The sequence below is a fragment of the Bos indicus x Bos taurus genome, chromosome 1 (genome assembly GCF_003369695.1).
Source record: "Bos indicus x Bos taurus breed Angus x Brahman F1 hybrid chromosome 1, Bos_hybrid_MaternalHap_v2.0, whole genome shotgun sequence".
NCBI classification, from domain to species: Eukaryota; Metazoa; Chordata; class Mammalia; order Artiodactyla; family Bovidae; genus Bos; species Bos indicus x Bos taurus.
In genome coordinates this window covers 57,698,384-57,982,292 of record NC_040076.1, presented here as the reverse complement: position 1 = coordinate 57,982,292, position 283,909 = coordinate 57,698,384, and the positions used below count along the sequence as shown (strand labels likewise).

The following is a 283,909-nucleotide window of genomic DNA, read 5'->3' as shown; positions in this document are numbered from 1 at the left end:
TTTTTTTTTTTTTTTTTAGAAACATAATTTCAAGCAGAATTTGAGTGATGTGAAACTGCTGTATTTAAAATGTCTGTGTCTGTTTTTATAACTTTAAAAAGTTTCATAAACTTGGTGTTTGTAATTCCCTTTGAGATTAACTGACCTGGTCAGTTTAAGCACTTTCTAGAGGTGTAGGATCATGGATATTTTACCCTGCTTATTTAACTTATAAGCAGGGTACATCATGAGAAACGCTGGGCTGGGTGAAGCACAGGCTAGAATCAAGATTGCTGGGAGAAATATCAATAACCTCAGCTCAGGGATGGGGATCCTGGTGGGCTGCTGTCTATGGGGTCGCACAGAGTCAGACACGGCTGAAGCAACTTAGCAGCAGCAGCAGCGTGCAAATGACACCACCTTATGGCTGAAAGAGAAGAAGAACTAAAGAGCCTCTTGATGAAAGTGAAAGAGGAGAATGAAAAAGTTGGCTTAAAACTCAATATTCAGAAAACAAAGATCATGGCATCTGGTCCCATCACTTCATGGGAAATAGATGGGGAAACAGTGGAAACAGTGTCAGACTTTATTTTTGGGGGCTCCAAAGCCACTGCAGATGGTGACTGCAGTCATGAAATTAAAAGACACTTGCTCCTTGGAAGAAAATTTATGACCAACCTAGACAGCATATTAAAAAGCAGAGACATTACTTTGCCAACAACAATCTGTCTGGTCAAAGCTATGGTTTTTCCAGTAGTCATGTATGGATGTGAGAGTTGAACTATAAAAAAGCTGAGCGCCAAAGAATTGATGCTTTCGAACTGTGATGTTGGAGAAGACTCTTGAGAGTCCCTTGGACTACAAGGAGATCCAATCAGTCCATTCTAAAGGAAATCAGGCCTGAATATTCATTGGAAGGACTGATGCTGAAGCTGAAACCCCAATACTTTGGCCACCTGATGCAAAGAACTGACTCATTGGAAAAGACTCTGATGCTGGGAAAGATTGAAGGTGGGAGAAGAAGGGGATGACAGAGGATGAGATGGTTGGATGGCATCACCGACTCAATGGACATGAGTTTGAGTAAACTCTGGGAGTTAGTGATGGACAGGGAGGCCTGTCATGCTGCCGTCGATGGGGTCGTAAAGAGTTGGACATGACTGAGTGACTGAACTGAACTGAGGATCATGGAGAATTGATGTTTTGAACTGTGATGTTGAACTCAAACACTAAGAAAGATGGGGAATTGGCCCGTTTATAAGGTGGCCTCTTCTTTAGAGGGCTGTGAGCTGTGCTTAGGTGTTCAGTTGTGTCCAACTCTTTGTGACCCCGTGGACAATAACCTGCCAGGCTCCGCTGTCCATGGAATTCTCCAGGCAAAAATATTGGAGCGAGTTGCCATTTCTTCTCCCGGGGATCTTCCCAACCCAGGGATCAAACTCAGGTCTCCCGCATTGCGGGAGGATTCTTTACTGTCTGAGCCACCAGGGAAGCCCTCTTTAGAGGGCAAGTGTCTCATTACTAGAAATATATTTCACATTTTAAATTGAAATGTGCTTCTCTTCACTGGTGTGAGGTCTGCTGTCTGGAGCCATAGGAATAAACCTAATCCTTCTTCCACATGACAGCCTTGTAGATATTTGAAGGGAAATATGACTCTTCAAGGCTTTATCCTAATTTTAAGTAATGAATTTAGAAGCAATTTGAACAGACCCTTTATCATACAGAGCCCAAAAGGTCTATTTTAAAGCCTTTATAGATGATATCTTTACCAGACAACTTCAGTGTTATACTGCAAATCAGCCTATGCTATCAGTTCAGTTCAGTTCAGTTCAGTCGCTCAGTCGCGTCCAACTCTTTGCAACCGCATGAATCGCAGCATGCCAGGCCTTCCTGTCCATCACCAACTCCCGGAGTTCACTCAAACTCACGTCCATCGAGTCGGTGATGCCATCCAGCTATCTTATCCTCTGTTGTCCCCTTTTCCTCCTGCCCCCAATCTCTCCCAGCATCAGAGTCTTTTCCAATGAGTCAACTCTTCGCATGACGTGGCCAAAGTATTGGAGTTTCAGCGTTAGCATCAGTCCTTCCAAAGAACACCCAGGACTGATATCCTTTAGAATGGACTGGTTGGATCTCCTTGCAGTCCAAGGGACTCTCAAGAGTCTATGACTGACTCCTAATTCAAGCCCCAATCCAATGAATGACCTTAGGTAATTAACCTCCCCAGTATCACAAGATTGCTCTAAGGATAAAAGGGAGGAAGAATATATTTGAAATTATGTTCAAAAATATAAAATGTTATACAACCAAATATTGCTATATGACAGTTAAAGTTCAATAGCTTAAAAATGAAGCATGGTAAATCAGCCAGATTTTAAAAATATCTACAATGCCGAGGTTTCACTGTGAGAGACTGAACATACAGACAATGGCCAGACCGTATATGAAGAGACCCCTGACCCACAGCCTCTGCAACAGCCAGTCCAGGAAACCAAACCACAAACTCTGTACCAAATGGCCCAAAACAGTCAGGACTTGGTCAGTGACTGCCAACTTCTCCAAATTTAGCCCTGCTTCCAACTCAGGATCAATAAGAGGAAGCCAAATATGTTCCACAAACTGTAAAATGCACCTGACCCTAGCTTCTCCATGCCATCAAGATCCAATCAGAGCACTGCTGAAGATGTCCTTTTTTCTGTATAAAGCTTTCCCACTTTCCTGTCTGCCTTTGAGTCTCCGCCAAACACAGGTGGTGGTTCACTATAGCAAGCTCTGAATAAACAACCTCTGTTTGTTTTCTTTGGGTGGTCTTTATTTCCACAGTTTTCCTTAAAGTTCCATTGGGATGTCTGCACCGCCTGTCACCACCAACTCCAGATTTCATGGAATGCTGCCCCTTGGGGCCAGTTATATGTGTTGACCTGGTGATTCAGCACTGGGTCTGAACTCTGCTTTGAGTTCTTTGGCTATTGAGTTTCAGTTTGATACCTCAGTTTTGTTATTGGTTTCCATTTATTTGACATCTTTGGTGGATTCAGGCCATTCTTTTATTTTTTAATCCTTTTTTTATGCTCTCTTTTCTACTTCTGTTTTGTGTTGTGATAACTAGAAGTGCTGTTTGTCATAGAAGAGAATACAAGCATAGACCTTTTAAGCCTTTTGTTTAAGCTAGTCTCACAGACCAGTATGGTTCTCCCTGGACTGGCATCGGATTGGCATTCTTTTGGACTAAAGTCGCTTAGCCTAAACAAGACTATCCTTGTAGGGTTTTTATTATTGTTTTCTTTTTCTTTTTCTAATTCTGAGAGTTTGACTTTGATCCATAAAAAGCTTTCTTTCTGACTCTGCTGCACTTGCCTTGAGGTGTAGGTTGTTGGGTCTACATTTGGAAGCAGCTACCACCACAGTGGGGCTTCCCAGGTATCACTAGTGGTAGAGAACCTGCCTGCCAATGCAGGTAGACATAAGAGACACGTGTTTGATCCCTGGGTCGGGAAGATCCCCTGGAGGAGGGCAAGGCAACCCACTCCACTATTCTTGTCTGGAGAATCCTAGGGACACAGGAGCCTGACAGGCTACAGTCCATGGGGTCGCAAAGAGTCAAACACGACTAAGTGACTGAACACGCATGCACACCATCACACAGGGGCTCAAAGTGCACCAGCATCACTTTCAACTGACTGTTTCTAGGTCTTAAGGGGTCAGCTAAGTCTAATTCCTCTCTTTCTTCTAGAAAGACTCCTACTTTTTATGTGTCATATGTCTGCTCGTTATAGTTCTAATTCTTTTTTAAAAAATTACTCAATTAATTAAAAAAATTTTTGGACATGTGGCATGTGAGATCTTAGTTCCCCCACCAGGTTTCAAATCTGTGCCCTGTGCAGTGGAAGTGCAGAGTCTTACTTCCTGGACTTCCACAGAAGTTCCTACAGTTCTAATTCTTGCACCTGTGTTTCAAATGGCATAACTGCATGAAGGATGACCTGGGCCTTCAATGGCCACTGTGTGGATCACTGGGTTTAAACGAAATCTTTCATTAGAGAGGCACCTTAAAAAAGAAAATAAACTTCTCAGACTTAATGGAAAGCATTTTTTTTTAAACAGGTTTGCAGAAGCCTTGAAATAAAACTGTTAAAAACTGCTTCCCTAAAAGATTGTTTGGACAAAGCTAATTAACAAATTTGACAAGCAACCATGTAGACTCATTTCCATAGCAAGTCCTCCCCCTCCTTGTCTTCCAGTTGCCTTCCTATAGCCAGTTTCCCCATCTCCTCTTATCTTTCTACTCTCTTCTCTTCTGCACATGTGGCATGTGAGATCTCAGCTCCCCATCTTGTCCAGACCTCCTACCTTTTGTCAACAACTCTTCTAAAATCCCCAAATGCTAGTTACTTCTAAGAGTTCATCCTTCCCATAAGCTAGGTATACAGACAACAGTAAAATTTAACCTTGTACAGAGGGGGAATTAGCAACTATAGTGAAAAGTTTCCCTGAACCTAAGCAATACCAGCAAATATTCATGAAAGAATTTGGAATTCTTTGGGTGCATATGACCCAGGGTTACCTGACCTATATCAACTTGCACTCATGTTGATCAGAACCTTATGATGCTAAATTCTGGATTGCAAAACTGATTGGACTGATGTGGAGAGGGACCTACAGAATCCCTCTTTCCATGATAAACCTCAGGGTCAAAAAAAAGCCCATCAATTCACGTCAAACTCTCCTAAAATCCATGCCTCAAACATTTCCAATAAAGGTTGATTGGACCATAGACCATAATTCAATCATCAACAAACAAAAGGATGAAACTAGAAAATATCTTCCCACAACACTATCTTCCTCCATCAAGTCCTGCCATCTTTGTTCAGTCTCTTCTTTGGAGTAAGCATAGCACACAAATGATAGGTATTTCAGACAACCCACAGATTCTTCGTTAACTACAACCCTTGAGTCTTTGACTGAAAAACATTCCTGCCTGCTCTGTGATACCACCCCTATATATTTACTATAGAGAGATATAGTTTGCAAGTGGAAGTGTAATATTAATGCCCACAAGAGGGACTATTTCTGGTTTCAGAGGCTTGCCTATTCATAATCAAGTTGTGTCTGCTCTGTATAAACCTTCCCTTCTCCACTATATTTCATGTGTACTCCAGATGAAGATCTTGACACTACTGGACTCCCTATGGGCTAAAATTTTCATGGAAATTGGGAATTGGCATAAGAAAAACAATTTCAATGAAATCTATTAAAGTCCAGATAGATCCTACCAAACTCTTTATCCAAACTTCCCCAAAAGAATCTGCCTACAATGCAGGAGCCGGGTTTGATCCCTGGGTCAGGAAGATCTCCTGGAGAAGGAAATGGCAATCCACTCCTGTATTCTCGCCTGGAGAATCCCATGGACAGAGGAGTCTGGTGGGCTACAGTCCATGGGGTCACAAAAAGTCAAACGCAACTAAGTGACTAACACACACACACAGAGCAAAGGAAAGCCTCAAATCTGTGGTTGAAGGCCTTATATCCAAAGGCCTTTTCATAACCTGCACTAACCCTTGTAACATTTCTGTCCTGCCAGTTAAGAAACCAAATGGACAAAGATATTGATTTGTTCAAGACTCAGGGATATCAATACAATTGTTATCCTTTCTTCCCCATTCAGTTCGGTTCAGTTCAGTCACTCAGTCCTGTCCGACTTTTTGCGACCCCATGGACTACAGCACACCAGGCCTCCCTGTCCATCACCAACTCCTGGCGCTTACTCAAACTCATGTCCAGCAAGTCTCTGATGCCATCCAACCATCTCATCCTCTGTTGTCCCCTTCTCCTCCTGCCTTCAATCTTTCCCAGCATCAGGGTCTTTTCAAATGAGTCAGTTCTTTGCATCAGGTAGCCAAAGTATTGGAGTTTCAGCTACAATATCAGTCCTTCCAATGAATATTCAGGCCTGATTTCCTTTAGGATTGACTGGTTGGATCTCCTTGCAGTCCAAGGGACTTACCTAACTTATATACTATGCTATCATCAGTTCTTCCCCACATTACCTGCTTCACTGCAGCAGACTGTTGCTCTGCCTTTCTCAGTATGTATTTTCTATACCAGGACAGTCAATATCTTTTTGCCTTCAACTGACTGGACAAGACTCAAATATGGGCAGCTAGGCTCCAGGGGTTCACTGATAACCCCTCTTTTTTTTTTTTTTGGTTTGTAATCAGGAAGTAAAAGATTCAAATTGCCCTTGTGATTCAGTTCTGATAATAATATGTAGATGATCTTCTATTTTGTTCAGAGAAGCCTGTAAAAGGAATTTCATTTATTTGTTCTCAGCCTTAGTGGAATGGGCACATAAAGTTTCGAAAAAGATAAATTGCATTTTGCCAAAACATAGTCCATTATTTAAGGCATGACCTAGTTAAGGAGGGAAAAACATTCTCTTGTGGTGGGATGAAGACTATCCCAAACCTGTCCTAGATTTGTCATAAAACTTCAATTGAGATGACATCTAAATATTTCAGCAAGTTTTCCTGAGATTGTGACATCTCTTTATGAAATGGCTGAGTCTTCAGTAAAAGCCACTGTCTTTCAGAAGCCCAAGGATTAAACAAGCCTTCTAGAATCTGAAGAAAGCTCTTCAATAGTCTGTTTCCCTGCTGCTGCTGCTGCTAAGTTGCTTCAGTCATGTCCGACTCTGTGCAACCCCATAGAAGGCAGCCCACCAGGCTCTCCCATCCCTGGGATTCTCCAGGCAAGAACACTGGAGTGGGTTGCCATTTCCTTCTCCAATGCATGAAAGTGAAAAGTGAAAGTGAAGTCACTCAAGTCGTGTCTGACTCTTCACAACCCCAGGGACTGCAGCCCACTAGGCTCCTCCATCCATGGGATTTTCCAGGCAAGAGTACTGGAGTGGGTTGCCATCGCCTTCACCAGTCTGTTTCCCTAGACAGCCTGAAAAACAATAACAACAACAAACACTTTTGTCTATTTGTACATGAGTGTTCTAGACAAAACCCGGTGTTTTAAATGAACATCATGAGAACCATCAGACACCCACCGCTTACTCTCACTCCAGTTGCAAGGCTGATGCCCCTTGTCCTAGTGCAATGCTGCCACTGCAGAACTTGTTGATGCTCCTGCTGAATTCATTTGAGGCTCCATGCTTGACCTTACAGATCTACATGGCGTACAGACTTGACTAAGAATATACAATACTGATAAGTCAGTCACTTAACTTCTTATGAATTTCTGTTGCCTTCTCCCTCTCACATTACTTCTCCGTCTCTCATTAACTGTGCAACACCCTGAATTTTGCCACTCTTCTGCCCTGACCAGAAGAAGTGGAAACTCCAAATTGGCTTGCTTCAATTAGGGCCTTTCTGTACCTTGTTAAACTTTATTAGAGAGGATTCTCCCATTGAGAATCCTGATATAATATTTGTTGATGGGTCATACTTCAAAATAGAAACTGGAGATGATCACACTATAACTAATTTCAATCTATCAGCATAGTCCTCTACCTGAGAGAAAGCTAATCCAGATGACAGAATTTATAAACACTTATTATTAGAGATTGTCAACTAGCTGAGGACCAGAGAATAAACACATATACAGATAGCATGTATGCTTCTGGAGTGGTACATGATGTTTCAGAAACAAAAAGGATTTCTCACTTCTGCTAGAATCCCCATCAAAAGTGGACAACTAGTTAAAGAATTTTTAGATGTACTTCAATTTCCCAGTGAGATGGCTATTATAAGTTTGAAGCCCATGGTGTCAGAGATAAAAAGAGCAAATGGAAGTTAAAGGAGATGCTCTAGTAGATTGTTTTGCCAAACCAGCAGGCTTAACAAAGGTTATGATATTAACTAAACCCCCAGACCACCTGACCTTCCTCTTGAGAAATTTGTATGCAGGTCAGGAAGCAACAGTTAGAACTGGACATGGAAAAACAGACTGGTTCCAAATAGGAAAAGGAGTACGTCAAGGCTGTATATTGTCACTCTGCTTATTTAACTTATATGCAGAGTACATCATGAGAAATGCTGGGCTGGAAGAAGCACAAGCTGGAATCAAGATTGCCGGGAGAAATATCAATAACCTCAGATATGCAGATGACACCACCCTTATGGCAGAAAGTGAAGAGGAACTAAAAAGCCTCTTGATAAGAGTGAAAGAGGAGAGTGAAAAAGTTGGCTTAAAACTCAACATTCAGAAAACAAAGATCATGGCATCTGGTCCCATCACTTCATGGGAAATAGATGGGGAAACAGTGTCAGATTTTATTTTTTGGGCTCCAAAATCACTGCAGATGGTGACTGCAGCCATGAAATTAAAAGACGCTTACTCCTTGGAAGAAAAGTTATGACCAACCTAGATAGCATATTGAAAAGCAGAGACATTACTTTGCCAACAAAGGTCCGTCTAGTCAAGACTATGGTTTTTCCTGTGGTCATGTATGGGTGTGAGAGTTGGACTGTGAAGAAAGCTGAGTGCCGAAGAATTGATGCTTTTGAACTGTGGTGTTGGAGAAGACTCTTGAGAGTCCCTTGGACTGCAAGGAGATCCAACCAGTCCATTCTAAAGGAGATCAGCCCTGGGATTTCTTTGGAAGGAATGATGCTAAAGCTGAAATTCCAGTACTTTGGGCACCTCATGCGAAGAGTTGACTCATTGGAAAAGACTCTGATGCAGGGAGGGATTGGGGGCAGGAGGAGAAGGGGACGACAGAGGATGAGATGGCTGGATGGCATCACTGACTCGATGGACGTGAGTCTGGGTGAACTCTGGGAGTTGGTGATGTACAGGGAGGCCTGGCGTGCTGCGATTCATGGGGTTGCAAAGAGTCGGACATGACTGAGTGACTGAACTGAACTGAACTGAAACCCCCAAAGATAAATCTCTGGACTGAATCAAAGAAGCCATGACCAAATATCCACATCAAAAACCCTGCCTATAATTTGGAAAAGGAAGAATGGAAGAAGTGTGATGCACCCTTCACTTAGATAACTGTTGGGACTCTCAAGATGGCCATTTGACTTCAAATATATATTAGCTGAATTTCTCCTTGACACTACTCATTCTGTTATGGTGAGGACAAAATACTTACTATTTTGAACCAACATTGGTGCGAAAACTTTAAAAACACAGCTGAGATTATTTTGGGGACATGTGCAACTTGTGAACAATATAATCCTGGAAAAACTGTAAAGGTGAAGCATGGCCAGGAACCCTATGAACACCTTCAGATGGATTTTATCCAGCTCCCGCTCTCCATGGGATTTATTTATTTTTAGGATGGGTTACAGCATTTCCTTGCTAAAAATCTTTGCTGAACATTCTTTGTAGTTCTAAAATGCTGCTTGATTTTGTGTTTCAAACTTGGGGAATACCAACTTTTATGTCAACTGACCAAGGCACACAATTTCATGAACCACTATGAAAGAACTTAATACGGTATCACACTTTCTTAAAAACTATACTATCCTTACCACCCACAGACTTCTGGGAAAGATCAAAAGGACCAATGAAATCCTTAAATTAAAGTTAGGAAAACTCTCAGAAATCCTTGAGCTCTCTTGGCCAAAGTTACTCCCACTAGCCCTTTTGTTCATATGTCTTAGACACACATTGGTTATATCCCTATGAACTATTAATAGGAAGGCACATACTTTTAGAAATTTCACCCCTGATATTAGATTCTTTTCTGCTGCATGCAGATGTGGCAAAATACTGCAAGGAAGTCACGTGCTCTACCCAGTCTTATGGTGAACTTGATAAGGTAGCTTCCCTTGACACTTCATAGATTGACTTTTTATGATCATCAACTAAGAAATTTCATCTATTGGAGGAGACACTGGAAAAAACCTCTCCTGAACCTCAATGGATGGGACCTTATTAGGTACTGTTAACAACTGTTGAAAAAACTTTCTAGGTCCAAGATGGAGTCACTCCTGCCAAGGGTGCCACATTAGTAAACCAAAACTTAGATAACTTTTTCATCTCTGTAAATGCTCCAGTTTACCAGAAATGTATATCTAGTCAGTCAATCCCTAAGTGCAAGCCAGCTCTTGGCCTTCTCACCCAAACATGGTCAACTGCATGGCCCCAGCTAACCATATTTTCTATTTTTCTGTTTTCTATAGCCAATAAAATCTTCCTTCCTTCTACTCCATTTTGTAGTTCTTCACAAGGAGACTGTCTACTTCATGAAGTGTTATGTATAGTTTGTTTGCATCACCTAAGTTGTCTTCTGTAATCATTTTTAAACAAAAAATATATTAGTGAAACTTCAGTAAGTCGATTTTTGACTTAACTTTTCACAGCTAAAGAAACAACTCAGAGTTCATGTAACTGGACGGCTACTCCAATAGGGAAGTTCAAGCTAAGGATTGTTACAAATCCTCTAGAAGCAACTGACCTTTGGAAATAGACATTTGACCCAAGACCTTTGGGATAAGCACATGGCCTTGGGAAAATGAACAAATACCAACCAAGACATTACACCAGGACCCTTGTCTAATTCTTGTTTTGTTTTTTACCTGTTTACTGATAATTATTTTCATTCTCTGTTACTATATAGATCACTGATGCTGTCTACCCATAGTGCTCCCTTCTTTCCTCCCCCCTTTATTATAATTGTTCAATTGGAACATATTCATATTCAGTAACACTCTACTTAGATTGTCCCAAATAGGACCCTCTGTCCTCAACCTTAATGACTGTTGGATACATCATTCATCATTAGACCTTCATGATGAAAATCTATAGGCTACTCTAGTCTCATCAAATGAGATCATAGAGAATTATAGCCAATGACTATTCCACTTGCACCTACATGGACAAATTACCTTACACCATTAACCTATGTCTCTGCTAGTTTCCCTTCTCCCAAAGAAATAACCAATTATTAAAATTTATTTATCAGTCCCCAGATAATTCTAAATTTGAATTCAACAGCCTTTGTAGGGTGATGGGCCAAATACTTGCCACTTGGAAGAGACTAGTAGAGATCTAAATATGTAAATTCTTGGTTTTGACTTTATGTTGTGATAAAGTCTTTTTTTTTTGGATTTCTGTGTGCCCCTTTAGGCTGCTACTTCCTTTGCAGGCATAACACATGGTCTCGTTTGCCTCAGACCAAGACTTTATGCACTTTAGTAATTGTATTCTAAGACTTGTTTATGGACCAAGACTTTAATTCTATAAACCACCAACAATGGAAATTCTGACATAGATACAAGCTACAAAAGGAGACCACCCTTGATTGTTCAGGTATTGTACCTGACTCATTGGAGAATTTGCTGACTCATTGTTTATCCTAACACTCAGAGTAGTCCTCTCAATGGAGAGAATTATACAAGTAGAAAAGACTATAAGGTGAATTTATCATTAACTTTGGCAGAATTAACTAATATTTTGACATAAACTCTATAAGATATATAAATCACTCTCAACTCATTGACATGAGCAGTGGTGGACAAATCACATTTGCTCTAGATCTCGTTTGCTGTTCATGGTGGTATCTGTGACTGAATATTCAAACAGACAATGACCGGATGATATATAACAATAGAACTTGACCCACAATCTCTGTAGCAGTCAGTCCAGGAAGCCAAACCATAACCTCTGCAACAATCTGCCTAGAATTGTCATGATTTGGTCATGTCTGCCAGTTTCCTTATTTTTGCTCCTCACTACCAAGCAGAGATCTTTATGATTTACAGCCCAGGTTAGGTATTTCTGAGCTTCCCAGGTGGTGCAGTGGTAAAAGAATCTGCTTGCCAATGCAGGAAATGCAGAAGATGCAGTTTTGATTGCTGGGTCGGGAAGATCCCCTGGAGTAGGAAATGGCAACCCACACCAGTATTCTTGCCTGGAAAATTCCATGGACAGAGGAGCCTGGTGGGCTACAGTCCATGGACTCACAGAGTTGGACACAACTGAACACACAGTGCTCTTAGGCATTTCTACAGTTCAAAAATCAGAACATACAAAAAGTGATTCTTCTCAAGGTAGTACTGAAGAAGAATCTTCCCCATATTAAAAAAAAAAGTCATAAAGAATAGAAGCAGGTGTGGAAACAAAGACTATTTACATGAGAATAAACAGATGGCTCAGACGATTAAGCGTCTGCCTACAATGCGGGAGACCCAGCTTTGATCCCTGGGTCAGGAAGATCCCTTGGAGAAGGAAATGGCACCCCACTCCAGTATTCTTGCCTGGAAAATCCCATGGACGGAGGAGCTTGGTTGGCTACTGTCCATGGGGTCGCAAAGAGTCAGACACGACTGAGCAACTTCACTATCACTAAACAGACTATTAATTCAGCATATGGTATAGAAAGTATCATTTGCATTTGGCAGAGTCTCAAAGACAACAGGGAGTGAAAATGTTGATAGTGAAATACCGGGAAGACTTCAGAAATACTCTGATTATAATCTGGGATGCAGAAACTGGAGGTGGGCTAAGCAGAAGTGGGGCTTGTTATGGCTTGGGGAGTTTTCTGCCTCATATTTGGACCATCCAGAGAAAGCCAGATAAATAGCTTTCTTGAGTTATAATCGACACACAACAAACTTCACATATTTAAAGCATACATATCACCTATTTTATAGACAAAATATTTAGACTATTTACATTTAATGTAATAATGTATATCTATTAACTTGTTATTTTCTATCTCTTGTCTGTTATTTCTTTTTTTGCACTTTTCTGCCTACTTTTAGATTAATCAACTATTTTTATTATCTTTTATATCTTTTTATAGATACCATCTCTGTTAGCTATAATTCTTACTATTTTAGTGATAGCTTTAGCGTTTATAGCATACATCTTTAACTAATCACAGTCTACCTTCAAGTAATTTTATAACACATTGGGAATAGTATTAAGTGTCTTACAATAACATACTTCCTCTGACTTTTGTGTTATTGTTGCCATGCATTTTACTTATATATATATATTATAAACCTTACATTTTTATTTTACTTGTTTAAGTAGTCAATTATATATATTTTAAAAATATCATTTGTATATTTTTGGCTGCACTGAGTCTTCCTTGCTGCATGCGGGCTTTCTCAAGTAGTGGACTTCTCATTGTAGTGCCTTCTTTTGTGAAACAGAGACTCCAGGGTGGCAGGCTTCAGTAACTGCCGCATGCAGGCTCAGTACTTGTGGCACACAGGCTTGGTTGCTCAGAGGCCTGTGGGATCTTCCTGGACCAGAGATCAAACTCGAGTCCCCTGAATTGGCAAGCAGATTCTTAAGCGCTGGGAAGTCCAAAGTAGTCAATTATTTTTTAAAGCGATTTAAACAGTAAGAAAAATAATCTATATATTTACTCCTGTAGCTGTTTCCAGTGTAGATTTTCCATTTTCATTGTATAAATCCAGATTTGCATCTGGTATCATTTTCCTTCTGGGGAAGTATCTTTTCTTCCCTCACTTAAAAAATATATTTTTGACAGATATAGAATTCTAGGTTGACAGCTTTTTTAATACATTATAAGAATGTATTAATGTATTGTTTTCTTGCTTGCAATATTTCTAATGAGAAATATGTTGTTATCTTTATTTTTGTTTCTCTGTAATGTCTTCTCTCTGACTGCTTTTAAGATTTTTTTCTTTATCACTGGATTTGATTATTATGTACCTTGATGCAACGTTCTTTGTGTTTCAGATTTTGTTGAGTTTGGAAAGCAGGTTCATGGATAAAGATGCTGAGAGGTGGATTAAATTAGTGATGGGAACTTATGGACATTTTCTTCATATAGCTTCAGTGTTGTCAATGAAGTAGAGAGCAAAGTCACTGGCTGAGACTCAGGACAGAAGAGATGTTGGAGCATAAGAGGAAGTATAAAGTTGTCACTAGGAGGGTAGGAGAATTAATGGAGCAGAGAACTATAATATGGTCTTCAGTCATCTTTAAAGGGCCATTTAAAATTTGTGATCATGAATTTAAAGTCAGTATGGCTGAGTGTTTTTCACCTTCCAGTTTCACCTGCAAGGATATAGGCACTTAGTAAATACAGTGTTGAGTTAGCCAGGATTGTGGTTTTGCCAAGTTTACAGTAACTCAGAGAGGGGCAGGGAGTTGAAGATGTATGCGGGGGGATGATTATATTGATTGACCATTGAATATAACTACATCAAACTTCCTCAACCAGAGCAGAAGCTATTAGAAGGCAGTTCTCTGCATCGAGAAGGTGTTGAACATGTACTTGGTGACCCATGTACAGGTGTGTCTTTTCAGTTGAAAACCAAGAGCTAAAGGAGGTTGCATTATTGGAGCAAATTTACTCTGTTAACCAATGAAATGCTTTGTAAAGATCTTGATATGGGCCAAACAGCTTTTGCTTGTCTTCAGTTCAGTTCAGTTCAGTTGCTCAGTCATGTCCGACTCTTTGCGACCCCATGAATCGCAGCACGCCAGGCCTCCCTGTCCATCACCATCTCCCAGAGTTCACTCAAACTCACGTCCATCGAGTCGGTGATGCCATCCAGCCATCTCATCCTCTGTTGTCCCCTTTTCCTTCTGCCCCAAATCTTTCCCAGCATCAGAGTCTTTTCCAATGAGTCAACTCTTCACATGAGGTGGCCAAAGTACTGGAGTTTCAGCTTTAGCATCATTCCTTCCAAAGAAATCCCAGGGCTGATCTCCTTTAGGATGGACTGGTTGGATCTCCTTGCAGTCCAAGGGACTCTCAAGAGTCTTCTCCAACACCACAGTTCAAAAGCATCAATTCTTCGGTGCTCAGCTTTCTTCACAGTCCAACTCTCACATCCATACATGACCACGGGAAAAACCATAGCCTTGACTAGACAGACCTTTGTTGGCAAAATAATGTCTCTGCTTTTCAATATGCTATCTAGGTTGGTCATAACTTTCCTTCCAAGGAGTAAGCGTCTTTTAATTTCATGGCTGCAGTCACCATCTGCAGTGATTTTGGAACCCCCCCCAAAAAAGTCTGACACTGTTTCCACTGTTACCCCATCTATTTCCCATGAAGTGATGGGACCAGATGCCATGATCTTTGTTTTCTGAATGTTGAGCTTTAAGCCAACTTTTTCACTCTCCTCTTTCACTCATCAAGAGGCTTTTTAGTTCCTCTTCACTTTCTGCCATAAGGGTGGTGTCATCTGCATATCTGAGGTTATTGATATTTCTCCCGGCAATCTTGATTCCAGCTTGTGCTTCTTCCAGCCCAGCGTTTCTCATGATGTACTCTGCATATAAGTTAAATAAGCAGAGTGACAATATACAGCCTTGACGTACTCCTTTTCCTATTTGGAACCAGTCTGTTGTTCCATGTCCAGTTCTAACTGTTGCTTCCTGACCTGCATATAGATTTCTCAAGAGGCAGGCAAAATGATAGGGAAAATTGAAAAGGCAAAATGATAGGATACTGAAAGAGAAACTCCCCAGGTCAGTAGGTGCCCAATATGCCACTAGAGATCTGTGGAGAAATAACTCCAGAAAGAATGAAGGGATGGAGCCAAAGCAAAAACAATACCCAGTTGTGGATGTGACTGGCGATAGAAGCAAGGTCCAATACTGTAAAGAGCAGTATTGCATAGGAACCTGGAATGTTAGGTCCATGAATCAAGGCAAATTGAAAGTGGTCAAACAGGAGATGGCAAGACTGAACGTGGACATTCTAGGAATCATCGAACTAAAATGGACTGGAATGGGTGAATTAAACTCAGTTGACCATTATATCTACTACTGCGGGCAGGAATCCCTCAGAAGAAATGGAGTAGCCGTCATGGTCAACAAGAGTCCGAAATGCAGTCCTTGGACGCAATCTCAAAAACGACAGAATGATCTCTGTTCGTTTCCAAGGCAAACCATTCAATATTACAGTAATCCAAGTCTATGCCCCAATCAGTAACGCTGAAGAAACTCAAGTTGAACGGTTCTATGAAGACCTACAAGACCTTTTAGAACTAACACCCAAAAAAGATGTCCTTTGCTTGTCTTGGCTTCCCCCAATTAGGACAGCCTGACTTACATCAAGCTCTCACTACTCTCTGAACACCAGACATACTGGACTTCTTTCACTCCCTTGCACTTGCCACACACCTTTGCATATGTGGCTCCCCCCTGCAGGAATGCTTTACCCTTCCTTGGTAACTTATTCATCCTTGCTTTTCAGTCCTTCTGGTAATTCAAATAATCCTGTAAATTTAGTATCTAGTTAGTATGCCTAATGTTTAGCGCTTGTCACAGTTTTAATTTTATTTTTGTATTGTTGATAGCTGTTTCCTATTATACAGTAAGCTTCCTGAGGATAGAGACCCTGCCCTAATAGTCTCTGGCACACTGGTAGGTATTAAAAAACTTTTTGAATAAACACAAGTGAAAGCAAGTAAATATGATCTGTGAAGCCTGGTGTGGAGAGCTACATCTTTCTTTTCCAGAATTCACAAGAACCTGACTAATGCTATTACACGCCCATCCTCCAAAGCTTTGCCAGGAACTCTGCTCTGGGCACACCAGCCAACGCAGGACACAGAAAATCCTTTTAATCCCCTCAGTTAAGTTCAGTTGCTCAGTCGTGTTCGACTTTTTGAGATCCCCTAGTAATCTCCTGGGCTTCCCTTATAGCTCAGTCAGTAAAGAATCTGCCTGCAATGCAGGAGACCTGGGTTCAATTCCTAGGTCGGGAAGATCCCCTGGAGAAGGAAATGGCAACCCACTCCAGCATTATTGCCTGGAGAATCCCATGGACAGAGGAGCCTGGCTGGCTACAGTCCATGGGGGTCGCAAGAGTCGGACACGACTTAGCGACTTTACTACTACTAGTAAATCCTTGTGCCTCCCTGGTGGCTCAGAGGTTAAAGCGTCTGCCTGCAATGCGAGAGACCTGGGTTCGATCCCTGGGTTGGGAAGATCCCCTGGAGAAAATGCCAACCCACTCCAGTATTCTTTCCTGGAGAATCCCATGGACGGAGGAGCCAGGTGGGCTACAGTCCACGGGGTCGCAAAGAGTCTGACACGACTGAGCGACTTCACTTTCAGTAATCCCCTGCTGCTGCTGCTGCTGCTGCTAAGTCGCTTCGCTTCAGTCGTGTCCGACTCTGTGTGACCCCATAGACGGCAGCCCATCAGGCTCCACCGTCCCTGGGATTCTCCAGGCAAGAACGCTGGAGTGGGTTGCCATTTCCTTCTCCAATGCATGGAAGTGAAAAGTCAAAGTGAAGTCGCTCAGTCGTGTCCGACTCTTAGCCAGCCCATGGACTGCAGCCTACCAGTCTCCTCCGTCCATGGTCTTTTCCAGGCAAGTGTACTGGAGTGGGGTGCCATTGGCTTCTCCGAGCAATCCTCTAGTACAAGCCAAACTGAGAGGCGTCTGCGCACTGGCCTTGCCGGATATACGCAAGAGAATTGGGGTGGGGCTCCGGTAACCTAGGCAACATCCCGGAAGCCGCGAGCTGAGTTAACTTGTGGCGGGCCTGACGGTTCTGGAGCTTGAAAGTTTTTAGTGGTGGTGGAGGCAGCTATCGGGAAACGACAAGGCAGGTTGCAACGATGGGGCGGAGGCGTGCAGCCGCGGCCCCACGGAGTCTTAGGAACCCGGGCTACAGGGCGGGGCGAGTGGTGGTGGCGTCTTCCTGTTTCCTGGGGTTTCAGGCGTCTGGGTTGAGGATCCTTACTACAAAATGCACCTGCGACTCCATGTGTTTTGCGAGTGCGTGTGCCTGTTAGGATGCTGTCTGGGTGTGTTCGTGTCTAGCGCGCTACGTGTAGGAGCATCGTGAGTGTGCGCGTGCGCTTCGCTTTCGGTCACTTCTGCATAGAGCTAGAAATTGATGTGCCGTAATGTATTTTTCAAGGAATTTCCGATCACGCAGGAGAAAGATCAACTACCCAGAGTACTTGGGGACACGGCGGATCGTTTAAGTCGAAAGGGTTTCTCAGGAGGGTCCCCCTGAATGTGTTCTGAAGAGTGAGTGAGAGTTAACTCCGTGGAAAGGGAGTGCAAGTGGGACAGGTGTTCCAAGCTGAACATAAGGAGAGGCTGGGACTGTATGCGAAGACGAGAGCTTTGTTTTAGGATGTGTGGGAGATGTGAGAGGAGAAAAGACTGCAAGGAAAAGTCAGCCAGGCCACCCGGAGCGAGGAAAGGGCCTGAGTGCCAAGCTGAGTTGGATTCCTCTCTGCAGGGGAGAGCTGTTAAAATCTTTTGAGGCAGGAAGTGAAGTGTGGAGAGCTAAACTCTATCTGTATATCTGGGTAGGAATGATTGGAGGGATAGTGTTCGAAAAGAGGTCTTGTTTCCCTTTGATCAGTTTTCCACTAGCCAGAGTGGGTTGGCTAAATCCCATCATAATTGACCCTGCCTAAAACCTTTCAGTGTTTCTTGTACGTCTTTAGGATAGTGTTCAAATTGCTGTGGTGCTCAGGGCCATGTTCTGGCCTCTGCCTTTCTCTTTGTCCTCTTTCTAACCCTCTCAAATATTTGTTAGTCAAGTAGAACCTCTGGAACCCTTTGTAAATGCACTCCCCCGCCCCCAACCTGGAGCATTCTTTCCCCCATTTCTAACTTTTATTCATAGTTCTGCTCTCAGCTTAAACATTTTTAGGGGAGTTGGAGGAGGTGGCCTTTTCTCACTATTTACAGTAAGTTAGGTATTTCTTTGATACTGAATATCCTTCCAACATTAGCGTTTTATTGCAACTGCTCATTTAATTGTGGTCTGACACGCTAAGTTCTGTGAGGGTCCACAATTATTCTACTTCCTCTGTCTCTGTTGCCTGGCTCTTGGCAGGTGCTTTCAAAATACTTGTTGGAATAATAGATGGATGATGAAGTGGGTGAGAGAATGTGTGAAAGGAAAATCCGTTAGAAATAATGAGAACCTGTAAAATGCATTCATGGTAGAGATGAAGAAGAGGGGACATGAGAGAGATACTGGAGGGAAAGAATGAATAGATTCTGGTATATGATTGGCTTTGAGACAAGAAGGTGATGCTAAGGTTTTAAACTGGAGCAACTAGTAGGATGGTAATTCTGTAGTTCAGCATTATTCAGCAACATTTACTGACCAAGCCAGTTATATATCAAGAACTAGAGATTGGTAGGGAGCTGTATATTGGCCATACTGTATTTGAGATATTTGGGAGATGTGCGCAGAAGCCAGGTTAGAAACAAGCATTAGGGGTTTGAGGAAAGGTGTAACTCTGATTTGACACTCATTTTCACAGTGCATTTGTGTGCCCAGTGCACTGATAGGTTGGTGAGATCGCTGAGGGAAGATATGAACTCCACTTTGGTGATCTAGAAAGTATGCTCTATGACAACTGACACCATATTAAACTCATTTATTATTGTGTCTCCAGTGTCCAGCCAGAGCCTGGCATGTACAGACTCTCAAAAACAATTCTTGGACATAGAGAGAGGGTGTCTGATGGAAGGAAGAGAAGACTGGCATAGAACTGAGTGAAGATCCTTGATTACATAGAATGTGAGGAGGTCCTACAGAGCCCGTGAAGAAAAAGAGAAAAGAACAGGAGAGAAAGCAGGAGGAAGTGTGTCATGGAAGCTAAAAGAGGGGCAAGGTTCCAGGAGTGGGTGTCTGTAGAGATGGAAAGGGCCAGCGAAATAGGAAACCAATAGGCTAGAGAAATAGGGACCAATAATTTTAGCAACTAGGAAGCTATTAGTTTTTAGATTTTCTCCAAAGAAATGCAACCCAGATTTTCTATGCTAATTTTAATTAATTTCTATGTTAATTTTATTATTTGACTTGTTAGCCCTGTAAACCATTAGTCTATCTCTGTAGTTTCACATTTCAGCATGTGAACTACAGCTCCCTTATGATACCTGGTACCTGTAAGTGGCACAGAATCCCTTTCTTAGACCACAAAGTCTGATCCTTGGTCAATTATCGGTGATGTTCAAGAGAACACTTTTCAGCACGTAAGTAGTTCCTGTGTTGTAAAAGTTTGAAGTGAACTGGAGCTTAGTAAATCCAAGTGCTGAAACAGGCTTCTCCTTCATGAAGTTGGTTGGTGAAGGGAAAGTCAGAGGTGGGACAGCAGCTTCGTTATACTGTGGTGAACTTAACCATTCACAGGCTGGATTTTAGAGTTGGCCAGTGCTTTCATTTTCTGTTGTTCGTTTTTCAGTTGCTCAGTCATATCTGATTCTTTACGACCCCATGGACTGCAGCATGCTAGGCTTCCCTGTCCTTCACTATCTCCCAGAGTTTGCTCAAACTCATGTCCATTGAATCGATGATGCCTTCCAACCATCTCATCCTCTGTTACCCACCTTCTCCTCCTGCCCTCAATCTTTCCCAGCATCAAGGTCTTTTCCAGTGAGTTGGCTCTTCACATCAGGTGGCTAAAATATTGGAGCTTCAGCATAGTCCTTCCAGTGAATATTCAGGGTTGATTTTCTTTCAGATTGACTGGTTTGATCTCTTTGCTCAAGAGTCTTTTCCAGCACCACAGTTTGAAAGCATCAATTCTTCAGTGCTCAGCTTTCTTTATGGTCCAACTGTTATATCCATACACGTTTATGTACATTTTCTATGCTGTATAGCAAATTATCACAAGCTTAGTGGTTTAAAACAGCACACATATATTATCTCACAGTATCCATAGCTTAGCTGGGTACTGTGATTAAAGTGTTGGAGTCTGCATTCACATTTGGAGGCTCAACTTGGGAAAAATCTGCTCTAGGCTCATTTCCTTAGGTTGGCAGATTCATTTCTCTGGGGCTGTGTGAGTTCTCAGCTTCTGACCAACTTTCTGCTGGAGGCTGCCCACAGCTCTCGGAGTTCCTTGACACATGCCTTTTTCATTGAGTGTCACAGCATGGCAGTTTGCTTCTTCAGGGCCAGCAAGAGAGATTTCTTCTGTTCTATTTTCCTAGGAGAGACACTTTTATAACATAATATAATCACAGGATGACATGTCCACATTTGCCTTATTTTGTTGGATAAAACAAGTCACAGGGGGAAAAGCAAAACAGACTGAAATAGCTAGTCACAGGTCTTGCCCAAACTCATGGGGAAGGGATTGTAGAATGGACAATTCGTTGGGGCTTCCCAGGTGGTGCAGCGGTAAAGAATCTGCCCCCTAATTCAGGAACACAGGAGACGCAGGTTCAATCCCTGGGTCAGGAGGAGGAAACGGCAACCCACTTCAGTTTTCTTGCCTGGAAAATTCCATGGACAGAGGAGCCTGGCAGGCCACAGTCCACGGGGTTGCAAAGAGTTGGATATGACTAGCGACCAAGCATGCACACAACTCATTGGGAGTCATCTTAGAATGACCACAGCCTGCTTTGCTAGGCTAAATTGAAGTGGAAAAAAAAGGCAATAGTGTATACTGTCTTAGTCCATTCAGACTGCTCTAACAAAATGTTGGCGACTGAGTAGCTTATAAATAACAGGAATTTATTTTGCATAGTTCTGGAGTCTGGGAAGTCCAAGATCAAGGTGTGAGAATGGTCATATTCTGGTGAGGGTCCTCTTCGTGATTCATAGCAAGCCCCTTCTTGCTGTATCCTCACAAGGTGTAAGGGACTAAGGATTTCTTTGGAGAACTTTTTTTTAGTTGCATAGACATTTATTAAGATACTTATTTGTTTATTTGCAGTAGGAATATTCTAGACTTTGGGACTATGCTCAAAGGTGATCCAAATATGTAATTCTGTGTATAACAAAACATATTTGAAATTTTCAAAGATAAACATGGAAATACAAGAGTAACTTATAGAAGTCTCTTTTCTAAGAGCACTAATCCCAGTCTTGAGGGCTCTGCCTCCCAAAGGCCCTACTTCCCAAAGGCCCCACCTCTTTACACCTTTAGGGGCTAGGATTCAACATATGAATCCTGGGGAAACACATCCAGACCATAGCATATACTACCTTCATTTGCCACTGTTGTTGTTTGTTACCTGAATATGGTTTCTTTGGATGTAACATTTTCTTATGCTAAAATTGTTTAACTGTTTGCTTTTATACAACTAACACTCAGGCATTTAATCTATTACTTATATTAATTTCTATATTTCTTTGCCTAAGAAAAGCTCTTATATTTAAATATGTTGTATCCAATGGTGACCATCAGAAGTCACCATTAGTGTACAATAGCTATGATAAAAAATACTCAATTTTTGATATTATATCGACAGCCTCACCATCTAAAGAAACAAGTATATGGACCCTTTGATTGCTCATAAACCTTTGTATACTTCAGATTCAGGGGTGGTTTTTCAGAATTGATTCTGGTGGAATTTCAGTCTCTGAATAAATATAGTATTTTAAATAATATAACTTGAAATAAATTATTTTAAGAGTAACATAGGTTCATTGTAGAAAGCTTAGAAAATACGGAGCCAACCAGAGATAACTCAATTTTAGTAATGTTTTCTAAAAGGTACATCATTATAACTAGATCTGGTTGGGAAGATCCCCTGGAGAAGGAAATGGCAGCCCACTCCAGTATTCTTGCCTGGAAAATCCCATGGACCTTGGAGCTTGGTAGGTTACCGTCCATGGGGTCCCAAAGAGTCGGACACGACTGAGCGACTTCACTTTCACTTTTGAGTGTCAGCTCCCAGTTCTGTCCATTATTATGTGTGCCTTTGAGTAATATCTCAAAAGCCCTGCTTTTCTCGTTGGGGAAAGGGGGTTAATCATTGTTGCTGACATCATCATCATTAATCCTTAAATAGAACTCAGTATGTTCTAGGCAGGGGTTCTAAGCACCTTATGCATTTACTGCTACCGCTGCTGCTAAGTCGCTTCAGTCGTGTCCGACTCTTTGCGACCCCATAGACGGCAGCCCACCAGGCTCCCCCGTCCATGGGATTCTCCAGGCAAGAACACTGGAGTGGGTTGCCATTGCCGTCTCCAATGCATGAAAGTGAAAAGTGAAAGTGAAGTCGCTCAGTCACGTCCGACTCTTAGCGACCCCGTGGACTGCAGCTTACCAGGCTCCTTCGCCCATGGGATTTTTCAGGCAAGAGTACTGGAGTGGGGTGCCATTGCCTTCTCCTATGCATTTACAGCTAGTGGCAAAGCTGGGATGTGAACCCACACAGTCTGGTTTTATACTATACTCTTAGCTACTGAGCTCTAGTGTATCTTAGGGCACTACTCTCATTGGGTTGTGGGATTAAATGTGAATTGTTTAGCACAGTTTAGTCACTCAGTTGTGTCTGACTCAGCTTCCCTGTCTATCACCAACTCCTGGAGCTTACTCAAACTCCTGTCCATTGAGTTGGTGATATCATCCAAGCATCTCATCCTCTGTTGTCTCCTTCTTCTCCTGCCTTCAATCTTTCCCAGCATCAGGGTCTTTTCCAGTGAGTCAGTTCTTTGCATCAGGTGGCCAAAGTATTGGAGTTTCAGCTTCAGCATCAGCCCTAATGAATATTCAGGACTGATTTCCTTTAGGATTGACTGGTTTGATCTCCTTGCAGTCAAGTAAGTGCTTTATTAATAATGTATGTATATTAACATCATTGAGAATATGCTGTATGTGTTTCTGTATTCTAGTTTTCACACTGAACTTTCTATGTATTTCCCTACATTCTTCATAATATAATTTTAATGAGTACATAGTTCATCATATAGATTACTGACGTTTTGTGATTCCTCTTTGTTTTTGCTGAGTAAATTGAAGATCTCCGTGGCTAAAGAGTAAAATACATTAGAAACCATTTTTGAACAACTATTAGATGTTTTCCATATATTTTATAACAGCTTTATTGAGATATGTCACATACCATAAAATTTAGCCCTTTAAAATCTACAGCTTAAGTTTTTTTTTAGTACATTGATAGGAGTTTTGAAACCTTCACAACTAATTCCAGGACATTTTCATCCCTGCCAAAAGAAACCCCATATCCATTAGCAGTCACTCTATTTCCTTTCCCACCAGACCCTCCCAACCACCAATCTATCATATGTCTCTATGGACTTGCTTATCCTGAACATTTCATGTAAATGGAATCATATAATATGTGACCTTTCGTCATATATTGGTTTCTTTCTCTTGCATAGCCAAGTTGTAGCATGTATCAGTAGTTCATGCCTTATTATTGCTAATTGATATTAAATAGTATGGATACACAATATTTTATTTATCCCTTCTTCAGTTAGTGGATATTTGGGATGTTTCCACTTTTTGTCTATTAAGAATAATGTTGTTATATATACATACAAGTTTTTGTGTGGACATAAGTTTTCAGTTCTTTTGGGTATGTAGCTAGGAGTTAAATTGCTGAGTCATGTGATAACTGTCTTTTAACATTTTTTAGGAATTGCCAAACTATGATCCACAGTGGCTATACCATTTTACATTCCCACTAGCGATATATGGGAATTGCAGTTTCTGCATATTCTTGTCAAAACTTGTTATTTACATCTTTTGATTGTAACTATCTTGGTGGTGTGAGGTAGTAAGTATCTCATGGTTTTGATTTGTATTTAATGACTGGTGATCTTAAACATCTTTGGGCATGTTTATTGGCCATCTGTAGTATGTTCTTTGGAGAATATCTAGTCAAATCCCTTAGCCATTTTAAAATTGGATTTTTTGTTGTTGAGTTTTGAGTTCTTTATGTATTCTGGATTAGTCGCTAAAATTGTGTCCGACTCTTTGCAACCTCAGGAACTGAAACCAGTCAGGCTCCTCTGTCTGTGGGATTTCCTGGGCAAGAATATTGGAGTGGGTTGCCATTCCCTTCTCCAGGGGATCTTCCCAGTCCACAAGTTACTCATTATATGTATGATTTGCAAATGTTTTCTCCCATTCTTTTGGTTGTCTTTTCACTTTCTTGATTGTGTCCTTTGGAGCACAAAAGTTTTTGGTTTTGGTGGAGTCCAGTTTATTTTTTCTTTGGTTGCTTGTGTTTTTAGTGTCATTTTTGAGAAGCCATTGCTTCATCCAAGGTTTATGAAGATTTATGCTTATGTTAGGGCTTCCCTGGTGGCTCAGATGGTAAAGTGTCTACCCACAATGCGGGAGACTCGGGTTCGATCCCTGGGTTGGGAAGATCCTCTGGAGAAGGAAATGGCAACCCACTCCAGTACTCTTGCCTGGAGAATCCCATGGGCAGAGGAGCCTGGTAGGCTACAGTCTGTGGGGTCGCAAAGAGTCAGACACGACTGAGTGACTTTACTTTCACTTTCACTTTTCATGCTTATGTTATTTTTCTAGAAATTTTATACTTTTTGCTCTTACACTTAAGTCTGTGATTCATTTTAAGTTAGTTTTTATGCTTGTTGTGAGGTAGGCAGTCTTACTTCATTCTTTTTCATATAAATATCCAGTTGTCCCAGTACTATTAATTAAAAAGACTGTTCTTTTCCCATTGAATTGATTCTTGGCACTCTTGTTGAATATAAACTGACCATAGAGTATAGTTTTGTTTGGGTCTCTTGGTTCTGTTCCATTCCATACCTTTTAAAATGACATTTATGGCTCTGACATTTACTGTGTGACCTTCATAGTCAGTTAACTCTTTGTCTCTTAGTTTTCTCATCTGTAAAATGAGAAAATACTTAATGGGATTAGTGTTAGGATTAAAGGCTATGATACATGTAAACACTTTAGAATACCCCCTAGCTTAAGAAAGGAGTCAGCAGCTAATTCCATCATTGTTGCCACCACCACTGTCAGCATCATCACCATGATCACTATCACTGTGATAACACTTGATGTTTTTCTCTAACTTGTATGTGATTCATCTCCTTTGCTGGATTGTACACTCTGAAAATAGATATCGTGTTTAAAGAGTGAATTGACGGGATATATGTATATATGTAGCTAATGCACTTCTTTGTGCAGCTTTGTAAAGCAACTGTACCCCATTTTTTTTAAAAAAGTGAATGTGGTTGCTAACAGTATGGGCCAACTCTGGAGAAATACTTGCATTTAGTCATCTTTATCACAGTAGACTAAATGATTTTTTAAAAAAGAGGTCTTTAAGAAAAATATTCGAGTCTGTGTTTTAGGATTATTTGGAGTAAGGGGGTCAGCTGAAAAGTTTTGTAATTTTTCAGGTGTGTAAAGAAGTTCTGGGATAGGAGTCATGTATATGTGTTGCTTTTTAAAAATCGTGTATGTGTTCTCCAATCCTAGTGTTCAGGCAGTGTGAGTCTTTTTCTAATTTTGTATAATGTTTAGTCTAGTGCCCTTAGCATTGCTATTTTAAGAGTGGCAAGCAACTGTTGGCAATTTTCAGATTCTAGCTTAGTATCAATAATGACACCCATTTAGTATTATGTGAAAAATGTACTAGAGATGGTATCATAACTCACTCATTCTCTAAAATTTAGCCACCTTTATTTTAAGGTAAATACACATGTGTCTAGTAGTGATTTTGAGTGTTAGATGCTTCAAAACGAACCCCAGCTATCTCTTGCTCTCTTTCTCCTACATTCATGTTGTTCACGTGGAACCGACATTTCGTTTATTCGTTGAGAATTTGTGTAATGGGTGACAAAGCTTATGACTGTTGTTCTAAATCTCTGCTTTAGATCGTAACAGCTACATTCCTGGAGTTCTTTATTAGTCACATATATTTAGTTTGTTATCATAGTCATCATATGATAACATAACATATATGACTTTTATCATAGTTATCAGTGTCACCATTCTAATAACTGTGAAGGGAATGAGCCAAGTCTTTTGGTAGCCTATTCCTTTCATTATGCTTAAATATGTCTTCTGATATTTTAAAATTTATTTTCCTAGATATAATTTTCCCTCTCTGGTGATGATTAATTATTAGTTTTTCATGTATTTAAAAAAATTGATATGATTATTACTCCTAGATGTCCTTTGTCCGAGTGAACCGTTATGGTCCCCGTGGAGGAGGAAGGAAAACACTGAAAGTAAAGAAGAAGACATCTGTGAAGCAAGAATGGGATGTAAGTCTAGGAAGAATAATATGCGGTTTTCCCTGGTGGCTCAGTTGGTAAAGAGTCTGCCTGCAGTGCGGGAGACGTGGGTTCTATCCCTGGGTTGGGAAGATCCCCTGGAGAAGGAAATGGCAATCCACTCCAGTATTCTTGCCTGGAGAATTCCATGGACAGAGGAGTCTGGTGGGCTGCAGTCCATGGGGTCACAAGAGTCAGACACGACTGAATGACTCACACACATAACATTACATGGAAGGAACAGACATGATGACATCACCCTAGGCCCTCAGGATGGTTCTCTGAATGGGGTTAGCATGCAATACAGTGGACTGTGTTTCTGGGCACGTGATAGCCTAGGTCTTAGAGGGAAGAGCAAATGCCTTTGGGGAGTTTTTAAAGAATACATATGTTGAGGCTATAACTTCCACCTCCTTTGAAGAACTGAAATCTTAAAGGAGTGGGGAGTGTGTTTTTTAAAAAGTCCCCCTGCCTCCACTTTGAGAAATCACTGCTTTAAGGCAACTCTTAGCTAACTTGTATCACTGTTTTAAGGCAACTCTAGTTAGCCTGAAGTGTGAAATTTTTTGGAACATATTTTAGATTTGCCCATAGCAACCTGTGATACCATAATCATAGGATTGATATTTTTGACTGAAAAAAGTGGGTAGTCCTTGCTCTATTATCAAATTGTTTTTTGTTCACTTCCAGAGACTGGTCAGTTTCAGTACAAAGGTTCTCATAAGATACAAGACAAGCCTCAGGTACCTGAGGCATGATCCCTGACTCCTATCCTGAGTACCATGTGGTTTTATCAAGGGGATTTTCTCTTTTGGAGCCTGGTTCTTTGATTTAGACATGAGACTTTAGGTGCCTTTACTTTCTGTTGTGGAGAGTGACTGGTCAGGGACTAGTATGCATCTTAGGGATTCTTTTGGAATTAGAATATTCTGGGTTGTAGCCAATCACTCTAGCCACATCTGCTGGGAAAACTGACAGCCTTAGCAAGTGGGAGAGATGGATTTCTTTTTGTTTAGATTGCTTTGTTGTCATCTGGTTGTAAAATAGTAGAAGGATGTGACTCTAAGGTAATGAAACTGATTTAAAAGAAAAAAATAGCATAGATAATGTAAAGCTGTCCCCTTCAGAGTGGTTACTTTGGGAAGTTCCAATCTGATATGCTGCTGTTGCTCAAAGTATAATTAAAAGCCATCATTTGAAATTACATTCAGAACCTTCCTCATTTACTTTGTATTATCTCTAGTGCTGAAAGAAACTTTGTTTTTTGAAGGTAGACTAAACTTGAAAGTAGTTATGGGTCTTTCGGTGTAAATGGTAAATGAGAGAGGAGAGATGAACTGAATAAAACTGTTGTGATGAAAATATTGAGACGTTTTCTGAAATAGCTTGTAAATTTGATTTAAAGGCAATTTCAGAAGAAAATACTGTTGATCCTTGAACAACATGGGGTTAAGGGCACTGACCCTGCGCACAGTTGGAAATCCACATCTAATGTTACAGTTGGCTGTCCAGATCTGTGGTTCTACATCCATGGATGCATCCAAATGCGGATCTTGTAGCACTTTAGTATGTATTTATTGAAAAAAAAATCCACATTTATAAGTGGACCTGTATAGTTGAAACTCACATTGTTCACATATATATAATGGAATATTATTCAGCCATAAAAAAGGAATGAGTTTGAGTCATTTCTAGTGAGGTGGATGACCTAGAGCCTGTTACATAGAGTGAAGTAAGAAAGAGAAAAACAAATACCGTATATTAACACATATATATAAAATCTAGAAAAATGGTACTGATGAACCCACTTGTAGGGCAGCAGTAGAGATGCAGACAGAGAATGGACTTGTGGACACAGTGGGGGAAGGAGAGGGTGGGACAAACTGAGAGAGGAGCATTGAAATATACGCATTACCACATGTAAAAGAGACCGCCAGTGGGAAGTTGCTGTATGACAAAAGGAGCTCAGCCTGGTGCTCTGTGACAACCTAGAGAGGTAGGAGTGGGTGGGAGGTAGGTGGGAGGTTCAAGAGGAAGGGGACATATGTATTCCTGTGGCTGATTTATTTTGATAAATGGCAAAAACCAACAAAACATTGTAAAGCGATTATCTTCCAATTAAAAATAAAAAAAAACCCTACACTGTTCAAGAGTCAACTGTAGTTTTAAGCAATAGTAGTATTAATGAAATTATATTTTCTCCCATAAAAATAATTCTAAGCATATCACTCAGTTCAGTTCAGTTCAGTTCAGTCGCTCAGTCATGTCCGACTCTTTGCGACCCCATGAATCGCAGCACGCCAGGCCTCCCTGTCTATCACCAACTCCCGGAGTTAACTCAAACTCATGTCAATCGAGTTGGTGATGCCATTCAACCATCTCATCTTCTGTCGTCCCCTTTTCCTCCTGCCCCCAATCCCTCCCAGCATCAGAGTCTTTTCCAATGAGTCAGCTCTTCACATGAGGTGGCCAAAGTATTGGAGTTTCAGCTTTAGCATCATTCCTTCCAATGAACACCCAGGACTGATCTCCTTTAGGATGGACTGGTTGGACTTCTTGCAGTCCAAGGGACTCTCAAGAGTCTTCTCCAACACCATAGTTCAAAAGCATCAATTCTTCGGTGCTCAGCTTTCTTCACAGTCAACTCTCACATCCATACATGACCACGGGAAAAACCATAGCCTTGACTAGATGGACCTTTGTTGGCAAAGTAATGTCTCTGCTTTTGAATATGCTATCTAGGTTGGTCATAACTTTCCTTCCAAGGAGTAAGCGCTTGAGTAAGCGTTTTTTAATTTCATGGCTGCAGTCACCATCTGCAGTGATTTTGGAGCCCAGAAAAACTGTGTCCACTGTTTCCCCATTTATTTGCCATGAAGTAATGGGACTGGATGCCATGATCTTCATTTTCTGAATGATGAGCTTTAAGCCAACTTTTTCACTCTCCTCTTTCACTTTCATCAAGAGGCTTTCACTATATACCTGAATTTTTATTACAGTTATTAAAAATAATTCTCATGATCTTATCATTGTACCTTGTATTTTGCTAAATCAATATAAAAGGATAATGGCTTTAGTATATAAAAGACTTGAGCTAAATATTACCTGTGGCCCAAAAGTAAGGTCTTAGAGTATATCAGAAGTTTTTCACTAGACCCAGTTCTCTATATTTCTCTTGGAATTAAAACTCTATGTTGCTTTGTTTCCTGCCTTACCAAACACAATGACTGAAGTCATTTTGGAAAGGGCCAGATTGTGGGGCTGCTACTTGGAGCTGTGCAGGCCGTGCACTGCACAATGCCAAGGGGCACTATTTGCATGGCCTAGGATATTGATGGAGCCTCCTGGAATTGTGCAGTGTGGAAGCCCTGCCATGTTGTTTTGTTGCCTTTTTACCTGAATGACTGCTTTCATATTTTATGAAGTTATGTTGTTCATTTGCTAAATTGTGTCTGACTCTTTGCCACCCCATGGACTGCAGCATGCCAGGCCTCTCTGTCCTTTCATAACTTATGAAGTTACACAGTACCCTCAAAATTCATCTCTTGTTATGATAGGATCTATGCTGAAAGTGTTGGCATGTACACAAATTGAACCTCTCTTGAACACACTTTTATCTTTTAGGAATCTTTAGTGTTGCCTCGTTCAATGGAATATAGTTTGAAAACTATAACTTTAGTTAAACTAACCCATTTTGAATTACATTCTACCCTGTTTTATTTTTCGTTTTAATATGATGTGTGCCTGCTTGTTGAATTTAGTGCTTAATTTCTATGAAACACTTAATAGTCTGTTATTTTCTTTAAGACAACTAAAAGTAATCCAAGTTAATCTCTAAGTTGAGAATTTAATTCTCAAAGACTCTTTGGTCTCAGGACTTTGAATCTGTTTTCAGCCATTAAAATCCAGCATGTAGTACTATTTTGTAAGAAACCTTTCGCTTTTTAAGGAAAGTTCATCTTTTTTTTTTTTTTTTTTGCAGAACACTGTGACTGATCTGACAGTTCATCGGGCAACTCCTGAAGATCTGGTAAGTTTACTATGGAAAGTTAAGTCATTTGTTCAGTGTCTTACTTGATACTTGGTTTTTAACCCGCAGAATAGAAAGCATCTTACAAGTTGTTCAGTTATTTTTAATCTTACTTATGTCTATATAAAATCAAAAAGTGTATGTCCTTGGCTTCCTTATTTTATGAATAATAATTAGCATGTATTAGAATTTCATTAGATAGGTTCAGTTTACACTTTATATCTCTCTAAGTCCAATATTGTCCTGTCCACATTTATCGTCTTTTCCTATCTGTAGATACACAAACATTATTCACCATTACTTCCACATGCAAACATACATAATAATTTATTCCTTGAATGTGCCATGTATATCTCCACATTTGAGCCCCAGGTCATGCTATTCTATTTATTTGGTATGGTTTCCCTACTTTCTTCTCCTTCTGTTCAAATCTTACTTTGCTTCTTTATCTTAGTTCAGGTTTTACTTTAAAAAAGTTTCTACTATAGATTTGTTATTTTTTAAACAGCTTTATTCAGATGTAATTCACATAACATAAAATCTGCTCTTTTAAAGTGTATGATTCATTGCTTTTTAGCATATTCACAGAGTGATGCAACCATCATCACTTTCTAATGTTGTAGTATTTTCATCACTCCCTCCCCAAAGTAACCCTTCACCCATTAATAGTCACTTTCTGAGCCATGCACCTCCAATCCCTGGCAACAATTAATCTGTTTTGTCTATGGATTTGCCTATTCTGGGTATTTCATATGCATGCAGTATAGTATGTTTCCCTTTGTATCTGGCTTCTTTCTTTTAGCGTGATATTTTCAAGTTTCATCTATATTATAGCATGTATCAGTACTGTGTTCCTTCTTATTGCAAAATACTATTTCATTTATGGACATACCAGGTTTTATTTATCATCAGTTGTTGGACATTTGGGTTGTTTTCATTTTTTTTTTTGACTGTTATAAATAATGCTGCTATGAATATGCATGTACTAGTTTTTGTGTGAACATGTACTTGTAGTCTCTTGAGTGTATACCTGAAAGTAGAATTCTGAGTCATATAATATTTCTATATTTAACTTTCTGAGGAAGTGCCAAACTATTTTCCAGAGTGGCTGTCCTGTTTACATTCTCATTAGCATGTATGGAGGTTCCATTTGTTCCACATCCCTTGCTGATATTTGTCATTATCGTCTTTGTGGTTTTAGTTCACCTAGAGGGTATACAGTGGAATCTCATTGTGGTTTCAGTTTGCATTTCCCTCATGACTGATGATGTTGAGTATCCTTTATATATACTTATTGACCATTTGTAGTATCTTCTGTGGAGAAATGCTTGTTCAAATCCCTTAGCTATTTAAAAATTGCCAGAGGAAATATGTGACAACTATGACTGGGCTTAGTGAAGAGAGGGACATAAAATATAAAATAAAAGTAAAATTGGATTATTTGTGTTTTTATTGAGTAATAGTTCTTTATATATTCTTGATATTTCTTATCAGATATATGATTTGCAAATGTTTTCTTCCATTCTGTTGGTTGTGTTTTTACTTTCTTGATGGTATCCTTTGAAACATAAAAGTTGTAAATTTTATGAAGTCCAGTTTATCTATTTTTTTAGTCACTTGTATGTTTAGGGTCATATCTAAGAAATCGTTGTCTAGCCATGGTTCACAGATATTTACTTCTGTGCTTTTGTTGAGGAGTTTTTAAGTTTTAGCTCTTATATTTCATCCATTTTGAGTTAATTTTTGTATAAGGTGTGAGGTAGGAGTCCAGCTTCATTCTTTTGCAAATGGATATCCAGTTGTCTAAGCACCTTTTATTACAAAGACTATTCTTTTCACACTGAATTGCCTTGGCACCCTTGTTGAAAGTCAGTTGTCTATAAATATGAGGGTTTATTTTGGATTCAAATTTATATTCCATAGATCTCTGTGTATCCTTATGCTAGTGCCGTACTCTCTTTGAATTTTGTAGCAAGTTTGAAGTCTTACTCTTTGAAGCTGCCCAACAGTTACTTTTACCTCTGAAGCGTTGTACTTACTAGCTACATAAGACATTGAGTATATGCCATCTAATGCATGGCATTTATGTCCAATCTTTCTGGGCATATTATTAATGTTTTTGATGGATAAAGGCCATATGTTATATGTCTTTGTGGGCCTAGGAATCTTAATCATAGTAGGTACTCATTAAATGTTTGTTGAGGATAATAATGATGCCCAACTGACTTAAAATTCTGTATTATGAAAAATTTCAAACTCATGTGAAAGTAGAGACAAAAATAAAAAGAATTACCATATACTGTTCACCTAGATATATTAGTTGTGAAAATTTTGCCATAGTTGTTTCATTTATCATACCCTTTACTTCTTCACTGAAGCATTTTAAAGCAAAGCCCAGAGGACATGTTATTTTGTCTACTAGCTTGTTTTATTATTTTATTTTTTGGCCACACCCTGTGGCTTGAGGGATCTAAGTTCCCGACCAGGGACTGAACCTGGGCCACAACAGTGAAAGCCTGGAATCCGACCCACCAGGCCACCAGGGATTCTCTGGGTCTACTAGTTTTAGATACTTCTTTTTTAAAAAATCATTTTTGAAAATTTAGGAGTTGGTGAAAATTTTTATTGTGAATATAAGTTCTTTGCTCCTGAAACATTCTTTCATATATTTTTCTTCTATATAGATCCGTCGTCATGAAATACACAAATCAAAGAATCGAGCATTGGTCCACTGGGAGCTCCAAGAAAAAGCTTTGAAGAGGAGATGGAAGAAGCAGAAACCGGAAATTTCTAATCTTGAGAAGAGGAGATTGTCTATCATGAAGGAGGTAATGATAAACTCATTATCCATAGAACTAGAAAGCAAAGAAGAGGAAAGTAGGTGTCTCTCTTTCCCCTCATATCTATTGATGTTGGAGAGACTTTAATCATTATCATGTCCTTATACAGTGGTCTCCCTGGAGAAGGGAATGGCAACCCACTCCAGTATTCTTGCCTGGAAAATCCCATGGACAAAAGGATCCTGGCAGGTTATAGTCCATGGGGTCACAAAGAGTTGGGCATGATTTAATAACTGAGCATGCACACAGGCACACAATGATGTATAGGTGGTCTTTGGATAAAGGAGCAGAGTGAGGATTACAGTCTGATTTTATAGTTTAAATTCCTGCTCTATAGCTTACTAGCTGTATATTTGAAAGAATGTTTCAGGAACAAAGAACTTATAGTCACAGTCAAAATTTTCTTACTAGCTCACATGGTCAGTAGCCGTGTGACCTTAAATTACTGACTTCTCAGCCTGAATTTCCTTATTTTAAACTGGAATAACACTACTTGCCTGATTGTATTATTATGATATTTCAGTGATAAAATACTAATAAAGTGATTAGTATGGTCCTTGGCACATAATTAGTGCTATGTATATATTTAGGCTGCTCTAATTGTTTTTCTCGGTTCAACAGCCATGCTGTTAAATTATTTTGCAAAAAAAAAAATGTGTGCTTGTCAGTTGCTTTTATTTGGTTTAATCTTTTGCCAGATGTAGCGTGTTTGAATAAGTAATCAGAGTGTGTAGGAATAAGCAATATGAAAAATAAGAAGAAACTACAGAAGAAAAACCTTTTTATTTGGGCTGAAATCATTGTAAAAGAAATGCCCTTTTTCTTCTTGTTCAGTGTTGGAGCTTATGACACTTGTCTGTCTGGGTGACCTACTGTAGCTTCAAGTCACATTCTATCTTTTGAGGAATTTGTTAGGCTTCCTAGTGAAATATGAACGTCTTGACTTTCTATAACATGAGAAGAATTATATCTCCTAAATAAATGTTTGCACAAGCTTGTAAAAAGAACAATGGATTGAGAGAGAATGATTCTTTAGAGGTATGTATCTTTTGGTGATCTTAGATAAGTCACGTGCTTTTAAATATTATGTGGTAATTCTCCGTGAAAGAGCTAAGAACACAGATCTGGCCAGGGAAAAGGGTGACTTTGAGTCACCCGAAAGTCACTTTGAGGTGACCCTGGGCTTTCGTTTCCCCTCCCTAGTGGTCCCTGCTCACGTCCCGAATCTCTTATACCTGGTAGTTGTGGTAGAATTAGGGGTGGAGGAGGAGTGGTCAGAGAGGGTGAGTGAAGTTTCTTTGCCTTCTCTCTGTAATGCTGCTTCCTCATATTCTCATGTAATGTTTCTCAACCCTGATTCTAATTTCCATTAAAAGAAAATTCCCATTCAAAAACCAGTATCTGGATCCAGAAACACTTACACTCAGATAGTCTGGTTCAGTGGATCTGGGATGTGGCCCTTCTTAGGTATTTTGTAGACTTTTGCTATGTAATTTTTAATATTTCGCTAGGGCTGAGAACCTCTGCTATTAGTGGGATTTAGACATTTCCATTTAACAACATATTTTGGAGGTTTTGCTGTGTTAGTATCTAGAAATCTACCTTTTCTTTTTGTTGGCGAGGTTGTATATGGATGTACCACAATGTATCTATCTAGTGCTTTATTGGTGGACATTTGGGATGTGTGTTAGAGTATGGTACAGCATCTGGGGAAAAAAGGCCCCGGGATATAGCGGTTTAAACAAAATAGAAATCTGTTCCTCTCATATGGAACAACTCAGAGGTACATGGTAGTTGGTAGTGAGCTCTCCAGTCCTTTATTACAGGGCATTCATGTCTGACTGCAGAGCGGTTGCTCCTGCTTCCTTGAGCTGTTTCCCAGGCAGCAGGAAGAGGGTAAGATAGTACATGCTGCTCCTTTTATGGATCACCCAGAAGCTCTGGCTTCTCTCCATTTTCCAAAACTTCATCAAGTGACCATTCTCACCTATGAGGGTGGTTGGGAAATTAGCTGTGTACCTGGCTAACTTGGGAGTTTCCCTGTTAAGGAGAAAATGGAAAGAAAGGATATTGATGGATAAGTCTGTCACCCACAGATTATTTCCTGCCTTGTCATGGAAATAATGTAGTGAATATCCTTGAGTATGTTTTTGAGTACATATTTGGGGCTTCCCAGGTGGCTCTAGTGGGAAAGAACTCACCGGCCAATGCAGGAGACATAAGAGATGTGGGTTTGATCCCTGGGTCAGGAAGATCCCCTGGAGGAGGGCCTGGCAACCCACTCCAGTATTCTTGCCTGGAGAATCCCATGGACAGAGGAGCCTCGTAGGCTACTATGAGACCATAGGCTCTCATAGAGTTGGACACGACTGAAGCGACTTAGCCTTGCATGCATGCATAAATAGATTTGTAGGATAAATTCTTGAAAGTGGAATTGCTGAGTCAAAGGATACATACATCTGTTATTTCAATGTTGCTGTATTATGTCTAATAAGGGATGTCAGGGGATCAACTGAAGAGGCCTCCTAGGGCATATCCACCTGGGCGTTATCACAATGTGTTAGAGCTACCAGCACCCATCCCCAAGAAGCTGGGCTCCTAGATCAACCTAAATTAAGAGAAAAGCTCTTTGACCAGCGTAATCTTAGATTTCATTTGCTGTATGATACACCCATGCTGTGGGAATCAAGCAAGCAAGGGTCCAAACCCAAATCAGAGACAGCAAGGCTTTGATAAGGATTTTAATCATCCCAACAATATAGTAACTAACTTATAGTCTCCTTAAATTTTCCCAGTGCTGTCTGGTTTTTATTATCAGAGAACAAAACTGTTAGCATGAGAAGTTTCACATACTGTTTTTTAAGGGACTTTTATCTTTTGAAAATCCAAGATACGTTCTATTAATACCACTCATAAGTTTGGCTTTGTGCTCTGAAAACCCATCTGGAAAAGTAATATATACAGATGGGCCTGCAGAGATTGATTTTCATATCATAAGGGTGAGTTTTATCATAGAGAAGTGGTAAAGAAATCCAGAAAGAGGAAGAGAAAACCATTGCATTGACCTCTGGTCACTGAAGCCATCTGCCACCAGGAGCCTGTGCAGGGACCAGCAGGGAGAGGGCTTCAGGACCGTGGATTTACTGGAGACCTCACTATAATTAACATCAGGTCTTAAAACAACTTTTTAAGTTGAAATATAGTTGGTTTATAATGCTGTGTTGGTGTCACGTGTACAGCAAAGTGATTGTTATGCATGTATATGAACATTGGGGTGCATGTATCTTTTGGAATTAAGAGTTTTCATCTACTCTGGATATATGCCCAGGAGTGGGATTGCTGGATGATATGGTAGCTCTGTTTATAGTTTTTTAAGATTTTAGTCCCCAACCTTTTGGCACCAGGGACTGGTTTCATGGAAGACCATGTTTCCACAGACCATGGGTGGGGGGACGGTTTCGAGATTATTCAAGAACATTATATTTATTGTGCACTTTATTTCTGTTATTATTGCATTGGCCCCACCTCAGATCACCAGGCATTAGATCCCAGAGGCTGGAGACCCCTGTTTTAAGGAACCTCCATACTGCTCTCCATAGTGGCTGCACCAGTTTACATTCCCACCAACAGTGGAGGAGGGTTCCCTTTTTTCCACGCCCTCTCCAGCATTTATTATTTGTAGACTTTTTGATGGTAGCTATTCTGACTGGTGTGAGGTGGTCCCTTGTAGTTGTATTTGCATTTCTCTAATAATTAGCAATGTTGAGCACATCAGGTCTTGATATGGTAAAGTTACTCCTCAACAATCTGCTTCTGACAATTTATATTTCTTTAATTTGATAGGAGGTCAGTGCCTTTTAAAAAAGTTAAAACAGTAAATTTTTAAAACTGCCATTAAGAAATATACCTTGTAAAATTTTTCTAGTGTAAGTGGTAGATTATAATGCTCCATGCATTTTCTTTCTTAAACTCTTATTGCATGTACTGCAAGATGGCTAACCAGGGATGGAAATTTAAGTTGTAACCATGTTCTCTGATATCCCGAGAGTTGTAGACAGATTTGCAGTGTGTCGCCAACCTTATGACACCATGTGTGTTGGGGAAGTGGTTGTACTTCATTTACATATAAGGAAACTAAGTTTAAAGAGGTTGGATTTTGCTTGATATCTCTTGATAGGGCCTAGGATGCCAGTCTTCTGACTCCAAATGTGCTCTTTGCCTTATGCCATTCCAAAGCTTACTCTTTGTGGGAGGACAGATTCAGGACTTTATTCTTACCACCTTGAGCCAGCCAACCTGCTTGACTTTAGCAGGGGAAGTAGGGGAAAAAGAATGTGACTTGTTATTCTTCTTCATGTCAGAAAACAATAACCAAGGTCATATTATGTACTTGTTTTCATGGTCCAGAGAAATTCTGGTAAGAGCATTTTTTCCCCAGATGTTTTCATTTGAATCAGTGTTGGGAACTGGTCAGTTTCCAATTTTGAAACTCCTTTCAACCCAAGCATGCCATCTGGTGCTGGGGGGTAGAGTTCACTTCTTTTACTCTATTCTGCATCCTTGCTTGTAAGTAGGAAAGTTCCTGAGTTGAAAGTACATGATCAGAGACCCTGCTGTAATGGTATTTTTTGAGTTCTCATTTTTCCAGGATAAAAACTGGAGGAGAATGGATACATGTATATGTGTGACTGAGTCCCTTTGCTGTCTACCTGAAACAACATTGTTAATCGGTTATACTCCAGTACAAAATAAAAAAAAATAAAAATGGTGTGTCTCAAAAAAAAAAAAAGCAAACCAGCTTGTTTACAAATGCAGAAGCATTGCTTTTTTGTTTGTTGCCCCCAAACTCACATCTTACACTGTGTTTTTTAAGTTGTGGGTCATGACCCATTAGTGGATTATGAAATCACTTTAGTGGTCGAAGCACCAAAGATTCACACATCTGAGTTTATGCCTCAAAGATTCATATGTTTACTGAGTTTTTCAACTGTGGATCACAACTTGTTTATGGATTATAAAATGGAGTTAGTGGGTTGCAACCATCATTTGAAAAATAGAAAATAAAAAGAAAGTATAAGAGTGGTTCTCAAAGAGTAAGGTTAAGCAAAACTTTTATTTTGGTGTATATTTACATTTACCTTTACATTTGTGTGTGGACTGGGTCATACTTTAATAATGTATTTCTTTGGGTTGAAGCCAAGCATTTAAAATCCACTCATTTCCTTCTCCAATTATTGTAGTGGCTCAGTGGTAAAGAATCTGCCTGCCAACGCAGGAGACATGGGTTCGATCCCTGGGTGGGGAAGATCCTCTGGAATAGGATGTGGCAACTCACTCTAATATTCTTGTCTGGGAAATCCCATGGACAGAGGAGCCTTGTGGGCTGCAGTCCATGGGTTCACAGTCCGATAGGGCTGAGCGATTTCACTTAGTGACTAAACAACAAATTGTTGTAATAGCCCCATCTACTGGTACTTAACAATATTGCCACTGAGGATTTTAGATTATTTTTATACTCCTGAACAGGCTTTTCCTTTGTGATTTGTTGCGTATATACGTGTATATATATATTTTTCCTGAATAATAATGTTTATCATTAACACGTCTAGATTCTTTCTGATCAATACCAGCTGCAGGATGTATTGGAAAAATCTGATCATTTGATGGCTACAGCGAAAGGTCTGTTTGTTGATTTTCCTCGCAGGCGCACAGGTAAAGTATTCACATCAAACAAAAGTTTCTTTATCTTATTAACCACAGCTCACACCTGGCTATTTGAAAGAATTTAAAATCTTCCTTTAGGTATCATGTTATAATAAACGTGAGTTGCTATTATTAAAGATTCTTATGGCAGTGTAGAGTGCATGTGAAGTCAGTTTAAATGAAACAAAATCATCATGGCTCATTTCCCTTCTGCAGGATTTCCGAATGTAACAATGGCTCCAGAGTCCTCTCAGAGTCCCACTGTGGTCAGTCAGGACCCTGTCACCCAGGCCATCCGTAGCGAATCTGTTATAGAGCCTCAGGTAATGTGCTTTGCTCACAGCCATAACGCTCATGCTAAAATTAAGTTGATGTAGATCGGTATTGTGGTAAACATTTCAAAAGCTTTAATACCGAAATACCGAGATGTGGTTGCTAGAAATATTCTTACTCAAGCATGTTGCCCTTTCAGTGAGTAATGCTCATACTAAACAAGATAGGACTGGAGAATAGTAGCTAACCTGTGCTGAATGATTACTTTGGAAGTAGTTACTATTACTATCCCCATTTAGCAGACGAAAAACAGACTCAGAAAAATTAAGTGACTTGTCCAAGCTTACACAGCTAGTTAGCATGAGAGATGGCACTCAAATCTAGGCTGTCTGGTGCCATAATATGATAGTCCATGGGGTCACAAAGAGTTGGACATGACTGAATGACTTAGCACGTATATATGCATGGGCTTCTCAGGTGGCTCAGAGGTAAAGAATCTGCCTGCCAGTGCAGGAGTCACGGGTTCAATCCTGGATTAGAAAGATCCCCTGAAGGAGGAAATGGCAACCCACTGCAGTATTCTTGCCTGGAAAGTCTCATGGATAGAGGAGCCTGTCGGTCTACAGTCCCATGAAGAGTTGGATATGACTGAGTGACTGAGCACGCACACACAGGACTCAGGACCTGTTTAATGCAATTTCCCAAGTTATTTATATCTTCTATGAAAAAAAGAGAATCATCAGTTAGATGGATGATCCTAGGGAATTACAAAGTCCAGAATCATATAAGTGTACTGTTTGCTGCTTATAAAGGCAATTAAGTAGAACGTTGTACATATTTTTAATAGCTAAAGCCTATTAGCCATATCCCTAGCCAAAAGCCAGGAATATGTATGTATGTTTTGGCAGTTATTACAAAGTTAGCTTTCAGATGATCATGTGATGAGGGTAGGGAAGTAGCAAGAGTCAGAGTTAGAGAGAAAGGAAGGAGCTGGGTCATGAAGGGCCAATGAACCAGAGAGCAAGAGTAGACCCGCTAAAGGATTTTAAGAAGAGCAGTGTTGCGGTGCAATTGACAGTAGTGTGGAAAATGGATTGGGGAGGGAAGGGCAAGACTGGTGAGAGGGTCTTGTTAAAAGACTCAGATTGGAATCTTGGTGAGAAGTGGTGACGATTGTCCCAAAGCAGTGGCAGTAGGGAAGGAGGCAAAGGGGAAGAGGGATAGATTTGAAAGCTTAAAAAGGGGTAGAATTGACAAGATTGGGTGACTGATTGGATGTGGTGGGTAAAGAAGAAGGATAATTTCCAGTCTGCTGGCTTGAGAATCTGAGTAGATGGTTATGCTGTTCATGGTCTTGATAATATGGCGGGAACAAGGTTTCTGGAAGAATGATAAGGGAGGCTTGCTGCTGCTGCTGCTGCTAAGTTGCTTCAGTTGTATCCGACTCTATGCGACCCCATAGACGCCCACCAGGCTCCCCGTCCCCAGATTCTCCAGGCAAGAACACTGGAGTGGGTCGCCATTTCCTTCTCCAATGCATGAAAGTGAAAAGTGAAAGTGAAGTCACTCAGTTGTGTCCGACTCTTAGCAACCCCATGGACTGCAGCCTACCAGGCTCCTCCGTCCATGGGATTTTCCAGGCAAGAGTACTGGATTTTCCAGGCAAGAGTAAAGGCAAGTGGATTGCCATTCCCTTCTCCTAAGGGAGGCTTAGGAAAATGATAAATTTTAGACATGATGGGTATTTATGTGTAGGATGTTCTCCTCTAGATATCTTTTAGGCAGTTGGACGTGAATGTTGAGGGCTCAAGAGACATCTGGGTGAAGATAGAGGTTTGGAAATTAACAACATTTGGCTTGTAATTGCACCTTGGAATTAGATGTAAACATCAAAAATGCATCAAGTGAGAGGAGAATGACATTAAATAGAGGGGAAGGATAGAAAAAGAACCAATGAAAGAGATTGGGAAGGAATGGCTAAAAGAAGAAGGAAAACCAAGAAAATAATGGTATCACGGAAGTGAAAAAGAGAAGTTTATAAATAAGATTTTGAAGGAAAGAAATGAGTTGCCATCGATATCTAATGAGTGAGAAGTAATGGAAGGCAAAGACAGAAATATCCATTTGATTTGAGAACAAGTGTGTTGATGTTTACCATGTAGAGAACAGTTTACACAGAGTGGCAGGGCAGAAGCAAAGTTGAAGGGTACAAATGGTGAATGAGAAGTGGGGCAGATCTTTCAAAAAGTTTATGGCACAAAAAGGGAAGATAAATGGTAGGTCAAGGTCAGTACAGGGTCAGGATAAAATGGGAGAGACTTACATTTAAAGGTGGGTGAATTGAAGCTAGTAAGGAGAGGTTGAAAATGGAGAGAGAAGGGGCAGTTGATGGACCAGAGGAGGTAAGAGGGTTTGGTTTCTAGACCACGTGTGGAGGGATTTGCCTTAGAAGGAAGGACCTCTCTTCTCTTAGGACAAAAAGAAACAAAAGATAAGGGTGTATGTAACCGGTCTGTGTTGTTATTTAATTGTAAAAAGGCTCTTAACGAAGTAGATGATGATGAACAAGAAGGAACTGTTAACAGCCAGTCAGAAGAAAGTGAGAATGAGTTGGATAACTCTCTAAGCTCTCAGTCAAATGCAAATGCAGGAACGTAAGTATATATGGCATAAATATCTACAGTGCTTCCTTTTTTCCCAAGGCCATCTCTCCCCTCCCCAGCTTTATTGAGGTATAATTGATAGATAATGTTGTATAAGTTTAAGGTGTGCAGCTTGTTGATTTGGTATACTTATATACTGCAAAATGGCTACCATCATAGCTTTAAGTGATGGGTGGTTAATACCTCCATCACATCATATAATTACCATTTCTTCTTTGTGGTGAAAACATCTGAGATCTTCTCACTTAGTACCAGTCTGTAAGTCTGTTTTGTAAATAAGTTCATTTGTATCTTTTTTTTTTAGATTCCACATATAAGTGATACCATATGATGTTTGTTTTTCTCTGTCTGACTTACTTCACTTAGTCTGGATCTCTAGGTCCTTCTGTGTTGCTGCAGATAGCATTATTTTGTTCATATTTATGGCTGAGTAGTATTCTGTTGTGTATATATACCACATCTTTATCCATTTATCTATTGATGGACACTTATGGATTGCTTCCATGTCTTGGCTATTGTAAATAGTGCTGCAGTAAACATTGGGGTGCATGTATCTTTTTGAAGTATGATTTTCTTTGGATATCTGCCCAAGACTGAGATTGCTGGATCATCTGGTAGCTCTGTTTCTAGTTTTTCAAGGAATCACCATACTGTTCTCCGTAGTGGCTGTACACCCTCTCTAGCATTTATGGTAGACTTCTTGATGATGGTCATTCTCACTGGCCTGAGGTGATATCTCATTGTAGGTTGATTTGCATTTCTCTAATAATTAGCAGTGTTGAGCGTCTTTTCATCTGCTTTTTTCCATCTGTATACCTTCTTTGGAGAAGTCTCTATTTAGATCTTCTGCCGATTTTTTTTGATTGGGTTGTTTGTTGCTTTGATATGTATCTGAGTGAGCTGTTTGTATATTTTGGAGAGTCACTTTATTTGCAAATATTTTCTCCCATTCTTTGGATAGTCTTTTCTTTTGTTTATGGCTTCCTTGCTGTGCAAAACTTTTGTGTTTAATTAGATTCTATTTGTTTATTTTTGTTTTGATTACTGTAGCTTTGTAATATTGTGTGAAGTCTGGGAGCCTTGTTCCTCCTGGTGTGTTCTTTTTCCTCAGGATTGCTTTGGCAATTCTGGGTCTTTTACGGTTTCGTATACATTTTAGGATTATTTGTTCTAGTTCTGTGAAAAATGTCACAGGTAGTTTGATAGGGATCACATTAAATCTATAGATTGCTTTAGGTATTATGGCAATTTTAACAATATTAATTCTTCCAATCCAAGAGCATGGGATATCTTTCCATTTCATGTGAGGTTGACTCCTCTACAGAGGTTGCAAATTCTAATGTCTACCAGCTGATCAGTCACAGTTCTTAGTGGGCTCTGCAGGCCCAGATCCTCCAACTTTTTAAAGGAAACCAGAGAATATAAAAACCTAATTTTTAAATTTTGGAAACTTTGAATGTAAAAAAATAAAAAAGAAAACCAAATTATGTGTGAAACACTGTTGGAGCCAAACAAAGCACATTTTCTGCCTAGAGGCATCCCTCTGGTTGCAGTTTTCAACCTCTGCCGCTGGGACTTTTGAGAGCTGCAGTTCAAGGCACCACTAGGGGTGCCTTGTTGATCAGTTCCTGAGGACTTGATGCAGAAGCTCCAGAAGAGAAAAGTTGCAGGGCGCTTCTGAGATGCTTCACCGTCATTGTATATGTCTCGTCACGGCAAATGGCATATGCTCTTACTTGGTAATTTGCCTTATTTGACACTCTCATTATTTGGATATTTCCATGGTTTCTAAGAATATGAGAATTTGCAATCTTTTGTAAAACACTTTTTTTCTCTCTTTGTAGTCAACCAGAGTCATTTCTTCTTTGTGATCATTAAAACCTGGCCTTTGGTAAAACCCATATCAGCTTTCTGGATTAGCCTTCAGTATTTCTGTCAGGGATTGTGGAATCTTCAGGAAGACAGAGGCACTAAGACCAAGCAGAATTTTAAATGAGGTCTATGCGTGTTGCATTTGTTCAGCAGTATGAAGAGAGGACTCCTTTATTAAAAGTCTACTTAATTATTTCCCATCTTTCACTATTAACCATGGAAAAGTAAAGTGTGGGTGGGTTTTCATTTGGGAGGAGGTTTGCTCTGGGTCTGTGCAGCTTCGGAATTTAAATCTCTGCTGATTTGTTTAATCAAATGTGTACCTATAATAAATTCTTGAAACACTGCCCTCAACTCAAAACTGTCTCGACTACAGAGCTGTCTTATACTGATACAGAGCAGGTATAAAAGCACCTGTACTGGTGTCATCCAAAGGAAAAATACATAGGGAACTTTTTACTTTTCAGGAGGAAAGGCTAAGAAGCAGATGTCTCTGTGTGAAAAAGGGCTTTGTGAAGCTTCAACAGATCAGGACAGAGGCCCCCTGGGAGGGTAGGAGGAAACATGAAGGGGGCCCCTGCAGAATTTTAGGTTAGCTGCCAGAACTCCAGAGGCCAGCTCTCACATAAACGCAGTGGGACTGTAAAAGTTACAGGCTCAGCAGCTTTATGGTTTTCCACAGGGTCATGGGAGCTGTGTTACCTTTTTGTTTGGTTTCCTTAAAAGATGAATGGAGGCTTTCCGAAACTTGGGGTAGTCCTCAAAATCTTGAGGTAGAACCTATGGTGGTGAAAGGTTCATAGCCCAAGGAAAGAAAGTGAGAAAAAATGCAAATGTAAGTGCTGAGAAGAGACCAGGTGGCCAGGGCATAGCTGATCCATTCAATGATCTCAGAAAGGAAATTGATTCCAGAAATGTACATGAACAAGCCACTTTGTGGAATCTTGTAGATGATTTCTCCAGGCTTCCTGAGCTGGGGGCATTATAGTCACTATGAATGTTGATTCCCATTATCAAAATAGATAAGAAGACACCAGGGCTAAACTGTATGTCTGTGTACCACTCAGCAGGGTATTCAGCACAGTAAACGAGATAGTAGCCTTGGAGGAGTCCATTTCCCATGCAGAAGACAAAGCCTCTGAAAAGGAATACATCTGGAAAAGGCCTCCCTGTAGTGAGCAGTGAGTAAGCAAATGCCCTACTGGTCTTGGAGGATCTCCTGGGGGGTGGGGGGTGGCTGTGGCTCTCTGTGAGGACAAGGGCACTGGTGGCGGAGGTACTAGGGAGTTCTCATTGATGTGAGCTGTCCTAGAGGCCACCGTTTTGATGCCAAGCTGATTTCGGTGTGTTATATTGATCTTCTGCTACCTTTCTGAACCTTGGTCGAGTTAGTTTTAGCATTGGTTTTCTAGGGTTTTCCAGGTATCCTATCATGTCATCAGGCTTCCCTGGTGGCTCAGAGGTTAAAGCGTCTGCCTGGAATGCGGGAGACCCGGGTTCGATCCCAGGGTTGGGAAGATCCCCTGGAGAAGGAAATGGCAACCCACTCCAGTACTCTTGCCTGGAGAATCCCATGGACGGAGGAGCCTGATAGGCTACAGTCCATGGGGTCGCAAAGAGTCGGACAGGACTGAGCGACTTCACTTTCACTTATCATGTATCTGCAAATAGATGTAGTTTTGTTTTCTGAGTCTTATATCACTAGCTTGTTTCTTTTGTATACTGCAGTAGCTAAGGGACAGTGGTAAATGATGGTGGAAATAGTGGGCATCTGGGCATCCTTGTTTTGCTCCTGATCTGTGAAAATGATACTTTTGTTTCCTCTTTAGTAAAGTGCTGGCTTCAGTACTCAGGTCTTTTTTTAAAACAAAAACGATGCTAGGGAAACATCTTTGAAATCCTGTTTTCTTGAATGTTTTTATCAGAAATGAGTGTTGAATTTTCTCAAAGACTTTAACATTTGTAGATAATCATATGTGTTTCCTAGTTAAATCTATTAGTATGGTTCTTTATATTATAAATGCCTTTTTGAAATATTCTTGAATTCCTGAAATAAATTCCACTTGGCATGTTTTTATTATTGTGGTATTGGATATTGTTTGTTAATATTTAATAGTATTCTTACATTAATATTCATAAATGATATTATCTATAATTTTAAAATACATTGTATCAGATTGAGGTGACAGTGTTATACTTGATTTTATAAGACGCGTCTGTTGGAAAGTTTTCCAATTTTTTAAGTTCTGGAACAATTTATGTAGCATTGGGACTATCTGTACTTTGAGTGTTTGGTGGAATTCCCCCGTGAAAGTATTTGAGCCTGGTACTTTTTTTGTGGGGAAGTACCATAATAACTTTTGTTTCTTCTATGAAGATTGGATTATCTAAGCCTTCTATATCTGTTGATGTCAATTTTGATAAATTACATTTTCTCATAAAATTATCCATTTCATCTAGATTTATGAATGCATGTCCATTGAGGTGTGCAAATAATCTCTATACTTCTGGAAAATGTCTTTTGTTTTCTTAAGTAGAGCTATAATTTTTCTGATTTCTTCCTTATCAATTTTTGCTTTTATCTTTATTATAATCTTCTTTGTGCTTTTTTAAATAAGCTTTTTGAGTTGAGAATGTAATGCATTTATTTTCATTATTTTATTTTAATTGATAAGCATATTTAAGGTTCAGAATTTTTCCATGATCACTGCCTTAAATGTGTACTACACAACCGAATATGTGGTGTTTTATTATTTTAGAAATTAATTTGTTTATATTTGCTCTTTTACCTAAGAATTATTTAATAGTTTTTATTGTTTTTTTTTTTTTTTTTCATTTTTAAGCTTCCAGATAGAAGAGTCTCTTGGTTTTCTTCTACAGTTGTTTTTATTTCTATTGCAGCCTGAGTGTGGTTTGTAATATTTCTACTTATGGAATTTAATGATGTTTTCTTTGTGACTGGAATCAATGATCAAATTTTTGTGAATGTCCATGTGTGTGTTTGAAAAGAAGGTATATTCTTTATTAATAAAGTATAAAGTTCTTTATGTATATCCATAAGATCTACCTTATTGATTATATTGTATATGTCTTCTATATCCTTACTTATTTTTGCCATTATCTTGTATTGAGAGTGGTGTTTTAAAGTCTCTCACTATTACTGTTTGTTTCTTTGCATTTGATGTTTAAATATATGTAATTCTGTTTGAAGTTAAATATCTCCATCCTTATAAAGATGGTTATTTTTTGATACATGGATATCCATGTATATTATATCTTCATTGTGAATTATGGCTTTTAGCATTATAAATTGGCTAACAAGTCAAGTTAGTGTCTCTTGGTTTCAGTTGTACTTTGATAACGGGAACAAAACCTCTGCTTTTTTTCTTGTTTCTAATCTCCTGGATCATCTTTGCTTATTCTTTTAGTTTTTCTGAATTATTGTGTTCTAAATGTGCCTTTGTATTTAGCATAGAATTGGATCTTGCCTTGTTAGCCAATTTGAAAATCATTTTTTTTTAATTGGTGAAGTAGGCTTATAACATGTGTTGATATGATTGATATATTTGGTGTCAACTTTGTTATTACTTTATGATACTGAGTGTATTATACTTTATTTATAATTTTCCTTCTTCCTGTGAGATGACTTCTCTGTTCTTTTAAAAAGTTTCACTGGCATTTAGGAAGCTTGTAGTTTTGACTCTTGCTCGTTTCTTTGTATCAGCTTTCTGTGGAGCCTTTAGTCCCGTGTTTTCTTATGTAAGCTGCACTGTCAGGTTTGCGATGGTGCTTTGACTTTCACCTGCCACCTGTGCAGCAGGTGGGTTATGCAGCATTCCCATTTCTTCCCTGCTTTTCTCTCCATCCTCATCCCCAGTTTTGAGCTGCATTTTTTCCCTTTAACGGAGCATAAAACATTTACATATTGTTTTTCCTCTTATATCTCTATTTTTGTTTTTGTTCTTGAGCTGTAATTAAATATATCAAATGCTCATCATCAGTCCCTTTATGATGTGTCCCTAGTTACCTCTTGGCTGATTCTCTCAGACAAAGCTTATGCCACAGGACTTGTGAATTCAATTTTCCTTGAGTTTTTGAAAGTTTAGAAGTTTTTATGGCTTTGATACTTGAAGGACATTTTGGCTGGATATAAAATCTATGGTTCCTATTTTGTTTCCTTAACATTCTTAAAAATGCTACTCCATTCTTGGTTTGCTTGGAATGGTTTTTTTGGGAAGTCTGATGCTAGGATAATTTTCTTGCCCTTGTAAATAATTTGGCATTTTTATCTAGTGACTTGATTTCTTTTATCTTTAAAATTTAAATTTTGCTAAACTATATTTTAGATTACATTTCCAGGTCAGTTTTTCCTTTTCCAACACAGTTGGCCCTTTCCTATATTTATATATGGGCCTTTCCTATATGTAGGGAATATGTATATATTCAGTTATTTTCTTTCTTTTTTGGCCTTAAAAGTTTTCTTTGATTATAGTTGTAGTTTTAAGTATTAGTTCTAAATCACTGTTTCATTTTTCTTTTTCAGAAACTCGCCTTATATACACAGAAGGTTTTTCCTGGTTTCCCTCTTTAGGCACTTTCTCTTTGACCTATTGTAGTCGTCTTAATCTTAATTTTATTCTTTTTGTTGTTTTTCTGTAATTCTTTAATGTTGCTTATTAAATCTTTGTTTAACAATTCTCCAATGGACACATTGTAATTTAACCTTTATTTCTGACATAGTTTTTCTTTGATTTCTTTCCTCAGTTTAATCAGTTCTTTTATTTCTTCCTGTTCTTTGTCCATTTCTGGTTTAGTTTTAGAATTTCTGATTAAAGAAATACTTTTTAAAGTATATTTAATTCTACTTAAAGTATTGTATTATGGTTTTCTTCTGCTTTATTCTACATGTTGGGGGCAGGAATTTCATTAGCTGAAATATTTCAGTTTCAGTTTTCTGGTTTGATGTACTGCCTTTGTTATACTGAACATTTTGTGGAGAGGATTGGGAGTTTGGGATGATTGTTCTCTCAGTTACAGTGATGCACAACTTCTTTAAAGCCTTTTTTTTTTTTTTTTTAAGGAAAAAAAAAAAAGTATTGGTAGATTAAAGGTGGCTTCTCCAATATTGTGGCTCTGTTTTGTTTTGCAGGTCTTTTGCATCTTTTTCCCTTCAACACTCAGCCTCCAAAGTGCATCTTTCCTTTTGTGTTAACTCTCTTCTCCTTAAGAAGTGATGCCTTCCCAAGACTGCCACCTTGGGTTCTGCACACTTCCTGGTCGGGTTATGATTGCCCAGTGTTGTGTTGTTTTTTTTTAAGCATTTGCATACTTAGAATGGACTTTTTCTTTCTACAGGTAGTTTTTGCCACCGTTAGGCTCTCAGCTCTCCTTTTCTCTTTGCGGTCATTTTGAGCTGCCCCCATTCTTTGCAAAGGTTTCCTGCAGGAGCTCAAGAAATAACTTTGTTGGAATTTGATACTTATTTTTATACTTATATTTGAAGTTAGTAGTATTCTCTCTCTTCCAGTAATATAGAAGGTTTGGGTTGTGTGCTGTTGTATTTGCTTTTCTGTTTCACTGTACAGTGTTTAGAGGATATGTAGAGTCATTCAAGTTTAGCTGGTCACCATTTTCTTCAGAATACCTGGAAATATGTATCATCTTTTAAGTACTTTTCTTTCAGAACCTAAATGTAACTAATCTTGTACAGAATAACTTTTATTCTTTACACTTGAAGTAAATAATTTTTTTCATTGAGTAGGTTAAGATTAGTTTTATCTGATTAGTTGTTTGAAAAGGCAGTTTCTAATTTATGAATACCTTATATCTCAAAATGTTACTTATTGACTGCTGAGCATGGGGTATTAATAGAAGATGAATTAGACTTGGAATCTGGGGACTAGGCCTTTGGTTACTTACTATTTAGATCATCTCTGGTCTTTATTTCCTCAGTTGTAAAATATGAGGAGGGTAGAAAATAAGACTTCTAAGGTGCCTTCTGGTCTGAAAATTTCTGTGAATTCTGTGAGTTCTTGTGAGCACGGAATTGATTTCTCATATGATAATATTATACATTATCAGTACATCTGTAACCCAGTCCTCAGAAATCTCTACTGAGTCATTGGTGTTTTTTGGGGTCAGCACATTCCAAGTGAGGAAGCAGTGGTTGTAAGCCTCTTACTTAACCCTCATCACTACCTTCCTTCCTCTGTAGACCTTTGTATTACAGGCTAGGGGGAGGAAGAGGTGATGTTGGAGGCATTCATCGTGCGAAAAAAGGGAGAAAGAATTGAGAAGAAGAAATCCCAAGTGGCAGAAACCAAATGACAAGGAAAATTGCTCTTTCCAGTAGGCTTGGGTAGCTTCTTTTGGATGGGATGTAAATTAGAGATGCTAATATTCCTAAGTTGTCTCTGAAATAAAGTCATTAAAATACTGTTATAATTGATGCTGCCATAAAAGAGAATTGGTGCACTTGTCCTTCTCTCCAGAGCCTGCTTTCCTAACAGTGACTCCTAATTTGAGCGTCTTTTGCAATCTGAAGAGTAAGGATTTCTCAAATCAAGTCCTGGTTTCTTTTTACGTAAGAGTTCTTCTCTCAATTTCTCTCTTTCCTCTTGTGTTTCAGCAAGAAGAAAAGCAGGCTGCATATTCATTGTGTGCGTGTGCACGTGTGGTCTCTTCAGTCTTGACTCTCTGTGACCCTGTGACCTAGCCTGTCAAACTCTCTGTCAATGGGGATTCTCCAGGCAGGAATACTGGAGTGGGTTTCCAAGCCCTCCTCCAGGGGATCTTCCCGACCCAGGGATCGAACCTGATCTCTTATGTCTCCTGTGTTGGCAGGCAGGTTCACCACTATCTCCACCTGCACGTTCAGTACTTTTCCTTGTAAACCTTGACAGATAAATATCCAGTTTCATTGCTTACAAATTCTGCTTCCCCACACAACTCAACTTTTCTACTGCTTTATAGTAAGGATTGCCCTTTTCCCAGTTTCCAATAACATGTTCTTCGTTTTCTTCAGAATCCTCACCAGAAGCTCCTTTAATATTCATATTTCTACCAGCATTCTATTTATGATGATACGTTATTTTCTCAGATGATACAGGCTTTCTCTACCATGCTTCTCACTTACTCTTGAGTCTTAAATGTAAGAATCTTTAACATTCATATTTCTACCAATAATCTTTTTAAGGCAATCAGGTTTTTTCTGTTGTTGTTCAGAACTTCAGTTGCTGAGTCATGTCCAACTCTTTGCAACCCCATGGACTGTAGCACGCCAGGCTCCTCTGTCCTCCACTATCTCCCAGAGTTTGCTCAGGTTCGTGAGTCAGTGAGGAGGCTTTTTCTATCGTTCACCTAAAAATTATTCTAGCCTTTATTCATTATCCAGTTCCAAAGCTACTTTCATATTTTTAGGTATTTGTTATACCAGCACCCCATATCTAGATACCAGAATCTGTATTAATTTTCTGGGGCTGTGTTAACAAATTTCTACAAACTTGGTGGCTTCAAACAGCAGATATTTATTCTCTCACAGTTCTAGGGGCCAGAAATCCTAAATCAGTTCCACTAGACTAAAGTGACGATGTTGGTATTGCCACGTTCCCTCTGGGTGCTCTAAGCGAGAATCCATTCCTTACTCTTTCAGCTTCTGGTGGCTGAAGGTGTTCTTTGCTTGTGTCCACGTCACTCCAGTCTCTGCCTCCACCTTCATGTCACCTTCTCTGCTTGTGTGCATCAAAATCTCCCTCTGCTTCCCTCTTACAGATGCATATGATTGCATTCAGGGCCCACTTGGAGAATCCAGAATCATCTTGCTATCTCAGGATCCTTAGCTTTATCACACCTGCAAAGTCCCTTCTTAGTCAGATAAGGTAACATTCACAAGTTCCAGGGATTAAGTTATGCATGTCTTTTTAGAGGGCCGTTCTTAAGCCTACCATAGATAGTATTGGATTATTATTTTGTTGTTGCTGTTTGATACAACCTGATTCTTAAAAGTATAAACATTAGGAGACAGTAATGGAGTTCAAACTGGTTTGGATTTTCCCAAGTTGTACAGAAATCTCATTATGACACTTTTCTTAGGATTTGTCCTGAAGGTTGTATTTAGACCTAACTTATACTATGCGATGCAGGAGACCCAGGTTCAATCCCTGGGTTGGGAAGACCCCCTGGAGAAGGAAATGGCAACCCACTCCAGTGTTCTTGCCTGGAGAATCCCACGGACAGAGGAGCCTAGCAGGCTACAGTCCATGGGGTCCAAGAGTTGGACAGGACTTAGTGACTAAACCACCACCACCTATACTGTGTTGCAGTAGGAGTCTTCTTGATGCTTTGATGACTAGCCATAATGTGCTTGGACCACATTACAGGCCTTTTGTTAGTTAAACTTTGTAGCAGCTAGTGTTCAATGTGCTGTCCACAGGTTGCTTGAAAGCAGCTCCACTAGGTTGAGGTTTTTGGAGTCACTTCCTCTGTTGTTTTAAATAAGACTTCCTCTGTTGTTTTCTCATAACAGTTTCATTGATTTATAGTTCATATACCATACAATCTACCCATTTAAAGTATAATATTAAAAGAATTTGAGATTTTTTTTTAGTATATTCATTGAATTGTGTGACCCATAGTCAGTTTCAGAACATTTTCATTACCCTCAAAAGAAGCCCCACACTCTTTAATAATCAGATCCCATTTTCTCCCAAACCTTTCAGCCCAATCTAATCTATTAAATGAATATGTGTGTGTGTGTTTTTTTTTTTAAATCTCTGTAGATTTGCCTATTCTGGACATTTTTTATGTAGAATCATGCAAAATGTGATCTTTTGTGTCTGATGTCTGTCACATGATTTCAAGATTCATCCATATTTGTAGTGTGTTAGCACTTCATTTTTTTTTTAACCACTGAATAATGTTCTTTTGTGTGAACAGAACACATTTTACTTATTCATTCATCAGCTGGTAGACATTTGGGTTGTTTCTACTTTTAGCACCTGCCCCTTTTAAATATTAGCCCAATTGGGAAATAGGCAAACAAATGAGACAACTAGAGATTGAAAAATCGGCTTTATCACTGATAAAGATGATTACAGCAAAAGGCAGCCCTTTCTCACCCCCTGCACTGCAGCTCTTCTCATTCCTTCTTCCCGCCTCCCTGACACACAGGGGCAGAATCTGCTCCCGTCACTTTACTTCAGTGATGAGCAGAGACTGTGCTTGGAGAACCAGCTCCTTCATCAAAACCATATACTTTCTCTAGAGAAAGAGAGGGGAGAATGGAGCCCATAGCACAAAACTTCAGAAAGGGCAGATCACTCTTGTTTTGGGAGCCATCCTAGCTAGGAAACTGGAAGGGAGATGAACAGTACCTTCTAACACCAAGATTGGCATTTTAGTTCTTACTTGGTAAATTAAAGCAAAACATATTTCTCTTTGATTACGAATTATTAAATGTTTCTTCACATCAAACATGTAAACAGTTGAACAAGTTAAATGATAGTACTTACTAATTCTAACATAACTTGTTGTCCTGTAATTTATAGGTTTCTCCACCAAATAAAGGAAGAAAATTCTGAGTTAATAAATAAACTATGGACTGATATTCAGCAGAAAGTAGCAACACAGTCACAAATGACAGCCTCTTCAGGAACTCCATCATCTGCTTCTCCATCAGGAGAACAAAAAGGTTTGGTTCCCCCACTCTATTATTTCTCCCAGAGTAGTAGCTTACTTTCTTACTTAAACCCAATAATTTTTTTAAGGAATGTTGCTTGGTTTTTACTGTCTTAGCCTGATTGGTAAATACTGATTGACCTGTTGATTGAAATGCTTAAAAATATTTTTATTGTTCACTTGAGATTCTTTTGGAATTGTAGCTGCTTTGAATGCTACCAATGCTGTTAAGAGAATCCATACAAGGCTTCAACCTGAAGAATCTACTGAGGCTCTAGACTCAAGCTATGTTGTGGGACAGGTGCTAAACTCAAGGAAGCAAAAACAGCTGCTAAATAAAGGTTCAGTCTCTTAACTGACAAAATGGGTTATTATGACTCAGGGAACTCAAACGGGGGCTCTGTATCAACCTACAGAGGGGTGGGATGGGGAGGTTATACACATTTAAAATAAATAAATAAAATAAATTCTCTGTTTTGGAAGCATAAAAAAACAAAACAAAACAACTATGTAACTTGATATAGCTATCTTAGCTTCTTAGTACATGTCTCTCAAACTCATCCAGTCAGATCCTGCAGAGTAAGAGGTTGTTGAATGGTAGCCATTTAGTGCCTCCTTTTATTCCATGTAACTCTAGAAGGATGGTTCTCATTCATTTATTATAGATAGTATAAATCTGGTTTAAACAGTATAGATTCTTTATGAGAAAATGATGATAGCTTCTGTAAAAAATACCTTTTATAAATTGTGAGCAACAGTCAAACATTTTTGTAGTTTAATTTTTCCTGGTCTTAATGTAGAATGACTTCTGTCATTATCAGTGAAAAGAAAACCAGATTCACGTGCTCCTTCCAAACAGAAGAGTAGCATGTTATCAGCCAGCACAGCCTCCACAGACTTACCAAGTAGCAGTAACCCCAGCCTGGATGTCCTCAAACACATGATACATGAAGTGGAACATGAAATAGAAGAGTACGAGCGGTGGACAGGCCGCGAGGTCCAAGGACTCCAGAAGAGCCAGGGTCTCACCGGCTTCACCCTGTCCCTTGTGAGCTCACTCTGTCGCCTGGTTCGGTACCTTAAAGAGGTAAGGTTGTTAGTCTACTCTTCTACTAGACTGATGGCAGAACTGGGTAGGTTTTTCCCCTCTGCACTTAAATTATTGCATTCTCCAAATAAAATATTTTCAATTTGAGTAGCTTTGTTTAAAATGCCTCAGCTTTGGATTATCTGTTGGCAAGGTTTTGCCTCTTAATTTTCCTCTACATCCTGATAAAGATATGCCAGATAAGTGGTGTTGATTTTAGTTTGGTAATAGGTAATAATTAAGTGATAATTAGGTCAATCTGCTATAAATAAAATTATATCTTGCACTAATAGTTAATATTACTGTTTGGCAGTTATAGATTAAACTACTAATCATGTCCTCATTCTACTGTTTTTCTCTGCTTGCTAGACCCACTTTAGTTCAGTTTGGTGAGTGGTATACTTGTGATCTGTAGACACAGATCAGGAAAATTCTTTTCTGATTCCTCCAGCTCCATTTTTCTTTCTCAAGATTGCTTTGGCTAGGGACTTCCCTCATGGTCCAGTGGTTTAGAATCTGCCTGGCAATGCAGGGGACGTGAATTAGATCCCTGGTTGGGAAACTAAGTTCCCACATGTCGCAGAGCAACTGAGCCTGTGTGCTGCAGCTACTGAGACTGTGCACTCTGGAGCCTGTATGCCACAGCTAGAGAGGGCACTGCAATGCAAGATCCCTGTGTTGCAATGAAGACCCTGCATGCTGCAACTAAGACCCGATGCAGCCAAATATGTTTTAAAAGAGATTGCTTTGGCTATTTGGGGACTTTTGTGTTTCTATACAGATTTTAAGATTTTTTTTGTCTTAGATTTACAAAAGAATGACATTGGTAACTTGATAGAAACTACGTTAAATCTGTAGATTACTTTGGGTAGTATAGTCATTTTGACAATACTGATTCTTCCAATCCAAGAATGTGGTATATCTTTCTGTTTGTGTCATTTTCAATTTCTTTTATCAGTGACTTATGGTTTATATAGGTCTTTTGTCTCCTTAGGTAGGTTTGTTCCTAGGTGTTTTCCTCTTTTTGATGTGATAGTAAATGGAATAGTTTCCTTAATTTCTTTTTTTTATAGTAAGTGTACAGAAATGTATTAATTTTATATAATACAACTTTACAAGATGTATTGATGAGCTCTAGTAGTTTTCTACTAGCATCTTTAGGATTTTCTATGTATAGTAGTAATATTAGTCGCTCAGTTGTGTCTAACTCTTTGTGACCCCATGGACTGTAGCCTGTCAGGCTCCTCTGTCCATGGAATTCTCCAGACAAGAATACTGGAGTGGGTTGGCATTCCTTTCTCCAAGCATCTTTAGGATTTTCTGTGTATAGTATCATGTAATCTGCAAATCTCACAGTTTTACTTCCTTTTATCCAATTTGGATTTTATTTCTTTTTCTTCTCTAATAACCATGGCTAGGACTTCCAAAACTATGTTGCATAAAAGTGACGAGAGTGGACATCTTTGTCTTGTTCCTGATCTTAGAGGAAATTTTTTCAGCTTTTCACTGTTGAGTATGATGTTTGCTGTGGGTTTGCATATATGGCCTTTAATATGTTGAGGTAGGATTCCCTCTGTGCTTTCTTTCTGAAGAGTTTTTATCATAAATGGATGTTGGATTTTGACAAAAGCTCTTTCTGCATCTATTGAGATGATCATGGTTTTTATTTTTCAGTTTGTTAACATGGTATCTCATGAGGATTGATTTGCAGATATTGAAAAATCCTTGCATCCCTGGAATAAATCCTGCTTGCTAATGGCGTGTGATTATTTTAACATATTGTTGGATTCAGTTTGCTAGTATTTTGTGGAATATTTTTGTGTCTGTCTTCATCAGTGATATTGGCCTGTAATTTTCTTTTTTGTTGGATCTTTGTCTGGTTTTGGTATCAGGGTGATGGTGGCCTCATAGAATGAGTTTGGGAGTGTTCCTTCCTCAGCAGATTTTGAAATAATTTCAGAAATATAGGTGTTAACGCTTCTCTAATGTTTGATAGAATTCACCTGTGAAGCCATCAGGTCCTGGGCTTTTGTTTGTTGTAAGTTTTTAATTCAGATGTTGTATTTAGTGTGTCCCAGAGGTCTCTTAAACTGTCACTTCTTTTCATTCTTTTTTCATTATTCTCTTCCATGGCAGTTCTTTCCACCATTCTTCCAGCTCACTTATCTGTTCTGCCTCATTTATTCTGCAATAATTTCTTCTAGTATATTTTTTGTCTCAGTTATTATATTGTTCATCTCTGTTTATTCTTTATATCTTCTAACTCTCTGTTAAATATTTCATGTATCTTCTCAGTCATGCCTCCATTCTTTTTCTGAGATCTTAGATCATCTTTACTAACATTACTCTGAATTCTTTTTCAGGTAGATTGCCTAGCTCCATTTCACTTAGCTGTTCTTCTGGGGCTTTATCTTATTCCTTTGTCTGGAACATAATCCTGTGCTGTTTCATTTTGTTTAACTTTCCGTGTTTGTGTTTCCATGGGGTTCTTGTTTATAGTTTCTCTTCTGGTGTCTACCTCCTAGTGGATGAGGCTTTTCTCAGAGGTTTGTGCAGGTTTCTTGGTGGGAGGGACTGGTGCCTGCCACTGGTGGGTGGAGCCGAGTCTTGTACCTCTGGTGGGCAGGGCTGTGTCAAAGTGTGTGTTTAGAGATGGCTGTAGACTCAGGAAGACTTTAAGCAGCCTGTTTGCTGGTGGGTGGGGCCGTGTTCCTGCCGCATTGGTTGTTTGGCCTGAGACATCCCACCACTGGAGCCTTTGGACTGTTGGGTGAAGCTAGGTCTTGGCATCAAAGTGGGGGCATCCAGGACAGCTCACGCCAGTGAATACCCAGTACCTCCACAACCAACGTCCTTGTTTCTACGGTGAGCCACAGCCACCATCTGCCTCCCTGAGAGACCCTCCAAGACCAGCAAGTAGGTCTGGCACAGGCTCCTATGAAGTCACTGCCTTTTCCCCTGGGTCCTGGTATGCATACTTAGCCTGTGCCTTCCAAAAGTGAAATTTCTGTTTCTCCCAGTTCTGTGCAGTTCCAGTGATCAAGCTCTACTGGCTTTCAAAGCCAAATACTCTAGGGGCTCCTCCTCCTGATGCCAGACTGGGGAGCCTGATGTCAGATTCTGAACTCTCCTGTGGGAGAACTTCTGTGATATAGTTATTTTCCAGTTTGTGGGCTGCCCACCCAGAGTTGATGGGGTTTTATTGTATCATGAATGCACCCCTCCTACAATCCTGTTGTGGCTGCTGCTTTGTCTTTGGAAGTAGAATATCTTTTTTATCTGTAGATGGTTATTCAGCATTTAGTTGTGATTTTGGTGTTTTCATGATAGGAGGTGAGCTCAGGTCCTTCTACTTTACCATCTTGTGGAGATCTATCTAAATTTGCTTTTTACAGGTTTGTTTTACTGTCAGACTTGTGACAGTCTTAACATTCTTACATCTATAGGTTAGGAATCTCTAGGAGTGTATTTTTGGCTCTCCGAACATATTACAGGCTTAGAAGCATGTACATTTTAGTTAATCACTTGTTTTATGAAGCTTAATCATTTAAACCTGTTTTTTATTTTTAATTATGTTTTAAGAAACTTAATTTTTGAACTGGTGATACATTTACCATGGTATGCAATTCAAAGATAACAAAAGACTGTATGGAGAAAAATCTCATTCCGACCCCTGACTTTCACTTAACATGTTTACTTCCTGTAGCCAACTGTCATTTTCAGTCTGTCCTAGAGATGGCCTACATATATTCAAGCGGTTTGTATATGTACTTCCTTCCATTGTCTTCTACAAAAATTGTAGTTGTTTGATTCTACACATCATTCTGTTCATTGTTTTATATTAAAAGAAAGGAAGACGATAAAGCAGCACATTTTAATGAAATATAAACCTTTTAATAAAAATATTTAATTCTTATTACTGTCACATAATATATACTTTGTAAGTATTCTCTTCTTTGATAGCTTTGATTAGAAACTTTTAATTTGCAACATGTGATGCTATGGAGGGGAGTTTATTTGATTGTTTTTTTTTTTTTGGTAGAGTGAGCTCCAACTGCGTAAAGAAGTAGAGACAAGGCAGCGACTAGAAGAAGCATTAGGTGATCATCGAGAGCTCATTGATGCGCTGACAGCTGAAGTTCTTTTCCTTAGAGAAGAAAATACTGCTACCCAGGTATTTAGATGAGATCCCAAACTTTTCTGTGTTTAGTAGTATAAAACATCTTTATAGATGTATGAGATTCTCTTTTAGTTGCCTTTGATTTAGTTGTGCTGGTGTGATAATTTATCACTTCTTTAGTATCCTCAACAGTAACTTTTCAAGAACATTTATTATATTGGAGGTACTATAGGAGAAACTTGAATTATAAATAGTGTAGAATAAATATCCTGTCTTTAAGAAACTTATATTTACTGGGGAAGACAGAATCTACGTTTAAATAATAACGACTCATATTATAGTGGTTTATCCAATATGTGAAATGAGTGTTGTGACAGCTGCTTTTCATTTTTAAATAACAGAGGATACCCTGTGAGGAACCCTCCTACAATATATGCCATTTAAAGTTGTTTATAGTATCTTCAGTATCTTTATTCATCTTTTTGTCAAGCAGTGTTTATAATAATTACTGATACTTTTATTTATCAGCCACAAGAGACTAGGAAATCAGTAGTAGACAAGTTGTGTTTGTGTCAATGGACATTAGATATATGACATGCAATTTTTATTGATATATAGTTCACATACAGTTTCTTTAAAACTGAAGTATAATTGTTTTACAGTGTTGTGTTAGCTTCTACTATACAGCAAGAATCAGCTATATGTGTGCATATATCCCCTCCCTCTTGAGTCTTCTTCCCACCCCCACCGTCCCACACCTCTAGGTCATCACAGAGCACCGAGCTGAGCTCCCTGTGCTATGCAGCGCTTCCCACTAGCTATCTGTTTTATGCATGGTAGTGTATTTGCTACTCTCTCAATTCATCCCACCCTCTCCTTCCCCTCCTGTGTCCACAGTCCATTCTCTATGTCTGTGTCTCTATTCCTGCCCTGCAAATATATTTTTCAGTTCAATTTTTCTAGATTCCCTATATATGCATTAATATATGATATTTGTTTTTCTTTTTCTGACTTACTTCACTCTATATGACAGACTCTAGATATAGTTCACATACCATTTAACACACCCTTTTGTAGTGTACAATTTGGTGTTTTTTTCTGTGCCGGTACCATTGTCTAACTCCAGAGTATTTTCATCATCCCAGAGAGAAATTCCACACACATTATCATTCACTGTACTCCCTTCAGCCCCTGGAAACCACACATCTGCTGTATGTCTTTATAGATTTGCCTAATCTGAATATTTTATCTAAGTGGAATCATGCAGTATGTGGTCTTTGGTGTCTGGCTTCATTCACAGCACATCATGTTTTCCGGGTTCATCCGTGTTGTCCTGTGTGTCAGTACTGCATTATTCCTCTTTATTGCTCAATAATATCCTAGTATGGGCTCTACCACACTTTGATTATCCATTCATTAGCTGAAGGACATTTGAGTTGTTTCTACCTTTTGGGTATGATGAATGAATAATGCTGCTGTGGATGTTCATGTACAAGTATTTGTGTGAACGTACATGCATGCTAAGTCTCTTCAGTCGTGTCCAACTCTTTACAACCCTATGGACTGTAGCCTACCCAGGCTCCTCTGCCTATGGGATTTTCCAGGCGAGAATAGTGAAGTGGGTTGCCATGCCTTCCTCCAGGGGATCTTCCCAACCCAGGGATCAAACCCATGTCTCTTACATCGCCTATATTGGCAGGTGGGTTCTTTACCACTAGTGACACCTCAGTTCAGTTCAGTTCAGTCGCTGAGTCGTGTCCGACTCTTTGTGACCCCATGAATTGCAGCACGCCAAGCCTCCCTGTCCATCACCAACTCCTGGAGCTCACCCAAACTCACACCTAGGAAGCCCCACTTGTGCGAGCATATGTTTTCAATTCTCTTAGGAAGATAGGCACTTTTAAAGTGTACTAATATGTTCAGCAAATCTTTATTGAGCACTTACTGTGTATCTGGCACTGTTCTAGGTGCAGGAAATAGAGTAGTGAATGACACAAAAAATCTAGGTCCTCAAGGAACTTACATTCTAAATTAACTCTGCCCCCTAAAAAGTGAAGTGTATTGTTAGTTAGATGCTTATTATGTATTATAAAGAAAAAGAAAGCTAGTAAGAGGGATGGGAAGTGTCTGGGATGGGAGGGTATAAATGGGACAGGACATGTCTGTCTGAGGAGATGAGAGAGCGAGCCTGCCAATAGCTAAGCGAAGAGCATTCACTGCAGAGGAGCAGCAAGGGCTTAGGTCCTGAGGTGGGAGCATGGCTGTTGAGCTCAAAAGCCACCAAGGAGACCAGGGTGGCAGGAGTGGGATGTGGGAGAGGGAGCACAGGAGGAGACGGGAGCAGGGAAGTCAGATCACAGGGGCCCTGCAGGCTGGGTGAGGGCTTGGACTTTTGTTGTGAATGAAATAGAAAACCACAAAAGGGATTTGGGCAGAAATGTGATCTAACTCAGTTTTAAGAGAATCAGTCTGGGCGGCTGTTTTGAAATTAGATCAGAGATCACCACCCTGTCTCTGTTTATGGTGACCTTAGTGTCTCAGGATGGAGAAGGAAATGGCAACCCACTCCAGTACCTTTGCCGGGAAAATCCCACTGGACAGAGGAGCCCGGTAGGCTACAGTCCATGGGGTCGCAAAGAGTCGGATATGACTGAGCGACTTCACTTTTCCCTTTAGTGTCTCAGGACACCCCTAGGCCAGAGAAATACCCAGCAGCTCCATATACTAAGTAGTTAGTGTCAAACAACTCAGTAAGTATTTGTGCATCAACAACTTAGATGCTGTGTGAAAAAAATAATACATGAAAACTGATAGAAAAAGTCTTTTTTTATTCATGATTAATAACCACAGTTATTTAGTAATGGAATATGTATACCTATTGGGCATTGTACAGCTTCTCATAGCCTGGAATCATATTGAACACCATCACTCATATTTCCTGTTCCATAATTATTTTTATGCAGTGTTGCTTTTTTAGCACAGCAGCTACTGAAAACTCAGCCTTAGGAAGATATGGTATCATCAAAAGGAGTGTATCTTGATCTAATGTTGAATCTGTGAACACTTCGAGCTAGTAGGTCACTAGTACCTGACAGATGTTGAGCATCAGCAGTTCCCTTGAGAATTTAGAAACGTCCTGTGGTGCCCCCGTGAGTCCGTACTGGTGCTCCAGGGCGCAGGTTGGGATCAGTGAAGGACCTGACTGTAGGTGGTCAAACACAGAAGCAGAACATTACAGACAGGAGTCCAGAATAATTCGGGTGAGACATGGCAGCTTGGTTGAGGTTGTAAGTGGGATAGGTTGTGAAAAGTAACCAAATTCTGATGAAGTCAACCCCAAGGATTTGCTGATGGACAGGATATGGAGTGAAGGAGAAGATGTGAAAGAAGAGGCAGAGTTTTGGCCTGAGCAGTTAGAAGAATGGAGTTGTTATGGATGAGGCGGGAATGTTTAGGAGGAGTTTGGTTTTTTGTATTTTAAGTTTGAGAAGCCTATGTGAGTTCCTCATGGAGATGTTGAGTGAGCTATCGGATATGTGATGTGGGTTTTGGGAAAAATTTGGACAGATATAAAAATGTTTATTATATATCATTCAACAGTCCTACTAATAATACTTCTGACTTCTGACCACACCTGGCGTTTAGCAAATGTCTGTTCATGTTGGAGCTGTGTATGTCTCTTTGTATATGTACAGTTGATCCTTAAACTGCACCAGTTGGAACTGTGCTGGTTCACTTATATGTGAAGCTTTTTCAATATGTATGTACTACAGTACTACAGTCTGTGGCTGTAGTGGAATCTATGGATGCAGAACCTTGAATATGGAGGGCCAGTGGTAGTTATACATGAATTTTCCCTGTACAGAGTGTTGATGCCCCTGGAACCCTGTCTAGTTCAAGTGTCAACTGTAATATAATACACATATACATATATATAATCTCTTAACACTATTTTGTATATATTACCATACATTTTTATAATGCTTATGTTTATCAGTTTAAATACCTGAATAATATTCTGTTGAGTTTCCTCCTTGGTCTTTTGAGTAGCTTAAGAGTCAGTAGGTATCATCATCAGTCAATAGGTATAAACTCTATTATAAAAGAGATTTTATAAATTGAAAGCCCTATGAAAAGGTTCATTCTTACTGTTGTAGCAGTGTATTTATTAATTAATAATATTCCATGGTGTATTTAACCATTCTTCTATCAAGAAATTTAAAAAAATGTTTATAATTATATATTTTCATGAATGCATGATTTTAGTATATGAATAAAAGTCTGAAATTCCCAGAGTATTTAAAACAATGATGTAGATATACACACCTAGGTGATTTGCTGTCTGATAAGCCAATGATATTATTTTGTTCATTTTTCTCTAGGCGAGACTTCAGCAGTACATGATCACAACAGATGAGCAGCTTATATCACTCACACATGCCATTAAGAACTGTCCTGTGATAAGTAACAAAGAAAGTCAGGCCTTAGAAAGGGGAGCCACAAGTCAGAGACATATAGATAATCCAGGTGAGAAGAATCCTACTATTCCAGATGAGCATTAAAATACTTTCAGAGAAAACAAAACTGTAAATCTGTATCTAGCTATTGTCTGTTCATGGATAGATAGTATTATCACCATTACATTTGCCATATTTATTCCAGCTAATATTTATTGGATACTTGCTCTATCCCAGGTTCTTTTAGAGTGTTTTACATGTATTATCTCATTTAATTCTCATAATATAGCTCTCATTTAATTTTCAAAAGAATTCTTCACTCAGTCTTATGAGATAGTGTCATTGTTATCCCCATTTTTTAGATGAGAAAACTAAGGCTTGGAGAGAGGGTTGGTAACTTAATAAAGTCACACAAATAGAAAGTAACACAACTAGCTTCCTAGACATGTGGGAATTTAGTGCCAGCACCTTTAATTAGGGTACCCCCGGTTTGGGAGGGGAAGAGATGGTCTTGAGAAGAAAAAAATACTGAATTTCAGAAATTCATGACCTTAGTTCATTCATGGTGATGCTTTCAAAGCCTTTCTTCACCTTGTGTGCCACCGTCATACGTCGTGGGCCGAATAGGACACTGAGCATTTTTTGTTTTTTATTTTGATGTATGTCTCTGTTTAGAAAGAGTTTTATGTATTTAGGAGTGTTTTCTTAGAAGTGGCTGACTCTAAAATTTAACTTGCATGAGGTAAACTCAATGGCGAGGGCAGATCTTCAAGGGCAGTGCTTTTCTCCAAAATAGCCACTTCCTCCCAGTGCTGGCATCACAGGAGCTTGGCCCCTGAGTGGCTGCTCAGTGAGGGTGTGGACTAGAAAGTGAGGACTCCAGAGGCCACGTGATTTTGCCCTCTGTGGAAATGCACCTAAGTCTAAATGCCTGAAGTGTGCTCATAACTCCTTTGAGTACTAATAGCCTCTCATCTTCAGAGGACCCAGCCGTAAATGCTAGTGTCTCCATGCCATTGATGTTCAGAGGAGAAGATGTGGTTGAGTTCCCACAGGAAGATTTGCCTGTGAAACTGTCTCAGGTGCCAAACCCTCCAGAAAGTGGGAACCTGGCCAGCAGTCTTCCAGGACATATATTTGAGCCAGCAGTGTTGCTAACACCGCCCAGGCAGAAGAGCAACTCGGAATTCTCTCCTTTGCAGGACGGTAAGCAGGCTTCTTCTAAAGTTATATGGCAGTTGTTTTTCTTTGCTTCATATATGTCATACAATATGTTCATTGTTCCCTCATAAACAGAATTTGAAAAGATACTGATGACCATATATAACCTTTTAGCTGAAGGAGAGTTTTTCAGAGTGGTTTATACCATGTGCATTATACCTATGGTGAAATGTGACAGTGAATTTCATTATGTATCTGTTCCATCAGGCATTGTAAATGTCAGTTAAACTCAGATCAAAGGACCAAGTCCTCAGCAATGAAATGCAGAGTAAGGGGGTATCCCATTTGTCTGGATGGTCCAGGGGTATTGTTGTTCAGTCGCTCAGTCGCATCTGACTCTTTGCGACCCTATGGACTGCAGCATGCCAGGCTTCCCTGTCCTTCCCCATCTCCCAGAGCTTGCTCAAACTCATGTCCATTGAGTCAGTGATGTCATCTCGTCCTCTGTTGTCCCCTTTTCCTGCTTTCAGTCTTCCCAGCATCAGGGCCTTTTCTAATGCGTTGGCTCTTTGCATCAGGTGGCCAAAGTATTGGAGTTTGAGCATCATTCCTTCCAATGAATAGTCAGGATTGATTTTGTTTAGAACTGACTGATTTCCTTTAGGACTGACTGATTTCCTTGCTCTCCAGGGAACTCTCAAGAGTCTTCTCCTGCACCTCAGTTTGAAAGCCTCAGTTCTTCAGTGCTTAGTCTCCTTTATGGTCCAGCTCTCACATTCGTACATGATACTGGAAAAACCATAGCTTTGACTATGGGCCTTTGTTGGCCAAGTGATGTCTCTGCTTTTTAATATGCTGTCTAGGTTGGTCATAGCTTTTCTTCCAAGGAGCCAGTGTCTTTTAATTTCATGGCTGCAGTCACTGTTTGCAGTGATTTTGGAGCCCAAGCAAATAAAGCTTTTACCTGACTCTAAATGTTAAGTTCTTCATGTCATGATACTGGTTTCTTCTCTTACTATTCTTTCTGTTTAAATAATCTCACTTGTTCTTGTGGCTTCCAATACCTTCTATATGCCAGTGACCTCCAGTTTTAGATCTTTGCCTAGATGATCTCTTGAGTATCTGAACTATGTTTCATCTCCTTGGATGGATATATAGGTACCTTAAGCTTAGCATGTTCAAAACAATTCTTGATAATCCTCCTTCCCCTAAATCTGTTCTCCTGATGGGCTCCATCTCACCAAACAGCATCACATTTTCCCTGCATTTTCACTCACTTCTTGCTTTCAGTGCATCACTTGCAGTTTGGTTGCCAAGACATTTCTCGGATGTGTCTACTTCTCTCCTTCTTCATAGCCAACATACCTTAGTCAAAGCTACCATCATCTTTCTTCTTGACTATTATGGTTGCTTGCTGGTCTCCCTACTTCTCCTCCTGGACCTTCTAATTTCTATAGCATTTAGTAAATGTAAATTATGTAAATTGAGTTGTGGACAAACCTCCAGATTTCATTGCTCTTGGATTAAATTATAAAATTTCTAACATGGCTTAAAAAGCTCTGTGAGAAATGGCCCCTGCATGCTTCTCTAGTCTTATATACTGTATTCCCCGATGCTCTGTTGTTGGTATGCCACAGCCAGACTGGCCTCCTTTCTTTCCTCTTTCCTATTTTGGGGCCTTCACATATGTTGTTATCTCTGATTGTAATGTTCTTTGCTCCACTCTCTGCCACATATGTAATCATTTAAGTGTCACTTCTTGGGACTTCCCTGGGGTCCAGTGGTTACGACTCTGTGCTCCTAATGCAGGGGCTGCAGGTTTGACTCCTGATTGGGGTACTAAGATCCACATGTAGAGTAGCCAAAAAAACCTCCCAAAACACAAAGCAAAAAGGTAAATAAAAACTTTACTTCTTCAGAGATACTTCCTCATCCATCTTTAGTTTACATTATGTGTCTATACTCCCCCCAGGATTCCCAGATATGAGTTAATGTATGTGTTAAAATGTGAACTAGGTAGATGGTTTTTCACAAGGTTGTTGATAAAGCTCCAAGGATTATAAAAGACTCTGTACTTGATTATTAGGAGTAGTATTGCTGGTATATTCCCTGTTAAAATAATTGAGACATTCAGAAACCAAATCCTTCCTTTGAAATGCTTCTCAAATGCTAACTTCTAAGTGGGGGGGAGCTCATAAGATGACCATAGTGCCAACTGTGGCTCAACAGTACATGTTTATTGTGTTCTAACCATATCTGCAGTATTGAGGAGGACTGTTCAAACTCGTCCTGCTCCACGAATTCCTCCGACCGTGGAAATAATTGAAAAGGAACAAAATTGGGAAAAGAAGACCTTACCTGTTGGCGCAGACATTCAGAACTCAAGTGACGAGAGTCACCTCTTCACTCAGAGGTGGAGGGCCTCTCACATGGGAGAAGACTCGCAGAGCAAAACCCAGGCTCCTTTTGTTAGCCTCTCACAGCCTCTCTGCAGTTCCCAGTCAAGCATGCAGCAATCAAGAAACCCCACACTCTCAGAAGAACCCCTGGTGCTGGGAGACGGGCAGCAGCTTAGAACAAATGAGACGTTAATACAGAGAAAGGACATCATGGCACGAATTGCGGAGTTGACCCTGCAGAATTCAGCCATCAGGGCACATCTGAATAATATTATTGGTCCAGGGGGAGAACAAGGGGACGGACTTCGGGAGTTTAACAGACAGGAGACAAGTCATGCCAGCGACACGATGGCTGTGAGTACCAGTTAAGGATCGACTCCAGATGTATGGGAATTTAAGTTTATTACTGGAGCATCTAGAAATGACCCTGGATATCTTTGAGGCTGGTGCTAGAGGGCTTATGCTTTGTCATGTCCTCATCACAGAATAAGTAGAGGTTATTTATCAGTTTATGTCCCACACACATTAGAAGAGGACATAAAATTTAAATGGGGAAATGAACGAGGAAAATAGGACAAAAGTAAAATGGGTAGAAAAGCTAAAATTAAGCTAGGAATGAAATTTTTAATATACAATGTAGAATAAATATGTTTTGAACGTTTGCCACACAACTGCATTTTAATTGAAATCATTTTTACTCTCAAAGGGGCTCATAAAAGAGAGTTGCATGTAGTTGGCCCTCAACTCATGAGTAGTTAATTTCTTAGGACACAATGCATTCTCCTATGGAAATGATGTTTTAAAGAATTATTGAAGTCAGACTTTTATGTATATGAATTATCTGGGGATCTTGCTAACATGCAGTCTCTGATTGAGTGGGTCTGAGGTAGAACCTGTGCATTCCTAATAAGTTTCAAATGATATTGGTCTGAGGATTACGTTTTGAGGAGCAAAAGTCTACACACTGAACACATTTGAGTCAGTTCTAATGAGATGGATGAACCTAAAACCTATTGTACAGAGTGAAATGAGTCAGAAAGAGAAAGATGAATATCATATTCTAACACATATGTACAGAATCTAGAAAAATGGTTCTGAAGAATTTATTTATAGGGCACAGTGGAGAAACAGACATAGAGAATAGACTTATGGACATGGGGAGAGGGGAGGAGAGGGTGAGATGTATGGAAAGAGTAACATGGAAACTTACACTACCATATGTAAAATAGATAGCCACCAGGAATCTGCTGTATGGCTCAGGAAACTCAAACAGGGGCTCTGTATCAACCTAGAGGGGTTGGGTGGGGAGGGAGATGGGAGCGAGTTTCAAAAGGGAAAGGATATATGTATACCTATGGCTGATTCTTGTTGAGGCTTGACAGAAAACAGCAAAAGTCTGTAAAGCAATTATCCTTCAATAAAAAGTAAGTTAATTTTTTTAAAAAAGACCAAAAAAAAAGAAAAAGTCTACATACTGTTGTGCTGAAATTTTGTAAGTTAAGTACACTGTGGGCTGACCTGGCAGTGTAAACCTTCATTGCCTTGCTTATGGGGAGAAAAGGGACTCTAAGTTCCAATTGTGAAACATGCCTTTATGCTGATCCCAGTGATGGGAGAGACTTCTTTTTACCTTGCCACGAAGCCAGGGTGGCACCTCTGAGTGTTCCGATGGGGACGAGGCCGTAGAAAGGAGCTGGCCAGCTTCATGGATTAAGGGATCCATAGTGATGGCTTCCATAAGGGTTTTAGCAGCAGTGGATTGAGGATTCCTATGAAGAAGGTTGGGAGAGAGTGGAGGTGAGGGCCATCTCTGTCAGCTCTGGCTCAGGAGGAATGTGAGTATCGAGTCACAGAAACAGCCATCATAAGGGACTGGCAGAAGAAGCCAAGAAGGAGATCAGGAGTGGGCTGCGGTCATCGATACACACTGTCTCAGTTCTAGTCAATGGAAACATTTCTGTTTTTGCAGAGTTTTGAAGATTATTTGAAGCAGGCAACTCTTGGTTTTAAAAAGACCACAGAATTAAAAATTGAGCTTACCCCCTTTTCCCACTGGGATAACAATCAGGCAAGAGAGGAGAATGTAGTTTTATTGTGTTCACTACTCTTTTTGATATAATCAGAATTACTGAGTGATTTTTAATTCATACTATTTTACTGTCTCTTTTTTAACTAATGAGTGTAAACTGCAAATTAGTGACTCCTATTAGGAGCTGTTTTTCCCTCAAAGGGACATATTTAACGAAATGAAATACTTAAGAGTAACATATACATTTCTTTCAGGAATTTTCACATCAAACTTTCGTGATATTTCTTGAGTGGCTTCTTCTTACTCTTACCTCCCATACTCTTTTACAGTCACCAACCTTCTGAAATCAGGTATCTCAGGCCAAAAGCAGCCTGGGAGGGCTGATGTGTGGTCAGAAGGAGTGATTTGATTCCTAGAAATCTTTGCCAAATAGCTCACGGTGCATGAAGATTATGATTATAGAATCATCTGTTTCAACTACAACAGAACCTCTTGTGTATATTATGATTCAAACCCCAGACCTGTCTTTAAATAGGGATTACTTAGAAGCCAATCACTGGGAGAAGTATCTTGCTTATGTGGTCTTTGTGCAGCTCAGCAAACACTAAGAAATGCAGGAAAGCTTTGCTTTGTCCCACAGTCACTCTACATGGACAGAGGGACTAGAAGGCTTATGTGGTACTGATATTAGAAGGATAAATATCCCTCCACTTTAGCCTTTATTTTTAAATTAAGAGATCTGTAAATTCTGTTACTGTTTGCCTATTATTCAAGTTTGCATGTAGCAAGGACTGCTGCTGCTGCTGCTGCTAAGTTGCTTCAGTCATGTCCGACTCTGTGCGACCCCATAGACGGCAGCCCACCAGGCTCCTCCACCCGTGGGATTTTCCAGGCAAGAGTACTGGAGTGGGTCGCCATTGCCTTCTCCGAGCAAGGACTATGAATACTAATTTGCTGGCTCTTAGAGGAAAAGTTTATTTTTACAAAAAGTAAGAATTGTTTGGATTATTTTTAACATGGAGTCTGTGTCTTTTTTTTGTTTTTTAAGACTTTTCCAGCAGTGCAACCTCTGACACCAAGTAGCATGGAGGAACGGATTGCAGAACTGAATCGACAGAGTATGGAGGCTCGTGGAAAACTCTTGCAGTTAATAGAGCAGCAGAAGCTTCTTGGCTTGAATCCTTCCTCTCCACCAGTATCACCTGTGCAGTCGCCTCTCAGAGCATGGGCTGGTTAGTCACAGATTCATAATTTAAAAGCTTAGATGCATGGAAACTTTCACTTTCTTGTCTATGAGTGTATGTTTAGCTAAAGGAAGTTTCAAGCCCATGTATTTCAGGGGCTTCAATTGTATATAGAAAGAAACAGAACTCAGTGACAGAAATGGGACCAGAAGGCCAGTCTCCACTCTAGCTTCTGGAAAGCTATCCATGGTGCCTGCAGTCCATCTTTGGTGTCTGAGTTCCTAAGTTGCCCTCCATGTAAATGGGATCAGTTACAGTACATGATTAATTTATGGCATATGCTGCAGCTAATTATAAACATGACGATCAAAATGATCATTTAGAATTTCATGAACAACAAATTACAAGTTATTATTCTGTGAAAGCCTTTAAAACATTTTCATTTGTAAGTTAAACTTTGTATTCATTGTTACATTTAGGAGATGTGGAATGCTAGAGGGAATTCTAAACAATAGAAATATAACTGAAAAATTAGTTGTCATAGTGATCACATTCTAAAAGATACTGATGAAACAAAGTAGACCTCAAGTTGCTCTTTAGCCAAAAATTGAATTATTAAGACCCTTAAGGGGTAGAGCTGCATAAAGATTCCAGAGAGACTAATTGGGCCTGGTATACAGAGAAGGTTCTAAGTGTCAGGAAAAGACAAAGCTCTGTATCAGTAAGTGTTGTGCTCCCTGAGGTGTTCAGGCAATGCTGTTTTAAAGATTCCTACGTCCTGTGGCTGGTTGACGGAAAGGGCAATGGCACCCCACTCCAGTACTCTTGCCTGGAAAATCCCATGGACGGAGGAGCCTGGTAGGCTGCAGTCCACGGGGTCGCTAAGAGTCGGACACAACTGAGCGACTTCACTTTCACTTTTCACTTTCATGCATTGGAATAGGAAATGGCACCCCACTCCAGTGTTCTTGCCTGGAGAATCCCAGGGACGGGGGAGCCTGGTGGGCTGCTGTTTATGGGGTTGTACAGAGTCGGACACGACTGAAGCGACTTAGCGGCAGCAGCAGCAGTGGCTGGTTGAAGTAGGTTGCCTTTAAAGGACCTACCAATAAGACTTTTACTCTCAGAGTTATTTCCTTTTTGACACTTAACAGACCCAGAAAACAGAGTGATTTGGAAAGTACTAGAAAGTGGTGGATAGTGCATTTCCTTAAGGCCCTTCCTCTTTGTTTATTCTGGGCTCCTTTCACCTTACAGCCTTGTCTACTGTTCTTCACAGTCAGAAAGTCTAGAGGCAACTTCTGACTAGAATACATAAGTGAAATCGCTCAATGTCTATGAATACCAACTATGTGCCACTGTGTTCTGGGCACTGGGGATACTGCATCGAACAGGACAAGTTCCCGCCCGGCTTGACTACACCAGGGTTCCAGTTGGGGAGCAGACAATACAAATAAATAAATATATGAGACACTGTCAGTTAATGCCAAGTATAGTGAAGAAAAATAAAGCAGATCACTCTTAAGAATAATCTTGTGATAAAATGAGACATCTATTTCAGTAGTTCTTTGAGGGTAATACTTTCCTTTTTGTTGGCTCATTTAGTTTTTGACACCGCTCAGAGCAGACAAAGCTGATACAACTCTTTGATAAATAAGTAAATCGAGACACAAAGAGGTTGAGTGATTTGTCTGAAGTTCTAAAGCAAATTGGTAGATTTGCAGCCTTGTTCTTTCTATTCCAGTGCTTGTTTGTCTAAGGTATTCTTAAGTGAAATTCTTGGTTTCACAGGAACCTCTGTGGACTATAATGATAAAGATAAAAATAAATCATTTGCCATGAAGAACCTCTTTTGTTTTCTAGGGTAACCAAGGAAAATGTTGTAAAATTGAAAGAGTGTCATTACTCTTAAATCCCAGAAAGCACTAGTTTTAAGCAGTGATTCACAGGAGCATTGGCTGAGCCTTTCATGAGTAGATATTTAGTAAATATTTGTTGACTGATTATCTACTGAAATATTGAAAATGTACATAATTATAGTTGCCATTGGCCATATGAACTCTTCAGCCAACTTTCCCCTCCAAATTTAATGTCTTCAGTAATGGCAGTAATGTAATAGATTTAGAAGATGTAGTTTTACTGCATAACTCCAGAAATTTTCTTTTTCCTTTTTTTTGGAAAGCTTTAGATAAGCAGCTCTAACCAGGATCTCTTGTTCTTTAGGATAGGTCTTAATTTCTGTTTTTCACTTGAGGATCTGACATGATACCACTTGTCTGAAGATTTTGTCTCTCTAAGAACTGGCATGCTCCTGAATTGACACTAGTAACTACAATTTTTTGTCTCACAGTTTGTTTTTAAAAAACACCTTGAAGTGTATTTGTGGGCCATTATAATAAAAATATAGACAGAACCCTCAAATTTATAATGTAAAATTTGCAGTAAGACAGAAATCAAGTTAAATTTTAATTTTCATTGTAATGAAAGGTAATGTAACTAATGTTTATTTTTATATTATAGAAGGAGGAAAGAGGACAATTGAGGTGTCTATTCCTGGAGCAGAAGCCCCAGAAAGCTCAAAATGCAGTACTGACTCTCCTACTAGTGGGCTAAATTCAAGAAGGTAGGGTTAAAATCAAAAGCATGGTTTGTGTTTCATGCTTTTTTTGAAAATAATATAATCTGACTTAGATTCAGATAGATTTACTCATGTAGAGAAAATCAAGTGATTGGGGAGGAGAATTTGGAGGGCAGGGAAAAGGAGTGAGGAAAAATCCTTCATTAAGTAGAAAAACATTGGGTTGGTTATTGAAACAAAAATGGGATAATGGCACATATGTGGAGCACTTTATGGGTTACAAAATCTGGAGGTAATATGTGACAGTGTGGATAAATTGAGCAGTAGTATTTTGTTCTTTACAGTAAGTGAAACCAAAGCTCATACAGCTAATTGGGTGGTTTGCTTAAATGGGACATGTGGCTGGTAAATGAGGATGTGCCTGGCTCTCTGTATCCACTCTACATGCTACCACTATACTGCTCCAAGTCTCATTACTCTTCCATGACTTCGGCCTTGTCCCCCACCCCTCCACATCTGTACTTCCTCTTTTAATGTTAAAAACTTATCTGTATGGTAGTGTAATGGTCTTTATACATTTCATTCAGTCTTTCTGTAAACCTAAAAATACTCCAAAAAGGAAAATCTACTAATTAAAACAAGGCTTAGGTTGGTAAAAATGTGTTACAAATAATTTACCTCATTTGGATTTAAGTCAGCCATTCCATTTCAAGCTCTTGGCAATATTGAGAATTGTGTCTTGTATCATTTTTAAAGGTTAATAATGATAGATTACTCTCTCACTTTTTCTTTTTTTTTTTTTTTTTCTCTTACATAGATCTTCAGGGGCTGCTAGTAATTCTTGTTCTCCTTTAAATGCCACCTCAGGAAGTGGGCGCTTGACACCTCTTAATCCAAGAGCAAAGGTATATGATAAAGTGTAATTGTGAAATGTGCGTAGAGGTTCGGAGGGCAAAGTGTGTAGAGTGGAAGGTGGTTGATTTGGCAATGGTCGTGCTTAATTATTATTCCTGTTATCTTAAAGATAATATACAATGCTCAGAAGAAAAGAAACACTAATTCACCTTCATTAGAAAAAGCAAGCATGCACTTCTTTTGTTTTCTAGGGTAACTGAGGAATAGAATGCAATTCAATGATTGCAACAAAGATGGACGTTATTGTTTCCTGCAGAGCATTCTAAATAGTGTGGCAAGACACACAGGGGTGTCTTGGGTGGGCTGTGGGTTTATGAGGTTCTGGTTTCCAAGGTCCTTGCTGTGGCTTTGTAGGCCTTGGGATAGCTGGAGCCCTGGCACTGGTCACTCTCCTTGTCACTCTGCCCCAGTGTGCCACAGAGAGGTTTCATGCCACATTTAGAGAGTTCCAGCACAAACGGTTAATAAATGTCTTACATATTTGTATGTATTCTGATTTATTACAGGAATATATAGAAACTAAACTTTTCTTACAATGTATCCCGATTTTTTGCAAAAGGAATGTTTCTGTGCTGGTAATACAGCAAAATATATTAATAACTCTCCTTTGTTTGGTCATAGCAAATTGTGAGGATAACTTTAACATCATAAACATTACGTTTGCAAATGTGAGCTAACAACTGTTTGATGGGGGACAATCATCTTTGCTCTTCTTATTACTAGCTTCAGGAATTAGACCAAATAGTGAGTGCTTCAGTAAGTGTTGAGTATTTATAGTCCAAATTAATTGATAGGCTCAGATAGCCCAGTTGCCTAGCACTGGAAGATTTGTCTGTTCTTTGCTGTTTCTTACATCCTAAAAAGAGCTTTAATGTAAACTATTTTATATAATCTGCCCTTAATTTCTGGAATTTAGTAACATTTAATTTACCAAGATCAAATAACTTTTTGTTATTTTAAAAAGTTGTATGTATGACTTGCATAAAATACTGGATTGATCCTTTTTTAAAAAATAGGCCTCCCAAACCAATAAGGAGATCTGTTGACCAGGGAATATTTGGGAATGTCTCTGTTACAGGATAAAAATTGACAGTATTGATAATTTTTAGTACCATTCAGCGGTATAGGGTAACTTTGGTTCTTTTACTTGGTATGAGTAATTATAAATCTTGAGTGGTCTTGTGCTCCTGATTACTTTCTAAAGCCTTTTTGCATCTTTGTTCAACAGATTGAGAAACAAAATGAAGAAGGCTGGTTTGCTCTTTCTACCCACGTGTCATAAGTGAGGTCGAGTTGTAGAGTTTGTTTTCAGTAATATGTTCTTGAACTTCCCCCTTTCCATGCTCCTGCTTTCAAGTTTCTGTGTTTTTCTTTCAGATAAAACTTAACAAAGATCTTGTGAATTAGCACTAACGGAACCAAGAAATAAAGCAATTACTTTAATTTCTGCCTTTTCAAATAGATTTCCGACAAATAGCCTTGTAAATAAAATTTGACTAGAGGAAAATTAAAATTGTGTATTCTAATAAATTCAAGGGTTTTTTCAGTATTATATTTTTATCTTTATCATCTTTATTCAGAATTTTTTGGTCTAGTATATCTTAATTGTTGTTTATTTTTTTCTGAAGAACTAAGTTGGTTTTCATGTAACTTACAATAAAAAGCCTCTGTGTGACTAAATTCTGGCTTTCAGAAAAATTTAACACCCCCTTTTTGGGGAAGTTGCTGTGTCTATCACTTTTTCTATCAAGTAAATGTATGGTTTTCAAAAGTAAGCATGGGAGTATTTGTTTATATTTGCTTAAGCAGGTAAGAGTGGTTTATATATTATAAAGTTCTTCAGTTCAGTTCAGTTCACTCATTGTGCCTGACTCAATCCCATGGACTGTACCATACCAGGCTTCCCTGTCCACCACCAACTCGTGCAGAGCTTGCTTAAACTCATGTCCATCAAGTCAGTAATGCCGTCTCATCCTCTGTGGTCCCCTTCTCCTCCTGCCCTCAATCTTTCCTAGCATTGCTGTCTTTTCCAAAGAGTCAGCTCTTCACATCAGGTGGCCAAAGTACTGGAGCTTCAGCTTCAGCATCAGTCCTTCCAATGAACATTTTAGGATTGACTGGTTTGATCTCCTTGCAATACAAGGGACCCTCAAGAGTCTTCTCTTCACTATAAAATTCTTACATAGTCTTCAAATGTGAAAATGTCACATTAGTTATGGTAATGTATGTTAAATAAATAACAATTGAGCTTGAATATCTCAGTACAGGAACATTGATTTACGGCTTATTTAATGTTTGGGACAGAATTGAGTACAAAACGTTGCTAGCACATTTCCCCAGCCTATAATCTACTATACCTTCAGGGTAAATTTTTCTTAAGGTACCTGTTTGGGCTCACATATTGGTTGCTATTTTAAACTTGGGTTTTGGCATGGTCTCTGCTCCTTGGCTCTATGATAGGAATTCTCAGCCTAAGTGAGGTGCGACTGGGAAGGGGAAACACATTGAAACTACTTGGGGGAACTTTCTCAGACAGCACAGGTATCACTGATTAGATTTATGTGAAGTCATCTGTGTGCATTTGCATTACTGCAGATTCTTCCATCTGTATTGCACTTTTTAAAACTTGGTATTTAATAAATACTTTCCCTGTCTGGCATATCAAACCATTTTGGTGTTATTCCTTGTATTATTGAAATGTCAGGTTATCTGCTTGGTTTGTGAATGCATTATTTTGACATAGATTGGGTTGAACTTTTTGGCCAACTCAATATTTTCTTTCATATTCTCCAACTTGTTGACTCTTTATTTTTTTCCTCTATATTCCTTTCAACCTCTAAGATGCCTTTGCATGACATTTTTAAAAGCTACTTAGGGTGATTTCATATGCAGTCAGAGTTGAGAAACAATGCAAAGAACTTTTACCGGTAGCTCACTGGGAACCTGTGGGACTGGCATGTAAGTCTTCATCCTGTTAATGTTTGTTTTTGCTGATAAAATACACAAGTAGATTGAAAAAGCTCCAGTAATAATAGATGCAGAGTAAGGAGGCTTTCTTTCGTAGGCCTTCTGAAGTAATGCTTCTCAACTTCAGATGCCATTAGAGTCATCTGAGGACCTTCTAAAGTTCCCAATTCCCAGTCCTCACTCTAGACCAATTAAGTTGGAATCTCTGGGGGGTTGGGGAAAATCCTCCTGAGATGATTCCAGTGAATAGCCAAGTTTGGGAAACATCATTATAAAGATATTTATTACCCCAAATCATAAATTAGTGCATATTTGGTTTTAATTAACAGTTAAACTGCCTTTTTTAGCTCCTGTTTATCAACTTTCAGAACCAACAGCATCAGTGGGTCTTGAAACATGAACCCCAGCCATCAGCATCAGCATCACCTGGTGTACTTACTAGAAATGAAAATTTGGGGGCCCTACCCCAGACCTAAAAAAAAAAAAAAGAAGAAGAAACTCTGATGTCTTTTTAAATAAGCCTTTCATGTGGCTTGGTTCATGGTCAAACTTGGGAACCATAAATCTATATATAGCATTGCAGACCGGTGAACTCTGCAGTGTTTGACTGTGATGTACTACTTGTATTTACTTTTAACAGTCCAAACTCAGATTACTTGTGTTTCCTGGGTTTGGATGCAAGTTTTTTGCTAACATGTCTTCTCCAATATGCCCCAGAAAGCCAGTGATCACTTGCTATATTTTAATAAAGTTTGCAGTTCTCCAGATTCCAGCTTGGGAGGAAAACTATATGTGGATAGCTAAATCCACAGTTGTGATATAATCATTCCTATGCTGCTGCTGCTGCTGCTAAGTCGCTTCAGTCGTGTCCAACTCTGTGCGACTCCATAGACTGCAGCCCACCAGGCTCCCCCATCCCTGGGATTCTCCAGGCAAGAATACTGGAGTGGGGTGCCATTTCCTCCTCCAGTGCGTGAAAGTGAAGTCGATTAGCAAAACCATTTGGATTAGCAGAATTTAATAATAATTTACTGTTTGCTAAGCAATAGGCACTGTTTTAGCCACATGATTTCATGACACCGTAAGAACTGGACATGACTAAGTGACTGAGCAACAACACCACTATTAATATTATCCTTATTTTGCAGATGAGGAAATGTGGCTCAAGGAGGTAAGCCCTCTATCAAGGTCACATAACTTGGGAATGGTGGCACTTGATGGGAACCTAGGCAGTCTTTTTTCAAAACCTATGCTATGCTGCCCTTTTTTTTTTTTTTTCCATTCCAGTATTTATTTATTTATTTATTTTTTAAATTTTATTTTATTTTTGCTGCCCTCTTACAGTGTGTATGGTATGGAAGCACCATAATGATAAGAGCTGTTCTCTATTGATCCATTCCTGTGGCTGGTGCTGTGCTAAGCTACAGTAGCCCCTTACCACATTTAGCTCTCACAGATAACCTATGAATTGAGTATATTTAAATACCATCCCACTCTTCTTTATAGATGAGGAAATTGAGCTCTAGAGGTGGAATAAGTTACCCAATGTTAGAATGCTTATAAGAAGTAAAGCCCAGGACTTGAAGCTCTTTTTTAAAACAATTATTTGACTTCTACTAACTTAAGAAATAACTAATATAGCATGGTGGCTAAGGGTGCAAGTGTTGGCGTCAGAAAACTTGTATTCATGTGCTAACTCTGTTGCTTGGGCTGTGTCCTTTGGTCAAGTTAATTTCTCCCATAGAGGTATTACCTTTCTTATAGGGTTGTGAGGATTATGTGAGATAAATGGATGTAAATATGCTAAGAACAGGACCTGATTCACAAGCATTCCATAATGACTGCCAGTTCGGGGATGTTTAATGCATTAGTCCCTCTGTATTTCTAGATTTTTAAAGACATTCTATAGTGCATTTATATTTTTCTCAATATTTGGATCCAGTGTTTTAAATTTAAATATGTTTTAAGGTGGAAATAAAACATGTTGAGCATATTATTTGAAAATAACTACATGCTGTTTAAAAATAAGTTTGTTATTTAGTCACTAAGTTGTGTTCCGACTCTCTGCGACCCCATGGACTGTAGCCTGCCAGGCTTCTCTGTCTGTGGGATTTTCCAGGCAAGAATACTAGAGTGGGTTGCCATTTCCTTCTCCAGGTGGTCTTCTTGACCCAGGAATCACACCCAGGTCTCCTGCCTTAGCAGGCAGATTCTTTACCACTAGCACCATTGGGAAGCCCAATATTACCAATAAATGCATAATACACAGTTTTTGGAAAATCATTGTGTAACATGAAAGAAACCAATAGAATATTATATAGCTATTTTTCTTATTAACATGAGAAATAATTTATATACAATAAAATACATCCATACATATGTTTAAAGACAACAATTCATTGACTTTGGCAGTTGTGTATACACACAGCACTGTCAGCACAATTAAAACCATTTCCTGCATCTCCAGAAGAGTCTTCTGTCTCTCTGCAGTGCATCTCTCCTTTTGCTCCAGCTTTAGGCAACCACTGATCTGCTTTTGATCATCATAGATCTGTTTGCATTTTATATAAATGGAATCACACACACTGTAACATTTTGTACCTGGCTTCTTTCACTCATCCTAATTGAGATTCATCCATGTTGTGTGTGTCAGTTTCTTCCTTTTTACTTCTGAGTAGTATTCCATTGTATATATATTTACCCATTCACCTGTCAATAGCCATTTTGGTGGTTTCCAATTCTTTTGCTGTTGTGAATATGGCTGCTATGAACATTCATATATAAGGCTTTGTATGAACAAATTTTTTATTCTCTTGGGAAAATGCCTTAGACATGGAATGTCTTGGTAAATATTTACCTTTTAAAGAAACTACCAATTGGTGTGTCTGAAGTGGTTGTGTTACCTTTCATTTCAGCAGCAATATATGGGAGTTCCATTTGCTCCACATCCTCCCACATTTGGTACTGGTGATTTTTAAACTTTTATCCATCCCAGTGTGAAATGTGTGCATTGTGGTATGCAACTCTCTAGAGCCTACTCCTATGCATCTTTCCATGTGCTTATTGATTGTTCATATATCTGATGTGAAGTATTCGAAGTCCTTTGCCATTGAAAAATTTAGGTGGGTTTTTTTCTTATTGAATTATGAGTTGTTTTTTTAAAATTCTGGATGCAAAGTTCTTTGTCACATATTGCAAGGTTGTAGCCATTTAAAAACAATGTTTTGTAACCAGTAACATTAGTTAGGTACTTAAAAATAATAATGATCTCTGGCTGTGCCTCAGAGCAGTTGGGAGAGCAAACTGCTAAACTGAGAAATCTGTCAAGCCACGTCTATATTTTGTGCACTTAGAGTCCTGCTACCAAAGAGCCCACAACATAAAATATTACTCCTAAAGACCAACAGAGATAATATAGTATAAAATAAATAAAACAAAAATGTCTCTGTGACATATATCTCTGCTGATGATAGTCTGTGATCAGGGAAGCTTTGAGCCATTTTGTATTATTGGGCATATCTTTCAAAGTGTTCAAGTTACCAATAAAGCATTCTTAGGATAATAATCATAAGCTAGACATACATATTAATCTGGGCTGATAAACTAGTAGGATGCTGGGCTTTCTGTTTGGCTTTGATCCTGAATCCTGGGCCACGAAATGGGCGGGGCTAGAGGGCGAATGAGATTGAGCTGACAGTCACCTCGGGCAGCGCATGCGCCGGCAGTCCCCTCCCGTCTGGAAGGTGTGTTGGCGTTGCTGTGGTAACCGCTGTAAACGGAGAACTGGGACTGATGCTGTGACTGCGAAAGAAAGCCGAAAGCCCGTGGAGTACCTTAGGTAAGCCTGGCAGTTCCCACAACCTCCCCTTCAAATCTGTTAGTGAGTCAGGGCGCAGTGAGCTCTATTTGGACTTCTCTTAAACTGAACTAGTGTTTTCCGGACTTCGTTGAAACATATTCCTTATCCTGTCTGTGGATCAGTTTGCTAAACATTTGAAGTGACAGCATTCGCAGGAATGGGGTTCCACACTGTAGATACAAAGTGGACACGGTTCCTGCCTGCAAAAGCTCATAATCTAACTAGGGAGGAAGACAGGACAGCTGGAGTCTGAGTTAGACCCGGCTGAGCCAAAAGCCAGAGGGGTGGGGTGGTTGGTGGGAAAGTGCCTGGGTTCTCAGTCAACAAGACACCCCATCCCACACTAAGCGGTGTGACACATGGCAGGTTGACCTTCTACACTTTAGTTTCCTCATCTAGGCAGGGAAGGTGGTGGTGCTTACTTCATGGGGTTCCTGTTACAATTAAATAGGATAATACAGGTCAAGTATGTAGCACATGCAAGATACAGTAGGATATAGTAACATGCAAGTCGGCAGCATGTCCAGGCAACCGCTGAGTTGTCCCAGTTGGCTACTGACTAAAACTTTCTGGAAGGAGGAGGGGCTGAGGAGCGTTCAGGGAGGGGGAAGGTGACAGGAGATGAGCTGCAGACTTTACAGTGAAGGCCTTTGTGCCACACCAAGGAATCTGAGTTCTTATTCTGCGGCAATGAGGAACCACAAAGTTTTAAACAAGAAGAGTGGCACACTAAAAGCTGAGTTTTAGACATATAAGAGGCAGTGTAGAAACGGACCAGAGAAAGAGAATGGGGCTGTGGTAATGGCAGAGGTGAGACAGGATGGGGACCAGAACTAGGATGGTGACAGTAGGACTAGAAGGCAGAGAATGGATACAAAAGGCAGAACTGGACACTGGGCAACAGCACTTGGAACTCAATTGCATGAGCTGGGTGAGAGGAAAGGATTCAAAGAGTAACTGCTCTGCTTTCTCATCTGTAAAATGTACCTAACTCATGGAGTTTTGAGAAATACGTGAAACAGTAAACAGTATGTGTAAGATCCTCAGAACTGTGCTTGACACATGGTAAACATTAAAAAACAAAACAACAACAAAAAAACCCACAAGCTATTATTCTATCCACAGTTGTATTTCACACTATAAAGTAAAAACTGAGTGTCTGTTTTTATGCAGGAATCTATGACTCTCAACGTGAGCAGCTCTGGCACACAGTTCGTGAGAGTGGGGACTGACTCTGGAAATCTAGGAAATGAATCTGAGTAATGTCACCTTGGGGAGCTCTCTGTCTGGCTTCTAGCCAACTTCCTTCTAGCAACACATACTCTGCATCACTGTGTACTGTAATTTTCTTTTTTCTTTATACTTCTTCAGGGTTGACTCAAAACTTCACAGTCTACCTAGTGAGTTGGTTAACAGGATTAGCCATAGGCTGGAACAGTGAGTGTGAGTCTAATGAAAATAGATGTAAGATAGTTCTACAAATAGACTCCCAAACCTAGCTAGTTTAGTTGTATAAGATAGGACATGGTTCAGTTCAGTTCAGTCACTCAGTCGTGTCCGACTCTTTGCGACCCCATGAATCACAGCATGCCAGGCCTCCCTGTCCATCACCAACTCCCAGAGTTCACCCAAACTCATGTCCATTGAGTCAGTGATGCCATCCAGCCATCTCATCCTCTGTCGTCCCCTTCTCCTCCTGCCCCCAAACCCTCCCAGCATCAGAGTCTTTTCCAATGAGTCAACTCTTCACATGAGGTGGCCAAAGTACTGGAGTTTCAGCTTTAGCATCAGTCCTTCCAATGAACACCCAGGACTGATCTCCTTTAGAATGGACTGGTTGGATCTCCTTGCAGTCCAAGAGACTCTTGAGAGTCTTCTCCAACACCACAGTTCAAAAACATCAATTCTTTGGTGCTCAGCTTTCTTCACAGTCCAACTTTCACATCCATACATGACCACTGGAAAAACCATAGCCTTGACTAGACAGACCTTTGTTGGCAAAGTAATGTTTCTGCTTTTGAATATGCTATCTAGGTTGGCCATAACTTTCCTTCCAAGGAGTAAGCGTCTTTTAATTTCATGGCTGCAGTCACCATCTGCAGTGATTTTGGAGCCCCCCAAAATTAGGAACACACAAATAAGGTTTAGTGATTCTAGCTGGCCACAAATGGATTATGAAAACTCGGTATATAATGAGCCTGCACATGCCACCCTTGCAGATAACGTAATATTAGGCTACCTTGAAAAAACACAATGTCCCTAACCAGTAAAGTGATGGTTCATATCTTCTGGAAAGCGTCCAGATCCTTCAAAGTACATATAAAATTGGGAGGGGTATATGATGCACTGGGAATTAATTTCTTGATCTGTCCAGATGTTGAAAAAAGTTGAAAACATGTTAGTGAGGAATAGTTGAAAGAATTGAGATGCTTTAGCTGGGAAAAGAGGATCTGGGGAGGAAGTAAACCAGCTACAATTATTTGAATGGCTATAGTAAACAGAAAAACTTGTCCTATGTGTTCCCAGAAGAATAAGGGCCAAATAGATCCAAGCTGCAGAAAGGGAGATTTTGTATAATATAAAATGAGCTTACTAAGAAATAGGACTCATTAACAGAATGTGTTCACTCTCTTGATATGTTTAAATTGAAGCTGGTGTCTCTTGGTGTGTTCTTTCATTTGTTCCTTTATTCAGAAAGTGATACATTCATCCTGATTTTATATAGTGAGTATCAGGCACTCTTCTTTGAAAACTTTACTGTATTAACTCACTGAGCTCTCAGAACAACCTTGTGAAGTAGGTATTGCACTTTATAGATGAGAGGGCACAGAGAGGTTAAATACTGACTCAGCACCCTACAACTAGTAACAGGAAGAGCCGAGACTACTTTTCTAGCGGTGCTGGGCTTGAGCTGTAGATGTGTGACTTGGGTGAGAGGTTGGACCAGATTAAAACTCTTTCAACTGTCAAGATTGTATAGTCATATTTATTGAGCCCTCGCTGTATTAAAGAGAATGTATAGTAATCATAGTAAAATTCCCATTTTCCAGTACCTAACAAGGAGTTTGCTCTAAACCACTGATCTTTACCCCTGGTTTCTATTCTCTGTCTGCCCAAAATAATTATAGAGGGAGTGAGACCGTAAGAATGGTATGTTGTGAAACATTTCCCAAGTGATTGTAAAGTGCAGCCAGAGTTGAGAACTGTGGGTATAAAAGATCTCATTTGATATTTACAGTGATTCTGCCAGACAAGCTTATCATCTCTATTTTACATATAAAAGGACTAACAGGTTAAGGGATGTTAGGAGCTTGGCCTTTGGCCAAGCTAACCTTTTTTTCTTGGCCAAACAAGTCTCTCTGTCATCAAAGCCTCACCAGGTTACAACTTCCCAATTCCTTCATTCTAAAAGAATTAAAATGAACAAAAAAATCAAGAGGGGGCGTCATTATTATGTCAGTGCAAGAAAACAGATGGATTAAAGTATGTTCAGAAGATGAAGGTAGGTGGTAGTCATCCTACCCTCTCATGCACTGATCATGTAGTGTAGATCATAGCTGCTTTGGGGGTATAGTCTTCCTTTGGAGATCAGAATGGTATAATAATGCAGTAGTTCAGTTAATTTTCATAGTAGCCTTATAAGAAGTTTTCTCTACATTCCCATTTTACAGCTGAGGAATTGATGTAAAGTTTTATTAGCTAGTTATGTGGCAAAACTGGGATTGAAACCTGAATCTAACCACAAATCTGATCCAGATAGGACTTCTACTCCGCCTGCCAGCCATGCCATAGAAGGATGCTGAGGAAACAGGCAATGTTTAGTGCAGGAAAAGGAAGACTTAGAAGAAAGATATAGTAGGTGTTCTCATCTACAAGAGCTGCAATAGAGAGAGAGGACAGAGAAAATGTCTCATGTCATTCCCCTCCTTAAAGACCTTCAGTGGCATTCAATTTCCATAGAAATAAGTTCTAAACTCTGTAGCAAAACTTAGAGACAATTATATAACCTGCTGCCTGCCTCCTCTTCAATGTCCATTTTACTCTCCTGATCTAGCCAGTAGCCTGCTTTCAGCCCTTCATAGACGGAAGCATCTCTCTGAAGCTCCCTCACTTCCCACTTCATGCCTGGCCAACCTCTTCTAATGTCCCATCTCAAATGCCCCTTTGCTAACTCCAGACATGGTTTCATCTTCTTGCTATATGTGCCCACAGCACCCTAATTTTTGTAAAACTCATTACATTTTAATTGCTTGTTTAATACTTGTCTTTCTAAACAAGCTCCACTAAGTTAAGGGTTGTATCTTTGTAGTTCAGTACTGTAATTTATTGCCTAACATAAGACTTGATACAGAGAATATGTCCTCAACAAATATTTAAGTATTGAAATTGATTAGCAACACCAGGGGAGTTTGATGATGGGAAGAGGAAGCAGAGGGGATGACCCCGAGGCAGGATGGCAGAGGGTTAATTTTAATGGTGGAGCATTTAGGGAATGATGATGGGCTTGGGTGGCGTCTCACTGTGGACCTCTGGAAAACCACAGCTTGTCTGGTGACAAGTTTGCTGGAGGAAGGGAGTGTCTGACTCTCTTTCGCCACATCGCAGAGGTCTCTGATGGTAGTTGTGGCCTCCCGCTGGTAAAGTCATTTCTGATACTGTGTAAATATACGATTGTCACCACATATGGTGTTTGGTGCTTGTGGAATTTGTTGAGAGGAAAAAAATTCTGATTTCTGTTTTATAGCTCTCTCCCTTTCTCTGTCTCAATTTTATGCTTACAGGGAAAATGAAGGAACCAGATGATCAGGATACTGATGAGGGGAAATCAGATAGGTCAAACAGTGACAGAAGGCAGTCTCATTCCTCTAGATCTCCATCAAGAAGTAAGTAAAGATTTTAGTATAAATTTAGGGTCTTTATTATTAAATTTAGGTAAAATAATTTTTAAAGAGTGTACGTCTAAGTTTATATGACAGAAAAGTTTACTTGTTGAACTCCCTTACTAAACTCTTAAGTTCTTTAGGGGGCAGATTCTGTGTTTTAATAATTTTATCTCGAGCTCCTAAAGAACAGAGAAGCTACTATCATCTCTATACTGATAGTGACCCATTTTCGCATCTGGTCTGGCTCCTTCCTGTCGGGTCTACAAGGTCTTTAATGGGCCCCTCTGATACAGTGTCGTGGAAAGAGAACTGGACTTCAGTTTTGAGTCCTGGGTCTACTATTTAGAGATGCTTGATCTTAGATAAATTATTTCAGCTTTCTGCGCCTCAATTTTCCTACCCACAAAATGACCATTGTGAGCTGTCTGAGAATTAAATTGGATACCATACATGGAAGAATATCACATGTAGATATAAGGGAAAGTGAAGACTTTGTAATAGGATTTTTAAAAGACTGCCAGTTCTTTCTGACTGGGCATTATGGTGTGAGGTAGCTTAGTGGAATCTTGACTTTTTTTAGTTTCTAGTCCTAAATCTAGCTTCAGAAATACAATTTTTACTATTCACCTAGAGGAGATCAGGTCCTGGGGAAATCAATTTACTTATAAATTGTACATTAAATTCTTTCAGTTTATCTGAGGCATTATCTGGCCAACCCATGATTTCTCCATATTATGTTTTATTTTAGGTGTTTATCTTCTCTTTTAATTTCATGGCTGCAGTCACCATCTGCAGTGATTTTGGAGCCCAGAAAAATAAAGTCTGACACTGTTTCCCCATTTATTTCCCATGAAGTGGTGGGACTGGATGCCATGATCTTCGTTTTCTGAATGTTGAGCTTTAAGCCAACTTTTTCACTCTCCTCTTTCACTCTTATCAAGAGGCTTTTTAGTTCCTCTTCACTTTCTGCCATAAGGGTGGTGTTATCTGCATATCTGAGGTTATTGATATTTCTCCTGGCAATCTTGATTCCAGCTTGTGCTTCTTCCAGTCGAGTGTTTCTCATGATGTACTCTGCATATAAGTTAAATAAACAGGGTGACAATATACAGCCTTGACGAACTCCTTTTCCTATTTGGAAGCAGTCTGTTGTTCCATGTCCAGTTCTAACAGTTGCTTCCTGACCTGCATACAAATTTCTCAAGAGGCAGATCAGGTGGTCTGGTAGAGACATTACTTTGCCAACAAAGGTTCGTCTAGTCAAGGCTATGGTTTTTCCTTTGGTCATGTATGGATGTGAGAGTCGGACTGTGAAGAAGGCTGAGCACCGAAGAATTGATGCTTTTGAACTGTGGTGTTGGAGAAGACTCTGGAGAGTCCCTTGGACTGCAAGGAGATCCAACCAGTCCATTCTGAAGGAGATCAGCCCTGGGATTTCTTTGGAAGGAATGATGCTAAAGCTGAAACTCCAGTCCTTTGGCCACCTCATGTGGTTGACTCACTGGAAAACACTCTGATGCTGGGAGGGATTGGGGGCAGGAGGAGAAGGGGACGACAGAGGATGAGATGGCTGGATGGCATCATTGACTCGATGGACGTGAGTCTCAGTGAACTCTGGGAGTTGGTGATGGACAGGGAGGCCTGGCGTGCTGCGATTCATGGGGTCGCAAAGAGTCGGACACGACTGAGCGACTGATCTGATCTCTGATCTTCTCTTACTTGGACTTTTATAACAAGGATCTCTACTCAAGTCATCCTGTCCATACCTCCACTAGAATTATCCTGCCCAAATATCCCTCTCCTCAAAAAACTTCAGTTTGCATCTCTTTTGTTTACACTTTTCTCTGCTTCTTGCATAGAGGATTGTCTACTTGATAGTTTCCAGTCCTTTGCAGCATTTTCCTGGATGGATGGATTTAATGATAATGACCCTTTGTCCAGCACTGCCTGTTAGTTTTTTCTTTCCAAGCTGCACTTTTGCTATCAGTGTCACAGCCCTTCAACTAGGCTCAGAATATTCATTTTTAGAAAAATGATTCACTCCCCTTCACCTGTATTCACTCCCACTTCCATTTTCCTAGCTGGCAGCCTTAATTCATTTCATGGCAGCTTGGGTATCAAGCTTTTAATATTGTAATCTAGAGACAGGGAAATAATAATTGATTGTGATAGTCACATGGAAGAGCTAAGATAGCTGTTCAGTGGTATTATTGGAGAATAGTTACCCAAGGGTCCCTCTTGGGGCAATTCAAGAAATGGGGCCACATTTAGGTGTCCAAGATTATTTTCTTTCCATCCAAATGCATGAATCCTATAGAACCCTATCCTGTTGTCTTGTTGATTGGCTTGGCCCAGCTTTCTCACCCCATTCATATTAGTCTTGGGCCTTGTTTCTCATCTTTTACCTTCATCTCAGCTAGATCTTGGCTCAGACAGTAAAGAATCTGCTTGAGGGTTTGATCCCTAGGTTGGGAAGACCCCCTGGAGAAGGGAATGGCTACCCACTCCAGTATTCTTGCCTGGAGAATCTCATACACAGAGGAGCCTGGCGAGCTACAGTCCATGGGGTCGCAAAGAGTCAGACACGACTGAGGACTAACACTTTCACTTTCACAGCTAGATCTGCTAGGCGGTTCCACTTATGTCTAGCACACTTACCATTTCTGCCTTGTTATTCTGAAACTTTACCTGGCCCATTCACCTGCTCGACATGGTATATTTGAACAACACTCATGTTTGGACTTGGTCTGAATGTTAACTTAGGCCTGTTAGTAGGTCTGTTTTACTCCCATTCCAATTCTCTTTTTCTTCTAGCTTGTTCTAAAGAGAATAATCTGACTTATTCCTGGGATATCATTCAGAGATAAATAGTCACACCCAGAGAAGTTTATTCTTGTCTGTGCTTAGTCACTCAGTCAGCTTTATTGATCTTTGACATAAAAGTAAAGTGAAAGTTGCTCAGTCACGTCTGACTCTTTGCAATCCCATGGACTGGACTGGGTAGCTGTTCCCTTCTTCAGGGGATCTTCCCAACCCAGGGATCGAACCCAGGTCTCCCACATTACAGGCAGATTCTTTACCAGCTGAGCCACTAGGGAAGCCCTTAAAAGGTCCCATATAAATAATAGGTTGGTCAAATCAAATTAAATTGAAAAAATGACAGCAGCATACCAGCCAATCTTTTTTTCTTTACCTTTTACTTTCTTATAAGTCTGTTTTGATAGGAAATAGACTGGTAATGAAGTGAAAATGGAGATTAACTCACAGGAAAAGCTTGAAGCAATTTTTGTAAAGCTACAAGAGTGACCAAATAAAATGATTTTTGTAAGAATTTTAGAGTTTAAAATTCATTCAATTTAGAGTACAAACGAATTGGACATATTAGCTTCTTTGAAAATAAGAAAATGTTTAATTCAAATTTAGAAATTATTAAAACAATTTATTTTTAATAGCTTCTATGAAAGAGGATCACAAGTCTATTGACAATACCACAGGCGAAGCATTTACTGAAGGGGAAGAATCATACATAGAGGATGATGAATCCTATATGGAACGTTTGGAAGGAAGTTCAAGTTCATTTCAAGATGATTATGCAGAAAGCCTTGGAGGTAATTATTATTAGTTTTGTATCAGTGATTGTCCCTGTTTTAACTTAACAGTTGTAAATCCATAAAAGAAATGTTTGCAAGGTATGTGGGGAGTGATAAAAGGAAGAATATAAAACATGTTCTGATAGGGTGGTTTAGCAGCTCTGGGGCTGTACATTTCATTTCTGAGAATCACACACTCATACTGGATTTTTCTGGGCAGTGGGATGGTATAAGGAGGGATCAACCCTACATCAGTGAGAATAACTCTTCCTTGGAACTGATCATGTGCTGTCTTTTGAGACTACTGTAGCCAGGTGCTCCCTTGTGGTGCATCCTGTGTTCAGGCCAGAAGTAGTAGTTACTGCTAGAGTATTATGGGCTAGATACATTTTTCTTGTCTTCATGAAATATGATATTAGGATTGATCAGACACTCTTCTTAGTTAAAATATTTTTCACTTTTTAGAATCTCGGTATATGGAAACTCCTGCCCCAGATGCAGAGGAGGCAGAGGAGGAAGTTAAGAAGAAAATATCAGAAAGCTTCTTCTACGATTACATGGAGCTTGTCTCAATGCCTTTTGTGACTCCAGATTCAAACATACCGCTGGATCTTCTTACACTTGTGTATCCACTCCAATCTTGTATAATTTTGGATTTCAGCTTTTTAGGTCAGGGCTTGGCAAACTATAGCCATGGTCTTAATTTAGACTAAGCTTTTGTTAGAAGCCAAATAACCATAAAAAGAAATAATGCTTTTCTGGCTGTCATTTCAGGAGATCTGATGTGAAGGAAACCAGGAGGACTTTTATTCCCATTTATCACTACCAGCTTTGCCCCCTTTTTCAGTGCCTGTCAAGTGAAAATCATTGATCTCCCTTCTTAAAATACTAACATGGCCATTGTCAGGCCTTAGTACTTTCACATTATTTATCAGATAAGTTATAGAGAAGATAACCCTGAGGAGGAAGCAGGGAACAAAAGTACAGGTTTTAATAGGAGAATAAGAGTCTATAGAGAAATGTAAAAGTAGGATAATTAACAAGGAGATTTGGGGTTTGCTATCACTTTATGATGTAGGTTTGTAAGGCACTGGTTTGAAGACAGTTTCCATTAAGGCCTTTGTTTAGCAGTTTAGTATGCTTACCTTCCAAAGAACAGTGTTTATGACCACATGGCCTGAACACTGAGGTTTAGGCCCTTTATAAAAGGGGTGCTTACAGAGGTAGGGCAGTGTTCTTCCTGACTCAGTATTGCTTTTTATTTAAAAATCGAACAGATTGTTATTTTAGCTTCTAACTCTGTTTCTCTAATCCTAGGTATAACTAAAACTAATTCACCCTGAAACTTATAAACCTGGAGTTTTCTCTCGAGGGCCTTTTTAAAAAAAAATTGTAGCCCTTGGAAAAGTTATCAATGAAAGTTATGCTGTTGGCTTTCTAGCCTATTTTTTCAAATGAGGTGGTTTATTAGTCATCCAGAAGCTTCTACTGACATGCGCTTGCTCAGAAAGCTTCCTGGACCTACTGGCGTTATTTCCGTGAGGACGGGGCTTTGGGCATATGTCCTCTGAAAAACTTCTCAGGTGATTTTCATTGTGCTGCCTTCTCCTGGATGTCAACACTAGGGACTTGCTGCTTCAGAATACAAGGATCTCTGTTTTAGAGAGAGACGCCAAGTTTATAAATCAGGGAGCCAGAGAGATCTTGACTTTTGACTCAGTGCATGAATCCTTTCTACTCATGCTGGATGAGTGAATGTATAAGCTTTGGGCTTGTCTTGATCACTTTCAAAACCAGGGTAGTCACAAAGCAGCTGATTCCATTTTTGAATAGCTTCCATTATTAGAGAGCTCTTCCAGATCTTGAATCAAAATCTGCCTTTATGGATGTCCTGCGTTAGACTATGTCCTACTCTCTGGAGATTGAACAAATAATCTCTGTTTCCTTGTGAGAAGCTCCAAGAACTCAGCTGTCATGTGTTCCCCAGGTACTTTAAAAATTCTTTGTATATATCAGATTTAACATTTGTGTCTTCTAAATCAATCAATAAATGTGTGCTATATAAAATATCACCTAAACCACAGCATAATTTGTAAAAGACACTAAACAGAACTTAAGATAGTGTTTAAACACCATTTTAAAGTGGAGGTCCTAGGTGGCTATGGACAGACAGTGAAGTCCCTAGGCCTTTGGTAAGAAGTTAAAAGATGCCGGAAGAAAGGATGAAGTAAAACACAAGGGAGTTGGAGATGTATCAGAACACATTTTTACATTTTCAGAGCTCTGCTTATGGACTGTCTTGTCTTCTGGGTTTAAAAGGGGGAGTTCAGATTCTAGTTATGCATTCATTCATTTATTCATTTAGCCTAGTAGGTTCAAGACTCTGGGGGGCATTCCAGGAAACATAAATAAGAAGCAGTCTCTGCCCTCAAGCAGGTTGTGATTGATTTATAAAGAGTGTCTGGGAAGATACAGTCTTACCCATTCTGCATTGAAAGGGCTCTCAATCCATGCAGCTGCAAGGCAAAGTTTCCCCCTTGAAATCAGAGATGATAATATTAGATTAATGAGCATGTCTCTGATTCTCTACTAACATCCAAATTAGTGAGGTGATTGTACCTCATTTCTCCCTTTATAGTTACAGATGTACCTCTAGCCCTCTAGAGTGTTACACTGGTATCTGGGAAAAGGGAAAAGAGAGGAAGAAGAAGGAAAGGTGAGAGCAGTGATTAAGGAGAGGGAAAAGGAGGGTAGGCAGAACTTCCTGCCCCATACCAGGCTCTGTCAAGGCTGTATATTGTCGCCCTGCTTATCTAACTTATATGCAGAGTAAGTGCAAGCGTGCTAAGTTGCTTCAGTCATGTCTGACTCTTTGTGACTCTATGGACTGTAGCCCGCCAGGCTCCTCTGTCCATTGGATTCTCCAGGCAAGAATACTGGAGTGGATTACTGTGTCCTCCTCCAGGGGATCTTCCTGACCGAGGGATAGAACCAGTATCTCTTGTGTCTCCTGCATTGGCAGGCGGGTTCTTTACCACTAGCACCACCTGGAAAGCCCTATATGCAGAGTGAAAGTGAAAGTCACTCAGCCATGTCTGAGTGTCTATACAGTCCATGGAATTCTCCAGGTCAGAATACTGGAATGGGTAGCCTTTCCCTACTCTAGGGGATCTTCCCAACCCAGGGATCGAACCCAGGTCTCCCATACTGCAGGTGGATTCTTTACCAGCTGAGCCACAAGGGAAGCCCATGTGCAGAGTACATCACGTGAAATGCTGGGCTGGATGAAGCACAAGCTGGAATCAAGATTGCTGGGAGAAATGTCAACAATCACAGATATACAGATGATACCATTCTAATGGCAAAAAGAGAAGAGGAACTAAGGAAGAGGAACTCTTTTCATGAGGGTGAAAAGAGAAGAGTGAAAAAGCTAGCTTAAAGCTCAACATTCAGAAAGCTAAATCATGGCATCCAGTCCCATCACTTCATGGCAAATAGATGGGGAAAAACTGGATACAGTGACAGACTTTATTTTCTTGGGCTCCAAAATCACCACAGAAGGTGACTGCAGCTGTGAAATTAAAAGACACTCCATGGAAGAAAAGCTATGACAAACCTAGATAGCGTATTAAAAAGCAGAAACGTCGCTTTTCCAACAAAAGTCCATATAGTCAGAGCTATGGTTTTTCCAGTAGTCATGTATGGATGTGAGAGTTGGACTGTAAAGAAAGCTGAGCACTGAAGAATTGATGCTTTTGAACTGTGGTGCTGGAGAAGGCTCTTGAGAGTTCCTTGGGCTGCAAGAAGATGAAACTAGTCAATCCTGAAGGAAATCAGTCCTGAATATTCATTAGAAGGACTGATGCTGAAGTTGAAGCTCCAATACTTCGGCCACCTTATGTGAAGAAGTGACTCATTGGAAAAGACCCTGATGCTGGGAAAGATTGAAGGCAGGAGGAGAAGAGGATGCCAGAGGATGAGATGATTGGATGGCATCACTGACTCAATGGACATGAGTTTGGGCAAACTCTGGGAGATGGTGAAGGACTGGCAAGCCTGGCATGCTGCAGTCCGTGGGGTCAAAAAGAGTTGGACACGACTGAGTGACTGAACAATAACAAAAACCAGGCTCTGTTAGATTCTAGTCTTTATTTGTGAGGCAGCCCCAGGTATTCTCCATAAGGCAAGAATAGTTTCATCTAGATCTTAGATCGCATATTCATTTGCATTTCTATATAAGATTCCATTTTAGGCATTTGTGTCTTTAAATTTATAAAATTCCTTTTTATTGTACAAATGCCCCTGAAATGTTTTCTCTCTCTTTTTCAATTTAACTATTAGGCAATGAGATAGCTCTAGTTACTTGTTGTTAGTTATAATTTATACTTCATAATTCAAATCGCACTAGTTAAAATTTGATCATTTTTTAACATCCTACAGATCCTCTTGTTAAAATCTCTGTATAATTTTTTTTGAAAGTATTTACTAAAAAATATGAGGAATCATCTAAAATCAGATTACAAAGAAAACCATGGGCTCAAAAAATAGATACTTGTCCTGTGAACCTTCAACTTTTGTGGTCAGCAATGAATTCTTGGAAAATAAGAATCTATCTATTTAAGTTACACTATGTAATATATTTCTTTGCAAACGATAATTTTTTAATAGATTGACTTCATTTAATTATTATAGTCATATTTTGGATTATATTAATTTGAGCTTGAGTATAATAACAATGTACATTTGAAAATAGTTTACAGCTCAATTTTTTAAACCTATTTTGAATTAATGAAGTTATACTCTGTAGCATAAATGCACACACATTCATCTATATACCTGCGTATACTGGTTAGTGATACAGAAAGGAAATGTTAGCAGGAGAGAGGAAAATGAAATTATTTAGGGAGCACCTTTGTCCTTGGTGGTGGTTTAGTCACTAAGTCGTGTCCGACTGTTGTGACACCGTGGACTGTAGCCTGCCAGGCTCCTCTGTCCATAGGATTCTCTAGGCAAGAGTACTGGAGTGGGTTGCCATTTACTTCTCCAGGGGATCTTCCTGATCCAGGAATTGAACCTGGGACTCCTGCATTGCAGGCAGATTCTTTACTGACTGAGCTATGAGGGAAACCTATAGTACTCAAATTGAAAGTTCAACTTTATTTTTTATTGAAAACAAAATTAAATACAATTAATGCTCTTTCAGGGTTTTCCTAGGAAAATTAAATTAACTTAGAGTATGAGAATTTTCACTTAATTAAAAAATAAGGTTACATTAGTAATACATTAAAAAACTGTTTCGCATAAAATTTAGCTACTAAGGGTATGGGTTTAAAAAATATATTTATTTTCTTGCTTACCCACCCCCCACCCCCCATGGTTACTTTGTTTCACTTCTTTTCCTTAGCAACTTACCCACAGACATTCCTTTGGTTATGACTGCAGAAAGCGGGCCAACCTACAACTTCTGGAAAGCAATACCGTGATGTACATAGCTGGGAACCAGTTGATTTTTCTGAATTTGAAAACCAAAGAACAGACCTACTTGCGAAGTAGCAGTGGAATAGGAATTGGTGTCATTGGGGTATGCCTTTGGTAATTTAGGAAAAAAAATCCAATTGTGTGTTCGTTTGGAGTCTTATGGGATTGCATGAGGTGCACAGCAATCTTTATTCTAAGGCATTTTCAATTCGTGATTACAACCACTATGTTCACTGACATTAGCTCCAGGCAATATTACACTATTTATATTGATATTAATAATATCGTCATCTCATTTTGCAGATAAGGAAATGTGGTTAATAGAGGTTGAGTGACTTTCCTAGAGTCATGCAGGTTTTTTACACTAAATGCTATTTTGCCATTCTGCAAAAATACCAAGATGAATAACATGAGTGGTAATTCATGTAATAATTAGAGCTAAATGCCAGATAAAATGCAAGTATAGAGTTGAACATTAGGAGATGAAGTATAATTGTCTATTCAGTAATTTCAAGTAGTCGACAAAAAGATGTGTGATTTCAAGTCTGTCTTTTCCTTCCTCCCAGGTGTCTGTCTCCATTAGTCATTTTCTCTCTTGTATCTTCACCCTCTACCTCCTTGGGCATCTTCAGCATGAAAGCATACTATTAAATTAACTTGTTCTCATTTTAGAAGGCCCCTCTCTGGGACTTCACTGGGGGTCCACTGGTTACCCTTGTTGGGGAATTAAGATCCTGAAAGCCTCAAGCCCTGATTAAAAAAACAAACAAACAAACAAAACCCTTTTAACCATGTATTCTCTTTACCTACTGACTTTTTAAAATATATAATTTTAAAAATGTATTTTTGGATATGCTGAGTCTTCATTGCTGCACGGGCTTTTCTGTAGTTGCAGAGAGCAGGGGCGACTCCAGTGTGTTGAGTGGGCTTCACAGTGTGGTGGCTTCTCTTGCTGCAGAGCACAGGCTCTAGGGCACCTGGGCTTCAGTAGTTGTGGTTCCCTGGCTCTAGAGCACAGGCTCAAGAGTTGTGTGTGACACGTGGGTTTAGGTGCTCTGTGGCATGTGGGATCTTCCCGGATCAGGGGTTGAACTCGTTTCTTCTGCATGGGCAGGCAGATTCTTTACCACTGAGCCACCAGAGAAGCCCCACCCCCCTTATTTTTGATCTTTCCCTCAAAGCTGCTGAACTTCTGCTGTCTTCTTCCTGTCACCTCACTAAGGTGGCCAATGACCCTATTAGTGGCCACATCAAAAAAATACCTTTCTAACTATCTTACCTGACCTCTGAATAGCAATGGCTTTTCTCTTTGTTGTTTCTCTACTCTGTGCTCCTTAAAATAGGCATCCCAGATCTGTTCTCACCAGTAACAGGCAGCCTGAGTGGTCCTCTCAGCGTCACTGGTATCAGGAGAAGGGCATCTGTTGAGATTAATCTGTGAGAGACCTCACAGGGAAAGAGAAAGGAGGAGAAATGGACAGGATGTGGGGCTCATACAAGCAGCAGTTCCCTATGAGATGCTCAAGAGGGTTTCTAGAGGGATCGTGATCCGAACATCTAATCTTTCCCTTGCGCTTCCTACTGGTTGTGAGCAGACCAGACAGAACAAGTGCAGAGCCTGCTGTGAAGAAATGGATGTAAAATTACTGAAAGTGTGAAAGATACAATATCTCTAAGTCAGATGCAAAGGAAATACAGTAAATATTCCCTGGATAAACTATTTGTGTCAATGAACAGAAATAAGAGGAATGAACATACGATTCCATCCAATGTATATGGCTATCATTTGAAATACTGAGATATGTATTGCTGGTTAGGTGAAATTTAAAAAATTGTGACACAGCTTACTCTGAGACATGAATTTTCTATTCAAGAAGCTAGGTTGATTTATATGCAAGGTAAACAGTCTGACTTAGTTGTTTTCAAAGAGCAGCCCCCAGATTCAGCAGCACCAGCATCACCTGGGCAACTGATAGAAGTGTAAATACACAATCTCAGATCTCAGCCGCAATTTACTGACTCAGACACTCCAGTGCTAAAGCTTGCAGTCTGCGCTTTAATAAGTCCTTCTTGTGATACTGATGCCTGCTAAAGATTGAGACCCACCGTTCTAGCTCTTCAGATGGCAATTTAAAAAATTGTAGAGTTAAACACGACTCTATTAATGAAAGTAAAACTTAAGTGCGTACCCTTCTAGTTCTCAGTTTAAATTATATCCACTGTCAAGTATTTAGTAGATGTCCAGCTTTGAGTTTTCTGTTGGAGTAGATCCTAATAAACCAATTATAAAGTAACAGGTTCTGAATACTTGTAACAATTTATATGAAAATCTCCCTTTTAATACTTGAGTGACCTTTTGTTTTTTATAGGTTCACCCCAATAAAACTTATTTCACAGTAGCAGAAAAAGGAGTTTTCCCAAAGATAATCATTTATGAATATCCTTCAATGAGGCCCTATAGAATTCTTCAAGGTGAGTCTTAGAATCTTTAAATATCTCATGTTTAAGGTGAACAGAATTCTCAAGATGACCTCACATTACTGTAGCAGTCAGGGTCTGCCAGAGAAACAGAACCGGTCTGCGAGAGAAGAGAGATTTATTTGAAGGAATTGGCTTATATAATTGGGGGCTGGCAGATCTGAAGTTTGTAGGGCACACTCACAGCGTGGAAATTCTTGGGCAGGAATTGATTCTATGTCTTCAGGCAGAAGTTCTTCCTTGGGGAAACCCCAGTTCTGCTTCTACATGCTTTCAGCTGATGGGATGAGGCCCACTCGGGTTATTAAGGATGATCCCCTTTTTGGTTCTTAGGATTTTCATCTCTTTGCTGACATTACTCTTCTGCTCTTCATGTTGGCTACTTTATCCATTAGAGCTCTTAGCATATTAATTATAGTTGTTTTAAATTCTCAATCTGATAATTCCAGGATCTATGCCATGTCTGGTTGTGATGAATGCTTTATCTCTTCAAGTTGTCTTTTTTTTTTTTTTTTTTTTTGCTTTTTGGTATATGCCTTGACATTTTTTCTGAATAGCGAGACACGATGTGTTGGGTAAAAAGAACTGTGGTAAACAGGCATTTGGTAACCTGATGGTAGGTTGCGGGGGAAGGAAAGAATTCTTTAGTCCTATGATTAGGTCTCTTTTTTTTTGGTGAGCCTATGCCTCTGAACTCTGAACTTCACAAACATTTCTCAGCATTTTCTCCCAGCTTAGGTGGGAGAGGATGGCTAGAGTGGGCTGGGTTGGATATTTCCTTCTGCAGGGCAGTTAGGCTGCTGATAAACCCCAGCTGTTCAGGCTCTGGTTAATTAGTTAATGAGTTTCCCCTGAGGGCAGACCTTATTAAGACCAGAGGACTCTGGGGTATTTCAAAATGGCTCCTTTCTCCCTCCCTCTGTTGGAAGCCTCTGGAGATTTTTAGTTTAGGAATCTAGTCAAGCTCCTGGAGATAAATCTCACAACATTGTTGGGACCACCTTGTGACTGGTTCCCCTGGAGTTTTTAATTCCCAGACTTGTCCACAATGAGCTTCCTGCAATCAGAGTTCAGGTTTTATTGCCAGGCAGTGGTTCCTCAAGCTGTTTTGGCTGTTTCTGCTTGGAAGTCTCTGCTGTGGTGACTTGAGTATCTCTTATATTTTCCTGTCGGTTTCTCCGTTCTCACGTTCTCAGGGGCAGGGCTTTGCCCCCGTTTCTTCCCTCTCTTACAGATTCAAGAAGAACTGTTGATTTTTTCATCTTTTCAGCTTTTTACTTGTTGTTAGGATGGAATGGTAACTTCTTAGCTCCTCACATGCATAACCAGAAACCGAGAGTCATCATTTTTATTTTGTGAAAAATTCAGTGGCAGATTTTAAATTGACTTCTCTCTGCTGTCTAACATGTTTTTGTTAGACATGCTCTCTAACATGTCTTCCCTGCTTCATAAAATAGAACATATTCTCAATGCATCTTTCTCAGGCAAAATGTGATTAAGACTTCTTCACGCTTACCCTTTCCCTCCATATCATGTAATACATTCTCCAGCCAGAGGTGATGAATGGTTTTGAAATTGTTTCTTTATGGGATTCTTGACATTATTCCACTAATGCACGTCACGACGGGTGTTCTCTCTTGCCTTTTTATTTTGGAAATAATACAGTTTTGAAAATGAAATGTTGTCTCTGTTATTAGACTCCCATTCATCTCCTCATCCTTTCAGATGGAACTGATCTGGCCTATGCGTACGTGGACTTTAACTTCGATGGTACCCTGCTGGCTTCTGTCGGTGGCAGCCCTGATCACACCCTGACCATCTGGAACTGGAAAGAAGAGAAGCCTCTACTGAGGACAAAAGCTTTCTCCCAGGAAGTTTTTAAGGTTACTTTCAATCCTGAAGATGACGAGCAGCTCACTACCTCGGGATCAGGCCACATCAAGTAGGTTGTGCACATGATACAGATGCTGGTCGTTTATCGTTGGGATCTTTTCTAAGAGGTTTGATCAGCTGGAGACAGCTTTTGCTGATGTTAACGTTAGGATACTTTTTAAATGCGTTATGTTGAAAACCAACTATACTGCAACTTTTCTAGTTGGTTATGGAGATTTTATTACTGAAAACAGCATAGATAAAAGAAGGGCTTTGAATTTAGCCTGCTGCCTTCTTACAGGCTTCTCTTCCTGAGAGAGTTTGTGTAATGTCTTACTAACATTGGTGTGCTGTGTCCAAGTTCATACTGTGCTTTCAGATCCACTGTTCAGTGTGTTGAAGTGATTCTGTATGATGGACAAGTCATTTTGACGTCTCTGAACTCGGTCTTCACTTGTGAAATGAGAGTTATAACAGAGTTATATTCTTGACACCTGACTCTTAATACTAAATGGTAGCAGAGCCTATTCCTGGTCTCTGATATCTGGGTATTTTCACTGTATCACACACTGTTCTTTGTTCAGGATGGAATGATTTTTTGCCTTTTATTTAACAACCTTCTGGCACTACTCTCAAGCTGCCCATAACTTGCTTCCAGTGTCTCTTTATGAGAAATAATCTATCCTAAATTCTTTTTATTCCAACTTAAAACTGGTCTTTTTAAAATATAGAATAATTGAACAGGTTTTTGAATCTTGAGAAGTCTCAGCTAGCTCTCTGCTAACTATAGGTTGAAAATTTTTAACTTTCCTATTGCTTACTAAAGTGTATATTTTCTATGTACTATATCTTTGGAGACAGAGAGACTTTAAAGGATTTCATGTGTGATGTGTTATAAAAAGAAATGCAGAGGAAATGGAAATATATGGTCAAGGACCTACCACAGCCTCTGAGAAGGATGTTGATTGTTGAGGCTCTTGGCTTCATATTATTAACTTGTTAATACTGTCCATTATCTATTTTACATCCAGTTGGTAGGTCAGATTCTTTTTTCAACATAACTTTCTTCATTCTGACTATTCACTTGTTTAGGTTATAAACAAGAAGATATTAGTAACTTAATATTTATTGATTTTGTATACTAGACACTCTTCTAAGAGTTTTTTTCCAACAATTTCATAAGGTTGGTGCAAATAATATTCTCATTTTACACATAAGAGAATGAAGATACAATGTGATAAAGAAAATTACTCAAAGTTACACAGCAAGTAAATTAGAATTTTTGGAAAATATTTACATCTTCTAAAGCGGTACTATGTAGTAGAACTTTCTTCCAGGGTGGGAGTGTCCTGTGCTGGTCAGTCTAGAGACACTGGCCACATGCAGCTACTGAATTCTTGAAACTGGTTGGTCTGAATAAAACACTAATTTTTAAATTTTATTTAATATTAACTACTTTAAATCTAAATAAAAATAGTCAAACGTATGGCTATTGCATAGGACAACACAACTCTGAAATGTAAGATTGACAAAGGCAGGAAATTTTTTCTTTCTGGACTATTTTGCTTGATGCCGAATTCATGTTGCCTAGAGCTTTGCCTGACAGGTGGTTGATGCTTAAAACAAATGAACTGAATGAATAGATAAATGAACTAATATGTGGCTTTTAAATATGTAAATGGTTGACATTAAAGTTAAAGTAAGATTTCTTTTAAGTACATTTAATCTCTCATTGTTTGCAGGTTCTGGGAAATGGCTCTAACATTCACTGGCCTCAAACTTCAGGGTTCACTGGGTCGATTTGGCAAAACAGCCACTACTGATATAGAAGGTTACATGGAGCTCCCGGATGGGAAGGTGAGTACAGCTGTTATTCTACAATAATGAAATTAATGAAATGAAGTGATGTACATGCATGAAAGCATGCTATACAGTCTAAAAAGCATTGCCAATATTGTCAATAACAGATACTATAATTGTAAATATAATGAGCATTTAATTTTGCCTTTTCAGATTATCAGTTTTAATTCTGTGAAACTAGTCCACATGTACATATAATTTTGTCTTTACAAATATTATATGTACATAGAAAGTATGCCGGCATTTTCATGTATTAATGTAGTGACATACTTGTCACTTTTAATTTTAATTATGTCATGGAGTTGCAATGTCTATAGTGTTTCTCTCCCGCCTGTCTTCTTTGCCATGATGCTTCAAGAGGATTTACTGGGTCAAAGGTTAAAAGATTTACTGGGTCAAAGGTTTACTGGGTCTTACAGCTTTTGTTTTTATTACCAGATTATTGCAGGGTGTCAGACATGACTGAGTGACTATCACTCACTCACTAACTATTTCTCAGGAAGATTGAGACACTTTATAGTGATATCTGCAACACTGCAATTTTTTTATAAAAAAGCTTTTAATTTTGTTTTAGGTAGTCGATTAACATGTTGTGATAGTTTCAGGTGAACAGTGAAGGAACTCAGACATACATATACATGTATCCACTCTCCCCCAAACTACCCTTCTATCTAGGCTGCCATGTAACATTGAGCAGAATTCCATGTGCTATACAGAATTCCAACAAAGTAGGCTGTTGTTGGTTATCCATTTTAAAACTATCAGTGCAACGTTGCAATTTTAACCTATTATTTTAGTCGTTTCTTCTTATAAAACTTATAGACATGTTGCCTGTAGGATAAATTTTCCATTAATATTGTATTTGGCTTTCTAGTGGGTTGAGTTGTGGGCTTCCCAGATGGTTCTAGTGGTAAAGAATCCACCTGCTACTGCAGGAGACATAAGAGACGTGGGTTATATAGTATTTGTGATCATCTCAAGTATAAGAAAGCGCCAATATACAAATACTACTCTGAGAAACCAAATGGTCTAGTCATTGCCTAGTGGAAAATTATCAACTTGAAATAATGATGTATGGGGGGAAATAAAAAGCCTTTGATGCTGGCTAAATCATTAGTTATATATCTAAACCTATAAGATGATGACAAATCATTCTAGCTTCAAATTCTGCTAAGAATTAGGCTAAGATAAAGATCATTAAAAACTTGGTTTGAGATATATCTTGAAAAGCCTCAGTAGAGTTTGTGTAGATGTAGGGGAGAAAAGAAGTCATTTTAAATGAGAGCCACAAAAGGAAATAGTTAAAGTTAAGAGTAAATATTGGAAAAGGAAATGGCAACCCACTCCAGTATTCATGCCTGGAAAGTCCCATGGACCGAGGAGCTTGGTGGGCTATAGTCCATGGGGTCAAAAAGAGTAGGACACGACTGAGTGACTTCACTATTACATATTTACTGGATTAATTTGGAGCACTCATCTTGGGAAGGAGTGGGAAGTTAGATTGAAAAGTATGGTGGGCTCCTAAGGTACAAGGACTTGGTCAGGCAGAACTATTAAGCAATGGAAGAGCAGAGATACAAGTGGAAAAAGTTATTTATAAGCTTGACCACAAAATGCCAAGCAAGTTAGGAAAATGGAGTCATGGAGATGAGCTCAGAGGAAGATACTGCTTTTATCCAAGAAGAGATGATGAGAGTCTGGACTCTTCTCAGGACAAATGGAAAAGGAAAGCTAGACACGAGTGACATTTCAGAAAGGAGTGAGTTGATAGCCACTTCAGTTGGGTGGCTTTAGTTACTGGACAGAAAAAAAGCAAGTCTAAAGAAAAACAAGTGGGCTGAGGCTCGACAGATAGAATAGATAATAGGCAGGCTGGAGAAATAAAAAAAGACTGAGTAAGGTCATAAGTGACTCTCAGTGAGAGGGCCATGGGGCTGCCAAGTCCTCGAGCAGGCAGGAAAGAATTAGATCAGAGTTCCCCAAAGGACATTTCATGCAGTATTCTTTTACACAGAAACTCTCTGATAATAAGACTTTCCTGGTCAAATTCCTTTGTTCCTAAAACTTTATTAAAGTGATTCCCAGTGAACACTTCTGTATTAAAGCTTCCAAGCGGTTCTAGAGAAAAGAAACTTGTTTGACTTTGTTTATCCTAGCATATGTCTACTGAGGCAGCATTAGTTGAGCGCCTGGTTTAGAACCCTGACTCCTGGGTAATTTGGGGCAAGGTAATTAATATGCTTCCGGGTTTTTTTTTCACTTTGTAAGATGGGGGATAACAATAGGACTTCCACTGGCCCTGTGGTTTCTTTGTGCCAATGAGAAAAACTGTGCCCAACCTGTACAACTGCACATGGTATCCTCGATAAATGTACCTAGTTCATATGGTTTTTAGGATTAAAGAATAACATGTGTTAAGTGCTCAAGCAGTGCTTGGCATGGAGTCAATATTCAATTAGTATTACTTACTATGTAATAGTAGTTCAGTTATCTTAAGAGTTGGTGTTTGGTGCTACATATTTTGGGATGTGCTGGATTAAATGCATTAATGTGAGGTGGTTCCAGATCATTGTCCTTGTTTGAAATTGGATATTGTTCTGCTATAATTTGCAGTAATGGCCTCACAATTTATCAAACATCTTATATAACATTTGATTATTATCACTGTCATCTATCAAGAACTTTAAACATATCTCTAAATTTTGACCCAGCAGTTCCACTCCTGGGTTGTGTCCTTAAGAGATATACAAAGAAATCTGCAGATGTGTTTGAAAATTTAACCACCAACATACTGCCCGACATCATTATGTAAAACTACAAATTGTGATAAGTGGTTGTTTCTGGGGTAGTGAATTTTCATTGCTGTGTTTTCGTGTTTTAAAAATAGAAAAATTTATTTTCATAACCAGGAAAAATCTTTAAACATTTCTCATTAGCTATTTGAGGCAAATATATATGTTTTTCTGTCTCAAGTACATTCTTTCCTTTCCTCACACCTGCCAGGTGCTCTCAGGGTCAGAATGGGGCAACATGCTGCTTTGGGAAGGAGGCCACATCAAAGTGGAGTTGAGTCGAGCTGCAGGCAAGCCTTGTCACCAGGGTCCCATTAACCAGATAATGCTGGACGAGGGCGAAGTCATCACCATTGGGTCAGATGGATGTGTTAGGGTAAGTTTTCTCTAAACTTGAACAGTGGCACCTGCATCAAAGTCTTGTAGATGACCCTATGGGTTTTATCAAATTTTTATTTCTCACAAAGGTCACTTGAAGAAGGCCAACTCATTTTAAGTAATGCTTCTCTTGTGGTAGATTTATAGTTGCTAATTCATGTCTGACTCTTTGTCACCCTCTTGGACTGTAGCATGCCAGGCTCCTCTGTCCTCCACTATTGCCTGGAGTTTGCTCAAACTCATGTCCATCGAGAAGGTGATGCTGTCTAACCATCTCATCCTCGCCACCCTCTTCTCCTTTGGCCTTCAATCTTTTTCCAGTATCAGGGTGTTTTCCAATGAGTTGGCTCTTCGTGTCAGGTAGCCAAAGTATTATAGCTTCAGCATCAGTCCTTCCAATGAAGATTCAGGGTTGATTTTCTTTAGGACTGACTGGTTTTATCTCCTTGCAATCCAAGGGACTCTCAAGAGTCTTCTCCAGCACCACAGTTCGAAAGCATCAATTCTTCGGCGTTCAGCCTTCTTTATGATCCAACTGTCTATGTAAATTCTAGTCAACATTCATTAATATCTTGCCACTGAAATTTTCTGAGGGGACCTTTTGTTATTTTGATTCTGTTGTTGAAATAGTCGCTTCGGAAAATGAATTAGCACAATGTTAACAGCAGACTCCAATGTCCTTCCAAAATGCCTATTATAAATGGGTCACTTTCTAGGGACAACAAGGCCAAACATTTATTTATTTATTTATACTGACTTTACCAGTTAGGAATACACAGGTGAGCTGATGGGGTTTGCCAATGGATGCTCCCCTTCCGCCACCCCCTATACTAATGAACGTGCTTGTCCTCACCCGTGGACACCGTCCTGCCCGCAGGACTGATCTGGGACACTGCTCCTGCATCTTGGTCTTTCTGGCTGTTGTCACACCTCTTCTCCCATCCCCAGGTGTAGTTACCCTGCTGTTGCTGGCCAGCCTGCAGGCTTCTGGTTTACTTTGCGGTCCCCTCAGTATGCGTTTCTTCTTGGGCCTTTCATAAGAAAATATTCTTAAGGTAGTATTCTCGGGACATTCTTTAGGAAGTGGTATTATCAGGAGTAAGACCATTTTTTTTTTCCAACTATCTGGTTACTCTGACACTTACTGAGCTTACTTATGGCTCAGACAATATATTACAGCCATGTCTTCCACAGTTTGTCCTCTTACCGTTGCCTCTTTGAACCCTGTTAAGTTTAATTTTGTTCTGTTATGCTCATTTCTCTGATAATCTTTTATGTCCTTTATTATGTTACACAATACATTCACTATCCTTCCAAAGCATATGTCACCCCCAAACACATCAAGATACCAAGTGGAGGAAAACTTCGAGAGAAGTTGAATACTTCACAGAGGATTCCTTCATGGCCATCACTAATTTCTAAGCTTACTTCCCCTTTGCAAAGCTCACTCTCATCTCTTCAGTCTTTTATATTGTAAATCTCTACCTCTCTCCCTTTAGGAAAAACCCACTCCAACTCCCAGGAGTTAGTCTGACCCTAGGATCTGGGACTCTCCTCCACGAGGGTACTCAATGGAACAACACCAGTCCTTCCCAAGTCTGAGTTGCTGAGTCTAGGATGATGTAGCAGGATGTGTCTGCAGAACCATCCAGCCTGGGCTTTGGCATTTCCCAGAGGAAGTCCCTCCGAGTCTCTCTACCACATTAAAAACTGCTCCCTCCTTCTTCCCCAGTGTTCTCTTGGTCGTCTATCCTAAGAACAACAGTTGTTACCTGAATAATATAGTCTAAATCCATGGTAAGGAAGAGAAACATTATCTCATGGAGACATTACCTACATCTTTTTTTTTTTCCCCCTGCTTAATGAAGATTGTTCTTGAATCATCAGCAAGAAGATCTATGTCTCCTTTCTAGGGGTCTAATATAATAGTCCCACGGGTCTAATATAATACAAGGCTTGTCATAATGTTTCAGTGAATGACCGAACCATTTATTCCTTACAGCCATGTTATATGCAGAAAGACCTAATAGAAACTTTGAAATAAAGTTTACTTTGGGCAAACTAGAATTCTTATTCAGAATGGACTTTTTCTCTCTAATCTCCATAAATAAGAGGAAATTATGATAATTCACTATTTCTCAGAGTAAAATCTCAGAGGTTAGGTTTTGTCTGGTGTTTTAATTATATCTACTCATCATTAATTTTCATGAAATAAGAAATGACTTGAAAAAATAGGGGTCTTTTCTGGCATAGAAAATATATATCCATTCTGACTTAGAAAATACATATTCAGAAACTGCTAATTCATTAAGGTATTTTCTTATTTTTTAAGATATGGGATTTTGAGACTATAGACACTGCTGATGTTATAGATGAGACTGGATTACTAGAGATTGAGCCCATTAATGAACTTCAAGTAGATAAAAATGTCAAACTCTTCTCTATGATAAAAATGAATGAAGTTGGAAATAACTTTTGGTTGGCTCAGGTAAGATACACCGTTTTCTCTTTGCTCTTTAAAGTTATCTGGACATAAAATTAACATAGTATTATAGTTTACTGTCACTGTAAATCCACAGAACTATCAAGACTGCTATTGCTAGTATAATGAAGAGTTCCCTGAATTCTGATATTTAGAAGTGAAGTGAAGTGAAAGTCACTCAGTTGTGTCCAACTCTTTGCAACCCCATGGGCTATACAGTCCATGGAATCCTCCAGGCCAGAATACTGGAGGGGATAGCCTTTCCCTTCTCCAGGGGATCTTCCCAACCAAGGTGTTAAACCCAGGTCTTCCGCATTGCAGGTGGATTCTTTACCAGCTGACCCATAAGCGAAACCCAACAATACTGTAGTGGGTAGCCTATCCCTTCTCCAGTGGATCTTCCCAAGCCAGGAATCGAACTGGGTTTTCCTGCACTGCAGGTGGATTCTTTACCAACTGAGCTATCAGGGAAGCCTAATATTTAATTGACCTATATTTTATACACAGAAAACCAATTAGCATTTTTACTATGTTAAACTGACTACAAGGTTTATGAGATTGCTTTATTATGTGGTTGCTATTATTAAATTTCGATCACACTTTAAAATATATGTAAGTATTGGTATTGTTGGTCCTTGAAATCATAAAAAGAAAATCCTTTAATTTGATAAAATTTCAAAATGGTGAACAATATATTATTGAGTATTTAATTTTTTAGGATTCCAATGGAGCCATATGGAAGCTTGACCTTAGCTTTTCAAACATTGTAAGTTGCCTGTTTTTATCATTTGTTTCAAACTCTCATAGTAAAATAGTCATTATTCTTCTTTAAAAGATACCTTATCTTTCTCCATATTTGTTGTTCCCATCAAAAACTTGCTCAACATATCCAAAGAATTTATATTGTGTCTTTCTCTCGTTATGATTTTACATAAAAATATGAAAAAGATTCTATCTCATTAAAAAATTTACAGGAAAAGTGGCAATGACAATGGCTAACGTTTTATGGTGCTTTATAGTTTTCATAAACATTTGACATTTTACCGTATATTATCTCAAATAATCTTCTCAACTGCTCAGTTTTGTAGGGAGGCAGTTGCCATCATCTCATTTTACTGATGAAGAAATAGAAACCGGCATTTGAAGTTACTTGTACCAAATCACACAGCTATCAAGTGTAAAGCCAGTATTCTCTTTCTCCTAATTCTGAACTTCAGCGTTCTTGCTGTCTTATAATGCCTTTTCTTATTTCTATTCAGATGAAGTCATACATGATACAGAGTTCTATTTGCATTTCTTTAAACTTGGCTTTAATTCTATGTTAACCTGACTTTGGACTCTAATAGAATCTCTCTGTTATCAGACCCAAGATCCAGAATGCCTGTTCTCCTTCCATTCTGGAGCCATTGAAGCTTTGGCTGTCTCTCCTGTCACTTATCTCATGGCCACTACCGGCTTGGACTGTAAGTAAGAACTCATATCCGGCCTTTTGTGTTTTATTTTCAGTACATTTTAAAATGTGTTTGATTAAGGCATTTGAGAATTTTTCCAAAAGGGAAGCCTCCTGATACTAATGAGGTAAGTTTTTGCAGAGGGGAAGGGCCCAGAATATAGCAGCCTTGGTTATTGTGAGATATAAAAGATACATCAATAAATTACTCATGAAAATACCATTCATCTTGGTATTCTCCACAGTAGTGCTTTTCCTTCTCTTTCCATGTCCTTCCTTTCTTCTTGACTTACAGTAAATCTATGTGGACTGTGAAAGGGGAAACTGACTCACTAGTCAATCAGTAGTTGTTTTCTTCAGTACAGTTGTCTCATTATCTGTGGTGGTGGTGGGGTTGGTTCCAGGATTCCACTGATACCAAAATCCATAGATGTTCAAGTCCCTTTTATAAAATGGCATAGCATGTATTCATGTTTATAAATTACCTGATTGAGGGTATACATGTAAAATTTTAACTAATGTAAAGAAAGACTACGTCAGTTGATTTTTCTATGTCATTTCTTGTTATAGTGCTTAGATATAAATGAACCATGGTAATTAGAGCTGTTACATATACATATATACTACATATATAACTTGTTTCTTTAAAACTGTCTTTCTATAGGCTCTATTAGATTCTATGACTTTGCTGGCAAAACTCCTTTGCTTCAGATGAAATTCAAGCAAGGAGGTACTGCCCTTGCTTGGGTACCACGGCTGGTAAGCTTATTATAATGAATTTTACTAAAAATCTATTTGTAAATATGATATATCAGTGCTATTTCTTAGAAATATAGATATTTTCTGAATCTGGATTTTAGAGCAGAATAAAAATTCGAACTTAGTTTGTCCGTTCAGAATATGATAGAAATCATATCATGACTTTGTTATTGTGTTTTTAATGAAAAGTCTATTCTTATGCCACTTAAAGTTTAGAAATAGTTTTGTGTTAAAAAGTAATTACCTGATAGAACTTTGTGTATCTATCTTCTGTTTAACTCTGGTTCATTCTATGTACTTCTAGAATGTCTACAATGTGCTGGGCCTATTTCTAGATTCTGGGAATATAGCAGTAAACAAAAAGACAAAAATACTTGCCAGCATGAACCTTTACCCCGATAGGAGAATGTTACACCCCCATGGGAGATGGTGGGAAGGACAGACAATGAACAAAATAAGTAAATTTATGTGATATGTTAAATAATGGGAAAAAATTAGAGCTTTGTTCTAGTTGTCTGTGGCTGTGTAGTAAACCACTCCAAATGTAGTGGCATAAAAAAAGCAATCATTTTTTTGCTTACTCCGCTTTGGGAATTCAGACAGGTGACACCAGGGATGGTTTGTCTCTTCTTCACAGTATCCTGGCTTCAGTTGGGGAGATTTGAATGGCTGGGGCTGGGAGTCATCTAAAGGCTTCTTTGTCCCAAGTCTGGCACCTGGGTTGAAGGCTGGGTTAAGCTGTGATGCTAATAGGAGTGCTTACCTGAAGCCCATGCCACACAGAGAGGTCATTATCACAGCATGGTGGCCTCAGGGCAGTCAAACTTCTTCATGGTGGCTCAGGGCTCCAAGATCTTATGTTCCGACAAAGAAGGCAGAAGCTGCTATCATTTCATGACCTGGCCTTAGGAGTCACATATGATCACATGTACTATACTTAGTTAGGGGGTGAAACAGCCATAAGCACCACACAGATTCACAGAGAGAGGAAGTTCAACTATCTTTCTATGGGAGGTATGTCGATGAATTTGCAGCCATGTTTTTATAAAACATCATGGGAATATTTGGGGAATGGTTAATCCTTAATCCTTTGAGTTGAAATCAAAGAGAAAATGTTCCAGGCCCAAAGTAGATGTAGAGGTGGCTGGAATGGAGGGGACTTTCATGATGGGATCAAGATCAGAAGGAGAACTCAGGGCAGGAAATAGAAGCAGAACAATGATGAGGCTAGATTAAGTAGGAACCATGGAGTATTGTGGAAAAAGGAAGAGAGTTCCAGAAAAACATCTATTTCTGCTTTATTGACTATGCCAAAGCCTTTGACTGTGTGGACCACAATAAACTGTGGAAAATTCTTCAAGAGATGGGAATATCAGATCACCTGACCTGCCTCTTGAGAAATCTGTATGCAGGTCAGGAAGCAACAGTTAGAACTGGACATCGAACAACAGACTGGTTCCAAATAGGAAAAGGAGTACATCAAGGCTGTATATTGTCACCCTGCTTATTTAACTTATATGCAGAGTACATCACGAGAAACGCTGGGGTGGAAGAAGTACAAGCTGGAATCAAGATTGCCAGGAGAAATATCAATAACCTCAGATATGCAGATGACACCACCCTTATGGCAGAAAGTGAAGAGGAACTAAAAAGCCTCTTGATGAAAGTGAAAGAGGAGAGTGAAAAAGTTGGCTTAAAGCTCAACATTCAGAAAATGAAGATCATGGCATCTGGTCCCATCACTTCATGGGAAATAGATGGGGAAACAGTGGAAACAGTGTCAGACTTTATTTTTCTGGGCTCCAAAATCACTGCAGATGGTGACTGCAGCCATGAAATTAAAAGACGCTTACTCCTTGGAAGGAAAGTTATGACCAACCTAGACAGCATATTCAAAAGCAGAGATACTACTTTGCTAACAAAGGTCCATCTAGTCAAGGCTATGGTTTTTCCGGTGGTCATGTATGGATGTGGAAGTTGGACTGTGAAGAAAGCTTAGTGCCGAAGAATTGAAGCTTTTGAACTGTGGTGTTGGAGAAGACTCTTGAGAGTCCCTTGGACTGCAAGGAGATCCAACCAGTCCATTCTAAAGGAGATCAGTCCTGGGTGTTCATTGGAAGGACTGATGCTAAAGCTGAAACTCCACCTCATGCGAAGAGTTGACTCATTGGAAAAGACTCTGATGCAGGGAGGGATTGGGGGCAGGAGGAGAAGGGGATGACAGAGGATGAGATGGCTGGATGGCATCACTGACTCGATGGACATGAGTTTGAGTGAACTCTGAGAGTTGGTGATGGACAGGGAGGCCTGGCGTGCTGCAATTTATGGGGTCGCAAAGAGTCGGACACGACTGAGTGACTGAACTGAACTGATGGAGTATTTAGATTACCAAACCTGGATCATTCTTTATCTAATCTATTTACACTCTTATCTGAAGTCTTTAAAATACAGCTTACCAAATTGAATCATTTTTTTCAGAGGTTTGTGGAATGTTCATAGAGCATTTAATTTTTAGCCTTAAATCCAAGTAATGATTTATAGATATTATGCTAGAATTTCCCCTTCTCCATACCCTCTTACCTTTCTGGAAAGCTGCATATCATTCTTCACAATTTAAGTATTAAGTGAAGTCACTCAGTCATGTCCAACTGTTTGTGACCCCATGGACTTTAGCCTACCGGGCTCCTCCGTCCATGGGATTTTCCAGGCAAGAATACTGGAATGGGTTGCCATTTCCTTCTCCAGGGGAACTTCCCAACCCAGGGATTGAACCCGGGTCTCCCGCATTGTAGGCAGACGCTTTACCGTCTGAGCCACAAGGGAAGCCCAAGTCAAATATCATCACCTCTTCCCAGCCGTCCACGAACCCATCTTGAAGGGTACTCCTTCCTTCATGATCTAGGACTGTGTTTAAGGAGTGTGTATATACCTCTTTTGTAGCACTTAATCACAGTGTACTAAGATGACTTGCTTCATTGTCTGTCTTTCTCACCAGGCTGTGTTCTTCATGGCAATACCATATCTTATTCTTCTTTGTGTTAATACTTCCAGTGCCTGTACACTTACTGGTACATATAGGCACTTAGTAGATTTGAATAAGCAACATTCAATTGGAATTGAATGTAGTTCTTATTCCCAAGACTTTCATAATTGTGTGGCCTAAGGGATGATCACTCCATTCTAAAGAATACCAGGTAGAAGATAGAATGGTAGAAATAAATGAATCAGAGAGGATAAAAGAAAAACGAATTAAAAGAAATGAGGACAATCTCAGAGACCTCCAGGACAATATTAAACGCTACAACATTCGAATCATAGGGATTCCAGAAGAAGAAGACAAAAAGAAAGACCATGAGAAAATACTTGAGGAGATAATAGTTGAAAACTTCCCTAAAATGGGGAAGGAAATAATCACCCAAGTCCAAGAAACCCAGAGAGTCCCAAACAGGATAAACCCAAGGAGAAACACCACAAGACACATATTAATCAAATTAACAAAGATCAAACACAAAGAACAAATATTAAAAGCAGCAAGGGAAAAACAACAAATAACACACAAGGGAATTCCCATAAGGATAACAGCTGATCTTTCAATAGAAACTCTTCAAGCCAGGAGGGAATGGCAAGACATACTTAAAATGATGAAAGAAAATAACCTACAGCCCAGATTATTGTACCCAGCAAGGATCTCATTTAAGTATGAGGGAGAAATCAAAAGCTTTTCAGACAAGCAAAAGCTGAGAGAATTCTGCACCACCAAATCAGCTCTCCAACAAATACTAAAGGATATTCTCTAGACAGGAAACACAAAAATGGTGTATAAACTCGAACCCAAAACAATAAAGTAAATGGCAACAGGATCATACTTATCAGTAATTACCTTAAACGTAAATGGGTTGAATGCCCCAACCAAAAGACAAAGACTGGCTGAATGGATACAAAAACAAGACCCCTACATATGTTGTCTACAAGAGACCCACCTCAAAACAGGGGACACATACAGACTGAAAGTGAAGGGCTGGAAAAAGATTTTCCATGCAAATAGGGACCAAAAGAAAGCAGGAGTCACAATACTCGTATCAGATAAATTAGACTTTAAAACAAAGGCTGTGAAAAGAGACAAGGTCACTACATAATGATCAAAGGATCAATCCAAGAAGAAGATATAACAATTATAAATATATATGCACCCAACATGGGAGCACCGCAGTACGTAAGACAAATGCTAACAAGTATGAAAGGAGAAATTAACAATAACACAATAATAGTGGGAGACTTTAATACCCCACTCACACCTATGGATAGATCAACTAAACAGAAAATTAACAAGGAAACACAAACTTTAAATGATACAATAGACCAGTTAGACCTAATTGATATCTATAGGTCATTTCATCCCAAAACAATGAACTTCACCTTTTTCTCAAGCGCACATGGAACCTTCTCCAGGATAGATCACATCCTGGGCCATAAAGCTAGCCTTGGTAAATTCAAAAAAATAGAAATCATTCCAAGCATCTTTTCTGACCACAATGCAGTAAGATTAGATCTCAATTACAGGAGAAAAACTATTAAAAATTCCAACATATGGAGGCTGAACAACACGCTGCTGAATAACCAACAAATCACAGAAGAAATCAAAAAAGAAATCAAAATTTGCATAGAAACGAATGTTTCTAACTTTCCTAAGGGGAAAGTTCATAGCAATACAGGCACACCTCAAGAAACAAGAAAAAAGTCAAATAAATAACCTAACTCTACACCTAAAGCAACTAGAAAAGGAAGAAATGAAGAATCCCAGGGTTAGTAGAAGGAAAGAAATCTTAAAAATTAGAGCAGAAATAAATGCAAAAGAAACAAACAACAAAAAAAGAATACCAGGGCTCTTGCCCTTCTCCTAAATGCCTTCCAAGACAGTAGATTTAGTACATACAGACACTGCTAGATTTATATCTCCAGCCAAGACTTTTCTTCTAAGCTGCAGACTATTTGTCGTCTTCATTTTGAGATCTCCAGGGGACCTCAAACTCAACATGTCCAAGATTAAATTCATGGTCTTCTACTGGTCCCCAGTCCCCCTCCCCCCACTTCAAAATAATAAATGCAACAACAGCCCACACACTCACATACCTGGCTCTCTTCCAGGATCTCCTGTCTCAGTAAGTATGTCATTCTTGACACCTCCCTCTGCCTCATTCCCCATATCTAGTCACCACCAAATAGGACCATTATACCCATCTCTAAAATGTGTCCAGGTCTCTCAGCTCCACAATACCACCTCAGACCACATGACATTAATCAGTCTCCAGGAGTAAAACAGCCAGCATTTTAAAAGTCTCCCTACACAAAAATAAACTCAAAATTAGTTAAAGATCTAAATGTAAGACCAGAAACTCCTAGAGGAAAACATAGGCAAACACTCTCTGACATAAATCACAGCAGGATCCTCTATGACCCACCTCCCAGAGTAATGGAAATAAAAGCAAAAATAAACAAATGGAACCTAATTAAACTTAAAAGCTTTTGCACAACGAAGGAAACTATAAGCAGGGTGAAAAGACAGCTTTTAGAATGGAAGAAAATAATAGCAAATGAAGCAACTGACAAAGAATTAATCTCAAAAATATACAAGCAGCTCAATACCAGAAAAATAAATGATCCAATCAAAAAATGGACCAGAGAACTAAATAGACAGTTCTCCAAAGAAGACATACAGATGGCTAACAAACACATGAAAAGATGTTCAACATCACTCATTATCAGAGAAATGCAAATCAAAACCACAGTGAGGCTCTATCTCACACTGGTCAGAATGGTTGCTATCAAAAAGTCTACAAACAATAAATGCTGGAGAGGGTGTGGAGAAAAGGGAACCCTCTTACACTATTAGTGGGAATACAAACTAGTACAGCCACTATGGAGAACAGTGTGGAAATTCCTTAAACTGGAAATAGAACTGCCATATGACCCAGCAATCCCACTGCTGGACATACACACCAAGGAAACCAGAATTGAAAGAGACACGTGTACCCCAATGTCCATTACAGCACTGTTTACAATAGCCAGGACATGGAAGCAACCTAGATGTCCATCGGCAGATGAATGGGTAAGAAAGCTGTGGTACATTTACACAATAGAATATTACTCAGCCATTAAAAAGAATACATTTGAATTAGTTTTAATGAGGTGGATGAAACTGGAGCCTATTATACAGAGTGAAGTAAGTCAGAAAGAAAAACACCAAATACAGTGTATTAAATACAGCATATATATGGAATTTAGAAAGATGGTAACGACAACCCTATGTGCAAGACAGCAAGAGACACAGATATAAAGAACAGAATTTTGGATTCTGTGGGAGAAGGTGAGGGTGGGATGATTTGAGAAAATAGCACTAAAACATGTATATTATCACATGTCAAATAGATCACCAGTCCAAGTTCGATGCATGAGACAGGGCACTCAAAGCTGGTGCACCGGGACAACCCTGATGGATGGAGGTAGGAGGGGGGTTCAGGATGGGGGATACATGTATATCCATGGCTGATTCATGTCAATGTATGGCAAAAATTGCCAAAATATTGTAATTAGCTTCCAATTAAAATAAAATTAATGAAAAAAATAGTCTTCCTAAAGTTTCCCATGCATCCTGTCTCGGCCACCTCAGATCCATTCTCTGCATTATACCTAGGATGACTTTCCTGAAATAGTAGATCTGATCATGTCACCTCCCCACTCTACATCCCCAAACTAAAAACTGTTTGACTCCTTAGCTCTCTGGGATGAAAGCTATCCTTAATGTGACATATAAGCCATTTTGTGACCTAATGCTTGTGGAAGCACTGTTCCCTTACTCAGTCTGTTCTAGTCAAACTGACTCTTTCCTCTTACATTATTTCCTGCCACATGACCTGTGCACAAGCAATATCCTCTCCCAGAGGTATTTTTATGCTTCATTAACTCCTGGGCATCCCTCTGTTCTCAGCTTCACTGTATCTTCCTTAAGGAAGCTCTGAGTCTAGGTTAGCTTTCTTTGCTATACATTCTCACAGACTGTTTCTTTCCTTTAACACTTATTTAAGTTTATAATTCCACATTCCTTTGTGTGGTTGATTAATGAAACTCCAATACTGTGGCCACCTGATGTGAAGAGCTGACTCATTGGAAAAGACCCTGACGCTGGGGAAGATTGAAGGCAAAAGGAGAAGGGGATGGCAGAGGATGAAATGGTTAGATAATATCACCAATTCAATGGACATGGATTTGAGCAAACTTCAGGAGATAGTGGAGGACAGAGGAGCCTGGTGTGCTACAATCCATGGGGTCACAAAGAGTAGGACATGACTTAGTGACTGAACAACAACAATATGTTCTCCCACTCAACCATTAATTTGTGAAAATGGGTTGAGACTGTCTATGCTTACTCTTGGGTTGCGGCTGACGGGTCTCTGGCACATAGTAGATAGATTGTCCTTGTTTACCTGTCTCATGGTCGGCAGTGATAATGGACTGTCCTGGAGGAGATGGAGTTTACCATAGAGAAGTATAAGGAATTATCAATGGGCCCTTATTTTCGTTCATTATTTAGTTAAATTACTGAAGTCTAAATAAAATACAGAAAATTCTCCAGGCAAGAGTACTGAAGTGGGTTGCCATTTCCTTCTCCAGGGGATCTGCCTGACCCAGGGATCAAACCCTGGTCTCCTGCATTGCAGGCAGATTCTTTACCAACTGAGCTACTAGGGAAGCCTAATTATTTAGTTAAATTACTTAAGTCTAAATAAAATACAGAAATATCTGTAATTTGCTCAGTCATGTCTGACTCTTTGTGATCCTATGGACTATAGCTCGCCAGGCTCCTCTGTTCATGGCATTTTCCAGGCAAGAATACTGGAGTGGTTGCCACTTCCTTCTCCAGGGGATCTTCCTGACCCAGGGATTGAACCAGGGTCTCCTTCATTGCAGGCAGATTCTTTACCATCTGAACTACCAGGAAAGCCCATAATGCAGTGTAGCTCTCTTAATTAACTAATTTTGGAAACCTTGCATTTCTTTTTTGTCCAAGATAAGCTATGGTGGAGCACAGATTACTGCAGGATTTGAAGATGGCGTTGTTCGAATTCTTGAACTTTATGATCCAAAAGGGCTCACGGTTTTTGTGGGACGGAAGAAAGTTTCGGAGGCAGATATTCGTTTGAAACAGGTTTTCAAACCTCATACTGCTGCTATCACTGCTTTAGCTTATGATCGTGATGGAGAAGTTCTGGCCACAGGGGTAAGGAGTAGATTTCCTTTTGTTTCCTATTGAGTTTTTGTGGTTAACCTTGCCTTATTAGTCGTCCTACTTAATGATGCCTTCTTTCCTTACATTTCTTTCCAAGAACGTATATCTATTTCTGGTTTTCTTTGTATTCACATTCTTTCAGTATAGTCTGTGCCTCACTATAAAATATTAAAAATATTCTTACAAATTGAGTTGTAATGCTTATTTTAAATGAACAGAAATTCTCAACTGGGAATAATGCAGCATGTTTTATGTATGGTCAATGTATGGTCAGTGTTTTAAATGAAGAGAATAACCATGTAAATTCATTATGCATAAATAGGTGAGCATATGCATTGTGGAATTTTTTGTGAATTAATTTATACACAGGTATGGTGATCATTTTATTTTTATTTTTATTTTTTTCTTTTTTTTTTCATTTTATTTTTAAAAACACAAGAAAACATGTGACAGGTTTGTCAAACATTCTCACATGGAAAATGAAGCAAATATTTGAAATAAGAATGTTCCCAGAATAATCTAGGATATATGATCATTATAGATATAAGTATGCAGTGGGTATAATATAGCTGTTAAATATTTCTTTGTACTCTCTGGAATAGATTTCCATAATAATATATATTTGGATATCTCTCTTTTTCTTAGAGTAAAGATAAAACTGTCTTCTTTTTCGAAGTGGAAAGGGACTATAAGCCTATTGGTTATATTACTACTCCTGGACCTGTTTGCCAGCTAACATGGTCTTCAAGCTCTCATGTAAGTAGTTATTGTCTTCATGTTTAAATCTCGATTACTACATAGTGAAGTGATCTGGTAGAAAATAGTGGGTAGAATTACTAGCTCCGCTCGTGGGTCCTGCAGCAAGGGGCCAAGGAAGCTATTCAGCTTGACTAGTGAAACATCACTCGGGAGCTCCAAGCCACCACCCTCCATACTCCCACTACCTCCTCTCTCTTCTGTAATCTAACTAATCAGTCTGTTATATCAGACTTTGCTTCAACAACAGAGACTTTATCATGAAACACAACACGTCAGAATGTGTTGACTTGGATCTGGCAGTCCTTCTGACATTAAGTTCATTTCTAAGGTCTGAATGTATTTGTCCTCATCTTTATCACTTTCCTGCTCCTCTGTCTGAATTTCACCTCCATTTTCTTTTCTAACTTCCATTGCCTGTTTCCTAATGACAATGGTGATTCAGTATTAATTACTAATCTTATTAAATGCCTCTAATGTCCCTAATTTTGAGCATAGGATAATTCAATCACCTGAATATTGATTGTCTAAGCCAGGTACTGTACTAGGGTCCTAGCATAATAATAATACCAATGAACTATATAGAAGTGCTATCAGAATTTTGGGGATAACATCTGTAACCTATTTTAAATAGTTATATTGTTCTGTGATAGAATTATTTAAGGTTTCACAAGGGAGTGGGTGACTAAAATATCAGTATCAGTGGTTTAGATAGTATGTAGTATGAATATGGGGGTTTTCTGGTGGCTTAACAGTAAAGAATCTGCCTTCAATTCAGGAGCCCCAGGGAGACACAGGTTCAATTCCTCGGTCAGAAAGAGCCCCTGGAGAAGGGCATGGCAACCCACTCCAGTGTTCTTGCTTGGAGAATCCCATGGATAGAGGAGCCTGGCAGGCTACAGACCATGGGGTTGCAGAGTCGGACACGACTGGAGCGACTTAACAGGCACGTACGCACTATGAATATAGAGCAGGGGAATATCAAGAAAGGGGGAAGTTAACATGTTATGTTATATTATTCTGTATTAATCTTAAGGAATTGGCAGAATGTGAGTCAGAGAGGAGGTGAGTGCAAGTGGTGTAGGTGAAGAGAATGAGAGCTGCAGAAGATGCTCTGTTAAAGCATGAGCCGTTATATCACAACATATTTGTGCATCCGTCAGTCATTTCTCTCGACATCAAAGTTACAAAAAAAAGCAGCCCAACATTTTTCAGGAGTCAGGAACGATGGGTGGGAAAGGAGTGGGTTTGACTCTATAAAGGGACAGCTTGAAGGAGATCTTTTTGGTGGTGGAGTAGTTTGTATTTTGCTTGCTATGGATGATTACTTGAATCTGCACATGTGATAAAATGACATGGAACTATACACACTGCTGCTGCTGCTGCTAAGTCACTTCAGTCATGTCCAACTCTGTGTGACCCCAGGGACTGCAGCCTACCAGGCTCCTCCACCCATGGGATTTTCCAGGCAAGAGTACTGGAGTGGGGTGCCATTGCCTTCTCCATAAGACTCTTAAGTTACTCCTATATCTGGCTTAAATGTCATGATTCTTTCTATCAATAAAGTTTAGTAACACTCTTCCAATGACTTGAGCTCCTTTCTCTTTTTTTCATACATTTCTGGCAAAAACCCATCCCTGACTGTCCCCAGTTGATCTATATTTGCCTACAGTGATTATCAAGGGCAGTTAGAGATAGTCATGCAACAGGAAAGATTAGCTTCTTCATGATTTAGTGACTCAAATGGCCTCAACACAATTCATAGTAGGGCTTAGTGATTCTACGATGTTGTTCTTATCAACTCTCTTTCACCCACAATCATCATTTAAAAACTCCTCCTCTCCTCAAAGCTTCAAGCCTCCAACTTGCTCACTCACTCTCATTCTCAGCATCACTTACTTCACAGAACAAGTAGGAGACCTCTGCCAGGAACTCGTTCACCTTCCCACTACCAAATGTAAAATCCTATTACTTCTGCAGGTACCTGTTTCTCCCCCCTCTATTTTTTTTCTTACAGTAGAGGAGCTATGTGTCTTCCTGCTTGAGGCCAATTCTCCCTTGTGACCTTGGGAATCTGCTCCCACTGTTTTCAACATTTCACACTGTTTTCTCTTTTCTGTCATACAAAATTAACCCCACCTGTTTAATGAATTACTTCCATTAATATTGAAATATATTCAAGCCCTCTTACTTATTGAGAAAAAATTCCTAGTCCTCATGTTCTCGTCTAGTCACTGCCCCATCTTTCTCCTTCCATTTTTCTCCTGGGGGTTGGTTATTCCCATGAACTGCATTTCCTTACATCCTACTTCTTCCTTCACATGCTCTCACAAGTTTGTTGTCTCATAATCCCACCAGGTTAACACTTCCAGAGATACCAGTGTATCCATTTAACAATTTTAGTTCTTTTCTTTCTTGCTCTCTTAGCCTCAGTTGACCTTGTTGATCTTTATTTCCTCTTTGAAATACCATCTCCCTTTGACTTTTTGGGACATTATGCTCTCCTAGTTTCTTCTCCCATGTCTTGTCATTCTCAGCCTTCTTCGTTTAGGCATTAAGTGTTGCTTCCCGAGGCTCTGTCCCAATCTGTCTTCTCACTTCTGTTCTCTCGACCTTAGTGATACCACCAAGGCCATGGCTTTCTTAAAAGCCCGTATGTGCCACAGGATATTTGCACATGGTGTATTCTTTACATAGCATATTCCCTCAAGCCCTCCCCCAAGTCATTATGGAAATAATCTACTCATCCTTCACATCGAGACTTAGGTACCACCTTCTCAGGAAACCTTTTACAACCTCCTTGTGGTACCTCTATAACACTAGTTGCAGTTCTTTTTTTTTTTTTTTTGCAGTTCTAATTTACATTTGTTTATATGATTTGTTAAGTGACAAGCTTTCCCATTGGAGGTAAGCTCCATAATGGCAGAGACAGTTCCTATTTTTATTATAATTTTACCTCTAGCACTTTATAAAATTCTGAGTACATAGTAGGTACGTAATAAAGAAGTATAGAATAAAATAACTGAATAATAAACATTTTGAATAATGCACCTATGGAGTATCAAGATGGGAATTTCCCACATGTGGTTTAAATACATGATTTGGAAACTCAGAAGAGAGGTCTGGACTAGAGAGATGAATTCAAAGTCTAATTGCTTGTGAGTGGTAATGAAGCCATGATGGCTACAAGATTTCTCAGGGAATGTTTATGGAGAGGCAGAAAAAGAGGGGAGAGAACAAGAATCTTGGGACATTCACATTAAATGCATTCAAGCAGAGGATGATTCATCAAAGGAGGCAGAGGTTGTATATGCTGTCCACATACTGCAGATTTTCCTTGGAAGTCCTAATTTTAATATTCTGCCCTTTCAGCTGACATATTTTACAACGCAATTTTTGGCTCAGAAAAGAGGTCATCTATAAAACAAATATAAATCTAATTTTAACACTTGGTTTATTAATTAATAATGATATAACTGTATTAATGTGTATAGTGATTGATAAGATTGACTTAGTTCCTCACTGTGGTTATTGCTGGTAATAGTATCTTTTTTAAATGGCTAGTATACATAGCAATTATAGTTTTTATAATTTTAAAATTATAGTTTAAAATATTTTTGAACTATGTTTCTAAAAGCTTGCCTAAATGTAAATGATATGTTTAATCTTTTTTTTTAGCCTGAAAGTACTTTACTGATTATTTGTGAGAATGGCTATGTTCTTGAAGCTCCGTTTCCAGCTATAAAGGAGGAAGAGGAGGACCATGATGTAGTTTCCTATGAAATCAAAGACATGTGTTTAAAATATTTCCATTTCACAAGTGTCAAATCTAAGATTCTGGTATGAAATATCCTTGAAGCATTGTCTTCTAATTATTTTCTTTCTTATGATATAAAACAGCCTGTGTTAAGTGCTAGGAAAATATGAAGAAGAAGATACAAACTTTTACTTTAAGGAGCTTATCTTGTAGAAAGCAGCTAACTGTATTAGAAGGAGGTAATGAATAGATACTAAAATCACAGTGCAAAGAAAAGAATTTTAGGGGCATGCAGAGGAAAGAATATATGGTTGTGATGGCGAGATGAGAGGAGATCAAGGATGACTTCATTGAGCAGACATTTAGTATTTAATGAAAGGGAAGGATTTTGAGAGGTTAAAAATGGGAAAGCAATAAAAGCTGGGAGAACATCCTGAGGGAAGGCAAAATTGCAAGAGTTTTGTTGTTTTCAAGAAATGAAGACTGGGCCACGAAACAAAGGGATGCAATTTGTGGAGGAGTTTGACAGGAGTCTGTGACCACCACAGAGGACCGTTTAAATTTTAGCCAAGATGTTTTATTTCTCAGGCCACTGGAATAAATTGTGACAGGTTTTTTTTTAATTTAATTTTTAATTGCAGGATAATTACAATATTGTGATGGTTTCTCCCATACATCAGCTATAGGTATACATATGCCCCTCCCTCTAGTACCTCCCTCCCACCTCTCTCCCCACCCCACCTCTCTAGGTTGTCACAGAGCATGGGCACTGGCTATCTATTTTACATAAAGGACCGACCAAGGGATACCAAGGGAACATTTCACACAAAGATGGGCTTGATAAAGGACAGAAATGGTATGGACCTGACAAGCAGAAGATATTAAGAAGAGGTGGCAAGAATATACAGAAGAACTGTACAAAAAAATCTTCATGACCAAGATAATCACGACGGTGTGATCACTCACCTAGAGCCAGACATCCTGGGATGTGAAGTCAAGTGGGCCTTAGAAAGCATCACTATGAACAAAGCTAGAGAAGGTAATGGAATTCCAGTTGAGCTATTTCAAATCCTAAAAGATGATGCTATCAAAGAGCTGCACTCAATATGTCAGCAAATTTGGAAAAGTCAGCAGTGGCCACAGACTGGAAAAGGTCAGTTTTCATTCCAATCACAAAGAAAGGCAATGTCAAATAATGCTCAAACTACTGCACAATTGCACTCATCTCACACACTGGTAAAGTAATGCTCAAAATTCTCCCAGCCAGGCTTCAGCAATACTTGAACTGTGAACTTCCAGATGTTCAAGCTGGTTTTAGAAAAGGCAGAGGAGCCAGAGATCAAATTGCCAGTATCCGCTGGATCACTGAAAAAGCAAGAGAGTTCCAGAAAAACATCTGTTTCTGCTTTATTGACTATGCCAAAGTCTTTAACTGTGTATCACAATAAACTGTGGAAAATTCTGAAAGAGATGGGAATACCAGACCACCTGATCTGCCACTTGAGAAATCTGTATGCAGGTCAGGAAGCAACAGTTAGAACTGGATGTGGAACAACAGACTGGTTCCAAATAGGAAAAGGAGTACGTCAAGGCTGTATGCTGTCACCCTGCTTATTTAACTTATATGCAGAAAACATCATGAGAAATGCTGGGCTGGAGGAAGCACAAGCTGGAATCAAGATTGCTGGGAGAAATATCAATAACCTCAGATATGCAGATGACACCACCCTTATGGCAGAAAGTGAAGAAGAACTAAAGAGCCTCTTGGTGAAAGTGAAAGAGGAGAATGAAAAAGTTGGCTTAAAGCTCAACATTCAGAAAACTAAGATCATGGCATCCAGTCCCATCACTTCATGGCAAATAGATGGGAAACAGTGGAAACAGTGTCAGACTTTATTTTGGGGGGCTCCAAAATCACTGCAGATAGTGACTTGCAGCCATGAAATTAAAAGATGCTTACTCCTTGGAAGGAAAGTTATGACCAACCTAGATGGCATATTAAAAAGCAGAGACATTACTTTGCCAACAAAGGTCAGTCTAATCAAGGGTATGGTTTTTCCAGTGGTCATGTATGGATGTGAGAGTTGGACTATAAGGAAAGCGGAACGCAGAGGAATTGATGCTTTTGAACTGTGGTGTTGGAGAAGACTCTTGAGAGTTCTTGGACTGCAAGGAGATCCAACCAGTCCATCCTAAAGGAGATCAGTCCTGGGTGTTCATTGGAAGGTCTGATGTTGAAGCTGAAACTCCAATACTTTGGCCACCTGATGTGAAGAGCTGACTCATTTGAAAAGACCCTGATGCTGGGAAAGATTGAGGGCAGGAGAAGAAAGGGACAACAGAGGATGAGATGGTTGGATGGCATCACTGACTCAATGGACATGAGTTTGGGTAGGCTCTGGGAGCTAGTGTTGGACAGGGAGGCATGCTGCAGCTCATGGTGTTGCAAAGACTCAGACACAACTGAGCGACTGAACTGAACTGAAAGGACAGACTTTTGAACACAGTGGGGAAAGGAGAGGGTGGGATGATTCGAGAGAGTAGCATTTAAACATATATATTGTCAGTTTTTGAGGAGAGGATTGATATGATGGGTCATATAAATTTGGAAGTTAATTCTACAGGGTAAACAATAAAAAGGTGAAAGATGGGAGGTCAGGATGCTAGTGTTAGGGGGCTTTTGCAATAGCCAGTTGATAGAGGCTAAGGATATAAATCACTTTACCACCAAAGATAAGTCACCTTCTTTCATGGACTATTTCAATCCACAGAATTCATGGGTTGACAATGATAAGCTCTGAGAAAAATTTTACCTAGCTTCTCTATTAGGAAAAAAAGGCAAAATAATTTCCATAAAACCAGGATCAAATTCATATTGATGTATGAGGAAATCAAACCGATATTGTAAACCAATTATCAATCAATCAAAATAAATATTATAAAGAAAACAAAAAACCAGGATCAGTGGGAGTTATGAAGAAAGTCATTCCAATGATTTAAAAAATTTAATGGTAAAGATATATTCCCAAATTGATAATAATTAAAAAGAAATTTTATCTTTAAATTATGAAAGTATGATAACACATTTACAGGAGACTTGGAAAATACAGAACAAGGTTACATATAGTTCCACCATATATTACAATTATTTTTTTAAATAGATAAGAATTTTAGTTGGAGTATCAATATCAAACTCTCAAAAAGTAATAGAATGAATATATAGATAAGTAGAAGGATACAGTAGACCTGGAAAGCACTGTGAACCAATTCAACATAATTAAGATTTATATAATTTTCACACAGTAGTAGGATACAAATTCTGTTCAAGTTCCCATAGACAATAAACTAGCAGACTCTGGAGCATATCCAGGGACATAAAACAAGGTACAAAAATTTCATGGTCTAAAGGTATTGAAATCATACAAAGTCTGTGCTCTTACCAAATTGATAGTAATTTTTAAATGACATTATTTGTTGCATTAGAGCTATGAATTTTCCTAGGGCTCTATCTTCTATTTTCTAATTGTGTGAATGAATGAATTACAATTTTTTTCTTAAATCCCTTCATCTCTTTTGCTAAAGAGATTAATAGAAATTGAAAGGAGAAAGAAACAAAAGGAGCTAAAGGAGAAGGAAAAGCAAGAAAGAAGGAAAAGACTAGAAACAGAGATGGGTGAAGATGCGGAATGGGAACTCCAGGAAGAAGACGAGGAGGAGGAGGAGGAAGAGGAGCCCTTACCCGAAATCTTTGTTCCTTCAACCCCCTGTCACATCCTCTGTGGATTTTACTCTGAGCCAGGAAAGTTCTGGATTTCTTTGGTGAGTAATAATGTAATAAATTTTTATCTCAGTCCTAATCCAATGTATGTATTATTTTCTATCACATTCTTAATTCCTTACTCTGTGCTAAGACTTCAGTTGTTTTCTACTATTGAAGGCTTGGATTTTGATAAATGAATGTGTTAATTTTTACATCATCTTTTATATGCCTGTCTACTATATCTTTTATCTATGATAATCACACATGTTTCAGAAGGTCAAAGGGAAGAAGAATCAAAGATAGAAGGGCAAAGGGCTAAGAGGTTTTCCAAGTGAGTCTGTCATTTTAAAATTTTGAGTATGATGGCAGCACAATCCACTGGACTTGCTTACCTTTCATTACCTACAACTATGCTATGTAGCCACATGGAAATCTGGGTAAATGGCTGTTTTTATTAATAGATGATCACAGTGCCACCATCAAAGAAATTGGGACTTGGCTAATAAGGAAGCACAGAAAAATGGGAGACAGGTACCTGGGAATGTTACCATAGTGTGACAGTTACATCTCCTAAATACATATTTTCTACTCTAATAAAATATTTTATTGATCTATTGCAAAGCAAGATTTCCTTCACTATATAAAAAGTTTGTGTGTAGTACCATAGCTTTCTTATCCATTCATCTGCTGATGGACATCTAGGTTGCTTCCATGTCCCGGCTATTATAAACAGTGCTGCGATGAACATTGGGGTACACGTGTCTCTTTCCCTTCTGGTTTCTTGAACCTGTCAGGATGGCCGAGTGGTCTAAGGCGCCAGACTCAAGTTCCTACTTCCCTTCTGGTTTCCTCAGTGTGTATGCCCAGCAGTGGGATTGCTGGATCATAAGGCAGTTCTATTTCCAGTTTTTTAAGGAATCTCCACACTGTTCTCCATAGTGGCTGTACTAGTTTGCATTCCCACCAACAGTGTAAGAGGGTTCCCTTTTCTCCACACCCTCTCCAGCATTTACTATTTGTAGACTTTTGGATCGCAGCCATTCTGACTGGTGTGAAATGGTACCTCATTGTGGTTTTGATTTGCATTTCTCTGATAATGAGTGATGTTGAGCATCTTTTCATGTGTTTGTTAGCCATCTGTATGTCTTCTTTGGAGAAATGTCTAGTTCTTTGGCCCATTTTTTGATTGGGTCGTTTATTTTTCTGGAGTTGAGCTGTAGGAGTTGCTTGTATATTTTTGAGATTAGTTGTTTGTCAGTTGCTTCATTTGCTATTATTTTCTCCCATTCTGAAGGCTGTCTTTTCACCTTGCTAATAGTTTCCTTTGATGTGCAGAAGCTTTTAAGGTTAATTAGGTCCCATTTGTTTATATTTGATTTTATTTCCAATATTCTGGGAGGTGGGTCATTTGAATCAGTTCTAATGAGGTGGATGAAACTGGAGCCTATTATACAGAGTGAAGTAAGCCAGAAGGAAAAACATAAATACAGTATACTAACACATATATATGGAATTTAGAAAGATGGTAACAATAACCCTGTGTACAAGACAGCAAAAGAGACACTGATGTATAGAACAGTCTTATGGACTCTGTGGGAGAGGGAGAGGGTGGGAAGATTTGGGAGAATGACATTGAAACATGTAAAATATCATGTAAGAAACGAGTTGCCAGTCCAGGTTCGATGCACGATACTGGATGCTTGGGGCTAGTGCACTGGGACGACCCAGAGGGATGGTATGGGGAGGGAGGAGGGAGGAGGGTTCAGGATGGGGAACACATGTATACCTGTGGCAGATTCATTTTGATATTTGGCAAAACTAATACAATTATGTAAAGTTTAAAAATAAAATTTAAACAAAACTTGTCACAAATTCACATAAAAATATATGTGAAAGGGGGTGGTCCTAATATGGTGGAGGAATAGGATGGGGAGACCACTTTCTCCCCCACAAATTCATTGAAAGAACATTTGAACGCTGAGAAAATTCCACAAAACAACTTCTGAATGCTGGCAGAGGACATCAGGCACCCAGAAAGGCAGCCCATTATCTTCGAAAGGAGGTAGGACAAAATATAAAAAAATAAAAAGAGAGACAAAAGAGGTAGGGACGGAGATCTATCCCAGGAAGGAAGTATTAAAAAAGAGAGAAGTTTCCAAACACCAGGAAACACTGTCACCGGTGGGTCTGTGGTGAGCCTTGGAATCTCAGAGGGCAACATAACCAGGAGGAAAAATAAATAAATAAACCCCCCAGATGACATGCCTAACGGCAACTCCCAGTGGAGAAGTAGCCCAGACGCTCGCATCCGCCACTAGCAAGCGGGGGCTGGACAGGGAGGCGCGGGCTGCATTGCTTAGGGTAAGGACCCGGCCTGAATGCCCTGCGGGCAATCTTAGGGAACTAACTTGAGGTAGCAACCCAGACTGTGGGATAGCTATCCCACGAAAAAGCCCTAACCTAGAAGAAATAAAAAAGAGTCAATATATAATGAAAATGCAATAAATGAGATAAAAAAACACTTGGGAGGGAACCAACAGTAGAATAATGGAGGCAGAAGATAGGATAAGTGAGGTAGAAGATAGAATGGTAGAAATAAATGAAGTAGAGAGGAAAAAGGGAAAAAGAATTAAATGAGGACAACCTCAGAGATCTCTAGGACAATGTTAAATGCCCAACATTAGAATCATAGGGGTCCCAGAAGAAGACAAGAAGAAAGACCATGAGAAAATACTTGAGGAGATAATACTTGAAAACTTCCCTAAAATGGGGAAGGAAATAGTCATCCAAGTCCAAAAAACCCAGAGAGTCCCAAACAGGATAAACCCAAGGTGAAACACCCCAAGACACATATTAATCAAATTAACAAAGATCAAATACAAAGAACAAATACTAAAATTGGTAAGGGAAAAACAACAATAACACACAAGGGGATTCCCATAAGGATAAGAGCTGATCTTTCAGTAGAAACTCTTCAGGCCAGAAGGGAATGGTAGGACATACTTAAAGTGATGAAAGAGAAAAACCTACAGCCCAGATTACTGTACCCAGCAAGGATCTCATTCAAATATGAAGGAGAAATCAAAAGCTTTACAGACAAGCAAAAGCTGAGAGAATTCAGCACCACCAAACCAGCTCTCCAACAAATGCTAAAGGATCTTCTCTAGACAGGAAACACAGAAAGGGTATATAAACTCGAGCCCAAAACAACAAAGTAAATAGCAATGGAATCATACTTATCAATAATTACCTCAAATGTAAATGAGTTTAATTCCCCAACCAAAAGACAAAGACTGGCTGAATGGATACAAAAATAAGACCCCTATGTATGTTGTCTACAAGAGACCCACCTCGAAAGGAGGGACACATACAGACTGAAAGTGAAGGGCTGGAAAAAGATATTCCATGCAAATAGAGACCAGAAGACAGCAGGAGTAGCAATACTCATATCAGATAAAATAGGCTTTAAAATAAAGGCTGTGAAAAGAGACAAAGAAGGACACTACATAATGATCAAAGGATCAATCCAAGAAGAAGATATAACAAAACAATGAATTTCACCTTTTTCTCAAGTGCACATGGAACCTTCTCCAGGATAGATCACATCCTGGGCCATAAATCTAGCCTTGGTAAATTCAAATAAATTAAAATCATTCCAAGCATCTTTTCTGACCACAATACAGTAAGATTAGATGTCAATTACAGGAGAAAAACTATTAAAACTTGTATTCCTGCTTTCTGGAGGGTTTTTATCACAAATGGATGTTGAATTTTGTCAAAGGCTTTCTCTGCATCTATTGACATAATCATATGGTTTTTATCTTTCAATTTGTTAATGTGTATTACATTGATTGATTTGCAGATATTGAAGAATCCTTGCATCCCTGGGATAAAGCCCACTTGGTCATGATGTATGATCTTTTTAATATGTTCAGCCAACATATGGAGGCTGAACAACATGCTGCTGAATAACCAGCAAATCACAGAAGAAATAAAAAAAGAAAATATGCATAGAAATGAATGAAAATGAAAACACAACAACCCAAAACCTATGGGACACTGTAAAAGCAGCGGTAAGGGGAAGGTTTATAGCAATACAGGCTTACCTCAAAAAAACAAGAAAAAAAATCAAATAAATAACCTAACTTTACACCTAAAGCAACTAGAAAAGGAAGAAATGAAGAACCCCAGGGTTAGTAGAAGGAAAGAAATCTTAAAAATAAGGGCAGAAATAAATGCAAAAGAAACAAAAGAGACCAGAGCAAATATCAACAAAGCCAAAGCTGATTCTTTGAGAAGATAAATAAAATTGACAAACCATTAGCCAGACTCATCAAGAAACAAAGGAAGAGGAATCAAATCAACAAAATTAGAAATGAAAATGGAGAGATTACAACAGACAACACAGAAATACAAAGGCTCTTAAGAGACTACTATCAGCACTATATGCAATAAATGGACAACTTGGAAGAAATGAACAAATTCTTAGAAAAGTACAACTTTCCAAAACTAAACCACGAAGAAATAGAAAATCTTAACAGACCATTACAAGCACATAAATTGAAACTATAATCAGAAATCTTCCAGTAAACAAAAGCCCAGGACCAGACAGCTTCACAGCTGATTCTACCAAAAATTTAGAGAACAGCTAACACCTATCCTACTCAAACTCTTCCAGAATTGCAGAGGAAGGTAAACTTCCAAACTCATTCTATGAGGCCACCATCACCCTAATACCAAAAACTGACAAAGATGTCACAAAAAAAACTACAGGCCAATATCACTGATGAACATAGATGCAAAAATCCTTAACAAAATTCTAGCAAACAGAATCCAACAACATATTAAAAAGATCGTACATCATGACCAAGTAGGCTTTATCCCAGGGATGCAAGGATTCTTCAATATCTGCAAATCAATCAATGTAATACACCACATTAACAAATTGAAAGATAAAAACCATATGATTATGTCAATAGATGCAGAGAAAGCCTTTGACAAAATTCAACATCCATTTGTGATAAAAACCCTCCAGAAAGCAGGAATACAAGGAACATACCTCAACATAATATCAGTTCTAATGAGATGGATGAAACTGGAACCTATTATACAGAGTGAAGTAAGCCAGAAAGAAAAACACCAATACAGTATACTAATGCATATATATGGAATTTAGAAAGATGGTAACAATAACCCTGTGTACGTGACAGCAAAAGAGACACTGATGTATAGATCAGTCTTATTGACTCTGTGGGAGAGGGAGAGGGTGGGAGATTTGGGAGAATAGCATTGAAACATGTATAATATCATGTATGAAACGAGTCGCCAGTCCAGGTTCGATGCACGATACTGGATGCTTGGGGCTGGTGCACTGGGACGACCCAGAGGGAGTGTAGGGGAGGGAGGAGGGAGGAGGGTTCAGGATGGGGAATGCGGGTATACCTGTGGCAGATTCATTTCGATATTTGGCAAAACTAATACAATATTGTAAAAGTTTAAAAATAAAATAAAATTAAAAAATAAATAAAAGCTATATATGGCAAACCCACAGCAAACATTATCCTCAATGGTGAAAAATTGAAAGCATTTCCCCTAAAGTCAGGAACAAGACAAGGGTGCCCACTCTCACCACTACTATTCAACATAGTTTTGGAAGTTTTGGCCACTGCAATCAGAGCAGAAAAAGAAATGAATCCAAATTGGAAAAGAAGAAGTAAAACTCTCACTGTTTGCAGATGACATGATCCTCTACATAGAAAACCCTAAAGACTCCACCAGAAAATTTCTAGAGCTAATCAATGAATACAGTAAAGTTGCAGGATATAAAATCAACACACAGAAATCCCTTGCATTCCTATATACTAACAATGAGAAAACAGAGAAATTAAGGAAACAATTCCATTCACCATTGCAACATAAAGAATAACATACTTAGGAATATATCTACCTAAAGAAACAAAAGACCTACATATAGAAAACTAGGAAACACTGATAAAGAAATCAAAGAGAACACAAAATAGATGGAGAAATATACCATGTTCATGGATTGGAAGAATCAATATAATGAAAATGAGTATACTACCCAAAGCAATCTATAGATTCAGTGCAATCCTTATCAAGCTACCAACGGTATTTTTCACAGAACTAGAACAAATAATTTCACAATTTGTATGGAAATACAAAAAACCTCAGATAGCCAAAGCAATCTTGAGAAAGAAGAATGGAACTGGAGGAATTAACCTGCCTGACTTCAGGCTCTATTACAAAGCCACAGTCATCAAGACAGGATGGTACTGGCGCAAAGACAGAAATATAGATCATTGGAACAAAATAGAAAGCCCAGAGATATATCCACGCACCTATGGACACCTTATGTTCAACAAAGGAGGCAAGAATATACAATGGAGAAAAGACAATCTCTTTAACAAGTGGTGCTGGGAAAACTGATCAACCACTTGTAAAAGAATGAAACTAGAACACTTTCTAACACCATACACAAAAATAAACTCAAAATGGATTAAAGATCTAAATGTAAGACCAGAAACTATAAAACTCCTAGAGGAGAACATAGGCAAAACACTCTCCAATGTAAATCACAGAGTATTGGAAATAAAAGCAAAAAAACAAAAAACAAATGGGACCTAATTAAACTTAAAAGCTTCTGCACAACAAAGGAAATGATAAGCAAGGTGAAAAGACAGCCTTCAGAATGGGAAAAAATAATAGCAAATGAAGCAACTGACAAAGAATTAATCTCAAAAATATACAAGCAACTCCTGCAGCTCAATTCCAGAAAAATAAATGACCCAATCAAAAAATAGGCCAAAGAACTAAACAGTTCTCCATAGAAGACATACAGATGGCTAACAAACACATGAAACGATGCTTAACATCAGAGAAATGCAATCAAAATGAAATGAAATGAATCAAAATCAAAATGAAATCAGAGAAACATTATTATCAGAGAAATGCAAATCAAAACCACAATGAGGTACCATTTCACACCAGTCAGAATGGTTGCTATCCAAAAGTCTACAAGCAATAAATGCCAGAGAGGATGTGGAGAAAAGGGAACCCTCTTACACTGTTGGTGGGAATGCAAACTAGTACGGCCACTATGGAGAACAGTGTGGAGATTCCTTAAAAAACTGAAAATAGAACTGCCATATGACCCAGCAATCTCACTGCAGGGCATACACACCAAGGAAATCAGAATTAAAAGAGACACGTGTACCCCAATGTTCATCACAGCACTGTTTATAATAGCCAGGACATGGAAGCAACCTAGATGTCCATCAGCAGATGAATGGATAAGAAAGCTGTGGTACATATACACAATGGAATATTACTCAGCCATTAAAAAGAATACATTTGAATCAGTTCTAATGAGGTGGATGAAATTGGAGCCTATTATACAGAGTGAAGTAAGCCAGAAAGAAAAACACCAAGACAGTATATTAATGCATATCTATGGAATTTAGTCCAACCAGTCCATTCTGAAGAAGATCAGCCCTGGGATTTCTTTGGAAGGACTGATGCTAAAGCTGAAACTCCAGTACTTTGGCCACCTCATGCGAAGAGTTGACTCATTGGAAAAGACTCTGATGGTGGGAGGGATTGGGGGCAAGAAGAGAAGGGGACGACAGAGGATGAGATGGCTGGATGGCATCACTGACTCGATGGACGTGAGTCTGAGTGAACTCCAGGAGTTGGTGATGGACAGGGAGGCCTGGCGTGCTGCGATTCATGGGGTTGCAAAGAGTCAGACACGATTGAGCGACTGATCTGATCTGATCTGATGGAATTTAGAAAGATGGTAATGATGACCCTATATGTGAGACAGCAAAAGAGACACAGATGTAAAGAACAGACTTTTGGACTCTGTGGGAGAAGGTGAGGGTGGGATGCTTTGGGAGAATGGCATTGAAACATGTATATTATCATATGTGAAACGAATCGCCAGTCCAGGTTCGATGCATGAGACAGGGTGCTCAGGGCTGGTGCACTGGGATAACCCAGAGGGATGGGATGGGAAGGGAGATGGGAGGGGGGTTCAGGATGGGGAACACATGTATACCCGTGGTGGATTCATGTCAATGTATGGCAAAATCACTACAATATTGTAAAGTAATTAGCTTCCAAATAAAATAAATAAATTTATATTAAAAAAAAAGAAATATATGTGAAAGATTACCACTAGGTCGTAAGTGGTCTCAGATCCTTGGCCAGGCCAGAGGACTGCCTAGCTAAGGACTGTTGTTGTAAGGAATGATGAGAGTTCATGCTACTCCTCATCAACATTTCTTAGAAATATATCTTTAATAGCAATTTTTAAGGAGGCAAGCAGCAAGAAGGATGGAAAGTAGTGATGAAGGCACCTTAGGATTCCATGTATTAGCGCCTTGACCCTTTGTTTTCTGTGCTTTATAAAACAATTATTGATGGGTTCTGTTGTGTGGGGTTCAAGGGGTAAAGAGATAAATAGGACATGGTCCTGCCCTCTGGAAACTTCCTCATATCATGAGGGAGAGAGGTACAGAAACAACTGTAATAGAATAGAGTTCTAGTGTCTTAAAACATGCAAAAGTTACTAATTATCTAACAAACATATTTAATGCTTATTAGCTTTAGGGTTGCCAGATATTACATGGGACATGCTTATACTAAAGATAAACTTGCTGATTATCTGAAATTCAAATTTACCCGTGCACCCTGGATTTGAAGTTTTTTTTCCCTAGTTTTACTGAGATATAATTAACATGCAGCACTGTATAATTTAAGGTACATAGCATAGTGATTTGACTTGCATGTATCATAAAATGACTACCATAATAAGTTCATTTTATGTTCATTCAGTTTTTTATTTGCAAAATCTGGAAACCTGATTATTCTATACCAAGCACTATTCTAAGTGGCCACCTTATAAAATAAGTGCTCTTAATAATTTGCATTTTACATAAGAAAAAACCATGGCAGGGAGAGGTTAGGTAACTTATTTGCAGTCATATAATTAGAGGTGGAACAGGATCTGGACTCAGGCAGTCTGGGTCTAAGCTCTTAACCATTAAACTACACGAGCAAACAAGGTTAAGGTATAGTTCAGAGACAGTGACACTAACCCTGTTTGACTCACTTGCCAGCTCTGTGCCTGTACCACACAGATGCTGTAGAAAACCAGCCTTGTTTTGAAGCCATGACCACAGTTCTCATATCTCACAGTGTTCACACTGTAGGCTGGTTCCACTTTCCCACTTTCCAAATGATCACTAATTCTTCTCCTGTCAGTCATTTTCACCTTCCCTCAATTTCTAGTCATAACCTTACCTCACGTTTTCTTTTCTTTTTGTTTCTGTTTTGTTGTTTCTGGTTGTGCTGTGTGGCTTTTGGGATTTTAGATCCCCTATCAGGAATTTAACCCAGGCCCTGGTGGTGGAAGCACTGAGTCCTAACCACTGGATTGCCAGGGAATTCCCATCTCACATTTCACTGAGAAAATAAAAACAATCAGATGGCATTTCCTTATCTTGTCTTAGATCTCATGTTCTATGGGGATCCATACAAGTTTGTCTGCTACTGTTAACAATTGGTGAATCGTCTGTTACAACTTCCTAAGGACACTATTCCAAATGGCCTCTTGATCCCATCCCCTCTCACTTTCTCAAAGGTTTTACTTCTGAAATAAATGAGCTGGTCTCCTGTATCTTCAATCTCTCTCTGTTTACTCACTTCTTATCATCAGCATATAAACATGCTCCTAGTACTTACCAACTTAAAATTTTTTAACATCCTTTCTTCTCATCCATTGCTCCTTTATAGGAAAACTTCTTGAAAGAGTTGTGTGTAATCATTGGCTTAATTTCTTCATCTCCTGTTTGGTCTTTAACCCATTCCAGTTGGGGTTTTATCTTCATGATTTCACATCATCAAAGATTTCCATACTGTAAAGCCCAATGGCCACTTCTCTGTCCATTTGGCCTCTCAGAAGCATGTGATAGAGTTGACCTACCATCTTTCTTAAAGCATTTTTTTGGGGGGCCTGGCTTCTATGACACCACTTTCTGCTGGCCAGGCCACTCCTTTTTAGCTTCTCTTGCTGGCTTCTTATTTGTTGAACTAGCTTTTAACTTTGAAGAACTTGAGGATGTTCAAGTTCTTGGGCAGCCTCCTTCTTGCTAGATGATTTCATCTAGTCCCATGGCTTTAAATATCAATTATATGTCAGCAAATCTCATGTTTATCTCTAGTCTTGACCTCTCCTCTCATATTCAGCCTTGAACATCCAACTTGACATCTCTACTTGGCACCTCAAAATGAACATGTTCAAAATAGAACTTTAAAAATCACACTTTCTCTATGCAAACTTGCTCCATCTCCATCTCAGTAAATGGAGCAACCATCCACCCAGTTTCTAAGCCAAAACTCAGAGCTGTTGATGATTCTTCTTTTTCCTTTACATTTCATATTCTTATTTTGAAGTATATCTTTTGTAAGCAGCACAAAGTTAGGCTTTTTCTTTTTAATCCTGTAGTAAAATCTTTATTTTAATAGAATGCTGTGTCCATTTACATTTAATGTAGTGACTAACATATTTTAGATTAAATCTACTGTCCTATTATTTCTATTTATCACATCAATTTCAGTTATATGTTCCCCTTTTCACCTTCTATCAGATAATTAGGTAGTTTCCCACCCCACCCCCCCAATTTTCCTCCTCTATTATACTTTTTTTTTTTTTTTTTTTTTACTATTTTTAGTGGTGATTCTAAAGATCATAATGTGTACCCTTATTTTAATATGCATGCTCAGTTACTTCAGTCCTGTCTGACTCTTTGTGGTCCTGTGTACCATAGCTATGAAATCAAAAGATGCTTGCTCCTTGGAAGAAAAGCTATGAGAACCTTAGACAGCATATTAAAAAAGCAGAGACATTAATTTGCTAACAAAGGTCCATCTAGTCAAAGCTATGGTTTTTCCATTAGTCATGTATGAATATGAGAGTTGGACTAGAAAGAAAGCTGAGCACTGAAGAATTGATGCTTTTGAACTGTGGTGTTATAGAAGACTCTTGAGAGTCCTTTAGGCTGCAAGGAGATGAAACTTGTCTATCCTGAAGGAAATCAGTCCTGAATATTCATTGGAAGGACTGATGTTGAAGCTGAAACTCCAATACTTTGGCCACCAGATGCAAAGAACTGACTCATTGGAAAAGACCCTGATGCTGGGAAAGATTGGAGGTGGGAGGAGAAGGGGACGACAAAGAATGAGATGATTGGATGGCATCACTGACTCGATGGACATGAGTTTGAGCAAGCTCTGGGAGTTGGTGAAGGACAAGGAAGCCTGACATGCTACAGTCCATGGGTTGCAGAGTCAGACATGACTGAGTGACTGAACTGAACTGTACCAAAGCCCTCCAGGTTCCTTTGTTCATGGGACTCTTCAGGCAATAATACCAGAGTGGGTTGCTATTCCCTTCTCCAGGGCATCTTTCCAAACCAGGGATTGAACCTCTGTCTCTTATGTCTCCTGCCTTGGCAGGTGGGTTCTTTACCACTAGCATCACCTTTGAAACCCATAATTTCACATAAATTTATTCTTTTACTAGCTCTAGAGAAAAAAAGATCTTTGTATGTTTAATGCTGTGTATCCTCCCCCACACCTCATTGTCAAATTATTTATATACACACACACATATATATATGTATATATGAGTTTGGGGTGTTTTTTTTTTTTGCCTTATTGTGCCTATTTTGCCTTTAAATGTTTTTTATTTCTTCTGTATATTTTCTTTTCAAAACTATATTTTTATCATCTTTTGTCTTCCATTCTACCATCTACATCTTTTTATTGTTCTTTATTTGTAATCTTATGCATCTTTCTTTCTCATTGCTTTGAAGATTTTGTGTTAAAATGTGTAAATTCTTTATTTTTTTATTGATGTATAGTTTTACAATATTGTGCCAATCTCTGGCTATACAACAAAATGACTTGGTTATATACATATAGATATTCCTTTAAGAAAATTCTTTTGCTCTTATGGTTTATCACAGGATATTGAATATAGTTCCTTGGGCTATAAAGTAGGACCATGTTTGTTTATCCATCTGTAACAGTTTACATCTGCTAATCCTACACTCTCAGCCCTTCCCACCCCAGTCCCCTTGGCAACCACAAGTATGTTCTCTATGTCTATGAGTGTTTCTGTTTTGTAGATAAGTTCATTTGTTTCATATTTTAGACTCCACATATTAGTGATATAGTATGGTATTTATTTTTCTCTTTTTGAGTTAACTTCACTTAGTATCATAAGCCCTAGTTGCATCCATGTTGCTGCAGATGGCATTATTTCATTTTTTTTTATGTCTGAGTAGCATTCTATTGCACATGTGTACTTCATCTTCTTTATCCATCCATCTGTTAATGGACATTTAGGTTGTTTCCATGTTTTGGCTAATGAATAGTGCTGTTATGAGCATAAGGTTGCATGTATCTTTTTGAATTATGGTTTTGTCTGGACATACATATGCCCAAGAGTGGGAATGTTGAATCATACAGCAGTTCTATTTTTAGTCTTCATTGTACATTTGAATTTTATTTCTCTAATTAGTGATATTAAGCATCTTTTCATGTGCCTGCTGGCCATCTATATGTCTTCTTTGCAGAAATGTCTATTAAAGTCTTCTGCCCATTTTTTGATTGGGTTGTTTGTTTTTCTGTGTGAAGTTGTATGAGCTGTTTGTATATTTTGGAGAGTAAGCCCCTGTCTTGTCACATTGTTTGCAAATATTTTCTCCTATTCCATAGACTGACTTTTTGTTGTTGTTGTTTTTATATGGTTTCCTTTGCTGTGCAAAAGCTTGTGAGTCTGATTAGGTTCCATTTGTTTTCATTATTATTTTTTTTTTTTTTACTTCTATTGTGTTGGGAGACTGACCTAAGAAAACATTGGTATCATTTATGTCACAGAATGTTTTGCCTATGTGCTCTTCTAGGAGTTTTATGAAATTCATGTTAAAAGGTATAAATTCTTCATATATCTTGCTTGTGGGTCACTGGCATTTCTTGCACTTTAACACATTTTTATTCAGTTTTAGAAAAGTTTCAGACATTTAAATATGGACTGTTTCTAGTCCATATTTTTGGTCTTGTGGAATTCCAATTTTATGTATATTAATCCTTATTATTACGCCTCATACAGATCTTACACTCCTTTTTAAAAATTTTTACATCTTTATTTTCTCTCTACTGCCTTATTCTATTTTTTTTTCTGATCCTGTTTCACTTTCATAACTCTAGCTTTGGCTGTGTCTAATTGTTTTTAAACCAATCTATTGAATTCTAATTTCTGTCATTTTATTTTTCAGTTCTAGAATTTTCATTTTTCCCATTATCTACTTTTTCATAGATCCTAGTTGACTTCTAAATTTTTCTGCCTTCTAAAGTCCTTAAATATATTAATCATAGTTATTTTGGAGTCCATTTTGGAAACACCTCTATCAATATTTCTTATAATTTTGTTTCTTGGCTCTGTTTTTTTCTCTTGATTTTCAGTCAAGACTTTGTTAATACACTTAGTTGCTTTTTTGCTTTCTTTTTAGTTGAATGCTAGACTTTATGAAAAACTGTAGCATCAACTTGAGTCTCTGTATATTGCTATTATCTCCTGGAAATTGATTTTCAGTTCTGGAAAGCAACTAGAAATCCTAGGTCAGTTTCATCCAGTCAGTGATTGAGATGACTTGAAATTAGGCTTTACTTTCTGCAAGGGCCAGTCTCTTTCTAGTTTCTTCATACATGTGGGATACAGTGCTTTGGGATTGCAACAGAAAGCCCAGTGGAAGGTGTGTTTACAATGGCTCCTTCTTTTTGGAGGACCCTGGGAATTCTTTGCCTTTTTCTAAGCCCATGAGACTACAGATTGCTCTGCTCAGCTTCTTAATTTCTCAGCTTCCATTTTCAAGATTAGCAATTGCTTTAGGGAGAAAAAAATGTCCTAGACTGGAAATCTCTAAAAACCATGATCTACAAAACTCTATTGTTAAATACTACTTATACTGAATAATCCTTGAAATAAAATGGAATTCAGTATGTAGACAGAAGTGATATCTCTCTTGTGTTTTAAGTGGAAACAAATCATTGTAAGGTATTTTATTTTTATAATTGTATGGCTGAATATAAATGAATAATAGACATGCTTTATAAAACTTATCTATAATCATAGAAATTATATAAAATATATGTTTTAAGACATCTGTTGTATGTGTTAAAATTTGAAATTATCAAAAACTCCTCATGTGGTCACATGTGTCTTATCTTCAGGTACTATATTCTATGTGGTTTCACTCTTTTCTAGGGTGGCTATGATTCTGGTTTTCTGTATCACTGTGAATTCCTCTCAGATGACAAAAGCAGTGATAACACAGTAAGGAAAGATGAACCTTTTGATTTCCGTCTTCTTGAGGATACAGAGGATAATCCCATCACAACTATCACTTTCAGGTGACCAGAATTTCAGGATTCTTAAAAAAAAAAAACTGTATCCCATTATTGTCTGTTTTTTCCATCATGAGTATTACCATTTCTAAAGATCTGTCCAAATGGAGGAATACTCAATGTTTAGTTAAATCAAATGACTAAAGTAGAGTCAAAGCTAATCCTGAAACTACTTCAACCTTTTTATCAAACGTCCTGTCAGAATATATTACACAATTGAATTGTATCAATTTTCTTTTTGTTACTTAGGAGGATGCTACTGCGTAGTCAGATAGCAAAAGTTCCAGGTTACAATGATTCTGGAGAAATCACAAATTGAGTAACTGAGAATTAAGCATATATGCTGATCATTCTTTTAAACCAAAATATAATAGCTCCAGATTTTAAATTGTCTTTTTCTCCTTCTACCCTTTTGTATTAATTTACTAGAGCTGCCATAGTTTTTTAGGGCTTCAGCATCTGAATTTTGTGGGGACACAATTTACTCCATAACATCTTTGTTGTTAAAACTTTAGCCATTTGTTGATTAATTTAAAATTAAACATTTTCAGATTAATATGAAAAACAATGTACTTTGCTTGTGTTTCATAGTATTAACCAAGAAATGATGTTTTGTGGAATGCAAAATGGAGCGATTCGAGTATATATCCTAAGTAAGAATGATTTTTCATTGACCAGCATGGAGGACTACTGGCATTTCAATATGCATGACAATAATTATGGACGTGTTAATGCCATCTCTACTAGCTTTGATGACCGGTTCTTGGTGACTGCTGGAGCAGATAGTAATATCTTTGTTTTCAACATTTTTTCTGAGTTTGAGTTAAAGAAAGTTGTGAAAGCCAAAGTGCCATCTCCCAGGGTATGTAACTGACTAATAACAGTAACAGCAACTTTGTTTTAATGTTTTGGTGTTAAAATGTTCACATTCACTTAAAGATGAATTTGGATATAAATACCTTACAGTCTAATCTTCCTACTAGTATTATAATTTGGCCTTTCTGGTGTCTCTATGATCAAATAATATGATCAAAGATATTGAATTCACTTTATTACTTTAGTTATTTGATATATTATTTAAAGATATAGAAGTCCCTCAAGTAAAAAGACTATTAATTCTTCTGTCTCCATCACTTTGCAAAGTTTTGTTTTCAGGATGCAGTTTTTTTTCAGATATATTTTGCTTTCTATTTATTCATTCACTCATTGAAGAGGCATATGTGGGATGTATACCATAATTTGTACCTTTGAAAGGGGTTGTAAAAATATTATCATCTTTACTATTAGGATGTGACAGTATTATCAAAGAGTCAAATTATTGTATTCTTAAAAAGAATGCGTTACTGACTTTGTAAAGAAGATTGAAGGTTTGGATCCCCAAATTATATACCTTTACCCTATCACAAGACCTAAATTTTCTGTTATCAAAGTGATTCCTTTGGCTAAAATCACTAATAACTGTTAGAATTGCTTGTAAAGAATGAGTTGTATTCGACCAAAGTTAAAACTCCTGTGAACACATCAGCTTCCTGTTTAACAGGTAGCCCACTTCAAAAGAACATGCAGAGAAAGTAGGGAAGATTTGAGCAGGTAAATTTTCATTTCTATTAACTGCAGCAATATTTGGAGAGTGAACTGTTGTCAAAAGAGATCCAGCTCAGGAAGAGAAAATTTCCAGAAGACAAAATAGATGAACAAGATGAAAATCTTTATCTTTCTACTTAGTACCAACTCTCCATGGAAACCCATACTGAATAGAAAAAATCCATTCCACATTTTTATAATGGTCTCCTTTTATTTATGACTGCAATTAATGTTTAAGTCTCTGAAGCAGCCTTTAAGAAGGCAAAATCAGAAAGAATTGAATATGCAAAGTAAAAAAATTAAGCTCTGCACCAGTCTGAGTTTCTTAACCTATTTTAGAATCACTGGGGAGCTCTTAAAAGTATAGATGCCTGAGCCCATCCAAGAGGAATTAGGTCAGAATCTCAGAAAGTGAGTCCCAGGCATTAGTACAGATCTTCTTCAACCTATGATGCATTGGGGTTGTGTCCTGATAAGCCCATCATAAATTGAAAATATCTTAGGTTGAAAATGCATTTAATACATCTAAGCTACTTAATATCACAGCTTAGCCTAGCCTAACTTAAGCGTGCTTAGAACACTTACATTGGTGTACGGTTGGGCAAAATCATCTACCATGAAGCCTATTTTATAATAAAGTGTTGACTATATCATATAATTTGTTGAATGCTGTACTGAAGTGAATATAATGGTTTTGTGGGTACAGCCAGTGGTGAGGGTACCAGTTGTTTACCCTTGTGGTTGGGTGGCTGCAGCAGCCGCCAGCATTGTGAAGGAGGATCTACTGCATGTTCTTTGCCAGGAAAAGGTCAAAATTCCAAACTTGAAGTATGCTTTCTACAAAATGCATATTGCTTTTGCACCATCATTAAGTCAAATAAATAGTCATTAAGTTGACCATCTTAAATGGTCACTAAGTTGACCATCATAAGTCAGAGACCATCTGTATTTTTTAAAACTTGCCTCTTCCCCAGCCCCAACAGTTCTAGAGTGCAGTCAGGATTAAGAACAATTAGCAGGTGTTTGGAACTCTTTGGAAGCACATCTGTTTAACTTATTTGCTGTAAACAGGAGATGGTTGGCTGTTATTAGTATCGTCTTGCAAATTGCAACTGATATTGGAGAAGCAAGGGGCTTAGCTCCGAGAAATAAAAAAACAAAGTTCAGTCAAGTTCTGTCCTAAATGATTAATAGTAACTAAAATGTATTAGCCATCCCTTGTCTCTGACATTAGTCGTGACCTTATGACTTCACTTTATGAAAGTTATAGATCGTCTTACATAAATGTACGTTTATATTTTATGTGTATCAAGACAAGCACTTAAAAACCAACTTGATCAAAAGAGAATCATTATTTCTTTACAACAAATGACAGCAAAATAAAGACCCTATGTGGTATGAAAGAGAATAGAAAATAAGTTCAATTTTACTTAAGAACAGGTTAGCTAGAAAACTAGGACTTTTTGTTTCATTCATTGGGTCATAAATCCTTTTCAGCAACCTAAGACATTTTTCAGCACAGAACCTGTATTTTTAAAACAAAGTACTTTCAAGTGATTTACTTCATAGTACTTCTTAATTTAAGCTTCCTTTCTAAAGGAGAGTCATACTTCTGATTTCATATCCTTCTCAAGGAGATGGATTATATTATTCTGTGTATTTCCCACTGAATGTTTTTGATAAGGTCAAGTGAAACACTTAAAATTTTTAAAATATATGTATTTGAAGTTTTTCATTGTATACGCATGAGGTATTTTGAAGGAACTCAAAACATGTATGAAAGGAATATGCTTTTTTAAAAAGAAGTATTTGAAAATAAATGACCTTGAGGATTTCTTTTGCTGTATTTTTGTTAGTAACACATGAATATCAATAATTCCTATTTGGAAGGGGAATGTGATGATATTAACATTTTGCATACTTGGGATTGGGTTTCTTTTTCTACTTACCCCTTTAACTGAAGTAAAAACAAATATAAGTTTTTTCCCTAGTTTATTTTTTTGTGAAAGTACTTTCCAGGCCTCCACCTGTTAGAAGAGAAAACCCCTCGATTTACTACTTACTAAGTCTTTTAAGGGAAATATGTGATTTAAAGGGGCTAACCTTTCATTCCTTTTCCTACAGTTTGGAATAGAAACAGAGCCAATTCCAGAAGATATTGAAGATCCTAAAGCCTACAGGTATGAGAATTTTTGATCAATACATACTAGGTCTGGGCTTTTGCAAACTACATCAACATTTTAACAAAGTTGACCAAGCTGAATGAATTTCCAAATTATTAAGTACTAGTTTTCTTTTTGCTATTTCTATATTAAAGGTATGTTATCTTTTAAAATTTCTATTTTCAGTATTGAGAATGCCAGAAGAAAAAGAGAACATGACAAGTTAATGAAAGAAGTAGAAGAAATCAAGGCTGGAAAGAGAGAACGGATCAAAGCTTTAAGGAATCAATTACAGAAACTACTACAGATGAATGAAGAATTACCCAAACATATGCAGTTTAAACGGACAGTAAGCCTCAAATAAATTTGATTTTAATTTTAACATATGTTGTTTCTGAATTGAGACTGCTATTTGACCAAGCAGAACACTTAAACCCGTCTTTAAATTTCCCTTGCCTGGCCGGTCAGTGTTTTAACAACTAAACTACTGTAGAACTTGTCACACAAGTTGGTTTGGATGTAGATGAGTCTCTTTGTACAAAGTTTACTTCTGGATTTAGCTACTTCATATGCTTTTGGTAATAAGATAAATATAAATTTGAATCTGGTTATCAATCATTATCATACCTAACCAAGTTATCCAACCAAGTGTTGGATAGGCACATACTATGTAATTTGATTCTCTGTGATTTCTTTTGTATAATTCACCAGCTCTATTGGAAAGATAAAAACTGGTTCATCTACAAAGTTGCTAAAAAATATTTGCAGCTATGGGGACAGTCACCAAATTAAGCTGATTTTTTATTAAATTTTTCTCTTGTGCCTTATTGACAACCCCTTCTGAGCCACCAGGGAAGCCCAAAAAAGCTTCTCAGTGTGACCCAAATAGGATAACCACTTCTACCTGCTAGTAATATTTTCCCCCATTTTTGTTATCTTAAATGCAATTACTATCAAGAACCTAGTCAAATAAAAGCTCAGAATTTATTTTCTTGACTATACCCATGGATTACCCAGTCCTATAATTCTAGAAGCACTTAGCCAATTTCATTAAAAAAAAAAAAAAATTGGTGAAATCACATTGATAAACTCATATTGGCGAAAAGACCAACTTAATGGTTAAAAGATGTTTGTTATGGTACTAATAAAAGGATTGACACTTGCAGAATATGGGTGACTTAGTCCAAAATAAAGAACAACTGGGGCAAGTTCTGTGGCTGAGCATTTTACATACATCGTTACTAGAAGCACCAACACATCTGGAAAAAATAATTACTTGTAATTTAGTGTGAATGAGGGCCCTGTTATTTTTCCAGGAGTGAAGTAAAGAAACACGAGGTCCCTAAGTATCCTCATGGGGGAAATGGCCCCTTTGGTGAAGAATATTCAAGCCTGACTCGGTTTTATCAGCAAGTCGCCAAACACATTATGGCCTTTCCTAGGTGGGGTCACATGGGAGGGGAGGTTCAGCTGATGAACATGTGCCATGAACTTCTGCCCTGTGCACAGCTAGTTGTGTAATAGTAGCTGCTTCGGGGTAGAGGGAGTTCTTTTTTTTTTTTTTTTTTAAATTTGGTACACTCTGCAAATGTTCTGTTAACATTCATTGTTTTTGATTGTGGGACTAATCTTTCAAGATGTAACTCTGTTTTCATCATTGTTAATTATTTCTGAGAACTTTTCTCCATATTTTGTGACAGTAAAATCAAAGTCTGCGGTTTCTAGAATCAGAGTTTATGATATGTAGGAGAGAGTTATGTGGCATGGAATGGAGGACAAACCTTAAATGTCTATATTTATGTATGAAATAGGATTGCTAAAGTCCATTGGTAACAGTACCCATTTTGGTGAACAAGTCTACTTATCTTCAGGATTTTGATCTAGATTCCAAAATTCGTGCTGAGATTGGCAGGAAAACAGCTAATAAAATTCAACGAGTGGAAAAGGAATTGGCTTGGGAAAAGGAGAAACACCAGCTTGGTCTAAAGAAGCTACAGAATAGGTAGGATCCATATTTCCTTCAAGTCAAGATGTTTATGAACAGATATTTGAATAAAGTAGTTTCCATTGGTTTTATGGAAGTGGTCAAATAGTCGGTCTCCTATAGTACCTACTAATGCCTAAAACTCTGATAATTCTCTCGTCACTGCTGCTATCTCCCTGAGCTCATTCCTTTCTCGTTTAAATATGCAAAATTTTTACAAACCAAATTATGTCATATGTATTTGTTTTTAGTTTTTGACAAATTATTTATTTTATATTTAATTAACACAGTATGTATGTGTGCATGCTCAGTCGAGCGTAACTCTTTGCAACCCCATGGACTATAGTCCGCTGGCCCAGGCAAGTATACTGGAAGGGGTTGCCATTCCCTTCTGTAGGGGATCTTCCCAACCCAGGGATCAAACTCACGTCTCCTGCATTGAAGACAGATTCTTTACCACTAAATCACCCAGGAAGCATCAAAAATAAAATAGAGGCAAAGGACTTGTAATGAAAGATGACAACTTCCTATCTGATTCCTCTCATGCATTAATATGACTTCCCAGAGGAGACTGCTTTTTCTTTCTGCCTTTTTTAGATATAATTTACATACATAAATGCTTAAATCTCAATACATTTTTGTAGATACATAAACACAAATATCCACCACCTAGAGTAAGAACATTTGTAGCACTCCAGAAAGTTCCCTTGTGTCTTCCTCCCAGTATTTACTCTCCAGAGATGAATGTTTATCACCATAGATTAGTTGTGTCTGTGAACTTTCATATATATGTAAAGCTTCAGTATGAACTCTCTTGTATCTGGCTTTTTTATGCAGTATCATGCCTAAGATTATCCATATTGATGCAGGTAGCAGTTTTCATTACTTTGAAATATTCTATTCAATGGTTATACTACAATTTATTCATCTGTTTAACTGCTGATGGATATTTGAGTTGTTTCTATTTTGGGCTACAGTGAATAATACTGTTATGAACATTCTTGTGTATATGCCTTTTGGTTGACATAAGCAGTTTTTTTTTTCCTCTAGATTTATCTATTTGTGGCTGTGCTGGATCTTACTGTGTGCAGGCTTTCTCCAGCTCCAATGAGCAGGCTTCCGTGGTGGCTCAGTGGTAAAGAATCTGCCTGCCAGTGCAGGGGACACAGGTTCAATTGCTGATCCGGGAAGATCCCACATGCTGCGGGACAACTAAGCCCTGTGCCACTATTGCTGAAACAGCACTCTAGGGGCTGAGACCTGCAAGTATTGTGCTTACATGCCCCAGCTACTGAGGCCTCCATGCCTAGACCCATGCTTAGCACTTATTTCAGTTTGCTTGTTGATATAACACTCCAAACCTTCTGTCTTTATATGGAATTCTCTCTGTCTCTTCAGATATATTTCCTCTGTGCTCGTCCAAATTTCCTCTTTTTATAAGGATACCAGTCATGTTGGATGAGGATCCACCCTAATGATCTCATTTTAACTTGATTACCTCTGTCAAGACTTTATTTTCAGATAAGGTCATATTCTGAGCCACCTGGGATGGTTAGGACTTCAACATATTCTTTTTAGGTGACACAGTTCAACCTGTAACACTCATGCTTGCCATCACTGGGCAGTGTCAGATCTTTGCATTTCAGTTATTCTGTAGTAGTGTGTCAGTGTGATTTAAATTGACATTTCCTGGGTGAGTGACAACTTTCACTCCCATTTCAAATACTTATTGGTTATTTGTATATTCTCTTTCATTAGATGTTTGTTCAAGTCTTTTGCTCATTTAAAACTTGGGTTGTGGTAGTCATATTCTGGATGAGACTTTTGTCATATATGTGACACATGTATATAGTGACATATCTGTGCATGCATGTATACATGCATGCATGTAAAATATCTTGCTCTACGCTGTAGCTTGTCTTTCATCCTTATTATAGTGTCTTTTTGAACAGAAGTTTTTAATTTTGACAAAGTTCAGTTTACTGGTGTTTTTCTTTTCACTTTATCAACAGTTTCACCAACTTAAAAAAAAAAGTTTATTTGGCTGTGCCACATCTTAGTTGCAGCATGTGGGATCTAGTTCTCTGGCCAGGGATCAAATCTGAGCCCTCTGCATTGGGAGTGTGAAGTCTTAGCCACTGGGCCACCAGGAAAGTCCCTATATTTTCACTAACTTTTTATGGTTAGTGCTTTTACGGTGATTAAGGATTCTTGGCCTTTTTCCAGTTTGTGAAATAATCCTCCATTTTCTTCTAGAAGCTCTACTGTTTTGCCATTTTCTGTCTTGGATAATTTTTGTGGGTGCTGTAAGAGAGATCAAGTGTCTTTTGTCTCTGTATTGATATCCAGTTGACCTACTATCATTTGCTGATAGGTACATTCTTTCCTCACTAGATGGTAGTGATGCTTTTTTCAAAAGTCAGGTAACCATTATGTTGAATCTATAAATCAACTTAGATGCAACTGAGATTTTAAAGGAATGATTACATACATAAATTAAATTAAATCCTAAAGTTAAAAGATGAGGAAATGTGAACTGCTGCCAAAAAATAGCAACAATGAAATTGATGAAGAACTTTTAAAAGATAAATCTCTGTAGGCTATAAGAGGAAGGTAAACCAGAAAGTAGTATGAATTCCTGAGCTTAATGTTTTTGTAGAGAAAATAGGGTAATATATGATATACATTTATCATCTCCCCATCTATTATCTATCATAACTATATGAAATATGTATTATTTTGTATATGTACTATATGAGATAATAGGAAAATGAATTGCACTTCCTCAGAGTTTAATATGATCCACTTACCATAAACTGCAGTCTGTTTGAAAATTTTGACTCTTCTACATACTAGCAAAACCATGGTATGTTGTTAATAATGAGATGTTTAGTATTTTCATGAGAAAATTCTACTTTAAGAGCTATTCAACTTCCACTACATCCTTGTTGGTATATACATGGTTGAATTTTGGACTCAACATGATATAATGGTATTGTTTATCAGTATGTACATTGTGATCTTATTTTATTGTGTAATAATTGTGTAGCATGATTGAAATGGTGACCATTACAAGTACTTATTTCCCCCCAGATTTCGTGATTCATTGGAAAACGATATTATTGTAGTTCATGCCATTCAGAGTGATCACAAGATATCCTCCTATAGGCTTGTGAAACCCTCTAAGTACTCCAAAACCAAACGGGCAAGTCAATCAGAGAGAAGACCAAGCAAATTTGAGAGGTTTGAAAAAGAAGGAACTGGAAGAAAGGATAGCCAGAGAGATACAGGTAACATAAATGACAAGAAGGCTTTTGAGTCTATATTTACCAAAATTTCAAAATTGAATTCTTTTTGTGAGCAGAACCTTTTGATTCCCAGTCATGTGACTAAGGGTGGATAAGAGCACCAAGTACTACTGATTTCTTGCTTCCCTTGTCCAACTGTTCTTAAATCTAGGATTTTCCCAGATGCTAGTTTTCCTAGGAAGTGTATGTTCCCAAACTCCTGGGCCCCACTCTAGATTGTAGGGCTAGAACACAACTCACACTCTTTTCCAAGGACATAAACAGAATGAAGAGCTGAGAATACAGGTGTGAAAATAAATCTCTAATCCCTGCCTCCTGTGACTGCCCACAGGGTGACTGGGGTGAGAAGAAGCAAGACAGGAATTCTGGGAACAGATGTGGAGAGCCTAATCAAGGGTAAAGCACTGCAGCCTGGCCAGATGTAGGCTAGAGCCCATGATTCAGTACTGACATTATTACTGTTTCACACTCTTCATTGAGAAACATTTAATGGCTTCTTTCTGCTTCTAGGATAACTTCTGAAACCCTTATCACATATTTAATCCTTCTGCAACATATCTCTATTTTATCCCCAATAGTGTCTTCTCATACTGCATGATTGGCACATTTAGCTTATTGTCCTGCTTGCTGCTTCCTAATTATGTCTGAAACATCCACATGCAGGTTCCTAATGAAGTGACCAATTCACTCCTCTCCTCTCTGAATTCTACCATTTTGGGGGGATCCAGATCAAATTATACTTTTATTTTTTATTGATGTATAGTTGATTTACAGTGTTGTGTTAGTTTCAGGTGTACAGCAAAGTGATTGTTTACACACACACACACACACGCATATGTTCATTAATCAGATTCTTTTCCCTTGTAGGTTATTACAAAGGTTGAGGATAGTACCCTGTGCTATGCAGTGGGTCTTTGTTGGTTATCTATTTTAAATATACGAAATACACTTTAATTATCAAATCTTTCTGTGGCCACCCAGGGCATATTTAACTTATTTTTCCACAGTACCATATATTTGAAATATGAAATAAAATGGTAACCATGCATATTATTTAACATTTTTCATGTATATCTAAAGTGTTATCTCTATGTAGCTTGAACAAAAATTGAGTAATTCCTCTAGTAGGTACTTATAACTGATAAAACCAATAGTATTATTTTAATTAATTGTTACTGAAGTATAATTGACCTACAGAACTGTGTTAGTTCCAGGTTACAATATAGTGATTCCATATTTCTATACAGCACAAAATGATCACCATGGTAGGTCTAGTTATTATCTGTTACCATACAAAGTTATTACTACACTATTGACTGTTTCCTGTGGTGTCCATTTCATCCCCCTGGCTCATTTATTTTGTAAGTGGAAGTTTGCACCTCTTAATCTCCCTCACCTATTTCATCCTTCGACCCCTTCCTCTCTGGCAACCAGCTATTTGTTTTCTGTATTATGAGTCTATTTCTGTTTTGTTATGTTTATTCATTTGTTTTGATTTTTTAGGCTCCACATATAAGAGAAATCATACAGTATTTGTTTTTCTTATCTTATTTCAGTCAGCGCAACACTCTCTAGGTCATCCATGTTGTCACAAATGAAAATATTTTATTCTTTTTTTATGACTGAGTAATGTTCTATTGTGTGTGTATACCTCATATTCTTTATCCATTCACCTATCAATGAACACTTAGTTTGCTTCTATATCTTGGCTGTTGTAAATCATACTGCAATGAACATAAGGGTGCGCATATCTTTTTGTGTTAGTGGAACTTTTTCCCTTGGAAAAATACCCAAAAGTGGAATCCTGGATCATCATATGGTAGTTCTGTTTTTAATTCTTGAGGAATCTCCTGCACCAACTTAGATTCCTACCAACAGTACACAAGTGTTCCTTTTTCTCTGTCTCCTCACCAACACTTGTTATTTGTCATCATTTTGATAATAGCCATTCTGGCAGGTATAAGGTGATATCTCATTGTGGTTTTGATTTGCATTTCCCTCATGACTGGGCTTCCCTGGTGACTTAGACGGTAAAGAATCTGCCTGCAATGCAGGAGACCTGGGTTCAGTCCCTGGGTTGAGAAGATCCTCTGGAGGAGGAAATGAAATAATACTCCAGTATTATTGCCTGGAAAATCCCATGGACAGAGAAGCCTGACAGGCTACAGTCCATGGGATCGCAAAGAGTCGGACAAAGCTGAATGACTAACACCCTCCCTGATGACTAGTAATGTTGAACATCTTTTCATGTGTCTGTGATAAAGCCATTAATTTTAAGTTCTAGATTTGTGCGTTTCTGACCAGTTTTTAAATTGGCTGCAGACCACTACAGTTGATATATATCACCTCAAATTACACATCAAATATGACTCACTTGCTGTTTTCTTCCTCCATCATCATGTTACAGAACTCTTTCCCAGCTTCCCAGTATCTACCACTAGTCTGTTATTCATGATCATGTTCTTTACTTCTTTAATATATGTCTTATGTCACCAGTTTTTTAAAAAATAAATTTCTAAGGAGTAAAAATTGTGATTTATATCTCTTTATTTTGGTGTTCTAAAGTACTTATTGCTAAGTCATTTCAGTCGTGTCCGACTCTGTGCGACCCCATAGACAGCAACCCACCAGGCTCCCCCGTCCCTGGGATTCTCAGGCAAGAACACTGGAGTGGGTTGCCATTTCCTTCTCCAATGCATGAAAGTGAAAAGTGAAAGGGAAGTCGCTCAGTTGTGTCCAACCCTCAGCGACCCCATGGACTGCAGCCTTCCAGGCTCCTCCATCCATGGGATTTTCCAGGCAAGAGTACTGGAGTGGGGTGCCATTGCCTTCTCCGAAAGTACTTATGGTGGGGTTTAATTCATAGTGATTGCTTAATATACACCATAACTATGGATTCGGTATATTCTTGGATTTTTAAAATGTGGCAGATTGAAAACAATATTTGAGTTTTGCTTGATATTCCATAAAGATTGAAAACAATTGTTGGCTCTCTGTATAGGTGGAAGTATTAGTGTGCCAGAAGAATCAGTCATAGAGAAAGGGAAGAAATTTCGGCCTAAAACCCTAAGTGAAATTATGGTGGAAAATCAAATTGAGAAAACAAGGAAACTTATATTAAAAGCTGAAAGGGCCCAAATGAAGATTCAGCAACGAAAAAAAGAATGGGAGGAACTGTAAGTTTTTTTTTAATCTGAAATTGCACCACAGACTCAGAATTATGCTTTTGCTTTACGATTGAATTTGATTCTATACCTAGAATAAAGTAGAAAAGTTAGAGTTTATTTTTATGGCTGTGCTTTCGGTTTTTCTGATAGGTACAAAAGTAAACCTGATGATGATTATGAAGATCCCAAAGATGTTCAGGCCATCAAAGAGGCCCAGTTATTTATGGGAGACTTTAATTTGAAGACAGCCGCAGACTATAAGATACCTGAACACATGAGAATAAATGCTGCCAAGAAGGAGGAGGAACTGGGATACCTAGACTCTATGGTACTTACCCATAGTTTTCATGACAATGAGACATTCCTTTTTTAAAAAAAAAATTCTGCTAAGACCACCCATTTTGTTATCTGATCTATAAAGATATATAATCTTGGAAAAGGCCTGCATCATTTTCCTAGAGTAATGCCCATTTTTACACATGAGGAAATTGAGTCCTAAAGATAAGAGATTTATCCATGATTATTAACATCACAGAACCAGTGTTCAAATTAGTTTTTTGGTTCAATATCAGTTTCATGGGTGAAAGCAATATATTTTATGGACTTTGAACCTCTGAAATTCAAACACATCCTTATTGGATATTGTTTTTGGCTGCTGTGGACTACCAGGAACTTAGGAAAAGAGGCTACTGTGGTTAGCCTTTGTTTGAAGGACTTGCAGATTTTGTAGATGACTCAATACTAAACAATTAATATATTCCATTTTGATTCTCTCTGCATTCTTTCAAACTGCTTCTAGTCATCCTGATCTCTCATATCTGTTTTTGTACTAAAGTTTCCTCTCCCTGTCATAGTAATTACTTACTTTGAATTGACAAGTGACTTTTCACATTCAGAGGCTCAAAAGGCATCTGAGCTGATATTTTGAGGAGACTTTTGAATATGGTCACCTAGTATGACTCTGCACATAGCACATTTCAAGGCATCACATTGGAAAGAGTGCCAAGTCATACCACAGGCATGATACATTTGAATATTTTCTAATTTTCTGAAAAATGGAAGTAAAGTATCTTGAGGAAGGAGTGTCTCTTTCAATTTCACCGAAGATGCTGTACTTACCAGCATCAAAGATTCCAGTATGGCAATTCATAGCCACAGGTAAATTTTCATAGCTCATAACTATATATATATTTTTTCATAACTATATTTTTCTGATCAAATGGACATTTTTAACATTTTATTAGTGACTGTTTGAATTGTTTTTCTAGCTGTCTGTCTAAGGAAATTTCTGTTTCAACTATCATGTGTCATCCTTTCTTATAGAGAAATGTTTTTTCAACCACAATTTGCCAGTCAGCCAACCTGAAATTTTATGGTCCAGCTAGAGGTGATGGACAGGTGTGATGTCCTGAACTGAACTGCACTAGACTTAAATCTATTTTATTAAAGTAATAGCAGAATACACTAGTCCACAGGTCAGAAGATCAGAGTTCTGTTCCACTTAATCTCTGCCATTTAATAGTTCTATAAACTTGGCTAGTCATGTAAAGCTCCCAAAGCCTCAGTTGTGTTGTCTATTAAAAACAAACAGTATTTCTACCAATGAACAACAATAAGACAAGACATGTCTAGTCTTCTTTAGAGAGTTAATAAGCAGTCATTCTTTTTTAAAATAAAATAAATTTATTTTTTATTGAAATATGATTGCTTTGTAAGCAATTCTTAATGCTTTCTAATGCTTTGTAAGTCATTCTTATCATGGTTAAATTAAAAGTCATTGAAAAGTATCAAGCATTTTATTTATTAAAAAAATTTTTTGGTGGCACCAGACATGTGCCATGCCATGCCATGCCATGCCATAGACATGGCATATTGGATCTTAATTCTCCGACCAGGAATCTAACCCACACCCCCTGCCTTGGAAGCGTGGAGTCTTAACCACTGGACCACCAGGGAAGTCCCTCCTCAAACATGTTAGAAATGGTATATTATACATCCCCCTCCCTGTGGCTAGTATTTAGTTTGTGAGATATTTGGAAAACTAGAAAAAGAAGCTTGGTATGTAAATAGGGCTCCTCAAAGACATCGGCCTTACAGGCATCAGGCTGGTTTGGGTTTGTTCTTCTCAGCTTAATTTCAATCCTCCAAGTACTTCAGACGTGGCCCCAGCTCACCCAAGGGCTGGATTTTGACTTTAAATCTTAATGCTTTAAAGGTTTATTCTTAAGTATGTAAAACGTGTCCTCTATTTTATTGCAATAGCTTGTACATACATTGTAAGTTTTAAAAGACTACTTGAAGAAGTGCCTTTTGATGTTTAATTTTCCTTAACCTGAATATTTATGCAAAGTTACTCTTAATAGCTTTGGGGCCATCTGATTGCCTAACTGCACACAGGAGTAGGGCTGCATGTGATTATAGGCTCTGGTAAACACATTTAAGAAAGACAGACTGGGGAGGGGACTGGCGGTGAGGAAGCACCTGTGGCACCAGGGAGCGGAAGCAGGGGTGTAGCCTGGCTTAGATAAATGGAGAAGGAACCAAGGAAGAATCCAGGAATCTCTTGGTGTGGCGTGATACTGAAATTCAGAATCATGACCTTGCCTGCACAAGGAGTTACAGACATTACGTGGCCAAAATACAGAATCAAAACAGGTTAAATTGTAGTTTGATACTAGGTGGATACCCCTGAGTCTAAGCCCATGGGACCTGAGTTTCCATCAGAGAAGGATGTTACTCGTGTGTTCCTAACCAAAGGATGACCTTCCCCCTCCTGGGATCTGGCTGAGTGCAGGGCTCAAGAAGGACTTCTGTGAGTAGTGGGACGAGGACAGGGGAACTCAGCCTGATAAGCCAGTTGGGGGACACCAGAGGTCATATCCAGACTGTCTCCCCCTTATGGAGAGATGAAATAGGGAAAAGCCTAACCATCAGAGAAAATAACTTGGTAGTGAACAGGAATGATCACAAAGATTTTATTCTCGAATTTTTCTAGGCATACCAGTCAAGGGACAAAATCAAGTCATATTTCAGACTGCCCCTTGTGGCTGAGTTGTCATTTCGCTTCCCTCCTGTTCCTTTTCTCAGGCCTATTCAAAGAAAATGCACATGAACAAGAGCATCGTCTCTCTTCGAGACCTTAAGGTGGCTGTCATCGAGGAAATACAGTGTCTGGTGCAAGAACTGAAGAACATTCAGTCGACTCTTCCCGTATTCAAGCACCTGCCCATTCCCCAGGTCCCTCAGATATACCCGGAAGAAGTTCCAGAAAAGAGATTTCAGTATGATGATGAAACCCTCCTAGCTTTTAAGCAACAGCAGGTGAAAAGTCAGGATGAAAAGGCCCACCAGGTGGGACAGACAGCATTGGCAGGCTCAGCTGGAGGCTTCCTCAGACTCTCTTCTGGAAAGGAGCGGGATTTAACAACACGTGATTCGTTGTCTAGAGCATCAAAAGCATCAGCATTCAGTCTGGACCTTCCAAAGTTCACAGAATTTGAAAAAGCAGATCCAACTGACGTGGAGCTGGAGATTATGAAGAGGGAGGAGATCAAACACGTGTACATGCAGCAGTATTTGATCAACCGGGTAAGAAATGCTACTGCTTATTTAAAGCTGAAAGACGGAAGAGCTAGATCTAGATTCTTACTTATTTTTAACTTCTCTACATTAACCTCCTCCTAAACTCTGACCAGTCCACAACTCACTGATAGCTTGGCTTCCCTCCCCATCCCTGGACTTGTGAAAATCATTCTGTTCTGCCCAGAACTTTGGAGCTTATCAACTTTTTGAAAAGCTATGAATCAAGGGCAAATCCATGTTAATTGGTATCTAACTAAAAAAAATCACACTAAAGAAGTGATGGAGCAGCTTTCAGATGATGGATGGAGCATGATTTAAAACCTTCCAGTGAAAGTGAGGCACCATCTGCCTTTCACCCCTGATCTTTCTCTAATGTATGGTTTGCCCTGTTAGTGGGGGTGTTCAGAATCATGGAATAGCAAATATTTTTATTTCTAGGAAAATCAGGACCAGGTTGGGGCCAGTTGTGTGCAGGAGGTGCTCTGAATAGGGGAGGAAAAAGTCCTTTCTGGGATGGAAAGCTCCCTCCTGCCAGCTGTACAGAGTCACCTTGCTCAGTGTGTCTTTCTGGCCACACTCTGAAGGCACCCCTGTTACCCTGCCCCCAGCCTTACTCATCATCATTATGTCTACTTCTTCCAGTCCTGTTTTCTCAGTCTTCCTGTTTCTCCCCACTCACTTCCCTCCTTCTGAGTTTCATCTGTGCATTTTTCTTTGCTATTTCCTTCTGCCTGCAATGACTTCCTTTCAAAGTTGCCATCTTTTAAAACTCAGCTCACTTCCAGACTTGCTCCATAATCTTCTGCCTTCACTACATACTCTCGTTTCTTCTAAACTCCATTTGCACTTAAATCAGCACCTCATGCTTTATACTTATTTTTCCTGCTGTTTTGTATTGTTAGTTTTGTCTTATAACTTAGATTATACAATTTTTAATTGAGGTATAGTTGATATACAATGTTATATGTTGCTGCTGCTGCTGCTAAGTCGCTTCAGTCATGTCCGACTCTGTGCGACCCCATAGATGGCAGCCCACCAGGCTCCCCAGTCCCTGGGATTCTCCAGGCAAGAACACTGGAATGGGTTGCCATTTCCTTCTCCAATGCAGGAAAGTGAAAAGTGAAGGTGAAGTCACTCAGTCGTGTCCAACTCTCAGCGACCCCATGGACTGCAGCCTACCAGGCTCCTCCATCCATGGATTTTCCAGGCAAGAGTACTGGAATGGGGTGCCATTGCCTTCTCCGATGTTATATGTTACAGATGTATAATAAAGTGATTCACAGTTTTTAAAATTATACTCCATTTGTAGTTACTATAAAATATGGTGCACAATAATCATTGTAGCTTATTTTATACCTAATAGTTTATACCTATTAATGTACCCTTATATTGCCCCTCTCTTCTTTCCTCTCCCAGCTTGTAACTGCTACATTGTTGTCTATATTTGTTTCCTTTTTGTTATGTTCACTAGTTTGCTTATTTTTTTTTTAGATTCCACATATTACTGCTAACATATAATATTTATCTTTCTCTGACTGACTTATTTCACTAATCATAATATTCCCCAGGTCCATCCATGTCATTGCAAATGGAAAATTTTCATTCTTTTGTATGGCTGAGTAGTATTCCATTTCACATATGTATGCATCACATTTGATTTTTCTATTCATCTGTTTATGGACACTTAGGTTGCTTCCCAAGTGTTGCTTCCTTAGGTTGTATTTTGAGAGACCTCCCTCTCCACATTCTTGATAATATTTGTTATTTGTGTATGTATGTGTGTGTGTTTGATGATAGCCATTCTATGAGATGTGAGGTGATTATCTCACTGTGGTTTTGATTTGCATTTTCCTAGTGATTAGCAATATTGAGCATTTTTTCATGTGCCTATTGGCCACCTGCATTTCTTCTTTGGAAAAATGTCTATTCAGGTCTTCTGCCTATTTTTAAATCATTTTTTTGATGTTGAATTGTATGAGTTGTTTATACATGTTGGATATTAACCCCTTATCAGTCATATCATTTGCCAGTATTTTCTCCCATTCAGTAGGTTGTATTTTCTTTCTTTCTTTTTTTTTTTTTGGTGATTTCCTTTGCTATCTGAAAGCTTTTAAGCTTAATTAGATTTGTCTATTTTTGTTTTTGTTTGCTGTAAGAGACAGAGCCAAAAAAAAATATATTGCTATGATTTAATTTATGTCAAAGAGTGTTCTACTTATGTTTTCCTCCAAGAATTTTACGGTTTCCAGTCTTATGTTTAGGTCTTTAATCCATTTTGAGTTTATTTTTGTGTATGGTGTTATAGAACTGTCCCATTTTCCCAGTATCACTTATTGAAGGGACTTCTCTCCATTGCATGTTTTGTCTCCTTTGTCACTGATTAATCGACCGTATGTGCCTGAGTTTATTTCTGTGCTCTCTGTTCCCTTTCATTGATTGATGTGTCTGTTTTTGTGCCAGTATCATACTGTTTGATCATTACAACTTTGTAGTATGATCTTGAAGTCAGGGAGTATGATTCCTCCAGCTCTGTTTTTCTTTCTCAAGATTGTTTTGGCTATTTGGGGTCTTTTGTATTTCCATACAAATTAAAAAAAAAATTGTTCTGTTTCCGTGAAAATTGCCATTGGTATTTTGATAGGGATTGCATTGAATCTATAGGTTGCTTTGGATAGTATAGTATTTTAACAATGCTGATTCTTTCTATCCAAGAGCATAGTATATTTTTCCATCTGTTCCTGTGGTCTTCAGTTTCTTTCATCAGTTTCTTAGAGTTTTATGAGTATAGGTCTTTTACCTCCCTAGGTAGATTTATTTCTAGGTATTTTGTTCATTTTGAGGTGATGGTAAATGAGATTGTTTCCTTAATTTCTCTTTCTGATAATTAATTTTTAGTATATAGAAATGCAAAAGATTTCTATATATTAACTTTATATCCTGCAACTTTACTAAATTCATTGATGAGCTCTAATAGTTGTCTGGTGGTGTCTTTAGGATTTTCTATGTATATGTCATCTGCAAACAGAAATAGTTTTGCTTCTTCTTTTTCAATTTGGATTCCTTTTATTTCTTGTATGACTGCTGTGGCTAGGATTTCCAATATTATGTGGGATAAAAGTGGCAATAATGTGTATCCTTGTCTTGTTCCTGATCATAGAGGAAATGCTTTCAGTTTTTCACGTTTTGAGTATGATATTAGCTATGGATTTGTCATATTATGACTTTTATTATGTTGAGCTATGTTCTCTCTCTGCCCCCTTTCTAAAAAGTTTTTATCATAAATAGATGTTAAATTTTGTCAAAAGTTTTTCTGCAGCGAGATAATCATGTGGCTTTTATTTTTCAGTTTGTTAATGTGGTGCAACACACTGATTTGTGTCTATTGAATTATCCTTGCATCCTTGGAATAAATCTCACTGATCATAATGTACGATTATTTAAGGTACTGTTGGGATCAGTTTGCTAATATTTTGTTAAGGACTTTTGCATCTATGTTCATCAGTGATATTGGGCTGTAATGCTCTTTTTTGCGTGATATATTTGTCTGGTTTTAGTATCAGGATAATACTGGCCTTATAGAATGAGTTTGGAAGTGTTCCTTCGTCTGCAATTTTTGGGGATAGTTTTAGGATGGTTGTTAACTCTTCTCTAAATGTTTGGTAGAATTCCCCTGTGAAGCTATCCAGTCTGATTTAACTTCATTACTGGTAATTGGTCTGTTCATTGCTGTGGTCTCAGTTGTACTGCTTTTTCATTTCTGATTTTATTGACTTAGGCCACCTCCCATTTTTTTCTTGATGAATTTGGATTAAGGTTTGTCAGTTTTATCTTTTCAAAGACCAGCCTTAGTTTTATTGATTTTTTTTTTTTCCTCTAGTCTCTATTTCATTAGATCATACAGTTCTTGAGGGAAGGGCCACATATACTTCTGATTCCTCTGAAGCGTCTAGGACAATTCTAGACATATAGTAGGTATTATGTAAAAAGTTTTGATTGATTTAACTAGTTATTAATTTAACAAATATTTATTGGCCATTCTATGTGTAGAAACAGTGTAAGCTAGGTAGTAGGGATGCAACAATTCCCAAGCCAGATATGTACTCTATCTTCATAAAGCTTACAGGTATGAAGTGTAGTGAGAATAAAACAAGCATAACCCTTACAACCTTGGACACCTATGTGGTATAGTTGCAGAATGGTGTTGCACTAAAGACAATATAGTCCTGTCTCCAAAGAAGCTTAAAAATAATTCAGATTCATTAAGCCAGCATTAAAGCGGAACCCACTTAGTCTACGGTCAATCATTAAAAGTTTAATTTTTCTTTTCCTTGGTTTGTTTTTTGTTTCTGTTTTTTAGCTCTCTGAAATGCTTTAGCAGTTTCACTGCCCCAGACCCACAGATGTCTTCCTGCTTCTCAGCCTTAGGTTGAACCCACACTCACTATAGGCGTTACATAGTCAAGGCTTCCTATGTACAGCCTAATGACAAACATGGAATGGTGTGTATTCTTCCTGTTGTACTAGTTTCTTTAAGAGAATCTGCCCCTTGGGGCTGTCTTTTGCTTTCTTAATCTTCTTTGGGATGGGACAAGGGAGAAGCTGTGTCAAAATCAAAGTAAAACTGAGGATTTAAGATCATTTGAAATGGCAGTGGGATAAAGTGTAGACCAGGCCCTGAGTTACTTGAGTTCTTATCTGTAACAAATTAGTTTTGGTCTCAAGGAAATCATTTTTAGTCTTAATTTCTTCATCTATAAATAAACTAAGAAAAGATTGAATAAATTTCTTATGGTTCCGCAATTATGTTTATCTATTTAAAAATATTTGCTGTTCCATAAGTTTGAAATTTTTGAAAATAAGGTGAGGGAAGTAAAAATTTTTTAGTGCTTACTGTGTGAAGGACAGTGTAGAGATACTGTGGGGACGGAGTGGAGACAAATATTAACAGTATCCATGAAGAGCTCGTAGTCTCCAATTTAAACAAAGATTTAATCAAGATTTGTTATAAAACTCTGATTTAAAGTAGGAAGGACATTCTTGATCAATGGGTTAATCAATGATGAAGAAATAGCTAGAAGGACTGCAACTTCTTCAAGACTTCCTACCACTTAATAAATTTAATTTATATTCATTTAATACCATTGATGAATTTATGTGACTACATATATACACATGTGCCTACTCACCCACCTTTATAATTTTCCATCCAAAATAAGGGCAGAATAAACAAATGCTTTTACCCAAACAAATCAGTATTGTTGAGTAGTTTTAAAGATGCACTTATCTGTTTTAAGCTTCTAACATACCCTCAAATCTTTTTCCACCTCAGATCAAAGAACTGATTGTCACCTTTGATGCAGAACTCCGTCTCCTGAGACATCAGAAACTGAAGTTAGATACTCAGATGAAATTATCTGACCTGCACCATGTGACATTATTTCAAGAAATGCTTCTCCTGAAGAACTTTGAAAAACAGGAGAACATACTTCAAGAGCGTGTTAATTCATTAGACAAAGAGGAACAGGACATGCAAGTATGAACGGTCGAAAGATTGCTAACTGGCTACAGCCTTAGTTATGGAGGGGACTCGATTCTTCTTTTCTTCTTCTTAATTTCCCCCCTTGTTCTAGTCTACATCTCTTTCTTGTCTTCTCTTCATCCTCCTCCTTCCTGTTATTCCTGTTTGCTCTCTATTTTTGGTAACCTTGCTCAGGGAACAGTGAATCATAATTTTTAATGAATTTGATCTGATATCTTATAAAGTAGGAGAATTAATTTTTCAAAAGTGACCTTTATGTTTTGTTTACCCTGGCTTTAAAATTATTTTTGTTGTTAGTAGCTATCATGTGAAGTTGAGTTTTGATTATATATTATCATTATGAATGAACATACGTGGAAAAGGAGTTGGTAAATTTCTTAAATACGATAGCTACTTTCAGAGTAATACATAATTGACTAGCACAGGAAATTTTCTTTATTATATATATTAATATGTAAATTTAAGGAGATTAATTATACCTTCTCTCTTTGTCATGAAGGAAGAAGGAGTCTATTACATAATGCATACACAATAGTGATGTCAATTTGTAGATATATCTGCTTCACTAAGAGCAAATTTGCCTTTTTGTTTTCAGTATCTTGTGTTGATATGAAAGAGAGTCTTTTTTGAGAGCACATACAGAAAAATATTAGCTGACGTTCACATATAAGTAAACATTTTAAATTAATTTAGTTTTTTGAGGAAGTTAAACATCAAAAAAATCTATCTTATCTGATTCTGACCTTAATTGATTTTTACAAAAGAATTCCAAATTTTAACCAAATGAATGACTCTGCAAACATCAGAAATGTAAACTTCTATTAAGAAGATTTAAAAATGTTTGTAGGCTGTAACCTTACACTGTAATGTACATTATTCTCTGAACCCGGTTTATCAGGAAATATTTTATTTATCATTTGTTCATATTCTTTTCCATTTAGTGGAAAATAAATGAAACTCTTAAAGAGATGGAAGAGAAAAAGAATGAAGTAGCCAAGCTCCAAGACCAAGAAAAAGCACTCTATTCTGGTTTCCAAACAGCGCTTGGAGAAAACAATAAATTTGCTAATTTCCTTATGAAGGTACTAAAGAAGAGGATTAAGCGGGTGAAGAAAAAAGAGGTCGAAGGAGATGTCGGTTTGTATTTCTTTCCTATATATGATTCTATTTTTTCTCATTAGCATGAAATAGAGAAATAACTAAGGGACATATTACACACTTTTTCTTTTTTTTTTCCCTACACCATCGACAGTGTAGAGGCATGTGGGGATACAGAGGAGAGGATAGAAACCTTTAGGTCTCTGACCATCAGAAGTGTGTGTGCATATGCCATGAGATAGCACAGGGTAGTTTCATTTAACAAGCACTTCTTTCCATGTTTACTTGACACCTGTGTATCTTTGATAAAATTTCTCGTCCTGTCTTTTGCTCACGTTTGAATACAGTTGCTTGCTTTTGTACTGTTGAGTTTTGAGAACTCTACATATTATATCCACTAGTCCTTTGTCAAATATGTGGTTTGCAAATATTTTCTTCTAGTCTGTAGCTTGGTTTTTCATTCTCTGAATAGGATCATGTGCAGGGCAATAGTTTTGAATTTTGTCAATGCTCAATTTGTCATTTTTTCCTCTCTTGGATTTTGTTTTGTTGTCAAGTCTAAGAATTCTTTGCCTAGCCCTGGGTCCCAAAGATTTTCTTTTATTTTTTTTTCTAAAGGTTTTATAGGTTTACATTGAAATCAATGATCCATTTGGAGTTAAGTTTTCTATAAGGTAGGAGACTTAGGTCAAGGTTTTTGTTTTCTCCTAGGAATGTCCAATTTTTCTAGCACCATTTGTTGAAAAGGCTGTCTCTCTTCTGTTGGATTGCCTTTATCTTTGTCAAAAATCATTTGAGCCTATCTGCGTTGACCTATTTCTGTTTTTTCTTTTTTTCTTTTTAATTCTGTTCTGTTGATCTGTGTGTTTATCTCTTCACCAATACTAAGGTCTTGAGTATGGTAGGTATTGAGTTCTAAAATCAGGTAGACTAATTCCTCCCACTTTTAAAAATTACATTAGCTATTCTGGTTCCTTTATATTTCCATGTTTAATTTTTTTTTATATATCTACAAAAGATATCATTGGAATTCTGACAGCAATTGTGTTAAACCTCTATCAGTTTGGGGAGAATTAGTGTCTTTCCTATATTGAGTCTTCCAATGCATGAACAGGGTATGTATTTATTTAAAGCTTTGATTTGTCATCAACACTGTGTAGTTTTCAACACACAATTCATGTTCATGTTTTACCCCTAAAGTACTTCTTTTTTATTTTTTATTTTTTGAGTAATTTGTTTTTAATCTTGGTGTCCACATATCCATACTAGTATATAGAAATATGGTTGCTTTGGGGATATTTATCTTGTATCTTGTAACTGACTTATTCTAGGAGTTTTTGATTGATTCCTTGGGAATTTCTAGCTCTAAAGGGCAATTTTATTTTTAGTCTGTATGCCAATGACCATTTCTTGGCTTATTGCCCTGGTTAGAATTTTCAGTACTATCTTAAAATAGAGTGTTAAGAACAGACATCCTTGCCTTAGTCCAATCTTAGGGGGAAAGCATTCAGTCTTTCACTATTAAGTATGCTGCCTGTACCATTAAAAAACATCTGTAGGTGTTTCTTGGATACTTTTTACCAAGTTCAGGAAGTTCCCTTCTGTTTTGTTTTTCATGAATGAGTTTGAATTTTATCAGATGCTTTACTGCATTGATGATTATGTGACCTTTTTTTTTTTTTTTCTTTAGCCTGTTAAGATGGTGGATTATATTGGCTGATTACTACTTACAAAACTAGGCTAGCATTCTGAAATGTTGGCTTCCTGGGTAGCTCAAATGGCAAAGAATCTGCCTGCAATGCAGGAGACCTGGGTTCGATCCCTGGGTTGGGAAGATCCCCTGGAGAAGGGCATGGTAACCCACTCAGTATTCTTCCCTGGAGAATTCCGTGGACAGAGGAGCCTGACGGGCTACAGTCCATGGAGTCACAAAGAGTCAGACACGTCTGAGTGACTAACACTTTCACTTTCTGGTATAATGTAAAATTCTTTTTATGTATTGTTGAATTCTATTTGCTAATATTAAGAAATTTTATGGGAGGAGAACAAGATGGCAGAGGAGTAGGTGGACATGGAGTACATCTCTCTCCATGGATACATCAGGAATACACCTTCAGACACAGAAGTGCATGCAAAACACCAGCTGAGAGTAGACAGGAGTACTTGACCAGAGGAAAAGAATATATAGAACCAGACAAAACTCTGTAGGACAAAGGAACTGGGGGGATAAACAGGAGTGTTAGTAGGACTGGACCTGTCTTCAGTGGGTGGGGGAACTGAAGCAGGAGTCTGATCCCCACATGGGGGCAATTGTCTGAGTCAGAGGAGAAACATTTAAGGCTGAGAGTGAAACAGCTGATCTATGGCAGCCTAAATAGAATGAGACTCAGAAAGACCTTGCTACAGCCATACATATCTTGGACAGGAATGCTGGTCCCCTGGAAGGCACAGGGACTGGGAGCTGGAGTTTGGGGCGTGTGGAGTGATCCCAGGACGAGGGCTGCTGTTGACTGTGGAGAGATGGATCTGGGAAGGTGAGGGAGGAGATTGTGCTGGGAAATGCCTGTGGAGGAAAGCCAGGCAGCCACCTAAGCAAGGCGATACTGCTTAGTCATGTGTAGGGGGTGGAGACATGACTATAGCCTCTCTTTCCCCACAGGCCAGCATCAGCAGCTGAACAATAGACAGGCTGGCCCATCAAATGCCTGAGGCACTGAACTACAGAGTAGGACCCCACCCAGGGTGCCCCTTTAAGTGCCTGATGTGCCAATCTACAGAGTAGGACCCCAGCAAGGGGGGGCCCTCTATGTGCCTGATGCTCCGAACAACAGAGAAGGACCCCAGGCAAAGGAGCCCTCTAAGTGCCTGAATGGGCAGAGCTAAGGAGAAAGACTGGCCAAAGAGGCCTTCTGATCACTAGCTACAAGAGGCTCAGAAAAAGGCGCTGATAGGACCATAACTCCTGTGGCGGAGGCAGTCCATGTCCCTGCACACTTGGCACTGCCAGGGTCCCCGCAAGCCAAGCAGCTGCACCACCTGCACACTCAACTCTCACGGGGGCAGAGCTGCCACAGGCAAAAAAAAGTCTTGCGTCTATGCCTACAGGGTCACTTCAGTAGTGTCTGACTCTTTGCAACCCTGTAGACTGTGGCCTGCCAGGCTTCTCTGTCAGGGAGGGGTTCTCCAGGCAAGAATACTGGAGTGTATTGACCAATACTGGTTGCCATACACTACCAGAGCACTATATTTCTTGCTGCCCTGGCCGTCAACTCCCCTGAGTACCTGGTGCTGCCAGAACCCAAGCAGCTGCACCACCTCCACACCTGGCCCTCACAGAGGCAAACCTAAGTCCTCTAGGGCAGCCTCAGGAGCAAACCCCAGTGGACGAGCCACATGCATAAGTGGAGATAAAACCACAGTTGAAACCAAGGGGCAGTGTGGCTAAGGAAGAAGGCCCAAAATCTTCCCACCAACTGTACAAGTTGCAGATTAAATCCACATGATCAACTAGGCAGACTCTGTGTTGATGGAATATATAAAAGGTCATTGAGAGCTCCCACAAAAGAAAATGCACAAGTTCTGGTAGCTGAGGACATTGGAGGCAAGAACACATAGGAGTAGGACCAGATTAGACTCAGAGCTGCCCCCACAGCAGGTCCAGAGATCAGCACAGTGTTGGAGGGCATCCTAGGGAGGTAAGGTGGACTGTGACTCCCAGCAAGGGAAAGGACTCTGAGAGCAGTGATTCAAGAAAAACATTTATTATTCTTATGTTTTGACTTTCTCTGTAGATTCTTTTGGATTTTTTTTTCCCTTTATTCTCTCCCCCTATTGTAGTTGTTGATTTTAATGGCACTATGAAATCTAATTAAGCTTTTGAGCTTGTTTTTTTCCTCAGTCACATTTGTTAGTGCTATTATAAACCTCTGCCTCTACATTGGGCTTTTGCAGTTATGTGGAGTTTTCCTTTTTTCTCTCTTTTTTTAATTTTAATTTTTTTAAGCCTATTATATTTTTTTCTACATTTATTCCTTTGTTTGCCTTTCCTACTGTTCTTTTCCCCTTGCAGTTAATCTTTAATGTATATAAATCTTCTTCATCTACTTCTGTTTAACTTTGCATATCTATTCTTTCTTTCTTTTCTTTCTTTCCTTTCCTCTCAACATTTTGTCAGTTTTATTTTCATTGCTTTATTCCCCACTTAGCACCTTGCTTTAGTTTTGTTTTCCAGTTTTTGCTTTAGTTAGTTTTGTCCTGGTAGATATAATTTTTGGTTTCCTTTGTTTGCCAGGTCAGTCTATTGTACTTTATTTTTGTTGGACTGTTCTGATTTTGCTTATGGGTGTATATGTATATGTGTATATTCAGTCACACTTTTATTGTTGCTATAAACCTCTGCCTTTACATTGAGCTTTTGCAGTTCTGTGGAGTTTTCCTTTTTTTCCCCTTTTTTCTTCCTTCTTCCATGTTCTTTCTTTTCTCTTTTATAATTAAAAAAATTTTTAAAAACCTATTATATTTTTTCTACATTTATTCCTTTGTTTGCCTTTCCTATGGTTCTTTTCCCCTTGAAGTTTAATCTTTAATGTATACAAATCTTCTTTGTCTACCTCTGTTTAACTTTGCATATCTATTCTTTCTTTCTTTTCTTTCTTTCCTTTCCTCTCAACATATTTGTTAGTTTTGTTTTCAATACTTTATTCCTTACTTGGCACCTTGCTTTAGTTTTGTTTTCTAGTTTGTGCTTTAGTTAGTTTTGTTCTTAACTGGTAAATATAAATTTTGATTTACTTTGTTCACCCGACCAATCGACTGCACTTTATTTTTGTTGGACTGTTTTCACTTTGCTCATGGGTGTATATGTATATGTGTATATTCCATTATTTTAATTATTATTGCCTGATTTTGTAACTGCCATTTGTCTGGGGTTCATCTTTGGTTTCTCATTTTTGTAATTTGTTTTACTCTCACTTAATGCCACAACAAACCACTTGTGGAAACTTTGTTCCTGACCAGAGATCAAGCCCTGAGTCTTTGGAGTGGGAGCACTGACTCCAAACAACCAGACCACCAGAGAACTAACCCTAAGGAGTATCAAATAGTGAGAACTCACAAAGGAAACCACTTGAATACAAGAGCGGCCATCACCCAATCATCAGTAGCACCCTGTGTAGGACACCTCATCTAAACAACAAACAAAATAAAAATACAAACCAAATCATCAGCAGACAGGATTACCACCTCACTCAGCCTTGCCTATCAGAGGAAAAACAAACAACCAAACAAAAAATCAGCACAAATCTCACCCTGTACGAAGCTCAGACAAACCACTGGACCAACCTTAGGAGGGCAGAAACCAAAAAGAAGAAAGAATTCAACCTTTAAACCTGGCAAAATGAGACCTCAAACACAATAAGTTAAAAAAAAAATAACAAAAAGGCATAGAAATACTATACAAATGAAGGAACAAGATAGAAACACTGAAGTCCAAATAAATGAAGAGGAAATAGGCAAACTACCTGAAAAAGAATTCAGAATAATGATAGTAAAGATGATCAAAAACCTTGAAAACAAAATGGAGAAAATGCAAGAATCAATTAACAAAAATCTGGAAGAATTAAAGAATAAACATACAGAGACAAAGGACACAATGACTGAAATTAAAAATACTCTAGAAGGAATCTATAGCAGAATATCTGAAGCAAAAGAATGAATCAGTGAGCTGGAAGATAAAATGGTGGAAATAACTTCTGAAGAGCAGAATAAAGTAAAAAGAATGAACTGAGGATAGTTTCCAGACCTCTGGGACAATATCAAATGCACCAACATTTGAAGTATAGGGGTCCCAGAAGAAGAAGAAAAAAAGAAAGGGTATGAAATTTTTGAAAAGATTATAATTGAAAATTTCCCCAACATGGAAAAGGAAATAGTCAATCAAGTCCAGGAGGCACAAAGAGTACCTTACAGGATAAACCCAAGGAGAAACACACCAAGACACATACTAATCAAACTAACAAAGACTAAGCACAAAGAATATTAAAAGCAGCAAGGGAGAAGCAACAAGTAACATAAGGGAAATCCCATACAGTTAACTGCTGATCTTTAAGCAGAAACTCAGGCCAGAAGGGAATGTCAAGATATATTTAAAGTACTGAAAGGGAAAAAACCGCAACCAAGATTACTGTACTTGACAAGGATCTCATTCAAAATTGATAGAGAAATAAAAAGCTTTTCAGACAAGCAAAAGTTAAGAGAATTCAGTATCACCAAACCAGCTTTACAACAAATGTTAAAGGGATTTCTATAGTCAAGAAATACAAGAGAAGAAAATAGATCTACAAAATCAACCCCAAACATTTAAGAAAATAGCAATAGGAACATATATATCAATAATTACTTAAAATGTAAATGGATTAAATGCTCCAGCCAAAAGACACAGACTGGCTGAATGGATACAAAAATAAGACCCATATAAATGCTGTCTACAAGAAACCCACTTCAGACCTCAAGACACATAGAGACTGAAAGTGAGAGGATGGAAAAATATATTCCATGCAAATGGAAAGCAAAAGAAAGCTGGAGTAGCAATCCTTATATTGACAAAATAGGCCTTAAAGAAGATTACAAGAGATAAGAAAGGACACTCCATAATGATCAAGGATCAATTCAAGAGGAAGACATAACAGTTGTAAATATCTATGCACCCAACATAGGTGCACCTCAATAGTTAAGACAAACACTAACAGACATAAAAGGAGAAATTGACAGTTACACAATAAGAGTAGGAGACTTTAACACCTCACTCACACCAATGGACAGATCATCAAAATAGAAAATTAATAAGGAAACACAAGTCTTAAATGATGCATTAGCTAAGATGGATCCCATTGATATCTTCAGGACATTCCATCCAAATGCAGAAGAATACACCTTCTTCTCAAGTGCACATGGAACATTCTCCAGGACAGATCACATCTTGGGTAAGAAATAAAACCTCAGTAAAATTTAAGAAAATTGAAATCATATCAAGCATCTTCTCTGACCACAATGCTATGATTTGTAAGATTTCAATTACAAGAAAAAAACCGTAAGAAACACAAACACATGGATGTTAAACAACACATTTCTAAATAACCAACACGTTACTGAAGAAATCAAAAGGGAAAGGAAAAAAGTTCTGGAAACAAATGACAATGATAACATGACAGCTCAAAACCTATGGGATGCAGCAAAAGCAGTTCTAAGAGGGAAGTTTATAGCAATACAGTCCTACCTCAAGAAACAAGAAAAACATCAAATAGACATCCTAACTTTACACCTAAAACAACTGGAAATAGAAGAAGAACAACAACAACAAACCAAAAATTAGTAGAAGGAAAGAAATCATAAAGATCTGAGCAGAAATAAGTGAAAAGCAAATGAAAGAAACAATTGTAAAGATTAATAAAACTAAAAGCTGGTTTTTTGAGAAGATCAACAAAATTGACAAGCCTTTAGTCCGGTTCATCAAGAAAAAAAAAGAGAAGAATCAAATCAACAAAATTAGGAATGAAAAAGGAGAGGTTACAACAGACAATGCAAAAATACAAAGGATTATGAGAAACAATTATGAACAACTATATGGCAATAAAATCGAAGAAATGGACAAATTCTTAGAAAAGTTCAGTCTTCCAAGACTGAACCAGGAAGAAATAGAAATTATGAACAACCCAATTGCAAGCATTGAAATTGAAGCTGTGATCAAAAATCTCCCCCCAAACAAAAGCCCAGGACCAGATTACTTCACAGGGAAATTCTGTCAAACATTTAGAGAAGAGCTAATGCTTATCCTTCTAAAACTCTTTCAAAAAATTGCAGAGGAAGGAAGACTTCCAAACTCATTCTATGAGGCCGCTTTCACCCTGATACCAAAACCAGACAAAGACAACACAAAAAGAGAAAACTACAGGCCAATATCACTGATGAACATAGATGAAAAAATCCTCAACAAAATTTTAGCAAACATAATTCAGTAGCACATCAAGAAGCTCATACACCATGATCAAGTTGGGTTTATTCCAGGAATGCAAGGATTCTTCAATATTTGAAAATCAATATGATACCGCATATTAACAAATTGAAAGATAGAAACCATATGATAATCTCAACAGATGCAGAGAAAACCTTTGACAAAATTCAGCACCCACTTGTGATTAAAACTCTTCAAAAAATGGTCATAGAAGGAATCTACCTCAACATGGTAAAGGCCATATATGATAAGCCTACAGCAAACATTATTCTCAGTGGTGAAAAACTGAAAGCGTTCCCCCTAAGGTCAGGAACAAGACAAGGGTGTCCACTCTCACCACTATTATTCAACATAGTTCTGGAAATTCTAGCTACAGCAGTCAGAGAAGAAAAAGAAATAAAAGGAACCCAGATAGGAAAAGAAGTAAAGCTCACACTGGTTGTAGATGACATGATACTATACATAGAAAACCCTAAAGATAGTATCAGAAAATTACTATAGCTAATAAGTGAATTTAGCAAAGTTACAGGATACAAAATCAATACACAGAAATCACTTGCATTTCTATATACTAACAATGAAAAATCTGAAAGAGAGTTTAAGGAATCAATCCCATTCACCATTGCAACAAAAATAATTAAATATCTAGGAATAAACTTACCTAAGGAGACAGAAGAACTGTACACAGAAAATTATGACACTAATGAAAGAAATCAAAGATGACATAAACAGATGGAGAGATATTCCATGTTCCTGGGTAGAAAGAATCAATATTTTGAACATGACTATACTACCAAATGCAATCTACAAATTCAGTGTGATCCCTATCAAATCAGCAATGGCATTTTTCACAGAACTGGAACAAAAAATTTCACAGTTCATGCAGAAAAACAAAAGACCCTGAATAGCCAAAGCAGTCTTGAGAAAGAAGAATGGAGCTGGAGGAATCAACCTTCCTGACTTCAGATTATACTGCAAAGCTACAGTCATCAAGATAGTATGGTACTGGCAGAAAAACAGAAATATAGACCAATGGAACAAGATAGAAAGTCCAGAAATAAACCCATGCATACCTTATTTTTGACAAAGGAGGCAAGAATATACAATGGGGCAAAGACAGCCTCTTCAATAGTGCTAGGAAAACTGGACAGCTACATGTAAAACAATGAAATTGGAACACTTCCTAACACCATATACAAAGATAAACTCAAAATGGATTAAAGACCTAAGTGTAAGACCAGAAACTATAAAACTCTTAGAGGAAAGCATAGGCGGAACACATGATGACATAAATCAAAGCAAGATTCTCTATGACCCACCTCCTAGAGTAATGGGAATAAAAACAAAAGTAAGCAAGTAGAACCTGATTAAACTTAAAGGCTTTTGCACAGCAAAGGAAACTATAATCAAGGTGAAAAGACAACCCTCAGAATGGGAGAAAGTAATAGTAAATGAAACAATTGACAAAGGATTAATTTCCAAAAATACAAGCAGCTCATACAATTCAATGCCAGAAAAGCAAACAACCCAATCAAAAAGTGGAGAAAAGACCTAAACAGACATTTCTCCAAAGAAGACATACAGATCACTAACAAACACATGAAAAGATGCTCAACATTGCTCATTATTAGAGAAATGCAAATCAAAACTACAATGAAATACCACCTCACATCAGTCAGAATGGCCATCATCAAAAAGTCTACAAATGTAAATGCTGGAGAGGTTGTAGAGAAAAGGGACCACTCTTGCACTGTTGGGAATGTAAATTGATACAGCCACTATGGAAGACAGTATGGAGATTCCTTAAAAACTAGGAATAAAACCATCATATGACCCAGCAACCCCACTCCTAGGCGTATGATCTGAGGAAACCAAAATTGAAAAAGGTGCATGTATCCCAGTGCTCATTGCAGCACTATTTACAATAGCTAGAACGTGGAAGCAACTTAGGTGTCCATCGACAGATGAGTGGATAAAGAAGTCATGGTACATTTACACAATGGAATATTACTCAGCCATAAAAAAGAACACATTTGAGTCCATTCTGATGAGGTGGATGAATCTAGAACCTATTATACAGAGTGAAGTAAGTCAGAAAGATATGTATTCTGATGCACATATATGGAATCTAGAAAAATGGTATTGAAGAATTTATTTACAGGGCAACAATGGAGAAACAGACAGAGAATAGACTTATGGACATAGAGAGAGGGGAGGAGACGATGAGATGTATGGAGAGAGTAACATGGAAACTTACATTACCATATGTAAAATAGATAACCAACAGGAATTTGCTGTATGGCTCAGGAAACTCAAACAGGGGCTCTGTATCAATCTAGAGGGATGGGATCGGGAGGGAGATAGGAGGGAGGTTCAAAAGGGAGGGGATATATGTATACCTATGGCTGATTCATGTGGAGGTTTGGTAGAAAACAACAAAATTCTATAAAGCAATTATCCTTCAATAAAATAGAAATTAAAAAATTTTTATGTCTATATTCATGAGGATCACTGTACTGTCTTTATACTATATTTAGTTTTGAGTATCAGGAGAATACTAGCTTCAAAATATGACTTGGGAAGTCTTCTCCCCTTTTTTGGTGAAGGAAATGGCAACACACTCCAGTATTCTTAACTGGATAATTCCATGGGCAGAGGAGCCTGGCAGGCTATAGTCCATCAGGTCACAAAGGGTTGGGTGTGACTTAGCAACTAAGCAACTCCCCTTTCTGATTTTTCTGGAAGATACTGTATAGAATTTATGGTAATTATTTAAATGTATAGTAGAGTTCTCCAGTGAAACTATTTGAGCCAATATATTTCTTCAAGGTAGTTTTACAATTAGAATTTCAGTGTTCTTAATAGTTACAGAACTATTCACATGATCTCCTTTATATTGGGTGGGTTGTGGTAATTTGTATTTTTTGTGGAATTGGTCTGTTTCATTTAAGTTGCCAAATTTCTGTGCATAGAGATGCTCATTGTATTTCCTTGCTATCCTTTTAATGTCTGCAGGGTCTTTAGTAATACTGTCTGTTGCATTCTCGATATTGGTACCTTGTTTCTTAAATTCCTTTTTTTTTTTTTTTTTTTTTTGTAGTTTTACTAGAGGTTTGTCAGTTCAACTGATTTTTTTGAGAACAAGTCAGCTCTTTGCATAAGTGATTTTCTCTGTTTTCTGCTGTCAATTTTATTGCTTTCTGTTGTTATCTTTACTATTACCTTCCTTCAGCTTGCTTTGGGTTTATTTTGTACTCCTGTTCTTAAGGTTTTCAGGTGTGAGCTTAAATCACTGACTTGAGAATTTATTCTCTTTTCTAATTTAGCACTATAAATTTCTCTCTCAGCACTGCTCTAGTTGTATTCTACAAAACTTGAAGTTAATTTTCATTTACATTCAGGACAGTGTAGTTTTAAAATTTACATTGTGACTTCTGGATTCCGTGGATTATATAGAAGTGTGTTGTTTAGATCCAAGTGCTTTGAGATTTTCCTGTTATCTTTCTGTTATTGATTTCTAGTTTGATTCAGTTGTGGTCAGAGAACACATTCTGTGTGATTTCAATTCTTTTTTAGTTGCTGAGATTTGTTTTATGGTCTGACATATCTATCTTGCTGTATGTTCTGTGAGCACTTGCGAAGAATGTATTATATGTTGTATTGTTTTGTGTGACATGTTCTATTACTGTCAGTTAGATCCTGTTGATGGTATTGCTCAAGTCTTCTATATCCTTGTTGATTTTCTGTATGGTTGTTGCATCAAATGTTGAATTAAGGTGTGGAGGTCTCCAAATGCATTCATGGATTTATCTATTTCTCCTCTCATTTTTATCAGTTTTTACTTCCCATATTTCTCTTGTTTTATGCATACACTGTTAAGATTTCTATGTTTTCTTGATAAATTGGCATATTTATCATTATTTAATGTCTTTCTCTGTCTTGGGTAATTTTCCTTGCTCTGAAGTCCATTTTATCCTGTATTATTATAGTCATTTCTGCTTTGCTTTTATTAATAATTGTATGATATATCTTTTCCCTCCTTTTAATTTCAGCTTGACTATATAGTTGCATTAGAAGTGAATTTCTGGTAGCATATGGCTGAATAATGTTTTTCATCCACTCTGTCTTTTAATTGGTGTATTGAACCACTTATATTTGATCTATTAAGTCTGCCATTTTATATCTGTTTTGTCTTTTTTCTTTTTCCTACCTTCCTGTGGGTTAGTGAACATTTTTTAGAATTCCATTTTATTTTCTCTTGCACTTTTTACACTAGTCATGTATGGATGTGAGAATTGGACTATAAATAAAGCTGAGTGCTGAAAAATTGATGCTTTTGAACTGTGGTGTTAGAGAAGACTCTTGAGAGTCCCTTGGACTGCAAGGAGATACAACCAGTCCATCCTAAAGGAAATCCTAAAGGAAATCCTGAATATTTATTGGAAGGACTGATGTTGAAGCTGAAACTCCAATACTTTGGCCACTTGATGCGAAGAACTGATTCTTTTGAAAAGACCCTGATGCTGGGAGGGATTGGGGGCAGAAGGAGAAGGGGACAACAGAGGATGAGATGGTTGGATGGCATCACCGACTCAATGGAGATGAGTTTGAGTGAACTCCGGGAGTTGGTGATAGACAGGGAGGCCTGGCGTGCTGTGATTCATGGGGTCGCAAAGAGTCGGACACGACTGAGCAACTGAACTGAACTGAGCACTTTTTAATATATCTCTTTGTATAACATTTTTAGTCGTTGCTGTCTATATTCTATGTATATGTGTGTGTGTGTGTGTGTGTGTATATATATTCATTGTTTATCCCAGTCCAGCAGTGGCATCATTTTACCAATTTAAGTCAAGTATAGAATCTTTACCTGCCTTTATATCCCAGTTTCTTCCTCATTTATCATATGATTGTCTTAAATATTTCCTCTGCATACATCTGGAACCATATCAGACAATGTTATAATTTTTGCTTCAATTATCAAACATTATTTAAGCACTTTGAGGAAAGCCTATTCATATAGGCTTTATTCATATTTTTATTCAAAATTTCCTTTTTTAAAAAAGAAAAAAATTCCCTCTGCTTAAAGAGTTTCCTTTATCCATTCTTTTAGGGAGGGTATACTGGTGGCAATTAAAAATTTTTTTCCCATAATCTAATCAATAACCTCAGATATGCAGATGACACCACCCTTATGGCAGAAAGTGAAGAGGAACTAAAAAGCCTCTTGATAAGAGTGAAAGAGGAGAGTGAAAAAGTTGGCTTAAAATTCAACATTCAGAAAACAAAGATCATAGCATCTGGTCCCATCACTTCATGAGAAATAGATGGGGAAACAGTGTCAGACTTTATTTTTTGGGGCTCCAAAATCACTGCAGATGGTGACTGCAGCCATGAAATTAAAAGACGCTTACTCCTCGGAAGGAAAGTTATGACCAACCTAGATAGCATATTCAAAAGCAGAGACATTACTTTGCCAACAAAGGTCCGTCTAGTCAAGGCTATGGTTTTTCCAGTGGTCACGTATGGACGTGAGAGTTGGACTGTGAAGAAAGCTGAGTGCCGAAGAATTGAGGATTTTGAACTGTGGTGTTGGAGAAGACTCTTGAGAGTCCCTTGGACTGCAAGGAGATCCAACCAGTCCATTCTGAAGGAGATCAGCCCTGGGATTTCTTTGGAAGGAATGATGCTAAAGCTGAAACTCCAGTACTTTGGCCACCTCATGTGAAGAGTTGACTCATTGGAAAAGACTCTGATGCTGGGAGGGATTGGGGGCAGGAGGAGAAGGGGACAGAGGATGAGATGGCTGGATGGCATCACTGACTCGATGGACATGAGTCTGAGTGAACTCCGGGAGTTGGTGATGGACAGGGAGGCCTGGCGTGCTGCGATTCATGGGGTCGCAAAGAGTCGGACACGACTGAGCAACTGAACTGAAGTATGCCTTGATTTCCCCTCTTTTTCTGAAAGACGTTTTCATTGGATGCAGTATTCTAGGTTGATATTTCTTTCAACATTCGAAAAATACTGTGCCACTTCCTTCTGGTCACTGTGGTTTCTGGTGAGAAACCCTCTGATATTTAAATTGCTTATCCTCTGTAGGTGAAGAATCACTTTTCTTTCTTTGCCTTCAGTATTTTTTCTCTTTAGTTTTCAGAAGTTTGACTGTTATGTGATTTAGTGTCGATTTTGGAATTATCTTCTTTGGAATACATTCAAGTTCTTTAATCTGTAGGTTTATGTACTTGCCCAATTTGAGAAGTTTTCAGCCATTATTTCTTCAAGTCCTTTTAAAGACCTCCTCTTTCCTGACTCCTTCATGGCACTCTGATGCCATGACTGTGAGACTTTCATTATGATCCCATTGGCCCCTGAGGCTCTGGGGTTTGGGTTTTGTTTGTTTCAGTTGGTTTTCTTTTTATGGTTCAGATTGACTAATTCCTATTTTTCTATCTTCAAGTTCATGGATTCATTTTTCTGTCCCTTCTATTCTACTGTTGACCCCATCCCTTAGTTTTCATTATTGTATTTTTCAGTTCTAAAGTTTCCATTTACTTTTTCCTTATATAAATAAATAAAAAGCCTCAGACTATTTTATATCTTTGCTTCAAGTGTGTTCATAATTGCTCACTGAAGCATTTTTATCCTGCATGTTTAAAATACTTCATCAGATAATTCTATTTCTGTCATCTTGGTGTTAACATGTATTGATTGTCTTTTTTCATTCAGTTAGAGATCTTTCTGGTTCTTGGTATGACTTTCAGCTAAAACCTGGAAACTTTCCTATTATGTATTAGACTCTGTATCCTACTTAAATCTTCTGGTTTACTTGGCTTTCTCTAACACTGTTTTGCCAGAGGAAGGAATGGGTGCCTCCTCCTTATTGCCAGGTGGAGGTACTCATGTTTTACTGTCATGGAAGGAAGGGAGATCTCCTTGTTCCTTCTGTGTGCAGAAGGGAGGGCTAGTTCCTCACAGAGTCTCTACTGACAACATGGTGGGGAAGGCCTTGGCACCTTTGGGCAATGGTAGAAGTCCTGACTCCCCACCAGGCCTCTTCTGACACCACCTCTGCAGGGAGGGTGAAGAGAACCTTATTGCTGCCCTCTGAGAATGAAGGTCCAGACTGTGATTGCCACAGACATCTTGGTGGTTGGTGGGTAAGGGGACTGGTTACCCTCAGAAAGAATAAATATCTTGACTCTTTACTTGACCTTTTCTGACACCATCCTAGTTGGAATGGTGGGGTGCCTCATTACAGCTTGGCAAGGGTATATTCTGTGAGCACTTGCAAATAATGTACATGGTACTGTTTTATGTGAAATGTTTTGGCTTGTCTAGGCTCCATTAGGCCTTTGCCAATGTGGGTGTGAGTGGGACCATGGTATTTTTGTGCGGTGTTTCTTCAAGTTTTCTGTGTTGCTAATCTGCCTCTTTCTGGTCATTTGGCTGGAGAGAGCAGGTTCTGATTGGGTCTTCCTGTGTCCCTACCTGTTGGTGTTTCAGGTTAGACTGACTCCGTCTTCTTCACCTCAGAGATATATATGGCAAAAAGAAAATCCAAGCAAATCACCACAGTGTTGTTCCTCAGGATTCAAAGTGCATAGTAGATCTGCCTTCTCCTTTCTACTTCTCAGAGTTTTCTTGTGTTCATTTTATATTTAATGTCCAGGGGTTTTAGCTGTATTTAGTGGGAAGAATAGGGGAAGTAGATCTACTTCATCTTCCTGAAAGCCGACATCTATGTAAGAATTTTAAAGCCTAATTATAAACATTGATTTATTTCATAAGGTGGTACAGATCACTAATTTTAGGAGACATCTTAATTTAAGAAGTTTTCTAGTGAGTATGAGGTCCAGTTATCTTTATATTTTTTGATGTTCCATAAAATAGAAACCATTAATTGTTCATACATGGACTCAAAGTGTTTTGAAAGAAAATGGAGTAGAGTTGAGTGGAAGAGGCATACAATCCTTATCTAAAATTCTTGGGAACAGATATATTTTAGTATTCAAAAATTTTATATTTTATAAAACATATTCAACATGATATGATAGTGTTAAAGAAATAATCATTCATGACACTTGTTAACGAACAATAGGCAGACTGTATTCAGGGGACCACTATCATGGGATTTTATAGTAGGAGAGAGATCAGCTCAACTCTGAATACAAGGCAAATGGAGGCTTATAGCCAAGGAGTAAGATTGGGGTTAGTTGATGGAAAATTACTGAGAGGTAGGGTAAGTCTTTGCTAAACTGACATAACAGGATTTTTGTTGAAGGCAGGCCAGAGTGATAAGATATTAAGGCTAAGGGAAAAGGAATTTAACCAGATATTAAGAGTAGTGAATTTTACCAAACTGACTCAACAGGACTCTTGCTAAAACTCGACTAAATGGGCCAAGGACAGAGCGTGGGCCAAGGACCAGACAGAGGACTCAGAGGAGCCTGACTCAAGTTTGGTTAAAGGAGAGCCTGTGTCAACTAACAACCCCAGCAGGGTTTGGTGCAGAATCTCTAAATCAAACATTTAATATTAATACTTCCACAGTAAGACATGACTATTCACACTAAGTAGGTTAAGTAAAGATTATAACTAGTATTACTTAGTTCAGAGAAGTTGTGAAAATCCTCTCTGTTTTCAGAGCACTATGCTGTATAACCAAGGGTGCATTAGGTAGATCACAGCACAAGCAGCTCGGTCTCACCCCGCTCTGACTCAATGCACCGAAATTAATTGCATAACCTTCTGCAGGCACTTGAGTTTGCGGTCCCTGTGTCCTTAACTATTTTAAATTCTTCTAAAAATATTGAGTAATTTCCTTATTTACCCCTTGTTTTCCTAGTAACTAATTCATTGAAAATGATTTATTTTTAAAATCTGGGATTTATCTTAACACAGGAACTTCTCTACTTATTAACAGTATTTTTCTCTCTCCTTAGATGAAGAGGAGGAAAGTGAAGAATCAAGTGAAGAAGAATCCAGCTTGGAGAGTGATGAGGATGAGTCTGGATCTGAAGATGAGGTTTTTGATGATTCTATCTGCCCGACAAGTAAGTTGGATAAAACCGTGCATTCTTTGTGACGTTTGACTATGGATGATAATACCAAAAAGGCCCTCTTTTTTGGTTTCTCAATTGTTTCATAATATTTAAGGAAAGGATGGTATAATAAGCATGAAGTATAGTCTAATACTTTTGGGGACTCTCTAGATAATTTACTTCCTATTTCTTGAGGCTGCTATTTATGACTACCAAATTAAATAATCTGCAGACAATCTATAGTTGATTCAGTCATAAATTATGCAGAGTTTCATTTTACTGAGAAACAGAAAATTTATATATGTGTATGTACATGTGTGTATTTAAAACTACATATGTGTATTTTTATAAAACTCTCCCTTTTTGCCAAACCATTAAATTTTCATATTTCAAACCTGTTTTTTAAGGGCAATTTTTATGTCTCCTGGAGATTCTTGGCAATTTATATTCACTGTTTTCACTGGTGAAACCAGTCTGAAATATTCTTACAGTCTTAAGATTCTTATGTGAGTGAAAGTCAGTCATGTCTGACTCTGCAACCCCATGGACTATACAGTCCATGGAGTTCTCTGAATACTGGAGTCGGTAGCCTTTCCCTTCTCCAGGGGATCTTCCCAGCCCAGGGATCGAACCCAGGTCTCCTGCATTGCAGGTGGATTCTTTACCAGCTGAGCCACAAAGGAAGCCCAAGAATACTGGAGTGGGTAGCCTGTCCTCTCTCTGGGGATCTTCCCGACCCAGGAATTGAACTGGAATCTCCTGCATTGCAGGCAGAACATCAGTACTAACATCACAGCCACTATCATGATTATTATTCTTTTTTTTAAATATTAGCTACGCTGGGTCTCAGTTGCAGCACTGGGGTCTTTGATCTTCGTTCCAGCATGCAGAATCTAGTTCCCTGACCAGGGATTGAACCCAAGTCCCCTGAATTGAGAGTTCAGAGTCTTAGCCACTGGACTGGCAGGAAAGTCTCTATCATGATTATTAATACCATTATAATTTCTACCTGGAGCCCTAAGTGTAGTGAAACCTTATTGGAGCAGGTGGACATTAATTCTGAAGCCCCAAAGTCCACACTTATTACTATATTCTCTAACAAATGGAGCTGCTTTTTCATTTTGACTGTCTTTTCAGATTGTGATATGGGTCTCTTTGAACTGGCCCTTCAACTTCGAGAGAAAAGGCTGGACATTGAAGAGGCTTTAGTTGAAGAAAAAAAAATGATCGATAACCTCAAAAAAGAACACGATACACTGTCCAAAAAAGTACGTTATTCTGCCTTTTTCAGGTCTGTTTATCGTCTCCCAACATGCTACACCTCCTTCTAGCTATAATACTGCTATTTCATAGCAATGGCATGAGTTAAGGCTTATTGTTAGAAGAGAGACATATCCCATGTTGCATCCATTTACAGACGTCTTTGAGGGCCGTTGCCCCTTTGATGATTGGAACTTTTTCTAAATCATTGGCCCTGAAACTTTTTTGATTATATACTTCTGGAAATTAAAAAAAAAATTGTGGAGCACATATTCCCACAGTAAATGTATATTCATTTAGGTATTATACCCATAAACTATTGTACTAATTATATTTCATGTGTTATGAAACATTTCGGAGAAGGCAATGGCACCCCACTCCAGTACTCTTGCCTGGAAAATCCCATGGATGAAGGAGCCTGGTAGGCTGCAGTCCATGGGGTCGCTAAGAGTTGGACACGACTGAGCGACTTCGCTTTCACTTTTCACTTTCATGCATTGGAGAAGGAAATGGCAACCCACTCCAGTGTTCTTGCCTGGAGAATCCCAGGGACGGGGGAGCCTGCTGGGCTGCCATCTATGGAGTCGCACAGAGTTGGCCACGACTGAAGTGACTTAGCATAGCATAGCATAGCATGAAACATTTGCAAAAACAGAGAATAAAAAGAATAAGATAAAAATTTAAAAAAAAAGGAAACTCTATTTTCTTTCTGGACCCCAGTAGAACACTTTGACATTCTGAGGTGTATGCATTCCTTTGGGAGTCCACTAAGCTAAACTTCCGGTACAGCTGTATAGATTTTTTCTGCCATATCTACTCTGTTTCCCTCTTAGGTACTCTTTCCTAGAGCAGCATCACTTGATTCATATTCAGAAATGTTTTTGGTAGGCTGCTTCTCCACTTGCAAAAGGGAAATGGCTTGGAAAGCTTTCAAGTATTTTAGGAGATGAGGCATGTACTTTAAAAATACTGTAGTTAGTAATTTCATTACCATAAAGGGCTTTCTTCGCTAATTTATCGAGGTCCTTATGACCAAATGAGATTTGAACCATCGTTACAGAGATACTAGAGGCTGAGAGATGATTTTCCTGCAGAAAATAAAAGGGAGATGGGAACACGTCCTCTGCGTTTTCATTCACAAAATCTCTACAACTCTGGGGTCATAGGAACAAGTGAAAAAGTGGTGTGGCTCATGACTTAGCAGAAAGAGAATAATACACACTTCTGGGGAGCAGTCTGGGATTATCTGTTTAATCCAGCCCAACAAGGCAGATCCAGCTCATATTTTTTGTTCCTCCCCAGTGGTTTCATTTATCACCTTAGGTATATATTCACCGAATCCTGTTAACATCTCGCACTTGGGGCTTTCTACAGGTAAAAATTGTGGCAACTAATCTGAACGCAGCAGAGGAGGCCCTGGAGGCTTATCAACGTGAGAAGCAGCAGCGGCTGAATGAACTGCTGGTTGTGATCCCGTTGAAGCTCCACCAGGTGATGGGGCTGGAGGTTGCCCCACCCTCTCTGAGCAGAAGAGCTATCACCCTCAGACTTTTCCAGAGAAAGATTCATGGGACACTGGTGGGGAGAAGGGCAGTCCTTGTCTGAGACATCTACTTGCAGAATGACACCCCAGTGGTTCTTACCTCTTCTGAGATTATTATAAAAGCATAATATCAAAACATGTATATTTCCTGGTGGTCATTATGACTTTGAAAGTTGAATCACTTCAAATCTGAAGCAATGAGGAGCCTATGACTTAAAAGAATGGCTTGGAGGTTGAAATCTTCTTGTCTCTTGGACACATGTCACTTTTCACACCTTCTTTAAATAGACATGGACTAATGGGGCAAGAATGATCTTCCCTATTATTTACTTGTTAATGAGGGAGGTTAAGATAAAAGGAAAATACTTTTTCCCCTTTTCTTTGTTCATCTCTATATCCCACTTGAATTACAACTTACATTAAAATGCAGAGATCGTATCAGCAAAAGCCCCTTGTGATATATTTTGTCAGGTAAAGAAAGAAAGCTGTATTTGAGAAGAAAAACCGAGGAGGATCAGCCTTACATATATCTTGTTTAACCTGACCCAAACTGGATTCACTGTCTGTAGCAGTTTGCCAAATATTCCAGCCCTGAAATGTCTGTTCCATCCTTAGGCAGTAGATATCCAGCGTGGTCATTTTGGAAAGATTTGCTGTCCCAGAGGGATGTAATGTGACTTCTTTTTGAAAGCAGCTTCCTGCTTTTACCTTCCTCAGTGGTGAGAGTTAGGAGACCAAAGGTCATGACCTAACAAGGGACAGGAAAAGAAGCACATCCCTTTCTATGACTTTACAATTAGTTTGGTTTTTGTCTATTTGATACCAGTTTTGTCATGCTTTTGTAGATAGAGTATGTGCTATTTGGAGAAATACCGAGTGATCTTTCTGGAGCTTTGGTCTTTTCCAACCGCTCCTTGGGACGACTGCAAGAACGAATTGTCCAGCTCCATGAGGAAAATTCCAAGCAGCAAAAACTTAACAAAGAATGCCGGGAGAGGCGTAAGCAGCTTATCCGAGAAAAGAGAGAGATGGCCAAAACGATACAGAGTGAGTAGTAAGCCCATGGCTTACCTAGTAATATTTATTGATTACAGAGGGAATGTCAAGTGGTCATCTCCAGCTCTGAAAACAGTAGGTTGTCACAGATCCAAACCGCTGAACAGAAATAACACCTTCCCCTCTTTCTACTTACTGTCTCTCCTGATGCTATCAAAAAGTTACTCTATTTTAAAAAGGATAAATCTTTTGTCATAGAAACAATTTCTCACGATTTTTAAAGGTTTTATGTTTAATAAAATGTAGAAAAATATTAAAAAATACCCACTACCAAGCTTAAGAAATAAAGCACTGAAGATATAATTGATGGCCTTTCTCTTTCTAGTATCATTCTGCTCTCTGCTTCCCCAGGATCAACCATGAGGCAGGTACATACACATATAGATGTATTCACACACACTATATGAAGTGTCTTTGCATGTTTTGGGTGTAATTTGCAACTCACTTTATTAACCCATTTTTTGAGAGTAATCTGTAATGCTACAGATAATTAGCCATTTTAACTGCTACTACAGTATGCCATTGGACTATAAGAGTTTTTCTTTGGCCTCCTGTTGATGGATATTTAGGGTACTTGTAATTTTTCATGATTACAGACCGTGTTTCAGTGAACCTTCTTGCACATGTATCCCTGTGCATGTGTGGGAGGAGGTGTGTCCCCAGGAGTGGGGACTGTGGGTGACACGGGCTGTGTGTGTGCATTTTCTGCTCGCCCGGGTATTGTCAAGTTGTCCTCCAAACTGGTTGCACCGTCTTCTCTTCCTACTGTTTCCCTCGCCACCCGGGAGGGTGAGAATTGCCTAGGTTCCATAGTCTCATCAACACTTAGTAATGTCAGACTTTCACATATCTGTCAACCTGGTATATGTTAAAATTGTATTTCACTGTGCTTTTTGTTTCCCTAGCTCCTTGAGATTGAATGTCTTCACATACACTTATTTGCCATTTATTTGTGTTCTCATATGAAACTTGCCTGCTATACACCTTGCCCGTTTTTTTACTTCTGTTTTTTATTTTTCTTATTGATTGTAGGGAGTTTTTTTTCTTTTTCCCTCTATATTCTGTCTTTATCTATTACATGTATTTTGAATCTTTTCTAGTATGTATCTTGCCTTTTTATTAGGTGTATCTTTTTGGGATACAGACATTTAAAATTTTAATATAATTAATTTATCAACCTGTTTATAGTTTGCGCATTGTGTGTACAGCACAATGTATGTGTATGACTTAAATCCTTTCCTATTTTGAGGTCATATTTTTCTATTGTTTCCTCTGTTAGTAGTGTTCCTTACTTTTATGTTCTTAGTTCACCTGGAATTGAGGTATATAGTATAAGATGTCGGAGAAGGCAATAGCACCCACTCCAGTACTCTTGCCTGGAAAATCCCGTGGACGGAGGAGCCTGGTGGGCTGCAGTCCATGCGGTCGCTAAGAGTTGGACACAACTGAGCGACTTCACTTTGACTTTTCACTTTCATGCATTGGAGAAGGAAATGGCAACCCACTCCAGTGTTCTTGCCTGGAGAATCCCAGGGATGGGGGAGCCTGGTGGGCTGCCGTCTATGGGGTCGCACAGAGTCAGACACGACTGAAGTGACTTAGCAGCAGCAGTATAAGATGTATGGAGTAAAGACATGGAACATATATAAGTGATGAAGTATTCCAACTTTAATAACAATAAAATTACGAGTGGTATAATAGCATCTACCTTAATGCCCCAGAACTGTACACTTATTTTTTTGGCCACATCACATGGCATGTGGACTCTTAGTTCCCCGACCAGGGTTTGAACCGTGCACTGGGAGCATGGAATCATAAGTACTAGACAGCAAGGGAAGCCCCAGAAGTGTACACTTTTAAAAGACTAAAATGGTACATTTTGTTATGTGAATTTTGCCACAGTTAAATATTTTTTTAAAAGAAAATTTGGAAAGGAAAAAGGGAGGAATATAGTTGTCAGTCAGTCCAAGTTGCTTGAATTTGTAGAGGTCAGTCTTCAGGGAGATGGTGGTTCTGCTCTCATGGGTGGCTGGATTATAAAATTTTAAAATACATGTAAGGACTCTGTATTTGAATAACATTTGAGACACAGAGTTTTCTCAGGTGTAAACCTCGCAGCCCCAATGTTTCTTTCGTACTTCACATTCCTTTGGCTTCTGTAGCTTGTGAATGTTGTTTATATTTGGAAATACTATTTGTCAAACCAAGGGAACAAACTAGCATGAAAATGAGAGAAACTTGTTTCCATTTGAGTAACCTCTCAGTTTGGGAAAATGTGTGAAGATGAAATGAAGTATTCATATTTTTGGAATGTTGGTTGAAATTTAAAAAAAAAAAAAAAAAGGTTCTGTGTAGTAGAAGTTTTATTCAGTGGTTTTCAGTTCTTCTGCCACCCCTGGTTTGTTTTCTGAAAGCAAGTTGTGGGTCTGGTTAAAGACTGATCTTCTAATTCTGAAGGTGAAACTAGGAGTGGGTTCCTTTCCTATAACTCAGAGAACAAAGGCTTAACAGTGATGAGAAACACCACAGTCGCTCACTGGTGCCTTCCTCCATCCCAGACCCAATGGGGAAGAGGAGGAGAGTTTAGAACATGAGGTGGGAAGGCAAGTTCTCTCCTTTTCAAGAAGAGCACAGCTTGCAGCCACAGGGAGGGAGATGGGGAGCAGGGGGTGTTCCGGAAGGCTTTCTGTCCCCAGGGAATACTAGCTGTGGGAAGGGCAAAGACCAGAGTCCATGTCCTAGTACACGAGGCTGCCTTGGGAGAGGGCACCCTGATATATGGGCTAGCTGGGGGAGTCAAGGTTCTTACTGAGGGGGCCAAGCAGGCAGCCACAGGCTAGATACACTAGAGCAAATAATCCAATCACTATTTCATTTGCATCACTAATTATCATGGCCACCACATGATGCAAGTACATGGGGGTGCCACTCACATAGAAATGAATAACCCTTCCTGGATTGTGCAAATAGCAGTCATGCCAATTATGCCATTATCATTCAGTCGTGGTAACGATTATACCTGAATACACATTCCTGCCCAGTTACTGAGTTGCATCATCTTGTTATCTGTTAGGGCCTTCAGAATTCACTTAGGGGATTCTGGTCAAAGAAAATTTTGCTACAAGGTTATACTTTCTTAAAATCCCACAAATGGAATTTTATCCAGGTTTTCCAGCATTCCCATGTTGAGGAAAGACAATAAAACAAAAGGAAAACATTGCATGTTAGATGGAGAGAACTGTTAAGAAGAAAAAATTAAAAGGAATGGGAAAGAATGCTGAGGCCTGTAGGAGGCTAAGGAGGAGTTCTCTGTAAATGTGATATACTTGCTAAGACGTGGTTCTCCCTAATGGTTAGAGGACAAGTTACACTTGGTTGCTGCTGTTGCTAAGTCGCTTCAGTCGTGTCCGACTCTGTGCGACCCCATAGACGGCAGCCCAGCAGGCTCCCCCGTCCCTGGGATTCTCCAGACAAGAACACTGGAGTGGGTTGCCATTTCCTTCTCCAATGCATGAAAGTGAAAAGTGAAAGGGAAGTCGCTCAGTCGTGTCCGAACCTCAGCGACCCCATGGACTGCAGCCCACCAGGCTCCTCCATCCATGGGATTTTCCAGGCAAGAGTACTGGAGTGGGGTGCCATCACCTTCTCTGGTCACACTTGGTTACACCTTCAGAAATGAGTGTACGGGAAATGAGTCTATCACAGTCTCACAGCTTGTTTTCAGAAAATGGGCTGTGTGGGACCAGCCACGTGGCTATATTGGGAAGAGAATTCCAGGCAAGGTAATTCCAGAGGATTCCTTATGAGAATACCCAAGTGAGCCTGGAATGTTTGAGAAGTAAGAAGGTGTCTGGAGTAAATGAGAGAGGTGTGAGAGCTAACAGGGGCAGGGCAGGTAGGACCCTGTGAGCCACTGCCAGGATTTTAGTGTTTTTACTCAGAGGTGGAAACTGCTGTTCAGTACCTATTTTAGTCTTAGCACAAGATGTTACAGAGATCAGTAGTAGAAAATTAAACCCAAAGGCTTTATAACCCGTTGGAGCCCATGAACAGTCTGAGCAGGGGCAGACCGGAGCGTGTAAACCACCTGAGAAAGGTGAGTCTGTTTCACCCGGGAACTTGAAGCTGATGAAAAGCCAGTGCAGGAATGTGCATCCTAAGTGAGACAAGCAGTAGGTGCAGTGTCGCGGAGGAAAACCCAACTGGTAATATAAGGTCTCTTACCATCATCTTGCAAAAGCTGTTCCTTAGAATGGTATTGTTCGTTTAATAACAGTGGGGGCTTCTGAACAGCCTGACAGTGGTTGTCTTCTTTTAGAAATGGAAGAAACAGTCAGTCAACTAATGATTAGCAAGTTTGGCCGCGTGATCAATCTAGAAGCCCTTCAGACACTTTCTGTGAATACAACGCTTGAAGAACTAAAGATCAAAAAGCTTCGAAAGGAGCTATCGAATGTAAAGGAAATGAAAATGTGGGAGGTAAGGATGAGAGGGCAGGTGACCCCCTGGGCAGAGGTGAGAACTCCTAGTGAGCAGTCAGGGGGTCCCTGCAGAGCATCTCTACATCCGTACAGCTAGAGCATCTCACAGGCCCCTGTGAGCCCCACTGAGTTCCCCCGTGGTCTTAAGTCTGTCTCTGCTTCCTCATCATTCACTTAATTGGAGGTACTGGTCTATCTTGGGATGAAAGCACCAGCACTGGGGTGCAGGATTCATGTAAATATGAGTGCAGCATGGCATGAAGGAGAGATTCCACTCTGAGGTCCGCATTAATGTGTAAATGCTCTAAGTGTTAGACGTGAACTGCTGTACTCTATGCCTTCTAAGTCACTTCAGTCGTGTCCATCTGTTTGTGACCCCATGGACTGTAGCCCACCAGGCTTCTCTGTCCATGGGATTCTCCAGGCAAGAATACTGGAGTGGGTTGCCAAGCCCTCCTACAGGGGAATCTTCCCAACCCAGGGATCAAACTCTCTTATGTCTCCTGCATTGGCAGGTGGGTTCTTTACCACTAGTAGCACCTGGTAATGCTCTGAGGATCCTCCTATAATTCTATATAGGTTTTGCATGTCGTTTCCATTTGAGAAATTAGAAAAGCATCTTGAAGTAATAGATTTTATAACAAGGTATATACCATTTAGCTGGTAGGGTCTTAAATGTTAAATGCCTACACTGTTCCTGGAGCCATGAGATGAGGCAGGATTCCAGTGACAGCCTGATTCAAAGAGAGGGGCTTTTACAAAGATTTTATAAGCTCACCAATCACACGGCTTCTCTAGTTTTCTGACTTAACAGCAGATAGGGAAGGAGGAGAGGTTCCCAGTGTATCTTTTCTTATCTAAGATTTGTCACTGTACTGTGGAGAAACAAATTACTCCAGCGCTGGTGTCAGTGGGACTGGTTCCTATGAGGGTAGTGCTGGAGATAATATGTGCAATCTAAAATAATTTGTTGGAGCAATAGGGTAACAAAGGAAAGCCACTGGCAGACGTATGGCCATTGAAGCTGGTCACCTTGAGGATTCTGGGCCAACACTGGGGGGAAACGTGGTATAGGAAAGTTTCTGGTTAAACAATCATTCTCCCTTTTAATTAATGAACACCAGCACTCAGTCAGCATACTAATATCCTTCCTCAGAAGTGGAGTGATACGTATCTCCACCTTATTTTTGCCTACTTTCATTCTTTTTTTTCTCTAATCAAACCACACCCGATGCACCTGCTTCTGATTATATTACTGGCTTACTATATATCCCCATGTGCATAGGGCTTCCCTGGTGGCTCAGATGGTAAAGAATCTGCCTGCAATGTGGGAGGACCTGGGTTGGGAAAATTCTCCTGGAAAAGGGAATGGCTACCCACTCCAGTATACTTGCCTGGAGAAATCCCATGGACAGAGGAGCCTGGTAGGCTACAGTCCATGGGGTCGCAACGAGTTGGACGCGACTGAGCAACTTAGCAGTAGCAGTCACTGTATGTGACAGGGGGTGAGTACAATAAGCATGCTCTTGGCCCTTGTAGAATTTAAAGTCTAGTTTGTCAAGAAAAACTTCTGGGCTTCCCTGGTGGCTCAGACAGTAAAGAATCTGCCTGCAACGCAGTAGACCCAGGTTTGATCCCCTGGAGAAGGGAATGGCAGCCCACTCCGGTATTCTTGTCTGGAGGTTTCCATGGACGGAGGAGCCTGGTGGGCTACAGTCCATCGTGTTGCAAAGAGCGGACACCACTGAGTTACTAAGAGTTTCACGTTCTTGTGCATATCACTCCATTTGCCTGATGGTTTTGATCAAATCTGGACATTTGTTTTTGTTTCCTCTCTCATTCACCAAATCCATTTTACATCTTCCTGCCCTGGTAGGAAAAGATTGCTCAGGTTCGATGGGAATTGATGATGAAGACAAAAGAACACACCAAAAAACTTCATCAGATGAATGATTTGTGTATTGAAAAGCAGCAGCTTGATTCGAGACTGAATACTCTACAGAACCAGCAGGTATGTTCCTTTTCTTTAGACCCTTGGTCAGAATTAGGGATGTTCTGTAAAGGGAGCTATTCATAAGAACACTAAGTGCTGGCTTTTAAATGAACCTTGATCTTGAATGGGTTTTGGCCCACCTGGGTCTTTGAGGACACTGAGTTGATGCTGTTTACATTATTGACTATGCCAAAGCCTTTGACTGTGTGGATCACAAGAAACTGTGGAAAATTCTGAAAGAGATGGGAATACCAGACCACCTGACCTGCCTCTTGAGAAACCTATATGCAGGTCAGGAAGCAACAGTTAGAACTGGACATGGAACAACAGACTGGTTCTAAGTAGGGAAAGGAGTATGTCAAGGCTATATACTGTCACCCTGCTTATTTAACTTATATGCAGAGTACATCATGAGAAACGCTGGGCTGGAAGAAGCACAAGCTGGAATCAAGATTGCCAGGAGAAATAGCAATAATCTCAGATATGCAGATGACACCACCCTTATGGCAGAAAGTGAACAGGAACTCAAAAGCCTCTTGATGAAAGTGAAAGAGGAGAGTGAAAAAGTTGGCTTAAAGCTCAACATTCAGAAAACTAAGATCATGGCATCTGGTCCCATCACTTCATGGGAAATAGATGGGGAAACAGTGGAAACAGTGTCAGACTTTATTTTTTTGGGCTCCAAAATCACTGCAGATGGTGATTGAAGCCATGAAATTAAAAGACACTTACTCCTTGGAAGGAAAGTTATGACCAACCTAGATAGCATATTCAAAAGCAGAGATATTACTTTGCCAACAAAGGTCCGTCTGGTCAAGGCTATGGTTTTTCCAGTAGTCAGGTATGGATGTGAGAGTTGGACTGTGAAGAAGGCTGAGCGCCGAAGAATTGATGCTTTTGAACTGTGGTATTGGAGAATACTCTTGAGAGTCCCGTGGACTGCAAGGAGATCCAACCAGTCCATTCTAAAGGAGATCAGCCCTGGGTGTTTTTTGGAAGGAATGATGCTAAAGCTGAAACTCCAGTACTTTGGCCACCTCATGCAAAGAGTTGACTCATATGAAAAGACCCTGATGCTGGGAGGGATTGGGGGCAGGAGGAAAAGGGGATGATAGAGGATGAGACGGCTGGATGGCATCACTGACTCGATGGATGTGAGTCTGAGTGAACTCCGGGAGTTGGTGATGGACAGGGAGGCCTGGCGTGCTGCGATTCATGGGGTCGCAAAGAATCAGACACAACTAAGCGACTGAACTGAACATTACAGTGAGCCTGAGGGACCAGCTTCACTGTATGCCTATTGGGTGCTATGAATTCAAACAGAAAGTACTGATTAAGGGATTTGCCTTGACCCTAGAGAGGTAAGGTGATTTAAGTATAAATAACGATGTCAGCATGCTCCCTGAATCTGGTGTCAAACATCCATTTTCAATATCGGGTATTTCCTTTGACCTAAAGTCTAAACCACGTTACGTATTAAAACACTTGTTACTTTTTATGGCTTTCAACTTGCTCTGATAGGTTTTTTGAGGCTAACATAGTAATACTTAATACATAGTATGTGGTGGGTAATACTTATTTAATAATTAAGTTTCTATTTAAGCCTTGCCTTCTAGGAACCAAACACAGGTATGACATATTCTAAACTATATGCTATAATATTTTAATAGTTTCTGCAAAAATACTGTTTTCTCTTGGTTCTTACTTTTTAAGCTCCCAGGAAATGGTCTAAACCAGGGGTTTTTCAAAGTGTTTCTGTGAAGAATGGCATGTGCATCCCCTGGGGAGCTTGTTAGGAATGCAGATTCTGGTTCCCCAGTCAGACATACAGAATCAGAAGCTCTTGGGAGTGGGCCCAGAATCTAGAACAAGCCTTCCAGGGGACTCTGCTGCATGCTAGAATTGAAGAATCACTGGTCTGAGCAGAAGTCCAAAAGAAAGAATGAATAAAAGGCTTTGGGAGGTTTACAACTAGAATTAGAGAAGATGACTAGAATCTGAATGTCAAAGACTCTTTATCCACTAGACAGTTTTTGAGCTGAGAGTCAAGGCAGTGTTCAGGAAGGATGATGCCTAGACAGAACCTTCAGAGTTGGCCATGAAATACACATCTGTTGACCTGGCAGATACCTTGGCAAGGAAAGAGTTTGGACCCAGGAGATCAAGGAAAGAAAATTATTATCTGGGTCTCTTTACATAGTATCTCTTCATAGCTTTACAGGTATGGTCTCATTCCATTGGTGAGGTCATTCAATCTTCAAAATATCGATTTTCAAAGCTCAGAGTGGTCAAGTAACCTGCTAATTAATATGTGGAGAAGTTTGTTTTTCAACTGAGGTCTGTCTGTTTCCCAAGCTGACTCCACTGCTATTATTCTTACAACACTCTAGGCATGAAGTGGGGTGTAGATGGCAAGGCCAAAGACATTTCAAAGTAAGAGAAGCCAGAATTTGTTTGGATATGGTAAGGAGAATGAGGGAAAAGCTATGGTGACTTCAGAGTGACCATCTAGACTGACTAGGCATGGCGGGGAGAGGGGCATGCATTTAGCTATAAGTAACAAAAGAGAGTAGCTCAAACAAATAGGGGCACTTTGCCTCACTTAAGTCTGCAGGAGATGAATTAGGGGTTTTGGTTTATGGGCCAGTATCTCTGTGATTCTCTCAGTGACTGGTAGAAATTCCCTTCAGAGTCACAGAGGCTGCCTTGGCTCTGTCGTTGATGCCCAAATGCCAGCCTCTTGTCCTTTTCATTGAGAAAGCAAGCAAATGTTTTCTGCTACCTCTACTGAGCCCCTCCCAGCTGGAAGAGGAACTGGGTAAGGTTAGTATTTAGCTTAAGGCAATGGCACCCCACTCCAGTACTCTTGCCTGGAAAATCCCATGGATGGAGGAGCCTGGAAGGCTGCAGTCCATGGGGTCGCTGAGGGTCGGACACGACTGAGCGACTTCACTTTCCCTTTTCACTTGCATGCATTGGAGAAGGAAATGGCAACCCACTCCAGTGTTCTTGCCTGGAGAATCCCAGGGACGGGGGAGCCTGGTGGGCTGCCGTCTATGGGGTCGCACAGAGTCGGACACGACTGAAGCGACTTAGCAGCAGCAGCCTCTGCAGTGAAGGTGGGCAAGGGGGAAGATACTAGGTGTTATGTCCCTTCCTTTAATGTGCATTCAGATTTAGTGAGAATGTACTTATGAGCTATATAGGAAAAGGAGGTATCTTACCTTAGAATTCCAGCCATGAGCCCTGTAGGGTATGAGTGACTGATAGCCAGTTAATCAGTTACCCTCTAAAGGGGATTTTTGCATGTAAGAGTTGTTTATTAGCACAAAGGGACATATTTCCAATGGGGGGATTTCAGTGGAAGAAGTGAAAGTGAAAGAAAGTGAAAGGGAAAGTGAAGTTGCTCAGTCGTGTCTGACTCTTTACGGCCCCATGGACACCAGGCTCCTCCGTCCATGGGATTTTCTAGGCAAGAGTACTGGAGCGGGTTGCCATTTCCTTCTCCAGGGAATCTTCCTGACCCAGGGATCGAACCCAGAGCAGTGGCTATTTTAGACTGACTGCAAGGCAGGCACACCTAATAGAGCAATGAAGACAGAGAAGTTTCCATATTCCAAATGATGTTTACAGCAGGGAGGTGTTTTCTCTCAACAGGGCAACGCCTTCCAGGGCCCTCGGAAAGCAGATACTGAGGCAAGAGCAAGGGTCACTGAACTGATCCAAGTCCAAGCCGAAAGGATTCAGGCCTTAAAGGAAGAGATTGCTCTTTTGCGTAAGAAAGGTGGTCTCCTCCTGCCCCCGATTCATCACCCACAAGAGAATGAATGAAGTCCCAGGGCCTTTAAGTTTGCTTTCTCCTCAAATCCATCCATGATTTGACACACAATTCAACAGAAGTTCTGTTGTCTGCGACAATCCTACTGTTTTAAAGTGAACGTATCTGAAAGTCTAAAACCAGATCCAGTCATGTAGTTTTAATGATTTCTCCCCAATTGGTTATCTCAGAACTGACTAATGCTCAACAGCTACTTATATTGAACTGAGCCATTTTAGATGTGCCTGGAACCAACTGGATCAAATATAAAGTCTCAGGAGGCGGTGTCTCAAACCCTCAGAAAGAATCAGTAGTATATCCTGTTTTGTAAAATTTGTTTTTTGGTTATCTGAATGTTTAGCCATTGGCAAGAAAATCTATTATTCAGCAAACCATGAGAAAAACCTCCTTTTCTTGAAAAATAAACTTTGTTATCAGGTATTCTCTGAGAGGACACAAGAGAAAAAAAAAAAAAAAAACCATTTTGCCAACAAACAATATCAGGGAAAAAGAAATACAACTTAGAATTCTGACATTGTTAACTTTCTAAGTCAGTTACTTGAGGGCTCGGGATTCAGGAAATGGATACAAAGAACAGAGCAGTGGCCTTCAGCTGGCATAAAGCAAGAAATAATCAGCTTCCTGAATCACCCAGAGTTTTAGCAAACTCCTCAGCTCTGGGTAGAGCAGAGAAGTGTGTTTTGCAAAATGGTTAAGAAGGAGGCTCTTCTCTGAAGGTGTCTAACTCTACCAGCATTTCCTATAGTTTCTCACATCCTGTGCCTTTCTTTTTCTGGTTCTACTTGAGTCATTTGCTGGCTTTAATACAGATAAGGAAGTAATGAAATAGATTTCAGCACTGAGAGATCATCTCTAATAATAACTTTTGATTGTAAACGTTTTGGGAGTATCCGTTTGGTTTGGGGGTAAGTGGTCATTGGAATTCATCTAAGAATGATTTCACCAACAGTTGGACTCCTGTTAGTAATAGGTCTAGTAACAGGTCCACTTTAATGACAGCCTCTCTGGAGCCTGTCCCAGAATAGAGATTGGTTATTGAAAAGGAAAGGTAAAGAAGACAATATTGCACCAATGTAGAAAGTGACTCAGCAAAGTCAAGTCTTCCTAACCTGTGGCTAGCCTGCTGATCTGCCTGCCAAAATTATAAACAGGACTTGGGTTCTTTGTTGGAATGTATATGTTAGAGGTGGCCACCTGGCCTGCTGTGTCTGAGATCCTTTCATCTCCCTATTTAAGAAGTCCAAATAGCTTACCATTTGTGCCTGTCAGCCCAGAGCTCTGACGCAGTAGCCTCTCCACTGGACAGCACCCTTTACCACCTTCTCTGTTCTTCACTCTAAACTATGTGTGCCCTCCAAGCATTTAAGAAAAATATGTTAGTCTTAGCTCTGAGTGTTTTAATTTTTATGTAGGAATAAATAAGTAAAACAATATCCCACCCAATTTCTAAGGGTCAGGAATCTGGGAGCCACTTAGCTGGGCCTTTCCAACCTGCATCTCCCATGAGGTTGCATTGGGGCTGTGTCCATCTGAAGCTTGGCTGGGGCTGGAAGGGATACCACCAGACCTACTCACTCAACTGGCTGGCCAGCCACCACCCTGAGCAGCTGCCTGCATACAGGGAGTGGTCCTGGAGGGGACACTGTCCCTTGCTATGGTGAGAGCCAGGGTAAGTTCCATTATTTTCCTGGGCCTCATTATCAGATAAATGAGAGATTAAGACAAGCTCTGAGGCTTCCTCTCATTCTGAAATCCTAATTCAGAATGAATGAATTCAGTCTATAGAAGGGCCATGTCAAGGATTCATGTGTATATCAACTTAGGAGTAAAACCAATCAAGATTATTATGTTTTGTCCAATTGAACCAGACAAAAATCACTAAAGTTTACAAATATTAAGCTTTCATACAGTATGTTTGGAATTTGACAATACAATTAACTCATTCCTCGAATTAGACAAGAAATAGAGGTAGCTTTAGTTTAATTTCATTGATCCCAGGCTCAGTCCTGCATCTATACTTAGTATGAGCATCTGAGTCTTTGGCAGGTTTACTATCACACAGGAGAGCACCAGGGTGCGGCCTTGACTAGGGACAGATGGAAAGCTGTCCCAGTTTCCTGAGCAAACTCTTCTCTGCCTCTTGCTGTGCCCTTAGAGAGGGCAGCCACCTCTGAGAGAGGCCAAAAATCAGTCTGAGTTATTTGTGGGTCAGTTGTTATTAAATATCAACATGGAAAGAAAAAGAAACTGTAGAGTCCAGCCCCTCTGTCAGAACTTCATAGGAAACCGAGTTAGTCGTTTTGCCAAGATAGCCTATTCTGTTGGGCAGCTTAGGTCTCCTAGCCAAGAGCTGAACTCTCCACCCTCACTAGCTCCCACACACCTAAGTCTTACTCTTCCTTTTGATTGTTGACTGAGTCAGACTTTTAAAAGACACTATGGTAATTAACCTGAATCTAAAGAAATGCAAAACGCAATGCAATATAAATTGTTTTTTCTAGGCTAAAATTTAAAGGCCTGGTACCCTAACCTTTTCCTGCAATTGGCTAAATATGCACATTTATCTTGTTTAACCTGCCTTAGAAGTGCCTTTTCTTTCCCAGGACTTTTTTGGGGAGCTAAAAGCATTCAGTGTTGTTATTTAAAACTACTTTCCGCACAGCACTGGAACATACCACTTCCATCCATAGCATTCACCAAAACTTACTTTGACAACCAGTAAGCATAAAAAAACAAAACAAAACAAAACAACACGAAGATTTAAAAAAGCCAGTGGGCTAGGTGAGTTACAGCCCAGATCTGAGAGGTGAGACTTGTCCCCCTCCTCCTCTAGGCCCTCCATGCCAGATTTTATCGGAAGTCACAATTCTGCCTGAAATCTGAATCTTCCCTGCTTCTTCAATCTTGTGTGAAGTCTTCTCTTCCCTGTTCTGTTTCTCCTTTCCTATAATTTCCATATTCCTTACAGTCCTTCATTTCATTTCTTAAAATATTTTAAAAATACTGCTTTTCTAAAAACCATGTTCCAATTTAGCTGCTGGATGGAGAAAGGCTGCAAGAACCTATTTTTGCCAGCAGAGGGTGCACTTGTCCAGAACCATCAAAGTCACTCCTGGGGCCTTCCTAGGACTTTGACTAGAGTGTGAAGCTAGGGTCTGCCATTGATGACTCTTAACAGGATTAAGTGTCTCAAGTGGCATTTCATCTGTAAGTCAATTCTACTGAAATCTAGAAGATACATTTCCCTCCTGAAAACAGTTAAAAGTGTGTTAGGGCTCTCAGCAAAAAGCTTTGGCCTCCATTTTACCACTTGTACATACAAAGGTTGATCTTGTGGTTGGAGGGCAGTGAGTAAACGTTCATTTTAAACAACTAGTGAGTCAAGTCCTCCGGCTACGTTGGTGTGTCTTTGGGAAAAGGGAAGTGAATTTTACCAGGCAGCGTACATTCAGGTGTAGCACAGCACTTCACTAAATAGCATTTTAGAGAAAATACTTAATCAGCACACACCTGCATAGAAAAGATGAGTCTCATTCCTTCGAGCTGCCCAAAACTTTACCTCAAGTCCAGTCAGAGAACGGTGAACCTGCTTCTCCTCGCCCAATGTACCCCGTCTCCCTCTTGGACAGACAGTTACCACGCATCTGCATTGATGAAAACACAACTGACATTCAACATTTAAAAGGACAAAACCAGAAACATTTGCCGCCTTTTCCAGATCTCTCCTTGATGAATCTGAAAACGTTGCAAGTGGATGTTTCTTCAAATGCTCAGACTGAATCCTAACATCTGAGGAGAATGCTGACTCATACATGACTAAGCTGAAGGTTATAGGGAAGACTAAACATTTATTTAGACGTTACAGTGTTTATTTTTACAGAGATATGTTGTCACAGATTATTGCTTCTGGAAGGTTTGCTAATGCTCACAGTACTATACACATCTCGGTCTATCTCACGGGCATCTCAGGAAAACGTTGCCAGCAGCACCAGATCCAGCTGCCGTCACGGGTGGCTCCAGCTCTGAGGCCATGGCGCTGGCTTTGTCTCTCTCACGGTCACTGTGGATGGTATGCCTAGGAGTCCTCCTTCCACAGGCTTTTCTGTGGGTCTGCTGCACCCCCGCCCCCGGGCAGTGGCACAGGGTCCAAGGGAAATGTTGCCTCCTCAGACTGTGTTGCTCTTTGCCTGTTGATGCCTGTTCCGTTGTGGCTTGTTTTCCATCTCAGACCTCAGTGGGGAGGACTTGCTGTGTCTCTCCAGAATTATAAAAACATATACATTTATTTACAAGTGCATAAATATATAAATATGGCTATTATAGAAAAATAAATACCAATTTCTTCTCTTTAAAAAAAAATAATATATAGTCTTTGTGGGATATCAGCTTCTGCCTAAATTGTAGGAGGTGGTGTTTCAAAAGACACGTGCACTGGTGGGCTCGGGGAGAGCCGCACCCCGAGTTCCTGCCCTGCATAGGACCCCGAGGGGTGCTGAGGACACCAGTCTCCTCTCCCCACGGGGCAGGAGTCGGGACTGTCCACCTCTTCAACCGGCACGAGGCCCAGGCAGCAGGGGGGTCCTGAGGGGAGAGAGAAGTGGGCAACGTTAGGGTCCAGACTGACCAGGAACAGCGCTCAGTCTCTGGAACAGAAGTTGGCTACAGTGGCCTTAAAGGAGACACAGAGACCCACAGCTATCGATACACAAGAACAGCTGCACTCCCTCTATGGACAGTCACAGACCTGGCATGGTCCACTTCTTACCCACGTCCCACCTGCCCTTTTCAGTGGTGGAAGCGGAGACCCTCCTGCATTTACCCTGTAACTGGGGGGAGATGAGGGGGGCTGAGCCCAGGAACTGTGCAAGAGAGTCCTATTCTCTCCAGGTATGGGCTGCCGGCCCCGCCTCCCCATGCTTTCTGACCATGAGTGTCCCACTCACAACTGTGCCTGTATTGGAATTTTATCCTGGAGGGAAAGTCTGGTGGAAGCACAGAGTTCTATGATGTGAGAACTTGGCTTCTTAATGGTGGGTGCAACCTCATTCCTTAATCAAGACGTAGGACCCAGCAAAGCAAGGTGTTTCAGAGTGATGAGAAAGTGCCCCTTGGTTTGATGAGAGGGGCAGCAGGAATTTGCAAATTGCCTTGAAATGCTGAGACCAAAAAGTTTCTTTCTCTGAAATGGAGAAGTACCCTTTCTCAGGCTCTGAGCACACAGCTTGGACCTAACGGACACCCTCCTGCAGATCTGCTGGGCCTTCAGCAGGGAAGGAGGGGCCAGCTCCCCTTCACACCCCATCCTGGATATACAAGCTGTGGATGGTCTTCACCAAGCATCACCCTCAAGCACCACTGTTCTCTCCCTGCCTCATGTCACTCCTGGGACATGGATGTCTATCTTATTCCATCCTGCCCTTGGCGCTGACCTGGGTGAAAAACAGGGTCCCACACGGCTTCTAGCCCAGGACTCTGGGGTACACTCCTCGTGCCTGGCTGACCCGTGGCTTCAGGCTGCTCCTGGAGGTGGTGGCAATCCCGGTGCGGAGGGAGCAGCTGGTGAGCTGAGTCATCGGGCAGCGTATATAGGAAAGTGCCCTCGTCCGGGTTAGACCTGGGTGCTCTGCATGCACAGAAGCAGACGGGGGAGGGGTGAGGGAGGCGAAGAGTGGGCCCGGATCCCACATCCCTGGCTGCTCCCCTGTCTGTGGGCACCAAAGCTAGGTAGAGCTCAGACAGGGCAGGGGCTGCTCCCTTCAGGACATCAAGAGTGCCACATCTTCACTTGCACGGGCGAGTCTAGTCTATTTCCATTTGATTCCATGTGTGTGCTGAGTATGTGAAAGGATGTGGAGTCAGGTGTCCAGGGGCCTGTGGATATAGCCAGCTGTGTGGCGCTGCTCTGGACTGACAAGCAAGGGGAGAATTTCTGAGCAGAAAAGGCATCATAATTGCAAACACAACAACTCCCTCTCTGGCTCAGTCCAGTGGAGCAAGCTGTCACAAGGGGATCCCTGAGAGGCGCGATAGGGCTCCCCTCTCAGTGACTGATGCTGGGTTTGGGGAGCCAGGGAGAAAGCAAGCTCTGAGGCTCAGGAGTGGGAGGCCGGGGTACCTGGGAATCTGTGGACTGTGGGGGTTGTATCCATTGCCAAGAAAGGTCTGCCTCAGCACGCTGTTCACATCCTCCTGCTGCTCAAAGAGTGACGAGAAGGTCACATCAGAGTCCAGGTAACTTTCCCATTCTTTGTTCAGCAGCCCAGGATTGAGAGCCTGGGAGGGAAGAAGTCCCAGGAGGCGGCCCGACCACCCCTCTGTGGCACCCCATACCTGTGTGCCCATGCTGCTCCCAGAGCCACGTTACCTGCTGAAGCTCCCCTGGACAGTGCTGCTGTGGTTTCACGCCTGGGTAGCCCATGGCAGCTACAGGGCAGGCCCTGTTCACGCGTACCCCGTTGGCACAGGCCCGGCCGTTGGTGCCACTGAGGTAGGGCTGCCCACTGGCCCGGTGGCCTGGGAGCCCTCCCAGTGGTACCATAGTGTACTGGCAGGAGGAGGACAGAAGGGCACTTCGAGGAAATCCCAGGTCTGTTGTATGCTCTGAAAGAACACAAGACAGAGCTATGTTTAGGTCAAGGAGGCCTGGGGCAGCTGGTAAAAAAGTCCCATGTGAATCTCAGAAAACTGAGGATTTAACGTCAAATAAGGTAGGCAGGGAATTGACACTGCCCCAGGTGAGAGAATATTCTCCCAGAAAATTCTTCCTATCACCCCCTTCCTCACAGCTAGACTTTATTTTTTGCAGTAGGAGAGGAGACGTAGGACCAGGGTCCGGGAGAACACAGTGGTAAGTGAACAGAAGGAGTGCAATATTTAAATGAAGCCAGGTGACCAGATGTGTTGCCATCTGAAGCAGAACTCAGTGGATAACTCAGATTAACCGAGGGTTAGGGGGACAGCTCAAGGCAGCTGCAGACCTGAGGAGGCAGGCAGAGGCAGGGTCAACGTGTGGTCAATTGGCAGCTTCACAGAGTAAAAGGAGACAGACCTAGGTAAGCGCTGAGTCCCCGGGAATGCCGTGAGGACAGAGCAACTCCCACTTCCTCCTCTCCCCCTTCAAGACCTGTGAGCATCCCATGACTCTCCCATCCCTCTGGAGGACCCACCAGGAACCTGAGCTCCCATCAGCACAAAGCAGGGCACCTGGGATCCAGCTCCCTGGGACCCAGGCAGAGGCCTCCTTGGGGGCTGCAAGGCCCCACCTCCTCTCTCCCTGCCCTGGGTTCCTTCCCCTCGGTGCTGAGGAGGGTCACTCACTCACTTTGCTTAGACCAGGCCCTCCACAAGCAGAAGGGGATGAAGGCAACGATGATGAGGACGACAGAGCCCAGGACGACCCCAACGATCAGGTAGGGCAGGTCGCTGGAGCGGGCCACCATGGCCCCCGTGCCCACTGGCCGCTCCATGGTTTCAGGGGGTGGTGGCTGAGGTGGGGCCAGAGTTGGGGGTGGAAGTCGACCGGGCTGACCAGAAGACTTCCGAGCTGTAATGGGGACAAAACTCACGTCAGCCTCTATTTCTTTGACATTTCTTTCATGACAAATAGGACAACAATACCCCGATTCCACAGGTGTGAGAAATGGGGTCAAACTCATAAGGCAGTGCCTCTGGTAGAGGAGTGTGGTGTCCAAGCTCAGCACGAAACAGACATCTAATGTGAAACTGGGTGTGGCTGAAGAAACTCGACCCTTACATTTCAAAATATATCCTGAGATATTTATGGACCAAGAGTGAGGGTCAGGCTGGGTCTTTGGGGCAGAAGTGGTATAGGAACTTTTTAAAAGAATAGTTGGGGATCTTTGGGAAGAAATATTTTAAAATGCATTGAAACCAAAAAGAACTGAAAATGGAAGAACTTCCGTGTGAAGCTGCTATTCCTGGGCACCCTGGAGATGCAAAGCCCTGGGTCTGAGCTGGGACATGGGTTTGGGCTCATGGACCGACAGTGCTTGGGAAACACCAATCCCAAGTCCGTGAGGTGGCACCTCCTCATCCTTCTGGTCTCATCAGGGTGTGTCTGACGCCGTCAACTCCTTTCCCTAGCTGTCTTTCCCCTGAGTTTCTGATACAACAGTCCTCTGGGTTTCCCACAACCTCTCTGAATGCTGCTGCTGCTTGTATCTCTCTCTCCTTGCCCTTTGCTTCCTGTCTCTGCTTCAGGCACCGACAAGTCCTCCTGGTCCCGCTCAGTCTACACTGTCTCTCCTTCTTCACTCTATTCTGTTCCCACAATTTCAGCCTATATCCTGACGAATGCCAAATACCCTCACGCAGGGCCCTGCCTGGGCATGAGACCTGCTCCCTCACAGGACACCTGCATTCCAGTGTCTCAGAAGAGCCAGACTTGGTGCGTCTCCAAGTGGTTCACACCTCGCTCCTTCCACCTGGGATGGGGTTCTCTGCTGGTCTCTCCATCTCGATAAATGGCACCTCCACCTGAGTGCCACCTCAGCTCAAAACCTCAAGTTTACCCTGAACTCCTTTTGCTCTCTCTCAGCCTCAACGCACCACGTCCCTGGTCCTCCCTATACGTCCTCAGAGAAGAAACTCACACCCACCCTCCTTCTCTTCACCTTTGCTTCATGGCCCCAGTTGTCGCCCCTCAGTTCTGCACAGTCACCTTCCTGACAAATGCAACGATGACCCTTCTCCACCTCACAGCCCACGGGGTCCTTGATGATCCCACTGCCTCCCAGTGTCCCTGGCCTCTTCTCTGAGCGCTGCCCCCTCTCGCTTCCAGTGCCACACACTCCTACCAGATGGAGGTACGTGCAGGCTTGTCCTGTCCCCCAGGCAGCTCCCTCCACCCGGCTGAAGGCTCAGTTCTTCCAGAAGACCCTTGCAAAGCCCATGTAAAGGCTCTGTCCTCTGCCCTGGGCACTTTGTGTCACCTGACAGGGGACTGCTGGCTGTGTGTGCACCCCTCACTTCTCTGCACGAGACAGACAAGGGCAGGAAGGGCACACGGGAGAGCGAGCGAGCTGACGTCACAGGAAAACCAACTGTTTCCTTGTCTCCATCCTCCAGATCTATCTTCTCCAGACTGTTTTCTTACAATCTACCTTTCAGTGTTTGCAAAATGGAAATATCTATCCACTTGACTAACTGCAAAAATGTAACGTGTTTCAGTGCAGGGAGAGAGTCTGGCCTTGTAGTTAGATGAACCTGGCCCACAGCGTGCTCCATCACTAACTGGCTGTGTGACCTTGGTCAAGGTATAACATGTCCTGATGCTCGGTTTCTCTCATGGGATTGTAGTTAAACTAAGTAAACCAACCAGTGTTAAGTACCAGATGTTATCATAGGAATAAAGTGTTTATAGAAAGCTCTCAAGACCGGGTTCTAGTCCATGAGATCACGTATGAGTTAAATCCCAAGTTCCATGAAACTGTCATGATGGCATCCCCATTGGTACTTGATAAGAGGCGCAGGCCAATGAACAGATGGGTAAAAGTGGCAAAGCTGGGGGATACTTGGAAGATAAGGAGTCATTCCAGAGAAAAGAAACCCAGCACACACAGCAGTAGCTTTGCCCAACCTGCTGGGAAGAGCAAGAGGAGAGTGGCGAACCGGAAGAGACTCACCTTTGGTCTCACAGATCATCACATTGCTGAACTCACTCTCCCCTCCTTCGTTGAAGCACTGCATCTTAATGTCATAGGAGGTCTCTGGCTGGAGGTGGCTGATGGAATGCCAGTATCGATCCCCTGGGGGAGAGACCGAGAGAGTCAGTGGTGATTGTGCACGTGTTTGCTCGCTCCCCGCTGGAGGAGGCGTTCTGAGGCCCATGCACGGTCCTGTTGTGCCATCACCCTGGGAAGGAAGCATGAGGGCCTATGAACCCAATGACCCCAAGTACATCATGAAAGAGCCAACACCACGGGGCATGCTAGCCCAGGTTTTCTCCTTTCACCAGCTTCTGGCTCCCCTGACAACCGGGGCAACTACCTCACACGGGAAAAACCTCAAGGGTTTCTCACCTTCCACCATATCCTTCTTGTAGTCACTGTCGTTGTCACTGTCTGTGGGTCGGTAATAAATATAAAAGCCGTGGATTGGGGTGTTGTTGTTACTTGCTGGGATATACTGCAGGGAATAAAGAAGAAACAAGTTGACAATGGAGCACAGAAATCATCATGTGAGCAGAACCACTGGTGGATGGAAATATTACCCAGCCTAGAATTCACTGGGGACCCAGACAGACATTTCTGATGATCTCCAGGCTCTCTGGACAATGACATAGAGGTTACTCGTTATTTTACGTAGCCTAGGAGTCCCCAGCTTTTAGAGAAACAAACTGCCATTTCTTCAGAGTCCCCTCTGAAGCTTCCTGGGTATTGTGAGGGTGAGCCTCTCAGGCCCAATTCCCAGGAACACCTAAGGGGAGGTAGCTTAGGATGAGCCAAGGGAGAAAGGTGACTCCTTCCCGCCCACACTGCCGTCCACTTCTGTCCAGCACACAGCTTGGTCCTGTCACTCCACTGCCGGCTGCACCAGACCACTCACCATCCACTTGAGCATGATGGTGGTCTCGTTGACGGCATCAGTGAAGGTGATGTAAGGGCCTGCCACTGGCCTCTCGTACACTCGGCTGCTGTAGCCTGACACCACGTAGGGCCGGGAGGGGGCGCTGGGCTCGCTCTCCCCGAGCATGTTCAGAGCCCGGACTCGGAACTTGTAGGAGGTGCCTGGGGAGAGACACTCCCTGAACTGGGGGCCGGGAGACACCACCTGCCTCCTGCTAAGCCCATGCAGGCTGAAGACCTAGAGGGGTCTTCTGGGCAGTCTTTCCCCAAAAGCAAGCCCTAAAGGACTCCAGAACTCCCACCCTCATCAGAAAAGAGCCTGGAGGTGGTTTGGGACTATTTATGGAAAGAGGGAGGCAGAGGGGGCTGAGGTAACATGACCAAGAATGGCCACGAGAGCCTGGTGGTGGGTGGGGGAAAAACAGAGAGAAGACCCTCCAAAACTTCCCTTCTCCTCCAGGGAGCTGGCGGCCGCCAGGGGACAGAGGGCAGTTGGCCAGGGCCCTACCTTTCTCTAGGCCTGTGATCTCCACCGAGAGCCGGGAGGGAGGGATGGCACTGGTGGCTAGAATCCAGTCCCCCACTTTCTTCAGCTTCTTGTACTCCACACGGAAGGACTGGATGGGGAAGCCACCATTCCCACGGGGAATCCAGGTCACATACACTGAAGTCTCAGAGGCCATGGAGATAGTGGGCCTGTCTGGAGCTTCTGGAGCTGGAGGAGACCATCCACGTGGCAGGAAGGAAGCGGGAGGGAGGAAGTGATGAGAGGGTGGTGGTAATGTGACTAGACTTGGCCTGTTCCTGACGGGAGCCAACCCCACCCCACAGCCCTCTACCCTGGTGGGAAGGGAGCCAGCCCCACTCCACAGCCCTGCACCCCTGCTGGCCGCATCAGATCCCTGGGCTCCCTGGGTCACTGTCTAGGGAGGAGCTCTTGAAAAGTTCCAATCCATTATCTCTTCCTGTGGTCAACCGCGGAGAGGCCAGGAGTAGGTCACAAGGACTCCCAGGCCCCACTCACTGCAGCAGTGAGCCTTCTGAGGCAGTGGCCCTGGGTCCCATCCTGATACTCGCCGCCCCACCCGCAGGGCTGCTGGGGGCTTACGGGACAGGCGGCCATGGTCCGGCTGGCTGCTGCTCTGGGGGCCAGCTCCAGGGTCATCTCTCTGGATCTGCTGTTCCTTGCTGGCCACAATTTCAGGTTTGGGCCGTCGTCCTGGGTAGAAATGGGTTGAGATCAGCACAAGAGAGAATGTGCGTTAGGGCTCTCCTTCCATAGTCTTTTCTGCCTGAAAAGACTGTCAGACCAGGGTGTCTGACAAGACCATGCAGATAACAGAGGGCATTAGAAGCGTGGTCTGATTTTTAGCTCCATCTGATGGGCATGGAATTGCATGTGGTCCCCAAGTGTGAAGGGGGCAAAGGAATGCCAGAGGCCAGCTAGTACCTCTCCTGACGGGAGGTGGGACCGCAGCCTCGACAGGGCACACAGACCACAGGGAGGCAGAAGCCAGAAGGAAGATAAAGTTCAAGGTGAACAGCTGGAGCAAGGTGAACAGGGCTTCCATCTGACCTTGTAGGACTGCTCAGGCCCACGGAGACCCTAAGCCAGGGAATACTGGACCCTTACCAGTTCGGAAGGTGACCATGGCCGTCTGGCCTTCGCCTGCACAGTTGTAGGCCGCCATCTCCACCTCATACAAGCTCCCAGGGTCTAGTCTGGTGAGGGTCAGGCGGTGTTGGCTGGCTGGAATGCCCGAGATGGTCCAGTCATCAGAGGAGTTGGTGACCTGCTAGAGAAGGTGGCTGGTATAAGGACCAGCCTCTTGCATGGAACTACAAGTGGCCATGGTTTACAAGGAAAGCAGAATTGAGCCCAAGAGGGCAGAAGAAAGGGAGGGAGACAGGCAGATTGGCGGGGAAATTGGCCCTACCGAAGGCAGACTGGTCCTGCAAGCCCAGGACATTGTCCTTGCTGGGCCAGGAAAGCCAGGCTCCTGAATCCCTCATCTAATGACCTCATGAAAGAAAACTCAGTGGGGAGGGGCAAAATGCCCAACTGACACTACTCAGAGTTTCTCCAAAGGCCTCTCCCTCTTTCTAAAAACATCCCCATTTAACTTCTTTCTCCTTGATCTGCTGAAACCAAACAGTACCCTCATATTCTAATGAGATGACAATGAGAATGATAAAAATAGCACCAGTGGAAATGGCCACATTTGCTGAGTGCTTGGATGTGCTGGGGCTTCCCTGGTGGCTCAGATGGTAAAGAATCTGCCTGCAATGTGGGAAACCTGTGTTCAGTCCTTGGATTGGGATGATCCCCTGGAGAAGGGAATGGCAACCCACTCTGGTATTCTTGCCTGGAGAATCCCCGTGGACAGAGGAGCCTGGTGGGCTACGATCCAAGGGGCTGCAAAGAGTCAGAAATGACTGAGTGACTAACACTAACTTCTATGTGCTACAAGACATAGTTACATGCACCAAAAAGCACTTCCATGACAGCAGTCCAAGAGATGGGTGTTAATACCATTCCCACCTCACAAGTAGGGAGGCTAAGGCTTAGAGGGACAAGTGACTTGCCTAAGACCACATCACTAGTGAGTGCAGAAATACTGGCTTGACTCCAGAAAACAAGCTCATAAACATCACCTACCCTAGAAAGAAAGTCTGGGAGCTAGAAAGTCCTGGGTTCAAATCCGAGCTGTGTCTCTTACCACACACAGATTACCAGCTGGGTGAAACCCTGAGCAATTTCCCTAATCTTCCCGACCCCTAAGCTTTTCATTCCTAAAATGAAGCAAGTTAAATCTCTCAGCCTATTCTGAAGATTAAACCTGATGACTCACTGAAGCTGGCACACAGTAGGTTCTCAACAAGTACCTGTCCTCCCCTTCCTCCCTCAGTGAGGACTTCAACCCTCTTTTTTTCCTACTCCTGCCCTCAGGCCTAGATCAGAACTTAAATACCATGGATGAACCATAACCATCACAGATTACTCTTGAATGGCTTCAATTTCCTAGCTCTGTAAAGAAAAAAAATCAAGGAGCTCCAGACTTCCGGATAGGCGTTGCCAAGAGGCTGTTTCCCCCTCCCCCACCCCACCTTTGAGGACACAGCCTTCCCGCCAACTGTGCACATCTCCAAGAGCCTGCTGGGGCCTGAAGCTTTGGTCTGCTGAAGGAATTACACAGCTGGTAGGAAAAGCTCTTACCCCCAAGCAGAATATTCCAAAGTAGAACAAAACCTACTATTCAAAGGCCAGGGATGGTCTGGGCTCATTCATGTCAGGCTTCCAGGATTTGTTCCAAGGGGAGAAGTTTTTACAAACTGAAAATCCCCAATGGTGCTGGAAACCCAAACACAGTAGCCCAGGGTCTGCAGATGCACCAGGAAATGAAAACTGGCTTCATGCATGTGAAAAAGTGAAAATGAGATGAATGACTCCCAGGCTCCAGCAAGAGAGGGGGGCTGAAAAAATACAACCCAAAGGCTGATTTTTGCTTTCAAAGTCCTTTCCTGTGTGATGATCTTTATGACAAGTTAGTCCCTCAAGAATGAAACTGCTTTCAAAACATAACTGTGCCTTGGCAAAGTCCACCTAACAGTTCCAAGTGCCCCACAGGCCAGATCCCCACAGCAGCCAGGCCCAGCGGGGCCCTGTCCTCCCACTTCCCCTGCGCCCCTTCTCCCTCGGCCTCCCAGTGCTGGCCTCACTTCACTGGGCTCAGAAATGAAAATAAGAAATGGAACGGCAATTAGTCACTGTCACGCACACTGAGAGGGTGAATGCAGCCTCAGCCTGGTGTTTCCGGATCACCTCGTGTGGCCTCTGCCAGCCTGCCTCTTGGGGAGGCGGTTTTACGGCCACCTATTGGCCCGAAAAATATTATTCTTGCTGTCATGCTGGTTCTTGTCTCCTGGGGACCATGAGCATTTGGCCTGCCCTGATCTTTGTCTCAAACTCTGCGATAGAGGTGTCCAGTTACATAGGGAAATAAGGATTAGGACCATAACCTGGGCTCAACAATACTGCTTTTTGTTAAAAACTCACCCACCCCCTCTGCTAGCTGCCTATGAGGAGGCCAGCAGGCCAAGGGTTAATGAGAAACTGCCTCCTCTCACCCCCACCTAGGAGGCGGCTTGACCACAGGTGTCTCTGTGGACGGGTCTGACCAGAGGTCTCCGAGAGAGCATGGAAAGGGTGAGAAGAGAGCGCTGGAGCTGCCGGGGCCCAGAGCAGGAGCCCAGCTTCTGCAGAGCCTGCACTGTTCCCTGGGCAAAGCTGGTTTCCTTTGGTTTTGGAGAGGGAGGAAAGTTGATAAATGTTTTCAGTTCCACAGTCATATATCTTCCATATTTTCTACCAAGTGCAACTAGCACTTTTATAAGCAACAAATAAATGCATAATAAAATCTAGCATTTATGATACATTAAAAAGTGAAAGTGAAGTCGCTCAGTCCTCTCCGACCCTTTGCGACGCCATGGACTGTAGCCTACCAGGCTCCTCAGTCCACGGAATTTTCCAGGCAAGAGTACTGAAGTGGGTTGCCATTTCGTTCTCCAGGGGATCTTCGCAACGAGGGATCGAACCCTGGTCTCCCGCGTTGCAGGCAGACGCTTTACTGTCTGAGCCACCAGGGAAGCCCTGCTTATCAAATAAGATTTTTAAAAACCCTTTAAGAACAATAGTTTTCTACTGTCTAATGGCCTTGGGCCTCCCTGGTGGTTCATATGGTAAAGAATCCACCTTCAATGCAGGAAACCCGGGTTTGATCCCTGGGTCAGGAAGATCCCTTGGAGAAGGAAATGGCAACCTGCTCCAGTATTCTTGCCTGGGGAAATCCTACAGACAGAGGAGGCTACCGTCCATGGGGTTGCAAAGAATCAGACATGACTGAGGGACTAATACTGTCACACTTTTCAATGGCCTTAGGAAGAAAACAGCATGCGCCTGGGATAAACAGAAATGTTTCCAGGATATTTTCTTAAAGGAAACGTCCTTCTCCCCTGGGAGCAGCAGGTGAGCGTGTAAGCCCTGAACGAGGGTGGCAGCCTGGGGGCCCCGTCCTGTCTCAGAGGGCACAGTGTTTAAGAGGACAGGCGGGCCCAGTTCTGTCCCTGATCCAATCAGACCCAGAGATTCCCTCCTTGACAGTCCCCAAAACATCTACCTGGACAGACTTCCTTCTGTCAACGAGAAATAGCTGAGGTCTGAACAACAAGATGTGTTTTTTAGCTCAAATCCTTGCTTGCCAAACCTGAGCTGTAAGGAGTCCTGAGAACTGAGGCAGCATTTTGTAGCCCTCAGAGAAAACACTTGTCCATAAATATTTGTTTTCCTGGCTCTAAAGCTAGCTTGCCATGCCAGAGTTCCTGCAGGTATGTACCCAGCAGAGCTTACTTAGATTAAACAACGAAACATCAACAACAAATGGCACAGGAGGCGGGGGGATGGTCAACAGGAAGTCTATGAACTCTCCTTGGGACTGGAAGCTGTTTGGTGGGCCTCAGACCTAGAGGCACACCCATGGCTTTTTCTTGAGCCTCTTAGGGCCCCAACACCCAACTCACAGCCAGCTTCCTGGGAGGTGGTAGGAAAGTACACTGGAGAGCACAAAGGTTGGGATCAGCCTTGGAGATCACCTGAAAGCTTCAGGAGTCCAGTGGGAGATGGGCAGGGTGCAGATACCCCAGCCAGCCTCACAGTGAGGTGGCCGCAATACCCGACGTCATACCTTGCGGTGTTTCACCACGTAGTAGAGGACCGGTGCCCGGCTGCTGCCCTCATGCCGAGGCCGCCACACCAGCTCGTACGAGTCAGTCTTGGACGTGCGGGGCGAGCTGAGGATGATGGGCGCCTCGGCGGGGGCCACTGGCCCCTGATCCCCGGGGCACTGTGGGGAGGCTGGCTGCTCTGATGCCTGGGGCCTCAATAGCCCTGGGTGGCCCTTGGGCATCTGGTCGGGGCCGCCAGGTCTGGAGGGCGGCACTGGAGGTGTGACAGTGGCTGACTGAGCATCCCACCATGGTCTCAGGGTGGTGCCTGGAAGACGAGCAGGAGGGAGAAGTTAAGGAGAAGCAGTTAGTCCCCTGGCCACTCGCTCAGCTGTCCCCCCACAGAGTAAACAGGCAGAGAAATCAGAGGGAAGAGCTGCTTGGGCAAGAAGAGCCCTGGGCTGGGCACCTGAAGGGACATCAGTCCCCTCAATACTCTGCCGGGCTCTGTGGGGACAGAGGGCTGTGCCCCTGCCTGCCAGGGTGGAAAGGCAGCCTGAGGGCCCCTCCCAGGCTTCCTGCCACCAGCCTGTTTTCCTGCATTCACGTGTGTCTTAGCTGAACTCTCTCAATTTGCTCTCAAGGTGCTAGGAGCCCTTTCTCATATCTGTGAGTGCGTGTGTTGGGGGTAGTATGGGGACATGTCCCCCCTTACTGGGGGATCTGTACCATAGCACAGTGTGGGCCTCTTCCGGCTCCACTGCGGGGACCTGGAGATGTGAGCTGTGAATGTAAATGTGTCTGAGACTCTCAGAGGCAGGAGGGGCCTCACTCCCTTCAGGAAGGGTCCACGGACTGTGCCAACGCTAGTTTCTGTGGAGCCCTATGCCAAGATCACATGTGAAGCCCTGTACCAAGTTCACAAGATAAAAATCTCTGGAACTGACGAAGCTCCATAGCAACTGTTGCCGTGGGCCTCTGGATCTAAACCCGCCAGTTCCCTGACCTCATATTAGGTAAAATACCCTCCCTACTATCCATCCTATAGCATCCTAACCAATCACCTAATGCCACCATTGCAGTAGGAATTTTCTCTGTCTTGAGGCTATAAAAGTTGACTACTAGCCTGTGAAAGGCTTTGGCTGTCCCTTGAGCCAGCCCACTGTTCTAACAGCATCTCCCACTCTAGTAAACTTTAGTCTCTTCTATTTCTGCCTCATGTCCAGAAATTCTTTTCCAACCTGCACACGGACCATGACAGTTTTTATTACCTGACCTCCTGCACTAAAGGAGGTTGGCTCCTGATAATGCTGACTCAGCGTTATTCCTGGTTGTATTTTTCTCCAGTTGATTCTTCAGTAAGTTTTATTTCCTTCCCAGGAAAGTTCTTGAGGGCAGGGTCTTTATTACATTTCTCTGCATCCCCCACATTGCCTAGACCAGTGCTGAGCAAACAGCAGCTCAATCTATACAGACCAGAACACACTAGCCTGTTACTTACATGGAGATGCTTGGTCTTTGCTGAGCAATTATTAAAATTATGATCTATGCATATGTCAACTGAAATGAATCAAGCTAAGAAATACAGACATGCTTTGCTTTGTGTTAGAACAGTGGTTGTCAAACTGGGTTCTACAGAACTCTAGGAACTCAAGAGATTCTGAAAACTAAAAGTTTTTTTTTTTAAATACAGTATTTAAATGGGTGATTTGCACTGCTGAAAATCTGCACTTCTGACTTATTAGTAAGTTAATGTAAATTTGAACTTAACTGTGTTAGTTGCTCAGTCATGTCCAACTCTGTGACAATGACTGAGCAACTAACATTATTAGTTGTGAGTTCAAATTTATATTAACTTACTAACAAGTCAGAAGTGCACATTTTCAGTAGTACAAATGAACCATTTATATATTATATTTAAAGCCATTTTTATTTATTGTACACAGGGGTTTTAAGTTGGATTTCTTGAAGTTCTGTAAATGTTCAGCTGGTGTCCCAGTGCCTTGGATTGCACTCACCTGGCCTGGCGGTCTTTAGCTGGACCACAGCGTGGGCGCTCCCAACCTCATTCTCGGCCATGCACTGGTAGACGCCTTCATCCTCGGGCCCCATGCTGACCACCCGCAGGGCGCGATGGGACAGTCGGAGGCGCTGGCTGGAGGTGAGGGGCACAGCATTCCTCAGCCACAGCACTGAGGGCGGGGGGTTCCCACGCACCTCACAGGTGAGCTTGGCGCTCTGGCCCCAAGGAATGACCAGCTGGGACAGCTCCATGGTGACCTCGGGGGGTTCTGCCAAGAAACCAGAGCAGAGGTAAGGAAGGCAGAGTCCTTCAACCCAGGCCCAGACAGGCTGGGGAGAGGACTGCTGTGGGGAAAGCCTCGCTCCTTCCCTATGACACTTGTAGAGGAGAGGAAAGGCCCCACATCTCCTCCATCAGAGTCATAGCTGGGAAGGACTGTCAGCCCCTACATCCTGGTCCCTGGGAGCCAAGGCCTCTTACGCTTTCAGTTCTTCCCCACTCACTCACTTGGCATGTGATCTCTCAAAAGGCACGTAACCCTGTCTGAACCTTGCTTATGAGCTTCTAGCGAGGCTATGCAGATAAGAGATGGCCAAGGAAAAGGAGGTCTGTAGGAGGCACTCACCGAACACCTGGACGTTGTAGAGGATGACTGCGGCCCCGGGCTCCCCAACCCCATTGTCGGCCATGCAGCGGTAGGTCCCCGAGTCCTCCTCACTGGTGGTGTCAATGAGGAGGTTGCTCAACAGGAAGCGTGTCTTGTTGTAGCTGGCAACACTGGAGCCATCCTTGGCCCAGGTAACCCTTGGGGGTGGGATCCCACTGGCCACACACTCCAGGATGAGACTCTGGCCTTTGGTGACAACGATGGTCTGGGCCTCTGGTGGGTAGATGATGCGGGCAGCCTCGGCAGTGGAGCCTGGAAGAGCAAAGAGAGAAAGGACCGTGTGTGGGACCAGGATAGGGTACAGAGGATCCCCTCCACCCTGCTTCAGGTAGCCCAACCCCAGGATGCAGCCTGGAGGGTTGGAATTGGAATCAAACAACCTGGTGGGGAGCATCCTGCTGGGCTGAGTGGGATAGATCTTTAAAGCTATGGTTTGTGTGTGTGCTAAGTTGCTTCAGTTGTGTCTGACTCTTTGCAACCCTATGGACTACAGCCCACCAGGCTCCTCATTCCATGGGATTCTCCAGGCAAGAATACTGGAGTGGTTTATCATGCTCTCCTCCAGAGGATCTTCCTGACCCAGGGTCTCCTACACTGGCAGACAGGTTCTTTACCAGTAGTGCCACCAGGGAAACACTTTCTGGTTTAAAGATACACATTTCTCATATCCAAAAGCTGGTCAAGTATTTCATCAGGCGCTCAGCTGAGGAGGCAGAGAGCTTTATCTAATATGAGGTAGAAACTGCATAGAACTGATGGAGAGGAGTGCTGCTCTCCTACACGGGACCTTCCTCAGAACCCCACAAAAAGCACACTCTGTGTGATATTTCTTTATGCACCAACCAAAGGCAGCTTCAGTGTTTGTTAAGATCTGAAACTTACACAGTTGGGAGTCTGTCTTGAAGAAAAACACAGTATTACAGATACAAAATTAGGTGAGCAAGGACCCATTGAAGTTTTGCTTCATTAGCTTCATGGTAAATCTGCCACTGGTGCCAATTCTAAACTCTAACTCCACATAAGATGTCACTCTACTGAACACACGGGAACCTGGAAAAGTGCCTGCCGCACAGGACTCGCTCAGCCAAGGCAGCCATCGTTCTCACAGAAATGGAGAGTGACATGGGCCTCCAGGGACTGTCCCCAGAGAGAGATGCTGGGCGCTTCTGTAGTGCACACAGAGGAATGCAAAGCACTCCTGGTGGCCTCACACAGGTACAAACGCTCCTGTCATTTGTCCTGCCCCAGAACACACAGTCCAACCCGTCCCCCTCCCCTGAAAGTACCAACTTTCAGGGGAGGAAAGCTCTCAAAAGGCAGGAGTCAGACAACGTCCCTCACGTGGTGCTGACACGACCAGTGAGCGTGGCCACTCCCGGACCCTTGACAAGCCCGAGGGCCACATGCAGAGAGAGGCTGGCTGAAGGAGAGACCTCCCACCGCCGCTGAATCCCCGAGTCCCGGATGTCCCACCAGCCGCTCCCGCCCCCATCCGCGAGACCCGCCTCTTACGGCGCACGCGCAGCCTGTCGCTGGAGCCTGAGGTCTTCACTTCCTGCGTCACCGGGTTGTAGGCGGCGCACTTGTACATCCCCTCGTCCTCCTGGCTGGCGTTCACTATCTGGAGGTTCCCCGACGGCATGATCAGGTAGTTATCTGAGGAGAGGACAGGGCAGAGGGGCAGGGCGTGAGTGTGGGCCCAGAAGAGTGCAGCCTGCAGCTCCCGCAAAGGTTCGGGGCAGGTAGGGCAGAAGCCAGGAGCTGACCCGAGTCCCAAGTCCAAACTGAAACCGCTACTCTCCCCATGAAACCTCACACCAAGTGGTACAGACGTGGCAGGAGTGCCACCACACAACCAGCTAACAAACTGGCCGGCTGACACCCCACCACCACCCTGAGTTTGTACATAGGCCTGTGGAGGAGCATTTCTTATTTTCAAGGGTGCTCAAGAAGCACAGAAAGCAAGCAGGATTTGGGATCTGCCAAACACTGTGTGATCTTGGGCAGGTTAATTAACCTCTCAGATCATGTTTCTTCACTTGTAAGATGGCATGATATATGCTGCCTCAGAGACTTTTGTTAGGACCGAGAGGCCATGTTGCATAACACAGGAGATGAGCTGATCATTCCTCCAAGCCACCAGGAAGGAGGGAATTGCCTTCAGAATTTCCCATCAGTCTTTATCACGGTCACAACTCTGAGCCATCTCACTGCTGAACTTCTACAGCTAAGGAGGAATATTTTAATCCCCAACCCTAGCCCTCTCCATGAATACCATGGAAGTCCTTCCCTTGGCATTACTGGCCTGCTAGGCTCTGTCTGCTTTTGCATTGAGGTGTCACGGGGTGGGGTCCCAGGGCTGAGTTCAGCTTCTATCCGCAGGGGACAGATTCATAGTATCTGCACACCTGGCAACTAGGATAGTGTTTGACTTCCTGACAGGCAAAGCACTGGTCATCAGCTCTGAGCTTTCTGGTGGCCTGCCCTTGGCCATCTGGATGTCCCTGCAATCTGGCTCGTTGAGTCTGGTGCCTGCCTGTCACTGGGCTGCCCCAGGTGTGAGCTGCTTAAGCAAATGCCAAATAGGATGGAAAAAGCCCTTGATTCTTGTGGGATGGGCAGGCCTCCTCCAGGGGCCACTGCCAGGGGCAGTAGACATTCATACTCTAATCTCTTGGTTATTTCTGAGTGGCAGGATTAGACTTTTGATCTTTTAAAAAATACTTTTTGTATTTTCTAAAGTAAACATATAACCATAAAGTTTCATAACCAGAAAGTTAACAAAAATATTTAAAAATCTCTAGGGCATTTTAAAAGGTATACATTTTGAGGTGTAGGGTCCAGCCACAGGGTCTATTTGGCCTTAAGTGCAGGTCATCTGTGGGAGGAAGTGCCCTGTGGGCACTCTGCGGATGAACACTCAATCTCCCCTGGACCAGCTGTCATGCCCACTGTGGCCTGAGCAGGAAGCTGTGATGGCTGCAACACCAGGAAGACAGGGAGAGGGAAAACCTCAGATTCCACTAGAGAGACTGCTGTACTGTGCAGGGAAGAGCCCCGCCTCCCACCAGGGAGCCCTCAGCTCTAGGAACATCTGGCTCATCGGGCAGCCTTCCAGTGCGTGCCTGGTGGCAGGAAGATGGCACGGGGAGGGACTGGAACTCCGAGCTGAGAGCTCTGATTCAGTGGCAACAGCTCAGCAACATCTGGCAGGGCCTCAAAGGATGAGGAGATTCTGAGGCCCTTCAGTATCCTGTAGAGCTGCATCTTAGGATAGCAGATGGCTGAGCAGCATGGGGAAGGTGCTGTGGGGCATTGACAGGGTTTGGGAGGCACTGTAGAGGCACCAACTTCCTTCCTGGCCCCAACCTCCAGGTTCCTGCTTGTTTACTCACCCCGGGAGGCCTCCAGCCACTCCTGTTTGACACTGTACCGGACCTGGGCTTTAGGGTGGCTCTCGGGAAGGTGGCAGGCGATGACCGCTGTGTTCCCCTCATCAACTTCAATCACATGCTGCACATCTAACTTGAAGTCCTGGAGATCTGTGGAGAGAAGAAAAGGGGCTGGTTGGGCCTAGATGGAAGACAGAGATGACCAGTGCGCTGTTTCAGGCTGGGCTTGTGCCTCAGTGTCTTTAGTCACAATTGACAGCTGCAAGAACCTCACACGCTGAGGGGTCCTCTGGGGGTGCTCTGAGTCCTTCCTCCAGCCGTTTGTGGTCTAGAGTTTACAGGAGGGAATGTGTGGCTTGCATCACTTCATGTGAGTACAACTGGGTGTATATAAGCTGCCGGTGGGTGAGTGTAGAGAATTCCATCAAATGGTGCCTGTGACACAGACCAGCCTCTTCTCTTATATTGACCTAAGTAAGGCAGCAAGGGGCCTAGGCCCATTGGCCCCACTGAACCTGGCTAGAAATGGGTCATGGTCAAGGCACAAATGTCCTGGCACAGCTCATGGAGACTGAAAGGAACAATGACAGAGAATGCTTATGTCTTTTTTCCAGTTAAGTCAAGAATAGCCTTCTAATCCGATATCCACATCAAAAAGTGAAAGGCCTGAGATTCTGCTTGATAGCCAACCATAGTTACAACCAGAAGGCTGATTCCTGCTATGCACAGCTATGCGGTCCTCCCCCAGTATCCTTGGGGATTGGTTCCAGGTGCCCCAGTGGCTACTAAAATGGAGATACTCAAGTCCCTTATATAAAATCGTGTTGTACCGTGCTTATAGTCTACACCTATAGGAAAGCCTGCGTAACCTCGGGTTTCCCATCCGCAGAAACAAAGAGCCAACAGTAAGTCGTATCATGGCTAATTCAGTCTTTGGGCTGGGGATGGAGATTGTGGGTACCCAAAGGGTTTTCTAAGGCAGAGAGGAATGTCTCCAGTGGGGTTTAATGGCAGTGGAATGCGGGGGAACCGAGGTCCTGACACCAGGCTGCAGTCTCTTCTAACTTGCCGTGGTGGCAGGAAGATGGGATTTAAACTGGATTGGATGGAGATCCATCTGGAACAAAAGCAGGATATTTCCCAAACAATCCAACAGCCCACACAACAAAACTCTCTTTGTTTGAAGCCAAATCACTGATGTCCCTGAACAAAATGGGCTATTTGTGCAACAAAACCACATGCCAAATTCGGTTTTCAGGACTGTAGCTGAATTTAATTTAAGAGAGGAAATAAAACTAATAGAGAATAAGATAAGAGAGAGGAAAATATTTACCCAGACACTCTCCCCACAAAGGTGCTTAGAAAGCCCTGGAGGCACCCTCTCTGAGTGCTGACCACACCACATTCTACTCAGCTCCTGAGAACTGATACCATCACAGTGTAACTGCAGTTCACAGCAAGACTCCACCTGCCTGTGTGGTTCGTTCCCAGACAAGGCAACAGCAGCAGTTGGGAGTCAGGTTTCTCACAGAAGACATGAGGTAATTACCAAAAACAAACTACTGTCACCAAGGAGAGCCCTGTGATCATGGCACTCAGTGAGGTCAGGAGGTTTCCCACTTAACGCAACTTTCTAGAAGCTCTTAGTCAAGTCGAGCCAGAGCAGCACAGGAAAAAGCCCTTTTATTTCTATGAAAGGATCATTGTCCCTTTGATTCCAATATTTAACTGTGAACTTTTTAGGGTCAGGGACCAAGTGTTGTTATCTTGTCCTCTGGCCTAAGTAGATGCTCAGTGAATGCTAGATGACCAAATGAATGACTATCTTGGAGCTGGGCCCCTCCAGTCAGGTACAAGATGCCCATGCATGTTATTTGTGAACTCAGATTTTGTAGTTGAGCTGGGTTGACATTATGAGCTCAAGGGCTTAGCACAACAAATTTTCCATCAACTCTTTATCCAAGTGTGGCCAATCTTTATCTAAGTGTGGATATTTTGAAAACAGAATATTTCTTGAGTGTTTACTTCCAGGGTCACAGGAAAGAGGTAAAACAGGTCTAATAAATGTGAAATAAGGAATACATGTTGTTAGGATAAATGGCAGCATAGAAGACCTTGAGCTCACCTCCTCCCACAAAAATACCAAAATCACACCTAACCACTGAACAACCATCAGTAAAAAAGTCTGGAACCTAACAAAAAAGATACTCTACATTCAAACACAAAGAAATCACTACAAGATGGTAGGAGGGGCACACTTGAGATATAATCGAATCCCATATCCCCAGGGTGGGTGACCCACAAACTGGAGAATTATTATGTCAAAGAAATTCTCCTATAGGAGTGACAGTAGAGTGCTGAGGTCATGGCAGGCACCCCAGCTTGGGAGGTCTGGTATGACGAGCAGGAGCCCCCAGAGCATTTGGCCTTGAAGGCCCGTGGGGCTTGATCGCAGGAGTACCATAGGACTGGGGGAAATCGAGATCCATTCTTGGAGGATGCATACAAGGTCTCATGCATACCAGGACCCAGGGCAAAAGTAGTGACTTCACAGGACCCTGGCCCAAATCTACCTGCTGGTCTTAGAGGGTTTTCCGGGGATGCAGGGGCTGGCTATGGCTCTCTCTTAGGACATAAAAGCTGGTGGCGAACATATCCAGGAGTACTCACCTGAAGGCTGACATCTTGTTGGGATATTAAAACTGGGCCCTGACCCCACCCAACACTTGTAGGCTCCAGTGCTGGGGTACCTCACACCAAACAACTAACAGGCAGGCCTAAAGACTTCCTGAGAGGCTTCCCCGGTGGTCCAATGGTTAAGAATCCACCTTGCAATGCAAGGGACGCGGGTTAGATCCCTGGTTGGGGAATTAAGATCCCACATGCCTCAGAGCAACTACTGAGCCTGTGCCGCACAGAGTCTGTGCACTGCGTGGTCCCATATGACTCAACGAAGATCCTATGCACTGCAACTAAGACCTGATGCAGCCAAATAAATAAATGTTTGAAAATAAAGACTTCCTGAGCACACACCACCTTTAAATATGGTCCTGACCCCCAGAGGGCCAAGACCCAATTCCACCCACCAGTAGACAGGCACCAGCCCCTCCCACCAGGAAGCCTGCAGAAGCCTCTAGCCCAAAGTCACACACTGGGAGGGCAGACACCAGAAAGCAAGAAAAATAAAATCACACAGCCTGTGGAACTGAGTCTGCAAACACAGGTCAGAACCTCCCCTGGGACCTGCTGGTCCCTGGCCATAGGGAGTGTACATAGGTCCCTTGCAAGAGGGAGTGTAAGGCTGAGATACACAGGAATCCCCTATAGAGGGCCACTTCTCCAAGGTTGAGAGACATAACTAACCTTCCACATACATACAAATACAGATACAAAATGCCACGACAGGAATATGTTCCAGAGAAGGAACAAGACAAAACCCAAGAACACATGAGTGACGTGGAGACAGGCAATCTACCAAGAAAGAGTTCAGAGCAATGACTCTAAAGATGATCCAAGAACTTGAGGAAAGAATGGATGAGAAGTTACAAGATGCTTTTTAACAAAGAATAAGAAAGTATAAAGCACAACCAGAGTTGAATACGATAACTGAAATGAAAATAACACTAGAAGAAATACATGCTATTCACCAAGTAGTGTGGTAAAAATGACAGAATGCATAGTTCATCTCTATAGACCCATTTCACTTTCCAGGCTGAACACAGGCGGTTCCTGTGGGTCAAGGTGAGATCTCTCGTGGATCCCTTCCTTTGGGTGGGTGTGGAGCCTTCTGGGTTTTTAAGGAATCATCTCATGATTATTTAATTTTATGTTGGTGATGGTAGTTTACTGTCTTAAGTCATGTCTGACTCATGCGACCCCATGGACTGTAGCCTGCTAGGCTCCTCTGTCTATGGGATTCTCCATGGACAGAATATTGGAGTGGGTTGCCATTTCCTTCTCCAGGGGATCTTCCCGACCCAGGAATTGAACTCGGGTCCCCTGCACTGCAGGCAGATTCTTTACCAACTGAGCTATGAGGGAAGCTGTGTTGATGATATCCAATCCTAACTAAATTGCAAATTCCTAGTGGGCAAACTATCAATTTTGGACTCCGTGCCCCAGCCCCAAGCCCCACTGCACAGTCTTCAGGAGGCACCACGTTCACTGAGTCCTTATTGAATGAACAGTTTGGAAGACGGTGCCCAAGGCCAGCTTTGTCAGCATGCAACCTGTGCAGCTGTGCCTGGCCCCTCACTTGGAAGAGGCCAACGCTTGGTTTAATGCTCTATCACTGCCTTGAAATTTTAAATAACATTTGACCAAGGGACCTCATATTTTCACATTGCACTGGGCCCCCCAAAATCCATAGCTCAGTCCTGGCTGAACCTCTCAGCCAAGTGAGCGGATGCATTCTCTCTCAGCGAGGAGGATGGTGGACTGTGGGAAAGGGTGGACAGCCTGTGCTCAGGGAGTTCTAGCTGGATGTTACTACCTGCTTTTCATAAGCAAAGTACCTCAGCAATGCAAAAGCCTTAATCCTCCTCAGCACAGGTACCTGCCAAGTCAGGAGACTCCCCACAGAGAGAGCTGTGAGCACGTGAGCCCAGGGGCATCTGGAAAATTCCTCAGTCACAGAGAAGCATGTCTCTTGCACGCTCTAATAAATCTAAAACTACTCCACCAAGAGTTTTTGAGTTTTTGTTTCACCCTCTTCCTTTACTTCATTCCAAGAAAATCTGCCTCAAGCAAGAATATACTTAAGCCTAACAAAGCATTTTGCAAGAAAGATGTGAGTAACTGAAAGGAGTCTGGCATCAGAATGCCATTTCCAGCTTAGCCCCGGGCTCCTGCTCCCTGTAACTGAGAACTTATCTGTGCACAGAGCACACTCTCCTCCATGTACACACCTCACTGACTCAAGACTGGAAAATGCTACACACCCCAGGCCCCTCTGGGGGCCTTCTGCGCACTCCAAGGATTCACTGCTGGGTTGGAGACAGTGGGCTGTGCACTGAGGGAGGCACAAGCTGGGCACTGGTAAGCCGGGCAGCCCTTCTGTTCTGATGCCAACATGTGCACAACAGCCCAGGCAGGCAGGACCCAGGACACCCCAGCTGGGTTTCTAGCTCCCCACAAGGGCCGACTGGCAGGCAAGCCTACTGGCTTCAAAACAAGCAAGCAGCAGTTGGGTCCCGGGCCCTGTCCTCCCCCCACCCCACACCCTGAGCTTAAGCTTTAGCTGTTGCTTCACTAGACAAATGCTCCCAATTTGGCTGGTGGAGCAAAAGTTGAGTTTCACTAAGGGATCAAAGGCAGAGTAATGAAGTGATGAGCGATCTGAAACTCAGAGCACCCCCTTTTCTAGTATTTTTTGGGCAGGAAGGAGGCCAGGGAGGGGCAGAGGCTTCATGATCAATAACAGCTTAATCAGCCACCAGATGAGAGGCAGATGCAGAGAGATCTAGTTGGCTGCATATGAAGGAAACCAGCCTGTTCCCAGGCCCCTTTGTCTGCAAAGCAAGTTTCCTGGCGAGTCCCTGCGCTGCTCAGAGCACTTCCCTGGGAATAAGGGGCAGGCCCTTCAGTTACAAATGGGGTTAGCAGGCCTCCAGTCTCCTTGCAGAATGATGGATCAGGTTTCATGGGGGAAATGGTTTGACAGGACACCTGCCCTTGCCTGTTGGCTGGTGTGTTTGAGAAATCCATTAGAGGAATGTTTTTGCAGCTTTAATCCTCTTACCTTCCCTCAGACCCTTCTTTTGCATCCTCTCTGTGTATTCTTCCAGCTATTTTATTAACTTGTCTGCACTAATCAAATGCCATGAGGCCCACTCTTGTCCCTCAGCTCTCAACAGGTCAGAAGCCCTGGTCTTTGGGGCCATCTCTTGAGTTTACAGACCTTCTTTATTAGTCCCAGAACTTTGTGCTTTCTGAGAAAGTCGAATATCTTAGGCTCCATATAGAGCCCTGCCCAGTTCCCTGCCTTCTAAGCACTCAATTTCTTAACGGAACATTTTATCTTCTGATAAGTCACTTCCATAGGAGCTTCGGATACACAGGTGACAGGGATCTGTTTGGATACAATCATGGAATGTGCTCTGACTTTTCTCTTCACATTCCCAGGATACATCAGGCTCCTACCTTCTTGCCCGTGGGGAAAAAAGAAGGAAAATAAAAACTTTTAGAGGCATGTGAGTGTGGCTGTCACCATCAGGCTCATTCGTGAAACTACAAATTGACAAGTTTTATCTTGAGCCCCTTTTGACTTACTTTCTCTTTCTCTCCACCTTCTAGCCTTGATCTTTCCTTTATGAATAAAAGGTTCAGTAGATCTATGAATTATATCACAATATTTAGTGTTTGTTTTTACATTCTCATAATACAGAATTGTTAGATCTTCATTGTAGGCTCATCTTTCAGTTCTTATATACTCTCCGTGCCCCATTACATGGTGCCTTGTGCCTCCACAAAATGCCCCCATGTAATCAATAAACCTAACCTTTACTTTCAAGGAGTTTCCTCATTTGATCCTCTTCTCCCTGAGTCCTCCCTTGAAAGTGAAAGTCATTCAGTCGTGTCTGACTCTTTGTGACCCCATGGGCTACACAGTCCATGGAATTCTCCAGGCCAGAATACTAGAATACTGGAGTGGGTAGCTGTTCCTTTCTCCAGGTGATTTATCTGACCCAGGAATCAAACCAGGGTCTCCTGCGTTACAGGCGAATTCTTTACCAGCAGAGCTATCAGGGAAGCATCCTCCCTTAGGGTGCAAATTAAAAGTGCAATTCTGCTTAAGAAAGAAGTCAGGTAAGACAGTGCCTTCAGATAGAGGCTGCCTAGAGTTACCAACATTCCCATCTCCATCAGTTCAGCTGAATGATTACAAACATTCTGGCTTTTAATCCATCCAGGTATTTCTTGTGTCTGGTCAGTCTTGCCCTTCCTTCCTGCCTGTTCTCAGGGCTCACAGGACAAGCCTGCACTCATCTGTTGAAGCTTGGACGCGATCCACCGATTGCAGGGGCACCACATCAGGCTCACTGGGCAGTGCTGCCAGCGCGGCTGGGCAGCCTCGTGGCCATCAGCAAGTTTGGGCTGACTGATCGTTCCATCTCCCAGCTCTCCTGCTTCCAGGGCTCAACTTGTCCCTGTAATGGCTTCCTGCGTCTACAGGCAGTGTTACAAAGTGTAGAAAGATTTCACCTAATGGAGTAGCCCAGTGACACACTGACCCTGTGGCCTGGCCCTGCACCTTTTGAAAGGTGGCAAAGGTACAAGGTGAGTAAAATTAAGAGTGCACGGCTCACTGCTCTACGGATGGACTTGGAGGTGGTCTGAGCAGGGGAAGGGTCCCACACCTGCCTCCCTGGTTGGGCTCTTTGCCCTGAACTACTTCACGGATGGGGAGAGAATCACAGCATAACTCTTGGTCTCCAAGTCACCTGAGGAGCCATGGCTTGGCACAACCCCCAGATCAAGCCTCTGAAAGAAAATTCTCTACAAGTGGAAAGCCATGGTGATGGACTGCAGAAGTGGAGTGGAGGCTGGAGCCTGATGGTGCTGCCTTTAGACATGGAACTGCCTGTTCTTGATGAGTGAATAGGGTTGACTGCGGGATGGGCAGGCCTCTGAGGCACGCGTTCTGGGGAGTGACTAAGCCTATCACCAGTCCGTACCCCTGGCACATAGACCACTGAAGTCAGACCCAATGGGAGCCCACAAAGCTGAGCAAAATCAGCATATTCTGTAGTTGGCATCTGGCACAATGCCATCCCTCCAGACTATTCATGTTCACTATTCATTCACTCAGCCAGGCTGAATTTGTAGAAGATACCAAGAAGATAAAGACATAGTTCCTAACCATGGGGGGCTTTAATTGAAAAGACAAAGCAACACGTAGGCTGGCTATAACAGTTCACAAAAGTAGTGTCCCTAAGCGTAGTCCCTGCCACCTTCACCAGTGTGCCAGCCTAGATTAGGTTACCTCGATCTCCAGGCAATTTAGAAGGGGGGCTGGTGGAATGAGCACTTCTCCTTTTGCAGGCTGGAACAGTGGACAAATACATTTGCTCTCTTTAGGATTTTTTTTTCTGCCTGTTCAATTGCATGAATAATTTTGGCTCCAAAGCGCTCTCCTGACAGCCATGGAAACACGACATGAAATTTCGCAAACACACTTTCTGATGAAAGTAAAGCATGCTCTCTTTTACTTAAATAAAAACAGTTCCTATGAGGGTAAAAAAAAAAAAAAAAAACACCTTTGCAGATGCCAAGCACATTAGTTGTTAAATCGTGTGTTTCTTTCTTTTGAATTAAGGTGGGGTGTGCACCCAGATTTGAGTAGCAGGAAAAAGCTCTGGGTGGAGAAGAGATGAAAGAGCCACAGGGAAGAGGGCAGAAGATCAAAGTCAAGAGTGGAGGTGGGCACGACAGGAGACAGGGCATAAAAAGAGGAGTGTGAGAGGAAGGAGAAGGAAAATAGAAAGAACCTAGTTTGCAGTGTCATTCAATGATTTGCAGTAAACTGGCCTAATGCTTCAGGAATTTCTTGGCTTGAACCAATTAAAAATATTTTTTTAAAAAAGACACACGAGTACGAGAAATGCTATTAATCCTTGAAAATAAGTCAAGGATGGGAGTCGTTTCTCCACTGAGTCTGGCAACCAGATGAACAGAGACAACGTCTGTAGACCATCCCGTTTATCTGACTCCAGAGCTGCTGTGAGGTAGGGCTGGCTAGCAGAACTAGGGAGTTTCTTTTGGATTACATGAAGGAATAAAATGGTTTGAAAAAATACACTGGGGAGAGAGAGAAGAAGGAAAAAAAGATTTACTTGCCAGCAACCCACATCACACATATTTCTCTGATCAACCAAATATAAACTAGAAACTTAGCAATGGGAAAATTAATGTGAACCCCGGTGGTCTGGACTCATCAGAGCCAGAACTGGTTCCTGGCACAGTGTTTGGCTGGCTGGCGGCCTGTACAGGAAGAAAGAGGAGAGAAGACCGAAGCCAAGGCGTTCAGAGGAACAATGGACGTGAGCCCTTCAGTGTGTCCCTGAAAAACCAGAATTCCAGGTGGAAGGGGTAGGGGCGGTGTCTTAAGGCCAGTGGAGTCCACAGTGGTTCCCACTGCCCCCACCCTCCACTCACACACGGGAACTGTGTAGTCCTAAAAGCAGTGGTGACTAACCGTGCCATCTGCCCACCCTCTCTGACAGATCCTATGAGGCACCTGGTAGGACTGCAGCCACAGTCACTGGCGTCTGCCTTCAAAGGCTGCAGAATTTCCACCAATACCTTAATTTCTTTTATGCTTTATGCTTCTGACATCCATCAATTTTTCTAAACCCTTCCTAAATTTATTTGTATCTTCAGCTTGTTTACATCCCAAGTGTTGCTTCATCCTTTCTTATTTACTTCCTCAAAACTTCTACTATACCACAGTCGGGTGAAGAAATCTTTGTCTGCCTTCTGCATGCTCTTTTTGATCTTCTAGACTTCAACATATCTTATCTGGGAGCCTGCCTCTCCCTAGACATTCACTGAAGGCCAAGCATGTGCCGTGGTGTGGTGATCACAGAGGTGAAGGGCAAAGAGACGGTGGCTGGAGAGGCCTAGAGAAGTGAACACAGGATGGCAGGGAGCTCGGAAGAGGGGACCCCACTCCAGACCTGGGGAGTCAAGGAGGGGTCAACAAAAGATTCCTAGAGGAGAAGACAGTTGAAGGTTGATCACCAAGAAGGAAGGAATTAACCCAAAGTGAAGTTGCTCAGTTGTGTCTGACTCTTTGTGACCCCATGGACTGTAGCCTACCAGGCTCCTCCATCCGTGAGATTTTCCAGGCAAGAGTACTGGAGTGGGTTGCCATTTCCTTCTCCAGGAGATCTTCCCGACACAGGGATTGAACCCAGGTCTCCTGCATTGTAGGCAGACGCTTTACTGTCTGAGCCACCAGGGCTTCCCTTGTGGCTCAGCTGGTAAAGAATCCGCCTGCAATGAGGAAGACCTGGGTTGGGAAGATCCCCTGGAGAAGGGAAAAGCTACCCACTCCAGTATTCTGGCCTGGAGAATTCCATGGACCATATAGTCCATGGGGTCACAAAGAGTCAGACACAACTGAGCAACTTGCACTTATTAACCTAAGGGAGGTGGGAATTCTATGGGAATGGGAATGAAAAGGAAGTTGTTACAGGCAGACAGAGCACCCAGGGAAAGTGAGAGATGAGCCAAGGAAATGGCAGATTTGCTGCGTCTAGAGGAGGAGGCAGGGCTGAGAGGTGTGCTGAAGTGTCACCCTGTAGCCTGAGTCTTACTCTATGATTCCTTCAAATGTTTTTAAGTAAAAAAGGAGCACCATCACTAAAAATTAAGCACAATTTTCCTACAGAAAAAAAAAAAACATGCTGTTTCTACCTCAGTAAGTTTTCCCCCCTTTTGCTTAACCGTTTTTTTCTTCACTGTTAAGTGACAGTGTTTTATTTAAGCATTTTGTCCCATTTGCAAGACAGACTCACTGTTCTATAGTTCCTGGGACTAATACTAGATTCCAAAAAATGGTTGAAAGTCTACAAACAAGATCAGAGTGGAAATCCCTAAACTCTTAGACACATACACACAACAAAGGGGAGCAAAGGAACTCATTTTCTCTCTTGATTCGTTTTCATTTTAAAGGAACCATCATACATCATGTTCTTTAGAGTTCCAGGGATTTCAAGCAAACTAATCAACACTTCCCTCATCCTCCTGGGCAAAAGGCTTCTCCAAGTCTGTTCTGGCTCATTGAATCTATAGTTGTACCTGCTTAACTCACTGTGTGGTCCTTCCCTTTTCTCTTAGCTTAGAAAATGGACCTAGGATTTTATTAAAGCCTGCGGCTGAGTGTACCAAGGATAGGTTGAGGAGACGAATGGGGAATTCTAAGCACGTCCTTGGTAGAAGATGCACCATGGAATTTTTGAGTCTTTGTGTGTCTGTGTGTGTGGTAAATATTGACTGTTGCTAAATAGAGAACTAGAACCCTGGCTGTGTGGGGCAGAAAGTTGCTGCCATGATGCCCTGAGCTTACACCACACATTTGCCTGAGCGCTTGTCCCAGACCAATGGGACTAGTATTGCCCATGCCCTTTGAAGATGAATACCAGGGGAGACTCCTGTGAGGTGTGAATTTCTGCCTGTACTAGTAGAAAGCAGAAAAGAGTTACTGTGACTCTGACCTAAAGCTGTAAGGTATTCCTAAATAGGTCATCTCCTATTTAGGTACTCAAGTTGCTCAGTACCTTTGGCATTTAAGCTATGTTTCAGTGGGTCACAAAGAGTTGGACGTGACTGAAGCGACTTAGCAGTCAGTATCTTTCATTCTTGTCCAACTGGCAAAGTAAAGCACACAGCATGTATGGGCATAAAACAGCTGCATTTCAAGCTCAAGTTAGTTCTCCTTTTCCAACTACACCCCCATGTGGAGCTGTCTAGAGCTCCCCCAGCAAAGAAGGCAGACTCACGCTCAGTCTGGCGGGTAGCTTCAGACCCAGCTTTCAGCTGCAGACCCCTTCCTCTCCTAGGGAAATACAGCCACCAGGTGACTGTTACCCCATCCTGATTTCAGAATCTGACCGCACTCACTGTGAAATATCTGCACCGTCCCAGAAACAGCACTGGGCTTAGGTCTAAGCACACAATGTAGAGAGCTGAACTTAGCTGAAGGCCTGAGAAAGATGAGAGGACTCAAAACACTGGAGATAAAGGTTGTCCCACACACATTCTTCAAGGCTCAACCTTGAGTCTTCCTCAATTCCCTGAAATGCAAATGAATGACTCTTCCCCTGAATTCCCATTAAAATCTGTTTATGTCCCTCAGGCAACTCATGGCTCTGACTGACTTGTTTTGTGGCTAACAGGAACTGCAGTCCATCTTCTCCATCAGACTGAGAGATCCTCAATAGCCCAGAGCAGGTCTTACTGCGCTGTTGTAAATTCTAAACACTCCCTACTTCTCAGGACACCAACCTGCAAAACATCAAGCTATTGAACTCAGGGCTAGAGAATGTTTGGTTTCCTGGTTCCCTAGTGGATTGCATGAATCTCCAGCCTGCTGGCTCGCCCAGTGATTTTGGACTTTCCAGCCTCCATAATCATGTGGGCCAATCCTTTGAAATAAATCTTTTTCTTTATTTTTTCCTTTCTCTATTTCTCTCTCTCCCCATACATGTGAGTGTGTGTATAATTATATATATGTTCTCCATAAAATTACATGTATGCTTAGTCACTCAGTCATGTCTGACTCTTTGTGACCTCATGGACTGTAGCCTGCCAGGTTCCTCTGTCCATGGGGATTCTCCAGGCAAGAATACTGGAGTGGGTTGCCATTCCCTTCTTCAGCATATCTTCCCAACCTGGGGATGGAACCCAGGTCCCCTACATTGCAGGCAGATTCTTTACCGTCTGAGCCATGAGGGAAGCCTTAAAATTACATGTGTGTGTCTATATGTGTGTGTGTGTGTGTATAGTGATTGATTCTGCTTCTCTAGAGAACCCTGACTAAAAACAAGGATAAAGGAAGCTAGAAATGTTTTAAGAAAATTTCAACAACTGGCCTTAGTGGCCTGTTCTAATTCAGGGTCACAGCATAGAAGACCTTAAGGAAGTGTTTGATGGGACTCAGAGTTTAGGGAGATGAGAAAGAGACATGGCTTCTGTGTGTGGAACTTAACCACACCAAGGGCCAGGGTTGGCCCAGCCTGCCCATGCTGCCTGGTTGCAATTACATGCATCAGTGAACCAACAAAGGCATAAACGGACACCTCTTTGGGCCACAGAGACAAAATACACGCAGGGACACTGTGGGCTGCTCTCAAAGTGGCAGGGAGGTGGGAATCTGGGCTGGAGAACATGTGTGGAGAGAGAGCTACGAAATTCACAGGAAACGGGTTTGTCCTCTGCCCGATAAGCCAGTCCTCTCTCTTGGCTCTGGCTGAGATGGAAGCTTTGGCCCCCTGGACTGTGTCATCCTAAGGGCTGCTCCCAGAACGGAGCTGGCCAGCACAGAGCTCGGGCCCCAGAGCCCCCTCCAAGAGGATGCTCCACAAATATGTGTTGACCATATGGGTGAGTGAATAAAGCCGGCTTCAAAATAGTACTATCATATATTCTCTCATTTGAGTCTCTAAAAAACAAAACCATGAGACAGATGATGTACTCAGTACTGAGCTCATTTCACAGTTGTGACCATCGGAGAGATGAAGGGATTTGTCCAAAGCTACATGAACTCTTCAGTGGCAGAGTTAAAACTTAAAAGATCCTCGGTTTAAGTTTCATGTTTTTTCCATTACACCAGTTTGGCTCTTCATTTCACTCCTGGGTTAAATTATGGTAACAAAGGGCCCCTGTCTCCTTCTGACCTTTCCTCAAAGGCACAGAGTCATGGAGACAGCTGCCGAAGGGGAACTCCTACCTCTTCTGTCCGCTGCCTTGCCTCTGATCTCTGATACCAAAGAAAGATCACTCTCTGACTGGCCCTAGGGCTTAAAGACCTTACGGAGGGGTTATGGATCTGCTCACAACTAAACTAGCACCACCTTAAGACTTCACATTAGCCAGTGTCAAGTCATAGAGACAATTATGTATCTTCCCAGATAGAGAATATCCCCTCAGTTACTGCCTATTTCCAAGTACCAGTAGGATCTGGGGATGATAGGATAGCTGGAAGAATTAATTTAAAAGATAGGGAAGAAGATAAAAAGTGAAAGTAGGAGTTTATCTGAATGGTAGATAACTGGACATGGTAAGGGACAGGAAACAGCCTTCCCATGGCATGCGGCTCTGAACTGGTCATGTTTACTTGCTATGCTGTGTGGAGAATGACGCTAAGGCCGTCTGGGGGCCAGAACAAGGAATGAGGTGTCCGTGGGCGACGTCTGCTTTTGGTTCAGGTGCGTAGAGTGGGACCCTCAGAGCCATGTGGAATGGTTGCCCTCTGGGTATCAAGCTTATGAAAAGACAGGCTAGAAGAAGAAAGGAGATCAAAGTAAAAACATTTCAAAAGAATTAGACAAGATGGTCTGAAGTGAAGCATTAGCAACAAGAGAGATTCACCACAAGGAAAGCTTAAGTGAAACAGGAAAAAATACTTCTCCATAGAGGAGAATAGGAAGGACAGCAGGTCTCCATGTGGGCAGGACCACTCAGAGGAGAGGGTGGGCGTGCACCACCGAGGCTTCATGTGTTCCATTTTACCTGATGCCACCAGGCAGGGGTGGAGTTCAAGTACACCCCCTGGCATCAGAGTGAAAGTGGTCTGGACCAGGAAAGCTCTGTTGGCAGCCTCCTCCACATCCCTGGATCCTCAAGCCAGGTTCTAGCCCCCATCATAGGAAGCCCCCAATGATCTCTGGGAGTTCACTAAGACACAGGAGGCAGCGTCCTGCCAGGGAGGTCAAACAGCACGTGCTCTGTCTGAGGATAACTGTTTGAATGCACACAGAAGAGGACGGCGGAGAGGAGCAGAAGGAAGCCTGAAAACACCAACTGCGGGTGTGCATGCATGCGTGTGTGCGCGCCAGCACGCTGCTGCCCAGCCTCACCTCTGAATGCAGACCGTGCCTCCTGTAATCCCTTCTCCGGCTCAGCCTCCCTCGCACACCAGCCAACTGGCAAAACACAGCCCTCATTCTGCTCAGGAATGTGCTTTCGGAAACTTAATCTAGCTGCTGAGTCTGGGCCAAATCCCCCGTGGCATTAACCCAAAGACAGCACCCCTTTCTCCCACCTTCCCGCCACCCCGTCACTGCCTCCTCCAAGTCTGGGAGGCTGTAGTTCCAGTCCACCAACTCCCTCTGTCCCAGGATACAGACCCTGCGGGCCTGCTCTCCATTTCCAGCACTTCTCCATCCATCTTCTGGTCAGGCCCAAACATTTCCCTTCTGATTCATGTCTAAGTGACACACCAATAGCTCTTGGCTTTCAAACAAGACTTGCCTCGGCTTCTGCACAAGCCCCCTCTTCTCTCCCTGTGCCTCCTTGGGTTGCAACCAAACCCTTCCCTTTGTCCTCACTGCCAACTGCAGATCCCTTCAAGCACCAGAGAAAGAGGGGCCAGGAATTTTTTAAAAATAAAGGCTATAAATTGTTTCTCCTCACACAGATTCACCTTGAAGTAGAAGAAGTGCTCCAAAATAAATCTTCTCTTCTCCAGCTCTCCCTTCCTCCAAACAGTGAAAGGTGTAGCCTAGCTCCTGAGTGGGCCAAGTTACAGAGTCTCCTGGATCTTCACAGACAAGGGCTGACTATCTGCAGGGTACCAAACCTCCTAGAGGAGCAGTGGCTCCCTTCAAAGACACAAACATTGCTAAAAAGCACCTCTTACTTGTAAAGATGAACAACTGGCAGGGACTTACTCACTCAGCACTAGGAGAAGGGTGCAGTACCTTAGAGTGGAGTCACTCTGGGATGTCCCAGGGCCATGCACAACTGTGCTTCTGCTCTGGTGGGTGACAGAAGACAGATGAACTAGGAGCCTGCTGGCGAGGTGGTTACACAGAATGTACATGCAAAAAACACATCAAAGTGTTCACTTGAGATTAGTGCACTTTGTGTACTTTACTGGATGCACTTTATACTCAACAAAAAATGTAAATATGATCATACGGCCAATGGAAAATGCTTGTCCTACAATGTCAAAGGGGAGACACTAAAGATAGTAACTATCTTCAGTGCTGTAAAAATACGGGTACAGATGCAGGCTAGAAGGGTATGTTTTAAAATGACGATGGTGGCTCTGCGAGGATGGTGAGGAGACATTTTCTGTATATTCTAAACTTTCTATGTGTCATTTTAATTATCATTAAAAAATTATACAAGAGAAGTATGATGGTAAGAAGCATAGCTCTGACCTCAGCCCCTCTTGCTATGACAAGATGATCCCTCCCCACCTTCTCACCTGAATGAAGCATCCTCCCCTAACCCACCAGCACAGCTGGGGGCCCAGGGCCTGCCTCCCTCACTGATCCCTGACTGTAACCTGAACTCTAAGCCTGCTGTCTAGAGGTGTGGCGCTGAGGGTCAGTGAGTTCTGCTGCAGCCACTAAGGAAAAGTGGCTCCCACGGTGTGGGGGCTCTAAGATGCAGCTCCCCCTTGGCCTTGCCCCCAGGAGGGTAGCTGGGGACCCCCTGCCTTCCTCCCCGCGTCCTCAGAGCAGAGGGCAGGGCTGCTAGACTGCTTCCCAAGAAAACAGGCACTCTGTGGCAGCCTCTGTCTTATTATCTGTTCTCCCACAGACTGAAGGCCAGAGGCATCTGGAAACCAGGGCAATGCAGGGCCTTTTCCCCCGCTGCTTTTCTACTTTCCCAGCTCTCACCACTCTCCTCCCAGGACTCACGCCTCACACTTCAGGGAGCCCAGCTGACTTTCAGGAGCATTTTATAAGTTTCCTGCCTCTGATATGACCCATAACATAAGGACCCCAACCTCCCAGAACTACAACATCAACAAGGGAGACGATGATGGTGATATGAAGGCAGGGTGTCTGGGACAAGGGGCACTGCTGAGGGGACAGAGACCTCGAAGAGTAAGTCCAAACACCATCAAACTCTCAACAAGGTTCCCCGTTCCCTACACTTCAGCCAGCAGAGAAAGTGAAAGTGTTAGTCATTCAGTCGTTTCCGACTCTTTGTGACCCCATGGATTGTAGCCCCCAGGCTCCTCTGTCCATGGGATTCTCCAGGCAATAATACTGGAGTAGGTTGCCATTTCCTTCTCCAGAGGATCTTCCTGGCCCAGGGATCTAACCAGGGTCTCCAGCATTCAGGCAGACTCTTTACCGACTGGGCCAGCAGGTAAGGGGAAGTAATTCTTAATACTGTTGGCCCTTCAACAGCAAGGGTTTGAACTGCATGGGTCCACTTGGCCATGGGTCTCTTCCCATAATAAATACTACAGTACCACATGACCAGAGGTTGGTTGGACCTTAGATGCAGAGGACCCCTATGAGTTATATGCAGAGTCTCAGCTGTCTAGAGGGTCAGCAACCCTAACCCTGCATTGTTCAAGGGCTAAATGTTTCCTGGCCATGGACTCAGCATATAAGAACAGGTGCCAGGGCTGCTCTGTAGCTTCGGGAGTTCTAATCGGCCAAGTTTCATTTCCCATGGCAAATCAGGTACTGTGTGCACTAAGCTTGGGCACAACAGTATATCCAAGTCGTAACTACTGTAAGAGTGGTAAGCAGACTTCTCCTGGCATCCTCTCTGGACGAACTGTCTCCTCATCTCTTCCTCTCTCCCTCTTTATCACATAGTTGCCTTTCCATCATGTTCTAGTTTCTATTCCAGGCATTTGGAATAGGCCTGCCCCTCAGAGACGCAGGAGGCCAAGAGGAAATGCGCAGTATCTGTTCAGACCATGCGTAGCCCTGTACACGCTCTGCCTGCAACTGCTGTGAGGATGGAGTGGGCAGGGGAGGGCGGTGGGGTGCAGGCAGCAAAGAGCTGGCACCACCCCATCTAAGACCACAGAGTGACCAAGTAGAAAGGCATGGCATGGCCCAGCTCTGGGGCCCACAGAAACAGGTCAACCATGTCAAGCTCCTTCGGGAAAGACACTCACTCCTGGTATGGCCCCTAGCCAGAGAGCACAAAGGTCCCCCAGACACTGGAGATAACTGGGCGGCCACCACTGTCTGATCAGAAAGGTCAGCTGGTAAGGCCCCTTTTAGGATAGGGCTAACAGGGTGGGTGTTGATTGGGATGGGGAACAGAGAAAGAGTAGGAGGTGGGCGGAGGAGCGCGACTCACTGGCTAGTGTCACGGTGGCTGGCACGCTGGCCACGGCCCCTGCAGGCATCCGGGCCACACACTGGTACCGGCCCACGGTGTGGTTGTTGAGGGCAGTGACGACGAGGGTCCCGCGGGTGATGAGGATGCCCAGGCTGTCGTCTGAGCCGTTCAGCTCCCTCCCGTTCAGGCGCCAGGTGGTGTTCATCCAGGGGGGCTCCACCACGCAGCCCAGGATCACGGTTCCTCCAAGCTTCTGGACAGTGGAAGAAGGCTGGACAGTGACCTGAGGAACCTCATCTGGAGGAAGAACAGGGATGCAGTGATGAACTGACACCCCCCCCCCCAAGAAATCGAGAGCACAACGTGCTCAGAAGCACAGCTCCCAGGCAGCCTTTCAGAGCTGAGCCATCCAGAGAGGGGTTGACCCTTCTCTGAAGAAACTCTGCTGACCTTAGGTCCAGTCCCCAACCTGGCCTGGTTCCCAGAAGGTAGACTGGAGTGGCAGTATGGTGGGATGACAAGAGCTCAAGCTTTGAACTTGAATAAGACCTGCATCTGGATCCCACTGCCACCGCTTCTGAGCCAGGTGACTTTAGCCTTTTGGAGTCTCAGTTCCTCATCTGTAAAATGGGACTAATAATATTGCTCACAGCATTGCTGGGAAGCTTACACACAATGCATATAAACTGCCTGCTGTAACCCCATATAGTAAGTGCTCAATAAAGGCAGTTCAGTTATTACTCTTATTCTTCCCTAGCATATGTTTGAAATGATTAAAACAGCAAAGTAACAACCAATATGATGTAATTGAGCTCATTTCTCATATTATTGAACATGTCCCCGAAGGTCAGTGGGAAGAAATCCAGGAGGAAGAAGGCCTTTTTAGAGGGTCCTTGTCAAATGATTCTCTCTGACACTAGGGGCAAAGTGCTCCTCCCAGGGGGCCTCAGAGAAATCAAGGAAAACACTCACTCAGGTCCGCGAAGCAGCCCGCCGCAGCCAAGAGGAGGCAGGCGAGTGTGACCTCGGGCTGCTTTCCTCTCTGCATCGCCATCATCCCACGAGGCATGCTGCGTCACAAAGGGTCCAAAGCCAATGTCCCAGAAGCCACCAGAGTCACTCAAAGAGGTACTACAATCCCCTGCCACGCTCTGCTGTGAGAAAGAGAGAGAGAAAGGGCCGTGGTGAGAATGCCTGGGACACTCCCATGGCGGTGACATCCAAAGAGGGGACCTGGCTGGACTGCTGGAAGACCAAGGAACACAACATTCCATTTCTTATCTAAAATAAGCTGCTTTTAAGTTGCTCCTCTGAGCTGGAAGGTGATGTCATGATAAGAATGGCAGAGCCTTGCCCAGGGTATCCATAGCCACAAGGACAGGAGAGCCCAGCAGATGGAGAGGCTGAGACCTGCAGCCATGTCCCAGGCTGGGGACAGTGAATGTTGAGCAATGATGCTGGAAAGGAGGCAGATGTTTTCACCATGTTTTTGAGGAGCCCAGGTGTCCAAAGCCACGTGGCATGCCATGCCACTAATACGGACCACGGTGCGTAGCGCTGTCACAGGTATAATGAATGAAACCTGCATCCCTCATTTAGGTGATATTACTAACACCCCCAGGTGGTGCAGTGGTAAAGAATCCACCTGCCGATGCCTTCCCTGATCTGGGAAGATCCCCTGGAGAAGGACATGACAACCCATTCCAATATTCTTGCCTGGAAAATCCCAAGGACAGAAGAAAACTGGTGGCTACAGTCCATGGGACTACAAAGAGTTAGCATGACTGAGCGACTGATACGACTACTATGACCAATAAGTAACATCCCTAAAGTCTCCAAGCCTCATGAAAGATGTATTTCAACTCATACCAGCTCATCACCAACATCTCTGTTAACATTCTTTGATTCCTGGAACCAACCAACCCTCCTCAGCTTGTCTGTAACCTCTGTACCCCCAGACACAAACACAGACCAAAAAAAAAAAAAAAATCACATATCATCCAAAGCCCCTGTTCTTCTCTCTGCCCCTGGTGCTGAAATTCTAGTGTTCTCCATCTCTACAAAGTCTGTACTCCTGACACTGTGTTGCATCTCCACCCAGAACATGTCTCTGGGATCCAGATTGCACTGCTCCTCCAGCCACTGGATGACAGATCTCAGCTATCAGCCACTCTCTTCTTGCCTGCTGAGAATTTTAATTCCTTCTCCTCTTCCACAATATTACTTTTCATGCCTCATTTAGGCTACGGTGTTTAAAGGATTCATCAAAATCACAGAGAGGCAAACGTGTGCACACTTCTGTCACAGCCTAAACCACGGTCTTGTGTCTGTGCTTTTCACTGCTCTATAAAGAGCATGAGACCAACGTGGCAGGTGTGCCAACCTCCTATCAGGCAGGGAGACTTCAGAGTTTCAGGTCCCCGGAGGCAGCGTCACAATGACCTAGGCAGTGGATGCATCTTCCTGAAGCACGCACACGTGGCAGTTTTCATAATTATGTCCAGGAGGGTGACTTAGATTTAAAGTGCTAACTCTTTTGGACCAGTTATCTAACCAGCAACTCTTTCCAAAACTTACAGTCAACCATGAAAACTCAGAGAGGGGTTAAGCTGCCCAACTGAGAGCTGTGTCAGCTCTGCAGTCTCTCGAGTTCTGGCTACCTGCATGGGCTGGTGTCAGAGCTCGTCTTGGGCCTCTCAACCCCCATGGCTCCTCACACATGGGCTGAAGGGTGGGCTTGAGGCTCTTGCTCTGTGCTAGGAAGTACTTAAGATCTGCCTAAACCTTTCCCTTCTCCACGTTCCTCTGGCTCTTCAGCTTGTCACCTGGCTGCTGAGTGAACAGGGCTACATAGCTCTGCCCAACAAGCACCCCTCCAAACCAGATCTTGAACCCAGCTCTACACTGGGGTTTGCAATGTTTTCTAGGAAAGAGGCCTTTCCCCTTGAGTTTTAATCCTTCCCTTTGCCTCGTATCCTTGACATCAGAGGACCGCCCAAGTCTCCTCCACTGTTCTGGAAAAGGACAGGAACATTTTCTAAAAGAGGTTTGAAAGAAAATGTTAAACTTTTCCTGACAAGTATTTTTCTTCTAGGTGTAGATAGAGTTTCTGCTCTTTTTCAGACAATCCAATTGATCCATGCTATTAGAACAGTGAAATGAAGGAAAGCTGCTAAGGATGCGAGCATGACTGGGAAGGCATGCCTGTTACCACTACAGGTACCTGGCTAAGCTCTTTTCATGAGGTATGCTTTTAATCTTCAGAATCACTCTATAAGATGGGGACCATTATCCCCATTTTATAGGCAAGGAAATTGAGTTCCAGAGGGTAAGTAACTAGCCCAAGGTCGTATAACTGTAGGCCTGGAATGAAACCAGGTTGGGCTCATTCCAAAGTTCTGTGCTTTTAACCACAATAGTAGCCTTTTCATGTTTTTTTCCTACCAGCTTTCTGCATCCAGTGGGTGCTTAATGAACTGACTCTGAACAGGATGAGGCAGAGCAATGAGGAATTTTAACAGTGTAAAATTTTAATTTTCAGATTTCTGAATCCCTGTTTAAGGAAAAGTTCATTAATACAGTTACACACAAAAACCAAAAAGCAAGCCTTTGGTGTCCAGATACTAGTTTTAATCACCCAGATCCTAGTTTTAATTTTCTACTTTCCCTTAATGAAATAACATATTTATCTAGAATATGGCATGAGTGACCAGTTACAGGATTTTAGGGAACTTGCTTGCTCATGACCTGCTCTTTCCATGCTCCAAGAAAGAAAGGAGGAATGGAAGGAAGAAGGTAGCAGGGAGGCAGAATGAAGACAAAGTAATAAAGGGCAGGAAGAAGACAAGCCGACAGAGGAGGAGAGGACGGCTGTTTCTTACCCTAGTGCGTGGTGGCCACGGAGGTGTTTGGGTTGTAAAGTTGACAGAGGTTTTACTGAGGAAATTCAGCCTAGACCCCCTCCTGCTTAACGAGGACCAGCCAAACAATTCCTGTTACTTCTGCACCCTGCCTGATTTATAAGGTTCAAAATGGAAACAGACCCCAATACTGGTGCCAGCCACACCATCCTGCTTTTAAAAGCAACGAGGAGGAAAGAATGTAGCTGGGGAGGGAGGAGATTGAGGAAGCAGGTGTCCAAAGAGGGAGAAAGGACTTAACTCATGAATCCCCATGACAGGGTTGTAAGCAGGTACCCCTCAATGAGCCCAAAGAGGACCCGTGGGGTCTCCTTCGTGTCAGAGAAACTCTGACAACAGTATGGAGGTGGAGGGGTCCCCCAGCCTATGATGTGTCTTATTCAGCAGCTGGGGAAACCGAGCTACTTCCTGGACCAAGTGACCTAGACGGCTTGGTTTAGAAAAATAGTTGCAAAAATATAGATTTCTGAGAACTTTTTTTTTAATGATAAAAAAAGGCAAGTGGGGCTTAACTGGAGTACCTAATTGCAGTGCAACTTTGTCCCACTGTGAAATGAACAAGGTAGAATTTCAAAGTTGGGTGAAGGCAACAGTAAGGCCTGTTATTTTTCTTGGCAACGCAAAGTCTGTGTAGATCCTTTTTATTTTCTCTGCGTATTTTCAGGAAAAGAGAGCAAGGAAAAAAAATCAGAAGAAGAGCGAAGGGAAAACGAATTCTTGACATGACTTCCTCACTGAGGCCTAGGTACTTTCCATTTTTAAGGGTTATTTGAACACGAAAAATAAAAGCAAGTGCATCCAAGAAGCTGAACTGCTGACATACATGTTCCCACTGAAATAATCTCCAAGCAGACGTTTCTGAAACTTTCCAAAAACAACAGCAGCAGAATACACGTCTAAGGTTGAGACCAAGCACGAGAAATTACAGCCTTGGAGTATTTATTTTGTGAGAGAAAATTACAAACAACCGAGAGTCGATCATCAGCTGGAGGAGGCCAGCTCCACCTTCTCCCAAGAGGGCCGGCGGAAGCGAGAGTGAGCCAGGGGCACCCAAGGCCACATGTCACCCCCGGTCAGCCATGCACTGTAGCTCTCGCAGAGAGAAGCCTCCAACATCTAAAATGCCAAACACCCCCTGTGGGTGTCCCATGACCAGCAAAAGGAGGAGCTGCACAGGAGAGCAGCAGACAGCACAGAGCGTCCTTCTTTGGAAGGCAGCTGTGCTCACCACTCCACCGCCCATGCCGCATGAGAGTCTTTCTTAAAAACACCCTTTCAGGGGCAAGAATGAGATCTGACAATGTTCTTATTCCATTGGCTGATGGGGGCTGGTTAGATGAAAAAAGAAGTATTCTTGACCCCAAGTTACATTTTTTCCGTATGTTCACAACTCTGTGGAGTTAAGACAGGCCTTTCCCAAGGCAGAGAGTTTTGCCCTGAGAAGGTGATGCTGAGTGCCTGGAGGGTGTGGGCTGGCAGCCCTTGGGCTCAAGAAGGAGGGTGGTCCTGGTGCACAGAGGCGGGCACAGAGGAGTGACATGGGGGAAATCCTGGGCAGAACTGAGCTCTCAGACAGCTGAATGCGTGACTGTAGGCAGATCCAGGAACAGCATTTAAGAAAGGGCATTTTTTTTTTTCAACATAAAAAGCTTTTACCCACAGATGTAACTAAAGGGAAATATTTTAAATTAGGAGGGACCTGAGGAAATGATAGGACTTCCCAGGTGACGCTAGTGGTAAAGAACCTGCCTGCCAATGCAGGAGACATAAGTGGTTCAATCCCTAGGTTGGGAAGATCCCCTGGAGAAGGACACGGCAACCCACTCCAGTATTCTTGCCTGGAGAATCCCATGGACAGAGGAGCCTGGTGGGCTACAGTCCTTAGGACTGCAAAGAGTTAGACATGACTGAAGCAACTTAGCACACATGCATGCACAAGGAAAAGATAATACCTCAGGAGAACACCTAACAGGTATCTGGTGTTCTAAATGAGGAAAGCCAGGTGCAGAGAAGCTGATGGCCAGTCTTCCAACTAGGAATAGGGATCCAGGATTGCAAGTCAGGTCTCCCGACGCCCAGTCCAACGCTCTTACTATACTGACAGTTGCCTCTCAAAGACTTTCTGGGTCACATTAACCAACTGCTTTAAACTGCTTTTTAAACCAAATTTAGAATGTTTTTGAATTTACTTCCTTATGCATAAAAATGTTACCTGGATCATTAGCTACAAGAATAACTTTCTGTGTCGTCATTTTCATTCTTTTACCATTTAGATTCCAATCTAGAACAATCTCTTATTGTTCTTCACAAGAATGCCTTCAATAGAATTTTCTGCAATGATGAAAATGTTCTATATTTGTACTGTCCAAACTGCTAGGTAGCCACTGGCACTTGTGGCAATTAAGTACTTAAAGTGTGGCTACTGTTTGCTGTGATAAGTCACTTTAGTCACATCTGACTCTTTGCGACCCCATGGACTGTAGTCTGCCAGGCTCCTCTGTCCTTGGGGTTCTCCAGGCAAGAATACTGGAGTGGGTTGCCATGCCCTCCTCCAGGGAATCTTCCCCACCCAGGGATCAAAACTCGTGTCTTAAATCTCCTGCATTGGTAGATGAGTTCTTTACCTGCCAATGTAAGACTAAAGAAATTAATTTTTAATTTTACATTAACCAATAGGGCTAGTGTACATTAGGCAATACAGTTCAAAACTAGTATCTGGAACATCTACCCAGACCACTCTGAGATCACACAGGGAAGAACAACAGTGGTTAGATGGTCCTAAGCATGAGTCATGCTCTAGCCAGCTTCTGATATGTTTCTAGCTTATTCCTTATCCAAAGTTTGTGCATGTGTTTTCTATTTAAAAAAACTATGTGTACTACAATATTATTATAACTACTGAGAAGAAAAAAATATCACCGTGACCTATCCTACAGACCACCATCTATAGGATATGAATTTGAGCCAATTCCAGGAGACAGTGGAGACCAGAGGAGGAGTCTGGCAGGCCACAGTCCATGAGGTCACGGTCAGACATGACTTAGCGACAGAAAACAACAAATGCAAGGTACTGTACTAGAAGATGGATTCTGTCCTGAGAAGCTTGAAATAAAGCTTGGAACGTGGGTCAATCAGTGCAAATATCCTTTAACTCCTCATTTCGCAGCCTGCTCTGCAGTTGGCTTAGGGCCACGTGACCATGGGACACGTGCCGGCCATTGATGTGTAAGTGAGCATGTTCTGTGTTACTTCTAGGCCAAGACAGTCAAGAGCTAAAGAATAGGGGGACTGCTTCTCCCTCCTTCCATTGCCAATGGACCACATCCCGTGTTTCAGAAACCATAGCTACGAGATGGAAGAAGACTGCACAGTCTGCGACAGAATAATTCATTGTTGCATAGAACCACTGAAGTTTTGAGATTACTCTCATCTAACAATTTCAGCATTATTTACTCCAAAACCTTAATGGGTCACCAATTTAGTCACAAATGGGAAGTGGCAAATGAGATCAGAGGGAGGAAAGCATTTTCAATTCTAGGCCTTCAGGAAAAGCTTTTCTGGATACTGGGTTTGAAACTGGGCTTCCTGAGATATGCATATAAAGAGCTGGAGGGCATGTGGAGGATGACACTAACCTGGTGGGAAGAGTCTGTCTGGAGGCCGGTGCATCAAGTAGACACTTCTCTTCAACAGTGGTCTCCTAACCTTTCTGATTTTGCTCCCTCATGAGAAAAATGTTCTGGGCAAATATCCCTAATACACACATATTTATTTACAAATAAAATGCACATACTGCCAAACTAAAATTTAAGAGTAGGTAAAAGTGAAACCATATTTTAATGACATGTTAATCATGACTGTCTTATAATATCATTAAGCTAGTACCTTAAGGCAGAAAGCCTATTTAGGATTAGATTTATCATTAATGATATGGATGTAATCTCTTTCAAAGGGACTGCATGAAAGTTAATTTGTTGAGTTCTCATCAGATGTGATTCCAGTATTACTGTTTTTACCTCCTAATGTGACTTGAGAAGGGTCAGCTCTGCTGTTTTCATCCTGTTTACAAGTGCCTGGATTATCAGCATATTCTTCAACCTAGTTTCTTTGCAGCAATCTCTTCAAGCCACTTGAAGAGATTGTGAGGGTTAATTTAGTTAAAACTAAATAATATAATCTGTAAATCCACTTAACAGAGAACAGGAGAGCTGGGGAGTGAATGATTAATGGACTGAGGTCCCTGTTGTCACGCCTTCCAAGCAATGAGGATCTCTGCCCAATGTATAGACTAAAAGCATGATCATCAATCCTGATACTAAATATCAGAAAAATGGAATGTCTTTCCTATTCCTTCTGTGGACAGAAATAAACCTTTAAAAGAATCTCTACTATTTTCTTCCAGTGCCCTAATGGAATATCTTGCATCTCCCCTTTGGAGTTTGCACCCCACTATGGGGACCATTCTAAAGGAATGAGAAGGGGCAAGGAAGAAATTGAGATTGGGTCATGCCACAGAAGACTAGGAAGAAGAGATGGAAATTAACATCATAGGCAGAAGGCAACTATGATGGTTCTGAGAAGAGGAGTATATAATCAGATGCATTTTGAGGAGATTAGCTAATCCCAATTCACATCGAACCCAAAATTTTAAACAAGCTGCTAACCAACATGGACAGTGCTTCTTTCTTCTCTGGGAGGTAGATTCCTTTCCCATCCAGCCAAGGGGAAAGGAAGAGTCTGGACACAGTATCTGGGAGGAATCCCCCCTCAGAGAGAAGCTACTTTTGCCTTCAAGTAAAGAGCTCTGGTCTCTTGATTTGCCCACTAGACAATTTAATCCTCTCCCACCTCCACTGTATGAGGAAAAAGTTACTGAGGGATCTCATTTCTTTATCACATATATCTTTTCCTGAAATGGTCTCATTTCCTCAAAGAGTTGTGTTTTTTTTTTTTTAATCTACTTTTAAAGACAGAAAGACGGAGGGAAAAAACTCTACAAACCTTATTGCCAAAGTAGAAAAAAGAGAGAAAAGGAAAACCACTTCCTTTCTTCCACACTCGCTTCTCACTCCCCCCACCCCTATTCCATATAAATTCAATTTGACAACCCTGCTAATTGGATAAACGCAGCTCCTACACTCCTAGAAGGCCATTCGCTTTTCTTTTTTTTTGTTTTTGGAGGGCTCAAAACAGGGTGATTGTGCTGTTCTTTAACACGAATTCCATCTGCTTTATTTCTCTCTCTCCATTCAGGGCTCCTCTTGAATATTTATGAGGCCTTTCCTCCTCGCCTATCCCTTCCACCCCACCTCTACAGCCTTCCACAACGCCCCCCTCCTCCACTCTGCACCTCCAGCCTCCTCTCCCTTCTCTCAGAGCTGGACAAAAACCTTCCAAATGGCCCCCCCTCCTTGCTTTAGATAAACACAGGCAGTGTCAAGTGTGAGGAGTAGGGGGAGGTGTGGAGGGGGTTCAACTGCCAGTCAAGCCCCCGGCCTTCAATGAGGCCCAGGGGCCTCCCCTAATCTGCTGCATGCTTGCCATATGGGGGCTGTGTTGCCCGGGGAAACACTAACAGGCAGAACGGAGCTTAATAGAGTCCATATTCATTGTAATGCAGTGAGATAGCTCAAGGCACCACTGCCTCTTCGGTCTAGTTTCATTCTTTCTTTCTGTTTTTTCTCCCTTTTTCCTTCTTTCTTTCTTCTTTTTAAAAGGACTGGGTCCCCAGAGAGCTCTAACCTAGAGAGGTCTGAGCTGGCAGAAAGGCGGGAGGGAGGAAGTGAGGTGATGCTGAGATGGGGCCTGGGCTTGGCAGCAAGAGGTAAGGAGTGGGAGCTCCCCGGAGAGCACAGCAGCATCTGTGCAGGGCCTGGGCACGTGCTGTTGCAGGTGTGTGCAGTCCGTGCCCATGTGGAGAGACAGCGTGGTGGGTGGGCATGGCCCACTGGGGCCTCGGACCACAGACTCTTTCCTGCTTATTCAGCTTTCTATGCCTAGGTACCCACCCCTACCTACCTATCCCCCAGCACCCATCCCAGTCAGTTTAAGGGCATTCAAGTCAACAACACCTACCTCCCTGAGCTATCAAGCCTGTAGTCAATCCCTAGCTCTCCACAGTTGCCTTGAAAAAGTCACAAATTTTGCAATAGGATGAAACAACTTTACAAATAAATCGCTGTAGGGGTCTGTAAAGGAGGACACACCAGCCTGCCAAGCTGGGGTCCACTTTCTCCCCTGGCTGGTCTGGTGCTGCCTGTGGTCTGCCACAGCCAAACTAAGGGCATATGGGGCCTCCAAGTCAATGGAGTGGGTTGTCTAGCAGATGAAGCCTTGTCGTGAGTATATCGGCCAGAAGTGAGACTTCGGGCTCCCGGAGAACAGAGGTGATCTTTCCTCAGGGCTGAGAAGGGAAGGAGGGGAGAGATGGTAAGGAGAGAACAGAGTACATTTCAGCTTCTCAGAAAAAATGAAACTGGTGCCCAAGCTCTGATAGAATTCCTAAAGAATAAAGAATCAGTTTTGTAAGTTGTGAAACATAGGCTTTTGTTCTGTGACCGTGAAAAATCACAAATTTAGAATCAAGATAGAAAATAAAACCAAAGAAAGACTATAAAAACTTTTACAATCTCTCCTACAGTTAAAATTTTAATCCCATGGTCTGGCACACAGGAAGAGCTCAGCGAATGGTGGTTGAAGGAATGAACCATGTACATGCTCCTAGAGTTGTACTAGCCCCAACCAAGAACTTGAAACTCCTAACCCAACTGACAACTACAAGCAGGGTCTGTGGGGGTAACAATGGCTTTAAAAAAAAAAAAAGCAAAACGCTGCTGCACCCTTGCTAGGATTGCCCCTGCCAGAGTGATGCTAGCACCTACTACACGGTCCTTTTGTCACCTGCCTCGCCCAAAGTCCAGCAGGCTAGGCCAGATAAAACTGTTCAAACCAAGGCAGGTGCCAGTGCTTGCTGTGGTTTGTTTTTGTCCTCCAAGCTTGCTCTGTTCTACTCCCCACTAAAATGCCATCAAAAATCTGTGGTTTCTTAAGCTCAACCCCCAGGGCAGGTCGGGGGGGGGGGGGGCAGTGGTGGTGGGGGGGAGGTGAAATTGGGCAAGACTGTAGGAGAGTATATAAAAGTTCTCATCATTTTTCTTTGCTTTTGATTCCAAGGCCCTGTATCCCAGCAACCCTCCAGGAAATAGTACAGTGGATATTTCCAGAGCCAGGTACATTTTCAATTCCTAGTTCTAAAACCTAAATAGCATTTGGTTTGCTGAAATGCTACCCAGAGGTCAGTCTCAGCATCGTATCCATCTAATCCATCAATTAGGGACCTATGAAGGTCTGAAGACCATGAACCAGAGTAGGTGAACACACACACAACTGCACAGGGCTGACCTGGACCCTGGGCACTTGCGATCCCTGCAGAGCAACCTTCCCCTCCAACTTCTGTTCCTATTGGAACGAAGACTCCTGTACAGAGTCCTATTCCTGGTTTTTCTGACTCCATACATTGCATGTTACAGACAAGTGTGTGGGAACACCTGGGGTCACCACAAAGAAGCAAGTGGGAACAGCTGGGGTTCCGGTACAGATCAGTGCTGGAGTGCTTGGGGAGCGCAGCAGAGCGGCCACGCTCTCCCCAGCCCTCCCAGCAGTGAGCACTTTGGTCAGTAATCTCACCACGACGTGTGTGATGTGGCGAGACCAGAATGGCAGCTCTTCAGGAAAGCAGGGACAGCTTCTCTGGTCCAGACCAATACTTTTCATTTCCCTGCTCAGAGGAACCCCCTGCTTCTTCTCCAAACACAGACTCAAACCCATCTACTCTTCCCCTGTCTTACGTAAAACAATGTAACGATTCACCATCCACTTAACTACCTGACCTGGGACATATCCTTATCTCCAAGCTCCCCCAACCACTCCCTGATCCCCTACCCCAGTATCTGATTAGTCCTGTGGACTCTAACTCTGGTCGGAGCAACCAGAGAAACACCATGCAAGCCACATACAGTGTTTAAAATTTTCTAGTGGCCACACTGAAAAATCAAGTAGAAATCATTTTATAATGTCTTTTTTAACACAATATATCCAGAATATTATCAACACATAATCAATATAAAATTATTAAGTGTTTATATTTTGTCTTATACCAAGTCTCCTAAATCTAGTTTATGTCTTCTATGTACTACACATACCAGCGCAGACTAGCCACCACTCAGGCACTCAGTAGGCACATGTGTTAATGGCTACTGTGCATCAGACAGTGCGTGTTGAGGGCCCTCAAACTGGCTCCCTGATTTTCCTCTGCCCAACTAACAAGCCTCCACATTGTCACCTACCTTCCTTCTAGAACATCAAGCTCAACCAAACAGATGTCATCTTTACATATTCTAAAGATGACCCGTGAACAACTACCATTCACTGAGCAATGCCTCCTATAGGCCACAATCAATAATTGGCCTGGTTTGATATAATTCTCACAATGGCCCTGTACAGTAGGTGTACAACCAACTTATTTTATAAATGAGGAAATTAAAGCTCAGAGTGATTTAATATTTTGTCCAAGATCACACAGATGGCAAACCAGAGAGTTAAGATTTGAACGAGGTCTGGCTGACTCTTAAAAACTCTTTTCGCTCTACCATACTGATTTAAATAAGTTAAGGTGGAATAACCGATGGACTACTGTGCAGCCATTAAAAGTGATAATTAGATCAAGTAGCAACATGAAAAATGTTTAAAAGATATTAAGGAAAAAAACAGATCTCATTTTGTTAAAAGCATTCAAGCACTTGGGGGAGGGGCCTGGAAGTGAATATGAAACAAAAGCTGATTTCAAAGTTGATTTGAAAATGTGAAGGAATTAGGACTGATTTTTTTTCTCCTTTTGAGTTCAGTTAAAAACAAACAAGCAAATGAGCTAATAAGACTCACATCTTAGCTTCCCAACCTTGAAATATGACTAAATAAGGTTCAAACTCCTTCACACAACCTTGCAGGCTCTTTATAACTGGGCTGCAGTCAACCTTCCCCTTGTCTTCCTCCCACAAGTCCTAAACCCTGGGCAAGCTGCTTTTTCACACTTTCCTTCTCCCAGAAACATCTTCTCCCTTCATGATCCTTCAAAACTGACCTCCATGTCACTGTATAATGCCTCCAGTGACTATTTCTCATCCCAGCTTCCACAGCAGTTTGCACACCTCCTGCAACATTTCCATGATGATATGTGGATTTGTCTGTCTGTGATGTGTCTCTTTTCCCAGAATATAAACTTCCCGAAGGCAAGGATGTGTCCAATTCATCTCAGTAACCCTAGCACCTAGAAAAGCCTTGGCACATTAGGGGCTCAGTCAATGTCTGCTGAACCAAAGGGTTTATTCAGATTAGAAATTTGGGATTGAGAAAAAACATTAATCTGACCCATGCACCTATAGAAGGAATGTACAGAGACACGTTTATCAGTGGTGGAACCAAGGGGTTTTTCTACGGGGAAACGACTTTAACGGTGGCCTTTATTTTTCAAACCCAAATGGCCCTTGGATGAGTAGGCAGCCCTTGTGGAAGACCAAGTGCCCCAGCACATGCTCTTGAGGTTTCACTCAAGAGCTTTCTTTATTTTGGGAGAACGAACACCCAACTAAGCCTCAAACTTCAGGCTTCTGCAGCCCCTGAACTGCAAGGAATCTCATCTAGGATGATACTGTGATTGGGTTTCATCTAGTCAGTGTCAACATGGCCTGAGCTTGAGGCCAGTGTGGAGGGAGGCAAGCAGAGAGGGAAGGGAGAAGGAGAAAGAAAGCTGTTAAGTGAGAAAGAGGACAAGTTGAGGCCTGAACAGAAAGCATGGGGAGGGTAGGAGAGATGAGAGCAGAGCTGTGGGTAAGGCCACTGGATATGCTGAGCACACACTCCGTGCCCAGCCCAGTGCTAGGGTGCACACACATGATCACTGTCACAGCCCAGGGAGTGCTACTGTTCCATTTAGAGATGGGGAGAGAGGTTATGAAAACCCCTCTCGATGCTTTACTGCAAAAGGACATTAGGGCTCATCTGAAATTTGTATCATAGACAGAGCTTCTCTACTCAGTGACAACACTGAAACTCTGTAGGATCAGGTACTGGAGAACCTCAGGTTTGGCTGGGAGCTCTGCCACTTCCACCCTTGATAGGGGAGGTGCCTCTGGGTAAATTGCTTAGTATTTTCCACTGAAAGCCACTCACTGCAGGTCTAATTTCCAACAGTGGCATTGCCACCTGGTGGGCTTTGAGATGAATGTCCTTTAAGACTTAAGGACACGTTGCATTTGAACTCCAGACACACGTGCCATGTTCTCTGTGCTCATTGCTCCTCGTAAGCTGTACACAGTGAAGCAACGGCGTGATGTTGCTGCCCTACAACACATGCATCAGAAGTTCAAGAAATATTCTTTGTTGGAAAAAAGCAGTAACACACACATTCTATAGTGCTTCACAGAACCTCACAACAGCCTGATGAGATAGGCGATCCTCAGACGGTACTATAATTCCCAAGTTTGTGGCAAGACAATTCTAGCCTCTCCATCTCCACCCAACACTAGTCAACATTTATATCACTTAAGCTAATAACCTCTCCTGCCATCCCCCTGTTTATGCCCTCTCTCTGCACTTTCTTGATGATGATAATGATGATAATGATGATAATTTCTCTGTGGTGTCTCTACTTGTTCGCAGAGAAAAGGGAAAGATCCCTGTCAGACAGCAGGTCATTTGGGACAAGACTTTATGGAGAAGTGTTTATAGAAAGGAAAACACACCCTCAGCCCCTCTGTGACCCTCCCCTCACTCCCAGCCCCAGAATGGAGCCCACCTCCAACCTCATCAGTTAGCGCACAAAGCCACAACAACCCACCTGCTCTTTTGGCACCTACCTGTTTCTAATCACAGCTTATGGCCCAGGCTATAGCCAAACAAGTAAACAATAAAGTAAAATGGTTAACAGTGACTGGAGCGGAAACAGGAGCATCCGCCTCCCAAGGCTTTTGATGTCCATGGCTAATGCAAGATCCAATGTAAAAGGAGTTAATTAGAGCTCCGGGAGACGCACCAACAGTACATAAACCAGTCCCAGACCCGAACAGCACTTAAGGCAGATCTTAACAGCTTAAGTCCTATCTCTTAGGACAAAGGACTTTGGACAAGTGAGCCATGTGTGAACACAAACCTTGCTATCATAAGCCGGCTGGAGAGAAGAAGGCCAGAACACGGATTCTGCTGAAAGGTGCCCACTGAGACAATGGAGCCCTGGGAAGAACAGGATATGTTATCCCAGGAAATAACACCTGAGAGCAAGTCTGCAACATACACATAACCACAGAAAAGGCATTTTTCACAAATGATCCAGAAAATAACAGGATTTGGCTCCAAAGAAGAGTAAGACAGACAAGGCTGCTCTGCCTAGTGTTCATGCTGAATGGAGCAGATAAAACAGCTGGCAATGCCAAAGTCACTCCTGACAAGAGGTACAAATCCCAGGGTGGGCTTAGAGCAGGATTCAGGTCAATTCAGCAAAACCACACTAAGCACCCACTAGGTGCCACGCACTGTATGGAAGATGGAGGGGATGGAGAGAAAACCAGGCAGTTTTCCACCCTTAAAGAACTTGGCACCTAGTCAGCGTTCACTTTGACAACATCTTTCTACTTTACTCAATGCAGCAGGGCCTCGAGAAAAGATCAAAGACAGACTGGGTTTTATAAAGTGCAGGCAAAGAACCAGAACTACTAGCAAAGGCATCAGTCACGACAAAAAAATGTGGCACACACTCGAGCACATGCACACACACACATGTGTACACTCAGGCCCAGCACAGCACAGAAGGTCAGTCCTCCAACTTAGTCCTTTTCACAAGTGCTAAAAGAATCCCCCTTTTCATCATCCATGCTCATTCCTAGCATAGTCCTGGGAGATTTGTCCTGGGAGGAGGAGGGAAGAGAGTGTGAGGAAAAGCAGGCACCCAAGGAAACTGGCATCCCTTCGCCAGGCACGTCCCCAGCATCCACTCTATGTCAGGCAGCAGTTGGGCCAGAAGCTCTTGTCACACTGCATGTATCAGTGTTAATTGTTTACTGGCTACTGGACCAAAGGCTTCAGGGATCAGGAATGTCGGTGATCTTATTACAGGGTGATCTTCAGTGTCTAACACTAGGTATTCAGCAAAGACCTGCTGAGTGAATGAACAACAGCTGGAGACACAAAAGTGAAAGGGTATGAAAGAGAGGAGAGAAAAGTGTAGTCACATAGTCAAGAGGGAACTTTTTCTTAGGACTTCGACTTACTCTGTTAGGCAGCATAATTACCACCAATTCCAACTAAGCGGCCACGTGCAGTCGATTTCTATGCCCCTTTCTCATGATTAGCAACCAAGGCCCCACACCCGTACCTTCCTCAAGACTCAAAACTGGTCTCGGGTTCTGTGACCCAGAGTGATGAGACTCAGGCTGCCACTTCTTGACCTGTGTGCTTCTGTGGCTGATTCAAGCCAAGTGCTGGGCAAAACCAGCCCCAACGCCAACACACGGACACACACTCACACATCAACCCCTAACACACAGACACACGTGCCCCCCCCTAACAAGCTCATGCATACCGGCAGGAAATCTGAAGCATTCAACTGAAAAGCTGAGCCACGGGGCAAAATGGCTGAACTGCTAAGTCAGGGCCTGACGGGATCAGAAGCTGCCTCTTTTCAGTTGGCCTCTGACCCAACTGCCCTGTGAAACTGGCAGTGTCTCTCCTAGACTCTCCTGCAAGCAGGAAATCCTGACCCCGACATTCAGGAGGAGGCATTTTGACACGGGACAATAAAATCTCTCACACAAGAATGCTGAAGCAAAAACATCACATTAGCGAATTATCTAGAGTAACAATTGATACGAAGCAGCTTTTCAATAAATGACAGCAACTCATTCAATCTGAGTAACTTCCTTTAGGGTTACTTGAGGAAGGCCTTCCATTAGTCTGATCCCTGTTGCAGACTTGCTTCTGGTATTTCAACTAAAGAGGTTTAACAACAGGTAAATACCTCAGGGGCCAGACCCTGCCTCCCAGGCTTCGCATGCACCCTGCTCTGGGCTTGTACACTCAGTGCCTCTAGGACAGGCAACACACACACACACACGCGCGCGCGCATGTGCACATGCGCTAACACAGCAAAAAACTCCAGCTCTCCAGCTGGTAAGTACGCTTTAGCATCATGACAGTTTACTTTTCTCCTATCTGACCTCAAACAAACAGACTTTCTTCACCTCTCTGACCCCCAAATATACACATTCATTCCCTCACCCACCCCCAATCTTCCTCACTTAGAAAGCTCTTTTAAACCACCTAAAACTTCAAATAAATACCAATCTGGAAACCTGAAGCATGCTCCAGTCCAACCGTCTGTCCTTGTCTTCTGCTGGAAGCGTGGGACCCCAACTCCTGTCAGCTCTCCCCAGCGTTGAAGCCCAGTGGTCTGGGAGCAGGCTGACACACGCAGAGAAAGCAAACAGATGGCATCATGCCAGCTGGGTCAGGCACCACTATTTATAGCCTAACAAAGTGTGGGGGGAGAGGGATGGGCGACGTGTTGAAGGGGTGGGGAGAGTCTGAGCCGCTCCTCCCGGGCTCACAGCTGTGGAGGATCCCTGCTGCCGCCCCACAGGCCCAGGTGCGCACCATCCTGTGTGACTAATACCAGGCCTGTGCTGGAGCCTCCCAGGGCAGAGTCTACACATTACCAGAGCTTCAGCATCTGTCACACGCTTGGCACCTAGTAGGAGCACACGTTTTGGTAATTAAACGAGCGAATGAGCTTTTTTCTTCCTGCCTTCCCCATGAGGCTGCAGTTGGAGGAGCAGGAGGAGGTGGAGGGAAGGCTGGTAAGGAATGCCTAAAATAGCGCTTCTAAAAACCTATCATTGGTTAGAATGGGCTAACAAAAAGAATTCAGGGAAACCCTGTTAAGAAAATCAACTTAGGTTACTTTAGTGCAGGCCTTGTCAGAGCCTTTAATATGCTATTACACATTGTGAGTCATCAAGAGGGGGACCGAGGCTGAACTCACTTAACCACAGGCCTGGACTGACTTGACCACAGGCCTGGACTGACTTGACCACATTACTCTTTTTTCTCAGAGTACCATTAGTGAGGAGAATTTCATCAAATACACTTTGGGAAATGTTGGCCTAAGAGGTTCCTGGAGAATATCCCAAAAGCAATTTGTAAAACAGCATCCCATGTTGGTAATTTTTAAAAATCACATGTGAATATGTGGTGCACAGCTATTTGGGTTGTCACAGGATAAGGTCAGGAGACACTTAAATGTTAACATCAGTTGTTTCTGAGGAGTAGGAGATTTGCACTTTTTATGTTAAACACTTCAGAAACATTCAAAGTGGGTACATAGTTATCACTTTTGTAATTAAAAAGATAAATTAAAAATAAAACTGTCCCCAAATATCACATCATCACTGAAAATTTATCCTCCCCCAGGCCTGGGACCTCATTTCCTAACAACTCCTTGGGCTATAAAATATTGCTTTTTGCTCCATGATCACAACTACAGAGTTTCCTACATTCATTTCTAAAGTCAATTCCTCTGGCTTGTAAAGAACCTCTCCCCAAATTCCAGGATTCTGTTGCTTCCACACAAGATGGACAAGTATTTTGGAAAAAATGAAAACACATTTAATATTCTTTTGACAACCTGCACAAACCTGAAATTTACTTTGTTTAGTAAGTTATATAAAATATCCATCAAGCACTTAGTTTGCTGAAATTACGATGCTGGGCATATTAACATTTAAAGATCGCCTTTCTTTTTTCCTGCTAAATCACTAATTTCCTAATTTAACTGATTTGTAAACGTAATTAAAAGTCATCCTGATTTAGTGAATGTAACACACCAGGTTCTATCGCAATATGCTGCTGCTAAGTCACTTCAGTTGTGTCCAACTCTGTGCGACCCCATAGACGGCAGCCCACCAGGCTCCCCCGTCCCTGGGATTCTCCAGGCAAGAACACTGGAGTGGGTTGCCATTTCCTTCTCCAATCGCAATATGAGATTACAGCAAATATTCAGAATCGGAAGAAATATTCAATCTTAGCATAAAAGAGTATACGACAATTTGTTGAGTTACTATGTGTGAGACAATGTGCACATATTATCTTGTCTAACCTCTACCTCTGTGAAGTGGAAGTATTAGCCACTCAGTCATGTCTGATTCTTGGTGACCCCATGAACTATAGTCTGCCAGGCTCCTCTGTCCATGGAATTCTCCAGGCAAGAATACTGGAGTGGGTTGCTACTTCCTTCTCCAGGAGATCTTCACGACCCAGGGATAGAACCCGTGTCTCCTGCATTGGCAGATTCTTTACCGTATGAGCCACCAGGGGGATCTACCTCTGTGAAGGAGGTAGTATTGTCATCCCCATTCTACAGATGCAGCAACTGAGGCTTAGAGAACTTACACATCTTGCTCAAGGAAAGGTTGAGCCAAGCCAAGGTTATCTACTTCCTCTGCCTGCTGGTCTTGGAGTCCTTGATAGACTCAAGCAGGCAAACCAAAAAAGGAAATTGAGGAAGGCTGAAAAAAACAAACCCAAAATCAGTCTGGATTGGAGTCATGCACTAGCCACCATGTTTCAGGAGGGATTGGTTCAACAGGTCCCACAATGCACTCTGCAGTCAGTTTCTGAAGATGCACTGTCCCCCACCCCATCTGAGTCAGTCCTGAGGTCTGAGCACCTCAATCCCATCCAAAAGTTGGCAGCAGCCCACTGAGTCTGGATCCAAGTAATATGCACCAGCATGTGGCAAGAGACAATAAAATTCTTCCGTTTCTTAATCTGGCCTCTCTCATCTTCCTTCTGTTCTTACACAATAACCATAAGACTGGAGGTTCCCAACGCTGGCTGTGTAGAACAATCATACAGGGACACTAAATCACATCAATGCCTGAGCGGCACCTCAGGCAAATTCAGTAAGAACCTGTGGAGGTGGGGCCCAGGCGTCAGCATTTTCAGACCTCTCTCCTGGAAACTGTAATGTGCAGCCAGGGTTGGGAACCGTTGGGAGTCTCTGCCATGGATGTGCGGGTCACTGGGGCAATGAAGGGCTTCCAGAAATGCCCTGGCTGCACTGGACGCCATGGTTGAAATTGTGGAATCGTGTGCTTTGTATAAAGATGTTCCCTGATGTATTATTTTTAGAGAAATTTTTGCCATTTTTAAAGCTAAAAATTTTTTTTATTCTACAAATTAAATATCTTAATATATTTTAATGAATAAAACATTTTCTCACTGTTTCTCTCAGATCTCTCCAGATATTTTCTGGACTTTAAGATTCCTAGTTTTCTCCTCTTCCCACAGAAATAAAAACCCAAAAGGAGACCACCATTGCAAAGAGCATCTGCTTTGGGGGCCAAGACAACTTCCATGGTAGCAGATACTCCAACAGGTCCCTGGGCCATAGTCATCTCTGGTGGGGCCACCCCCACTTTGAGGGGCAGGGAGGTTAGCAAGGAGACTAGCAGTTTTCCAAGCATATGCACGTGTTAGCATTTGCACATGAAAACCTGAAATGCCATTCCCTTAACAAACTCAGAACAGTCTCAGGGGCTCACAGACCACCAGGAAGTGGAACAGGTGTGGGCCATCTAGGGGACCCACACCCACTTGACACCAGATCGCACCAGAGGGCCTTGGCTCCCCAGGAACTGGCTTTCTGACATCCCAAAGGGCTAACAACTTAGCCTTCCCCAAGGAATGGATTTTCAGTTTGGCCCCTGTGGGGAAGGAGACAGCTCCCCACCCCCACCTTAGAGATGTGGGTCCCACCCCACCCCTCCCCATCTGCGGTCCTCCCACTCCAGGAATGAAGCTGCTGCTGCCCGGCATATACCCAGACTGGTTTCATCTCCTTCCAAATCCATTTTGTGTCTTAACTTCTGCCAAGAATAAAAATTGAAACACTCACATACACATCATGCGTATATGGGAGGGGAGGACAGAGCTGGAAGTTTAAACTGAAAAAGACCAGGCGGGGAAGGGGAGGGGTAGGTCACTGATGAAAGCCAGGGCTTGAGACCTCCCTGGGGTCTGTGTGGGCCTGGAACACCCTTGCCTGAGTCCCCTGTTGGTAAACCCCCAGGGTCACGCCTCTAGTGGCTCCAATACCCGTTTCACACCACCCCACCCCTGCCTAGGGGGGCCACAGAGCAGCTGAGTTGCGCAGCACTCCACAGGCCAGAAGCAAACTCTGGTCCTCAAACTTGCACGGGCCGGCTTCTTGCCAACTCCCCAATGAATAAAACAGTGCTTCTGAACCCTGGTGGTGCAGGCGGCTTGCAGACTGCTTGTGGCCACCCAGAAAAACGGGGCTGGAGCTGGAGTCGCCATGCTTAGACTCCTATCCCCTGACACTCTGGCCTGCAGACGCCTGAACCTGGGGGCCAGGCAGAGCTCCAATCCAGCTCTCTCCTTTGTCTCTTGCTGCTGACTTCTTCCTTCTGGGCAAAACCAGGAGCCCCTGCACTATAGAACAATCACACCTGATCCTTCACCCATTCATGATCCCCCAGGGTTCAGATAACAGCCCCTGACTCAACTTGGTGGCTCAAATGGTAAAGAATCTGCCTGCAAGGCAGGAAACCCAGGTTCAATCCCTGGGTGGGGAAGATCCCCTGGAGAAGGGAATGCAACCCACTCCAGTATTCTTGCCTGGACAATCCAGGCAGAGGAGCTTGGAGGGCTACAGTCCATGGAGGTCACAGTCAGACACGACTAACACTTTCACTCACTTTATGCTAAGTCACTTCAGTCGTGTCCGACGTTGTGCGACCCCATAGATGGCAGCCCACCAGGTTCCCCTGTCCCTGGGATTTACTCAACTCTAAACCCCATCATACTGTTCATACTGTTCATGGGGTTCTCAAGGCACACCGGGTCGTCGGCCCACCTCTGCGATCTCTGCTGCGGTGGAAGAGGTGGTCGGGGAAGTAGGTACCCTTGGCTGACCTCCTGAGGTCAGGGGCAGTAACGAGAGGAGTTACCCCGCGTCTGAGGTCAGGGGGGGCAGCCAAGAGGGGATACCCAGTGTCTGAGGTCAGGGGTGGCGACAAGAAGAGTTACCCCACGTCCAAGGTCAGGGGCGGCGACGAGAGGAGTTACCCCTCGTCGGAGGTCAGGGGCGGTGGCTGGGAGGAGATACCCCACGCCCCAACGCGGGAGGCCAAGGGCTGCTGCCAGGAGGAGCAACCCCTCGCCCGAGGCCGGGGCGGTGGCCGGGAGGACCAACCCCACATCCAAGGAGGAGCTATCCCACGTTGAAGGTCAGGAAGGGCAGCAGTGAGGAGATACCCCTCGTCCAAGGTAAGGAGCAATGGCTGCGCTCTGCTGGAACAGCCGTGAAGAGATACCCCACACCCAAGGTAAGAGAAACCCAAGTAAGACGGTAGGTGTTGCAAGAGGGCATCAGAGGGCAAACACACTGAAACCATACTCACAGAAAACTAGTCAATCTAATCACACTAGGACCACAGCCTTGTCTAACTCAATGAAACTAAGCCATGCCTGTGGGGCAACCCAAGATGGGCGGGTCATGGTGGAGAGATCTGACAGAATGTGGTCCACTGGAGAAGGGAATGGCAAACCACTTCAGTATTCTTGCCTTGAGAACCCCATAAACAGTATGAAAAGGCAAAATGATAGGATACTGAAAGAGAAACTCCCCAGGTCAGTAGGTGACCAATATGCTACTGGAGATCAGTGGAGAAATAACTCCAGAAAGAATGAAGGGATGGAGCCAAAGCAAAAGGAATACCCAGCTGTGGATGTGACTGGTGATAGAAGCAAGGTCCGATGCTGTAAAGAGCAATATTGCATAGGAACCTGGAATGTCAGGTCCATGAATCAAGGCAAATTGGAAGTGGTCAAACAAGAGATGGCAAGAGTGAATGTCGACATTCTAGGAATCAGCGAACTGAAATGGACTGGAATGGGTGAATTTAACTCAGATGACCATTATATCTACTTCTGCGGGCAGGAATCCCTCAGAAGAAATGGAGTGGCCATCATAGTCAACAAAAGAGTCCAAAATGCAGTACTTGGATGCAGTCTCAAAAACGACAGAATGATCTCTGTTCGTTTCCAAGGCAAACCATTCAGTATCACAGTAATCCAAGTCTATGCCCCAACCAGTAACGCTGAAGAAGCTGAAGTTGAACGGTTCTATGAAGACCTACAAGACCTTTTAGAACTAACACCCAAAAAAGATGTCCTTTTTATTATAGGGGACTGGAAAGCAAAAGTAGGAAGTCAAGAAACACCTTGAGTAACAGGCAAATTTGGCCTTGGAATACGGAATGAAGCAGGGCAAAGACTAATAGAGTTTTGCCAAGAAAATGCACTGGTCATAACAAACACTCTCTTCCAACAACACAAGAGAAGACTCTATACATGGACATCACCAGATGGTCAACACCAAAATCAGATTGATTATATTCTTTGCAGCCAAAGATGGAGAAGCTCTATACAGTCAGCAAAAACAAGACCAGGAGCTGACTGTGGCTCAGATCATGAACTCCTTATTGCCAAATTCAGACTTAAATTGAAGAAAGTAGGGAAAACCACTAGACCATTCAGGTATGACCTAAATCAAATCCCTTATGATTATACAGTGGAAGTGAGAAATAGATTTAAGGGTCTAGATCTGATAGATAGAGTGCCTGATGAACTATGGAATGAGGTTCGTGACATTGTACAGGAGACAGGGATCAAGACCATCCTCATGGAAAAGAAATGCAAAAAAGCAAAATGGCTGTCTGGGGAGGCCTTACAAATAGCTGTGAAAAGAAGAGAAGCAAAGAGCAAAGGAGAAAAGGAAAGATATAAACATCTGAATGCAGAGTTCCAAAGAATAGCAAGAAGAGATAAGAAAGCCTTCTTCAGCGATCAATGCAAAGAAATAGAGGAAAACAACAGAATGGGAAAGACTAGGGATCTCTTCAAGAAAATCAGAGATACCAAAGGAACATTTCATGCAAAGATGGGCTTGATAAAGGACAGAAATGGTATGGACCTAACAGAAGCAGAAGATATTAAGAAGAGATGGCAAGAATACACAGAAGAACTGTACAAAAAAAAATCTTCACGACCCAGATAATCATGATGGTGTGATCACTGACCTAGAGCCAGACATCCTAGAATGTGAAGTCAAGTGGGCCTTAGAAAGCATCACTGCGAACAAAGCTAGTGGAGGTGATGGAATTCCAGTTGAGCTATTCCAAATCCTGAAAGATGATGCCCTGAAAGTACTGCACTCAATATGCCAGCAAATTTGGAAAACTCAGCAATGGCCACAGGACTGGAAAAGGTCAGTTTTCATTCCAATCCCAAAGAAAGGCAATGCCAAAGAATGCTCAAACTACCGCACAATTGCACTCATCTCACACGCTAGTAAAGTAATGCTCAAAATTCTCCAAGCCAGGCTTCAGCAATATGTGAACCGGGAACTTCCTGATGTTCAAGCTGGTTTTAGAAAAGGCAGAGGAACCAGAGATCAAATTGCCAACATCCGCTGGATCATGGAAAAAGCAAGAGAGTTCCAGAAAAGCATCTATTTCTGCTTTATTGACTATGCCAAAGCCTTTGACTGTGTGGATCACAATCAACTGTGGAAAATTCTTCAAGAGATGGGAATACCAGACCACCTGACCTGCCTCTTGAGAAACCTATATGCAGGTCAGGAAGCAACAGTTAGAACTGGACGTGGAACAACAGACTGGTTCCAAATAGGAAAAGGAGTTCGTCAAGGCTGTATATTGTCACCCTGCTTATTTAACTTATATGCAGAGTACATCATGAGAAACGCTCGACTGGAAGAAACACAAGCTGGAATCAAGATTGCCAGGAGAAATATCAATAACCTCAGATATGCAGATGACACCACCCTTATGGCAGAAAGTGAAAAGGAACTAAAAAGCCTCTTGATGAAAGTGAAAGAGGAGAGTGAAAAAGTTGGCTTAAAGCTCAACATTCAGAAAACGAAGATCATGGCATCCAGTCCCATCACTTCATGGGAAACAGATGGGGAAACAGTGGAAACAGTGGCAGACTTTATTTTTCTGGGCTCCAAAATAGCTGCAGATGGTGATTGCAGCCATGAAATTAAAAGACGCTTACTCCTTGGAAGGAAAGTTATGACCAACCTAGATAGCATATTCAAAAGCAGAGACATTACTTTGCCAACTAAGGTTCGTCTAGTCAAGGCTATGGTTTTTCCTGTGGTCATGTATGGATGTGAGAGTTGGACTGTGAAGAAGGCTGAGCGCTGAAGAATTGATGCTTTTGAACTGTGGTGTTGGAGAAGACTCTTGAGAGTCCCTTGGACTGCAAGGAGATCCAACCAGTCCATTCTGAAGGAGATTAGCCCTGGGATTTCTTTGGAAGGAATGATGCTAAAGCTGAAACTCCAGTACTTTGGCCACCTCATGCGAAGAGTTGACTCATTGGAAAAGACTCTGATGCTGGGAGGGATTGGGGGCAAGAGGAGAAGGGGACGACAGAGGATGAGATGGCTGGATGGCATCACTGACTCCACGGACATGAGTCTGAGTGAATTCCAGGAGTTGGTGATGGACAGGGAGGCCTGGCATGCTGCGATTCATGGGGTCGCAAAGAGTCAGACAGGACTGATCGACTGATCTGATCTGAAACCCCATCAACTGCCCTCTTTCCTCCCCAAATGGTGAACTAAGTACTCACATCACTTACAATGTCCGGATGGAACCCATCCTGACTTATACAACCCCTTCCTTACACAAGGCAACATGTATTGAGTGCTTATCAGTCAACATGTGTTGAGTGCGCATTCAGTATTAAGCTCTGTGGATCCAAAGATAAAGTCCAAGCTTTCTCTAAGAACTCAGCATCTGGTAAAGGAGACACACAAACATCTCAGAGCAGCATGGAGCAACTGAGACTCAAACCCGAGTGCCCTGGACTGATGTTCTTTCCTTTACATGCCCTTATTAGGAGGGCATGGGGAGACTGGATCACACACTGCTTTTGGAAAGGGGACCCTTGTGGTTGCCCTATCTGCCCACAGGGCAGAACAATGAGAACAAAGATTAAAAAAAAAAAAACAAAAAAAAAACCTCTTCTGTTTGTCTTGAAAATTGTTGAATCTGGATGATGGGTACACGGGGTTCATGATTGTCTTCTTTCTGCTCTTGTGTATTGAGTTTTTAAATAATACTAAAACTTGCTTTTTCTATAGGATGACTAGATCAAGATTGTCCCAAACCTTCTCAGTTCTTCACCAACTTCCAGGACACCCTTCCCCTGCTGTCCCACTTATCACCTCAATTAAGCCAAACAGCACTGTCAGGCAGGTTTCCACGAGCATCCAAGTTCTAGTAATGGAGGGCAGTATACCCCTCTTCAGTCTTCAAAGGCTCCCTAGTGTTGGGCCAAAGAGGCAGTCCCACCCCTTTCTTGGGAAAGAATTATAAACCAGCAGCTTATCTCCAAAGCCAAAGTAGTAATAATCATGATGGCAATAATGGTGACATCTAGCACCCCTTCTGACTCAAGAGCTCTTCCAATGAGAGAAGGTAGATAATGCGGTTCAATGACCTCTTGCTTGGATTTGGGAAATATTCAGAGTCTGGGTTTTAAGCATCTTAAGGGCCCCAGGCATGGTGCTCAATAATCTGTTGGCTGATCAATTGAAAGGCCATTCTTAAATGGTTAAGAACATGTCTTTGGGGCCGTGTGGAAGATGCCTGGAGGCACAAATAGCGCTGCTCTCAATGAGGTTTACTGCTGGGTCTTTGGAGAAGCAGCTCAGTGCAAAACCTCAGTGACTGAAGGGAGGCCGGATGAAGAGGGCATCATGAGTTTCAGAGGGTGGGAGACAGGTCAGAACCCCCCGCCCAGGGAAGGGTCTCACACCTCATTTTGACTGAGTTTCAAAGAAACAAAGCCTCACTCTCGTTACCCCGTCTGGACCATGGGCGTCAGTGCCAGCACTTTGATTAGCCTCCTTGTGTGGGGAAAATGAGTTCTGTCTGCCTATCATGGTGGGTCCAGCTGGTCCTCTTACCTCCTGACTTTGAAAGCTGTAGAACTCAGCAGTTCAAGAGCCACCCTATTCCGCGGCCATGGAGACTTTGTTGAGAGAGGGGAGGATGGTAGTGGTAAGTAAAATTGGGACCCTGCCCTAGTTCCCACAGGCTTTTTTCTGGAGAGAAACTGCAATAGAGGACTCAGACCACCCTGGAGACTTCATTCCACCAGCATTCACTGGAGCCTCACGTGGCGAGGCCCACACCACACCTTCTGGCATAACCTACTCTAACAGGGACCATACCATGGGGAGGTCCTGGCATAGCCCCCACAGTACAGAATGCCATTCCTTGTGCTAAAGAGTGTGTTTTAAAATATCACAAGGTATTTATAAACTCAGTGCTTTTGAGATTTTTTTTTCACCAAAAAATCAGGGGGGAAAAAAGCCCCCCGCACCCCCCCAAATGCTTTGTCAGATCATGTATTTATCTTTCTGTTTAGCAGATAAGGCCCCTCCCTGGCTGCACCTACAGAAGCTGGTCTGGGATACAGCATCAGGGCTCTCGCTGTACCTCCCGGGGGGACAGCATGTGAGGGGGTGACTCAGGAGTGAAGGCTGGATTTGGTAGGAAACAGGTCTCACCCTGGAGAAGGCGATGGCACCCCACTCCAATACTCTTGCCTGGAAAATCCCATGGATGGAAGAGCATGGAAGGCTGCAGTCCATGGGGTCGCGAAGAGTCGGAAACGACTGAGCGACTTCACTTTCCCTTTTCACTTTCATGCATTGGAGAAGGAAATGGCAACCCACTCCAGTGTTCTTGCCTGGAGAATCCCAGGGACGGGGGAGCCTGGTGGGCTTCCGTCTATTGGGTCGCACAGAGTCAGACACAACTGAAGCGACTTAGCAGCAGTAGCAGCAGGTCTCACCCTCACGTGTTTACCAGTTTCCTGTCCTCAGCCTCCACAGGCAAACTGAGACAAGGGCCAAGCCTCCCATGTGTCAATGGTCAATAATCAGTTACAGCCTTCCAGACGCTGGAGGGAGACCCAGGAAGACAAGAGGGGGCAGGGCGCACCACCCTGATTCCCAAATTAACAACAAAAGCAAGAATAGTTTGTAGAGAATTCATCTCTGAAGAGTTTCAGGAGCACTAAACTCATTGGAAAAGACTCTGATGCTGGGAGGGATTAGGGGCAGGAGGAGAAGGGGACAACAGGGGATGAGATGGCTGGATGGCATCACCGACTCGATGGACATGAGTGTGAGTGAACTCCGGGAGTTGGTGATGGACCAGGGAGGCCTGGCGTGCTGCGATTCATGGGGTCGCAAAGAGTCGGACACGACTGAGCGACTGAACTGAACTGAAACGCTCCACTACACTAGTGTTCACCGTCTTGGTAACAAACCTGGACAAGTACTATTAGTCTCCACTTCCACGGGGTACAAGTAGGAATAACACTGAATGGCAGGCTGCAGATGGGAGGGTGGGCTCAGCAAAGAGCAAGCCAGAGGAGGAGGTGGGAAGAATTGAGGTCATGGGCGTGGAGTTTCTACAGTGTGAGAGCTGACTTTCCGAGGCCATGTCTTCTTTTTCCTGTGTACTGAATTCTGAGGCACCTGCCTGGTGTCCTTTGAAGTGAGAAGGTACCAGCTGGCTGTGGCTCTGTGTGTACTCCACACCGGGAGCAATGAAAGCTGGGGTCTGAGTTTCAGTCCCTGCTCCCCAGGGTTGGCTCCCTCTCCATTTACCCCTGCCTGGTTAGTAGTTTTCAGCCTGGTTCAACCAGATGGCCCAGGGGCCCCATTCATACGCACTGCCCTTTCCTCTGTGGTCCTGAGGCGGAGCAGGGTTGGAAGAGCCCCTTTCTCTGCTCCTGTTATAAAATCCATCATTACCCCCATCCCCAGAGAGCCTTGCTATCAAGTGACTGGTGAGGACACTGAAAACTGGGGTTCCTGCCACCACACTCCCAAGACATCCTCATTTGCTTTTGAGGGTGACTGCAGAACGAAGCACCTCTTGGCAGGGAAAATGCTTTCGCTCAGTTTGTGCTGGATCATTCTTCCTCCTGAACGACCAAAAACCAGCCCCGGTGCTGGATCCCCCTCAGGACTCGGCAGACACGCTGGGGCTGGGGCAGCGCCCTCAGAGGCCAAGGGAGCTGTGGGGCTGCCCGATGAGGTGTGAAGGAGTGCGGCCTGCCCTGCTTGCCCTGGAGGGTCACTTCCCCACGGCTCGTCCGAAGCTCCAGTGCAAGTAAAACAAACTCCTGAGAAGGAAGTCAAACAGCCTGATGCAGGCTCCTCCTGTCTCTCTACTTAAGAGTGGGACGGAAGGTCTGCTCAGCTGATATTTCCAGATGTGGAACCAAAACACAGGCAGCAACTGACAGCTTCCCAGCCTGGGCTGAACTCCAGTAGCACCAGCGCCAGGCTGTTCCGTGGGCAACGACAGAGCGGCAGCACTGTAGACCCCTGGGTTCTGCACAGGTGGTCTCAGCACCGGCTGTGAGCCCACCCTTCATCAGCACCTTGTACCCCAGATGGATGGGGTGGGGGCGGCATGTTCAGAGAAGGCCATGCTTAAAAATGACTGAAGGAGATGGCTAAGTGAAAGAAGCCAGTCTGGACTACATGTCCTTGTGATGCCAACTACATGACATTCTGGAAATGAGCTACGAAGACTGTAGAAAGCGCAGTGGTTACCAGCAATTGGGAGAGAAAAGGAAGGAAGGCCAAAGAGGTGGAGCACAGGGGATTTTTAGGCAGGAAAAACTATTATTCTGTCTGACACCGTAATAATGGTGGACATGTGTCATTATGCATTTGTCAAAACCATACATTGTATACCAAAAAATGAGTCTCAATGTAAACTATGGACTTTAATAATGATGTGTCAACACTGACTCATCAATTGTAACAAATGCATTACACCAATGTAAGATGTTAGTAATAGGAGCAATTGGCGGGAGTTGAGGGTATGTGGCAACTCCCTGTAATTTTCACTTAATTTTTTATTATTAACCTAAACCGCTTTTTATTTTTTTTAAGGCTATTAATTTCTTCTTAAGTTAAAAAAATCCGGAGGGGAAGCCCTGGACCATTCCCAGCTCCCTGAGATGCTGTAGATGTTGGGTCTAGGGATCTCAGTAGTGTAATTTCTCAAGCACATTTATTGTCAGCATGAGACCTCTTGGGATACTAGTCCCTATTTTTACTCTTCCTTCATTTCTAAATCTAGAACCAAGTCAGAAATGACTAAGATGAAGTCAGATCTACCCCCTCATGGGCAGACATCCAAACCTGCTCTTCCTTGCACTTGCAGGCTGTCAACTCTGCCACTGCAGAGACCATGCCTGCTTCCTCTGTGCCTAGCAGAGGGCCTGACTCCCACCAGGCCCCCACGTGTGGGGAACCGAACTACTCTCAAATTCATCCTGTGCTCCTCACGTCACAGATGCAACAGGCTAGGGTTAGGGTATGTGAGGGCGTGATGGTGTGTGGAGTTTTCTCTGAATACAACAACGGAGAGTGCTGAGCAGAGAAGTGACCTCGCCTGGCTCCTCTTTTGCAAGCTGACACTGACTTTTCTATGAAGGATAGACTATGGGCAGGGAGGTCAGGGGTGAGTGAGGCAGGGAGAACACTTAGGAAGATATCCCAACAGACAAGGTAAGCAAATGTTGATGGAAGACAAGGATGGTGTGAAGTTGCAGGATTCTAAATACATCTGAGAAGCAAAGCCAAGATCATTTGCCAACTTATAGTGGAGTATGAGAGAAAGAACAGAGTCAAAGGGGACGTTCAAGTTTGGGGCCTAACCAGTAGAATGCAATGTGCTGAATCAGGGAAGAGGCAAAGGAGAGGCTGGGTGGAAGCTGTTTCCTCAGTGACCAGGTCTGAGGACTGGTATAGACGGTACACCTGGGCTGGGGCCTTGCCCCATTGTGGACTCCTCACTTTCACCATCTTCTCATTCCCTCATCACTATATAGCCTTGAGCCAGTGGGGTTCTATGGGGTTCCATGGGGTTCAGTGCATCATCTACCTACTCATCTTCCCAGCTGCCCAATCCAGCAAGAACACTTCTTCCAATCTGTTTTTCTTTCCTTTCTTATTAACAGCCACCTTCTGTGACCGTTCACAGTGCATTTTGTGTGCTGTATATGCAGTATCTTGCTGCCTTTTTGCAACCACTTTAAGAACCTAGGTTTTCAGAGTTTAGGTGACTAGCCCAGCAACTGGCAAAGTCAGGTACAAACCTGAGCCTGTCTGGTCCCAAAGCTCATCCTTAAACAGGATGCCACTCAGTCTCCAACCTGGAAGTGGCCCCAGAAACACTGCTGCCTCCTGCAAATATCATCTTTCTTCTGCACCTCTGTCTAATACGATTCACTCCAAGCCTCTGTTCTCTCAGGTGGGGTCCCCCTGACACTCCTCAGACTCCTCTGTTCCTTCCTCTCTCAGGATCTTCTTGACATGAAATCTTTTCTTCTCTCAACTCCTGCTAGATCCTGAGACCTTCACTGTCTTTTCCCACAAGAGAGGGAAAAGCAGCTTGTCTGGCAACAGGACCTAACTGCCTTCAGTTCAGGCCCCTACTCTTAGAAAACAAATACACTCATATGTAGAATCTATTTTAAAAAAAGGTACAAATGAACTTATTTACAAAACAGAAGTAGAGTCACAGACACAGAAAACACATTTATGGTTACCAGGGGATAAGGGGGAAAGGGGGAAATTGGGAGACTGGGATTGATACATGTACACTATATACAAAGCGGGCTTCCCTGGTGGCTCAGATGGTAAGGAATCCGCCTGCAGTAGAGGAGTTCCAGGATCTATCTCTGGGTCAGAAAGAGTCCCTGGAGAAGGGAATGACTACCCACTGCAATATTCTTGCCTGGAGAATCCCATGGACACAGAAGCATGGTGCGCTACAGTCCACAGGGTCGCAAAGAGTTGGATGCAACTGAGCGACTAAGCATATATATAAAAGATACTTAATAAGAACCTACTATATAGCACAGGGAACTCTTACTCAATACTTTGTAATGGCCAACATGGGAAAAGAATTAATTCACTTTGCTAAGTCACTTCAGTCGTGTCCGACTCTGTGTGACCCCATAGACGGCAGCCCACCAGGCTCCCCCGTCCCAGGGATTCTCTAGGCAAGAACACTGGAGTGGGTTGCCATTTCCTTCTCCAATGGATGAAAGTGAAAAGTGAAAGTGAAGTCGCTCAGTCGTGTCCGACTCTCAGCGACCCCATGGATTGCAGCCTACCAGGCTCCTCCGCCATGGGATTTTCCAGGCAAGAGTACTGGAGTGGGGTGCCATTAACTAATACAATACTGCAAATCAACTTTGAAAATTGTGTTGAAAGTGTTAGTTGCTCAGTCATGTCCAATTCTTTGTGAACCCAGGGGCTTTGTGACTCCATGATCACCAGCCAGTCCATGGAATTCTCCAGGAAAGAATACTGGAGTCGGTTGCCATTCCCTTCTCCAGGGGATGTTCCTGATCCAGGGATCAAACTCAGGTCTCCTGCATTGCAGGCTGATTCTTTACCGTCTAAGCCACCAGGGAAGTCCACTATGCTAAATCAACTATACTCCAATAAAAAATAAAAGAAAACAAAACAAAACAAACATAGCCACAGAAGCAGACACAGCCCTTGGCCCAGACTCTGACCTCTGCCTGTGCCCTCAAGTGTCTTTTCTCTTAACTCATCTTGGGTGAGCATAGATGCCAGAGGCTTTTAGGTGAGTAGAACCTTCTGCATCAAAAGCGTTCCTTTGTGCATTTCTCTGCATCCTTATAGAGCCCCGAGAAGGCACCTTGTAAGGATGAGGTAATAAAGGCTCAGAGTTCCCACGATTTCCTCTTGGTTATCCAACTAGTTGGTCACATAATTATATCTTAAACCCAGGTGTCCTGAACCCCATCCCCGCACCTCCCCATACACACACACACACATAAAGCCAGAACATCCTGGCTTCAGATTTTCCACATTTGTTACAGAAAAACAAGGAACCGAGGGCAACTGCAGGCTCATCACAGGCAAATCTCCCAGCTCTCTGAAGCCAGTAGGGAGAGTCAGTTTCACTCTGCAGGTAACAGCCTGTAGAATTCTTTCTGCTGACTGCTCTGTGAGTATTTGCCTGGCAGGTACCATCTCCTGTCAGTTACCTGTCTGTTAAAGTTGCTACTTCCTTCCCCAGGGTATTTTTCTGCACAAGCTGCCACTTCTGACCACGAAAAGTATCTGCTGGGCAAAACTCCTTTCCCCCTTCACCCCACCGAGGCCCAGAGGGCCTACTTGATCAGACTTGCAGAGATCCGAGGAGCCCGTGGATTCAGCTGGCACCTGCAGTGGAAGCAGAGACTCAGACAGCCAGTTCAGATAATGTCCCAGAGGGAGAAAAGCCGGGAGACACATTCCAAGAAGAGACCCAAGAGAGCAGCAGCTTTCAGCACTGCCTGAGGAGCTGGACATCAGCTGGGTCTCAGGACCCGGCTCCCCTCATGCCTTGACTGCTGCGAAGCCAGTTGGGACCTTCCATTTGTGGCCCCAGTTTTCAATTCCTGTCTCTTAAGGCAAGTCTCACAAAGGCCGCCACCTGCCCCTTGCACTTTGTTAGCTACAAAAGAAACAGTTTTCCCAAGCTAAGAGAGCTCTGCTTAGAGAGAGTGATTGTCTGGATACTTTTTTTTTTTTCCTTCTCAAACCTTGAGTTTTGGAGTTAGCAGCCCAGCCGTGCAATCTTGGCTCTGCCAGTTACCAGCTGTGAGACTGCAACAGGTCTCTACAGTCATTTAGGCTTCAGCTCCCTTATCTGCCGAGTAGGATCATGCTGCCCATCTTCACAGGACTGCTGGGGGTTGCGGGACAGTGCTCACAGGACTCAGCACAGCACCCTGGTGCGCAGCAGGTCTCACTAAATGGCAGGTCTTGTTCTCCACATCACCAGAAGGAGGATGGAGGCAGGCAAGGCTGCCTCTTTGGCTCTGGGATCTGCCAGTCTCAGCCTGCCCTTGGGGTCCATAGATGATTCCCCGAATGGGGAATGTTTCTTCTCTCTTGCCCTGAAGGAAGGGCGCCTGCTGCTCACGTATGCTCGCCCTCTTAAGGGAGCATCTCCACAAGTACGCAACGCTTTGTTTGTAAAATCAGGGGAACAAAGATGAACTCCATCACAATACTGCCTTCAGCAACCTGTTCCGTTCTTTTCATCCACACTCAAGACCTCTGTGGTGTCTCAGTGACAGGGAATTGGCTGCCAACCTTCTTGTTCCCCGTTGGGTAGGAGAGCTGAGCTCCCCACCCCTACTCTCTTCCATTGTTGAAGACCACCCAGTGAAACATGCTGGCAAGCTGCCACCGTCCAGGCAGGCGAAAGCCGGGCCTGATTACCCAGCCCGCGCCTCTGGAACAGAAGCCTACAGAACACAAGGCACCTGACTGTGGGGCTTTCACCTGGCGCTGATGCGGTCGTCACGACGATGAGACCACCAACGCCGTCCAGGAAGAGCTGCAGGTGACTGCTTGGCAGGCCTGTGCAATGGAAGAGCCATTAGACTCTACCTCTTGGCTGTAACACAGCGGATTTTTATGTAACTTGTTCACTACAAAACATCTATTCATAATGACAGAAGTAAACAGTCATGAATTTCCATCACTCAATGGTCTCACTTGCAAAAGCAGGTACTGTGTTGACTGACTACATGACGAAATCCTCCTCACGTGAGCACAGGTGTGTAAAACAGTACACGCTCCCGTCACACTTCTGTGGGATGATAGTCATCAGACTGAAAAGTGGGGGAGATGCTTTGTGAAGTAATTAAGAGCAACTTCTGCTTTCACAGAAAAGTAATAAACTCAGAACCCCCAAATTTTCCTCTCCAATTAACTGTGACCCACACCTAATAAACCTGCTGGGATTGTAATGTTAGGTAAGTTCAGGCTAGTAAACCCACTTGGCTGGGACTATTCTGGAAAAATATTGGCAGGCCAGGAAAAGTGAGGGAGTTGTCCCTTTAAGAGTCCAATTTCAGCCAGGCCTGGGCAAGGGAACCTCCAAGGTCGGCTGGTTCCACACACCCTCCTCCTCTTACCTGGAGCTCCCATCCTGTCTAAGCTACCTCTTAGCAGTCAAGGAGGGTCCTGGGCAAATGGAGAGCCCAGGAACTTATCTGTGTCCCTAAAATAAACATCTCCTCACTTCCTACTCTGGGAATGACTTTGGAACTAAGCAAAGCTACCCTAGACAGTAGAACAAAGGGCAAACAAAACTGAAAAGTGAAAAGATGAATTCAGGCACATGTTTCTGCTAAAATCTGCACATTCACAGCTAAAATCTGATGGGATGAGAAAGAAAAGACAATCATGTGTTTCTCCTTTGCCCCCTGAAAGCTATCAGTCACTGCTTTTAGAACATGGTCAAAGACTCACATTTCTGAGATTCTGTATTCAATGCAGAGATTCCAGTTTTTAACTTTACTAAAATTAAAAAAAAAAAAAACAACTCCGAACTTGAAATATCCTGTCTTGAGAATTCTTCAAAAAAAAAAAAAGAATTCTTCAGCCTATTATCCTCTGAGGAAAAGTACATTTGCAGGAAGGATGTTTCAGTCCTGCCAGCCCCACCTTGACTTCTAGGACAGCCTGAGATACTAGCTCTCCCCACTCAAGAAGCCTTGCTTCACGATCCAGCCCAAGAACTTTCACACTGGAGTCTGCATTGCTGTGCCTGCATGTCCCTTCCCTGCAGTCATGGAATTCTGGAAGGTGCGGGCTCTGGTATTAGTCCGGGCATTCAATAAAAAACGTGTTGAAAGGATGAAGGCTACAACCGACACACGAGTCATCACCCTCATCTTGTCCACTGCTGTGTCCAAACTCAGTTTGGAGGCGCAGAAGCGTTTCTTTGCCGTATTTTCTGCTGCTCAGCTCCTTTTAGATGATTTTTTAAAAAATTCAACCCATATTATGTACTTTCCTGTTATTAACCAGGAGAAGTAGTTGAGACTTTTCTCAACATTTTCTCTGGCAAGCAAGGTAAGTTGATTGTGAATCACTGGCTCTCATCTTTCTCCTGTGATTTCAAAACTCTTACTGCCCAATAACTCTGTCCCAAACATCAAAGACCTTCTTTGAAGATAAGGCCAAATTCTCCATTAGGAAAAGACAAACTATTTCCTAACTTAATTTTAGAAGATGGAATAAAGATGGAAGATGGAACGACATGGAATCCCTCTAGGTTTTGTGAGCTAAACACTGCCCGGTACACCAGACCAGAAGGCATTTGCTGTAATACCATTGGTAGATGCATGAACACAGGGCTTTCCTCATCCACACCCAAGCAGGACTTTTCCACAGCAGTGTGACTCCAAATCCATAGTAAATGGTTTACATCCAACAGGTTGAACAGAATTTGGCTCAGGAAAGGAGAGTCCACTTGGTCACCCGAGGGAAAAGAAGCTCTGACTACAAGAGTATCTGAGCTGAACCAACCTGTTTTGTCAAGATTCCACTGAAAACTGGACCCTTCCAATACTGAAAGATGAGAAACAGTCTATCCTCACGTGGCAACACAAACTATGAAAATATGACTGACCCAAGCAGCCAGACATATTAGACTGTGGGCAGAAAAGCTCACCTGCTTCTTCTATTTCATCGCTGATAGCCTCGGACAGTGTGAATGTTGACAAGCCTTCATGGGTCATGGGTTTCAGGAAGTTTGTTCTGCGCCTGAGGAAAAAGAAAGTGTCTCAAACAAAATAAACAAACACTTTGAAAGTATTTGCTTTTTATAAGGTGCATTGCTATAAACCAGACTAATTCCTTATTAATCCATTTTACAAATAAGAACACAGAGAAAAGGCAGTTTTTTCTAAATCATAGGCTTCCTTACATCTCCAGGTACCTGGCCCTTTGCTAGAAATGGAATAAACAATGGATGAAGAACAAGGATTACATTGAAAGCAGTCATTGATCTTACAAAACCATTACCGTTTTCACCAATATTTACCAAATATCTGTTAAGAACACACTATGAGCAGCCCTCATACAAAGTAAGGTGGGCTAACGGGGAAGGGGTTGGGGGTGGAAGGGCAGCAGGTGAGGAATGACCCCCACACACAGCAAAATCAAGGGTCATCTCACAGATGGGTCAGGCTGGAGTAGAAGGGTTCTATCAAGGTAATCATCATGAGACACAGCCACATGTGACAGGGCTAAGAAATTTAGATTGTAAACTTAGAGTGATGATTTGTTTATGGGACTGATGAAGGATGGGTGGTGGCGGGTGGTGGCAGGGGGTGGGCATGCAGGGGCATTGGGTAGACAGTGGGGAGTCCAGCCATATGTCAGCACAACTGTCCAGGGCATGCAGAAGCATGGTGGTAGCAGGAAAGGAAAAGACGGTGGGATGGAAGGATAAAGGGAAGGGCAGGAGAGACGGGCAAGCTTAGGGAGGAGCTGACAGTAGTGATGGAGACACAGGAATCGATCGGTTCGGTGGATGGAGTCAGCGTGAATAGAGTCCACAGCACAGCCAGGGCTCCCATCCAAGTTTCCTAATCCTCAGGGCAGTGCCACTTGAGATGGATCCTTTAAGCCTTACTTCCTGATTCCACCTCCCCTTCTCTACCCATTTCCAACCCTGAGGGCTCCAAGGAGGCTAGAGCCCAATTTATGAAGGCTTTTTGTAAACATGGATTTCTAGATTAAAAACAAACACCATCTTCCATCACACCCTCCAGCCCCAAACATTTGATTCAGCCTCATAAATGAAAATATTACATGTAAAGGCTCCATGTGGGAGCACTTTCAGCATTTAGCTTGTTCCCAGCAATAGCAAAGGGGACATACCTGTTCTCTACGAGCCTTTGGTCAAAAGTATAGAGACACTTCAGGCCTGTCTGACTACAGAGTCTACACTTTTATTGCAGCTATGTGAAAAGTCTGTATGCACATGGATGAACAGAAACAGTTGTGTTATAGTACAGGCATATGAGTAATTTTAAAACACATTTTATTATTAGTAGATGCTTGTACAATAAATAAAAATGGGGGGGTAGTATTTTGGAGAACCATCCTTTGACTAAGAAAGCCTATTCAGGGACAAACAAGCTCCCAGTCTGGGTGGGGTCTGATATACTAGAAACGCCTGCTAAATGGCTTGCTGAATCAAAGCATGGAGATGACAAGAAGTTCCATATGTTAAAGTAAATACATTTTAAAAACTGTAATGAATCACTTGCATTTCTCTCCCTCCCCAATTCCCATTCCTACGCCCACCTTATTTTCCTAGATAGCAAGGAGGCTTGGAATTTGGAGGAAAGAAAGCAAACTCCCAATGTACAATATCTCCTGGTGCCAGGTTAATACTTTCTTACTCAGAGGTCAGAAAATACTGGAAGCAATTATCTGGTACACTTGGATCCTCTTCAGCTTCTTCCCACTTGGTTAAAAGATACGGAAGAAAAAACTCTTATTTCTTAACCATCCTGGGGACTTTGTCAAAAGCTGAACTCAGATCCCCAGGGTCCCATGGAAGACTATGACCACCAGGTTCACGTCTTACCATCCCAGCTTATACCCTGGGGATCCCTGGCAAAGTCCACTGAATTATTCCACGAGTTAAATCTCTTACTCCTTCTTAGGGTATGGAAACCACAGGTAAGCTGCTGAAGAGAACTAGAAGCCCAAACATTTGAAAGAGCATTTCAAAGAAAGGAAAATTTCTGGACCCATTTGGAGGAGGGTAAAGAATATAAATTACCCTCTTAACACAAGTTGACCAACCAATCAACAGCTAAGCAGGGTGCTCTCTGTTCCCCCCTTTCCCATCCCAGCTGTGGTCAAGGAACCAACTATCCTGGCTTCTATCAACTTCCTCTCCCCAGTAAAGCCAACGCTGTGGCTTGGGCGATTTCTCCTGAGAAAATGTGTCTTGTAATGTTACTCTTCTGAGATCTCTTAACAGAGGATGAACAAGACAGTGTCTCAACCCTCAGCTTTTATAGGTGTAGACGGCTTCCAGCTTTTTAAAGAGCCAAGCTCTGAGCAATAAGTGTGGGCAGGAAATGTCAGCAAAGCAGCAACTCCTACTTCTTTCATTTTCCATACACTCACTCAAACACTCATGCCGCAGGAAAACCGTAACTCCAGTGCTGTTCCCCCACCTCCCCCCATCTCCGTCCCAGGGACCCCAAGGTGCTTCAGGATTACCATGGAAACCTTCTGGGTTTCAATTATGAAACCATTAAAAAGTACCAATTATAAGACCTCAGAAACGTTCCTGGGAAACCTGTTACACACCTCAAAATGGTCAAACTCTTGCCTCAGATTCACTTTGAGTTCAGAAAACAGGTCACAGATGTTTGGGAGCCTGAGCCCCCACCTTAGTCCAAGGAGACTGTTTCATGCTGCCCTTGAGAAAATGAAGACTGATTTATTGGCTATATCCAAAGGGATGACAAACCATGACAGGGCAAGGCTGCCTGCAGGCCCAATTGTGGAATAAATCAGAAATGTGTGTGCATTCAAGAATTTTGAAAATTTCATTCATTCACCGGCCAATGTTCGCCAAGTTCTGGGTAACAAAGATCTAGGTGATGAATGTGAGCTGGGTACAGGGCACCTGGAGGTGGCACAAGGGCCTGAAACCAAAACATACTTTTCACTCAGTTCATTCAAAGAGGTAACTCCGGGTCAAAAACTTATTGGAACCCATCTGAGCTTGCTGAGAAGGGATGGGGGAGCGGCAGAATACCCCACCACACCCAGAAAGTGCCTGTTTAGGATTGCTGGTGTGTGGTTTGGGTATTCTTAGCTCTACTGCCACATCTCTGGAGGCACACAACCTTCCAAGCAACCCTGCCACTGTAACCCCATCCCCAAAACAAAACCAAGCAAACAAATCCCCAGGGCTCCTTAATCTCCTCCAGTTCTCTCCCCACCCCCCAACCCCCAATTCTCCTACCATCTGGAAGAGCAAACGAACACTGGCATCCTGAAAGTTAAGCAGAGCCTTCAAAAATCCAGGAGAAAATTATTCTTGGGTTTCCTGCCCTTCCCCACAGCCCCTTCCCACTTGTTCCAAGGGATCATTTCCCCACCTCTCACAGTTACACAAACAAACCCCCGCAAGAGCACAACCCCAGGAGGACGTTGTACTAGAAAACACACATACACACACACACACATTTGACCGCACGCTGCTCCAAGCCCACAGACACCTCTGAACACCCCCACTTCAGCCTCACCCCTTCCACCTTTCCAGCGGGGTATGTTTTCCTGGCGCTGTTTTACTCCCAGTCCGTTCAGTCTATCTAAAAAAAAAAAAATTTTTTTTTAAACGCCAAGACGGTAAACTCCGACCCCACTAAGAGGCCAAAGGGGCGTGCGATAGTTTTGTGTATTTGCAGGCTTCATGTGGGCTTCTCCCCACGGCCCTGCTGCGCTCTGAGCCTGGAACTGGTGTCAACCTTCGGGGGAAGTTTGGGAGGCTGTCCCGGCCCTTCTCCCACAAGGGAAGCTTCCGGGAATGATCAGCCAGACCGTGCCCGCAGGGAACGAGACGCAGCGCTCCCGGGCCCGGAGACGGCAGCCCGGCACCCCGCAGCCAGCCTGGGCCGCAGCCCCCCGCCGGAGCCCGCGGGCAGAGCGCTCGGACCGCTCCCGCCGCCGGCGCGTCCCCATCAGCCACCCGCCGGCGCTTCCTCGGCATCGCTCGGCCTGCGGCCGCCAACCCGCCCCCTCCCCTCCCCAAACCAACAAACACAACTTTTTATGAAAAGAAAACAAACTTCAGCGACGTGACTCACCTCTGGTGCAGCCGGCTCCTAGGAAGGGCGAGCCGGGGCCCGGGGGCCAGCGCCGTGGGCGCGGAGAGAGCCACACAGCCCGGGGCCGCAAGGACACACAACCCGCTCAGTGACACCCAGGGACACACAAAACAGGAGGACGGCCGCAGTGGGAGCAACAAAGGAGCCTCGGACGGAGAAGTTGCCGGCCGGAGACGGGGGGGGCGCGTGCGGGCGCGTGTGGCTGCGGCGGGCGTGAGTGTGAGTGTGTGCGCGCGTGTGTGAGTGTACGCTCGCGGCAGCTGACACGGGCGGGCCGGAGCTCAGGGTCCCCGCGGCAGGGAGCTGCGGCCGCGGCGGTGGCAGCAGGAGGACAAGGCAGGGAACGCCGCGCCCTGCGCACCCCGTCCCTCCATATGGAAGAAGCTTTTTTGGATGACTGAACTCGCAAACAATTCCTTCTTTTGCTTCTCCTGCCTAGGAGCCTCCCATTACCGCGCGCGGGGGAGGGGGAGCAGAGGAGGCGGGGAGGAGGGGAGGAGCAAAGTGGAGCCAAGAAAGTCTTGGAAAGGAAGCTGGAAGAAAAAAAGTCTCCCCAAACTCACTTTTTCTCCTAATACTCATTTTCTTTCTGTTGCGCCTGAATCCCGTGCTTTCCCCCAACTTCTCTTTCTTTCCCATGCCAAAAGCAAAGTCTTCTAACTTTCTCCCACACCCACGGCTCCCCTGAACCCCCACTTTCTCTTTAGCTTCACCTCAGACCCTAGCTCGCCTACACTATCCTCTCCCCTCGCCTGTCTCTTCTCCCCAGGTCTTTTTATGATACCCATCCCCGCCCTTCTTAATGGTCTCCTTCATTCTGCAAACAAACGATTGCATAAATCATTAAAAGTAGACTTTGTTATTAAATGCTCCCCTACCCTCTACCCCCAAATGGGGCAGCAGCTGTCAAGAAAATTATAAGGAAACCGAAGCCCCAGTGCTACCTCCCTTGACCTACCCGGTGGGTCGGGGGAGAGAGAGTTTGCCGCGTCCTCGGTTTACAGCGCCCTGCCCTGCCCTCCATTCATCATCCCAGGGTGGAAGCTTGAGGAAAAGGATGAGAGAGCTGAGGTCAGGGAGGGGGAGCGGCTGCAGAGGAGTTGGTTACCTCCTTGTGTGCGTGTGTTAAGCCCTCCCTTTAGTGTTGGGCAGATAACACTCAGAGTATCAGCTCTCAAACTTGAGCTACATCAGAACCCCCTGTAGGCTTATTGAAACCTTGCTGAGCCCTGCAGTATTTCTGAGGTGGCAGGGTCTGGGGTGGGCCCAAGAATTTGCACTTCTATTAAGTTCTCAGGTGATGCTGATGCTGTGGGTCCTGGGCCACATTTTAAAAACGACTTTTGCAGGGTATTGAGGAGTAAAATATGCTTTGAGTTGGGGCAAATGGGGTCTTCTTAATCTGTAAGGGATGGAACAGAGATCGTGAAGGGTCATCCAGTTCATACCCTTACACTGCAGTTAGAGGAAACCGAAACCCAGAGGGGTTAAGGCAGACATTTGTTCAAAGTGAACCTGGAGTTTGTGCCAAGGTGGGAAGAAAGCTGTTCTGAAAGTTGGTCAGGCAGGCCTCGAGTGGGGCGAGTGAAAGTGCTGCAGCCTGTGTGGCAGGAGCACTGCCCCCCCCCCCCCCCCCCCCCCCCCGCCAAGCAGGGGTCACCGTGTGACTCTGAGACAGTCACCCGACCTTTCTGACTTTGGTTTTGTCCTCTTTAGTTTCTCATCTGCAAAAATTCACTTTACATTGAATATATGATTTTAATTGAACCTGAATCAAAAAGGGTTTAAAAGGGTAACATAAATATCTTTTAATCAATACATTGTACTATCTTTTTTTCTCATGCTTTTGGAAAATTCAGGCATGAGCCAGTTTCTTTATTGATGTATCTGGTATGTTCAGCCCCATGTGCCTGGATTCTTGGGTCTGTCCCCAGGGGAAAGTGGATAAGGGGGATGATCCATTTTCAACAAGGTGCAAAAGACTATGAACTCCTTCTTTGAACTATGTACCTGTATTCTTCCCTCTCCTTTCTTCTCCAGTTCCCCACCCTCCCCACCTAATCACCATTCTCCCCCTAATATTCTCCAAGACATATTTTTGTCTCCACTCAATAACCATACTAGCTTCTACCTTATCCTCTTCTGCTGCTGCTGCTGCTGTTAAGTCGCTTTAGTCGTGTCCGATTCTGTGCAACCCCATAGACGGTAGCCCACTAGGCTCCCCCGTCCCTGGGATTCTCCAGGCAAGAACACTGGAGTGGGTTGTCATTTCCTTCTCCAAGGCATGAAAGTGAAAAGTGAAAGCGAAGTCGCTCAGTCGTGCCCGACTCTTAGCGACCCCATGGACTGCAGCCTACCAGGCTCCTCCGTCCATGGGATTTTCCAGGCAAGAGTACTGGAGTGGGGTGCCATTGCCTTCTGCATTATCCTCTTCTAGGGTTCAGGATTACAAAGCTTGGGGGCCATCCTGGGCCATTCTCCAAGGAAATGGGCCAGCCAGCCTTCCACTGCAGTGAAAGCACTCTGTCTCCCCAGAGCCTCAAGCAGAGTACTGAGTTGTCTGCTTTTCAAAGATGACTCCAAGTACAACTCCTACTGACAAGTGAGATACCAACGCATGGAACTCTTACACTGATTCTTCCATATTTCTTCATATACTATTCAAAATGTCTCTTACCCCTTCCCATTGTCTTCTTCTGAAGACTTTCTCCTAGGACTCTTGATTCTCTCCATTCTGGCCTTTGGGTATCCCCTGAACTCTGAGTCAACCACTCAGAGCACAACAGAAAATAAAGAAGCTTGAAGTCCTTACCAAAATTATTTAACCAAGAGAAAGACCCATGGCCTGTACTTCTCTCCATCCCAGACAGCTCATGCAGCTGCTCCTCTTTCCCATAGAGTTCAGACAGAATGCAGATCACACCCTAACTGAGTAGGCTTAATTCTGCAGGGGCACTAAGCACACTGTTGGCACCTCACATGTGTTTATTATTTTTATGGCTCTTTGTATTAACATAATTGTGTTTATTATTATTATTCCCGTAAGAAACTCTCTCTCTCCCTTTGCCTGGAGCAAGTTCCTTGCCTAATTCTCCCCTCCCCACTCTATCAGTTTCCTTATCCCTGCCCTCCCTACTCCACTCTAACCCCCTTCCCACCCCCTACCCCCAACCATCTCAAGACAGAGTGTGGGCTTGCGATCAGGTGCTCTCTGCTACTCTTGATTTTGTTCGTGGTGATTTCCCTCTGGCATTTTACTCCTTGGGGGATTCCTGGGCCTTAATCAAGGAGGAAGAATTAAGTGAGGAAGTGATCATCATTTTGGGGGTGGGCAGGCAGAGGCTGTAGGTCACCATTTAAGATCACTATATAAGTCACCATATCACTAAGTGTGCAGAGTGAGCTGGAAGGAATCACAGTGAGTGACATTAAGAGAGGATGCTCCCTCCTTAGTGTATTGCAGGCTCTCCATTTGTATCATGAACGGAAAGAGCGCCTAGGTGGTGAAGGATATCTGGGAAGGATTGTGCTGAGAAAATTACTAACATGCAGGCAAAGAGAAGGATTTGATCATTTATCCTCTGTTTTAATATAAATCTGCTTTCCTGATTATAAAATGTGTTCACTGAAGAAAATTTAGAAAATACAGAACAGCACAAAGAAGGGAGAAAGTACCTTAATTCCACTACCCACAGGTAATACTGTAACAGGGTGTTTTTTCTACTCATTATTCTCTTGTTTTTGTCTTTCATCATACAAATCCATACTTCAATTTCGCTGAGTACATGATTCTAACTGATTATAACTGGAAGATGTTTAAAAGGGCAGTATAAATGGATACACAGTATAAGGGAATATTTCATGCAAGGATGGTCACAATAAAGGACAGAAACAGTAAGGATGTAAGAGAAGCAGAAGCAATTAAGAAGAGGTGGCAAGAATACACAGAAGAACGATACAAAAAAAAGTCTTAATGACATGATAACCACAATGGTGTGGTCACTCACCTAGAGGCAGACATCCTGGAGTGTGAAGTCAAGTGGGCCTTAGGAAGCATTACTATGAACAAAAAGCTAGTGGAGGTGATGTAATTCCAGCTGAGCTATTTAAAATCCTAAAATATGATGCAGTTAAAGTGTTGCACTCAATATGCCAGCAAATTTGGAAAACTCAGCAGTGGTCACAGGACTGGAAAACGTGTTTTTATTCCAATCCCCAAGAATGTTCAAATTACCAAACAAGTAGACACATTTTGCATGTTAGCAAGGTAATGCTCAAAATCCTTCAAGTTAGGCTTCAGCAGTACGTGAACCAAGAACTTCCAGATGTACAAGCTGGGTTTAGAAAAGGCAGAGGAACCAGAGATTAAATTGTCAACATTTATTGGATCATAGAGAAAGCAAAGGAATTCCAGAAAAACATCTACTTCTGCTTCATTGACTATGCTAAAGCCTTTGACTTCGTGAATCACAGCAAGCTGTGGAAAATTCTTAAAGAGATGGGAATACCAGACCACCTTACCTGTCTCCTGAGAAGCCTGTATGCAGGTCAAGAAGCAACAGTTAGAACCTTACACGGAACAACTGACTGGTTCAAAATTGGGGAAGGAGTACAATAAGGTTGTATATTGTCACCCTGTTTATTTAACTTCTATGCCAAGTACATCATGCGAAATGCCAGGCTGGATGAACCACAAGCTGGAACCAAGATTTCCAGGAGAAATATCAATAACCTCAGATATGCAGATGATACCATTCTAATGGCAGAAAGTGAAGAGGAACTAAAGAGCCTCTTGATGAGGGTAAAAGAAGAGAATGAAAAAGCTGGCTTAAAATTCAACATTCAAAAAACAAAGATCATGGCATCCAGTGCCATCACTTCATGGCAAATAGAATAGGAAAAATTGGAAGCCGTGATAGATTTTATTTTCTTGGGCTCCAAAATCACTACAGACAGTGACTGCAGCCATGAAATTTAAAGACGCTTGTTCCTTGGAAGAAGAGCTATGACAAACCTAGACAGCGTATTAAAAAGCAAAGACATCACTTTGCTGACAAAGGTCCATATAGTAAAATCTATGGTTTTTCCAGTAGTCATGTATGAATGTGAGAGTTGAACCATAAAGAAGACTGAGCACCAATGAATTGATGCTTTTGAATTGTGGTGCTAGAGAAGACTCCTGAGAGTCCCTTGGACAGCAAGGAGATCAGACTAGTCAATCCTAAAGGAAATCAACCCTGAATATTCATTGGAAGGACTGATGCTGAAGCTCTAATATTTTAGCCACCTGATACAAAGAGTCAACTCATTGGAAAAGACCCTGATGCTGGGAAAGGCAAAAGGAGAAGAGGATGGCAGAGGATGAGATGGTTAGATAGCATCACTGACTCAATGGACATAAATGTGAGCAAACTCTGGGAGACAGGGAAGGACAGGGAAGCCTGGCATGCTACAGTCCACAGGCTTGCAAAGAGTTGGACATGACCGAATGACTAAACAACAACAATAAATTTATACCTTTATTTAGTATATTGTGTTCTTTTCTTATGCTTTGGTAATTTAGGGGTCAGTTTCTTCACTATACATTTGGTACTTTCATATTTTGTAAAACCATGTTTACTATATACACAAGTTGTGATCCTCCTTTTCAAACTTAACATTCAAATGTGATTATTTTTCCCAAGTCATTAAATCATCTCCAAAGTTCAACTTAAATATCTGTGTGCCATTCAAAGAGAGGTTACTTATTCAACCATCCTCCTAATGTCATATTTTTAGGTTATTTCTATTTTTATTATGATCATGCACCACAGCTGAATAAACATCTTATTATAAATCTTCATTAATAATTCTGATTATTAAAGGTGAATTTCTATGAGTAGAAATTTTGGACCGACAGAACATTTTAAAGGCTTTTGGTTGGTATTGCAAAACACTCCTCTCTTGACTCCAATATATATTTTCATCTCTCAGATTTCCACAACAATGAGATCATCAAATACGAGGCTCCAAGTGGAGAGTTGATTGAATTATCCAGTTTGGATGACTGTACAGACTAGATAAAGAAAACAATTGCCAAATATTCAGTACAGTGGAGACAGTGCTCAAGTGGGAAGAGTAAAACAATAATTTCTTACTATGTGAGCTCAATTATATTTATGATCTTATTTAATCTTACCAATAACTCTCAAAGAAATAAGCTAACATTTACTGAGCACTTACCTCTCACAGCCTCTGTTCTGGATTCTGTGTGTACATATGATCCTGAATCCCCACAGCAACCCTTTCCTGCAGGTTTGATTATCTCTATTTTACAGATATGGAAGAAACTCAAATAACTTGCCTAAGATCCCTACCAACTGAGTACTAGTACTAATTCCAAAACTTGGGATTTTTGAAGTGCAACATATGGTTTCCCTGCAACTGTTTCATGAATTAATTACAGACTTCTTAGTGGAGTAAGAAAGGTGTATCAAGAAAATGATTGAATTTTGTCAAGTCGTTAAGGAATCTTTTGTGGGCTACCAAATGACTGTTTTTTTTTTTTTTTTTAAGGACACCCAAATGCATTCAAAGAGCTAAGGTGACTTACCAACTGCAATTAATAGAAGAGTCCAAGGACTGAATACCTTAAGAGAATCCAGTTCTGATGTATGAGTTAACATATCTAGATTAAAGGCTAGATATTATAATTCACAATACTGACAGTAATTAGAAAATTGGCTTTTGTATACATTCCTATTCCCAAAGCTAATGTTTGTATAAAGACTTTTATCTTGATTAGAGGTACTAGAAATAAAATATTTGTGCATCTTACTTCCTAGTTTCAAATTCTAGCTGTTGAATATATGAAGTTTTATTTATTCAGGCAATTTCTCAAAACATTTTCAAAATATGTGTAAAACTTAATTCATTAATCTATTATAGGAAAATTAGGGAATTCCCTGGGTCCAGTGGTTAGGACTCTGTGCTTCCACTGCAGAGGAACTAAGATCCCACAAGCCACATGGCACAGCCAAAAAGAAAAAAAAAAGGCAAATTAGCCCTCATTTGCTCTTTAGTAGGCCATTAATAGTTATCTGAGTTGGCCTACCTCTCCATGCTGGTTATCACAGGGGCTGCCAGAGGAGGAATGTGCCCAGTTGCTCCAATATATTTGATGACTGAATGAAGAATGATGAATAAAAGTAAAAGATTGACCTCTGCAACAATTAGTAAACAACTCAAGACAGCATATAATTAAACCCTAAATTGCATGGTTGAGGCAGAATTACAGGTGAGCCTGGTACAATGCCATTTATTCCCTATTCAAGTTGAGCTGGCTGGGACTGACTCGTCTCATCCAGCACTGCCAACTCAGGTGTTCCTACTGGCCATGTGTTCTTTAAGGAATCATTTTTCAGATGTCCTTGAGGCTGCCTGCAGACCAGGGTACTATAAGGGGAGGATGACATAAAAAAGCAAGATTGTGGGATCAGTCTGGATTTGGATCCAGTCTTCAGCTGAGTCTGGATACTCTAAATCCCGCTTTCTTCATCTGTGAAAATTCAAAATAACATATATGAAGTCTCTTAGTATATGACTCTTTGTGGGTCATCTGGTACAAGAATACTAGTTGTTTACAGCTAGCACGTCTTCTGATTGGTCAGTTCTAATGACTTGACCATTGTCTTACATATTTATTTAATGTAATCCTTGGTGGGTGCTCTATAAGTGGTGGTTATTTTGATAAAATTTTGAGTCAGAGGTAAAACTTCTGCTGCTGCTGCTGCTAAGTCAATTCAGTAGTGTCCAACTCTTAGCGACCCCATGGACTGCAGCCCACCAGGCTCCTCTGTCCATGGGATTTTCCAGGCAAGAGTACTGGAGTGGGTTGCCATTGCCTTCTCCAAGAGGTAAAGCTAGGGCAGAGAAATGGAGTAATCCAGGGCCATTTCTATGATCCATGCTGCATGCTTGATTTTGCACACTCCTTAAATCTCAAACAAATGGAATCTGTCTATTGACCCAGAGTTTTAAGAGACTACATTTTTCCAAGATGTAAGATCCTCTGATAGAAGCACAGTCCCCAGTTAGTCCCACGTGAAACCCCTCTCTTAGTCAACTCTGTCTGTCCCTTCTTCCCCATCCCCTTCACATGTTAGGCTGAGAAATTTGGATCCTGGAGCTGCCCAGACTCTAGCTGTTTGATATTGTGAGGCTGATGGCAGCAGAGGGCAGGGGGCAACAGGCTCCAGATGAAAGCAAAAATTCAAACAGAATGAGACCTCAGAGATTTGATACCAAACTCAGTGGGTAACAGCCTCTGTTAAATTTGTTCAGTCAGCCATTTAAGAGGGAAGGAGTTTCTCACACATCCTGGAAGGGGTATTTAGTGATGAGATGCTTCCAAAGAAGGGAATCAGTATTTCAGGGACTAAGCAGAGCGGAATCAAATGTCAAAGCTGCCAGAGCAAGCTTAGAGACAGGTAGTGTGCTGGCTTGTTTTGCTCCCGGTGTATTATTTTCTTGCTCTTTCATGAGTTACTAGGGAGTTACTAGGAGTTTTGGTCACAGCAACAGAACACCCAGCTGTGCCCCACCTTAACTCCACCCTACCCTGCTTCTTTGGGTTTTGGGGAGTAGCCCTCAGGGCAGAGGCCATGACAAAGAAAGGGGAGTTGACAGGAAGACAGAGCTATTGCGCTGGTGGTGCTCTCCAACTCAGATTCAGAACCCAGTTTCATCTTCTTTGCCCTCTATTTGTTGGATTCTTCAACTGGAAAATGGAATCATTTGAGACTTGGTGGGCCATTTGAGAAGCATCTTGCCTGTGATAAGAAAGGACTAGGAAAATGAATTACACAACCCACTGATTTCCTCATTCTTTAAAAAAAAAACAAACCAGAAATCTTTTTCTTATTTATCCAGGGGAGGTGAAGATGGGATCAGTCATGTTGCCTTATTTAAAGCTTTTTAGCATCTCCAAGCTCCCTTGGTACAAGGGGGACAAGTGCTCCCTGCTCTGGTCCAGCCCACCTTTCCAGCCTGGCTCCCCAGTGGCCCATCTGCCTGTATCTTGTGCTCCAGCATCTCTTTGCCCTTCCTCAGAGTACCACACTTTCTCATGCTTCCCAGCCTGCCCAATTTCTGTCTTCTTTGCCTTAAACCTGTTCTTCTCTTCTATACTCACCCTCTTCCTCTTTAAGATTTCCCTCTAACATAACATCAGTTCAGTTCAGTCGCTCAGTTGTGTCTGACTCTTTGTGACCCCATGGACTGCAGCACGCCAGGCCTCCCTGTCCATCACTAACTCCGGAGTTTACTCAAACTCATGTCCATTGAGTCGGTGATGCCATCCAACCATCTCATCCTCTGTAGTCCCCTTCTCTTCCTGCCTTCAATCTTTCCCAGCATCAGGGTCTTTTCAAATGAGTCAGTTCTTTGCATCAGGTGGCCAAAGTATCGGAGTTTCA

At 41.7% G+C, this 283,909-nt stretch overlaps 3 protein-coding genes across 18 annotated transcripts; 2 read left to right on the top strand and 1 right to left on the bottom strand.

Annotated features, from left to right (window-relative positions):
* The first annotated feature begins 17,390 nt into the window (after positions 1-17,390).
* SPICE1 (spindle and centriole associated protein 1) lies at positions 17,391-76,533 on the top strand. 5 transcript variants are annotated; one of them, XM_027521930.1, is made up of 19 exons: positions 17,395-17,498; positions 26,784-26,879; positions 30,871-30,918; positions 33,603-33,746; positions 39,368-39,470; positions 39,678-39,784; positions 42,273-42,388; positions 45,340-45,450; positions 53,815-53,957; positions 54,148-54,285; positions 54,766-55,031; positions 59,074-59,205; positions 63,534-63,678; positions 64,590-64,814; positions 67,032-67,522; positions 70,246-70,429; positions 72,902-73,004; positions 73,777-73,864; positions 75,103-75,649. In XM_027521930.1, the coding sequence occupies exons 2-19, from the start codon at positions 26,784-26,786 to the stop codon at positions 75,154-75,156; spliced, it is 2,694 nt and encodes an 897-aa protein (XP_027377731.1). In that variant the 5' UTR covers positions 17,395-17,498; the 3' UTR covers positions 75,157-75,649. The 5 variants fall into 5 exon arrangements, with proteins under 5 accessions (XP_027377814.1, XP_027377731.1, XP_027377571.1 ...); XM_027521770.1 differs by having other exon boundaries at positions 45,337-45,450; positions 75,103-75,317; XM_027521853.1 differs by lacking the exon at positions 17,395-17,498 and adding an exon at positions 17,715-17,737 and having other exon boundaries at positions 45,337-45,450.
* Positions 76,534-79,510: 2,977 nt separating this feature from the next.
* On the top strand, positions 79,511-195,671 carry CFAP44 (cilia and flagella associated protein 44). 3 transcript variants are annotated; one of them, XM_027520679.1, is made up of 35 exons: positions 79,511-80,679; positions 85,482-85,583; positions 89,036-89,191; positions 89,639-89,798; positions 94,592-94,754; positions 97,021-97,123; positions 98,855-99,071; positions 100,744-100,858; positions 103,865-104,029; positions 106,364-106,519; positions 107,232-107,279; positions 107,877-107,976; positions 108,628-108,722; positions 116,788-116,997; positions 117,652-117,762; positions 121,441-121,602; positions 125,102-125,338; positions 139,633-139,778; positions 140,364-140,634; positions 143,481-143,536; positions 143,705-143,867; positions 145,390-145,520; positions 148,596-148,792; positions 151,812-151,986; positions 152,128-152,305; positions 155,065-155,565; positions 160,889-161,092; positions 162,040-162,235; positions 179,150-179,260; positions 180,386-180,516; positions 181,883-181,999; positions 182,897-183,098; positions 187,426-187,586; positions 189,465-189,599; positions 193,239-195,671. In XM_027520679.1, exons 2-35 carry the CDS (start codon positions 85,487-85,489, stop codon positions 193,410-193,412), a joined length of 5,544 nt encoding a protein of 1,847 aa, XP_027376480.1. In that variant the 5' UTR covers positions 79,511-80,679; positions 85,482-85,486; the 3' UTR covers positions 193,413-195,671. The 3 variants fall into 3 exon arrangements, with proteins under 3 accessions (XP_027376480.1, XP_027376665.1, XP_027376566.1); XM_027520864.1 differs by having other exon boundaries at positions 140,451-140,634; positions 193,239-193,857; XM_027520765.1 differs by having other exon boundaries at positions 148,671-148,792; positions 193,239-193,857.
* A 1,570-nt stretch (positions 195,672-197,241) lies between these two features.
* Positions 197,242-275,491, bottom strand: BOC (BOC cell adhesion associated, oncogene regulated). Of its 10 annotated transcripts, XM_027521199.1 has the most exons (23): positions 274,434-274,955; positions 273,873-273,938; positions 270,260-270,351; positions 268,078-268,155; positions 266,790-266,967; positions 234,553-234,734; positions 233,599-233,877; positions 215,812-215,958; positions 213,929-214,072; positions 212,375-212,668; positions 211,745-212,017; positions 209,747-210,054; positions 205,639-205,801; positions 205,114-205,224; positions 204,514-204,720; positions 203,986-204,167; positions 203,460-203,565; positions 203,064-203,186; positions 200,741-200,962; positions 199,784-200,019; positions 199,535-199,611; positions 198,849-199,042; positions 197,242-198,000 (listed from the first exon to the last, which is right to left on the bottom strand). In XM_027521199.1, the coding sequence occupies exons 6-23, from the start codon at positions 234,647-234,649 to the stop codon at positions 197,813-197,815; spliced, it is 3,351 nt and encodes a 1,116-aa protein (XP_027377000.1). In that variant the 5' UTR covers positions 234,650-234,734; positions 266,790-266,967; positions 268,078-268,155; positions 270,260-270,351; positions 273,873-273,938; positions 274,434-274,955; the 3' UTR covers positions 197,242-197,812. The 10 variants fall into 10 exon arrangements, with proteins under 10 accessions (XP_027377000.1, XP_027377158.1, XP_027376798.1 ...); XM_027521357.1 differs by lacking the exon at positions 268,078-268,155; XM_027520997.1 differs by lacking the exons at positions 266,790-266,967; positions 268,078-268,155.
* Between the last annotated feature and the right edge of the window lie 8,418 nt (positions 275,492-283,909).

Excerpts from the sequence above, each read along its gene's own strand:
- CFAP44 (XM_027520679.1), top strand. The coding sequence starts at position 85,487 with ATGAAGGAACCAGATGATCAGGATACTGATGAGGGGAAATCAGATAGG. Across the intron at positions 161,093-162,039 it reads AAGAGGAACAGGACATGCAA|TGGAAAATAAATGAAACTCT; the intron begins GTATGAACGGTC and ends TTTTCCATTTAG. Across the intron at positions 182,000-182,896 it reads TCCCGTTGAAGCTCCACCAG|ATAGAGTATGTGCTATTTGG; the intron begins GTGATGGGGCTG and ends ATGCTTTTGTAG.
- BOC (XM_027521442.1), bottom strand. The coding sequence starts at position 234,649 with ATGCCTCGTGGGATGATGGCGATGCAGAGAGGAAAGCAGCCCGAGGTC. Across the intron at positions 203,566-203,985 it reads CCATCATGCTCAAGTGGATG|TATATCCCAGCAAGTAACAA; the intron begins GTGAGTGGTCTG and ends TATTCCCTGCAG. Across the intron at positions 200,963-203,063 it reads GATGATCTGTGAGACCAAAG|CTCGGAAGTCTTCTGGTCAG; the intron begins GTGAGTCTCTTC and ends TCCCCATTACAG.
- SPICE1 (XM_027521853.1), top strand. The coding sequence starts at position 26,784 with ATGTCCTTTGTCCGAGTGAACCGTTATGGTCCCCGTGGAGGAGGAAGG. Across the intron at positions 42,389-45,336 it reads TCAAATGCAAATGCAGGAAC|CAGGGTATTCAGCACAGTAA; the intron begins GTAAGTATATAT and ends TGTACCACTCAG. Across the intron at positions 63,679-64,589 it reads GAGACATATAGATAATCCAG|AGGACCCAGCCGTAAATGCT; the intron begins GTGAGAAGAATC and ends TCTCATCTTCAG.